The sequence below is a fragment of the Sander vitreus genome, chromosome 4, assembly GCF_031162955.1.
Source record: "Sander vitreus isolate 19-12246 chromosome 4, sanVit1, whole genome shotgun sequence".
Taxonomy (NCBI): domain Eukaryota; kingdom Metazoa; phylum Chordata; class Actinopteri; order Perciformes; family Percidae; genus Sander; species Sander vitreus.
This window is the reverse complement of record NC_135858.1, coordinates 19,186,026-19,474,383: the sequence shown is the minus strand read 5'-3', so window position 1 is coordinate 19,474,383 and position 288,358 is coordinate 19,186,026. Positions and strand designations below refer to the sequence as shown.

The 288,358-nt window shown below is 39.7% G+C and overlaps 15 protein-coding genes across 31 annotated transcripts in view; 10 read left to right on the top strand and 5 right to left on the bottom strand.

Moving 5' to 3' along the window:
* The window catches only part of kif5ab (kinesin family member 5A, b), a 62,360-nt gene extending 24,294 nt beyond the window's left edge, over positions 1-38,066 (top strand). The window contains 22 exon segments of the mRNA XM_078248892.1: positions 1,960-2,064; positions 2,932-3,080; positions 4,447-4,595; positions 8,807-9,015; positions 10,343-10,411; positions 11,649-11,855; positions 14,911-15,057; positions 17,237-17,425; positions 18,010-18,127; positions 19,527-19,591; positions 21,534-21,643; positions 22,785-22,886; positions 23,369-23,429; positions 23,543-23,614; positions 23,796-23,900; positions 26,518-26,734; positions 26,997-27,255; positions 27,736-27,800; positions 30,290-30,317; positions 30,891-30,951; positions 33,576-33,595; positions 33,597-38,066. Of these exon segments, the coding sequence (XP_078105018.1) occupies positions 1,960-2,064; positions 2,932-3,080; positions 4,447-4,595; positions 8,807-9,015; positions 10,343-10,411; positions 11,649-11,855; positions 14,911-15,057; positions 17,237-17,425; positions 18,010-18,127; positions 19,527-19,591; positions 21,534-21,643; positions 22,785-22,886; positions 23,369-23,429; positions 23,543-23,614; positions 23,796-23,900; positions 26,518-26,734; positions 26,997-27,255; positions 27,736-27,800; positions 30,290-30,317; positions 30,891-30,951; positions 33,576-33,595; positions 33,597-33,669 (2,580 nt within the window). The 3' untranslated portion in view covers positions 33,670-38,066.
* Positions 38,067-39,265: 1,199 nt separating this feature from the next.
* On the top strand, positions 39,266-52,828 carry soat2 (sterol O-acyltransferase 2). Its single transcript, XM_078248891.1, has 16 exons — positions 39,266-39,396; positions 40,950-41,089; positions 41,540-41,601; positions 42,041-42,156; positions 42,275-42,328; positions 42,829-42,936; positions 43,706-43,988; positions 45,567-45,642; positions 46,556-46,640; positions 47,079-47,124; positions 48,514-48,643; positions 49,465-49,562; positions 50,199-50,297; positions 50,532-50,667; positions 51,210-51,355; positions 52,737-52,828. Exons 2-16 carry the CDS (start codon positions 41,011-41,013, stop codon positions 52,791-52,793), a joined length of 1,575 nt encoding a protein of 524 aa, XP_078105017.1. The 5' UTR covers positions 39,266-39,396; positions 40,950-41,010; the 3' UTR covers positions 52,794-52,828.
* On the bottom strand, positions 51,613-69,278 carry igsf8 (immunoglobulin superfamily, member 8). Of its 4 annotated transcripts, XR_013501892.1 has the most exons (8): positions 68,802-69,276; positions 65,197-65,577; positions 63,046-63,507; positions 60,508-60,686; positions 59,638-59,890; positions 58,879-59,337; positions 58,316-58,497; positions 51,613-53,783 (listed from the first exon to the last, which is right to left on the bottom strand). XR_013501892.1 is itself a non-coding variant. In XM_078248890.1 (7 exons), the coding sequence occupies exons 1-7, from the start codon at positions 68,854-68,856 to the stop codon at positions 58,370-58,372; spliced, it is 1,872 nt and encodes a 623-aa protein (XP_078105016.1). In that variant the 5' UTR covers positions 68,857-69,278; the 3' UTR covers positions 55,796-58,369. The 4 variants fall into 4 exon arrangements, 3 of the variants coding, with proteins under 3 accessions (XP_078105016.1, XP_078105015.1, XP_078105014.1); XM_078248890.1 differs by lacking the exon at positions 51,613-53,783 and having other exon boundaries at positions 55,796-58,497; positions 63,046-63,462; positions 68,802-69,278; XM_078248889.1 differs by lacking the exon at positions 51,613-53,783 and having other exon boundaries at positions 55,796-58,497; positions 60,508-60,683; positions 68,802-69,277.
* Positions 69,279-93,026: 23,748 nt separating this feature from the next.
* sp7 (Sp7 transcription factor) lies at positions 93,027-96,001 on the top strand. Of its 2 annotated transcripts, none has more exons than XM_078248882.1 (2): positions 93,027-93,047; positions 94,655-96,001. In XM_078248882.1, exons 1-2 carry the CDS (start codon positions 93,027-93,029, stop codon positions 95,999-96,001), a joined length of 1,368 nt encoding a protein of 455 aa, XP_078105008.1. The 2 variants fall into 2 exon arrangements, with proteins under 2 accessions (XP_078105008.1, XP_078105007.1); XM_078248881.1 differs by having other exon boundaries at positions 93,027-93,062.
* Positions 96,002-104,130: 8,129 nt separating this feature from the next.
* Positions 104,131-114,438, top strand: tarbp2 (TAR (HIV) RNA binding protein 2). Of its 4 annotated transcripts, XM_078248884.1 has the most exons (8): positions 104,908-105,149; positions 106,092-106,406; positions 106,585-106,654; positions 106,796-106,913; positions 107,219-107,346; positions 110,667-110,862; positions 111,469-111,575; positions 112,497-112,578. In XM_078248884.1, the coding sequence occupies exons 1-7, from the start codon at positions 105,097-105,099 to the stop codon at positions 111,570-111,572; spliced, it is 984 nt and encodes a 327-aa protein (XP_078105010.1). In that variant the 5' UTR covers positions 104,908-105,096; the 3' UTR covers positions 111,573-111,575; positions 112,497-112,578. The 4 variants fall into 4 exon arrangements, with proteins under 4 accessions (XP_078105012.1, XP_078105010.1, XP_078105009.1 ...); XM_078248886.1 differs by lacking the exons at positions 104,908-105,149; positions 111,469-111,575 and adding an exon at positions 104,131-104,266 and having other exon boundaries at positions 112,497-114,438; XM_078248883.1 differs by lacking the exon at positions 111,469-111,575 and having other exon boundaries at positions 104,909-105,149; positions 112,497-114,438.
* A 403-nt stretch (positions 114,439-114,841) lies between these two features.
* Positions 114,842-127,665, bottom strand: tespa1 (thymocyte expressed, positive selection associated 1). 2 transcript variants are annotated; one of them, XM_078248879.1, is made up of 15 exons: positions 127,572-127,665; positions 125,776-125,850; positions 125,136-125,640; positions 123,620-123,905; positions 122,408-122,624; positions 122,117-122,159; positions 121,107-121,147; positions 120,449-120,502; positions 119,422-119,461; positions 118,948-118,995; positions 118,569-118,664; positions 117,972-118,180; positions 116,671-117,827; positions 115,704-115,812; positions 114,842-114,991 (listed from the first exon to the last, which is right to left on the bottom strand). In XM_078248879.1, the coding sequence occupies exons 5-15, from the start codon at positions 122,550-122,552 to the stop codon at positions 114,900-114,902; spliced, it is 2,034 nt and encodes a 677-aa protein (XP_078105005.1). In that variant the 5' UTR covers positions 122,553-122,624; positions 123,620-123,905; positions 125,136-125,640; positions 125,776-125,850; positions 127,572-127,665; the 3' UTR covers positions 114,842-114,899. The 2 variants fall into 2 exon arrangements, with proteins under 2 accessions (XP_078105005.1, XP_078105006.1); XM_078248880.1 differs by lacking the exons at positions 125,776-125,850; positions 127,572-127,665 and having other exon boundaries at positions 125,136-125,689.
* On the top strand, positions 126,827-135,233 carry sp1 (sp1 transcription factor). Of its 2 annotated transcripts, none has more exons than XM_078248877.1 (6): positions 126,827-126,934; positions 127,589-127,662; positions 128,647-130,045; positions 132,157-132,298; positions 132,465-132,655; positions 133,277-135,233. In XM_078248877.1, the coding sequence occupies exons 1-6, from the start codon at positions 126,928-126,930 to the stop codon at positions 133,579-133,581; spliced, it is 2,118 nt and encodes a 705-aa protein (XP_078105003.1). In that variant the 5' UTR covers positions 126,827-126,927; the 3' UTR covers positions 133,582-135,233. The 2 variants fall into 2 exon arrangements, with proteins under 2 accessions (XP_078105003.1, XP_078105004.1); XM_078248878.1 differs by lacking the exon at positions 126,827-126,934 and adding an exon at positions 126,967-127,075.
* A 95-nt stretch (positions 135,234-135,328) lies between these two features.
* Positions 135,329-139,444, bottom strand: LOC144516280 (cell division cycle-associated protein 7-like). Its single transcript, XM_078247488.1, has 9 exons — positions 139,393-139,444; positions 139,164-139,292; positions 138,343-138,711; positions 137,769-137,864; positions 137,363-137,518; positions 136,820-136,969; positions 136,376-136,525; positions 135,778-135,914; positions 135,329-135,462 (listed from the first exon to the last, which is right to left on the bottom strand). The coding sequence occupies exons 1-9, from the start codon at positions 139,393-139,395 to the stop codon at positions 135,414-135,416; spliced, it is 1,239 nt and encodes a 412-aa protein (XP_078103614.1). The 5' UTR covers positions 139,396-139,444; the 3' UTR covers positions 135,329-135,413.
* A 1,001-nt stretch (positions 139,445-140,445) lies between these two features.
* Positions 140,446-146,709, top strand: LOC144516279 (bone morphogenetic protein receptor type-2-like). The gene is given in 13 exon segments (XM_078247486.1): positions 140,446-140,482; positions 141,781-141,972; positions 142,172-142,236; positions 142,239-142,338; positions 142,686-142,793; positions 143,376-143,420; positions 143,513-143,613; positions 143,744-143,965; positions 144,190-144,304; positions 144,681-144,838; positions 145,657-145,813; positions 146,192-146,328; positions 146,459-146,709. Coding segments are annotated over 13 exon segments (1,554 nt in total). The 3' UTR covers positions 146,576-146,709.
* Positions 146,710-147,604: 895 nt separating this feature from the next.
* On the top strand, positions 147,605-150,285 carry prr13 (proline rich 13). 2 transcript variants are annotated; one of them, XM_078248874.1, is made up of 4 exons: positions 147,605-147,714; positions 148,588-148,641; positions 148,725-149,191; positions 149,360-150,025. In XM_078248874.1, the coding sequence occupies exons 2-4, from the start codon at positions 148,626-148,628 to the stop codon at positions 149,447-149,449; spliced, it is 573 nt and encodes a 190-aa protein (XP_078105000.1). In that variant the 5' UTR covers positions 147,605-147,714; positions 148,588-148,625; the 3' UTR covers positions 149,450-150,025. The 2 variants fall into 2 exon arrangements, with proteins under 2 accessions (XP_078105000.1, XP_078105001.1); XM_078248875.1 differs by having other exon boundaries at positions 147,607-147,714; positions 149,943-150,285.
* A 776-nt stretch (positions 150,286-151,061) lies between these two features.
* On the top strand, positions 151,062-166,879 carry LOC144517063 (poly(rC)-binding protein 2-like). 5 transcript variants are annotated; one of them, XM_078248870.1, is made up of 14 exons: positions 151,062-151,221; positions 152,055-152,090; positions 152,667-152,789; positions 156,549-156,572; positions 156,662-156,694; positions 156,853-156,969; positions 157,117-157,248; positions 157,423-157,551; positions 158,298-158,372; positions 159,229-159,270; positions 160,369-160,441; positions 162,305-162,357; positions 162,643-162,812; positions 165,594-166,879. In XM_078248870.1, the coding sequence occupies exons 2-14, from the start codon at positions 152,079-152,081 to the stop codon at positions 165,628-165,630; spliced, it is 1,020 nt and encodes a 339-aa protein (XP_078104996.1). In that variant the 5' UTR covers positions 151,062-151,221; positions 152,055-152,078; the 3' UTR covers positions 165,631-166,879. The 5 variants fall into 5 exon arrangements, with proteins under 5 accessions (XP_078104996.1, XP_078104995.1, XP_078104998.1 ...); XM_078248869.1 differs by having other exon boundaries at positions 160,342-160,441; XM_078248872.1 differs by lacking the exon at positions 152,055-152,090 and having other exon boundaries at positions 160,342-160,441.
* A 1,672-nt stretch (positions 166,880-168,551) lies between these two features.
* Positions 168,552-185,855, bottom strand: LOC144516278 (mitogen-activated protein kinase kinase kinase 12-like). The gene is made up of 13 exons (XM_078247485.1): positions 185,352-185,855; positions 181,690-181,873; positions 181,341-181,532; positions 180,319-180,477; positions 176,864-177,022; positions 176,541-176,649; positions 174,214-174,323; positions 173,907-174,023; positions 172,140-172,277; positions 170,939-171,650; positions 170,098-170,165; positions 169,385-169,685; positions 168,552-169,238 (listed from the first exon to the last, which is right to left on the bottom strand). Exons 1-13 carry the CDS (start codon positions 185,833-185,835, stop codon positions 169,152-169,154), a joined length of 2,820 nt encoding a protein of 939 aa, XP_078103611.1. The 5' UTR covers positions 185,836-185,855; the 3' UTR covers positions 168,552-169,151.
* Positions 185,856-200,017: 14,162 nt separating this feature from the next.
* Positions 200,018-225,765, top strand: myg1 (myg1 exonuclease). Of its 2 annotated transcripts, XM_078248868.1 has the most exons (8): positions 200,018-200,360; positions 201,879-201,991; positions 207,111-207,270; positions 210,862-211,011; positions 217,880-218,002; positions 219,154-219,335; positions 224,443-224,635; positions 225,271-225,765. In XM_078248868.1, exons 1-7 carry the CDS (start codon positions 200,079-200,081, stop codon positions 224,630-224,632), a joined length of 1,200 nt encoding a protein of 399 aa, XP_078104994.1. In that variant the 5' UTR covers positions 200,018-200,078; the 3' UTR covers positions 224,633-224,635; positions 225,271-225,765. The 2 variants fall into 2 exon arrangements, with proteins under 2 accessions (XP_078104994.1, XP_078104993.1); XM_078248867.1 differs by lacking the exon at positions 225,271-225,765 and having other exon boundaries at positions 224,443-224,949.
* A 4,678-nt stretch (positions 225,766-230,443) lies between these two features.
* LOC144517061 (leucine-rich repeat-containing protein 3-like) lies at positions 230,444-235,044 on the top strand. Its single transcript, XM_078248866.1, has one exon. It carries the CDS (start codon positions 230,474-230,476, stop codon positions 231,329-231,331), a length of 858 nt encoding a protein of 285 aa, XP_078104992.1. The 5' UTR covers positions 230,444-230,473; the 3' UTR covers positions 231,332-235,044.
* Positions 235,045-235,048: 4 nt separating this feature from the next.
* On the bottom strand, positions 235,049-283,629 carry col2a1b (collagen, type II, alpha 1b). 2 transcript variants are annotated; one of them, XM_078248864.1, is made up of 54 exons: positions 283,295-283,629; positions 279,679-279,888; positions 278,437-278,453; positions 277,889-277,921; positions 276,591-276,623; positions 276,277-276,330; positions 274,903-275,004; positions 274,026-274,103; positions 271,800-271,844; positions 270,398-270,451; positions 268,760-268,813; positions 267,249-267,302; positions 266,581-266,634; positions 266,435-266,488; positions 266,123-266,167; positions 265,949-266,002; positions 265,588-265,632; positions 265,367-265,420; positions 261,254-261,352; positions 260,913-260,957; positions 260,264-260,362; positions 259,998-260,051; positions 259,638-259,745; positions 259,181-259,234; positions 257,135-257,233; positions 255,660-255,713; positions 254,415-254,513; positions 254,012-254,065; positions 253,030-253,083; positions 252,555-252,608; positions 252,252-252,305; positions 251,730-251,774; positions 251,539-251,637; positions 249,567-249,674; positions 249,009-249,062; positions 248,769-248,822; positions 248,523-248,576; positions 248,195-248,248; positions 245,948-246,055; positions 245,470-245,523; positions 245,302-245,355; positions 244,567-244,728; positions 243,009-243,116; positions 239,929-240,036; positions 239,614-239,667; positions 239,082-239,189; positions 238,863-238,916; positions 238,531-238,638; positions 238,223-238,276; positions 237,976-238,083; positions 236,986-237,274; positions 236,547-236,734; positions 235,920-236,162; positions 235,049-235,667 (listed from the first exon to the last, which is right to left on the bottom strand). In XM_078248864.1, exons 1-54 carry the CDS (start codon positions 283,386-283,388, stop codon positions 235,521-235,523), a joined length of 4,476 nt encoding a protein of 1,491 aa, XP_078104990.1. In that variant the 5' UTR covers positions 283,389-283,629; the 3' UTR covers positions 235,049-235,520. The 2 variants fall into 2 exon arrangements, with proteins under 2 accessions (XP_078104990.1, XP_078104991.1); XM_078248865.1 differs by lacking the exon at positions 279,679-279,888 and having other exon boundaries at positions 283,295-283,626.
* Positions 283,630-288,358: the final 4,729 nt, after the last annotated feature.

Below are 288,358 nucleotides of genomic sequence, written 5' to 3'. Positions count from 1 at the left end.
ATTGATGCAAAATATAGAATAATGTGCGCTTAGAGTAGTAGATGGCCATACAGTCTGGATAGATGATGATGGCAGTGGTTTGTTGCTAATAAGTGCTGATGCTGCATCTGTAAGTTGTCTTGGTTATGCCTGGGGAACGAAGGAGGAAACAGTTCTGCTCCAACAACTTCTTATGCATGTTCTACAGAAGGCTTTGATAGGACAACTTGCTCTCCTCTATAATTAAGCGCCTCATTATCTCGCTGTAAATAATTGCATCCCATGACGATTATGAGACAATATGGTGTGACTTTCCTATTAAAGGATGTCTGGCATAAACCTTCTCAAACCTTCCTACAATGCATATATGTCTTATTTTACAGGTCTGTAATTCCCTTCCTTCCTTCTCTTTCCCAAAAAGAAATACGTAATTTTTGGTACTCATTATTTACTTGGTTGTGTTGAGTTTATATGAAATTTCACAAGGATTTTACTTCACCAGATATGTTGAATTATACAAATGTCACAGGTTTTATTTCACGTGATTGCTGCAGTAGTCATGCGGTATTGCCATGGCGTCAGTTAAGGGGGTGAAAGATTTTTTCAGCTCCAGTAGCTGTAAGCTTGCCTGTATACAAGTTTCACATTTCTGCATGCTAAACTGACTTGCTGTGCTCTGATTAAAAGACTCTCTTGGTTAAACTGGCAATTAATTATTACTGATCATTTGGAAGTCTAACAACTGAACACTGTCTGAATTTTCCCTACGATTAGTACCAAATTACATAGTTATGAATTTTCTTATAAATTTACAGTTACAGATCATTTGATTTGTAAGGAATTAAACAAAACTAAAGGTTAAAGTTACTACATGTAACTAATTAATGTTACTGAAACTTTGTAATTTGATCATAAATGACCTGTGACAGTTAACTGACCAACAGTTAAAAGAACACTATTTTTATATAGTTTTTATTCATGCCTTTGCCCGGGTCCGATTTTTCCCGCAAAGTCACAACATGATTTTCAGCAGAACGGTTCTACAGTAAGACATTCTGACGGGTCACAAATTTCTTTGTAACACCGGAAAAGCTTATGCAGCCAGGTAAAAGGTAGAGATGTTTTTAAATAGGCCTAATTGTATTCTGATTTCATTTTAGAAGTTATATGTTGTAGTTATGGCTGATAACAGAAAAAAAGGAAATTAAACGAAGAACAACTAAAAGCTAAGGAAAGACAGAAGACGGGCGAAACTCGAGTCAATCTCGGTCAGGCTTTTAACAGATGGAGAGAATTACAGGATTGTAAATGACTCAAAACCTACACCAAATTGGCCCTCAGGTATGTAATATGTAATATTATATATTTCATTCATAAAATAACTTTAAAATGCGCAATGTGGTTGTACAGCCTACAATAAATCATGCCCTTCTTCCGTTTCTATTCCTTTTAGTCCGTATTTGTGTTGGCCTAATATCTTCTTTCTCTTGTCCCCCTGTACTACCGTGTAAAGTGTCCTTGGGTTTCATGAAATACGCTATATTAATCTAAGTTATTATTACATTGGTTGCTACAACAAACTCTTAATGCTTTGGCTTGTGACACAGTGACAGTGATAACGATACTTGGTTTAGCTCATGATACATCCAGGCTAAGTTACCGTATGCAACACTTGAAATGCAACGATGCATCTGTAACGTATTCTCTTATTGTAAATGAATGATTTTCTGTCAGAGCAAAACATTCATTGTGACTATATGTCCTTCCGGTAACACTAACGCAGTAATACAGCACTGTAAAGAAAAGATCTATACGACAGCAGGTGTGGTAAAAACACTACCACTTTTGTCCAAAGCAGCCCCTAGAATCAACACAAACTGAAAGTTTAAGGAAAACAAACTCTGTTTCCCCACTGGCATGTTTATGCTGACAATGTACTTTAATAACTTATTCCTCAGTTATTGTGTGTATCTGTGTCAGGTCAGTAAGACAGGTGCAGAGGGATCAGTGCTGGATGAGGCCAAGAACATCAACAAGTCTTTGTCGGCCCTGGGGAACGTCATCTCAGCCTTGGCCGAGGGAACGGTACGGTGGAGAAATTCTCCACAGTCTTTCTTATTAATCAGGCTTCTAGAGTATTGTAGCTGCCTAAGCCTCGTCTTAATAATTGTTTGTTTTTTTAAATATACCTAATACTTTCTGCCAAAACAAAATTGAGTCTAGGCTGCAGCAAAGCATTAGTTGAGCATTTTCGGTTAGAACAACCTAAATGTCTTTAATGTCTTCAGCTAGTTTAGTATCAACAGTCAACTCAAAGCCAAATCACATAGTAAAATTAATCAGCCCTGTGTTCCTTTACCCCAACCCTACCTTTAAGGGGTTTTGCAGAATCCTCCCATATAGACATTCTTGTCATGCAGTTGGATTGGATGAAAGCTGCAGTGACATGTTAGCTAGATTTCTGTCCCCCTCTTCCATAATCCAACGCCTACAGCTGGTAACTTATTTCCGTATTTTACCAAACTCAACCAGCAAATCGACCCATGCATTCTGCCCACTCTATAGTCCTTCCAAGCTCCATCATTGTAATTAAAATATTCACCATCTCTTATTATATAACTTGGAAGTCTTAGGGAATGTAATGGAAAGTCTTCCAGATTGGAAATGCCTCACAAATCTTTCATTTATCTACCGGCATTGAGCAAGGACACAATCTTTTTGACGGTGCTCCAGAGGTGTGAAAGGTAATACTGTGAATGACGCAGCAGACGGAGAGAAACCTCTTCTTTCTTTGTTCTGTGCTAATGCTTACAGCACATCTTTTTTAGTTTTAAAGATGAAAGGCATGTGCATGGTGGTACAGCAATTCAGAATGCCCTCAACAGTCTTTTAGTCTTCTTTTATCTGTCTTTTTTTATGCCTTTCTTCCTTCCTCTCTTTATATCTTTGTAGAAATCTCACGTGCCATACCGTGACAGCAAAATGACTCGCATCTTACAGGACTCACTGGGCGGGAACTGTCGCACCACCATGTTCATCTGTTGCTCTCCCTCCAGCTACAATGATACAGAGACCAAATCCACTTTGATGTTTGGCCAACGGTAACATGCTTCCATGGGCTGCTGCACTGTGCACCTCTGTCTCGCTCAGCTGCAGCTGCAGCTGTTGGGATGTTTTTCTGCTGAAATGTGTTCAACTCAGATATGCTGTTCACATATTACTGCCTCAAACTTTGCTTTTGACGACCCGCACCCCGTTTTGGAGGCAGGGTTTGTTTGTAGTTTCCGATCGTGCTGGGATTGCTTAAACAGCTTTTTTTTTAATTTTAAGGGTAAGCTGCACTCAAAGAAGCAGAGATTTGGTTTGCTTTCTAGCTTTCCGTTCCTATTGCTTGAACTAAAGAAATTCACAGATAAAAAAAGATCCTGAACAAGTCTCCTTATGCATCTCAAGCCTTTTTCCTCTACCAATAAATTCCTTGAATAGTGACGGACACAAGATATTTGGTTGACATAAATAATGCATGACCAAGCTAAGGGAGTGACAAAATCCAAAAGAGATATTTGAATTTTACTGAACAGAAGATGTGGTCTCTTATCGCCATCTGTCAGCCAGAATAGCTGTTTAACACCATGATTAATGTCTTTCTTAAAATCAATATGCCATCAAAAATAATATGACATGATATTAAACAAATTTTTGTCACACTTTATTTGGATATTTCATTGTTATCAACATATCAAGGGAATATATTGTTTCAGAAAAAGAAAGGTTTGTGTGAAATGTGCAGGTCTATGGTCAGACTGTGAATTTGGGTACATAGTGCATAGATGCAAGGCATAAATTATCCAACAACTTTATTGTCACCTGATGTTTGATTCAGCATTTCACTACCCAAATAAAGTGTTTATTAATTGAGACATCTGGCTTATTGTCACCCTAATATCAGGGAATAAATGAATAACAACAGTGTTTTCTTACTGAAGTGTGAAATTAAGTGATAGCCACTGATGGGAAATGTACAGCCGTAGCTGAGTGCTGTGGCAGTATCATGAATGTTTCAACTCTGTGACGCCACTCATTTGCGTCACGATTGAGCAATAATTAATAGTCACATACAGTACTCTATCTTCTTATGAAATGTATGATTGCTATATTTAGTTGTGACTATGTTTTAAGAGGTCTGAAGGGTTTTTACATTTTGAATTCTTGCCTCCCTCTCTCTGCATGCACCATAAAACACAGTTGGCAGAAAGCCAATTTGCATACCAATTAATGAGATGCAATATATTTCCATTGAGCAGCCAGGGCTGAAATACCCATGATGACAGTTCTTCTGTTCTCTGCTGTTCTCTCACACTTTCTTTTTTCCCTCTTTTCCTCTCACCCTTCTACCCTCACGCTGTTTCATTCTCTTCTTTTCTTCTTCTGCTCTTTCTCTGTTTGTCCCTGCATCCCTTCAATTAGAGCCAAGACCATAAGAAATACTGTATCAGTGAACCTGGAGCTCACAGCAGAGCAGTGGAAGAAGAAGTACGAAAAGGAAAAAGAGAAGAACAGGTCATTGAAGGAGACTGTTCAAAGACTGGAGGCTGAGCTGAACTGCTGGAGGAATGGTACTACTCACACTGATATCACGCTGGCAGCTGACAAAAACATTGAATATCTAAGTCTTCTTCCAGGGAAGAACTGTGCAAATTGTTGCCCAGGCATATTGACATTATCAGTAATAAGAAGTTTATATTTTTAGCCACACCAGCTGGTTTGTCGGCCCACCACTTTGGTCCAGACTGAAATATCTCAACCACTATTAGCCATGACATTTTGTACATTCATGGTTCCCAGAGGATGAATCCTAATGACTTTGGTGATCCTCTGACTTTTCGTCTAGCACAACCTTCAGGTTGACATTTGAGGTTTTGAGTGAATTGGGTGAACATGCTAAACATTATACCAAGCAAGCATCAGCATGTTACCTTAACATGTTAGCAAAATGATGTTAGCTTTTAGCTCAAAGCACAGCTGGGCTTAAGTACAGCCTCACAGAGCTGCAAGTGTGGCTGTAGACTCTTAGTCTTGTTAAAGCTATAGTGGGTAGTTTCTGTCACCCCCATGAGGAATTCTAAGTAATGACAACAACACTGTTGGCGCATCCACATGACACAAGCCTTCAGTGATCATGCACCACCCCCACTTTTAATTTAAAAAAGCATGATGGACTTTTCAGAAGGGGTCATTATCTTGTAATTTTTATGTAATCTTCGTCTCCAAAGCTGAATGCTGCTGTTGTCTTTTCTCAGCAGTAAAATAAAATGCATCACTCTAGCTTCTGCACCTGAATGTCGCCAAACTACACCATTTTGTAACCATAGCAATACTGAGAAATACAGAGAGAGTTTTGTAGAGCTCATAGGCTTAATTAGCTTTGTAGCAACTCATTTGGCAATGGCTTTAATGTTACGGATGTTAGTTGCACACTGTAGCTTTAAATTACTGTAATAAATTATACAAAAAAAATGAAATTTCATCCCAGTTTTAAGAAAATGATTGTTAACCAGGACCCTATGTCATTGTCTTTAAATGTTTGGTGAAAAAGATCAGCTTCCTACTATATAGTAAAATATTAGAAATGTGGTATTTGCAGGTAAGAAGCACATTGTGCTGGAGAGAATAGAGCCTCTACATTGTCGCCTACTGTAGAAAATCTCTACAGTACATCTCCTTGTTCCATTCCCTTTTCATGCATGGAAGAGCACTTACTAACAGGAATGAAAATGTTACCAGCCTGCTAGCCTGCAGACATTATTTTTCAGTCCACGTAAGTGCAGATTTAACCTCATTTGATATCATCTGAATACATGCCAGTGGAGAAATGGGAGGAGAGCAGCCAAACAGACTAGCTGGACTTTGCCCAAAACACTTAAAAATCCCTTTTCTGGCTACTTCTATTGCATATTATTAAGACTTTTACACTTTGTATAATTGCATTCCCCTCTCATTGTGCTGAAGGCCCTCTATTAGCTTTATGTTTTATGAATCTTTATGTATTAGTATTCCCCTCTGCGACAAGGTCTAATCACTTCTGCAGAGCAGTCGTAACTTATGTCTGTCTTCTTCCATGTCAGCACACACAAACACACACCTGTGTCAGTGCACATGCAAAAACACAAGCACTAAAGCGCTAAACCCACACACTCTTCACTCTTAGTTACACACACACACGCACGCACGCACGCACGCACGCGCACACACACACTTCTAGGCATCCTCTTCTGCTGGGCTGTAGGTCAATTCAAATGTCAGCGCACTCAATTGTAGTGATCGGTTGGCATTCAAGCTGTGTAATGAATCCTGTCATCTGAATGGATCCCAATGTTTTTCTTAGAGATCCTTCCCTCTGTGCTTGACCTGAAATAAACACCTATCAGTGAAAATTATTCTTTTCACTGCTTCATCCCTCTCAATTTCTCTCCTTCACACACGCACACACGCACACACGCACACATGCACACACACACACACACACACACACACACACACACACACACACACACACACACACACACACACACACACACATCCCTCCACTCTCTTCCTGTGTTTCTTTCTCACAATTTAGTATTTTTAATTTACTAATGGATCATTTTGACAACATTGTTGCCCCCAACCTCCCCCCTTGTTGCACCCCATATTTTTGCCAACCTCAGGCCAGAAACTCTCTGAGATGAACGCTGTTGACCTCCAGCAGCAGTCTCATACCATAAATTCCACCCCATCTCCTCCCTCTACAGTCTAGAGCGGAGATCTGCTATTAGTCAATCATGTGTTTTCAGGATTATGTTGCATCGACTAATGGACTTTTGTTGACTGAGGGAGTTGGAGGGTTAGCTGAAAATTCACCAACATTCTGCTGAATAGTAAGAATATGCAGAACAGAAGAAATAGGGTTGGAAACGTGACAAAGTAAATCATTTGCATATAATTCAACCTTATTGAATAATTCGGTTTCAGGGTATCGGGAATGTCTTAAGTATATGGCTAGCGGCTCAATAGCTATCACAAATAAAAGAGGGGAGAGTGGGCAGCGTCTCGTACCCCGTTGGAGCTGAAAATAAGGAGAGTGAACATTGTTGGAGCAGATGGAGGCTGCAGGTGATGAGTACAGCATCTTCACCCACGACACAAATTCAGGTGAAAGGTGAAATCTTTGCATAGTGACAAAGAGGTATTTCCAGTCAACCTGGTCAAATGCTTTCTCAGCATTAAAAGAGACAATTATTTCTTAAACTTCTGGTGGAGAGGGTGTATAAATGATATTAAATAGCCAGTGCAGATTATGAAAAGAGTTACGGCCCTGAATAAAACCAGTTTGATCAGCTGAGAAAATTAATTGAAGGCAGGACTGTCTCCAGCTGAAGAGCAAGAGCCTTGGCTAGGATTTTGAAATCTACATTTAGAAGCGACATAGGTATGTAAGATTCACAGTGGGTTGGTTGGATCTTTATCTTCTTTGGCTAACAGGGACATGGTTTGGTTAGTGTTGTGGGAAGAGAGCCATGGTCAAAGGATTCAGTAAACATGGCTAGAAGTAGAGGTGATATTAATGTGGAAAACGTCTTAACAATTTCAACGGGAAATCCATAAGGACCTGGGGATTTCCCGCTCTGCATAGCTGTGATTGAGTTGGTCCCCAACTGATAGTTATTCTGTTAATGAAGGAGTCAATCAGCAATCAGTGAAGGAGGAGTAAAATGTAAAAAAAAAAAACAATCATAAATGTCTTTGTGGTTGGTTTAAATGCTTTCAGGGGAGGATTTAATTTGGTTTATCTGACATATCAGTGGGGAAGAGGTGGATTGTCAAGCTTGAGATGCTAAAAGCTTGCTAGCTTTCTCTCTATGTTCATAAAACTTCTGGCGAGTTTTCAGTAGCAATCATTCTTCCTTTAATGTCGATAGTAGATTGTTTTCAGTTTGAAAGCATAGCCTTTCCTTATACATATCGGGGTTAGTTGACAGAGCATACTGTTCACTGAGCCTAAGGATAGCCTGTGACAGCTCTTTGAGGTTAGATACCTCCTGTTTCTTGACGTTAGACAAGTAGGAGATAATCTGGCGTTGAATCGCTTCCCATAGGGTTGATCTAAAGGTTAGGCAGGTGTTTTTTATTAATTCAACTAGACAAGAAGACCTTATTAGTGAAAGTTGTCAGCTGGTTTATTGTCTTAACTATGGATTACTTTGACCTTGCCCTAAAGGGGCAAACCACTAAATTTCCCAATTGATCATTTTCTTTCCAGCTACATTATACCAGTCAAGTCAGAGCTGTGAATTACTGGAGTCACACAAAAAACAGTTAGCATAAGCCCTCTTGATGCTGCCTGAGGAAGAGCATTACAATTATAAGGCATTCAAATCCAAAATAGCTGTCAGTCCAAGTATTTTTCTTTGTTTTCCATGGCATTAAGTGCCTGCAGTTGTGAACAATTAGCATGCAGAATTTTCTCACTTTCTTGCATTCTGCAGTTCCACTACTTTTTCTTTGTGAACAACTGGAAGAGTCTGAGCCAAAGGCAGACACAAGACAACTGATATAAGGGTCTGGTATTTTCTACTGCTGTTGAGTCCGTAGAAAAGTAAGCTCATTTGTGGCACAGACATACAGTACCTTAAACCCGAGATTTAAATGTCTTCAGGAGTAAGGAAAGGAAAATATGCTAAAGATTAGCTCCCACACATTTTTTTTTGCATTAATCCATAGTAGAGGACTTGTCTGCGATAAGAGCACATTTACAAAAAAAATCCAATATTTTGTCTTACATCTTTAGGTGAGGATGTTGTTGCGTTAGAGCATCTGAGCCCAGGATCAGAGGACATCCCCCTGGGGCCTCCCGAATCTGACGAGCCACTTCTCGACATCTGCAGCCCCTGCAGTCCTTGTTCAGTTGCTTCCTCCATTGTGGTTCACATCTCTGAGGAGGAACGGCAGAAGTATGAGGAGGAGATCCGCAAGCTTTACAAACAGCTGGATGATAAGGTGTTGAATGAATGCCGCATCGGGACCATTTGTGTGCATGAATGTAGATCTGTGTACACACAATGAATTCGATTTTTGTAATGATATGCAGTATTCACACATTAACACAAAAGGCATATATTATTCATATGAATGAGTTCAGGATCCAACATAGTATTGACTAATGTAGCAACTCTTAGGAATAGATGTCATTGGGGAAATGGTAATGTTCTACATTGAGAGGCATTACAGCTTTAATTTATTTAACACATCATATGTGCTCATTGATGCTCTTCTCCACGTTGCTTTAGTGTGTAATCTTATTGCTTTTATTAATACCTATTCCATAAATATGCAGAACGAGTGGTGTGTCAATGCAGTGGCACAGTTTGTGTTTATGTTTTGTTTCCAGTAATATACAATACAAGACTTTTGACATTTTCACACATGCAGGAATATCCAGGTGTGTGTGCACATACAGTAGGGCAATCCATGGGGATGAATTCATAATATTTTTTTCTCTACTTATGTGGTACACTAACTGTAGACATGATGCAGGAAATTCTATTGCCGCATTTCCACTGCATGGTACGGCACTGCTCTACTCAACTCAACTTGCTGGCTCTTTTTTTGGTTTTTCATTAGCACAAGTTGTGGAAAGTAGCTGGTACTTTTTTGGTACCACTACAGTCGGGGTTCCAAACGAGCTGAGCCGATACTGGAAGGTGGAGTTACAACACTGCAGTTGACTGATTGTACAGAGAAACCCGTCACTAACATGACACAGGTCATCCTGCACAAACCTACCATTTTTAAATAGCCAAGCTACCGTCAATAGCAACCGCAATTTGTTTTTCACTCAAACCAAGATTTAAAAAAAATGACAACCCTGATAAAAGGATCCATTGAGTGCCTACACGAAGCGGGTACTATCTGCAGTGGAAAACAAAATAGAGAAAAGTATCTGGTACCATCAAAAGTTAGTCGAGTGGAGCTCAACCATGCAGTGGAAATGAGGCATATTATGTTACATGTTAAGTTTATACACAGGACATACTGTATATGCGACAAACACATGCAGTGTTTCTGGTTGAAGGTGGTTGAGTTTAACATTAAGAGAGCTTGCTTTTTCCACTATGGTATGCATGATCATACAACATTCAACATATGAGATATATATCTGTCATTTATACTGTTAAGTGCAAGCTCAAAACTTATAATTGTGGTTGGACATGGAACCCAAAGTACACAAGAATCCTGTGTACAAAGTATCTGTACTGTACCAGTGTGTGTAATACACAACATTAAATGCACTGTTTCTACTCCACATGTCTCTTTGCCACTGAAGGATGATGAGATAAACCACCAGAGCCAGATGGTGGAGAAACTGAAGGAGCAGATGCTCAACCAGGAGGAGGTAAAACACTTTAGTTTTACATCCTTTCATCAGTTTGCTTAAATGTGTAACGGTAGGCTGCATGTAGCAATCAATACCCCACTTTGAATAGAACTCAGCCGCGTGAGGTTTATTATTTCGCCCTTGAGATGGATGAGATTTTTTTTTTTCAGGTGCCAGAAAGCACATAAAGAACATAAAACATTATTGTTTAAGCGTAAGTGTACCTGCATGTTAACAGCAGTTTAGAATAGAATAGATTTCAGTGGCTGCTCAGACACAAATTATTGGCGGGAAGGGTCAATACAAAGATTGATGTGCAAGAAGGGAAAGTCCATTGTTGCCTATTTTTTTCAGCATGGCTAACATTGTAGCTGATAAGCAAACAAACAAATGTCCTTTATTGATCTGATGTGTGATTTAAAATGCTGTGGTTGAGCCACCTCCACCATTTTTGTGAATTTGGAGACCTTTTATGTAGTACAAAATTGTTAAAAACCTTTCCTCACACCAATCTACAGTTAACAGGTTTGACTGCCTGTAAATGCTACTATTGTAGGAAGAACAGCAATTAAAAGGCTCCATTAAAATGCAATTACAAACTATATTTACAGCATGTATTCATAACAGTGGCTAAACCAGTGGGCTAAACAGCCTTAACCAAGCATTTGGCATGTAGCGCACTGCAAAGTAAAAGACTCCACATTTGCAAAATTAGTTCATTCATGTCCCAAAATGGGCCTGCTGTGGGTTGAGCTGACACGATGGTAACCAGCCAACCTTAGCTTTGTGTACATTAACATTATTTTACATCCATTTGGCCAAACAGAAGCTGCATAATTTAGTGCAAACAAGCAGGCACCCTGGTTAGAGCAACATCTACATTTAATGACATCCATTCAGTAAAATGACCCACAGTGGGCTGCAGCAGTGCACATGCAAGCAAACACCATGCTGGCAAAATAATGAAAGTTCTTACAGCTTAAAGTGATATTCTAAGATAAATATTTAGTGTTTCATCTGTTAAATTGCATCATATTGTGTACCAGGGTTTATGCGCATGCTTATCTGTTATTACCAAGAGAACAAGATAAACACCACAATTATGTTTTAATAAAACCCCGCAACTCTGGATTGTGAATAATGAAGACACTGCTGTACACAATGCTCCTATAAAGTTACATTTCGCTGTTCCTTTTTTAAATCAAATATTTCTGTATTTACAGTTTATATTAAGTTAAATCTCTGTGTCCCTCAGCTTCTAGCATCATCCAGGGGTGACAGCGAGAAGGTGCAGTCAGAGCTCGGCAGGCTGCAGACAGAGAATGAATGTGCTAAAGCCGAGGTGAAGGAGGTCCTCCAGGCCCTGGAGGAGCTCGCTGTCAACTACGACCAGAAGAGCCTGGAGGTCGAGGACAAGAGCGTACAGAACAAGCTGCTAGCTGAAGAGCTTGCAAAAAAAATGGTGGGTTTTTGATTTCTGGATGCTCAGTTTCATGCAGTTATAGGTGAAAAAAACATTGCCGCTGAAAATGATCGAACAAGAAAAAGAGAAAGTATGATGAAGAGAAAAAGAAAAACGAGGCAGCGACAGAGAAGGATTAGGTGATAAAGGCATGGACATGTACATATAATAAGAAAGCACTTTTAGAAAAAAAGAGATAAATGGAGTATGAAATAATCTATCCATTTAAGTCCCTGTCTTTCAAGAATATGTAGAACTACTGGTTAAAATGCAATTAGAGAGTACAATTAGAGAGCAGTGTGAAAGGAAAGATAAGAGAGAATTCTGATAAATTGTGCAGCCAGCAGCCATGAACATATACATGTAAGAAGTATTAGAAGGGGGGTATTTTTTTATTTTATTAATCACTCCAGACATTAATGAACAACTTGACATAAGTCAACAACAAAAGTTATGAATTACTAATTTCCTGAGATGTGGCTGGTTGTTATGCACTATGACTACAAATAAACTATTAAAAACTGCAAAGTAATCTCATAAATTTACTTCAGACAACATTCAATGTTGACAAAGAATACATTGCAGTTAATTAAATCTGGCATAGTTTATCTGCAAAAACCTGTAAAATTTAATTATAAATGGTATTCTACTATTATTAAGACAATCCTTTCATTCACTGTGTATAGCACCAGACAGATATTCATATCGGCTTTAAGGCTTTGAAAAGTCTTAAAAATTGCATTTTCAATTAGTGGTCTGAAGATGTTTTATTTCTGAAGTAATGAGAACTTGAATGCCCTGAAAACTTTTTCCTATTACAGCTTCTTAGTATGAGTGTTGAAGTCCTACATGGACATTATATTTACCAAAGTTTGAACAGTTTTGGTTATTTCGCTTTAGAGATTTCTGTATTTTTTCCTGTGTGCTCTTCTTACTGGTTTGTGGGCGAGTTCTGTCTCATTTAAGAAAGTGTATTTTTTACTGTTAAACTTTTTTAAACTTTAATTGTTGCTTACTTAATTATGAATATTAAGTGTTATTGAGAAAAGCAGAGTTTTCGGGGGCTGTAAAATGTGGGATTAGTTCATCAGAGAAACACATTTTTGAAATAGTACAGCTCTACTTACAGTATGTTTTGATGAAGGTTTGTATGCGGCTGGATCTTTGTGCACAGAGACAACAGTAAAAGAAAGACCCTTGGAAGAGCTGGTCAGTCGTTAATTAAGTTATTGTGACTGGCTCAGTGGACAGAGTGGACCATTATTCACCTTCCTAAAACCTCTTCAATATTTCATGCACCGTTTTACAACCTGCCACGTTGTCCTCTCCTCCTTCGCTGTCTCTCTCAGAATCTGTCCAGAAATTGATGAAAGGAGCTGACAATGTAACTACTCACTGCACAGTTTAATCTGCTAAAGCCAGCTGGAACCTCTTTCTTTCCCCAGTCATTTCACTTAGTACGCCTTCTCTGTGGACGTTTCAGTCTGTTCTGTCCTGACCTCTCACCTGACACGACGTCCTCTCAGGGACTAACAGTCTGAGAAGATGTGAAACTGAATACAAAAAAACACAGACGTGATTTTAAAAAAAAGAAACCCATTATTCCAGCCTCTCAGGGCCTTTTCCAGCTCCATCCCCCCTGACTCTTTAGTTCTAATTCTCCACTTTCTGCATCCCAGCTGTTATGCTAATGTGCAGTGTTGCGGTTTTATTAAAATTGTCCATATCTACAGTAGAAACGGAACAGCATTGACCTAGAAAAATGGTCCAATGGAGTACATTCATCACTGTCTTCAGCCCACCGTCTCTTCTCAGCTGTCTTCTTCCGCAGGAGGCCATGCCATTGCTCCCTGTCACTGCCATTCATCTGCTCTTTTAAACACCGTCTTTAATCCATCCCTCCGTCCGTTTAAGCCCCTTTCTATCATTATGATTTACTCCAATCATCATTCAACAAACCATCTCTTCGATATGTCTTCGTAAGTCTTTCTTTAACTAACTAAGCATTTTTCATTGACCTCTCTTCTCCATTATTTTAATTAGGCCTACTGGTTAATTATTTACTGCTTTTTATGCTAAGTCAATGTTTTGACATGGGAAGTGACCTGGAAAATGATCACGGGTACTTGAAGTTAATGAAGGAAATGAAGATAGAGAGTTTGATAAAGGAGTAAATGTAAATGTTCCAGAAGGTTGTTAATGGTGCTTTCACTTGACTGGTGATCCATGGCGGCAATAACCTAAAATGTGCCATTAAAAAAGAGCATAAGTCTATTATTTCTGTGAAAAAATAGATGATCCCCCTAGAATAACACCTTCAATGTATTTAGCACCACCATTATGGAAACAAATGCCAGAAATGTTTTTTTTGGGGGTTTTTTTGGGGAAATGTGGGGGTTTAGGCAACTCGAGGAGGAGGAGTTTTACATTCTGCTATAATACAAACAAATTAAGTAGAAGGCTAAAAGGCAAAAATCCCCACTATTAAATAGAAAATTAAACGGATTTAGTATTTCTCCACCACGATTTGATCCTGTCACTGTGGAAAATCTATAGTAATTATAATTATATAAAAATGTTTGTTTTTTTACAATTTTTATTATGGCTAGTGAAGCTTGTCTTGAGGGAATGGGGTTGGGGGAATTTTAGCTCATGACTTAAAATCCTGGCTATGGCCCTGACCACCAACAACAACGGGCTTCTAACATTGTTTAGAAGCTGTCTGCTGTACAAAATGGAGAAGGATAAAGTAAGCTCCATCATTCACTCTCCCAGATCCTTTCATCCAACCCCAATGCCATCAGCCCCTATCTCAGTAGTTTATTGATTTGTAATTTAGCTGCCATTATGTTTTCGGTACTCGCATTTCTTGGATGAGAATGAAGTCAGGGGTTTAAGTGTGTCTCGTAGCTGTATGTGCTCGCAGGTTAAAGGTACCCCCCCCTCTCAATCTTCTCTTCTTTCAGTCATCTTTAGTCCCCCACTCCCCTATACTCCTCTCCTTTGTCATCTTCCCCTGTGTTCACTCTGTCGATTCCCTCCTCTCCTCCCACAGGCTCACCTCATGGGTTTAGAGGCGGAGCTGTCCCGTATCCAGGAAGTGAGCAGCCACCAAAGGAAACGCATCGCTGAGATTCTCAACGCCCTGATGAGGGACCTGAGTGAGTTCAGCACCATCGTTGGAAACAGGGACATCAAGCTGGTGAGTGGGACGCAGGCTTGGAGACATTGTATTCACTTCCCAGAGATGTTTAAACAGAAACAGATAGTGTCTCTGATAAATGATGAGACATTTAATAATAAGCACATGCAGTGACATTTTTGATATTTCTCAGTGTTTCAATGCGCCCGTCCCATTCTTGTGAATGTCATATTTTAGGACCCCCTGGAGGGATTTATTTTCATATTTGGCACCTACTTGCAGTGAAGGATGAACTGATTATATTTTGGTGGTTAAAAGTCGAAACTCAAGGTCTGTGACCTCATAAAATGCGTTTTTGGCCATGACTCAATAATTCCTACGCCAATTATGACTACATACAGTATATTATATCTGTATATGTCTGGACACACATAGATGTTATCTGCATCCTGACTAGTTGATTTTTTATTTTTATTTATTGTTTTATTTAGTAGTATTTAGTTTTATCAGAAACAAAGACAATTTCAAATTATGTAAAAAAAACAACCTTTTCATTTAATGTGTCCCACAACAGGGATTCCCAAAAGTGGTTACTTGTACCCCATAGGGTGGTTGGTCATCGTGGGTATACATAAAAAAACTAAACCACTGTTTTCCACATGTATAGAGCTCAACAGTGACCACCCACTTTTTTAACGGCTCTGGTTCCGGAAGTGTTTTTCCACATTCATTTCAACCAAGTTTCATTGAAAATTGCTTACATATAGAGTTTTAAGTCTGGAAACAAGCCAACCAGCTACGAGATGAATAGTGAGCATAACACATTTGATTCGCCGCAAAAAAACATTTAGAAAACGGCAAAAAAGGCAAAGGTACAAGACCGTGTACAGAAACTACCATAGACTTCAATGGTAGAAGCTCGCTCTAGCCGTTCGCGGTTTCGCGGGTACGGTAAGCGTTTCTATGGTAACAGCGAGTTGGACCAATCAGAGACGTTGCAGTTACGCTTAGGATTGTGGGTAGTGTAGTTTTTCTCCATAAGATCGCGGAATAAAACAATTTTTTCTTAAAACAAGGTTGATTTCATACAGACTTCTAGCTTCTACAGAAGCAGAACTTTCGTTTCACAACCACGTAGCTCAGAGTCAGTCTACCTCGGACAGTTTAGACATTATGGCTGATAATCTAAATCCTTTTGGAGAAAATCAATGGGCTATCCTAACTAATTCTGAAAATGACAACATATGGATATATGGATATAGACATGTAGCCTGTAAATATAGGAGAAAAAAAGCCAAGCAAAAACAGATAAGGATTTAAACACAGTGTACAGTGTGGAAGAAAAAGTTCTCTCAGGTCCAATTCAGTGGCTGGTTCAGATGAGTTTTATTCACTGCGCAGTGGAGAAAGATGCTCACAAGAGTCTGTCTGAGTAGATTTGCACAGACTCAATACTTTCTGCTTCAACTGATAAAAAGTGCTTTGATTAGTATAGGTGTGAGTTTCTGTTGGAGCCAACCTAGGCTCTAAACAAAAGGTCTCACTCACAGTGATCAAGCACTTTGTTTTAACACTAAACTAAAGCAAAGGCAGACATATTTAATTAAATCAGGAGACACTAAAAGTTGTTGATCAGGTAAAACAACAGGAAAGAGGATATCAGGATAAAATGAGACTAAAACTGTTAGGTAATTCATTTTCTTCTCCAACAGCAATGTCAAATATATACAGTATGCTTGTGTACATTTTGTGTCTGATTGTTCAAGAGCCTTAGTAAAGCGTTGTCACACATGCACTGAGTGAAATATTAAAACCCAAGACAGAGTGGAAAATTCAAAATGTCTTGTGCATACTTTTATACATTCTTCTCTCTAATACAACCTGACATGTCTATCATCTGTGGGAATTCATGAATGTTGATGAGCATGTGTTAGTGGCTGTGTGTGACCCAGCTGAAGGGCCACACATTATACAACATAGTCAGTATATGTATACCCTGAGGATAGGTACTCTAATAGGCAAATCCGCAGTTCATTTCAGAGCATCTGAGCACGGCATCTGCTAAATGATGCTTCTTACCTAATGGATGTGCCTACAAAATGGCAGAAAGAGTTTCTAAGTTGCCTCCCTCCCTCTTTAACTTCCCAGCTGTCTTTACATCTTCCCCACTCAATCTTTACCAAATTTCTCCACTACTCATTTAACAGACTCTCCTCCTCTCTACCTCATTTGTCTCCAGCCCATGGAGATCACCGGTGCGATCGAGGAGGAGTTCACAGTGGCCCGGCTCTACATCAGTAAGATAAAGTCAGAGGTGAAGTCGATGGTGAAGCGCTGCCGCCACTTGGAGAACCTTCAGATGGATTGTCACCGCAAGATGGAGGAAACGGGCAGAGAGCTGTCCTCATGTCACCTCCTAATTTCACAGGTGAGGGAACATCTGAAAACATCCTATGTCGGAAAAAAAGGTAGTACATCTGTCAATCCAGCAGGAACCTTTGGTGTTGATGTGGAAAAATTAGGACAATCTACACTGAAACCTCCCAGTGCAAAATTTGAATTATCACTACAAATGAGTGATTGACGTTTCAAGCGCACTCGTCTTCATCAAACTAATTAACATCACAAATACTAATGTGGGCCTTTGTTTGATATTAATTACTCTGATGAAGAGCAGTGTGCTCTAAATGTGACTCAACTGTTTGTGGCAACAACACATCAGAAGCTTTAATTGTGCTCTTTCAAACTAACTCTTTTCAAAGGATTGCATGTTTTGTATTTTTTGTGTTGTTGTGGTTGACTGAAGCCATCATGCTGTGAATTTTGCTATTGCTATTTAAATTAAATTCCGTAATGAATTTTGAAACATCATAAATATTCAATGTAGACCATATCCATTTCACAGTGAGTAAAAAATATGTTTTATCCCTGGTGTAGAGTGTTGTCTTGGGTCAAAGTCCTATGCTAATCAGTATACTTTCTGCATCTGAGACGCTGTGTTCTGACTTTCAGCACGAGGCAAAGATCCGCTCTCTGACAGACTACATGCATAATGTGGAGCTGAAGAGGAGGAAGCTGGAGGACAGCTATGACTCTCTGAGCGAGGAGCTGGCCAAACTCCAAGCTCAAGGTAGACTAATGTAATGTATCAATATAGTAAATTAAATCCACCATAATTGAAGTACAACAGTGGCTTCCTCAATGTAGTCACCCAGCCAACAAACAAGATGTACGTCTACACGCATTCTCGGCTTTACTTTAGCACAGCGGTGCTTTGAGCTAAATGCCAACGTAAGGATCAATATTGAATAAACACGGTCAGTGCAGCACATATAAAATGTACAGGTTCTGTATTTGTAATAAAAATGTCTTTGCTCCAGGCTCAGGTCTAAATTTTTTACCTACGTGATCGAAAAAACAAACCAGGAACAGTGAAAGTGTTTAACATGTATTCAGACTCTTAGGAAAGTAGGAACATATCAATGTGGTCAGACAAGCAAAACAACATATTTATGGTTGCTAAATCACACAAAATACAAAGCTCCAAGAGCAAATCCAACAAAATAGATCTATGCTCAATAAACCCAAACATACTGCAATAGAGAGGAAGGAAGTGATAAATGATGATCTGAGACTTTCTTACTCACTGCACAGTGAAGGACAATATGTAGATTGAGCTACATTGTAAATCTTAAGCTAAATTGCTGACTTTAGATGCCAAAGTCGAATATATGGTTAATGTTCTGACACAGCGAAACATAACCATGTCTGGACAAAGTAAAACATAAAAAAACAAGAAATGTTATATTGGCTTCAATTGAGAGTTTTAGTCTGTGTCAGAGGTCTTTTTGTCCTGTCAAGAATAAGAAAAACCAGGGTAAACACTGACCGGCAGCTTAGGCTCCCAAAGATATTTACAGCACCAGCACATATAGATTAATGGTACGTTTGAAATTTGTGCAAGGTCCATCTAACTGCAGAAACTCCCAGGACACAATTCTCAAGTCACTCTTCCTGAGGAGTTCCCACAGAACTGCATTAAATAACCGAAGGATTTTAGGGCAGGGAAATCAATTTTGGACTTACTTCACACTTGAGCCAAGCGGTCCCAGAGTCATTACAGAAGTAAATAAATACAAAGTGCTGCGGGTCGTGTTGATCGCACAGCCTGCTGCGAGGTAGAGAGCTCGATAATTTCATCATCAGACACCAGGAACAACAGTGAGTTAATAACAGATTAGATAAACCTGACATAAAAGCTGTCATTTTCAATAATAGATATTATTACACCTGAGGCATGATTTAGATCACACTGACCTCGCTGTCAACATGAAGCGATGGTACTACTGTGCTGTCAAAGTCAGGTCACTGTCACTTCTTTCATCTACATCATTGTCTTTCACTGCCTGCTTTTCTCTTCCACTTGTTGTTCTCTCTCTCTCTCTCTCTCTCTCTCTCTCTCTCTCTCTCTCTCTGTCTCTTTTGGTTTCTCTCACTGCCATTCTCTTAAATTTGTGTGTTTGTTTCAGAGAGCATGTCACAGGTGACCATCGGGGAGAATCTGTCGTCTGTCCAGGATTCCTGTTATATAAAGGTAACCATGACTACAGCGAGTTTCTCACACAGCCTTAGCACTCAGGTGTGCAGGTGTGTGTGAGTGAGTTTGTGTGTGTGTGTGTGTGTGTGTGTGTGTGTGTGTGTGTGTGTGTGTGTGTGTGTGTGTGTGTGTGTGTGTGTGTGTGTGTGTGTGTGTGTGTCTTGTGTGCATTCATGTGTCAGCAGCATACCGTGTCTGTGCTCGTACATCAGATCATGAGTCTGGTCATGAGGGCTGCAACTAACAGTTATTTACCATTATAGATGAATCTGTCAACTTGTTTTAAAAGATTGTTTGAGATTTTGGGAAATATGCTTATTTGCTTATTTTCCTGATGGTTAGATGAGAAGATCCATGCCACCCACACATCTGTATGATAAATATGAAGCTGGAGTCAGCAGCCAGTTAGCTTAGCTTAGCATAAAGACTGGAAACCGTTAGCCTGGTTCAATTCGAGGTAACAAAATTGTAACGTAAAATTAGCTGTTTAACAGAGAGGTTTATGTGCCTAACTGTTTATTGGACGGGACGCGTGACTTCCTGGAGTCTTGTTCGCTTGTTGCCTCGCAACTTTGTCCCAGCCAATTTGACATTTTAATCAAGCATGATATTAAGTGTTAATTAGTGAACTTAAGAGGTGCTGGTAGACATATTTTGTTACCTTTGGACAGAGCCATGCAGGCTAACACTTTCCCCCTGTTTCCAATGTTTATGCTAAGTATCAATTTTGTCATCTAACTTTTGGCAAGAAAGCAAATAAGTATATTTCCCATAATGTTGAACTATTCCTTTAATGTCAGAAAAATTGCAAAAGATATGCCCATCACAGTTTCCCAGAGCCTACTGCTAGATCTTGAAATACCTTATGTCAAGGCAACAGTTCAAAACCCAAAAATATTTCATTTACAGTGAAACAAAATAGAGAAAAGAAGCAAATCCTCACATTTGAGATGCTGAAAACAGTTTGGTATTTTTCATTGATAAATGAATACTGACAAATCGTTTTAGCACTAAAATGCCCGGTTTAACCTGTTTGGGGGCCCCAGGTCAAACATTTGCTATTGGGCCTCTGTTACCTCCAAGCTCCTGGTGCACACAGTGCACTAAAGCCAGCAGCTTTATTGTATTTTTCAAAGAAACACACCAGTATACTGGAATACTACCAGGCTTCTGGTTTTCTGTATGTCAGTTAGTTTGTAGTAACTTGATGAAACACAACTTTATTTAGGAAAATGTACCATGTGCACAATATAATCTGAAATAATAAAGGTGTTAGAACTATATTTTGATACACAACAAGGCCCCTTTTCAGAAAAGGGAGTGCAGGATCCAGTTCATGTTGTACTTGAACTGCAAATTCTGAATGTCTCCTCCTGAATTTTCCCCTCTGGGGATCAATAAAGGTAAGTCTCATCTTTATTCCCAAACAATATCAAAAAACAACATAAAAAACCTAAAAGCAAGCTTAGGCTTTTGAGGCCAGTGGAGGGCTGGGGCCCCGGGGCAGTTGCTCTCTTTGCCCAGCTGGTAATCCAGCCTGTAAGTAAACATGCAACACCTGTATGGTTGGCAGTATTTGTTTTTTTATTATCTGACCTGTGCTGTATTTGTGCACATGTTCATGAGGTTTGTTTCTGCATGTCAGTGTGTTTGACACATACCAGTTTCAATATCCTTGTCTACTTGTATACTCAGTAGCAGCGTATGACACAACCTGCTCTGCGTGTGTGTGTGTTTAATGCCCAGGTGGCCTTTTTATGTTCACTTGTGCACCGGTGTGTGTAATTCTATTCTCTCGTTATTTAATCATTTAGTTTTCCTTTTGTTTCCACCCCTTGGAACATGCTCTCTCTCTCTCTCTCTCTCTCTCTCTCTCTCTCTCTCTCTTATTATACTGTGTATGTATGTCTCTCACCCCCTCTTGTTGCCCATATCTCAGAGGGCTCTGGAGCAGCAGATGGAGTCACACCGTGAGTCGCACAGCAAACAGCTTGGCCGCCTGCGAGACGAGATGAATGAGAAGCAGAAGATCATCGATGACTTAACTGAGTCAGTGCTTATTTATAATTATTAACCTTCTCTGATATACTAAATCAGGCTTTCTAAATCAAGAGTCCACTTAGGACTTTAGAACTTAACTTAACTTGTACATGAGTAAAAGATATCAATCAATCAAGGACAGAAAAATGTCATGGAGAAGGCATATTTACTTCTGTCTTTGAGACTGGACTGTGCGGCACCATACAGTGCAGGTCGTACATGGTTCCAGAAGCAGGCAGCTTACTCTTTCAGCTGTCTGTGGTCTCAAATCTGAAATTCAATTCTATCCTCATAAGCAGTGTGGAAATGCTAAAATTGGGGATACATCGTCTCAGTAGTTGAATTCTCAAAAAAGTCTTAAGCCCCGATCTAGCTGCATAAGGGGCTGAATTCAATATGTGTGGGTGGCTGATATGTTGAGGAAACTGCAGCGTGGGAGGACTTTAGAGCCAAGTTGCTGCTGAACCCCACTGTACGGAGCTACTGGGCTTGTTTGGGCTCCTTGAAAACATGCCCTTTCAGGTTCCTCATTATGAAGACGTTCTGTACCAGACATGACCGTCTAGGAGCAGATTGCAGGGCAGACCCGCTTAAGGAACTAAAGTACATTTCCCAGCAGGCCTGAGCAGTGTCTGCTAACACCCAAGGAGCAGTTGTAGAGATTTTCTGAATGAAAACACATTTGGGGCCGCTCTGGTTGTCCTGCTGGCATGACGTGATTTGGATAAGCAGCTTGAAAATGGATTGATGGAGGGATGCCAGTGGGGTAGAACGCTAATAGGAGCAGTTTAGCCCTTCAGATCCTTGAAGCAGAGCAGGAAAAGTGAGTATATACAATAAATGTTCTTCCCAGATTTAATGATCAGAACAGGAGAACAAACCAAATGAAATGCCACTTTTGTTTTAAAAACAGGATATATCTGTACCTTAATGTAAGTTGGCAGTTTTTACCTGATGATGCACTTGACATTCACACATTCCAAATGTGATTTTGTGGAGCTGACCTATATTTCCAGATTGCATTCATTGTATTTCACCAACACGCTAAATTCTTAGACTTCCTTTAGGAGAGAGAAACAAGTTAAATTCTATTAAAACATTTTGAACCTATCCATTGAATCCCTGAGTGAGCCATTATTCACCTTTTCAGTTGTAACCAGAAGCAGCAGCTGGAGTTGGAGCAACTGCACTGTGACTTTGAACGTCTCAGGAGCCAAGAGCATCACAAGAGCCGGCAGCTGGAGGAACTGACGTGAGTCTCTGCTTTACTGTCCTGGCCAGCTTTCAAACACTTATATACACACCATATGGAGGCCCGGGGGCGAGCTGCCTCTTTTGATTCACGTCTTCCATTTCTCTCTGTCATTTCTCTTCCCTTTGTCTATTTGTTTTAGTCTCGCTCTGCAGCTCTTTCATCTTATTTACAGTATATGTCATACAGTTTGTGGCTAAAATTAACCCTTTTACTCTCTCTTTGCCTCTTTCTCTCTTTGTTTCTTTTTTTTTCTGTGTAACTCATTGCATCTCCATTATAGAGTTTTGCAATAAGGAAGCAGCTGGCTGCTAATAGGCCCTCTTTCTGCACTGACCTTAGCAGCGTATTGCATCAGATGGCAGATGGGAAACAGCCCACGTTGGGGCAGCGTTTGTTCTTTATTCATGAATTATTCTGTTAAGAACGTGGTACTCATTTGAGGTAAAAATCTGTATGACTATCTACCTGTCTATCTATAGATTTCTCCATGAGCGGCATGAACAGTCAAAGCGGGACCTCAAAGGGCTGGAGGAGACTGTTGTAAGTCATTATTTGCTGTCACGATTCACTTGGCTCCCTCAGAGGCTACTGATCCACTAAATACTCTCTAACTGCTTTAACTGCACTATTTCCCCTCTCCCTTCATACTGAAGGCTCGTGAGCTCTACACCCTGCACAACCTCCGCAAGCTTTTTGTTCAAGACCTCACATCTCGAGTTAGAAAGGTAAGCAAGATACAACTCACACAACTACACACAACACGCTTAACAATATTACACCTAACATCTTTATTTCCCCACATATAACCATGTATCTCTACCTAGACTGTATGCAAATTACAGTTTTGAAACTGTAGTATTTGCGATGACAGATACACTAAAAGATCTCCATTGTTTCTGTCAACAGAGTGCACAGATGGAGCCTGATGATAGTGGGGGATATATGACCCAGAAACAGAAGATTTCCTTTCTTGAAAACAACCTGGACCAGCTTACAAAAGTTCACAAACAGGTAACAATGAGCAGCAGATACAAAACTATAAATTATGGTAAAGGAGACAGAAAATAACTACCATTTCTTTAAAAATTAGGAATCATTTAGTTTCCCTTGGCCTGGAAGTCTGATTATCACTGTGCCGTGGCACAGCAAAACCTCTTAGCAGAAACCTCTTTGTTGGATAGAATATGTAAGGAGGACAAAAAGAGCGAGTCAAATTAAAATACAGAGCAGTGTGCACTGCTGTCATTGTTCTCCTATGGGCATAAGTAACGCTAGTATCATCAATCATCTTACTACTGCAACTTCACATGACAGTCTCCTTGAAAACAGAGCAGCAGGAGGTGTTAAACCATGCTGTCTTCAGGAAAAGGAAGGCACACAGTATAAAATAGTTACTCAGATTTGATTAACACATTCATTTCTAATGCAGGTGCATACAAATATGCTCAGCCTTTTGCTAGCTGATTTCGCAAAAACTTTCAAAAGCAACCTCATGCTCAAAATGATTAGCCAACACACACACCTTTCTTTTAATATTCCTAAATGGACTAAAGAAGTAGACTGAGTGTTGATGTGCTAAACGTTGTACTAAATGGCACATATACTCATGCAGGCAGATTGGTGAGAGCTGCACTGCAGCAGTGTCAGGCAGAAAACCAATCCTAAAGTGACTGCTGGGAAACTCCATCCCATCCACCACCTGCTGATACTGTGGGAATGGAAGATGAAAGTCATGGTCATAAATCAGCAAGCTCCCAGTGGAAAGTGATAAGACTCCCAAAGACAGACAGTGGACAGTGCACTGGGGCTATGTATGAGGTTCTCTGCCCTTGTACAGATTTAGTAATGTCTGCCTGTCTATCACACACCTCCTGTGAAAGTCCTGCCTCCTGCCTTTTGTTTTCTTTCTTTAAAATTACTCTCCACCAAACAATAAAACCTCAGGTGGGTCTATTGAATTCATGAATCCATGCCTGCTAAACCCTCAATATCTCTGCAGAATGGGGATTAGTTTGGATGATTACATAGCAGCAGATTATCTGTGTTTAACTACTGTTAACTCAAAGTAGCTAGCTGGCAGTTTGGTGCAAAGTGTGTTTACCGTATTTTTCAGGGTGAGCTAGCCTTCAATTTTGTGGTAGCTGTTAAGCATGTTTCCTCAACATAAAAGTCAGTATAGGCCGGTCAAACTGGACACTCCTCTGGTTGGATCCCTAATAATTCTTTACCAGTAGAAGTGGCTGAACAAATGAAATTAGAAAAAATCACTTTCTTACTCTTTGTCTTCTAAACAAACAAGAGTGAAACCTCATGCACAGGTTTTAAAATGGTACATAGCAATGTTAAAGGGACACAAGTTATATATATATATATATATATATATATATATATATATATATATATATATGTATATATATATATTAGGGCTATTTTATTAATCAAACGATTAAAATTTTTTAATCGCAATTAATCGCTGAATGTCTATAGTTAATCGCGATTAATCGCATATTTTATCACATGATTAAAATTCTATTATTTTTTAAGTACATATTAACAATTGAAAGCAGTTCTTACCAGTGTACCTTGATTGGGAATCAAATGAATGCAAAGAAAGTGACTTTATGAACTTGATTTTAAGATTTGTAATTATTTATTTACTGTAAACAAAAGAAAAATGTGTGAATCTGTCATTATTGCACAATTCCTCCAAGTCCCTAACTAAAAAACTAAAAATCCCCATCCTTACTAGAGTCAAATTAGTGTTTAGTAACTCCTAAATAATGTTGATTACTCACTGACGTCCAGTGATCACCGGTTAATGAGACAGCGTTTGCAGCACCTTGCAGCAGTTCCAGTGTGGCTGCTTTCTCCGTGTGGTATGTGTATGGTGAAACTACTGTCTATCCGTAGTACGTCTTTAAGACCGGAGTCCGCTACGATGCTGACAGGTCTGCAGTTAGTTGCCACCCATTTAGCCCGCTAGCGGGTAGCATCACGTTAACTGTAGGTGGTAGCTCAAGCTTGACGTGCTTCGGTGATATTTTAATTCGGCTTTACACAATGTGCATATGGCTTTCGACTTGTTTACGAGCCGTCTGGGAGTTTTGGAAAATAAAAAGCTCCATTCAGAGTTATTGCTGCTGTGTTTCTCCATCATGCCTGCAGCCTGCAGTAGGAGGATGCGTTAGGAGGAAGTGGCAGCTTGATGATAAGTAACGGTGCTGCAAAGGGTTAAAATAGTGGCCTGTTAGGCACGATGCAAAGCCGAGTGAAGTGTAAAATAAATTAATAAATGCTGGCATGCGATTAAAAATAATTAATCGCATCGCGTCGGCCCTTAATCGCATCGCGATTAACGCGTTAGCGCTGACAGCCCTAATATATATATATATATGTTATCCCTGACAGAAAAAAATAACTTTCTAGAGAAAACATTACCATCAATATTACTTCCTTTAAATATTGCATCTCATCAATATATTTTTTATTTAAGTCTTTAAGATGCTATATTCCATGGTCACTGACATGTACAGTCAATGCCTGGGCTTAGTGTGTGTGTGTGTGTGTGTGTGTGTGTGTGTGTGTGTGTGTGTGTGTGTGTGTGTGTGTGTGTGTGTGTGTGTGACAGTTGGTACGTGACAATGCAGATCTTCGCTGTGAGCTTCCAAAACTTGAGAAACGTCTTCGGTCTACAGCTGAGCGAGTTAAGGCGCTGGAGGGTGCGCTGAAGGAGGCGAAGGAAGGAGCCATGAAGGACCGCCACCGCTACCAGCAGGAGGTGGAGCGTATCAAAGATGTGATGAGGGCTCACAATCCCTTCCGCCGGCCCCATGCTGCACAGATAGGTAACACATGTGGCTGACTAACAATATGTGTTAGTAATGACAGTATTAAAGATTATAGAAAAATGCTACAATACTTGAATAGGTGTGATGTGGCTGGACTATTTTGCATGTAATAATTTATAAAATGAGATCTTCTGAGATAAATACAATTTATTAGAAAAGCAGTGTACTCCATTTTAAGACAGGGCAGTATAAATATGATGTTTTTGTCTTTTTAATGGATGAATAGATTAATCGATCAATTTTGTTTTATCCTTAACAGCCAAGCCTGTGCGTGCTGGCCACTACCCAGCATGCTCTCCCACAAATCCTTTCTTCATCCGAGGCTACAGTGATCACCCCATTGCCTTCTACAAAGCTGATTTCCACAACAGCAACAACCAACACGCTGCTGCTCCTGCTGCTCCTGCAACACCAGAGGGTGAGTCCAGGTTACCCGAGACCAACTCCAAACAGAACAGCCCCACCAAACACCTCGACTCCCAAAACAATGAATCGCACGACAACAACGCTCAGGACATGTGAGTAAATCCACAATCAATAACATAATGGATCACAAACTGCCAGTGTTTATGACACCGCATCTTTGTACATAATAGATTACTAAACTTAAGATCCACTTACTAGCTTTTTCAGGGAGCTTTCAACAGCAAAAACTACTTTTGCTAAGATCAACAATAAAAATTCATGCTTTTTTTTTAACAACAATTGTACAGCATCTATCAAATAATCTGTGCCCTGGCACTGCTTTTAAAAAGCTTAAACAGTCCAGCTTTCTACAGTGTAGTGTAGGTGTATGCGTAGAAAACACATTTAGTTGTAATCTGTTTTGACATTGTTTTATTATTTAGTGGCTGAGTGAGCACTTGGGTTATTTTTTTAATACCTTTTTTTTTAATTTATTTTTTTACTTAAAGACCATATCGATCTAGAGATCAAGATTTTGAAACACAAATCCCACAGGTGCATTTGCATAAACATCTCTTTCTCCTTGTTTGTAGCCTTCCAGCTGAACCACAGAGCCAAGGAGACAAGAACACTGCAGAGATGCTTGACTCAGAAAATGGTGAGCCCTGTTCAGATGACGCCTGTTAAGATAATTTGAAATATTACAATCAAGATCATAAATTAGATAAATTCCCTTGTTATTATGACCTCTTATTTTTTAGTGGTTGCCATTATACTATCATACCGGCTGTTATGTTTGAATGTTGTTTTATATAGTCTTACAGAATGGTGGCTGTAAAACAGGTTTACAGTGATTGCCCTGCTGCTTTAAAAGTCTTAACTGTTATTCAGAGCCATTGGTGAGTGTGGAGAAGGGTTTCATATAGGTCATCGGCTCTTTGATAAAACTTCTATAAATTTATGGAATAAAGCCTCATCTTAAAAATTCGCTAAGGAAATTCTCTTAGTTTATTACATGATACTACTGCTGCTACTTGAGGCTTTTCTGGACCTCCACGTTTGTGTGTCTGCTCTCATCAGCAGCAGACTCTGGAGGAGATAGATTAGGCTTGCAGTGTCATTACTCAGCCAGACAGATAGCCGGCCAGACAGGCTTAGTGCCCACCTCAGCCTCTGACCCAGTGATGACAGTTGTAGAGTTGTAGACTAACAACACCACACATCTTCGATTCTCCAGGAATATCAATAAAAGTCAGAAACTGGGTCACAAAGCCAGTATATCAATCTGTTGCGACAGTACCTGCCTTTTATTAAATAGCAGATATCAGTGATGTTTTCCAGCGAACCCCTTAAAAAATGTAATCATGCTGGCTTTAGTTTTTGCTTCCCATGATCCTGTTTCAAAGTGTTTTTAACGCTGCCAACAAGAACATACTGAGAAAAATACTGATATTTGTCTCTTTTTGGCACAAAAATACTCATTTAATACAAGCAGCTGTTCAGATGCTATGAGTCACTTCAAGACATTTGTAAAGTGCTAAGGATATTGTTAGTTTGAAACCTTTTTATTTATTTATTTATTTTTATTCAGTTTTATTTCATTTTCAATATTTTATTTAGTATTTTTCCCCAAAATGTACATATGGTACTTTTGGAATGAAGGTTTTTTATGCCCTGTAATGTATTCTGAAGTCAAACTCAAAGGTAAATTTACTTCTGATCCATTAATAGTCATTTTAACTCTGGGATATAATTCTACTCAGTGTCATGAATTTAAATAAGAGCTTATGGAAAAGTGTGAAATGCAAACCAAATATCTCTGCAAGGCCTGGACCCCGAATATCTTACTTTTTTATGTACTTTGAGCCTGTTGAGGTGTAGCCTTGACAGCTCCTGTAAGGGTAAGATTTTTGCCAAACCTTTTTTCTAAGAGATTAAACTGAGCAGCCTTATAGTCCAGTCAAGCATGAGGCTCCTTGATAATAGCCAATTTATCAAACTGAAGCACACAAATTAAGTAAACTTAACATTACATAAATGCACATAGACTTCCTAATATCTGGAGATTGAGAAACGGCTGAAACATCTTGATACATCTGGTCAATATGTTGTGCCACATAAAAAGCCAAGAAAATATTTTGTGAGATTAATCCCTGTCAGGGTGGTTCAGGGAAAGCAGAGACCTCCAAGGATTGTAGTTCGACAGTAGCTGCTAGGAGTAGGAGGACATTTGACATCGCACTTGTCATTAAAAAACCTGGAATATTCATGCAGATAATCCACAGAATGTAATGATCCAGGAACTATAAATTGAGCCATCATAAAGGTCCAGTTTTTGTTGTATGGCACTGTTGGTCGACCTGTGAGGACAGTTGTTATGGGCCTTGTGCTTTTATGCAACAATGTTTTTTGGGTGGGAGAGCTATTATAAGCTGTGCTGGTAGTATAATGACTGTCCTAATCAGAAACACAGAATTGGTTGTTTGTTAAAACAGTATAAAATGAATCATGTTTACATTTTTCTGACAAGCAAGCTCTGGCAGTCGTGCAAATAAAAACCTCTCTAAAATAACAACAGCATTGGTCATTTGTTCAAATGTGAAATTGCCTATGTTTAGTATCATAAATTCACTGAGAAAGCTCTTCAGACGGTGGTGGTGGATTTTTGGTTACAAAGGGTACAAAGACTCCAACAAACAGTCAACGTTGGTTTCTTGAAACCATCACCACCATCCTTTTCTAAACTTAAAAAAATGATTTTACTTGTACAAATGTAACCATATGTGAACAGTGATTGAATGGCCATGACCACCACCTGTCTCTCACCTTAACCACATACAGTAGTTTCAGTAGCTTGTAAAATGTGCTGCTGCTGTGTCTTCTCAGAGCTGAGTCACAAGATCAGTAAAATGCAGATCATGGGTCTTTTTTTAAATGACTCAGTCCTCATTCACAAATGCCTATTTAGGCATTTGTGAATGAGGACTTGATGATTGAGAACTAACACATTATGCAGCTGCTTGTTCCAAAGCTGTTTCAATTAAACCCAAATGTGTCTGTGACCCACTTCTTCTCTAATTTACACACCACCACAACCCTCTCACCGTGCACCTGCCTGCCTCCTTATGCACCTCTTTCTGTCCACAGGAAACACCGCAGATATCAATGACAACAGGTAATACTGCTGCACTCTCTTTGATCACTGCAAAACACCCGCTGCTATTGGTTGTCCTCTTACTGCAGGTTTCCATGTTGTCAATGTCAGGCAGAAACCTCTCAAATGTAACTTTTGTAGGATTTTGTAGTAATTGATTAACTTCAGGGTTCATTTTGGACCTTCTATGATGGGATAACAACAACTTGGCTTCAACTGAAGCTCCTGAAATATTTTAATAGGAGATAATCAGCTGTCTCAAAAATCTCAGAATTAATGGCAAAAGTAGAGCTAGAAGTAATTCAATTCAATTGCCACATTCACCTTGCATGCACCGACCCCCCCCCCTGGGTTTTAAGACCATTTAGTGTAACATCACTGATTTGCTTCCCTCACTGCTGTGTCTCTCTGCTCCATCGCTGCTCCCTTGTTGCTGTCACCGCTACTGCTGCTGCTGCTGCTGCTGCTGCTGCTGCGGTGGATGCTGCTGCTGCTGATGAATCTGGTGATGCGGCCACCTGGGATTCTGGTGTGCTGGATAGCATGTGTCTGAATGTGATTTCTGTGTCCAGAACTGACATCTGTGACAATCAGGACCCAACCAAACTCTACAGCCTGCAGCCGGAGGCCTCAGCCAGCTAATAGTCCTGAGCAGGTAAGAACACAGAAAAAGAGAGCAACTCCTCCATTTTGTGCTACAGATCACATTGAGCAGCTTTCCTCCATCAGTTTTAAGTTTTAATTGTTCTATTTGTACTAAACTTACATCCATAAATGACCAAATGTTGTGAAAACCTGAAAGCTTTTGAATAGTTGATGGACACTTCAGGGTCTAACTTGAATGACTCACACATACATCTACAGAGCGGCAAGGTCTTCAGCTTTTCATCTCTTTTTATCAGCAGTACATTAGAGATACTGCTGGATTAAGTTTAGGGTCACCACAGTTAAAGAGATACTAAACTTAGATAGAACTTTGGGTTGTTTGCTAACTAGCCATGATATATGCCCAACTAAAGGGGCAAACTGTTGCAAGTTAGTCAAACTGTAGCCCCAATAGAGCAGACACTTGTGCCTGCTTTTACCCAGTAGCAATTTTGAAGTCCATCACTTTACTTTTTGCAAAAGCTGCAAAACATTTTAGGCTCTATTGACCACATTTTATATATATCAAAAATGTAGCCATTTTTCTCCTGTTCTCCATCCACTCAAAATGCTCTGCCCTGACCATTGTTGTGGAGCAGCTATAATTCTCTCTCTATTCATTCCCATTGCTTTTTTAAAAAAAAAGTACATTTTATAGAGTTGTATAATATAGAAAACGGCTATGACCAACAAAGCTGGACACACCCAGTGTGAACATGGAACATTGGGAGTTCACATGCCTTTTCAGATCCAAGGCCTTTTGAAATATCATGTGCTGCAGGGTATCTAAAATGTTTGTGTTCCGAATGCAATACAAAGTTCTGAACCTAATTTAAGACTTTGCACCACAGAAACAGCTAGCACAACAACATCTGAATCAACAGTACAAATCAGTATTGTCTGATGGCTGTGAAACATGTAGTACTATCCTACTATCAGCCTTCTCATGGCTGCATGGAGACAGAGAGGACAAATCCTGGAGTGGTGTAAAATAGTACCTTTACTAATAATTATAAATAAGCAATTAATTGTACACAACAGAACTCACATTTTTACATGTTTGCAGAATTTGCTTTAGAAAAGTTCATTTATATGCTCAAAGTGTGATTTAGAGACCTGTTGCTAGCAATTGGAGTGACTAGAGAGAGAGACCAACCATATCTGCTCATAGGAGCAATTGATGACAACCTTTACCTTGAGTTGGACATATATCATGCTGTAATGCTAGCTAACTGATGGCTAGTTAACGAAACAACCCAAAGTTCTACCAAAGTTCAGTATCACTTTAACTGTTGTTAGAGACTACCGGTGACCCTGAACTTCATCCAGGGAAATCTCTGTCAATTGTACGGCTAATGAAAAGCGAAATGCACCGATGGAAAGCTGAAGACCTTGCCGTTCTATAGATGTGTGAGTCATACCAGCACAACAGCAAGGGGTTTAAGTTTTAACCTGAAGTGACCATGCTCCTTTTATTTGGTTTTGCATTATTCTCAAATTAACAAATCACAAAAGCTAGTTCATTAACTGCTTTACATGAAGACTCACAAATCCCACACATGATTGATTGCAAGTTGCAAATAATTTGTGAGTCCTACAGGGCTCCTGCATGCTACATATCTGAATGGGTCGCAAGTTTGACATTTGTTTTGATTATTTAAACATGTAAAAAAGAAATAATCATAATGTTTCAAGTTGCAGTTTGAATGTTGAAACGCCTGGGCATTAAATAAAACAGCCCTGCTGCTCATCCAACATTACCTGAATAAATGCAGATCTAAAGAGGATTCATGCATGGATTAATAGAGATGTTTTTTTTCTAATATAATGTATACTTTTATACAATAGATGTATTGGGTATGGAGCAGACCCTGTCTTATGAAACATCATTATGACTTTAGAGGTTATTGTGTCTTGGCTCTCAGGTGCTGTGCAGAAGTTTTTATTTGTGGGGCCTTCCACACTAAAAATACCTACACTCACTGAGCATCTGTCTTGGCACTCTTATTTATTTATTTTTTATAAATCCCAGCCGGTTAAAGATTATATAGTAATATATAATTATTTCTCTGGGAAAGACCCCATATGAGAAAGGGGAATTAAATCATAACCGACTCTGGGTTTTTACTTCATCCTACTACCTTTGCTGTCACAGGCTTTATTCGGTTACATTTTCATGCATGTATGTTCAAGTTAATAATATTCAACACCACATGTCACCGTTACATCAATAAATTAATTTGGAAATGTAAGACCTAATTTGCAGAACTGGTGCTGTAATTTAATTCAAACCCGTATAATTTTCTTCTTTAGGTAAAGCTAGTAATTTGTAAAGTGCTGACACTCTATAAAACACTCAACAGAAGTGCTATGTTATATGGTGCAAAGCAAGTTTTGCACAGAGCTGTCACATTTTACATCCTATAAAGTGTAAATATGGCCCTAGAGTGTTCCATGCCGCTTCCAAACACAGCTAGCTCTCAGTGAAGACACAAGAAATAAAATGATTCAAGACATGTTCCTTCTGGCAATGTTAGAATGACTTACTGGCGGCTGTCTTGCTCTCCCTGTTTCTCTCAAATTAATCTGACTGTTGCTCTTACTTTCTGTTTGTCTGTGTGTCTCTCTTTCCAGGCAGACGTTTTTTGAGGCATCCTCTGTAAATCTGCATGCAGCTGATCACTGTCCTCCCCGCCTCCCCTTCCTCTCTCACCCTCATCTGCTGTAAACAGACCTCTATCTCTCTCGTGTCCCCTTTCTTTTCCCTGCTTGCTCCTCTTCAATCCCTTCTCCTTCCTTTACAATAATGTGGGGTGTATGTGGGTATCAGTAAGATCCATAGCAAGCATCTCAAATGGCAGCTGACACCCATATTGCTGCACACACTCATGAGAACAAAGGGACCATAAATAGTAGATGGGAAAGAGAAGCTGCAGTACAGTAGGTAGCCACTAGGGTGTGCTGTTAGTTTCAGAGAGGGTATCACAGTGGACATAAAACCAGTACATTCAAGCTGAGGTTAGTCTTTATAATTATTACTATTATTAAACGTGTATGGATCTGAAAACTCCCAAGTTAAACTACATGAAAACAACATGAAAAAGGTGAAACTTGAGCTCACTTTATTAATTACACTTTTGACTGTGCATGATGATTTTTGATGTGGGTTTTCAGCTTTTCTTGGAAAATACATGAGGTGGAGGAAGAGGGAAAGAGGAGCATTACTATGAAATATTTCAGTCTAAAATTGCACTGTACGTCAATGTCAATGGGGAATTCAGTCTTTAAAATGAATTGTAAGGTTAAGGTTGGTATTATTCAATATTTTTGTTATTGTCAACAAATCTCATTAAAGACTAAAAGCTACAATGTGTTACTGTCTTAGTATTTTCCGTCTTGCCCAGCCTGCCTGTGGCTCTCAGTCTAAAGCCAATTGAAGACATAAACCCTAAAAAACAGGCCTTAAATACATTGTTTCATTTGTACTAAAAGGCTCAGTATTTTCCAAAAAACAACATAAGGCACTGTAGTTTTTAGCAAGCACTACTAAAACAGGAGTAAATAGTGTTGTTGGGGACTATTTTCAGTTGTAGAATAATACACATTTGGTGTTCTAGTAAGTTTTCACAGCAGCAGGAAAACTAAACTGCAGTGGCTATATTCATAGTAAGGAAGAGCCATGCCATCCAATGCAGCAGTGTGGTTCATTGATGTATTTTTTTGTAAACAACGGAGGCCGTTGGCACAGTGAAATAAGCTACTTTATATCAGGCTTTAGAGACCACTTTTGTTGTTGGTTTGTTTCTTTTAATGGAATTTGTTGACAATAAGAAACATATAGAATATCATATTCTATGTCTGGATTTTTGAACGATTGTCAGTAGTCATAGTAACAATATAGTCCATAATGTTTTATTACAACTACTGTTGCCATGTAGGTAGACCAGCACACACTGAACTAAAAATACACATACGCACACCTGCCACTGTTGAAACTTGGCCAAGCCTTAATTTAGACAATAGACATTTTCTCACATTTGACCTTTTTTACTCAAATTAAACAAAGGAAATTAAGTTTATATATACAGTACAGTCTTTAACTCCTAAATACTCTTCAAGACACAACAGTTTTGTATTTTGGTACCCTTGGAGGATATATTTCAGATACTTACATTCCATAATAAAAAGTATTTCTCTTGTTAGATTAAGAGAAATAGTCAACCAAATAACCCCTATATCCATATACAGTCTAGCAAGTTTTTAGATCACACTTTTCGTAAAGACATTTTCAATGTCGAAGCTTCAGATGGCTCTGATAGTGGCACTATCTCACCAAGCACACGTCCTCATTTAACACAATGGTTCTTCATTGTGCTAAATGAGGAAATTGGTTAGAACATTGTTTAAAACACTCAAATATTCAGAGTTTAACATCAGTCACCACAACATGTCTGGCTTTTGGTACACTGCACTGGTTTCTGAAAAGCAACTTTGTCTGACCCACAGTTTGCGTAAACAAACAAGGAATTTGACTCTGGTTAATCTTTGCTCTCAAAGTACAACACTCACTTAACATATAAAGAATAAAAACAGAAAGGACAGTAAGAAATATAAAAAATACTGTTAAGTGTACAGTATAACAATGCAATAGAATTTACAGTTTTACAATTTTAAGCTGTAAATTATCCCTACAAAAAACTGCCTGTCAGGGATCGTCTGTGAGATAGTCAGTCATTGCCATGTCATCCAAAAGCATGGCAGTGTTGAAAAAAAGAATTGTGTAGCAACTATTTTTATACTGCTAATGCTAATTAAAAGAAATATATATAATTTATAATTTGCTTTATTTTAAATGTTATGTATTTGCTATGTAATCTTAATTTACAGCAGTTGTTGAACGTGAAGCGTTTGCATTTGTTTTGATGTGTGCTTTGAATGTTTTGGATTTCAGTCCAACATTTTGTCATTGAAGGAAAATGTGTGCATGTGTGCAGCTGCCCTTCCAATATGAATTTGTTTAGGAGATGACTAAACCTACCATTCTTTCTGAACCACCTCAGTTAGAAACCAAAGCCCTGGTTATAGTGAGTCATTTATTGGCCAATGAGGTGTTTGACCTTTGACCCCAAGATTTATTACATATCCTGTGTTACTTGGGTGCAGTCTGAGTTATCTGAGCAGATAGGTTGATTGACTGTCAGCGCACACACTTACACACACACACACACACACACACACACACACACACACACACACACACACACACACACACACACACACACTGATTGCCATGCCTAGGGTTGCAAAATTCCAGGATTATTCAAAGTGGAAACTTTTCATGGGAATTACCTGGAATGTATGGTAAGTAACGGAAATAAAATGGAAATATTGGGGTTATCTGCTTAGGCTAAATTCATCATCTCATATGCAGATAGAAACTTTTTACTATATCATGAGCAGAAATAATCCGATGGGGAAAAGTACTTTGGCAAATGATCTGTACATGTGATGGAAAAGTGTGCTGCTGAATGCACTGCATGGTTACAATTTAGTTAAATGAGCATACAATACTTGTGAATACAAAATTGTGCACAAACTTCCAAAATCCCCAAGCTTAATTTCTAATGAAAATTTACTGAAAATGTTCCGACCCTGTGCAACCCTAGTCACAGCGCCCTTTAAACTCTCTCGGTGACCTCCTGATCAACCAGTCGGGATGAGAGAGTCAAGGGTACAGTAGACAGACTCTATATGCACGTGTGTGTGTGTGTGTGTGTGTGTGTGTGTGTGTGTGTGTGTGTGTTTATTTTGAGAGAACAGGGGCTGTTTCTTCTTAGCAGAGTATCTCACTCTGGCCCTTTAACATAGTATAAAAGTACTTTTATAATAAGAATCAAATATGATTTATATATAGACTTTCATAGTGCACACACCTGAAAGGGGGGAATAGCTCGCCACATTGTACTTTATACTGTATCTTTTTTAACAAAACTAGTATCTTTCTCAGTGGAAATGTATGAATTTGTTTGAACAATTGTTTCTGGATTCCAAAGCTACATTACTGTTCTTCAGTATTTTTAAAAACATACACATTGTTATTTTATAGCTACAGCTGTAATGGCTGTAAAGCCTAAAGTGTTGTTGCCTAGTGACACAAAATCCACACCATATTTATAATAATAAGTACTTTGTATTTAAATTATTTTTACAATATAATTCCCCAAACTAAATAGTCTTTGTTAATATATTATCATTTTAAAATAAATGATAACTAACAATGTAATTGTAGTATTGGCACTGTTGTCCAATTAAACATAAAGTTGTTTCCCCCTTATACTTTAACATCTTGTCTTCTTTCCCTGTACTTTCTTCCCCATATCTGTCCCTTAAAGTTACCCACTAAGTATTTTACTGATACCCTGTAAATACAAAATTATTACGTTACATAAATTGTGAGCTGTAATCTCAAGCGTTACAGACGGACCCTCACTTCTCATCATTTTAATGCTTATCAGAAATGCATGAAGCACTTTATCACGTTATTTTCTTTATGCTTTCTCTCTTTGTTCCTTATCACAAGACTTTACACTGAGTATCTTTGACTTTCTCCAAAGGGTAAAAAATGTCATTGAACTTGAGAACCCTTTCATTATCATTTAGCATAGAGTGTGTTTACTTACATATAGAAACCATGCTTTGAAATGCGAATGGCCTTTTTTTGTCAATTTGCTGTTAGTCAATCAAAACCACAAAGAAACAACTATTCCTCTGACATGCACTACAGTATGGTTGTATACTGAGCTGTGAATGTTTGGATGATTGAGTGTGGAACTTATTTTCAGTCTTATTGTTCTGTTTTGTCTGACAGTAATTGTAGCCAAATTGAAAATGTTCTGGCAAGGTAAATAATATGTGATACTGTAGCCTCAATATGTAGAAATATAACTATGACAAGAATGCTAGGGTGGTTTAAAAAAGAAAAAAACAGATGCAAAATGTCTGTGTTTGTTTGTACATGTGTGCGTTGGTTGGTTTGTTTATGGCGTGTGATTTAGTGCATGCAGTACTTTCTTCTGTAGCTGCTGAGAAACAGTAGTGACACTACTTTCAATAAAGATGATCCTGTGTACATATCATTATTAAACTGTCTTGTTATTACTCTGCAACTCTAATTGTGTGATATTTTTACCATTTCAGCACTTTAAAAAATACTTGCAGTACAGTAAAAAATACTGAAGTTACAATGTATTCAAGATAAATTAGAGAGTGTATGCTTGCTATAAATATAAAGACTTAAGATATTGGGTATTGCAGTTTCTTCTAATTTAATATGAAAATATCACCAACGTTGGGGAGGGTCCACCCCCCCTCCTACAGTCCCTTACCTCAGAAAAACACATCCAAATGGTATAGTATGTTGTCAATAAATCCAGATACAGGCTGTAAAAACATCTGTAACAGAGGGGTCAGTGTTATCTAGAAACTGTGAAAGAAAAACTAGACATGTATTTGCTTGAACTTGAAACTTGAAACAAACACTGTATTAACTGGGTGCCTGGGTAGCTCACCCAGGCACCCAGTTAATTACAGTTTTTGTGCAAATGACATAATATTAAGGTTGACATGATGATGATGTATTGTGAGTTTGAGCCCACTCTGTCACTAAACTGATCATTTCCATTCTTGTGTTTACATTTTGGACATCACAGGACACCATGTATCCAAATGTGTCAAACACTGTGTATTTGGCCACAGAGTTAATGACCTCTGCTATCACTCTGCTCACCTAGTTTTATTACGCATTACATAATGCATGACTACTCTTCCTGTATTTGTCGAAGTTGTAGCTTTATGAGGTACATATATGAGAAATAATGTTTCCACAAAGAGGAAAGTTAACAAATAGGTTTATTTCCACTGGAAGGTCATCTTTATAGATCCTCTCAGCACATGTTTTAAGACATACAGTATAGAAATACTCTGCTTTGATTAATGAGTTGTGTTAAACATTCTTATAATGACATATTCTCCTTCTCCCTTAAAAATCCAGCATCTGTGAATATCAAAAGATGTCTCATCTCGTATTTACTCGTGTTAAACTGTGCACAGAAGAACACAAAAATGAAATACATGCATGAATACGTTTTGCAATAACATCATCATCATCGTCATTTTCTGTGAATTGACGAGGCTTCAAGACAAACTCCACTGTTCTGCTGCATAACCTCATATGTCCAGTAGAGGAGGCGAAGGGGGGACCTGTCCTACCCAGGGCCAGGAGCCAAAAGGGCAAAGTGCAAAATAGCAGCCGAGGAAAGGAGAGGACACAGATTACAGGAACTGTGACACAGGCTTGCTTAAAAACAATCCAGCAGCTCTCTCTCAGCAGGTATCATCGATTGAAACAATGCCTCTCAGCCTGTGGACCTCTGACTGAGCCCGAGGCTGGAAGACTGTGAGTATAAGTCTGACACATGGATGTCTGCCTGACGTGTATCTGACATCTGTCACCTTTATCATTTTAATTCCACAGTTTCTTCTATCTACAATTTTGTACAAGTAAAGAAGTTATAGTTTAAAAAAATGACAAAAATATAGAATAGAGTGAACTTGATGACTGCTGAAATAGCTTAGTAGTTTAGTTTAGTAGTATGTTCTCTAAATGTAGACACTGCAAACAGAAAGCAAACGTTAGTTGACCTCAAGATGACTGATAATGTGCATCGACAGCATTTATTGTAATCATTCAGTTAATACTTCAATACAGCTGTGACATCTGATTAGCATAATATGAATAAATTGTCTTTTTTTTAATCTTACTGACTAAATGAATTTATTTCACTGTAGCTTTCATTTCTCTGGTAATCCATCTGAAATATTGATCTTTGAACGATACTAGTGCCCATTCAAAAAGGGCCTGTTAGAAACGGGTCGATTGCTTGGCCTCTGGTAGCACTGTTAGTGACTTTTAGCACCGTTAGCGTGGCTGTGACGACAGAAGTGAGAGCTGTGTGCAGACCATATTGGACAATCCTGACCCAGGCTCTGAATGTTGTATATACTGTAGCCCCTTCAATGGTAAAGTCTCTCATTATTGGTAAATGAGAGGAAAGTCAGGCTGCAAGTGGGCAAGACAAATAGGGGACAAGCCAGTAAGGCTGATTTCTTAAGCATTATCCCTCAACCTCAAAATGCATAATTATGTCATAAAGTCTGACCTTCTCAAAAACGTGTTCCTCTTCATCTCTTTCTCTTCCATCTCATCATCTTCAGTCAGATAATGTGTAATCTGTCTTTGAGCAAAGCTTTTCTGCTGTGTTGACATTTCTCCTGAGGAATGATCAAACAGCTTTGATTAGAAAATTAGATTACTCTGTGTCTTTTACCTCTCCGTCAGTCTTCTGTGTATCTTATCTATAGTGTGTGTAAACCTACACTGAGAATAGGTAGACCAGCTTTATCATGTGTTTACATTGTTTGCTTGAGTCAAAATGACTGGTGATAAGACTAATGGAAGAGCACTCTAGGTAACTACAGTTCCAAAACCCTGACCCACTACATGTTTCTACAGTCAGACCAATAGTTTGTGCACTTTTTCAGTTTGGGATTCACACGAGAAAGCTCATCTCGTCGGGAATAAGGCTCATCAGGAATATTGATGCTTTTTTGCATGAGGCAACCCGCCAGCAATGAGCCTGTGACCTCATTTAATCTCTCAATTTATAGTGGAAGATTCTCTTCTCGACATCGCCAAGCCTCAACAAAGGCACAGTAAATTACATAGGGTAAAAACCCTCCATGGGTTGAAAGTTTCAATCATGCTGCACCTCTGTCTTGTGATGTCATAGCTCTTTCGCAGCTGAAAACATGATCACTTATTGGGGTCTCTCTGTCTATAGAGGGCCATGAACCAGTGTGTTTTAGCTCTAAGTGATCCAGTATGGATTTATCCTCAGGGAAGCAAGATAATGTGTGTGAGAGACTAACATACAACTTTGATATGCACAGGATTGTCCACCTGAGTCTCAGTAGATTGTCCTAAGTGTTGTGGCGTGGTCTGGTAGTAAACATGACGACTGCGGAGCAACCTAATGGACTATGGCACCGAAACGTCAAGGCCCGTCAGTCAGATGAGACCTCCGGTCATGGTATGGTTAATAATATATTTATTTCCCCACCCATTTATGGAAAATGTTTTAATGTGTGATATTAAGTTGTATTGGGTTTTGCTGTGTTATAGTAAGTAATTGCATATTAAGTGGTCTTTTTTGCATAATTGTTTGAGTAATTGCTTGCAGACAAGCAAGATTTAAAGTTCAATATATACAGTAATTGTTTTTGATAGGTGGTAAGAAGAAAAACAAGAACATTTACTGTAGAATTCCACAGTAGTAGTAGCTGGACCGAGATGGAATAATATTTTTTTATCACTTTTCTGAAGTTGCTATAGGTAGGAATATTGCAGAAATATGTGCAGAGTGTAATGTGCAAGTTAACTCTTTTCTTCGTTTTGCACTGAATATAAATTCAGGTTCAATATGTTCATATATATTGTACTGGTTGACAATCATGTGCAGCGTATGTTCTTCTCTCTGCAGTTGGGGGTCATAGCAATGTACAAAATGAAGAAGATCTAAGACAGTGGCAGAAGCATGCACAGGTAACCCATAACTCCACTTCCACCCAGTATCTTAACTTGCCACAGTCACAATTATTTTTTTAAAAGATTTTTTTGGGGCATTTCAGCCTTTAATGGAAAGAACAGATAGATATGAAAGGGGAGAGAGAGGAGGATGAGATGCAGGAAATCATCTCAGGTCGGACTCAAACCCTGGACCTCCTGCGTCGATGTATACACGTGTGCCTACTCTACCAACTGAGCTAACCCGGATACGACAGACCCTCAATTATGCTGTCCCTCTTCTGTCTTACTTAGAGAAAATACAGAAGCTAAGGTTGTGCAGATTAAACAGGATGCAGCATGAAGAGATATTTCAAAATATGGGATGCAACTTGTACTGTACTTGGGGTAAACAAATAGAGTAGGCTTTAAGTTGAAAAAGCTAAAACTACATTTTCTCCTGTGTGTCCTCCTGTAGAAGGTGAAGGAGAAGATCTTGGAGCAGGTTCATGATCAGCTCAATGATTTACTTGACAAAGCTCTGACTGAGTCAGTCCAGCCTGTTACCCAAATACAGAAAAAAATGCCATCCAGGTAAGAAAAAGGAGGCGGCGGCAACTTTTACTAGCACACATATTATTCCTTATTGATCTGGGAGATATATTTATCTGCACTAAAATGTGTGTCCATTATTCCGTGTCGATTGTTTTAGATCTCAGAGAATGGATGGCGGCAAGGTGTTTATGGAAAGACCGTCTCTGCTGGAGTAAGTGTGAAAGACAAGTCGTCTCCAATATACCATGCCTAAAGATCAGTGCAGTATCTTTACTAAATCTTTTTTCCAAATACAATTTTTAAACACCGCTTGTATGTTCTGTATTTATTGTACTTCAAATTTCTCTTTTAAAATCACTAAACAACAGATTGTATATAAAGAACTACAAACAACCTCATATTTACAGTATATACCTTCCTGATGAGAGCAAGATAGCTGAACATGTTTGAGAAATGTAGATATATGCATGGTATGTTGGAGAGGAGTCATGCAACTTGCTAACAGACAATCTGAATCTACAACAGAGATCAATGGTTATGTGGTCTGCATACTGTATACACGACACAAATACAGATCATTCAGATATTCCAATGGGCATGTTTGTGTGTATTTTATATGAATAAACCTCTAACATGTATACGGCGTAAGAGATATTCACATGAATACCACATAGAGCTGTTTTAATGTTAAGTTATCCTCCTCTTCATCAGTGAGCTGTTTGAGATCAACCACATCAGGACCATCTACCACATGTTCATCGCAGTACTCCTCATCTTCTGTCTCAGCACACTGGCTGTCGACTACATCGACCAGGGCAGGTCAGTGTGACATGTGCAATTATATGTGTGTGTGTGTGTGTGTGTGTGTGTGTGTGTGTAGAGGTGTGTATGTTTACAACAATGACACCTCTCAAACTCTATGACCCTGAACTAAATCTAATAAAAACTCAATTACCCCAAAGCCTTTAAAAACTTCTTATCTTCCTTTTCTTCCTTATGGGGTCCCTCCATCCTTCTCTCCCTGCCTCTCTGCTCATCTGGCAGCAGAAAGATACAGTAGAGCAATCAATCCCTCTGAGTATTCCTGCTGTTGCTTTGGGCAGCTCAGTAATGATTTGGTTGGGTTGTGAGTTTAATTCATATTTTTCTCCAACGGGAAACTTGACATATTGCAAATTACTTGATACATCCACCCACAGTTAACTTTCATTTTAATACGGAGAACATTAATGGAATACAAAAATAATAATATACAAGTGGTCATGTTAAATTAGATAAACCCTTTGACATGCTGCAATGAGTGGGTATTTTAAATCTGTTATTCTTATCACCGGAGGGGTCTTTTCAGAGAAAGTAATGGGGAAAATATTTAAGGCGTTTAACTATGCCAGTCATGCTTTAATACAATTAAAATGGTTCAAAACTAAAAGAAACCAAAGGCGCTAATGGAGCACATCATGAATGTCCATAATTTCAACTTCATTTTATTCTGTTAATTTCTTTCTAATAAAACTAATTAATTATTAATAATTATATATAATAACCATTGCCTTCATGTAATGATTAGTATTTCTTTATGCAATCTCAGGTTGGTCTTGGAGTTCGACCTGTTGTTCTTTGCCTTTGGGAAGCTGTGGACGGTCACCTGTGCCTGGCTTGTGATGTTCGTCTACACCCTGCTCGTTCCCTACTTCACCCTGGTGTTTTGGGGATCTTTTTACCATAGCCTGCCCTCTAAATTGGGACTGTCTCTCGGCACGGGCCTGGTCCTGTCTGCAGTGCAGACCTGCGTACTGGGATTGTTCCCCATCTATGTGGCTGTGCACTACCAGCTGCCACCAGCCTCACGGTTCATTGTGATACTGGAGCAGGTGAGTAAATGCTGTCATTTATTGAGAACAGGGTGCAAATGTTTTGGAATGCCGCATGCCGCATAAAGTGAAAATACCATCCATGTTAGAGCCTTACTCATTCATCAGCATGCTGGTACATTCACATGGCATACTCCTCTCACAGCAACATATATTCAACGCACCCTTTTAATCACAACTGTGTACTTAAGCCATCAGTGCTCTGTTCACTCTGTCGCTTGATGCAGCCGTTACTTCTGTTCATACAGCATTGCAAAAACCCCACCTCCACCTGCTTCCTCCACCTGAAGCCTCTGAGTCTTAACTTCCCTCTAGGGGAAAGATACAGTGGTATCATATAGCGATGAGGTCAGAGCCTAGATATTGAATTGACCATTTCATATTTATAAAGTTAGATTTTGAGGAAAATTATGCTCTTTCAGGAAACTTTCAAAGAACTAATCCCCCTTTAACACATGATACAGTAATGGTACAGAATCAGAGATAGCTGTTAACACACGTGATGATTAGAGTTTAGTAAGACAGCAAAGCCAAGCTTAAATCACATAAGGAGGAGGTTTGGGTGTTAGATGACTAGAGCGAGCTGTGGCAGCAAGCAGAGTTGAGAAATCAACGGAGTAAAAGTGAGAACTGACAGATTGTAAAGGCCACCTATGACAATAAATATGAATGAAACAGCTGACACTGAACAGCTCTCCTGAGCAAATGTAGGTTGTTTAAAGGTTGTTGAGTTCCAATAGCGTCACATTTCGTTTAATTAATAACTCCTGCAGTATAATTAAAGTGTTTTACTGCTGCTCAGCATAAAAATCCAATAAGCTAAATATATTTAAAAAAAAGAAAACAACCTGTGCTTGGACTGTAGATTAAAATCATGGTCATTGGTAAATCTAAATTATAAATGCAGCCCTTAACTGCCATCAGCAAGAACATTGTGAGCTGGAAGGGCACCAAAAGAGAGTAGATCTCAGTGTAGCCAACATTGTAATACCTCCTCATCCTCTTTATCACACCGGCCCCGGTCTCCAAAAACCATCTTAGTAAAATGAGTTTAGCACCATTGGAGTGAATTAATCTCAGTGCTTAGATGCTTTTGGGAAACACAGTCCTGATCCCGGTCTGACTTGGTTCCACAAAGTCTATTTTTAATTCTGATGCTGTCCGTCTCATACATAAAGTGTATTTTATTGATTTTAGATGCGTAATTGAATGTGTTTCCTTTACTAAATTGCCCAGAAAGAGAACGTGGTTCTCTGCTGTATGCAGATTGATGATGCATCATGTCTGAACTGCAGTTTCTGGCAGGCTACAATTATAAACCAGTTCTCCAACTGTGTTTCTGTCATGATATACAGTTTTCCATTGTGGTACTTCCTCCCGATTTATTACAGAAGTAAGCTAAATAAGACATCATTGGGTCAATACATACAAACACAGAAACATGAGATTGAGGCCAAAAAGATGTAGGTTGTTCCCTTCAGACACCTCTCAATTCATGCAATAAATACAGACGTTGAAGCTGTTAGTATTGATACATTGCGTCTCACTTCACACAATAACTGTATCACTTTCCCCCAGATTCGATTCCTGATGAAGAGCTACTCCTTCATGAGAGAAACCGTTCCTGTTATTATGAAGTATACAGCAAAGGAAGGTACTGTGCTGTATTGTATTGATGTCAGGTGTATTTACTCCTCAGGCAGTATCATTACTCACAGTGACACTCCCAGACACCAGAGAAAAATGAGTAAAACAGACCTCAGCAGGTTACCACCATATGATTCATGCTGAAGTTAAAATAACAATGAATTAACCCATGCAATAAATAACCTCGAGAATGTGCAGCCTCTCGATATTCTATTGTAGAAGTGTGTTGTTGTGGGGAAAAATGTGTCTCTCCTTTGACTGTAAAACTTATAGTAATAAACGTGAATACCTTTCAGGAGAAAAAACTGTATAGTCCTGAATAATTCAGTTTTTATAGAAGTGTCCAATAATTTGAATGTGGTTTTGGAATGAATTGGATATTAGTTCATTGTTTTAAACACAGATTTACACAAGTTCTGTTAAGGTAACATTTTTACAAAACATTGTATAACTTTTTTTTAAAAACATTTTTAAATGTCATTAGTAAACAGTTGAAGCTTGACTGAAGTACCACTAATAACTCAGTGAAAGAGATTAGAGGCTTTACGGCACACACCTTCACATAATGGCTAAACGATTTTGTGACCCACTGTTTAATTTTAAAGGCAGCCATTTGTTAGAGGGTCCCTACATTACGGCACAGTTAAGCTTTAGTGTAACTGCTGTTAAAGGCAACTGTAAAACTAAAGCTTTTAAAGGCAATGATATTATGCTACATAATGAAACAAGAAAAATAAAATGAGAAGCTTATGTATGAACCACAGGCCATCAGTGAGCTATTTTTTACTGAACCCCTTTTTTTAAATCATTCAAGACAACTTGTGACTGCTATTAAGATATTTTACTGCCAACTTTTAGGACTCAAAACTGGACCCATCTACTTTGATGGTCTTACTCACTGAAATGTCTTTGCTTTTCAGGAGAAAGTCCCAGATTCCCAACATTATCCAGCTATTTGTACTTCCTCTTCTGTCCAACACTTATCTACAGGGAATCATACCCTCGGTAAGACCTTTGACCTGGATTACTTTTGCTTACCCTTCTTTATATTATTTTAATTAGTGATAATATTAATGTGAGTGCAACTGACATGTACCAGAGTGGATGTCCTATTAACTTTGTTCCACAAACCAACAAAAGGCTGGTAGCATTTTAGGCCTTTTTCAAGTAAGACATTTTGGCTTGCCGCAGAGAAAGACTAATAATGGCTGAATTCCTTTTAGCTGTTTCTGTTTCAGGATCTTGGTATTCTGCATGCTGGCTCACTATCACACTATTTTACAGTTTATGGGGACACTTGAATAGAACAGAGCCATTGTTAATGTTATGAGTAACACCTTTTCTTTTCCTGCTATGAAGTGGGCAATACTGAGTGGGCAATCACAGCTAATTTCACATCATATAACACACTGTAAGTAGTGACATCCTGTCTGTTTTTCACAGGAATACCCACATAAGATGGAAGTATGTTGGCATCACACTTGGCATGGTAAGATCGAGAGAGTTCATTTGCATTTTCACACTTCTTACCTATCATTCGGATTGAGTAAGAAAACGAAGCTCTATGTGGGGTTAATGACCTAGCTTTTAGAAAAGATCTGACCTAAGTTGTTCACAGCACTCATGTGATCACGTAAAGCAATCATAAACTAGGGCTGCACGATATTTTGTTTCATCGTCTACATCGCGATTTGCGCATGCGCGATAGTCACATCGCAGGACGTTGCGATGTTGACGCTACAACTTCTTTGCTGCTTGATAAAAAAGTAAATTTTCACCGTTCTCCTTTTCCATGATTGTTACCGGCCGACCCTTCCCCTTTAAGACAGGTGGTCATGTGACGTAACGTTAGTCCGACGGGGTGGGGGTGTTATGGGAAGTGAGGCTCTCCCGTGTGTAGAAAAGTACCGTAAGCGGCAGCAGCCGCTGACACAGTGATGCACATGCTTTTCCATGGGTAGTGAAGCTAGTAGTCAGTGTTTTATGTTCGCTGCAAAGACAAACTAAATCACGTAATCACGACATCTCCCGGCCATTTTTCACCGCAGAAAGCTGCTACTAGCCAGGTTAAAGCTAACATAGTTAGCCTAAAGAAATAAGGCGTCTGTCCCAACTAACGTTATGTTTCGGAGCTGCGACGCTGGAAACATAACACTAATCTACAACAGCAGTCTGTTTCTGATATAACGTAATTTACACTGATTTAAGTGCTCTTGGATATACAGTTTGTTGAAGACTCTGCATGCACAGCAAACCAACAATCATGATCAATTTTAATCAATTTATCAAACAACCAAAGCAGGCTCCGCTAGTCGACCACAACCTGACTTTTAGAGGAAGCAACATGCATTATTAATATCATTCACTTTAGCCTGGATTGAAATTATATGAATACAATAGTGTCATGTCAGTCAACCAGTGTATTTCTTCCTAATTTCCCTCTCCAAAATCACTTCAGAAGAGTAATCACAGCGCTTACTTGCTTTGGTTTTTGTAAAGCATTAAAGTTCAACAAAGACTGGTTCACATAAGAAAGTTTCCTTTTTCCTTTTTATTTTCTATGTAGATGCTCTCCCCTACAAAATCACCCCAAGTAGTTGAGAATTATTTTGTATTTCTAAATAGGGCTATTTATGTCCTCTTGTAAAAATGTGTCTTTTTTTCATATCGCAATATATATCGCAGGGGAAAAAAATATCGCAATGTAAGTTTTTTTCAATATCGTGCAGGCCTATCAAACTACAGGTGCTTAGTGCTGTAATAGCTTTAATCTCTGATATCTCAGATCACACCACTATCTCTGGTTTTCTAGTGCTGATTCTCAAGTTTGCTCCATATTTCATTTACTTTTCCTTCTACGGTAACGCTCAATTTGCAGATCTTAGGATGCCTGTTTTACGGCTACTTCATCCTGGTCCGTCTTTGTGTGCCCGTCTTCAGACCTGAGACCAACCAGCCTCTGAGTAAACGATCAATGGTTCTGGCAGTGTTCAACTCAATATTACCAGGTACTCTACTTTCTACTCTCTACCTACATGAAGCTTGTTCTGGAAGATTTTTGAGGCAATATTAGAAGGAAGTTGTGTGAAACAGACATAAACGTTAGATAGATAGATAGATAGATAGATTGATTGATCGATTGATCGCGTGGGAAATGTAAGCATCCAGTAGCTTATACAACACATAAACAAAACACAGATACACACAGGAATAAAGAATAGAAACATAACAATAAAAACACAGCCGTGAAGTTATAGTCTAGCCACCAAAACGACAACAGAGAGCTGTCACTATAATAGAGTATATGTACTAATAGAGGTAGTGCAACTGTAAGTTGATTAAAAAGTAATTAAAAAAGTAAAAACGCTGCAAGAATAATGATTACTATGGATAATATAAAATCTACATTGTAGATAAATATATGAACAAATACAAATGCAGAGTGTGCATACGGCTAACATAGCCAGTAACTTACAGTTCATCTTTATTTGTAACATCACTTCTACTTACAACCTCTATTATCTCTTATCAGCATGAGTCAGTGCTGGTTAATGTATTGCTTAATATGGAAACATGTCTCTAGTGTTTTGAAGTCAGTGATAAGATTAAAGATGCTATTATGTAATCAGATACAGGTATTAAAGTCTTGCATATTTATTACTCCCCTTAAGTGAATAGCTTTCTGAGTAGGTGCTGATATAAGAGCATCAGTTTCAAATTGCAGTTCTTATGAGAAAGCTGGGAGCAATGCCCAGAATAAGTGTTCCTCATAAAATGTCTCTCTGTCTCTCTCTCTCTCTCTCTCTCTCTCTCTGTCTGTCTGTCTCAGGTATAATGCTCCTTCTGTTGTGTTTCTTTGCCTTCCTGCACTGCTGGCTCAACCTCTTCGGAGAACTGCTGTGTTTTGCTGACAGAATGTTTTACAAGGTGTGTGGCATGGCTCATTTTGTGTGGCATCATCATGACTTACTTCTGTGACTTACTGCTTTGACTGATGACTGATGTGTTTTTGCAAGTCCGAAGTTGTGAACAAATTTAAACTGGCAGATTGATTTAATTTGGACAATAACAGTAAGGAGATGGCAGAGCTTTACTGATTGTAAGTTGGTATAAGAAGAAGTGTGGTACCTAAAACCTAAATGAAGTCAAAGTTAGACGTAGTCTTTTGAAGCTTTCATTTGCTGTATATTTATTTTTCTGTGATGATAATGTGGCCACACCATTTCCTTGAAATCTGCTCTAGGTGCCCTACTGTATCTTTATGATTATGTGCACCTGATACTACTTATCTGTTTAAAAGAGGTTGGAGTGTACTTTTTTACATTTGTGTTTTTCTGCATTACAAATGAATGAGATCTTCAAAAGACTCCCTCTAACTTTGAGTCCAAACTGTTTACCTCTAAAGTAGTTGGAAGCACTGTATGCTATCAGCACTACAAACTCTAAAAATCTAGTTGATGATGGCCATATTTAATTTAAGAAGATCATACAAGTTTGGCTCACACCAGTTTAACTTTATGAATTATTTAACAGCAGTCATCTCATTTTACTGTGATTTTCTAGGACTGGTGGAACTCGACATCTTTCGCCAACTATTACCGTACCTGGAATGTAGTGGTTCATGACTGGCTTTATTACTACGGATACAGAGACTTCCTCTGGGTGAGTAGAGTGCCATTACAGTAAACTATAATTACATACAATGAATAATATTAAACAAAACAAGTATGTAATGTCCCAGTGAATGACGTCTGTATTTCCAAAGTAGCATGTTACATGATAAAGTGCAGATAGTAGTTTAACTTGTCCTGTAATTCTAGTCATACAAATTCCCTACTAAACCAGCCTGACCTATGAACTCTGAGCCTCTCCCTGTTCTTCCTCTGATCCCTGCAGCTGTCAAATAGGAAATTCCGAACAGCTGCCATGCTCTCTGTGTTCATCGTCTCTGCTGTCGTCCATGAGTACGCCTTGGCCATTGGCTTCGGCTTCTTCTATCCCGTCATGTTCTGTCTCTTTGCTCTCTTTGGAGGTGAGGGTTGTACTCATTATTCAGGGAACAATCTTCACAATAATAAACACGCAAATGATTGGTATCAGGTGGTCTGACCTGGCTGCTGGAAAACATTTGACAACATTCATGCCTTTCAAATAAAGGAAGAGAAGGAGACAGAAAAAGAGAGAAACATATTGAATGTCAACCTCCTTGCCGTTGCTAAAATTAAAACACTGTCTCTGAATTCAATGGCTTGTTAAAAATATGTAAATTTCCCCTTCTACATTCTGGACTGTGCCTTCAAGCCTTCAAAGTTAAAATCAGTAATTATTCACTCCCAACACCCATTGAGTAGCTGTTTTCAGGGGACGACTGTCATTATATTTAGAGTACACTTGTGCATTGTGTCCTCTGAGTTGTCAATCTTACAAAATGTTGCATTTTTTCACTTACTGTTTGTCCCTGTCCTTACATGCAGCCTCACATCTACTTACTTACTATTTAACTACAGATTTATTCCATCATACACAAAAAAACAGTCATCAACAACAACATTCCCTCATGTCTTCCTCTCTTAGTGATGTTCAACTTTACCATGAACGACAAGCGACAGAGCCCTGTGTTTAACGTCATCATGTGGGCGTGTCTCTTCCTCGGTCAGGGCGTCCAGGTGTGTCTGTACTGCCAGGAGTGGTACGCCCAGATACATTGCCCTCGGACAGGGGTACGTACTCCACCTATGTGTACTGCTAGTACTGAGGAGGCCATGCTATGAACAGACTTATGCTTGTTTAACTAATTTCTTCACAGCTGGATGATGTTAATTCTACTCTTTCATATAGCTCTACTTTTTATGATATCAGACCTGCTTCTTCGTAGGCTTGCACATGTCCAGTGGGTCAATCAGTCAGGCCTTCAAAAAGCTCCACAAGACAGACATCACTCTATTTTATAGTGACACAAACATGCTTCAAAAACAAGCTTTCTCTCTCGCGTTTAATTAAACTTTTGGTTTTCTTGGCAACAGAAACAGTGATTTTTCTTAAAATGAAATCAATAAAACCTGACAGAAAGTACAATTTGTGACCCTTTTTTTTATCAGCAGAAGATATAAAAGCATATGTAACTAAACTTTGAGATTCCTCTGAGAGATTTATTATGGTGTTTGTAGGCTTGAACAACTATCCCACTGGACTCGGTTTAGACTCAGTGAGAAGCTGCATGATTGAAAAAGATCAAAAATAGACAGAGCTACAGATACATAAACAGATACATGTGACTGCATGTATGAGGATTTTAAAAGAAACAGCAGTTTATTTCTAGTGTGCTGCTGCTGTTCAATGACCTCATTAAACAGCACTTTGAACCGCAGTTTCTGAGGCACTTTAATGGAAAAAAAGGCCAGTGAGTGAATAGACTTGAAATACAAATAAATAGACTAAAAGACTAGAAAAAAAGAGAAATACTACCTAACAACATCACATGACTGGTGCTTGAGTACTTTGATGTTGGACATCATACAGACTCCAGCAACCAGATGAATCTGACCATAACTCCTTTCACTGTCTCATCATCCGGGTTTTGCCATCTGTTCTCATGTCCAGTCATTCATGAGCATATGTTACTACACAGACTATGTGCCTATATAGACACACATAAAGTGCATAAATTTGTTCTTAAAGAGACAAACACACCCAATTCACATACATAAGCCCTTGTACGTAAGCCACATGTTTTGAGTAAAGGCACGTTTGTAAAAAATCTGACATGTATTTTACCCTTAAAAAGCTGCCCTTTATTCCCAAAGCGTTTGATGAAGTCACAGATGTAAATGATTTGCCTGACAGATGGGCACAGATGTACTTAACATACTTATTCCACTATGAACTACCCGCTAAGGCATCCTCTAAAGCCAGTGGCGTCATTCACACACACATACAATGGCTTTACACAGATAACTGCAGTCTAAAAATAGAGGTGACATCCGGTAAATGAGATTATTAAGTGATGATAAATGGATGTTTATATCATACAGATGAAATGTATAAAAGGGTTACAGATAATGATACCATATTTAGACCAATTCTTCTACTCTATCTCAACAGAATAGCTTCTGGGAGTTGGTGACGCCTCGATCGTGGTCCTGCAGCTACCAGAGATGATGCTGTTTTTCTCCTGGGCTGGAGGGATAAATGATGAAGGATAGAGATCTGAAAACCATGATTGACTGAACACAGGAAAGAGCAAGGAACTTGAAAGACATGTAAATATATAAGGTTTTCTGTTTTTAGTGTGACAAGATTTTTGTCCTTACCTTTGTCTTTATGTTGTTATTTAGGTGTGATGTTATCCACAAATCTATCACCTCTGAATTATTCCTAGTTTTTCTTTGTACTGATAGTAGTAAACTGTTTAATAATTCAGGCTGTGTAAAACGTCCTTTAAAGATTATTGTAATAGGCTGATAGAATATTGTACTGTAAGCAAACTGTTGCACATTAATAAAATGTATTGACAGACAAAGTCTCTATGTGCAAAGTTTTGAGCAAATGTGTCCATTTTCTGTGAACGGATCAAACTAACAAGATTCAACATGTTAATTAGTGAGCTTAATAGGTTCTGGTAGGCAGACTCCTGACAGGCTAGCTGTTTCCCCGTTACCAGTCTTAATGCTAAGGTAGGCTACACACATCCCGGCTTCTGGGTGATGCACAACATAATCAATAGGGGGCGTACAGTATGTACTGTATATATTTTCCACGAGTTATATACTATTTTACTGAAGCCAATTCTTTGAAATATTACATGTATTTAAATGTTGTAATAATAAGCCCCCAGGAACTCATAACACTCTGTAAATAAAATGTAGAATTGCATTTTATAGAATTATTTAAAACAAAGTTGGTCATGGTTGTAGAAAACGTTTCACAGAAGACAGGTGAAATCAGTGACAACTTCGAACAAGCTTTGCCACAGTAAGGGCACGAGGCCTGCAGTGTGTGTTGCATGTTTAATCCTGCCTTGGCCCAGCGTTGGTTCAGCTGTCAGGGATTGGTTGGAAGGGAAGGTATGTTGGTACCAACCAACCATAGGCAGCGCAGCGTCTTATCAGTCTGCCACAAAGCCTCCGTTTGTCTGCCTGCCACGTCCCTCTAAAGTCATACAGGAAGAAGAGGATTAACATTGGTACAGTGTTTGCATTAGTGACGTAATGCTCTGTAAACTGATATACTGTAATACCAAGGCAGCTCAGAGAGGCACAGCAGGACAGATACAGCGTCAATAATAGAATTTCATATATTTGTGTTTCCATTTGGCATAGTTCATCAAATGTTATACTTGAAAATTAAATCACCTGTTTCTTGTATTTTTATTTTTTTCATTTTACATTTTGTTTGACATGCTTTTTATCTCCAGCTTTCTTTTAAAGTCTACATAAAAGGAGCTATCATGTTTTAAAAATTGAATTTCTCCATTGAGGTATTCATAAATGAAGTGCTTCTTTTTTTGATGGATGCAGTTGTCTTTGTTAACCATTATTGAGCCAACTTCTACATCTTCTCCAATTTGAAATGATATCTTTGCTGGATGAAAGCGAAATTTACATCACTTAATGCCCCCCTCATTAAAGCAGAATTTGGCCACTTTGGAGTATAGAGGAACAAGCTGAAAAGTCAACAATGACATAAATGACCATTTAAAGTTGTTTTAGCAAACAGTTGCTTTTTTACACACCCAGTAGACATGGAGCAACATTGTAATTCATTTGGAGTTTGGTTTCTGGCCATCTGACAATTATAAAGACTAAATGCTCCACTGTGTTAACTAGCTAGTGGCCAACTTTGTCTGTCTGCTGTTTGGTGCTGGGCAAGTAGCACACTGTGGTTTCTTTGCTGAAAACAGCTCCGCTGCGGCTAGAAACAAGGTTGATGAGAGCAGTGAGAGTAAACCAAAACAATGAGCTGAAATATGCTAAAACACTCTTAGAGCTGAAGGTAAACTGCAAAGTCTGGGGATAGTTATCTTTTGGTTTGTCAGCCTCTTCCAAACATAGTTCCTGGTAAATTACTGGAATAACCTTTCAGGCACCGGTAGTGATTTTCACAATTCCGCCTTGCACCTTTTCACACTTGCCATGGCAATGCCAGAATAGATAGGGGATAGGACAGCCAACAGTGCTTATCCCTGCAATGTTTCTGCTTGCAGCCACACCACAGCCATATCAGCATTGACCCTGGAATGTTACTAGGTCCTGAGGTGAAACATTGGTGGGACAGATTTCCCTGCATATCGATCCCTGCTCCCATTCACACATGAGGCCATGCAGGAAATGTCCCTGCACATTTCAGGGAAAGACTGCATGTGTTAAAAGGGGCAGAGTGAACCTTGTTACTTTATCCATTTGATCCATTGTCAATATTAAAATATTGATTATTGCAGCTTTAATTTAGCTTTGCAAATGGAACTGAATCATCCAGCAACAGATTCAAAAATGTCTGTATACTGATGGTAGACATATATTTTCATTTGTAAATTGATTCTGCAGCTGTGATGCACTTTAAATGACATGTTAATTGGTGAATTACACAATAAATGAATTAAATGAAGGCTGTCATATTAGATATTGAGCATGTAATGAAGCCAGTATAGATGCATCAAGATTATTGCTCAACCATCAGGCTTTCTCACTGTACTGTAAAAGCCTCCATGACTTTGGCTCTGTCTTGCAGTTTAAGTGTCTAGTGTTTTTGTTCCGGATGAGATCAGATTCTTTTTGTGCGTTATTTCTATCAGGAATTTCTCATCCCAGTAAGAGCCATGTACAATATATTTATTATGACCTGGACAATTGTTCTGCCTGTTAAACTGTCCATAACTGCATCACAAAGTGCTGAGAATCAACTTGAGCTGAAATACAAACCTCTGCTTGGCTGGTCCTAACTTGGAAACTGCAGCAACCACAAGATATGTTATGTTTTTTTCATACTATATAGATGGAAAATATGCTCAAATAGCACATGAACACTTCAGACAGACTGGATTATTTCCCTCCACACAGAATGTCCTGCAATACCTTAGCTGTCTCAAGATTCCAGGTACTCCGCTGAAAACAGACTTTTGTCTTTAACAGTAGAAAATAAATTAATAAATAAAACCAAAGTGACATTATTAATCCAGAGTGGTTTATTGGTTTATCAACTGGCAGGTTCGCCAAAGCACCATAAGAAACGATGAGCATTAGCCTGCCTCTTTATATTTTGATGGCAGCCAGATGCATTCAGGAACAGTGGTATTAAAGCATGAGTAAACAGTCCAAACAAAACAGAACACCTTCATGAAAGGGTTTAATATATCCTCAAACATAAGCACTACTTAGACAGCAGCTTTTACACTTTTCAACAGCTGGCTGTATTTTTCAGGAAACAGAAATTGATAAGAATCAAATGCAAGCCACACTTACTCAGTTACACACAGAGAGGGGGAAGGGCAGAGACTGCTGCCATAAACAGGGATTAGAGATGAACACGCAGATACCTACTTACTTTCATCTCAAATACCAGCCAGCCAGCACTGTGCTGCTGCTGTTGCTACTGCTGTACTGTGTGTGCACATGCATCTGTGTGCAAGTGTGTAATCATGTGGTTGGTGGGTATGTGGGGGAACAAATCAGCTTTGAGTAGTTGATCTGGAACAAAGTGGCTCAGGAAGTAATCAGAGTTGTGATTTTATTCCCTAATGTTCGTGAACAACATTTATAATCAGGGGTTTAGAGCGCACAGGTTAGGGAGGACAGACCGATTTAGAGGGACTATCAAATCGAAAACCCACCAGGACACAGAGACAGACAGTAAAGACAGACTGATACCGTATGTAAGTAAGTAAGTATAGCTCACTGGAATAATTTCATGAGAGAGCCAAAAGCTGGATACAACAAATGTTACTTTCTTTCTCCTTTCCACGAACATGTATCTAACTTTAAGTGATCACACAATGTGTGCATGCTCACATGCCTACACAAACTTTTTTTAAGTGTTACTTTGGACAGGAAAAGGAGGATGGATTTCACTCATCATAAGAGAGTAGACACAGTAAATCTGTCCAACAGATTTATGTTGGCTAGCAGCAGGGGCTATAGTCATAATAAGTCTTGGCTGCAGAAATATGTGGCTTGAACCACATGACTATGATAGTGAGACTTGACTAAACTATCAGGTCATATGTTCTGCTTAGGAGATTTTCACCTTGGGGACAAGTAACCTAAACAGTGTGAACAACAACAGTTTTTCTGTTACTTAGTGTAACAAACATGGGATTCTTTTTCACAGTACTGTTTTTCTGTCTCAGTCACAAGAGCAAAGAAACCATAAATCACGCAAAAGAGAAAAAAAAAAACACAAACGTATTCGCTCAAGTACAGCAAAGAAGTGACTTTTAAGCTGGAATAAAATCAAGTCAAAGAAGGATACCCAGGGGCTTTGGTCCCAGTTCCATTTGTGTCCAAGTGCTTCAAAAGAGCAGAACAGAATGCTGCAGAATGTTAAACATAGGTGCTTTGCCAAACACAGCATAGTCTTGCTCACATTAAGAAAAATAAAACAGCTAAACGCCATACAATATTTACATATTTTAGCTCAGTGCATAATGGATATCTCTTCCATTTCTCTTTGTCAAATCTAAAGTCCGTATAGAAATCTCACTTCAGCGTGAAGCGTCACAGGCGAGGAACGCATTAGAATTGGTACTCAATTGGTCTTGGCATCAGAAAGCCCCCAGCCAGCGGCTTCCTTATTAAGTAACAGACAGAGACTTTGTTTACATGCAGAGTGGTGGAAGGTCCCTGCTCATATTACATTTCTGGAGGCTGAACTGCTGCCATCAGCATTCATGTTACTGTCAGTTGCAGCTAGAGGCTTAACCATGCACAGACATTTAAACATGTACGTAATAAAAAAAAAAAAACATGCAGTTCGAGGGAAGGAACAACTGAAACAGTATTAACGATTTTTAAAACCACAGAATATTGTTTGTGTGAAAATAGAACCATTACTCTATGTACTGTAGGATGATCTGCATTATCAGCATCATACAAAACATCTGACAGGCTAAGAAACCATTTGGTACTTTTATACCGTAACAAACATACTACGACTTCTGAGGGGGCAGTTTGCTTTGCTTTTCTATAGAAACAATACTTTTATGGTATCAATGGGATTCCTCACATCTGAGAGACTCAAAACAAACCTGCAGTACCTTCTTTACTTTTGACCTTATCACAAAAATCTTGCGTATCTTGTGTATCTTTACCCTTTTCCATTTGAAACAAAATGACAGGCTGGGACAAAGGGATTGTTAAAAAGGTGGGTTAAGCTTTTACTGTTAAGGTGGAAACAGACCCAAAAATGTGTAAGTCTTTGCCCACTAAGGGTCATTGGATGGGAGATTCAAAATCTAGATTATTACGCCTACTGGTGTGTGATGCAGCATTCACTAACGTGTGTGTTTTCAGAGAAGGTTCAGATATAAAAATACGAGAGAATATAAAACAGAATCTTTTGGCATTGATTGTTAAACAGGTAGGTCAAAACACAGAAAATCAGCTAACAGGTTGACAGGTGATTTTTCACTTCATTTTAGTTGAGAAGTTATTTCTTTGCATTTTCATCCAATGTGTTCTGTGCATCACCTCTTTGTGCCTCTGCAGACATTCAGACTTCAGACAGATGGCGACAATGGACACCTATTTTGGTGTACGCTGCCTCGCCAGTCGCTTCATGAAGCAACAGGTTACTGTTGCAATGATGACGATGCCCACAAACAAGGCAGAGGAGACTCCAATAACCAAAGGGATAAGGAGGAGGTCAGCAGCTGGGAGAAGAAGAAATGAGAAAGAAAAAGGATGTAAACTGACATTTGTAAAAGAAAAATCCATAAATTTGAATTGTCTAATATAACCCACTTTCAGATAGGGAAATAAATGGGAAAAAGAAATATATGCAGTAGGCTACATTCAGTAGAAAAGTGTCATTTAGGAAAAAAACTCTCTGAATTGCTCCAGTGGAGGTGCTCAGCAGCCGACAGATCAGCCGTTAGTTGTACTGGGCAGCTTCCAGATGTGAATGTGTTTAACTGTGGGAGTGTGAAGGAGAGCCGTGCTCGGATAGTTCATAAAGTGGGTCTATTTTTAATCTGTTACATTTATCCACGATCATATGATCATTACAAAACACATCCTTGGGAGACTCTTACCTCTGGCATACAGGTACACAGTCACTGGATTTGACTCTGCGTTGGCCCCCGTGTCGTACCAGCGTCCATGCGGGTCCTGACCCCACGCCTGGGCATGACACGCATACATGCCCTGATCATCCATTGTTGCTGCGTGGACCCTCAGTCTGTAGCTGCCAGCTGACAGGCGGTCAACGCTAACCTCGCTACCGTTGGTGTAGATCTTTGCAACACCGTCGTACATGAGGCTGGCTACCAGCCTGGGGGTTTCCTCCGTAGGGGGGTCTGGGAGAGTAACATCAGATGCTGGGCTCTGTTCCTTCTTGATAACTCGTTCAGGGATTGGCCAACGCAGCCACTGCACCTGTGCCTGGGCGGGACCTGTGGTTGTCACGGTGGCGTTGCAGATTAGGGTGATGGTGCTGCCTCTTTTTAAAAGGGGGCCTCGAGGGAGCTGAGCCACAGCTGCAACTAGCACATCTGTAGAGGGAAGTGGTACATTCAAACATACATGATAAATATGAAGAGAATCAAACCACAGATTCCAATTTGGGCAGTCCACCTTGAGCACTGGAATACTACACTAACTTATTATTTATCCCTGACGTTCCGTTTTTGGTAAAAAACATTTTTTCAGAAAAAAACTGAAAGTTTTATGAATTTACTAGAATTTCTTGGACCAAACTATCACAGAAAATGTTATCAACAGTAGAGAGAAAAGGGGAATCACTGATATATGAAGCCTGTGTGTCCCACTGAGGACGTGAGTACACCTCTTACCTTTGCTCTTGAGGTTCACGGTGACTCCCTCAGACCTCTGGGTGAGTGTTGCAGGAGTATCGGGGCCAGGGTTTCCTCTTCCAGCGTAAACACTGACCACACACCGATACACCCCCGAGTCTAAGGGTTGGGCTGAGAACAGCTTCAGAGAGTACCTCCCCTTAGCCACTTTCTCCAGAGAGCCCCCGCTAGCTCGGCTGAGGTCATCCCCCCAGCTCACAACACCGTCTGGGCTCATCCGGGCCACCTCCACCTTAACGTAAAATACAGTGTGTCAGTATGTGTTGGATTGTGAATCGAAATGTGATTTATTTTAGGCAGTTTGCTAGAAACTGTGAATACTTTATTATTAAGTGTTGCCAGGATGATGACGTCGATCAAACGCCAACGTCATGAAAACCAAAATGTCAATTTTATGACTGCTACTGCTGTTTGAAAGCCAATTCTCAAGTATCATTTATCAGAACTTTGCCTCCAGCACATGAACACACCACACATTCAATTATTTGAAATCTATCTTTAATGCAACTATGACAGAGAATAAATTGGACTTAATGGTGACTGTGATGGATTACCCACCCACGTCTGCAAATCTTTTGCAAACTGATTTTCATACTGCACAGATTTTTTTAGTGCAGTATGAAAAGAGTGTAAGTAATACAATTAAGAAAGTTTTTAAACATAGGTATTACAAACATTCCCTCTTTCGCTGATATGTGCATTCACTTACATACTTGAAATATTAAGATAACCCTCAGTTATACTGTGCAGGTGCAAAACAAACACACCAACACCTCTACATGGTCCCACTATATACAATCACACACATTGAGCAATATAATATAAATAAGTCAGAATGAGACACAGTACCTCGACTCCCCCGGTCCCGGTTACATCGCTGCTTGCTGATCCCCTCTTCATCCACTGAACCAGCAGGCCCGAGTTTACTTCAGACGGCAGCCCCAACACCTCACAGGTCAGGATAAGAGGGGAACCAACCTGCAGGGTCTCCTCCCCTCTGGGTGAGGATGTTATACTCAGAGACTCTGCTGGTGAATTAAAGAGGTAACGGGAGACAGCTTAGTAAAAGTGAAAGTACAGAAAATCCTCTGTAATGGAGGGCCTCAAACAAGCACTTAGATTCTGACGGTAAATGTCTTCACAGGAAGAAGAAATATACAATGAGTATGATTTCTTTGGGAAAGCTAGAGTGGCCTCTGTAGTGCATTACATATGTATTGCTCAGATTAAAATGGATTACCACCTCAACCACAAAGCAAACATTAGAAATTGGTTATTACAGCATGTAACAAAATGGAACACAATAAAAAAAAAAACAATGATTAGGATAATTACATTTTCTGTACAGAGCCTACTGTATTAGATTTTCCAGATCAGTGACCCCCAAAAAGTGTTGTAAAATAAATCTGAGGGCTCTTATGATGCTTAAAAGGGATGGGAAAGCAGGAAAAAACACATTTGTTCTTCTCAAATTAATAGTCATATTTTTTTAGACTTTCCTCTAATCTTAATTTTTGTCATGCAAATTACTGCCTTAGGCCCCTAACTTCATGCCTCGTAAAATTGTTTAAATCACATGTTGGTTGAACTGACACACTATAGATAGAGTATATGCAATCAGTGATGAGCGGGCACAAGAAAATATTCCTAACCTAATGCACACTCACTTTTACAACATGAACAGGAATTCCCACTATGATTGTAATAATGTTATTATATTATAATTATCTTAAACTTGAAATGCAATTTTCTATTACTGCTCAATGAAAGATATACTTGCATATTAATGAAATTACTGTGTGGACATACAAATAAAGCATAACAGCTACTTTGTGTAATGAATTAAAGTAGTAGTAGTGTTTTGATATTAATAACCTGGTATAATTAGAAGATATAAACACTGGTCCATTGTGTGAGCGAAGTCACATTTAACACTTCTCTAGACACAGATCGATCTAGAATAATAGACACATTATTTATGGAAACAAAAGGAGACTCGTCAGACTATTGTATTAGTCAGACAACAGGGGCCAGAAAATACAGAACTAAATAGTGCTTGTCAGCGAGTGTCGGAAAAAAAACAATGCATACATTAATGACATTCAATGCTTCAACTTCTGCTTCAATTTTATTACTGAAGAGAAAACAATTGACCTAAATACATTTTAGTTCCAATACTTAGTACTAAGAAGTTGTTTGTACCTCATCAGCAACATAAAAAGAACAATTATTAAAAAAAAAAAGTGGTTACAATAATTCAATATTAAACTTACACACAGAATTTTCCTATGAGCAAACATGTAAAAAATATTTTAGGAAGCTGTTCTGATAGTAATGGACACAGCAGTCTGACAGAAACATAGTCATCCTCTTTGCGGGCTACAAGAAGCCAAAGTGGGAGGAAAGATTACTTAATCCTCCAGATCTACACAAGCTCTTTAGAATTTAAATTGAGCCAAGCGGCAGCCAGCTATCGACCGGTCAAATCCAGCTGGATAATCAGCAAGAGAGCTGAGCATCAAGCTTTTCAGTCAAGTGGTTTGACAGCAGACATCATGAACACAAAGTGAGTTGAATTTAGTTAGTTAGAATAGTTTTAGGTTCTCAAATGTGAGAATTTGCTGCTTTTCTTAGTCTTACATTATAGTAAATTGTATAGTACAACAAAACCAGATATTTGATAAAGTCACTTTGGGCTCTAAGTATTGTGATGGGCATCTTTCACTGTTTTATAGACAAAAATATGAATTGATTAATCAAGAAAATAGTCAGCAGATTAATCGATAATGAGAATAATCGTACTTGCAGCTCTAATAGTAAGATGTCCATCCATCCACCCAGCAAGGGAGGACAAACTCAGCCATTCAGGCAGCTAATCAGAAAGCACTTAATCAGCCAACAAACTAGGCAACAACTTGACTAGAGATGTGTATCCAGTTACGTGTTTAATCATCCCCCCCTACCTATCCAGTCAGTACACTGCTCTGTCAGCCATTCAATTGAACTGTAAGTAACACAAACATTCAGGGCTTTAGCCTGAAATCTGGAAAGAGTCCAATGTACTTAACAGGACTACAAGTCCAGGCCGACTGACGCCACATTGAGCAAGCATATAGAGTCTTGAACTGACAAGTACAAACCAAACTTCAGCTGTTTTGCTATTGTTGTCTCTGGTTTATTCTGTAACTGGAGCAACCAACTTTATGTGAGAACTTCTTTCCACAGTGTGCTGTAAGATTTGATTACTACCTTAATCATCCTTTAAATGTATGTTGTTTAAACAATGATCACTTGTTGCAGTATGACTATGGCATTTGTCACATGCTGTCATATAGTTTTGGCAAATGTTAATCTAAATAACTGGCACAGTTTCAAAGTCACACTAACCTAGTTGCTGAACGGTCAAGTTGCCAATATCCAGCGTCCTCTGTGCTATCTTCTGCCATGATCGATCAGGGTCCAGAATCCACTGCGAGGCCTCACAGAAATACGAGCCGGTGTCGTCCGGCTGCACCACTCTCATCTTCATCACGTACACATCCTGTCCAGCCTCCCCGTTCCTCTTCTCCAACGTGATCTCTCCATCATTGTACCGCTTCTTGTACAAATGTCCGGGGACGACCCCCAGCAGCTTGTCGATGGAGATAATCTCTCTAACGGTGCTGACCACCCCTCCTGCTCCACTTCCCAAACCCTCTCCATCACTACGCTTCCCAAACATGATGGACAGATGGGTGAGCTGCTCCGATTGGATGCCGGCTGAGCATGTCAGCGTTAATTCGGCCCCCTCTGGCACAGGCTGGCCTGCAAGTAAGCGGGAATAGCTAATCTGGAGTGTATCGGGGATCACTGCACGTGAACAAAGAGATAGAAACAGACAATTACATTACAACATGAGGCTACAGGAGCCAGATGGGAGGAAAAAATATGCCAAATTTAATTTCTATTGCCTGTATGCTGTTTAGACATTTCTATGTTTAGAACACAAAGGCAAATCATGAAATGGGTTGCTGAGAGTGACTGCAAGTCGTTTACCACCCTTAGATTTGGGCACTAGCTTTGCCAAAGAAAGGGGGATTTGCTGGCTATGATGATAACACACTTTAGCAGCAAAACCTATACCCAGCATCTTACAAAAATAAACTTAGTGGTACACAAAGAAGATAGAAACAGAGTTGGTAACCATGTGGAAAATTGTCAAAATATGTTGGATAGCGAGAGCAAATGGATCTTCGTAAAAAGAAAGAGTAACAGAAAGAAAAAATCCAGATGGCAAGTATAAATAACAGCTCAGACATTAGGAATGTCATTGTGCACCAAGTTAAACACACAATAATAATTAATAAATGTCATCCATCTGGCTCACATAGTGCAGAGTTGCTGATAACATCTTCTCATACGGTAACCCCCATGACAGAACTGGAATACAGTTTGCTGGTTTCCACTATACGTCACAGCTAAACTATGATGAGTTTGGGACTAGGTTTGGGAATCGTTTGAAAAAGTTGCAGTTGTAGTTGGTGATATAATACAAGGGTTTTGGTACCGATACCAAAACAATTATTTTCGAATACATTACTGTAATAATATTTACATGCTTTCTACAAAAAAAAATGAAGAAAAGAAACCAGTTTTATTGCATCTCTGTTTTCATATCTTTCTAAAGGTAATGGGACTGTTAATATTCTATCAATTCTACTTTAACATTCTCATCTCATCTGTATTATTGATCCCTGCTTATTTTCTTCATCCATTTTATGTCGGTGTTGTATGTTTGTGATAGGGTTGGGCGGTATCCAAATTTTGATACCGTCAAACCTCCTCTCTATTTTACCGCGGTATACGGTATTACCGTGACTAATTAAAAATTATGACGTAAGGCTCAGACGGCGTCACCAAACTGTTGGCTTGTGCACCGTTCAGAAACTGAATACCAAACACTAATACTGAAACAATAATAACATAACAACAACTTACAAAAAAACGACTTTCTCCCCCACACTGTCACGTGATGACAACCACACATAATTACATAAATTATATTTAATCCTTGTCTCCTATATAAGTGCATTGCATTTTTTTTTTAATGACGGTATTGAAACTGATACCGTTGCTATTTTTAAGACCCTGCGGTATACCATATTACCGCCCAACCCTAGTTTGTGACCTCTGTTATACGTTCTATGTACTGCTGCTGCTATCTTGGCTCTCCTAATTCTAATCCCAGAGAGGCCCCTCTTAGTGATATCTATTTATTTTATATTCAACAAATCCCATGAAAAGACTAAAACCAACAATGAATAGATTTTACTAACAATTATGATGTATCTTATTCCTGTGTGCCATAGAACTCCATCGTTCCACCCAAAACTATTCAATATATATTCCATTTCATTCAATTTTATTAATAGTGTCAAATTATAACAGAAGTTATCTCAGGACACTTTCTAGATAGTGTACGTCTATACCACATATCATTTACAGAAACCCAACAATTCCCCCAAGAGCAATTGCACTTATTACATATATCTCTCTTACCTTTGACAGGCACTGTTGCGCTGTAGTTTCCCTGGTAGGTGCTGTCTGTGCTGGGTGTGTAGCACTCGTACTTCCCCTGGTCTTCAGCCCGGAGCCTCTGGATCACTAGCCGGACTTTGTCCTCTGAGTCCCTCTCCACCCTCACCTCCCCACTCCTCACCCGGGCCTGGAAAGGGGCGTAAGGGAAGCCCTTGTCCCTGGTGGACACCACTCCAATCTGCTTCCCAGCAGCATCATCCCTGTACAGGAACCACTCAAAGTCCTGCGTACGTGGACCTTCGTACCCTGATACAGCGCAGGGCAGGGAGAGGGGGAACCCTGCGACGCGGTAGAGGGTCCCAGCAGGAACAAATACATCGCGACACACAGCGTACTGGAGCACTGTGAAAGAAAAATTGAGACAGAAAGAGTGTGAAAGATGGTGACGAACGAGCAGGAAAAATTGGAAACAATGTCAATTTCTGTGGGTCACAGTATCAACGTGCAGCATGTTTGGTACATAGGCTCACAGATCAATATCCTGAGCTGATGATCGGCTAACAGGGAATCAATACATTAAATAGCATAGGAGAAAAAACACTCAAGCTGGGGCTAGGAGGGGGCCAGCTTCCTCTGAATTCAATGACATTTTTTATAAATTAAATACAATCATCTTAGTGAGATTCCTGGCATAAACTATTGGCAATTTGGGTTAATTTAAAAGAAACAGTTCACTAACAAACAGAATGAAACTAGCTTGTTCTCTCACAGTGCTACATTGAGCTAGTTTCAGCTGAAACTGGTTGTATCTCACTCCAATACAGTAAAATAACATTCAAAAAGTGCTAATGCTGTGAATAACAATAATTATTTTTGTTATTGATTCAAATTCCAATTATATTTTCAAACAATTCATTAATCTGTCTATAAAATGGTCAGAAAATATTGATATGCTCATTTTAATATCCTGAAGTTTAATTTAGAGCAGCTGTGTGATTATACAGTATTTAGAAATGTTAAAATACACAAATGTAATTTTTCAGTGCTTAAAGCAGCAAAAACGGAAGGTCACTGAGTGCATTGTTTTAGAATGAGCTAAAGTTAATATCTCCAAACTGCAAATCACACTGAAACTGAGTGAAAATACTTCACTCAGGCCAAAAGGGGAAATTGAAATGTATTCTAGCTCCCCGTCACCTTACTGTTTAATAGAAACCTGATTACATGGGAGATTTTCAGCGTTCTGGTTATAAGTAAAAACAGTGTGAGTGCCTCAGGGGTTTCAAGCTTTCAGGTTCAAGCGTCATTGTATTTCACTGAGTCTCATTGTCTGGCAGCATACCTCACTTCCCCTGGAACTCCTCTGAAACAGCTATAGAGCTCTGCTATTGAAATACTGAAACCCTCTTTCAGACACAGGCACTGAAACTTCTCATGCCATTACTATTCTCTCATGATAAGGGTATGTACATAAAGTAATAATTTTTCTCTTTTAAAAGAAGGGAGCTGAGAAGAGTAATCTGAGATGTCATCAAGCATTGTTTTGTTGTTTCAGACTTGATTTCTTTATAGATTTGTATTATTATTTATTCATTTATTATTTAATACACACATTTCTGTTCATTTTAACCAACTGATAAAGAGGCCAAATGATAACTAAATGGATAAGATAAAGAAGAATTTAAGAGTAGCTCTACAACTAACTATGGAAGTTGTGTACATTAAAAACTAGGGATGCACCGGGCTTTTTCTCGACTCCGACGCCTTAACTCAGGGTATTAGCTGATACCAAGTAGCAGTGCTCTCTTTTCCCCAAAATTAAAAAGCAGAAACACTGATAAGGACATTAAAACAGAAACTGTATTTACTGTAGATTGGTCACATCAGAGGTGAGTATCAGAATTCCTATTAAAAACATGGTGTAAGATAATTAAATAAATTCAAAGCTAGAAAACCCAAATAGCTCACACAAGTTGAGATTGATATAATTGGATATTTATTGACATTTAGTTATTAAAGTGGACCGGCCAGCCAGAGGTCACATAACTGATCTCTTAAATAACTTGTTCCATATTGTGGGAAGAAACCATAAAAATGTATTAAATTTTTTTATTGCTGGTTGCCTACCAAGTGATTTAAATTTACAAGTGGTGCCAAAAGCTGAGAAATAAACTAATCATCTCAAAATGCAAATAAGAGGTAATTATCCCAATATAACAGCCAACAAACATACACCCACAAACTGCACAGAAGAAAGGATCAGCACCCAACTAACACACACCCTTTAACCCCTCACCTAAAGCTGATCCAACTACCTGAACAACTAGAAATACTAGATGGGTGCGTTTTGGCACTCCACGCCTGTCTGTGTGTCTGTGTGTGTGTGTGTGTGTGTGTGTGTGTGTGTGTGTGTGTCTGTCTGTCTGTCTGTCTGTCTGTGTGTGTGTGTGTCTGTGTGTGTGTGTGTGTGTGTGTGTGTGTAAGTCAGACAGACCTAAAAACAACTGGAGCTTTCTCACAGGCCGAGCTATGACCCGATGACAACACGCCCATAGATAATGACATGGGAGACTAGTGGGAGACTTAAGCGGATCAAGTCCTAATTAACATTGGGCTCAGACCGAGAGGGCTGGGAGACACCGCAGCTCATGACAATGCTCAATTCTGTCTTGAGTAGAAACTGTGCAACACGGAGGAGCCCCACTTTTCTTATTAAGAACCCAGATGCATGTTGGACCACAGGACTGATACAAGGAACCCTGTCTATTTGGCTATTAGATACGATTCATATAATTATTATTAATGTGAGCAGGGAGATAAAATTCAATCTTCATTCAATCTGACATGTTATGTATTGACTGTTTGGTCAAAAAATGAAGAAGATGTATCTAAAATGTGAGGTCATCTTTATCTATTTCTGTTTGGTATGGATGAGTGTCATATACTATAATAAAGTCTTATTTGTGTAGTGCAGCTGACCTTTTCAGCATCTTTGTCACTCTTTAATGTATACAACATTCAAAACTTTATTGCCATTTCAATCATAGCTGATAGGAATTTGCTTTTGGTGAAGTAACCTAAAACAAAACACACTAAGGAGATAAAACAAGTGATAAAAGCATAAAATGACACAATTCAAACTATAAAACTAGAGGCATTAAAAAGGGTAACAAAAAAAACATTGTGTAAATAGCATTATAGAGTCCTACTGATGTTATCACTTTTGCTTGGGACTTCCTGGATATTCCTGGACATTTTTATTGGCCCAAAACACCTGTTTCTCTATCACAACCAGCTCCACAGCCATCAAATATCCCGTAGTCCTCAGTGATTTTTGTTTGATAGTCAGTGGACTGTCCTGTCACTTTTCCATTTGGATTGTTATGCAATCAAATTGCAGACCACAGACATGCGATAACGTGTCCCATAGAAGCAGCTAGGTTTACATGCACAGAAAAAGGTCCAACTCATGAGAATAAATCTGCAAATAATATAATGAATAGTCGGATTGGTCGGTCGGAAGGAACAATCATGCAAATGCATCTCCATGTGACAGATGGAGATGCGGTTTTAGCCATTGTGTGCAGAGCAAACAGGTACAATACAGACTGCACGGCTGTACTCACCCCAATGTAGAAATACGAGTAATGCTGTTTTCATCGAAGCCATCATGGTCTTCATCTTCTCCCCCCACGATGTACAGATGGATTATTCGGAGATGCTCTCTCCGTGTTGCTCTGAGCGTTTATCGCCTATCATACTTCATCCCGCCGCGGAGACCAACTGTCTTCAAAAAACGGAACGACAGACATGATCGGATTATTTTGTGAAGGAAAATAAATGATAACGTGCAACAGTAGCAATACACCGATTACACAGAGAGGCGAGAGTTAGCGCCATCAGCTAACTGCAAGGCGGATGAATATCAGTAGGTGTAAACGAGCAACGCTGCAAATGTAAGTAGTAATCCCGGTTTGGTTTTAGATTATACCGCCTCGACAAGCATTCTGTCCAGCCCCAGCCATGGAGGGGTTCCAAAAAAAGGAGGAGCATGCATGCAAGAAAGGTCACATAGATCCATTAGGGCCCTGAGAGAAAGGCTAAACTGGTGCCATTGGTCAAGAAAGCGACGGTGACATTTTGAACCAATGATAATAGAGTGTTGTAAAGAGGTTGAAACAGTAACGTCAAAACGCGAGGGGGCGCACATGGTAAAAGTACAGAAGTTTGCAGAAAAGTCCTTTTTCTGCAGGAAAAGAGGCAACTGGACAAGTGAGTTTGGATCATCAGCTGGCACGCCTGGTGTTAATTAGCTGCTGTTTGGCGCCTCTACCTGCTCCTGATGGTGAAACGAAAACAGCTTAAAGCTGCTACAATGTCTCTGTCCTTTTCAGGTCTGGAAATATAATAAAAATGTAACCTTTTATTTCATTTTCATTTTTAAAAGGCATAATTGATGCCAAAACTGAAAATTATAATAGAGACTCTGTGGATAATAGAGTAGCTACTCCCAGGTGTATCCATTCCATAATGAAATTGAATGGGAAATTGAGTTTGCATTGTCATTTTCAAATTGGCAAACAGAACCTACCTAACAATGTATTTATTTATTTTTTAATTGCATGATTTTATCTTATTGCAAATAAAAACTAAAATGAGAATGGCAGTTCAAGAGATGCTCTGTCACTATACCCATCAAAACCAGTAGGCAGGATACAAATAACATTCATCTGGCTGAAGTCAAAGGAAATTATTCTACTGTCTGGATTGATAATCAATCCAAAATAAAGGCACAGTAGGTACAGTACAAAGCACAGGTGTCAAATAATAAAATGAATGATGACTGAATCCCATTTAGCTGCTTCAGTTTCAGGGTCCTGGTGTAGTGCATGGCTCGCTGTCCCACTGTCGGCTTACTGGGGCAATAGAACAAAGCCATTGTTAATGTTATTAGTAACACCTGCTTTTCTTTCTATAATAAGTAAAAATGTGTGCTGACAAAAAGACCTGTTGCTCACAGTTAGCTCTGTCCATGTGAATGTACAGATCTGTGTTATTTTTGTATTTGTGTGTATATGTATTTACACATTTCTTTGTGTGTTTGAAAGCTTGCTCATATTTGTGTGTGATGCATTTATCATGGACATGAAGAATTGCAGTTGGAGACTGTTTTATTCAACCACAAGATGGCGCCAACCAATTACCATACTGAGAGCTCAAATCATCTACATCAAGGACATATATAACATATGTTACTTCAAAATAATAAACATTAGAATATAAAAAAGACTTGCTTCAGATTTGCTGTCTGTCAGTGTTACCCTTAGAATGATAATATATGAAGATACTGATTGATAATGAAGACAACTTTTAGTGAAAGTATACTATATATTGGTATCCAACTATTTTTAGTTATTGGTTCCTAAACCCTGAATCATTCAAACAGTATGCGAGGTTTCTGCAACAACAATGTTCACGAGCTGACAGTGATGTAAAACAGCGATAAAACCCAACTAACATTTCTGTGGCCTGCAAAGGCAGCGCTGCTACATTCCCGCCTTCTCTTTCTCCTTTTTTTTTTTTGTTTCCACACTTGAAGTGGAGTCAGAAGAAATATTAAAGCTTATTAGAGTAGAAAATATGAGAAACATTACAGCTGAGTGGGGCAGGATATATGCTCCTATACGTGGTTATTATGAGTGTAATGTATGTTCATTGGTGGCTCAAGCCACTCAGATGCTGCTTACTCTAAAGAGGATTTATGCCATCAGAGCACACCTCATTAGTGGTACCAGTTGTCCTCCATACTGTCTAATTTCCTTTCCTCTCCTCCTCAATCCTCTCCTCACTTTAGGCTACATGGAAACCTGGATGACTTCACAGTGTGGCTCTGCAGCGGGAGAGGGGAAGTCATTAGGGTATTCTGGGTTAACAAGGCGGCAAGCAGGATATGCAGACTTCAGCAGGAGCCTACACCAGTACTGAGGGATGGCACTCGTGCAGAGTAAACTTCCTCCGTCTTATGGCCTCCAATATATCACATTTTTTTTAACAGAGTTGGACAATTAGAGCATGATGTAATCTGAGCCACTTCCAGGGAAATAAATCTCTCAAAGCTCTACTCTGTTTGTTGTACACATGTATGTGTATTATGTATGACAGGCAACTTAAAATCCCAAACTCTGCTGTTAAAGTAGTTTAATTCCAACATTAACTTCGTCTAATGCTTATCAAATGTTATTATATTAATATTAGTATACTATTATACCTCCAGTCAGAATGTAACTAAGTACATTTAAAGTACTATACTTTAGAAATGATTTAAGGTGTGTGTATATATATATATATATATATATATATATATATATATATATATATATATATATATACACTTTACTTGAGTATTTTCATTTTGCTACTTTAAACTTCTATTCCACCACATTTCTGAGTATTGTACTTGTACTTTTTACTCCACTACATTTATTTGACAGTTATAGTTACTAATTACTTTACAGATGGCAATTTTAAAAACCTACTATAAGCATATAAAATATGATGCATTGAAGCATTCATTGTTGAGTTTCTTTCTTTCTTTCTCTTTTACATTGTGGTATTACTACTTTTACTTAAAGCTACATTATTTGATTTTCTGGCCACTTGGGGGCAACAGCTCCAGCTGATACCACACTATCTGACATATTATCACCTTATAAAGATGTTATGGCAAACATTTTATCAAATAATTGCCTATTTACACATTCAGCAGACATAGTTGGAGATCTCTTTCTGGCCATCCGACAAATATAAGTCAAATATTCACCTTCTTTTTAGCTATGTTTTGGTTTCCACCAACTGCTGAGGGTCTCTAGCTTGCTGGTTGTTTGGCTACCTTCACCAGCTAGTCGCTAACTTTGTCTGTCTGTGAAGTTTGTCAGCTTTTTTTTTATTTTGCTGAACAGCTGCCTGCTGCTGCTGGAAATTAAGTTGATAAGAGCAGAGTTGGGGAACTGTGTCGGGTGGTTATTCTTTTTTGGTTCGTCTTTACAAGTGACACATTTCACATTAGATGTAGTCATTTGATCCATTGTTTAGAAAGACATCAATTAGTGAACGCTGTGATGCTGGAGCGCATTGGCGCCAAACCTTTGTGCAAAATGCTGTCTTATTGTTTATGGATTTAAAGCAACACCAAAGCACTTTTCCTCTTCGTTCCCCCTACAGGTTGGAAGCGGAATTGTCCATTACTGTAACCCTTATGTCTCATTCGAACTACAGATCTGCTACCCGATCTGGCAAACTTGCATAGTGCAGTTATAGCCAATTGAGGGCCGCAAAGTGAATGCAGAAGTGTCGTTCACCCTGTTACGAGTTGATGAAACACTGAAACAATTTTGGAAACATTATTTTAAGGTACAAAATAATCTCTGGTGTTGCTTTAACGCTGAAAACTGAGAGAATGGACATTTTCAAGCTGCACGGTAAACCAAATAAACGTATTGTTATTCTGCAACACAACATCATCTGACGATTCATGAACGCTACACAGCATGTTAACATTAGGCAGTGCGTCAGCCAGGTCACTCTGGGTTAAACCACCTCAGTAGCTAACAGTATCAGACTGAGCTCCTTTAACATTAGTTATCTAATCCAGTGAATTGAATCTATCTTCCATCATGATAAATGATCTGTATTACTTACTTCCAGTTTTCATACTGGTTCTTTTTCTCACCTTCTTCTTTGCGCACTTACTCCCACTCTGTCTCTTTTAAGGCCACTACAGACTAAACTGTGACCTCCTGGAGACTGTCTCTAATTACTTTGTGCAACAGTCAGGAAAACACCCCTCTCATCGAAGGGACCTCACCATGACTGTCAAGAAGATCCTGTCACTGTGTGTGGCATCGGTTCACATTGTACAGTAGGTACAGACATAGATTGGCACCTTAAGTTCATTCATCTTGCTCTGAAATTATTTTCATTGGCACAGACAGACACAGCTGCTGTCTCTTGGCGTCTCATGCCAGCCATGGTTTTTTAGTATGACTTGGTCTAAATGCTTCCTTGGTTTATTTCCCTCACATATAGACACAGTGCATACAATCCCATCCTGGTACCGACTATAGCTCATCCTTCCACAAGTCAAACACACGTGTTCTATATATGTGCTCCATTCCGTTCCATTCTCACGTTCCGTCTGCAGTTTTATCACCATGCTGTCTCAGTCTCACCGCTACAAGGGACACACACTCAGCCAGTGGGGGTGATGGAAGAACGACTACTAGACAAAACAAAGAGAATGAGCAGAGACACGTAGAGCTAATTTACTGCTGAAAGCATATTAATAACTTTCTCTCAGAGGGCCTTTGGTTTTGTAGGTTTCTTCTCTTTATTACAGAATGCAACAACAATGTTTAGCTAAGCATTTGACCGCATCGTTTGACTTTTTTTGGTCACTGTCTGGGATTGGAAATGTGTGAGGTTGATCAGTCAGTTTTTATTGGAAGAGAGCTCTTTTCTCTTTTTCAAATGTCTGTTAAAAAAGATGTTAAAAAAAGGAGTCAGAACACATTTAGAACATATACAGTATATAAGACTCCATGACAGTAAAACCAGATGTAATGTCATACCCTTATGAACTATGTTTTTTACAGTTTTATGTTCAGCTACATGCTGACATAACAGAAGAGATTCATTGTCCACAAATGTACAATTTCTTTGTACAAATCAGCTTAAGCCATTTACAGAGTAGAGTCTATTCATGGGAGTGAATTTTGTGGATGTTACAAAAAACCATATGCATGTTGCATGATCCCAATAAATAGTTTATTCTAAGGCATGTGTGTGTGTGTGTGTGTGTGTGTGTGTGTGTGTGTGTGTGTGTGTGTGTGTGTGTGTGTTGGCTTCTAGTAGCCATGTAGTATAAAATGTTAGAAGTGGTCTCCCATGGTGTAATTGGCATGGTCTGGAAGATAGTTTTAGCTTGCTGCCACGCCACAGACAGGCAGGCCAGCAGATAGACAAATAGAAAGTCTAATGGGCAATTTGCTGGACATGGAGAAAGACAAAAACACAGGGAGAGGAGAGGAGAGGAGAGGAGAGGGCATTAGGAGGCCAAGAGAGGAGAGGGAAGGTCTGCAAGGGGGGAATTGGAAACATATGCAGTGGTCTGACTGCTGGTCTTCCCCCCTCAGTCTCATCCAGACAACCACACACAACAAAGATGGGAGATGGGCCAGAAATGGTGTGAGCCTGAGTGCGAAGGTGATGATACATGGGCAGCATTTTAAAGCAGATTAGCAGTATTTTATGGAAGAAAGATGGCAACTAGCAAACGCTAAACAAATGCAGATGACAGAATGGACCAGTATTGCATGGAAGTATTAACTGGGGTTTTGCATTGTGTATTGTGTATATATTTTTTTCAAGTGTGGTATGTATGCATTGTTTAATGACAGAATAACACCAAACAAAATAAAATAACTATTGGAGGGGAAAATGGTTGCGCAAAAGTCTGTGCTTGTATATGCATCAACCCTGATAAATGTAGTAGCTACACATCTAAAAGTATCTGAAAAGTATTCTTTTAGACATCTATCACACATTTATACATGACATTGAATGCCATTGGATTCATCAGCTGTAACTAATTAATTTGGTGAGTTGGCCAAATTTACAAAATGAAGCCCTTGGCTGTTGTTTGTCAAATGTGCTCTGCATGCTGATGTTGGTCTGTTTCTTCTGCCAAAGATGGGTCCCTAAAGAAAGACTCACCAGACTAGACTGTGTGTCTTTGTTGTCCCAAAAAATTACCAACAGTGGTGAGTCAAAAGTTATTTCTCTCCAATAATAATAATTTAACTGCATCTATAAGCGTGAAAATGACACATCACATTTTGAATCAGTTAGATCACGACTCATCATTTCAGGCACACAGTGTTGGTAAACATGCCTAGGAAAGATATGATAGAAATTAGTTAAGTGGTAGTCAAATGTTACTGACAGGGATTGAAGTCACTCAGGTAAACCTTTTAACAATGCCATATCAATACTTTAGCTTATATAGCCCAACATTTAAATCTCTGAGATTTGGGACTGTGAAGTAGCTCATCTAGCTCAGTAGCTCAGCAATGATGTGTGAGAAGCGTTTTCTGTGAGACAATGCCTTGGTGGTATGCATGCCATTTGTTTCATAGACTTGGATGTGATACTAACTTCTAAAGAGCATCTGACTATTGTACATATGAAGCCTGACATATGTGCAGTGTTTATTCTAATAAAAGACGTTCTGCTGTTACAACCTGTTGCTAGTTTAGGTTGCAGCAGTAAATGTGGCCTATATTAATAATATGAAATCTGAAATCTTCACAAAAATGTCTGAATGAACTACATTTCTAGTAGTAATGTGTGATTCTATGTGAGGCTTTGTACATTGTTTGATTGCTACAATGTGGAGATATGAGCCTGTCTTTGTCTCCAAACATCTATAAAGTTTAGAATCTTTGTGTTTGTGAAATGTAAGATTTACAAAGAATTTAAATGATTGTAAAATTTTGGACACTTCACATTTGTATGTATTGTTATATTTCTAAGCAATCAGTTTTTAGTGTTGTTGCATAGTATGACCAGTTGTGGTAGCCCTTGCAATACTGGATGAATTATGTGTTAAAGTTGTGCATAACAATACACAAAATACACAAACAAGAGAACACGTTATTACTATTAATGAAAAGACAAGAATGTATAAGAACTTTACTGTACTGTTGACTTGTTCTATTCTCTCACAGTGATAATATCATGCAGCACAACCAGGTGTGGCTCATTAATTAAAAGGCTTGCTGAGCCTCAGCTATTGACTTACTGAAATATAATATTTGCACCCCCTGGAATTTATGGATGCTTCATCTCTTCATGTTTAAACTATTGTATCTCTTTTTTCACCACTAAAGCTTTTCTCACTTCTCCAGCAGTTATTTATAATAATATAATCAGTGTTGGGAAGGATACTTTCAAAACGTATTCCGTTACAGAGTACAGAATACATGCCCAAAAATGTAATTTGTAACGTATTCTGTTACGTTACTCAATCTGAGTAACGTATTCTGAATACTTGGATTACTTCCACATTGAATTGCATTTTATAAGTAGGAATGCGGCCATCACATACAGCTTACTAAACAGGCCTATTCTGGTGTGTTCTTCTGTTCCAACTGGCTGAATGTGTACCTAAACAAGCAGATAGATTTTTGTATTTGTAGTCCCGAACTGCATACTACAACAATCTAACCGCAGTCTAAGCTACCATGAGCTAATTTTAGCTAATGTTAGCTAACATGTCAAATGGGGCTAGTCTTTCAACAGCTCTGGGGCTAGTAAATCAGCATGTAGGAGAATGTAAAGTCGCACATCAATGGATTACATGACGATACTTCTCTGTTTCACAGGTTTATTCACTCTCGCAACTCCATGCATTTCCCAGAAGCCCCAATATGAAAACGAAAAAATTAGCTATTTGCGTGATCACTGATAGAGGTAAAGATGGACAGAGCCAGGGAAGGAATGCGTTTCTATCTTGGAAATTCAAACAGCATTTCACATTAAAGAAAGAGAAGGGAGAACGAAATATAACTGTGCACTGCAGTGCAATTTCTGCTTGCCAGCAAACAACTTCCTTTCAGCGTCCAAATTACTCCACCTCCAACCTGAAGAAGCATCTTAAAGTAAAGTAAAGTAAGTATTTTTAGCCAAGGGTAGACGTCTGCTATAGTTTTACTGGTCACCTTGCTATTTTATAGGTAATCCATTGATTTCAACAATGTAACTGTATTCTAAATACCAACTATTTAAATTGTAACTGTAACGGAATACAGTTACTCATAATTTGTATTCTGAATACGTAACGTCGGTACTCCCCAACACTGAATATAATAGTTAATCAGTTTGTACCATCTTTTCACTGCTTTCCTGTAAAGTTTAGTAAAGTTATTTTTGAATTTTAATGACCAAAAACCCAGTTGCCATCTGGAATAAAATCAAAAGTGGTTCCTTTGTACCACTGACTTACTACATTCATGTAAATTATTGTGGCATTTTTCTTGCTTCACTATGGAAAAAACAAAACCGAAGGCGGAAATTATGAATTATTCATGTATGCTTAAGCAAAATTATGCCAATGTGTGTTTACAAGGACGTGCACATAAATGTAGCAGTTTGCAAGTTGCCCACCTGTGTACAGCTTTCTGTTATGCGTGTGCACACTATATGTGCACTTGCACAAGTGTGCGGCTGAAGTGCGTGCAGTGATTAAAGTCAGGGTCCGCAGCGAGAGAGTGAAAGAGTGTATGTATCATCAGTGCGGTGATGGTGGTGGTGGTTAGAGGAGGAGGAGGAGGAGGAGGGGGTCGGACACAGAGAGACAGACGCCAGCCTTGGTTTGGAGCTGAGCCTGAGGAGGGACTGTGGCTGATGGAGCGAGGGACTGGGGAACGAGGGAGCGAGGGAGAAGAGGAAAGAAGGAGAAAATGTGGGGATTGAAATGCTGAAATATAGATGAATGATAGAGGAAGCTGAATTAGCAATGAATGAGCTTAAAGAGCGGAGAGACGCGGCTGCAAAGAAGAGAGATATGAGAATACTGAAGTGTGGAGCGGCTGGTGGGAGGAGGAAGGAGGGAGGAGAAAAAGGAAAAAGAGAAGGAAGGGGGGAGGTAATGTCATATGAGTTTGCCGCTGGAGGGATGCCGGGGCTGGGGGGGGGCTGTTGGGTTGAGGAAGAAGAGGAGGAGGAGGAAGGGGGAGAGGGGGCTCATTAACCAGTGCGAGATTGGAGCCTCAGTGGCTTGCTCGCATTCAACCACACTCAGCCTTTGATGAGGGCTGGATCCTCAAGCTCAATCAGTCCCACATGAGTCCAACTGAGAGGGAGAAAGACTGGGAGAGAGAGACAGAGGGGGTGGTAGGGATGGAGAGACTGAAGGAGGGATGGAAGACAGGAAGAATAAAGAGACAGGAAACGGTAGATGGTATAGAACAGGAGGAGCTGAGAGGGAGTGACAGCCCAGGGGGAGGAAAAGAGCAATAAAGGAAGCAAACGTCATGATATGGGCAAACGGGTGCTCACAAAGAGCCACAGAGAACTGGTTTTAGGTCCTTTTACTTTTGAAAAACAAACTACTGTCCAGAATGAAATTGTTTTATGATACAAAAATATTTTAGTGGATACATAAGTCATTCTGAGGGAGGATTCATAAAAAGAACACACAGAGGTTTGTGACTATGCATACATTTGTGTCAACATGTCTCTGTGTTGACACAGTGAATATAATGCAGTACAAGTTTAACTTTTTTATTTGATTGAATCTGTGTACAGAAAACGTCTCTTGGGTCGGGCCTCTGCATGTTTGTTCATGCATAACTGTGTAGCGTTTATGCATACCGTCTCATGCTGTGTTTAATGTCTGAGCGCGCGTGTGCGTGTGTGTGTGTGTGTATGTGTATGCACAAATATGTGTGTGTGAAAGGTCAGGACTTGAAAAAACACGATGGGCAAAACATTTTCACTGCACATATGTTTTCATTGTAGAAAAGAATACTGCAAATAAATAAAACACAAGCAAATTGAGAAACACATTTACAAATTTCACAACATGCTGTACACTGCATAATGAAAAATACAGTGAATAGGCCTACAGAAACGCTGCAGTCGTGCACAAAAACAGGACCAAAACGTTGATGAACACGGTAGTTATTAGTAAAAGGCTGATGCGAGGTGTATAGCCAATATCTCAACAAGTTCTGCAAATTAAAATACAAAATACGCAGTTTGTCCCTCTAGAAACAACACATAAAAGCGTTTTGTGACCTGAAGCCCCTATCATGAAGACAACATCATTTGTCTGTGCCATACGTCACAAGTCACTGTTGAGAAATGCATATTTTTTGAGAAATGCATCTTTTTTTAATGATGTGACACATTTTAGGCACCAAAATGACTTGGTTAGATTTAAGGAAGATCATGGTTTGGGTTAAAATAAGTACGGCTGGTTGGAAACAGGAAGTGAACAGCAGTCTCCCATGTGTGATGTTTTATTGACCCATGCATCCATCCATCCATCCCGAGCTCCTCTCTATGCTGACTTTGTCGCTCTATATTAACACCACCTTCATTCTTTGCTCCCATCATTATTACTATTGTGGCGTGGTAATCAGGGGTTAAATTGAGATTTGTTATGTGCGGGGGTCATGTTTGAATTATTAAGACAAAGAAAAATACATTGTTGAAGATGTACCAAGTTAAGCGTCCCCTGATGACATAGAAGAACGTAGGTCTATTAATGAATTAATTGAACCCCTGAAAAAGCTATAGTAAGTGGATCTTGAGTTGGGATTGTTATGTCAAACTTCTGTTGTTGTGTTAGTGTTTCTATATTTGCTTGTGTTTTCTGTATGTTATGTATGCCACTTATATGTTGTGAAATTTGTCAATGTCTTTCTCAAAATGGTGAAGATGTTTTCTTTAATTGCTTGCATGCATTCATTTAGCTCTCTTGGCTACCGTACATGTGGGTGTTTGTAGGCTACTGTACCTGATGTGTGTGCGTTTTAAAGAAGGAGAATGATAGTGTGAGTGTGTGTGTGTGTGTGTGTGTGTGTGTGTGTGTGTGTGGCTGATCGTGTGACTGGCATGTGGCATGGCGTCACTGCCGTGGATGAATGTGGCAACATTTAGTGGTTCTCCTGAAGCTCAGGTCTCTCTCTCTTTTCCTTTCTCCTTTGCTCTCTCAACACCACATCAGCACCAGAGGGCCACAGGATCATTACCCAATTACCTCCTGTCTCTACAAGAGGCAGGATTAAACTTACCGCCCCATCTGCCTCCTTCCATCTCCTTTCTTATATACAGAGTTCTGCAGTAACCAATTAATCGCAGCCGCCATGGGAGTCACAATTAGTAAGTGTTTAACTAAATCAAAACATGTCCCTCTCACTGATCCACTGTTAGTTAGCTGTGCTGCCAGTGTATGTAAACATTGACTTACTTAATGAAAGGGTATTAAACTGGCTGAATTATATTGTCTTGTTGAAGAAAACCTGTGCGACAATAAATCAACAAGGAACAAGCTCATCCCAAGTGATACAAAATGTGTTTCATGTCTTGCTTCTGTAACGGCAGAGAGGAGGGTAGCAGCAGATATGTACTTGCATCCCTGGTATAAAAGTAGATGATGTTATCTGGATGATAACCTAAAGGCTGGATGTAACTCTATATTCTCCAGTTGAATCCCCTCTACCACTTGGCAGACATATAGAACTGAGGTTACTTTATTGGTTTCCCTAAATGGTGCCAGTTTCCATTTTCATTTCCAAAAATTACAGTGGCGTAGCGCTCTGTTCATTCTGCGTGCATCCATGCTGTGTGTGTGTGTGTGTGTGTGTGTGTGTGTGTGTGTGTGTGTGTGTGTTAAAGAGAGAAATAAAGAGGGGGAGGGTAAAAAAGAAAAACAGAGATATAGGGAGCTGAGAGACACTCTGCCGTGCTGCATGTGTAAACGTATGCAGTAACTGTGATGACTGTGCTTTGTTCTGTTTATGTGTGTATAATGAGTCATCAGTGATTGGCCAAGTTGATGTGGTCAGCAATGGAGGCAGAGGGAACACTTTACAGTAAGTGCATCAATGGAAAAGAACCTCTCTGGGAGGGGGAGAGGAGGAGGGAGGGGGGCCGGGCAGGGCACAAGAGCACAGCATTCGTCCAATTGTAGGAGTAAATTACACAAAAATACACAAAACTCACCACAGTTGAGCACAAAAAGCCACCGTGACGGAGGAGCAGAAAAAGAGAATACTTTAGATTTGGATAAACACACGTGCAGGGGCTGCAGGAAAAGTAAACAAGGCAAAGACATTTTTGGCTGGGACGAATGCATCAGTGAAGACGGTATGATTCACAAGGTCACAGAATCTGACTGTGATCTGGTTTAGAGGAACGTGAAATTGCAGCTGACTATTCAAACATTAGCTCATTGTGTGATATATTTTAGCTTTAATCAAATGTCTTCAGGTTTCTCTTCCTCTCTCTCTCACACACACAGAGGCACACACACACACACACACACACACACACACTCTGCAAAGGGGCCAATCAGGGTGGATACACCACCCTACTGCTACACCCACTTTGACCCATTATTCAGCAGCTCTTCCCTGTAAATGTGATAATTATATGCTTGCCCATTCACAGAACAGCACAAATATACAAACCATGCTGCTTCTGTTTATTCTCCCTGTAATTCCTCTTTTATTTCCTCCAACACTTAGTTAATCCATTATAAACCAACATTGTTACACCATTAAGCTGTTTCCCATGTGCACTATTATATGGTGGCTTGTAAGCGGTAACATCTACTTTTTTCCAAAAGCAAAAGACAGAGAGAGTGAAGAATGTGAAGCTATTGGGAGATGTGAATTTTAAGAAAAATCGACTGAGTTGCAATTTGCATCTGGTCTTGCGTGCTAATCAATGTGTGTGTTCAAGTACGCAAATCACGCTTGTCTGAGTGTATAGGTGCATCCATGTGTCTCAATGTGTGTGTTTGTGCGTGTGTGTTTGTGCGTGTGTGCTGGCAGGCCAAAGCGCCATTGTGCAGCGGCGACCACAGGGCCTCCTTCTCCCCCAACCCGCCACAACAAAGAGCAATTAAACGCTGCTGCCTTGCCAGCTGAGGAGCCAACCACCAGCCACACTTCCACAAACAGGCAGATCTGTTTAAAACCAAAGGGGAGAAGCAATAAAAGCCAACCTACCGAGAGCAACCCCCTCCGATCCCCTTCCACTGATTCAAACCAGAAGGTGACTGGCTGGCTTCACCCTATCACTCACTATCACCGTTCAGGCAGCATTACCATCAGATGTGCAGTTTTACATGCAAAACTCAACCTGTGCAATGATGTATTACAAATGGTGCGAATCCACTGCACAGGCCATGGTATTAACAATCAACACGATCAGCAACTGAGCAACTTAGATAAGATGTGTTGAAACGTAATAAGACATGGCAAGGCTTCATTCAAAACTTCAGTTTTCTCTGTATTACAGGGCTTTAAGATGTAAAAAAAAAAAAAAAGCTCAGATGCACAGTGTTCTTAAGGGTTTGTTGCTGTATGTTTCTTTCAATGACAGGCTGCTCCTCTACCGGATGCGTACATGGAATTTCACTGTTTGTTTGACCTGCCAAAGATCCTTTTAAGGATTAAAGCCTTTTCTTCACCACATTAAAACAGTGGAAATGGTAGCACATAGCGTACCAGCTCGTTTAATTTTCTCATTTTTTGGCGTCAGTCTTTGCCAGGCACCTACTACTGACTGCACATAACTGTCTGGTTTTGTTTTTACTTCAAATGTTGCTTTGGTGTTACTAGTATTCAGACACTGTTGCTAAAAGCAGCAATACCACAGAGTAAAAATACAGTGTCAATAAAAAAGTGTTATATTATTATATATTGGATTATCATTACTGATGCACTCCTATATAAACAGGTTTCTTTTATGTTGGCAGTGTGTGAGCTAATTTATTTACTGTCAGGTAGTTTACCATGTAGCAATGCATCATATTTTATAAACAAATCAAAGGTTTTGTATTTAAAGTCTTAATCTTCAGAGTAACCGGTGATTATAGCTGTCAGACAAATGTAAAAACTGTAATATTTCCCTCTGAACTGTGGCAAGGCATAAAATGGAAATACTTAAGTAAAAGTAAAACCTCAAAATTAGTGTACAGTACATGAGTAAATGTAGGTTGCAATAAGAAAAAAAATTTTTTATAAAGTAACAAATAAATAAATAAATAAATAATAAAAACACACAAGACCTGGTTGTGTTTGTCAGGTTTTCAGTCATTCAGAAATACAACTTGATAGGCTACTTTGTTTTCTTTTCTTTGCAATGTTTTGATGTTGTCTTGTTTCTCTGTGACCCCAGCAGAGGGCAGGAGTGCAGGAACCTGCCATGAAGCAGCTGTGGAGCCTGTCCTGGCCCTGGCCTAGCCCAGCCCACCCTAGCCCGGCTCGGCCTGGGTTCAGCGTGGGCCGCATCGCGGTGTCTCTGGTCAGGCAGCCTGGAGCCCTTGGGCGCTGGCAAGGGGTGCGGGCGGCCGGGAGGGGCCCCCTCAAAAGCCATCTACGAGGGGCCACACCCACACGGCCATTACGGTGGAGGCTGTTCTGGGCTTCTCCCGAGGCCGCCCGACTGCCATTTTTAGAGCAGCAACAGAGTAGACCACATGCTGTGGCTTCAGGGGGGAAGGAAGATTTCTTCTTTATTTTCAGTCAAAGCGCCATGCGCTTTGGGAGAATTTGTACATTTGCACTCCAGTAGACTCAGTCAGGGTGGAGAAATTCTTCATCTCTTAGATTGAATTTCCCATATCGCTTCCTGATTAAACTTTTGTTCAGCAACAGGACACTTTGCATCCAAGAGAAGAAAACTTGCACAACCCGGTTCCTTTAATCTGTCTGTTTTCAGTTGTGTGGTTTGGTCTCCCAATAATGAAAGAATAGATGAACTGACAGTATTAAACTTAGTTCCAAGATCTTGTGAAATATGTGAAGTATGGTTGATTCAGTCCTGCAGTCAGTGTTTTCAGGAGAGTGTGTGGGTGAAGCGTTGGGTGGTCTAAAAGAGAGAAGACTTGAGCTTCCTCTTGCACACATATGGTGTGGCTTGGCCTTTTTGTTTTGATTTTAGGGTTTTAGGTTATAAGTAATAAAGTCCCTTAGGTACAGCCTGCTTATTTTACCTACCTATAATGTCATTCTATTTCTGTATTGTATGCCCTGCCCACTCCTCTCGCCGTTTCTATGAGTTCTTACAGCATTTTTCCACTCCAGCCTGCTGCACATTCAAACTATGGGCCTTTTGCATCTATCAAGCACCAGTTTAGACAGTTTTGAACCCTGCCTAAATTCACAACCCCTTAATTTCTAACCCTGTTTTGACCCCCCTCTCTGTTCTTGATCAGTCTCACCAGGAAGTCCCCACATCAGTCTCCTCTCCTGAAAAGGAAACACGAGTCAAGAACATTTCTGTTCCACACAATCACTCAATAGATGGGGACATCTGATACTCTTGGTCACTCGTCTAAGAACATAGTGTCGAACGCACTCTTTTGGCCCACTGAAGATATAATCCCTATCCTGCTGAGCAATATGTCTCTCATAAATAAACAGTTCTCCAGACCACATCATTATGGCACTAAGACATCAAATGTACAGCTTTGAACGATCCTCTGTTAGAAGTAAAGGAGATCGAGAGATGGAGGCTTTGTCTTGTGAGTGGCGGACCACAGAGCTAAAGTAGATCGCATCAGGGAGAACAAAAAACTTCATACAGACATAAACACTCACAGTTATAGTTGTGCTACAGACCCTTACAGATTCAATAAGTGATGCCTGTAAAAGAACAGGCAGTGGTGGAAGAAGTATTCCGATACTTTACCATACTTTAAGTAAAAGTACCAAATACAACAAACAACAACAAAACAATCTAAAAATACTCCATTACAAGTAAAAGTCCTGATTAATAATAGATGAATAAAAAACAAAGTTCTACTAGACAAATCTTTAGGCATTTTATGAGTTTTCTTAAATCTTAATTTTAGTGTGAATAAATAAAACCATCTGACGAGTTTAGAGGAGAAAGAACTGACATCTGAAATGTGACAATGGTCTCCAATGGTTATTCGCCAATATATAAAGAAGTATAAAGTGGCATAAAATGGAAATATTCAAGTGAAGTTCAAGTACCTGAGCAAATTAGTATAGATTATTGCTATATTTAAGTATTTAAGTTATATTACAGTTTTTATAGAGTGTCAGTCATAATTGCAGTAAATCATTAACTATTTCTACACAAAACTAAGAAAAAAGTTCATACCAGAGGGTTTTAAGATGTAAAGAAAAATCAATTGAAAACAACCTACAAAAGTGAAGAGGCTTTCCCAAATACAGAGTAAAATTCAGGTTATTTCAGTGAAAAAAGCACATCCAAGAGATGAGTTCATTAAATCAAGGAAGTTATACGGAAGTTATTTTCAGAGATGACTGCTGGTGGCACACACACGACACATGGAACAGATCACACAACGCATGGAGTCGGATTTGCCCGTACGAAATAAAGTAACCCAAAAAAGAAAACCTCAATTTACTCCCTTTAAAAAACCCTCCCCTCCTTTTGGCAAAGCTCCACCAAGGAGTAATGAGCTCCCACCCAAACCTCAGCACCAGCTGCTGTCAGGGTCTGGGGGAACTGACTAAATATGTATAAACCAGCGGGAGGAGAGGGGAAGGTGGTGGGCTACCCTGTGGTGTGCAGCTCAGTACCTTCTGACAGGACACTGTTCAAAGAAATCAATAAGAGCTAACGTGAAAAGCAGCTAATTGATCAGAAGGATCATAGCAAGGAAACAGGCTTAGGCTAACTGATAAGTCAGACGAAACATGTGGAAGCGTGCGAACACACATATACTGTATGTTAACATGGACTTTAAATCACCCAGTTATTTAAGTCAAGTTATTTCTGCCTCCCTGGATTCAACCACACATGGCTTAATCAACTAAAATGAGTATTTATGTGGTGATGTTTTCTTATGTGACTTGGTTTTCACATGCAGCCCACCATGCTGAATAATCTTTACCAGGGTTGTGATGATTTTTTTTTAAATCTTAACTGTTCTATTTGTTACAAACTTCATTTGATTTTTAACTTTTATAACACATTAAGAGAAAGTTGTTTTTAAATGTTTTTTGGGAAAATCCGAGGCAAGGCTCAAGTCAAGTGTTTTCTGACCTTGTCTGAAAGCCAATTCTTTATACTGGCTACACTTGTGGAAGGTGAAGACAAAAAGCCTGCCGCCATGGAGAGAGGAGAGGGGATGTAATCATACAAACGGAAAATACATTACACACATTTGGACAGTCTTTCCTCAAAGGGATTCATGGTGTTGCACTTATTTGTACACGCAAAAAGGGGCAGAAGTAGGTGTGCAAAGAATAAAAAAAACAGAGTTTGAGAGAGAAATGTATATCCTGTTGACTTTCGTACCTCTGCACACCCAGCCAAACGCTGCATGAAGTAGGCATGCTTGTTGAACTGCCAGTTTCGAAAAGTTACAAATATTCAGAAAGGTGTGGAAGGAGGGGGTTTTAGATATGTTTGATGATCTGACAAGCATTTCGTTTGAAGCTACTAAAACTAGTAATGGGAGGTTGGAGTGTTATGTTGCCTTGGTACCTGGGTCTGGACTGCTAAATGTATGCTGACCATGAAAATAACCATTTTCCTTGCAAAGCTGTGTTACAGTAATAATTACTTTTACATAACTGAGAGCAATAATGCACAGGCCGAATAAATACATATTTGTCTTTAAAGTCTCAAGACAAATCAAGTATTAAGGGAGTCAAGTCAAGTGTGAAATTGTCATGTATATGACTTAAGTCTGTGTTTGAGTATTATGTATACAGCTATGCCATTGACAACCAATGTCTTTTCCATCAAAGGAGCAAACCATACATCAACCATCAAATCAGTTTAAATGAAATCCTAGTATGGATAGTGTATCACATATAAAAATGCTTTTTCTAATATGCAGTATAGATATTAAGGACCAACCTCACAAACTGAATGTGTGTTGCTCCCAAGACAACCTGCAGTGTCCAGTGAAAAGCGTAGCACTCCTCAAAGTCCCTCTCATTTCACAAAGTATGTATAAAGAGATATTGAAAGACACTGTCATTGCGCCATCCTGAGCAATTGCATGCATGACGCCTGTTGGGGTCATTAGGTGGCCACAGGTCTCCTCGACAGACAGGGAGATTACAGGCCAGATGTCGGCTTGTATACAGCAAGAAGGCGGTGGACTGGGATTTGTTTGGGAGTAGATGGACTTCTGTGTTTCTAGAGCTGATACGTGCATGTAATACCCAGAACAGCAACATTTATGAATTCCAAAGTGGGATAATAACTCTGTCATTCTGCGAACAGCAAAATATTCTTCATAGAGGAGAACAATTAATGTCTCCCCCGTGCCATGTGGGATTATTTCTGACATGTGTGGTCACTGAGACATCACAGTGAGACGGGAATGAACTTTGCTGGGGTTAGGGATGTCAAACTGGAATGATCTTGCTCTTTAGAAAAAAAACATTAAAGTACTAAGCAGCAGGATTGCTACAAAAATTCTGAACCCTGTACATAGGCATTCTCTGTGGGGCCCTGCTCGCAATCACGACTATTCATTTTAGTATCTTTCTTGTGAGTTAATTTTAATTTACGAACGCGTGTTTGAGGACTTTAGGATGCACAAGTCTTCGACTTCTAAGTCCAGATTGCGTCTCAAGTAAAAAAAAATTATGTCAAGTCAACTCTGATGTCTGGTGACTGAATAGGTTCTGTCCACTGGTTGAAATGCAGCCTGTTGGTGGTTGAATACTTAAAACCACCAACATGCCTCAAAGCATGTTGTCGCTTTTCACGTCTGACTAAAAAAGGCATAAGAAACAAACACGTGATGCCATAATCAGCAGCATCAACAGCAGTGCAAATGAACACGATATTCACTGGTGCGTTGTATAACCCACCACCCTGTCTCTCTCGCTCTCTCTCTCTCGCCTAGTCTTTCTGTCTATACGTCCCCCTCTTTCTCTCTTCTCCCCCACTTCTCTCGCTCTCTCATTTTCCGTTGACAAGCTCTCTGAATCTTTGACCACACAGCCTGGAAAAATAGCACGGAGTCATGCTGCAAGGCAAGTCTATCCCTGACCCTGATTCCCTCTCACCACATTTCCATCAGCAGCGAAGTAAAACACATCTAATCATTTCAATTTTCCCCCTCCGTCGCAGTATTATTAACATTGTTAATTTTCTGAGGGTTGCAGCCCAGAGGGGAATGTCAAGGGAAATGCATTATGGCGAGATATTCCATTGATCCACCATTATACACACTTACTTGGTTGCTTTAATAGCCTAATGATACCAAGAGGCCAATCTAATACCAATGCAAAAAACAGAAGGCCATTCACCCCGAAAAGAAGAATGCATTTAAAACCAAGCATGTGATGTTGATGTATAGACAGCCTAACATCTAAGGAGTTCGACTGCTTTGTTTCAATATTGTTTGTACTGCTGCTGTGCTTTCGTGTTACCACCTAGACAAACTTATCTGGCAAACCTTTCACTATTATTTCAAGAAAGATGCCTGCTGGATGAACTTGCTGGTACTAAAGTGTACTAAACAAAGCTACTGAGATTACTGCATGCCAGAAGTGCTTCTAAGCAGACTATTGCAATTTCCTACTCAAGTTAGTACTCTGATATTTAACTTACTTTATGAAGAAAAAAAACAATAGAAGTCTTTACCAGCATATAGTTCTCTAAAATGACTGTCTACCTATATTTTGTAACAAACTTTACTGAGATAGTTATTGGAAATGAAGACACAGTGATTTCGAAATGTTAAGAGGAAAGAGTTCAGATTTGATTGTTTTAGTTTTAGGCAAACAGCCATGTCCTGTGCAATGAATGTAATTTCAACAGTTTTTAAGTACACTTCAGTAGACATACTCAAAAAGACCTAGTACACGCATACTTATTTACAGTAACAGTTAGGACTTGATATTGTTTAAAGTTTTCTGATACCATGCCTGCCAATGTAATATTTGAGTTTTGGTACCAGTACTAAAATCATACTTTTTTTAAAGACCCTAATTTGAAGATTATAAACTACTTAAATAGTTTAACAGAATACTTAAAACTTCTCAAATGCATCAGTGTTTAATGTTGTCTCAACACAAAGCAGCCGTACAAGAGTTTAATTTAATACAGTGTGTGTACAAATGATGGTTACATGAGCAATTGTCTGTTTAAAGAACAGCTAAACAAGACCAAGCACTCATCACCAGGGTTGGTAACAGACGGTTTTCAATACCAGGTTCTACAGATGCATTTTTTTCTGGTACAATAAGGTTCAGTACCCAGGCCTAAGAGTAGTGTATGTAAATAGACATCTGCCTTCGCGTGCTTCATCACCTGTCTTCTGATTCCCTTCCACACACACTTGAGCGTTAGGTACACAAGAACTTACGTTACTTAAACTCTCAACACCAAGGTTTTCTTTCCTGTGGTGACAACAGCAAAATGTGAATGTTAAGACAATGAGTAGACTATCTCCTCTGTAGGAAAACAAACTGTGAACTCACTGCCAACACTTCAATCAAACTTGTTACTGGGAGTGGTTTCATTTTCTATAGCGCTGAGTAAGAAGAAGAATCTCTGCCAGCGTGAAACGACAGAAGCTTTTGCACGGAAAAGTTGACCACTGGTGAACATAATGGAGACAGTCTATGTTGCGTCCTGCTTTTTACCAAAGTGAAACAATTTCTGAAAACAAAAAGGCTGAAAATTCTGCCAATGACAAAATGCACAAGAAGTTGATGACATGGCTTTAGAATACATTATAATTTATTTTCAAAAAAACAAAATAAAAAACAGCAATTAGCAAACTGTGTCTGTTCATGATGAATGTAAAAATTCCTGCCTGCACGCACAATAAGTTGTAAGTAATGAAATAAATTAAAGGTAATCATATAGTACACGCACTCCTACAGTATATGCCTGCATACAATTTTAGTAATCATGTACTTATTGTCTGAATATTTGCTTATTTGTATTACCAAGGTGAATAACGGTGTGTGCTCTTAAATCAAGCGGTGTCAGGTGTAGCCAAGGTTCAAACAGTCCCATATCAGAGGAAAGCGTGCTTGCACACTGACTGAAAAGAAGAGGCTTTTTCTGGTCATTGCAAGCATTGAAGCTTATTCAGAAGCTGAATACAACACGTTCAATGATATCTATTAAGACCGCTCACTAACTATCAAACCCACTGATCAACTCAAAAACAAAGTTCTGGTATTTCTAGTTACTTGAGCTCCCAACACAGAGACACAGTTCAGAGATCTGAGATGTATACCCAGAATCCTCTGAGGGCAACTGGCCACATGGTAAGAAAAAGGTGCAACATGCTTGCTTGAGTTATATGTATGTCATCAATTGCCTAGTTGGACCAAAATCAACTAAAGTATAGAAAATGACTTTGAAGTTGAAAAAAACATTATGATTTTTGTTAATTCAGCTATCACATGCCACTTGTTGCATCCCAACCGGCTGGGGCTAATGAGCTAACAACACTACAAAAACCTGGACCTACTAATACAACTGATAGCTGTCATATGGACAATAACTAACCATACGAAACATATAATCAGCCCTGGGGAACATAATCGTGCCCACCCAACGCCCCGAGGTTCATCAAGCCTGCAGTGCCTGTACCTACCCAAAAATCTAAACCACACAGAGCAGAAAATAGTAAATAGAGCAGAGAAAGCTTTTTGAAGAGGCTGTTAAGAGCTTAACGCATTCTCTAATTATAGATCTCACTTGCTCTCTTTTGAAGAGAACTGTAAATGGGAAAACGCCAAAGTTTTAGATTACTACAAGTCTTATAAAAATGAGGAAAAGCGGTGCATTGCGGACCACTTTTGCGGCAATATAGGAGCTTTATATCTCCCCTCTCATTTCACTTAAATGTAAAACATTTAAAGCATTAATGAACGCAAAGAAGAAAAGGAACACTTCACTTAAAGATGTACACCAGTAACACACCATGTGTCAAATGAGAGGGGAGGGAAATGCCGAAGAAAGTGTGAAAGGATTGCCACGTATCTGGATGGATAGACAGACAGACAGACAGACAGACAGACAGACAGACAGACAGACAGACAGACAGATAGACAGACAGACAGACATCTATCTATCTATAGATCAGTTTCCCTCATTTTGATATGAGGTTTATATGACAGCGAGCAAGCACAATCCTGTAGTGTGCAACAGTGTAATCTGCTGCATGTAGCAGCCTTTGTTCTTCTACTCTCACCCCTTCTGGAATAAGAAAATAAAGGGATGAAGGTCAGTTGGAGAGCAGACTGCCAAATATAGCCACTGTGTTCATGTGAGGGCCAGACTCTCCAGAACGACAAGCCCAGCTCTGACCATGCCCTGTAATTGAGGAGAAAATAAGGACAGAAATTATATGTTTATTTTCGACAACAATTTTAATCTTCTGTGCTCTCCTTCAGAAAACGAGACGCCCACAAAAAGGCGCTGAGAATCTGTCTCACCCGAGACTGAAAGTTGAGTTTTTGACTTTGTCAACCAATAAATGAAATTCTAAAATGCCATTTAAATAACAAACCTGACTTTTAAAATGTATCTTTAGTTTGTAAACATTAAAAAGTTTAAAAATAGAATATTAAATTAGATTACTTTAAACATATGAAATAAAAGAATATTTTTCTCACTAAATACAGATTTATTTATTTTTTTAGATACGTCTTTTTGAAATAATATTTTTCTGTCAGAAATTATGTTTTTTTTCCCTCCGTGTGATCAGTTTGACACCATAAAGTTGTTCTGAAAATGAATGCATTCAAGACTACATTTATATACTTGCTTGTTTATTGTATTGATATATGTAAATGTATGCAATAACAAAATGTGTCAGACATTAAAAAAAGACTTTGGTGGGTTTGTGTAATTATTTTGTAGTTTAAAAAATAAAAGATAAATAATTCTCTGAAATTTGATAAAGCTAAAGGTGTATAATGAATCAGTATGAAGTTATGATTCTTAATTTTAAAATGTTTTACATTTAGATTAACAAGTAAAAATACCACTGCTATTAGCTTACAGGTTTGGGGATAAAATATGATAAGTCACCAAAATAACACCATTAGCCTTACATATTTTCCTCTTAAATATTTGCAACCAGACTCGATATTCAATTATGACAGATAGTTATCAGGACGATTCTGAAATTAAAAAAAGACCTTCTATTTTTTTACATTTTCAAAGTTTCCTCTATCATTGTTTGCTCTTTTCATTAAACGTCTTGAGGAAACAATTCTTGCGGGTCCCCCCCCCTCGGGAATTCGCTGTTTGAATTCATTTTATTTGATGTGATAATCTGTTCTTTATTTTATTTAATGACATGATCCTTTCCCGCTTCGCTTGTCTCTGTAGTTCAGTCTCTTTAACCATCACAGTTAATTTCTAAAAAGGCAGTTAACTGCATTTAAGAATATTGGAAACAGAAAGAGGGCTGAAACCAGAATAATAAAATCTCGGATGGAAACCACAGACTCGGTCAGCTTAATTTTTGTTCTTCTATATGTGGCGTAGGCCGAGGCTACATGTTCTTTTGTTATTCTTCCTCTCTCAGGAGGACACCGCGAGAGAGCTTTAGTGGGGTTTTCGCTTCTTATTTACAGTGCTCCTATAGTAATGTTTCTAACAGCATGAATACAATTTACAACATGTCTAAATCTGTTATCCGGAAAGATAATTCTCCGTGAGAGATCATGTTAAACTGTAGTCTTTGCCCTCAGACTCCACTGGACTAATCCCAGTGGAAAAAAGAATGCCAGTGAAACTAAAATAATGTCCACATGGTGATTGATGAGTAACCCATTCATGCATTTATCTTGAAAAAATGATTCGACACTCTCCGTTTGGGGAGATGGGATGTCCTCTTTCTATCCACCAATCTCCGTCCAGCTTCCTCCATCTCTCGGTTTTTATTGCCTCTTAGCGAGTCTTCAAAGAGCCCATAGCCTGTAATTAGGGGGCGGGCTCCCCGTGCCTCAAAACACTTCCCCGCGGGAGTGCCCAACTTCTTCCAAACTGTCCCGGGACTCTGAGCTGCGCTTCTCCCGCTCCCCTCAGCTTCCTTAGGATTTTGTTTCTCAGGGATGGCCGCATCTATTCTGGAGGTAGGGAATGTAATTGTAAGTAGAGTTTTCTTCTTCTTTTTCTTGAGTACAAACTCAAACTTGAATGCTGTTGTAATTCCAGCTAGAATGTATATTAAAGTCATGTAGTTGTAAGTTGAAATAAGGACATCTACAGCAGTTTGGTTTGAAGGTATAGGCTATTTGAAGTCTGAAGAATAATATATGACTGAATATAAATCTGTGACATAGCGGGATAATGAAAATCATAATGTGCATTAATGAAGAAATATCTGACTGGTCTTACTGGTGGTGAGTTAAAGCAATTTAAAGGGGCGCTGCTGACTGAGTTTGACTCAGCACTGAACAACTTTACAACTCACATTTTAACCTCTGTTCATCTTTGCATTAGCCTAGGATTTACATTTCCTCCAGGCATAAGGAATTAACCCAATATCCAAGAGCAAATGGAAAAGTATAAAGATACTTAAAGAACAAGTTATCTAACAAGGCCACGAGAAGCTGTACAGCTGTAGGGGATGGAGCAAAAAATAAAGAGCACAGCAGGGACTGTAGGAGCTGTTAAAGTCTGCGATGAAACATAATTTACCTGAAAACTGGGCTGACCCCGGGGCTGGTTGGAAGAGAAGGAGATAACCACTAATCACCTCTGAATGGAGAGGTCCTGGTCCATGTCTTAAAGATATGATATTCTATTGACAGCCATTCAAAGTTATAGGCTAGGATTAAAAAGAGATGTAGTGCGCCTGGAAGGAACATTTATTTATTCCCCATAGGAGTCTCACAATAGTCTTATATTGCTACAACAGCAGGTAACTATCTATTTGAAGTACAATAACAACAGTAAACTCACCGTTACATATTGAAGAAACACGGTAAAGTTATATAGAAATATATAGGAATACAAACAGTGGTTTTTCATTAGTTATATCCTTTCCTTGTCTACAGTCTGATATGTTGTGCAATGGTGTTTAGTTACCTGCCACATGGAAAAGGAAATACTAGAAAATAAAATATTTTGTATGTAAGTGAAATTCCTTTGGCAGTCAAACGATTCTGAATAAAACTTCACAAATTGACAATCAACATGATGACAAACAGACACGATGGCACATAAAAATCTATACGAAAATTAAACAGAACAATAGTGAGACCATTGCACCATTAGCTTGTCTAAATCTTCAATTCCACAGTGACCACTAGAGGGAAAAAAAAACATGTTTGACAAGATATCTGTGTCCGCTATAATTGAGACACAGTTACAGTTAGCACATATACATGATACATGATCACACAATGTTTGTTCATGTATGTTGGAGACCGTGAAGGCAAGTGGAAAAAGTTTAAAGCAAACATGAATGCAGAATTAAGAATAGCTTGTAAAAATTGTTAAAATGAGTAAGGGAATACCTTCTTTGCTGAGAGAGCAGAACCTACACAAGCATAAACATTCACTGTTTGAAATTGCCCTGACCACTTTGAAAACGGAGAGAGCAGGAAAAACCAGCGGTGGCAGTCTGACATAAGTTTTTTATTAGAGTTGACACTGACAGAAGCAGCAGCAGCAGCAAGCAGCCATTTCCTGCAGACAGACAGTCTCATTTTCTCCCTTGTCTCCTCATTCCCAGGAAGATGCACGCTATGGCTCCAGTCCTCTGGCTATGTTAACTGCTACCTGTAACAAGTTTGGCAGCACAAGCCCCATCAGGGATTCGGCTACACCCGGTAAGATCAGCAGCGCTACTCCAGTCAAGAAGCCTTACATCATGACCTCTGACCTTCAGACAGCAAAGAACGGGCGGACCGCAGACGGCAGTGGCCTGGCGGACTCCTACACTGGCTCCTTCACCACAGCTGGAGGAGGAGGAGGTGGCGGGCTGCTTACCCCCACTGGAAGCCCCCCTCCTTCAGCCGGAGGCTACACTACAGAATATAACCCCTTCTCCCACTCCTTCCAAACCTCCATCTCCCAGGACCCGTCTCTTTTAGTGTCCAAGGCCCACGCCACGGCCGACTGCCTCACCAGTGTCTATACCTCGCTGGATATGACACACCCCTATGGCTCCTGGTATAAAGCTGGTATCCACCCTGGCATTACTGCTGCTCCAGCTAATGCCACGTCCTCCTGGTGGGATGTCCACCCCAACTCCAACTGGCTGTCATCAACTCAGCCCCAGGCGGACGGAGGTCTCCAAGCTTCCCTGCAGCCTGTGGCACCCCAGGCCTCTCTAAGCCCACAGCTGCCCAGTTACAGCACCGACTTTACACCACTCAACCCAGCTCCTTACCCTTCTGTGGGACTGGGCTCCTCCTCACACCTTCTCCAGCCCTCTCAGCACATGCTGCCCCAGGACATGTACAAGCCCAAGCCTGTGCAAAGTGCAGGGCTGATTGAGAGTCCCATGGGCCTAAAGCCTGCTAGGGGATCAGGAGGCTACGGAGGGGGGGCACCCACCAGGTCCTCATGTGACTGCCCCAACTGCCAGGAGCTGGAGAGGCTGGGGGCCTCGGCTGCATCCCTGAGGAAGAAGCCGGTCCACAGCTGCCACATCCCAGGCTGTGGGAAAGTCTATGGCAAGGCCTCCCACCTCAAAGCCCACCTGCGCTGGCACACTGGCGAGAGGCCCTTTGTTTGCAACTGGCTGTTCTGCGGGAAGCGTTTCACCCGCTCAGACGAACTGGAGAGGCACGTGCGCACCCACACGCGGGAGAAGAAGTTCACCTGTCTACTGTGCAACAAGCGCTTCACGCGCAGCGACCACCTCTCCAAGCACCAGAAGACCCATGCGGATTCTGCAATACAGGGCAAAGCTGTAGCTGTGGAGGGAGAGACAGATCCACGGAGTGAGGAGACCACAGAGCTCAACACCAGCGCTGTACCCACCAATCCTGTCGCTGACCAAATCACCAACGGAGAAGAGAAGACTGGCACACCTAATGGAGTTGAGAACACCAGTGGACTGTTGGAGATCTGACTTCATTAAGTCCTCTATCCAGTACTATGTGAGACATGGTGGGTGTTTTATGGTGGAACAATTCACCTTTTACATTAAAAAGACCTTTTACATTGTTTCCAGACATGCAAAGGATATCAGACCACGTTTAAAAAGACTTGTAATGATAAATGACTGAGCATGTTGCAGGTAGTAATCACTTCATTTTGTCTGGACCACACACACACACAAATATGAGCAAGCTGCAAACATACACCAACGCACAAATGTATGCAGGCAGACACAAATACACACATAAATATGAGAAACCAAGCCATGATGTACATGGAAACAAATAAAACACACGTACGTGCACATACAAAAGCACAGAAATAACTATGTGCAAATGTGCAAGAATATAATGCATACATACATGCACACACAGACAGACAGACAGAGACACACACACACACACACACACACACACACACACACACACGTAAGTACAAGTAAACACACTCATGCACACATTTTCTGCCTTTCAAATGAGACAAACCACTGGGGAAATTTAATCTGCAAAAGCAGAAGGAAAAGAGCTCTGAAGCCGCAAAAGGAAAGTAGTTTTAGAAGGAGACTTATGGTTAGGATGATGGAGTTGATGGAGCATTGCATGTCTAGAGAAAAATCTGATTCACAGCTGTACTTTGATACTTATTCATTATTCTTAAAACAATCAATGGACAGTCTTACTTACTGCTTCTTGTTGCCAAAGATATTTTGGAGTAAAATGTTGTGCATTTCATTTTTGTTTGCATCTTACTATGTCTAATTTAATTTCATATTTACATAAATAATCTAATTTATGTCTTAAATTATACACATGGAAGATTATCTTGCACCCTGCAGGAAATATAATGCCTGAATTAATGCGAGATGGTTGAAGCTGGCCAAAAAGAAAATAAAATGCATTAAAGACTTTTTTTTTTCCTTATTTATTAGTTATAACGTGGAGTTTGAGGCTGTGTTTTTAAAGATTTATTTATAGATCTTGATGTTAGATGTGCGTGTAAACTATTTCTATATAATCTCTCAATTGTGAAATCTTCCACACCTAGCAAAGTAATGATTAATAAGGGTTCATCCTTGTTTGTACATACTATATATTTACAACAATATATAGATATTGTTAGGTGTGTTATTTTTCTACTTTTTTTGTATTTTCTATATTTTGTGTAACTTTCCACGATGAAAAAGACCTCTACGTTGCATCAGTATAAAGAAACATAAACATAAGAGCTTAATTTGTTATTCATAATTTTGATCATCGTAGAATTGAATTACCACTGTTTGCTGACTTGTGAAATGAGTGTATAAGATATTGTAAATAGTGATCAAGCATTAAACCTCGTAAAGGTGAACATTGTAAAAGTTGTGGTGTGGAATCATGACAATTTTGGTGCTTTCAAAAGTAAAGAAATTTCAAATGCATCTTCTCCGCTGGTGTTATTCCAACCCAGTCTCACGGCAGTTCATGAAATGTTCACGTAATTTAATCTACTGATTCGTGTACACGGACACGTTTATCTTGTTTGTTTTTTTCGTGATGGTCAGCATGTTTTTTTAAACTAATGTATTTCAATGGGAAGCATCTTTCGTGATCACAGCATGATTCTTTCTGCCAGTCAGGCTGCAGCAGAGAAGCTGTATACAGCTTTGCTATTGTTGGTATTTTTAGCCCAATAAACGCTGTTTTAATCAACATTTATTCACGAGATCTTATCATTGTTTATATGTATTTCTTTTAATGTTATTATTTCAGTCTTATTACCACTGAAGCTGGATTGCTTTGTTGTTTATTGATATTTAAAAAAAAAAAACGCTATAACGCTACATCTATCAGCATTTATTTAGATGTTATCATTTCTTTATTTTAATAATATTATTTCGGTCTTATTACCGGTGAAATATTACAGTATGCTGTAAGACAGAACACTACGATATGATCCAAGCGGGGCGCATGCAAAGCCCATATCCCACAATGCAATGCGGGCATTCATATCAGAGAATCGGAAGGCGATCAGCGGGTCTTTAACGCCAGTATCGCTTCAATGTACATATTTAATCAGTGGTTTTGTCACCAGCAACAACACGTTGCTCAGTTTTGTTCCAGTTAGTTATGCACCGTAATAACGTTTGAAAAAAATCAGCGGAATACTCTGGAAGTTCTGTGTTCTGCATAAAACATCTTGAGAAAGGTGTTTTACGCAGAAAATTAAAAGCAGTCGCTCCTTGAGCATGAAGCTCCCTCCTCCACACCTCATCCCCTCCTCTCCTCACTCACTGTCATTCTTTTCATATCTTACTATATTTCCACCTCACCATGGCCAACCAAATACTTTCATTATCTTTTGCAGCACAAACAAAGCCGTCCACTGAAGTGAAGTCTTAACTCCACACAATGACCCCCTTTCAGACAGCCACTGTAGTTACACTCAAGACAATTACTCCACTCTCCAGCTTGAGAGGGGTAATTACTGAGAGCGATGCTCCAGCAAAGTCAGGACAGAGGAGAAGAGGGGATTAGGACAGAGGAGCTGTGGTTGTATTGTTTATTGAGGGAGGCGGTCAAACAAAGGACCCCAATTACAGCAGGATGCAGGACGAAAGACGTGATGTGGAGATAAGAATGCAGAGGAGAAGCTGAGCTGACCATCAAGTATATTTAGGTTTGTCAAAAATCTCCAATTTGAGACCGTGCTGCCACTGTAGATGACATTAAAGTTGAAAAGTTAAAGTGGAACTTTGTGGGTCTTTCTGTCCAGTCAGGTCATTCAGGTTATATTGCAGACTAATACAAATACTTGAGGTGGGTGGGCTGCCCACTTTGCAGTAAAAGAGCGATAGCATCAGGAAAAACTAAATGAAGCAGATGTGTTGTGTACTATTATAGTGCCAGACAAAGAATTATTCAAAGAGTGAATCTTTATAATATATTATTAACCAAAGTGGTTAACAGGTGATGGTTAAAATAGCATGTAAAACAATTTCAGAAATATGTATTAAATATCTATTTTTTTTTTTAAATATAAAAGTGAAGAGTTTCGTCACAGTTATGAAGATTTGTACAGCTGGAACCCCCCTGAAGCTACTGACTCTCCTGTTGTAACATTTACACTTCCCAGGCTGCATGGTTCCAATTTAGGGCTTCTAATGAGCTGTAGTTGAGGTCAATTTATATAAAACGTCCCGGGGCCGACTCTGTCATCAGAGACCGACATGTTTATGGTGGTCTGAAGTGGGCGCGTGGTCGAGTCCACAACATAAAAGGCAAAAGGGGGGGAATAGGGTATGGGTAGGGTGTGTCAGGCCAGCGAGTGAGGGTGGGGGGGTTAAGAAGACGGTCAGTGGCTTTAAAAACCTCTGCTGCTACTGGTATTTTCTGCCTTTTTAAAATACACTCCCTCAGCAATGGTGGTGGCATACTCTAGCCTTAACTTTATTTTTACTTCTTTTATTTAGAAAGCCAGGAAACATTAAGTGTTGCTTCAAATAAGGTCATAAAAAGAAAAACATACATGCAGTCAGTGACACATAGGGTCAAAAGAAGAAGCTGGACAATATGTTCCATATGGTTTGCCCACTCGTGCCCCTGTACTCCATTTACAGAAACAAATCACTGCAATACACGGACTTGTTGGACTAAAAAGGTTGTTCCAGACACACCAGTTAAAGCCATCACACAGCCCATTTCCGACCTAACTAACATGAAGGAGCAATTTTAAAACATTTACTAAAGCAATGTTTAGTTTAGCCATAAGACTTGATGAGTTACATAAACTTAATGAATTACTCCAGGGACTTTCTGTGATTCCAGCTGTTCCAAATGAGAGAAAAACTCATCATGATGTGTTTAAGAAAATGCTAATGAATCTCCATTTCCTGTTATTATCTGGTCCTAACTGAATAGTCAAGTAAAACAATGGGATTGTGCTCTGACATGGCCACAGGCACGGGGAGTGTAGGGCTCGGGGGAGGCAGGACAAAAGCACAGGTGTTTGCAGGTGTGACTGGGTCTCTGTGGCAGAGCGGGGAGGGAGAAAGGGAAAAGAATGTCAGCACGCCCAGAGGCTCAGCAGTCAGGCCATAAGTAAAAACAAGATAAGGCTTTTTTTGTTAAGGGGAAAGGTCAACTGACCTGAATGAACCATAACATGACCTGAAGTGAAGGAGAGGTCAGGCTAAAAACGGGTGGAAGAAGAAAACACAACAGATAAGAGGTAAAGAAGGTAAAAAGGTCAGGCTATCATACAGATGTACTTTGTCTACTTTGCATATCACTTTTAGCCATCATTTACATTAAAGAAACCAGAATCAGAAAAGGGTGTATTGCCAAGTAAGGAATTTGCCTTGGTGGGCTAACAGCAACCATGTTACAGAAAAGTACAATAGATGTGCCTCAATGATTAAATGCTTTTCTTCTTGTATGCAGTAAACTCTGTATGAGTTTGAGTCCAGCTGATGCAACAATCTTGTATCTTTCAGCACTGCTTCCTATCTCTCCTCGCCGAGTCATTATTACACTGGTGATGGAGGTTAGACCACCCTCTCACTTTTGACAAAACAAACAGCAGTCTGTGTGGCTTGCATCATCAAACTTGGAGTGCTTTTCATTTTTCCAACTCTAATCATACAATGTCACAGCCCTTTCTAGCCCAGAACTACCTTTAAAGTTTAAAAGGAGTCCTCCCTCACTGCCCGATGCTCCAAATGCGGCACTAAATGAGGCCATTTTGTTTATAGGAACTGTGGGAGGGTTGTGGGTGACTCTGTGCCCCTTTAAAAAGATAATATGCTTCCCATTTAATGGCCTCCGGATGACAAATTGCTTCCAGGGGAAAATTAAGTTAAGAAAATTGCATGTGTGACACGAAAAGACATATCCACTCTACTTAAGATGTTTAACATCCATAATTCAATTATACGCAGCAGTAGGTGCAGTGATCACAAGTATTTCTCATCATACATTAATATCATAGTAGTAATTGTGACAAAATTATTATTTTTTTCAGATTTAAGGTACTTTAAGGATATCTATGGTGAGAGCACATGCAGTAAAACTGGTATGGTTCACTTAATTTTGACCACAATGAAAGTTTTTTTTTTCATTGACAAGAGGAATAGCCCTATATCTCTTGGTTGTAAAAACACTTGATGGCCAATTATAACCTAATGCCCTTACAAATATCTATAGCACCCATAAACTGTTCTTTCCTTTTGAAAATGCTTACTATCTTGATGGTATGATGGTATTCTGAGTGATATACAGCCCAAACCATTCTTGTTTGCTTTTTTCAAGCCACTAAATACTTCTTTGGAACATTTTAAGTGAAGGAATTTAAGAGAGACAGTGCAGAAAAGGAGTGGTAGATTTGCAAAAACACAAAACGCTCAGGTGAAAAGGTAGAGAAAAGACAATCAGATAGACCGGTGGCCAAACAGCTAATTAATCTGGATTTGGACCAACTGAAGAAGGATACTAAAGAAGGAAAAAGAGTCAGGGAGGAAGGAGGGTGGAGAGAGGAGAGAGGAGAGACAGACAGACAGACAGACAGACAGACAGACAGAGAGAGAGAGAGAGAGAGAGAGAGAGAGAGAGAGAGTCAAAATGCAGAAAGAGAACTGAGTGATTTGGGTTGGAAGCAGGAGCAGGGAGCCAGGGTTGGCAGGGTTTTGGTGGAGGAGTGTGGTGGTTCAGAAGTCCTCCAGCGCGAGGCGCCAGTGTGTCCGGCGGGGGCCCTGACCATGAGCTGCCTCACCCCCCCAGAGCCATGGCCACAAACCCCCTCTCCCCCTTCACCACCAGCACCGCTACCCATCCAACCCAAAACCCACTGGCAGTCAGCGCTTCACTGAAGCTGCTGCTGCATGTTTATTTAATATTCTGAAGAAATTGAAATATCTTTGCGGGTTAACATACATACATACACAATTACATATCACTCACCCTCACACACACACACACACACACACACACACACACACAACACACGCATACGTTCACACACATTCCCACCACATATATATATGTATATATATATATATATATATATATATATATATATTTATATTTATATAAATAAAGTAGAGTAATAACGTTCTCTTGATCTGTGGCCAAGAATAGAGTTAGAGAAAATCTTTTTCAAATGGTGTTTTCAGAAGCGTAGAGGGAGGAGCGTGAATGCCTGACACTGCATGTTGCCTGAGCAGGCGGCATGTCTCAGACTGACTCCCACAGAGGAGAGAGAGCATTAGCAAAGTGTTTGACAAACAAGAAATAGTTCACATGTGACAGGAACACTAACTGTGAAAAGTAAATAAGGCCAGACATTTAAATGTTGGCTCCATCATACATGGATGGTGTTAATTCCATTTATAAAAAAAAAAATTAAAAAAAAAATTAAAAAAAAAAAGCATTTCACATGCTAAGCAATTTAGCAACCCTGAGTGTGTTGTCTGTGAATGGGAACATACATGTATGAGGTGTTAGTGGAGTGCTAAATGAATGAATGTGCATGCCAGTCTTTTTCTGTGTGCGTGTAATCACGCATGGGTGCACACACATCCATAATGAGGTTCTGATCATTGCAAAGCAATTCCTTCAGACAGAAATCCTTTAAACAGCCTCGGTTTTTGGGCTTCATGCTATCCCCCTTCTGTCTCCTCTCTCCTCAACAGCCACCAACCACTGCTGCTGCCAAAAATAACACAGGAGCGCCACTCGAACCCGCGCCTCACCACGGCACAGCTTGGCCACAAGAGAGGGATCAAAACACACACAAAAAAGGAAACACATCATATTGTGGAAGGAGGGAAAAAGAGCATTCGTACAGCTCCATGCTTGAAGATATCTACGGATGATTTTGGCAAGCATGGGAACCACACATACTACTTCACCATGCCAAGACAGGGAAAAGGAAAGTGTTTTTGTGGATGTGTGTGTCAATGTGTGCATACATTTTGGATGTACTCTATCTGCTAAGACGGTATTCATTTCTGATCTCATTCAGTCAGTTATTCAACCACAAGTTCAATAAAAACACTTACGTTATCACAATAAATTTGGACTTTTAACTGACAAATGAAGGCCCAGGGAACAGGCAAATTAACGCTGAAATTATGAAAAATGAGTAAGAGGGGTATACGCTGGTCACAGATAAATCATGGTGTTTTGATTGTAGGTTTGGGAGTTCAAACGGGAGACAACTTTACTCATCGTCATGGCCAGTTCACTTTGTGTTGCACTTGGCAAAATATGCTTATCCACACTTACACACGGATGCCAGTGAATGAAGCCATCAGAATCTAAGATACACTTCAATGGTGGCCAGCAGGGGTTTACGAGCAAACCATCATGGGATTAATTGTCGAGGCACAGAAATAAAGGAAGTGATGGAAAGGTGGAAAATGTACTGACATATTTTATGGAAGTGCTGCTATATCGGTTGGCCAGAAGGTTCTAAACTTGTGGGTCCAAAGGATTTTAAGGGTCTGCACAACTCCTCTGGGTATTTACCAAAGCAAAGGGATCCAAACTAAGCAAAGAAACTCCTCCAAGATTAGAGTTGACTTTTTTTCATAAAATATTACTCAAACTGATCGATTATCATAATAGTTTGCGATTATTTTGATAGTTGACAACTGATCGATTAATCTTTGCAGCTCTACCCTCCACACATTTTTTTTTTGCACTTTTGATTGCCTGATTTTATTTAATTTTTTTTAATAATCTTGATTTTGTTTCCCATGTAAAACCCCATGTACTTTTCTTTTGAAAGGTGCTGTATACATTGAGTTTGTTGTTATTATAGAGATGATTATATTTTCCCGGTTGTTTTTTTTTTTTTTTTAGCTTTAGGACGGTCAGTCTACCAAACTAGTGACATTTCCTGTGTTTCCGTGTTGGTCCATAGTGGAGAAGACAGGTGACAGGCAACCTAAGGCCCCAAGGTGCTAGCTAACAAAGCACCGACCGAGAGGCTTGTCAGATCAAGACTGTATGGCTGCAGCCTGTCAGATGGGCAGATCAGTGACTGACTGTCGCCCTCTTCTGGTTCCTTTTGGTCAAAACAATTATTGCACTGAGAGCCAAAATGCAAAGCTGTCGAGCCAAACAAATGCTCTGTCATTGCGGTAGTTAAGAGTACCGTCCAGTCCAGCTACATACGCAGAAAACATTTAGAAATGATAGGATAATGAGTTCCTCACACGCACAACAAAACGAGGCAGAAACAACTAACGTTTACTCAGGTACAGTTGGTACTGGCACTTACTTGACAACTTCCATTTTCTGGTACTTTTTCATCCAATGCAGTTTTCTTGACAGCTGCAGTTTGAAGATTTCAGCTAGCTTGGGGGCTAACTAGCTGCAAAAAATAACGTTACACTCATAAATTACGTTTGTTTTGTTTTAAACTCAGCAGTTCCTGCACTGACGTTAATATCAAACTGTGAAGGGTTATCATTTACCAACATACGTTTTCTTTTGGTACTGTCTTACGTTAGCTACGTTAATACGTTCATATAGCTACTGTAAAAATATATATATATATATATATATATATATATATATATATATATATATTATAGCTTTAACGTTAGCTACTTTAGTTATGCACAATTTTAAATGGGCGACTTCTACTTTACTTGTGATGGATTTTTTTTTCCACCACTGCAAACTAAATTCTCCAGTCTGTTTAGTGTAAGTGACCATTCACCTGTTTCTGTTGTGATGAAACCGATATGTGTATCTTTGTATCCTAGCTTCGCACACTTTCCATTTAAAACTCGCTACTACATGCGAGCAAAAACGGTGTTTTCCGGTGTTGAAAACGAACTAGCTCAAAAGCGTCCACTGACCAATGAGAATTCGAGTTTCGCGGGACTCCGAAATACGTCATATCTGTGCTCCAACAGGACCCCGCTGCATTCTGTTGGAGCGGAGGGGTCTTCGTCTGCTCTTAACATAACGTTGCCTCAGCATCTGTCTGGAAAAATATCGTCTAATGAATGCAAGTGTCTGTTTTGGTGGGGGGATTAACCATCCGATAGCGATCGGCTCTGTCTGCGTGAAATAGGGAATGAACGACGAGACAGCATCGGACAGCTGGAAGAGAAACTCCGGGTGCTCCAGGTGTGACGCTGCACAGTAGCTAAACTAGCATAGCATCGTGGCTAGCAGCAGTGGCTATTTTATTAATAGATTTTCGAAGTGCCTGCTACAACAAAGCTACTGGTTTTACTTCTGGCTAACACACCGACATTTCATTAATATAAACTTTACTCCGCTAGCTTCAAAATAAGGTGCATGTGTGATAAAGAGATCTTGTTGCCAACCTGAGTATACTTTCATTGATTTAACTTTTTATAAAGACATGCATGACCCATGACAAAGCAGAGAAGTGCTTGTTATTAAGCCTACCCTTATTGTTAAAGTAATAGAAACTCATGTCTACAATACAATTCAAAAGCACCACAAATTACAGCCTTCAAAATGACCATATAGTTGAATCAACACCTGACAAAAACTGAACGGAACATTATAACCCCCATGAAGATAGTATTTATTACATAACTGTTGTATTACACTGCGTGACATTCAGCTACAGTAGCTGCACATACTTGTACCATTGCGTCCTCTTGCAGTGCATTTTAAGGTGTTAACATGGCAAGTTTTTCCATGTTTTCCTTTATACTTAAGCTTTTTGCTTAAATTAAATAATCATGCTTGCAAAGTTATAAGTACGACCTCATCTCAAATTAGTCCTCATATGTAGACATGCTGATGTTTTTGATTTCATTTGCTTGCTGCTGGGATTTCTGTTGCCACAATATAAAGGAGGTGAATGGAATTTTAGTTTATGGTTACTTCCACAGTGAGTTTTCTAGATTTGAGTAAGCTGTATGGTGTTTCTGGATAGACTGCACCGTTAATGCATTTTGAAAATGAATTGTTGTTTCTGAATTAAACAATCATGCTATAAAATGTTTTTCTGAGAGCTATTATTGACACAGTTTTCTAAAGTCAATCAACAGTTGCTCAACAGTCCTCATGCTGGGTCCTTCTTTTATTTAGTATTGAGCAAATGCTGGCTGTGAATCCCGGAAAGACGCCCATCAGTCTGCTGCAGGAGTATGGAACGCGGATAGGCAAGACCCCAGTGTATGACCTGCTGAAGGCCGAGGGACAGGCCCACCAGCCCAACTTCACATTCCGCGTCTCCGTCGGAGAGATCAGCTGCACCGGCCAAGGGCCCAGCAAGAAGGCAGCCAAGCACAAAGCAGCCGAGGCTGCTCTGAAGATGCTCAAGGGAGGTCTTGTAGGTCCCGCCGGTGTTGGTGCAGGAGTAGACGGGTTTATTGGGGTTGATGTGTCTACTGATGGCGACAGGTCAGTTTCTTATTTAGTTTTTTCATTTCTTTACACTTTCTCTAAAGTTAAAATGATACATAGACAGCCACGCTGGGAAAACAAGATTTGTGGTAACATCTCTGTACTCTCTGTACATTTAAGCATTGAACAAGTTTGAGATAGAGGTCTGTGTGGTTTCCTCTCATTTTCTGCACAGCTCCCAGTCAGAAATGAAGACCTCAGGCAGTTCTCAGCAGTCTGAATGTAACCCCGTAGGAGCTCTGCAGGTGAATATACAAAAATAACGCCTGTAGTTTAAGTTATTTTTGCTGTTTGACTGACTTTCCAGTTTTGTGTTATGAACATTTGATTACTTCATAGTTGCATGCCTTTTTGTTTTTGTACTCGTCTGGGATCATCTCTGCCAGGAATTGGTGGTGCAGAAAGGATGGCGTTTGCCAGAGTACACAGTCACCCAGGAGTCTGGTCCAGCACACCGCAAGGAATTCACCATGACCTGCAGAGTCGAGAGATTTGTGGAAATCGGTAAAATGCACATTGTTACATTCTTGGTGATTGTTCTGTGTGGTTTTGTCTGTTTTGTTTTGACCACAACACAAATCACAAGAACATTGACCGGTCTCTGGCACAGCTAAAAGTTGCCTCTAATAAATGGAAATCTTAACAGGAAGGCATAGATAAGGCTAGCTAAATTAGAGCAGATATCAAGTAAACTCTTCGGTTGCTTATGCTTATCAAAGTCTTACTGAATGAACATCGGTAAGTCAGTCTCATCATCAATCAGTGGTCAAGACTTGTGCCACATTACTCTATCACTTGTTTATCTCCAGGAAGTGGAACCTCCAAGAAGCTAGCCAAGAGAAATGCAGCAGCTAAGATGTTATCGCGTATACACGACGTCCCAGTCGACCTGAGGACCAGCAACGAGGCTGACGTGGAAGAAGACACATTCAACATGGTGAGAAACACACGGAAATGACCTTTCTCTGTGCACCAGTTGACAAAAATCCTGCATGTTAAATTATTTGGCACCTTACAGGAAAGGATGGACAACACTCCATATTATGCAAATATTGTATTTGCATTACATAGTGCTTAATAATGTCTGCCATTTCCAGTTGTTTGTCCTTCGGATGTTATGCAGAATACTATAAGTCATAAGTCACCCCATCACCCATGCAGATGATACTGTTTATTACAGGGGTTTTTTCGATTGCTAAACGACAGTGGTCACAACTGAAGCCACATGTGCAAAACTCTAACTACAGTCTGCATTACCAACAGTCAGCTGAGCTAAACAGTTCACATCAGCTGCAAAAGTCATTCCAAGTAACACAACTCTACCACACGTCTCAAAACAGGCTCAGTGCAGCCAAACACTTTGAACAATCTTCATCGAGACAACACACACTGTCACTCAGAACACACTGAGAGTAAAAACAGTAGCATCAAACATCAGTGCACAAATTAGAAACTTTACATCTTCACAGTTTCAATCATTTGAGTGACTTCACACTAATCAATATTTTCTTTATAAGAGAGTGAAATTCTTTCACATGAATTTTTTTAATTTTTTTATAACATACCAGTTTTGAAGGTCTTCAATATATAGATTTTATTTTGTCTGTATTCATTTACATAATAACTAGAACAAATGTTACAAACTAAAGGTTAATCCTGCCTCTCTCCAGCAGTAGGCCACATGTTTTCATCAACACATTGGATGTCCTTTCTTGCCATGCACCTGGATCATCTCTAAATACAAATTACAAATGGTGTTTTCAGTCTTTCCAATTCAATTCAATTCAAACTACTTTATTTATCCCAAAAGGGCAATTCCATTCCCAGCAGTCTTCAGACCCCAAGAACAACAACATGTACACATAAATGCATATACAACAGACAGCAGATTGTCAGAAACAAAATACAAGGGACGGGCAGCGAGTGTACACATCCCTGTTTGAGGCGAGAAATGACAGATACATGTTTTCATTGCTTCCACCTCCATTACTTTCTGAAAAACAGTAAGTGTGCAGTTTTACTATAGTAAAGGTAGTGTTTTCTTCTTTTCTTTTCTTTTTATAGCTGTGTAAGTAACCTCAGACATCTTATCTGGACATATTGGTATCTTTGCTCTTTTACCTGTTCACTGTTTCTCTCGAACGGTACAGTGAATAACTGCTTCATTCTTATTTGGTGTTTATTTACAATAAAGGCTTTCTGAACTTTCCCTATATATATATATATATATACACACAGTATATACAGTCAGGTCCATAAATATTGGGACATTGACACAATTATAATCTTTTTGGCTCTATACACCACCACAATGGAGTTGAAATGAAACGAACAAGATGTGCTTTAACTGCAGACTTTCAGCTTTAATTTGAGGGTATTTACATCCAAATCAGGTGAACGGTGTAGGAATTACAACAGTTTGTATATGTGCCTCCCACTTTTAAGGGACCAAAAGTAATGGGACAATTGGCTGCTCAGCTGTTCCATGGCCAGGTGTGTGTTATTCCCTCATTATCCCATTTACAAGGAGCAGATAAAAGGTCCAGAGTTCATTTCAAGTGTGCTATTTGCATTTGGAATCTGTTGCTGTCAACTCTCAATATGAGATCCAAAGAGCTGTCACTATCAGTGAAGCAAGCCATCATTAGGCTGAAAAATCTAAACAAACCCATCAGAGAGATAGCAAAAAACATTAGGTGTGGCCAAATCAACTGTTCTGTCTATTCTTAAAAAGAAAGAACGCACCGGTGAGCTCAGCAACACCAAAAGACCCGGAAGACCACGGAAAAACAACTGTGGTGGATGACCGAAGAATACTTTCCCTGGTGAAGAAAAACACCCTTCACAACAGTTGGCCAGATCAAGAACACTCTCCAGGAGGTAGGTGTATGTGTGTCAAAGTCAACAATCAAGAGAAGACTTCACCAGAGTGAATACAGAGGGTTTACTACAAGATGTAAACCATTGGTGAGCCCTCAAAAACAGGAAGGCCAGATTAGAGTTTGCCAAACAACATCTAAAAAAAGCCTTCACATTTCTGGAACAACATCCTATGGACAGATGAGACAAAGATCAACTTGTACTAGAGTGATGGGAAGAGAAGAGTATGGAGAAGGAAAGGAACTGCTCATGATCCAAAGCATACCACCTCATCAGTGAAGTATGGTGGTGGTAGTGTCATGGCGTGGGCATGTATGGCTGCCAATGGAACTGGTTCTCTTGTATTTATTGATGATGTGACTGCTGACAAAAGCAGCAAGATGAATTCTGAAGTGTTTCAGGCAATATTATCTGCTCATATTCAGCCAAATGCTTCAGAACTCATTGGACGGCGCTTCACAGTGCAGATGGACAATGACCCGAAGCATACTGCGAAAGCAACCAAAGAGTTTTTTAAGGGAAAGAAGTGGAATGTTATGCAATGGCCAAGTCAATCACCTGACCTGAATCCGATTGAGCATGCATTTCACTTGCTGAAGACAAAACTGAAGGGAAAATGCCCCAAGAATAAGCAGGAACTGAAGACAGTTGCAGTACAGGCCTGGCAGAGCATCACCAGGGATGAAACCCAGCGTCTGGTGATGTCTATGCTCCAGACTTCAGGCTGTAATTGATTGCAAAGGATTTGCAACCAAGTATTAAAAAGTGAAAGTTTGATTTATGATTGTTAATCTGTCCCATTACTTTTGGTCCCTTAAAAAGTGGGAGGCACATATACAAACTGTTGTAATTCCTACACCGTTCACCTGATTTGGATGTAAATACCCTCAAATTAAAGCTGAAAGTCTGCAGTTAAAGCACATATTGTTCGTTTCATTTCAACTCCATTGTGGTGGTGTATAGAGCCAAAAAGATTAGAATTGTGTCAATGTCCCAATATTTATGGACCTGACTGTATAAGACACCTGCTTAGGCTTTCAGCTGAAATTGCAATCAGCAGTGTTTGAAATGCACCAGGCTGAAATCCATTCTGTTTTGAATGTGTGGTTAACAGTTTTGACAGCAGTGTGTTAGCATTAGAACAAAGTGCTGTAAATTCAGTGTTTTGCAGGTTGTTGTTAAAGCCATGGGATAAGTGTATAGACTTTTGAAAACTGTGTTCAAGCAGTAAAAAACGAACTTGAGTTTGGTCCACATGAACTACTGCTGTGCAGACTGTAGTTAGAGGTTTGCACATGTGGCTCCAGTTGTGCCCACTGTTTAGCCATCAACAAAAAACTGTAACTGCTATGAACTTCACCTCCACTGCACACACAGCACATGGGGAGCAGAGCTGAAACAGGCAAAAGTAAAGGCTTCAGCTGCACGTGGGACTCTCTGCGTAACTCTGCTGGAGAGAAGATCCTCCAGCTCCGCAGCCACCCTCTGGGCATGCCCACTGGCTCCAACTTCTGCTCTTTGCTCAGTGACCTATCTGTGGAGCAGCGCTTTGACGTCAGTTACCTGGATCTAGGTAAGTTCACAAACAGTAGCTGTAGAAGAAATTACAATTACATTCCCTTGTGCCGAGCACCACATTGGGACTACAGTGGAGGCTTAAGAGGAGTTTAACACTGAAAGGTTAAAAATGAAATGTGGAGTCTATGGACATCACCGGCTATGTGTATACATGCATAAATAGCTGCATTGTAGCTAGGCGCATGTAAATATAATTAATTAGTTGAGCTTACACTGAAACACAAAACAAAATAAATGGCATGCTGTGTGATAACTCTTAGTGTCATCAGATATAGAGGATGTAGTCCGATGGCGAACCATCCTATCTGTGGACAGAATTTCACAGATGGACCAGAATACTAAAAGAACAGATTTGATTTGTCTAGATTTGTTTAGATTTATTGGGATCTCCATTAGCTGGGGCCATAGCCACGTGGAGATAAGAACATGACAGAACACGATATCAATCAATGATGGTCAGTGATGGAAGATGAACACACCTGTCTTCATGTAATTTGTCCAATGAACATAGATACATTCTAATTTTATTAAATAGTAATATCAAACATTTAGTTGTATTAAAACCTGTTATGGGTAACTGTCATTATTTTATCTTCTGCAGAGAAATGTTCAAACATTAAAACAATAAGGCCGGCTACACCCTGGCTGCGTGGCGTGAGCGTGTCAGCTGCGTGGCGTCCGTTTCTATTTCGGCTCCCATGTTAACAGGTTAGAGCTTACACACTGCCTGCGTGACATGCACGTCTCGAAAACGCATGCATGCTAGAAATAGGACCGACGCCTATTTTTCACGCGACACGCAAGCGCGTTGGAAGCGTTTCCATTCAAAATATTGTCATTTTGACACAAATACATTTAATACATGACATTTTGATGTTTGAAAGTCTCTAGGTTTTGACATAAATGCAGATATAAATGTAATTTAAAAAAAAGAAGAAAATAATTATTGATTTTCAAATATTGCACCTGCCAATACAGAACGAAATATTCCGCAGCCTATTTTGCCGTCAATCCTGCCGACGTTGTCTTTGCTGTAATCAAATCAGTATATATTTATGTTTAACATGAAGTCTACTACTGCTTGAGTGCATTTTATCAATGGGAGACATGACGTGTACAGACAAGGCTAGCAGCAGCAGCAGCAGCAGCGCCGCGTCAGACACATTTCTGGTGTGCAAAGACATAGAAAACGCCACGCAACAGAAACGCCACGCTCCAACCACGCAGCCAGTGTGTAGCTGGCCTAAGACCTTAACTGAATGTATGGCTGGTATCTGGGATACGTTATGCATATACATGTAGTCACTGACACATTTATTGTAAGTGAAAGTATGAAAAAGGGTCAAAACTGTCAAATCACCAATCAGTTTTATAATGGAAATAATATCTGTCAGTTAAATGCCACTAAAATACACCGTAGTGCTCTTTTCAGGCTAACTGAGGTGGAATGTGAGACACATAATCTACATCGAGAATGGTGTCTTAACTTCCAGAGACACTTCCAAAGCAGCAATGATGGCGGAATTATCTGTTTCATAGTCAAACTCTTGCTATATTCTGCTGTTGAAGCAAACAAAACAAAATCAGCGTTAAAAAGAGACGTAACATTCTTGTTCTTTCTTGTTTCAGAGGAGCGCAGTCTGAGCGGCCTGTGCCAATGTCTAGTGGAACTGTCCACACAGCCAATCACAGTGTGCCATGGCTTTGCTCCAAGCATAGATGCCGCTCGAGCCAATGCAGCCCACAATGCACTGCAGTACCTCAAAATCATGGCTGGAGGAAAGTGATATCATCTTCCTTCTCACAGACTGGAACCCGCAGCCACACAATGCCGGGATAAATTTCCTCTTTGGATAACAAAGGCACTTTTGTGATGATTTCAAATAACGTGAATTACCTCAAATGTGGAAATAGAGACCTTTTCTGTCCCCAAAATAACCCCCGGATTGTCGTATGGATTTCTTATTGTTGCCAATGAAGTTTAGTTGCCTAAAAACTCATTTCCTCTTCTGCTTGACATTTTGTATATTTGTCATAAATGATTTAAAAATGTATTTTCAGTTTGCGTTTGCTTGGCATTAATACGCAGCACTGTATTTCCCTAAAAAATAGTTTTAAAAGTCTATCTGATTTCATAAATGGTGCTTTTGCAGTTAGTTCCCAAATAACTACAGACAAATTCTGATGCAAAAAAATGTGCAAACGAAGGGTTTGTAGAAATTGGGCCAAGGAATCGCTAATTACTGGTGCTTCGTTTAATCCCCGATCATTGATGGATGGACGAAAGAACAGAATTCCACCCATGTGCCGAAACATGGAGAGAAAAGGACTCTGCTGAAAAGATATCAGAAGATAATTATTTTAAAGACTGCCCTGTTTTCAGATGAGCAAAATGCAGCTTTTGTTGTTTATAAAATGTGAACCTTAAAAACTCAAACTGTTTGTCTCTGTGATGTTAATGTTGGTCCTTAAATATTTGTTTAACATTATGAACTCAAATAGGGTTCAAGAAATGGAAATTAAACCTTTCTAATCATGTTACTCTTTGGCGTTCACAAAGTAGAAATGGTGAGAAGGATCTGTAGACTCACATGACTGAAAATGATGAATTGTCCTTGTAATGTGTGCAATTTTGCACCTTTTTATAGACTTTGTTGCTTGAGTTTGGCTTATGTTGATCGCTTTCATAGCAGCAACAGAAATAGTACTCATTGTGTGTTTCGATTGTGAGGATAATTAAAAAATACTCTACATTACAATTACATTTAAAATTGGTCCAATTTACTCCTGAATGTGCCAACAACATTGTAAAGCATGTTATCACAGCTTTACAATCTGACATTTTTTTCTAAGACTTCTTTTAGCACACGTTTTGCATGAGGAGTGAATCTGTTTCAGTGTAAGACGGATGAGTTAACGGTTAGAGGGAAGGAGGAAGAAAAAAACCATTGTGAGTCTCTGATAAAGCATTGTTCTCGTTACTTTTCACTTTCAATATCCTAGACCAAACAAACCTATTATTTGGAGTTTCAATGTTTTTGTGCTCATTATAACAAATACGGTTTCATTTATAATTTAAACCCCTGTGATTTTTTTTCTGTCAATGTGACTTTGATTCCTGTCATGATATTTGAAAATTGATGATGGTGATTTTCCAGATTATTTTCTCCAAGCACTTGCTGTGTCTTGGTGTAAGGATTCATTACCATCCCCCTTGATATACTGCCTTGCACTCAGCTGGAACAAGTATTGAAAAGAGTGAACGGTCTTTTGCAGAATGCAGGCTTACCATGTTTCTGTACATCTCCTCCCACTGGTGTGTTTGATGTTAACCTCATTCTCTGAAAAGGCAGATCTGCATCTTGTTTTTATGATAATTCAAATAAGTAACTTGGGCCGTTTTTTAAGTGAGTTTTAGTTGCTGAAACCCTTGACAACTATGCTGACGTTTGAGTTAGACTTCTTTGTTGTGGTAGTAGAAAAGGTTGCCCAGTTTTAGAGAAACAATGAACTACAATGTGAGCTCCATGTGAAATTGACTTTGTTTCCAATAAAACATTTTTGTACATTTTACTGCCAACTGTTGTAATAACTTGAACATTCTCCAATAACCATTTAACATGGTCCACGCAGTATTCCATCAAGACCTTTGTACGGGAACAGTTTTACCGTATGATTACTTCTTCTCAAAATTCTGTATTCAGTATGAACACTGGGGCGAAATGTAATGCTTTGCAAGTGCAAGTGCAACTCTTATTGAGAACAAAAAGCTTCTCCAGTCTCTGAAAGTTTCACGAGACCAACTCTGTTTAAGATTTACACTGTACCCATCAGACAACAGCACACAGTAACAACAGTACTCTGGCCTGTTCAGCGAGGACTATTGTTTACATTTAGATATTTTGGGCCGGTTTGACTGTAGGCCCTTTTCTTGGAAACTCAAATCTTCAGTGTGGCGAAAAAGTCCACAGGTGAAAAAAAAAAAAAACACTACTTTATTAACACTTTTTACATGGAGTTCTGGTTTTTCTGTCATCTGCTATGTGTGTTGGATGAGGGGCTGACTTCTTCGTCCGCGTAGCCGCTGCTGTCTGACTGCATGCTGTCGCCCCGGACCACCTCACCTACATAAAGACACAAACAGTCAGGCAACGACCTCATGCACTGTATACCACTGCATAAATGCAGATGCTGTCTGACCTGAATAGACACACAAAGCTACATGCTGTATGTTCCTACTGACAAATACACATGCACAATTATACACACATGCTCACACATAACATCCTATTCTACACATATTTGTCTCAACTATTCAGTTCATGTAATGTCTAATTTCATTACGAGACCTACAGTGAGCCCAAAGTAAAACATTTAAAATTCATTCATTTAGCAATAAGGTTTAGGTCTGACGCGCGCGCGCACACACACACACAGACACACACACAAATTGGTTTGTACATTTCTACAAACATCAAACGTGTAAACTGTAACAGCGTTGACTGAGAACACCCTTTTCTTAACACATGAAGAAACACAAGAACCGTTTGAACTGTGCCGATTTAGTTGTGAATGGGGTCAGCAACTGCCAGTCATCATTGTTTATGTTGTCCTTGTTTTAAAACCAGAGTCAAAGTCCTTGTATGTGTACACATACTTGGCCAATAAAGCTGATTCTGATTCTGATCAGTGTATTAGAAACAGCTGTTTTGAAATTATGACAGGCCATGTTCCTATAAATTAAAGTCAAAGTCTACCAAAGCATCAGTTGTAACGACTGTAGCCATGACCTGTGTTCATATAAAAATCAATCACACAAACAACGTATAAATATACCTTTGCATTGATGTTTGTTGGACAACAGAGAGGTTGTTGTTGCTGTTGTTCTAGTAGTTTCTGAAAAATCCGAAAATTCTCCAAAATCTTCCTCTCCTGCACTATGCACCTATAGAGACAACAGGTATGAAGTATATATTATAAGCTTGTGGTACGATACTTAAACCCATTTACTGATAGAATATCAGTGATTATATAGTAATATCACTTGTTCAGTTTTCAGTTCTAATCTTCAATCTATCTAATCAATAGCATGCTGTCGTTCATATTGCATGTTTTTGCAAGCATGCTATTCCTGCACGATGGATGAATCCATGAAAATCATTCTGAGAGTGGAAGGTTTTGCATAAAAAACAGGCAGCTTTTGAATCTTACTTAAAAACGTATCAAGAAGAAGGAAGAAACTGTGAAAGAAAAATGTGGGGGTTTATTTAAATGTTGTGGAGCAATAACAGGCACTGTGGTGTGAGCGCTTTGCTGCTGTTGACACAACACGAGGCAGTTCATTTACTTGACCATTACCCATAACACCACACCAAAGAGCCATGTATGATGAGCCAGAACCTAACAGCATCCACTGAGGAAAGAGCCTATTTTGCTAGAATAACTAGGATAATAGTTTAAACTGGACAATATTAATATGAAATGTCCTGGTTTTTAGCGTATTCTTTCATCATGTTAGTTTCCTAAACTTTCAGAGTAAGTAAGTTCGTAATTAGTATCATGATGATCATTTAACCTGGATTGATGAGTATTTACATCAATTGCCATGTTGAGTCAACCAGAAAATGTTTGTCCTATTTTTTGCAAAAATCAATCTAATCATTGCTTGATTAATGATTTCCAAATGGCGCTACAGATGTAACATACTACATATACCTCAACTAGAGAAATGTTGTAACTTTTCTTTTATAATATTACATTTTTTACCTGTAAAAGAACAAAAATACTATTGTAACTACCGTACCTCCTCCAGCTCAAAGGAGTTAACCTGTTGCAGGTTATTGGAGTCGTGGCCCAGGCCCTGATGTGTCTGTGGTTTCAGGTACCGGCTTTCCCCCTCGTTAAGTGACTCCTCACATGTCTGGACAGGTGTGACAGTAGAAGTATGACCAGAATCTGGTGTGTTTGAGGAACAGGAAGAGACGTCGTCCCCCTCCCAGCCAGTCACAGTGATGCAGCAATTGGTGTAGCTTGCAGTGGGGGCTGGGACCGGAAGTGATCTGGCTGCATCCAGCTGTCTGGCATCTGGCTCAGGGAAAGCTTTTTGTATATGTGATCCAGGACATGATTTATCTATGCGTTCTGTCTCAGAGGAGACAGGAGGTAAAGTGTTTGTTTTTGGACAAAGTGTGCGTTGACAACAGAAAGCTACCTGGTGTACACTTTCGACTATCTGCGGGCAGATTAGATCGTGTGTAACCTTGGCAACTGGTTTCAGATCAGCAGTCCTTGTCTCGCTTTGAGTTGAACATGAGTCCAGCTGATGTGTTTCTATCACAGTTTCTCCTGATAACGATGACGCTAGAGTTGTTCTTACACTGCGAGTCCTGGTGTCGAGGTGGTCTGGTTTGACACAGTTTTCATCGGCATCAACATTATCGGTTTGTTTGCTGCCCTGCATCTCCCTATTACAGATCTTATTTCCATTTTGAAGAATGTCTGTGTCCACCACAGTCTGCTGTGTTTGCTCCTCTTTTCCACTGTCACAGGATTTATCACCATCCATGACCAGCCCAACATCCACAGCTGGATTCCTGTTATAACATTCCCCCAAATCCAGTTTCTTGGTCGCCCCAGTCTTGACTGTTTCCAGGACTATATCCACAACATCAGGGAGGCTGGAACTTTTCATGGGTGAGGGCTGCGGAGAGGTGGAGTCTGACCCGCGAGGAGAGCCTGTGTACAGACACATCTTGGAGACGGTGTCCTTCAGCCTCTCCACCGGAGAGCGTGGCTCGCTGCGGACAGGGCTCCTGAAGCGTTCGATCCTCTCCACGGGAGACGAGGAGAAGGTAAACTCTGGTGTGGCCAGTTTCTGTACAGGAGTGCGGGACACGTGAGAGTAGAGGGAGTAGAAAGCGTTGGCCATTGCTGTGAGCACTTGCACTTGTCTGAAACGACCTGTGGGAAGAATGAAATGCAATTTAAAACCAGAAACCTAATGTATAATGGATCTCATTTGCTACATCCCAGATTTATTTCACCTTATCACACATCAAACAGTATCATACAATTCACGTGACAAAGATGACTCCGTAGTCTTACTAGCAAGAGAGAGGCTGGGGTCTTCCTCTCGTATCCGCCGTAGCTGTGAGTCCAGGAAGAGGCGGAAATTGATGCCCTGAGACATGGAGGGGAAGGTGAAGAAGCGAGAAGGGATGCGGACAGTGACCTGCGGCTCATCGCAGCCGAAACCCAACTCGTACAGCGTCTCCTCCGGATCCTCCGAACACAACTGCAGGACCTCCGATATACTAGTGTGGATTTGAGAAAAAATGAAAGATGAAGTTCATTTCATGTTAAAAAGGTTTTTGTGAACCCCTTTGAGACAAATTTGGGATTTCGGATTTTATAGATACAATTCAAGCATGTGTAATGCTTATTAAGAGAGTTACAAGGTGCTTTACAAAATAATAAAACATGGGACCAATAAATACAAATGAAAACAATAAAGATGAAATACTATCAGAGAATAAATATATAAATATATATTAATCGGGTATAAACAGGCCAGAAAAGGATAAATGTGAAGGAGGAAAACCGATTTGGAAACGTGCAACTTGTCAAGAATGTCGTTCAAGAGCAAAACGCCCGTTGTCAGTCGAGAGAATAATGAACATTGTAATAGTGTTGAAGCCTCACCTTGATGAGGAGGAGAGGCAGGAAGAGGAGAGGCAGCTGGAGGCCATGCTCTGGCCCAAGTTCAGTGATGGCAGACATAGTTTCTGACGAGGGGTACTGTGGACAAGACAAGATACAACGCATTAAGAAACATACAATAATCTAAAGTATTAATCAAAGTAACAACGCAAAACCTATAGTTACACTTCAGAATGTAAACAAAGACTTGTCAGCAGAGAAGCAAATACAAAGCCTCACTTGGTTTTTGATTTGCATTTCCAAAAGTAAAAAAATAAAGCTTTTCTTCTATAGAAAGATTCCTATGAACAATTATTTGTAATACTTTTTGGATCTGTTCTGATTTGTTCATCTTGGGCTAAGGAAGAAGTCGTCCACTGACCTGGTGAGTCTGCTGGGACCTTGTTGGGATATGGGATGGTGTACGAGGCTTCATGGTCATCACAGAGTGAGGAAAAGAAGAAAAAAAGCAACAGTCCATTCTTTTAAGTTTCTTTAGTGTTGATTTAGTGAATTCAGAAAGTCACGTGTCTTCAAAAAGTCTTTCAAAACTAAAAAAGTGTCCATATAACAGACCATACTTTAGTTATAAATGAGTGCTACAGTATCTCATTTACACCTCTGAATCATTTCAATAAAAACAGTTAAAGATGCATTTTGGACCGAAAGTGTATCATAGGCCTGTAAATCAGTGACAGTGTTCTAGTGCAGAAAATAGGAAATTGAGTTAAAAATACAGTTTACATTTACATTTAAGTAACATGGATTCATATTAATTAATATTCACTAATTCAATTGCACGACATTCCTCGTTTCTTGTTGTTTCATTGTTACTGCAACTACAGTTGCTACTCACCCAGCTTCAGATGTAATCTCTCCACCATTTAAACAAGAAGCTGAAACAAAAAAGAAAGCATTTCAGAATGAAAGAGGGATATGTTAAAATGCATCTGAATGTGGGTTCCACAGTTTATTTGCAGTTTTAGGTGAGTTGCCCAACAGTTAATTTAGATTAACGCAGCACACAACTCATGATCACTTTGTGCCTAATCATGCTGACAGAAGCTGTCATACAGCTGCAGAAGTAATGAAAAATACGTAGCAGGATGTCACTAAAAGATAAATATATATGTATGTCATGTTAAGTACATAAGGTGTCATCCAACCATTATCTGTAACCGCTTATCCTTGACAGGGTGGCGGGGGGGCAGAAGTCTATCCCAGCTGTCATTGGGCGAGAGGCAAGGTATACCAATCAATCACACAGAGACAACCAATCACCATTCACACCTACGGGCAATTTAGAGTCACCAATTAAACTGCATGTCTTTGGATTGTGGGAGGATTCCGCAGAACCTGGAGAAAACCCACACTGACACAGGGAGAGAACATGCCACACAGAAGGGAACCAAGCCGACCAGTAGGTTTGAACCCAGATCGCTCTTGCCATACGTTGACATCCACATATGGTGTCATGTTACGGATATTTGTTTTGTACCACAAGACATATGTTAAACGTAAGGCACCAAGCAACGAAACTAAAGGGATTATGCAATTCTTTACCCTGCTGTTACGCCGAAAGATATTAGTACTATATAATACTATTATATATAATACTATATAATATATATAATACTACTTAAATTGTGACATTATTTGATGTTTTGAGGGCATGGCAGACATACAGTAATACAGTGTAACACTGGACATTTCTCTGACTTATTACAAATGGGTCAGTCTCTGAGTGTGCGTATTCTTCACCACTATTACAAACAGAACAAAGGTAAAGAATAAAAAAAAAAAAATCCTGACTTGTTACTTTTCTTGTTTTTTCTTTCTGTGTGTGTGTGTGTGTGTGTGTGTGTGTGTGTGTGTGTACTTACCATCGGCACCAAGACTTAGCTCATCGTCAAAGTTTCTGGATTTCAGCACAGACTCTGAAGAAAAGACACACAGTCAATGCTTTAAGTAATTTCACATGAAGTGGCACATATCTTAATTTTCTAAAATTAACAACAAAAGAACGGACAAAATCCGGTTTTGAAATATTGCTTGTATGTGTGTTACTGGTGGTATATTTACCCTACTACTTTACTTAAGTATAGCTTTTAGGTACTTATATTTCAATTTCATGCTACTTTATACTTCTACTCATGTGCAATTCAGAGGAAATATTGTTTTTATTATATTCTTTATACTCCACTATAGTTACATGACAGCTTCATTTATCAAATTTATTCATATTATCAAATATATATTATTATCATCAAAGTGTACTTAAAGTATCAACAGTAAAATAGCTATAATTCAGAATGTGAGTGTTATACTATTATACATTATATTATTGGACTTTTGTAGCACTTTACTGTTGTAGCTGGTCAGGGTGGATCTAATTTAATGACATCATATACTGTTGAGTAGTTTACTTATAACAGTGTGGTGATTTGCATTTACCACATGCAACAGTAAACATGTTAGATGCATCACAGGTTTGGTAAATGGTACATTGTTATTTATGACTTTGTTTCAGTTCGTACTCACCAAAACTCAGCTGGCCAGTCTTCTCTGAGCACGCCTCCGACCTGCAAGATATATTCCAATATTTAGTGCATAAATACACACACACACACACATATGCAGTGTCCTTTGCATGCTTCTTCTCTCAAATAAGTGATAGCGTTTGCATAGATAGCCTCATCTGGAGATAGCAGCCTAGCTACAGAGCACGCTCTCAACAGGCTGCTGATGTTTGTCAACTTCCTCTTATAGAAATGTTCACATGCTGAGCAGCATTAGTGTCAACACCTCCAAACCGATCTGGACATTTTCATGTTGAGTTCTCAGAATACATGAACCATCACGCCACTCCTTTTACTGTATTCTTCAGTCTTAGGAGCCATTTAGATGCACGCTGTGTGTAGTACATCACTGACTACCAGCTTCCTTCTCAGTAACTGAAATAAGAGACATGAGATGTCTGTGTGTGCTGAACTTCTTCCTCCAATCAGTTTCATAACAGGAAGAAGGAACTGTTATTTTCTTCTATATAATAACCTTACTCTAAACCACAGGGACATTTTGAAAAAGTCAAAGGGCTTAAGTTGTGTGCTATCTTGGTGAAACAGCCTTGAAACTGGAGGACTTGTTGAAATGTTTGCATTTATATCCTGACAGTAATTGCTTTTTTATTTATCATAGTCAACATTGCTGTGAAATGTTGTCAGCATCATGTCATGGCCTACAAAGACATCTGATGTGTCATTCAACATTTGCAGATCTCAATTCAGAGCACTCTAACATTATGGTTTAAAAGAACAAAAATAAGCTTGTTTTTTTCCAAATGAAACTGTAAAAATACCTCATCTAAGGCTAAGTCGAAAACAATACTGTGGCTAACCTCACCACGCCGTCTTCCTGGAACACCTGACTTCAGAGAGTTTCCACTTTCTACTTGACTGTTTGTTAAACCAGTTTCCAACGACTAAAACCTTGTCCTTCAGAGCCTGAGCTAAAAAAAAAAAAAGAGAGAGTAGTAAAGCGAGCTGACTCACCCACATCCCAGGAGCCAGTTCTCAATCTTTCCTGTGAAGCATCCTGTGGAAATCACACATGTACACAATTAGCTTTATGAGTAATTCTCATTAAATTAACAACTCTTCACTCCATTTCACAGGTTTTTTTTTAACAAACATGCATACTTACTATATATATATATATATATATATATATATATATATATATATTTGTAATGACAGAAATTACAGTGACACTACTTGATCATGGGTATCCTCAAGCCCAATTCATCTGTAAACTGTAGCTGTAGATACTGAGTTTGGACTCACCGTCAGAAAAGACATCATCATCGGCTATAGAGGCAGAGGGGAGGTTGCATGGTGGTCCCTCAGGGTCCAGCTCCCCCAGAGTGGGCCACTGTCGGCTGCTGTTGATCCAGGCTCGCCGCCTCACTGTGGACGACGGGCTCTCCATCGCCTCAGTTCACATCAACGACTGTATGAATGAAGGTGTACATGCAGCCCGGGGAACATGGTGGGGTCGAAGCTACAGGCCATAAGGACAGGACAATATATTTTCCATGTCTTTTTTATTTTTTTATTTTAAAGCAGGTGAAGGTGAAAACTGTGAAAGTATTAAAGCACTCAACCCAAAGAGAAATACACACATCCACATCAGAAACGGTGGCTTTAAACGAGCCGTCAGAACTTCTGTACGGTTGTGATGTCACAACTACACTATATATATATATATATATATATATATATGTATATATATATATATATATATATATATATGGGTAAGTGCCAGCTACACTGTAAACATTATCAAGGTGATTCTACTTAAAAATGTAAGTTCAATTGCTGCCTTAAAAATGTGAGTAAACCCGACGTTAAGAATAGTGTTGTTTCAACTCATAAAGTTAAGCTATAGAATATGTTTAATTAATGATCATTTATTGAACTTGATACTGTGAGTTAAAACAACCATCTATTTTACATTGTAGCGCCATTACTGTCATTCCCCGGCTGCAATGACGGTGCAGAGACTCCGAGAGAGCAGATGGGACTCGGCTGAGACTGAAAACATTTTTTACTGAAGTCCATGATATTCACTTCTTTGTGCCAGTATTCTTTATCAGGAAAGTTGAATGTATTATGCTTCCTCATAAAATGTAGGCTATTATATGGCATATTAGACAGATGGAACCATCCAAATTCGTTTAAATTCGAACTTGCAAAAGTTTTAATATATGTGAATTAATGCTTGTAAAAGTCCTAATTGCATATCCATTTGTAAAGAGCCCAACCACCCATCTGGTTAGTTTAGGAAAATACAATTTTGATGAATAGAAAGCGTGTCATGTATGTCTTTATAAAGGATTGTTATAAAGAATATATTAGAATAGGCTACACCTTTTTTCACCTAAAAGAAGATTTTATTTGCAGGTTGTGTTTTAGCTGTATGGGAAAAAAAAGAAGCAAAATAGCTAAATTAAAGCAAAAGAGCGAACAAAGTTGAGAGAAGAAAAGCAGCTTTACCTTCAGTGGCGCTCTTTCTCTCGTTTCCTGTTGTCGGAGTGCTGAGATATCTAACTGATCTGCAATCGTTTGCAAACTCTCAAACTGCGTGCAGCCTGCCTTCGATGGTTACTTTACGATGACGAGATTATGGTGATTTCTTCTGCTTCATGTCAGTTTGCCTGCGTGTGTGGTTGAATTTGCGCGGATTATTGCAGGGGATGGAGTTTTGGCAGACTGTAGGAAGTGACTTTGCATCTCATCTGAGATACAACAGTTTCAACGTGGGACGCATCTGTGACACATCCTGCAGAAACAAAAGCAGACTGACTCCGAATAGCTTTTTGGAAATGTCAGAGGTAACGGTTGACTATAGAGAAGTGATAATTGCCAAGATAGGCGAATATTACCAATAGGCTATATAGCAACTCCAACATGACACAAATACGTTTGTTGTTTTGTACAATTATGAATTTATAGTCCATTTAAGACATATTCTCAACAGCTTTTTAATTTGATGGTGGCCAGTGTGAAACCCCTCATATCATCAGATCATGAATGGCTGCAGCTTCTTGGTGATTTCACACTAATTAACATTAACAGGAACATTTCGGCACCATTTAAATCACACAAAAAAACTAATTGCTTAATTAAGGATTAAATAATAATTTACCAGCCCAATGGCTTAGGCTATAGATCGATAAGCTATATACAAACGACTGCCAGGTTGTGGCTGATGTTTGTTCTCCTTCACCATCACATCCACTAATGGCCACATCTGGACCACAATATTCAACAATGTATTAGCAACTGCACTTTTGGATACTGCAAGATCCCTTTTCTAAATGCCACTGATGGCTTGTTAGAAAGTGAGAAACCCTTTATCCTCTTTAAGCCTTGTGATTTATTAACATTCATAACTGCCTATGGATGGTTTATTACCTTTTATTCAACGTCTATATCAATGAGAGCTTTGCATGTTTAATTTGTTGATATGTGTTTGACACATAGGCCTACAGTCCATTGTATTGGCTTTCTTTGTTTTCTCTTGCCTCTGAAGGAAAGAAAGAGGTATCAACGTTTCTTATGTAACAGAAGCCATTTGGAATTTTTAATGAAAACTATTATGCAAATAGAAACACTTTTTATTTTTATTTAATAGAGATAACACAAGAATGGTAGACTACCCACTTGCCCAAGGAATTGAAGAAACGTAAAGGAACTATACAATGGTAAGAAGTAGCCTAACTAAACCACCTCAGTACAATTTTGCTACTTTATTTGATTTATTCCTATTATATGCTAATTTATACTACTAGCCTATATATTATAATCACTAGCTAATATCATTAGAATTTTTGGTTACTCTTTATTTTGCAGGGGATAGGGTTTTAGACATGTTACATCACAAAGTAAGAAAAGCACGGGTGTAAATTATAGAATGAATATGGCTGAATTCCATTTAGCTGCTTCCGTTTCAGGGTCATGGTATGAGCATGCTGGCTTACTGTCACACTGTCATTACTGGGATACTTACACTGTACAACAGAGCCAACAAGGGAGTTTGTGTGGATGGTGCGCTGGCAGCCAGATCCGGATTGGGTCCGTGTTTGTGTGGAACGGGGTTGAACAATTGGCAAATGTATCAATTGTACAGTAACTTCAGAGTGTTTGACTAAGTTCAGACAGATGAGTGGGCGCAGGATTGGCCTGAAGATGGACTCCACCCTCTGTCCTGTTTACATGGGTACATGTGCTGCTTCACTGACAGCCCCCTTGCACATCCCAATAATAAAAGCCCTCCCACAAGCGAGCCAATTTTCTCCTCCCAGCGCGGTTACAGCCAGTGTTTGAGTGTGATGGGGTCTCTTCTCCTCCACCCTGACGGACTCCTCCCGCCTCCTTGCTGTTTCCCAGCCCACAGGACGCCACCAGGGAGTGGCCAGTGGCCACGGAGGCAATACTTAAATACCCAGTCCGCCTGCCTTCCTCCTTCCCCACCTCCGTGTGCAAAGCAAGATATGAGCCATAGCATCCTTAAACTGTTGAATGATAAAACAATATCACAGAAGGAGTAAGGGGAAATGTCAATATTAACGTGAACATATTTACTCACGGCGACATTTAAGCGGAAAACAGATAATTCAACGTCAATCATACTCAGGGGTACAACCTACCATGCTTGGTCCCGCCCAATTATCCGCCTTTGGGCCAATTACATTGGCTAGTTGTTTCTCGTTGACAAAAACGACCTATTCCATTGGAGGAAAGCAAATCCTTATCAAATAGCTCCCACAGGGGTGCGCTTGTTTTATCCATTGCAACAGTGCGATAGTACAGTAATTTCAAACACAACATCCCGTCTTTTTAAAGATTATTTTTGGGTTTTTATGGCCTATAAACGTCCAGTCTTTTCATATTATAACTACATGGAAAAAAGTTAAGATTTGGGCATGTGGTTGGCTTCTAAGCAGTTTTTGTAACGCGTTAATAGCTCATTAGCTACCGAAGAAATGTCTAAAGTAATCATTAGTAACGTTACAACAACTTAAGTTGAATGGTGGTAGGGACCTTTCTTAATGTGATTCTAATTAAAAGCTTGGTGAAATAATTAGGCAACTTAACGTTTTGGGTTCGATAACGTTAGCTACTGTCCATTGCTCCAACTTAATCCGTGCTAAATGAAGTGCTAAATCAAAGCCAAATAACTAAGTGCAAGGTAACGTAATGATAAACTCGATGAGGATGGTAAGATGTGGTTGAAAGTAAGTGAGCCTTATTATTTTGTCAAACAATAACATGTTTGCAATGACCTGTCTGAGATAATGCTCTCAGAATCAGGAAACTCTTTTAAATCACTTCTTAAAACCCATTTTTACAGTAAATTATTTAGTTTTCATGTGATGTCATCTCTTTTTTTTTTATTGCTCTTCTATTTATGTACTTTATTTTACTTGTTTCTTTTATTTTTATTTTATTTTTTACTATGTTCTTTTGTCTTCTTAAATAACAACATGTTTTTATTGTTTAGCTCTCTGTTGTTATATTGACCTTTGGATATTCTGCTTTTGCCTTGCCTTGTCTGTCAAAGCACTTTGTAAACTCTATTTTTAAAGGTGCTATGTAAATAAAATAATAATAATTATTATTATAGTGTAAAAGCTATTTGCTTGTCAATGTTCGTGCTCGTAGGCTACTACCTTCGCGGGTCCATAAATCGAACGCACTCGTCTTTCTCCTTCATAGGGGGAGCCCGTCAAGTTTGTGTGAAGTTGCGAAAAGTTGTCAACCCGAAAAAAGAGCAGAGAAACTCCTCCCGTCTTCAAATTATGAGCAGTAAGTGAACTTTTTCTCACAGGCATGCTGTGTACGAAGCATTACGTTAACAGTTCTATGTATAGCTATGTAAAGTATATGTTTTAAATGTATTCACAGTATGAAGTTGTATTGTTTTCTAGCGTCTCAATCAGTTTAAAAGTGAGTAACGTTAGTTAACTGCTGATTGTCGCCAACATTTAGCCAACCAAGGAAAGCTAGCGACCTGTGTAACGTTAACGTAACTTCTGTTCTTAATTGGCACTACATACTTACACAATAAATGAACTTGATCAAATACACGTGCACTAGAAGTTACATTTAGTAACGTTAGTGCAGTTGAAACTACGTCGGTCTGTGTAGCTACCACTTAGCTAGTAGTTTTTTTTTTCTTCCTGAGCATTAACGTTACTTGTTGTGGTGAGTTCATGTTAGCTTAGCTAATGGGCTAGCTGGCCCTTTGGAGCACTTGTGGCATGGATTTCCTTGCATTTCTTCTCGGAATTGCTTCACGTTAGACGGTTCCTAAAGTTTAGTTCTGTTTGTGAGGTCGACCATGCGTGTCCTTTGTGTTCTCTCCCCATTGTTGAATGCAGTGTTAACTCAGTTTGATGGTCTGCAGTTTTAAATGTAGCAAATTTATCAGAAGTGATCTTACAAACTCGTCTTCCGCAGATCAGCAGCAGGGTGAAATGGCCGCTGTGGAGAGCGGCGGAGGCTACAGTCAAAAGCGAAACACAAATTCACAAGTAAGTTAACCGGACTTTAGCTTTTTGCCAAATCAGATGATTGTCATCACAAAAAAAAAAAAAAAAACATTAACTATACTCCCCCGCGCATGTCCACTGATCCTGCTATTTATTTCCTATTAGTTCGTTTATTTATGTTATTCATGTCTGTCGGGGCTTGTACAGGTTGTTGATTTTCTCTCCAGAGCACATGTCATTGGGGTGGGGAATGGGCAGGTAAATTTCGCCCACACGGGGTGTTCCCATCAAACGCCGGCACTTCATGTGCATTTCGCTCGGCCCATTTGGCTGGCCCTGAAGGGGGTGGCTAGAGCAGTGTGTCAGTTTATAGGGCAAAATAATGTGTGGGAGGGAGATGGGTGGGTTTGGGGGGAGGGGAAGCCGAGCCCGCCGCTGCTCTGGAAAAAATGCGGTCCCTCCCATAATCTCCCACCGTGCTTCCCCTCGGACTGCTACAGTCCCCACTCTCTGTGAAGGGCTGGAAAGAGACTAGCATGACAAAACAATAGGTTAAATGTTATGAATGGCATTTACAAAGCCAGTCACATCATTTTTTTTTTTCACATTAATTGGAACTCAATTCTTTAAGTCAACATTTTTTCATTTCTTTTTATTTTAAAACATCCTTTTTGCCTTTTTAAGTTCAGGCCATCCTACTTGTGATGTTAATGTTTCAAATAATGCGATTATCTTGCTTTATTTATTTTAATTTTTTTTTTTATCTGCTGATTTATTGTGAAGCACCTTTTTAAGGTTGCTTATGGAAATGCACTAAAAATGATTGTTGGCATAACTGTATTGGTATAATTATTTCCTTTTTAGTATATCATTTTGAACTGCGTCGGTAGATTTGATGAGCGGACATTTTGACAGCCATTTATATTTGTAGTCGGCTGCAGCATTAACATGTAGATGTTAGATAGTAAAATGTATTTTTACTATATACATTTCTTCTCCTTTTCCTCTCATCTATTCCCTTTCCAGGACTCGCAGCAGCCATCTCCTCTTGCCTTGTTGGCAGCCACTTGCAGTCGAATTGACACCCCAGGAGAGAATGATTCCCCTGCAGACCAGCAACAACAAAACCAGCAGCAACAGCTGGACCTAAACCAGGGTGTTTTCACCTCCAGTGCCAACGGCTGGCAGGTTATCCCACTGAGCATTCAATCAACCTCAGGCACTAACACCATCACCACCGACTCTTCAGGGGTGATGATGACAGTAGGAGACATAGGCAAGAGCAGACAGGTGCTGTCACCATCAGCAGCTGTGGTGAGCACTCAGGGACAGCAGCAGCAGCAACAGCAATACGTAGTCGCTCAGGCTCCATCCATGCAGGGTCAGCAGATGCTCACCACCATATCGGGTATGATGCCCAACATTCAGTACCAGGTTATTCCCCAGTTTCAGACAGTAGATGGCCAGACACTGCAGTTGGCACATGCTCATCAGGATTCTGGGGTACCTACTGCTGGACCAGGCCAGCAGTTTCAGATAGTGTCATCTTCTAATGGCCAGCAGATCATAGCTGCAACCAACAGAGCTGGTGCAGCAGGAAACATCATAACGATGCCCAGTCTCCTTCAGGGAGCCATCCCCATACAAAATATAAGCTTAGGCAATGGCATGTTACAAAACCAGCACCAGTTCCTGGCAAATATGCCTGTGTCGCTAAATGGAAACATCACTCTTTTGCCCGTTAGCACTGGAACAAGCGGAGGGGGAGATGCAAATGGTGGAGGGGATACAGGGGGAAACCAACTTGTACAGCAACATCCAGTGTCCAGCGGGGCAGGTTACATGACAAGCGCGTCCGCTGTCGCCACACAGACCACTTCTTACGGAATGACCCAAACGCGTAACAGCAATGGAGTGGCGACGGGGTCATTCCAGCAGAACACTGCATCTTCTCTAGGTGTCCCAATACAGCCAGACAACCGAGACGGGCAGCAGCAGCCACAGCAGATCCTTATCCAGCCTCAGCAGGTTATCCAAGGTGGAACCCCCCTCCAGACCATCCAGGCTGGGGGTCAGGTATTTGCAACTCCGACACTCAGCCAGGAAGGGCTTCAAAATCTTCAAATTATGCCAAACACAGGCCCCATCCTCCTGCGCACTGTAGGCCCCAATGGCCAGGTGAGCTGGCAGACCATTCAGATCCAGAGTCCGACAGGACCACAGATCACGCTGGCCCCAATGCAGTCCCTCCCCCAACTTGGCCAGGCTCAGGGTGCTGCTGCAGCTGGAGGAGTGTCTGTTAACACAGTGCAGATCCCAGGCATCCAGACCATAAATCTTAACACACTCGGAGGAGGCTCCGGGCTGCAGATGCACCAGCTGCACCAGCTGCAGACTGTTCCCATCACCATCGCTAGCACAGCTGGTAAGTCGGTAGCCTGTTTTCCAGGAATCATTGATGTTCAGTATAAAAAAAAAAAATACATTGTGCGACGAAGGACTTTATTTGTACTAAACTATGCAATCCTGATGCAGGACTGTATCCATATTTCAAAATTGAATTGGTTAATGTGTTATTTGACTTTTCCGTTTGTAGTCACTACTTTTCAGACATCTTCACATTCATTTTTGCTGCAATCAAAATAACAGAGGCTGAAATGAACCTTTTTGATTGTGTTTAGCTTGAGTTAGTTTAGGCAAGACAAACAACCAACAACTCTTACAGGACACAGTAATTGTTCAGAGGTATACTAACTGGCAGTTGGTTTGAGTAAATATGTTAAGTAGTCTAGAAAATTAGGTTCCCTTCCTGTATTGAGGTTTCTTCCTTCCCCCCCCCCCCAAAAGACTGAAATGCAAAGTATCGTGTGTGTGTGTGTATTTTACCTCTTTTGCTCTCTGTGTGTGAAGTGCACTATACTGGTTTAACCAGTTCAGCGTGTTTCCCTAAGCTCTTTACTGCACCAGATGAGATTGTGTTCTTGAAGGGAAAAAGAAAAAGTCTCCTCAGACTATGGTCACATTATAGTACTGTTGTTGTAGGTTGGCCACAACTTCTGTGTCTAGTAGGGGTGTAACTTGACCCCTCCCATCTTATAGCAACCGTTATCATGTCTAAACCCTTCTTTAGTTCTGTTATTAGCCCCTCACATATAGGTCTATGCTAGTCTACATTTGTGATGTTTGTGGGGAATTGTCTCTTTTTAGTGCATGTAATTTGCGTTGTGTAATGTCATTTGTTTTCGTGTGCTTCCCATCAGCTACGTATGCAGCAGGCTTTGTTTAGACTCTAGCAGTCCTGAACGGTGGCTTTTACTACACATCAGTGTCTGTGCATTACAAACGCTTACTTTAGTCTTGTAGTTAAAGCCTGGAGGGCTCAGGCTATCTGGCATTAAAATGTTTATTCTCCAGTTACTTAGTCATATTCTAAATATACATACAAATTACGTCTCACTTGTACTTGCACTGCTAGACAAACTTTTCGGAACACCTTGGATTTAGTATCGTTTGATTGTTAAAGGTTCTGTCTCAACATTCAGAACATTAATATAGTAGTTCAAACTATTTGCTATGTAAAGATATGGTGGAGTAATGGCGTCCTGAGCAGAGAATGAAGTCATGCTCCCTTGTTTGTTGTAATCCAAGCTTCTCTGTTCTTTGTTTTGCTGGCCTGTTCGGCCCTGCTGCACGTTCGTGCATGTAAGTGCCTTGTGCGTCGGTATCAAACGCAGAGGGCCATGGAAAAAAAAAAATTTGTATTTGACAAGTTGGGGAACCGTCTGAGAGCTGTGTGTAGGCAATCCCAAACCACTTTCTTTTTCGAGTGATGTTGAATAACTTTTGTTGTAAATGCCCTTAAATAACGAAATATCCCAAAGTAACAGTGGAAATTACTTGCAGTAGATCTTATTAGATGTAAATAGGTTACTCTTTCTGTGCCTTTAGAAGATGGATACCCGACCCGAGCCCGACGGGACCCGACGGGCCGGGCCCGGACAGATATTTAGAAATGATGTTCGGGTCGGGCTCAGTCACATCAGCGCGATAAGGCACTGAACATTTTAAATTTAAAACCGCTTATTATGTAGGTACTGTGCGCCTGTGTTAACATGCGCTTGTTGCCCCGTGTGCGCTGATGCGCTCATCTGTTGACATTTCTGAATGCCTTCCTACAGTTGCTTAATAAAAGCGGGCTTTCCACACAAACAAACGTACATGTGTCATTAGCATGAGGGGAAAAAAATGAGATTTTAACTGCGGCCCGATCCGCACTCTAGTGTGCCTGCTTTCTTGAAGCAATTATTAATGGACCCTGTAGTGTTTGACATTTAAGGTGCTTAAATGTTAACAAGCTGTAATCTCTTTGAGGAATGAGATGGATTTTTTTTCATTGCAGAAAAACTTGATATATCAATGAAATATTTGGAGTATGTTCTGAACTTGATTAATGAAATGTGTCTTAACATAAGATCTCAAACCACTGTTTCACACTATTATCATTTCACACAAGTATTTTCTATACCATGACTGCAGGAGAACAGGCGCTACAGACAGGCGGAGAAAGTTTGGATGATAGCACAGCTATGGATGATGAGGACATAAGCCCACAACCTCAAGGCCGACGAAACCGCAGGGAAGCCTGTACCTGCCCCTTCTGCAAGGATGGCGAAGGACGGTATGTCATTGAACCACTTTTTTTTTTTTAGGTACACCTGTACAGTCTACTGCTGTCAAGTCGACTGTATGTTTTAGCATAGTTAGTGATGTTTTGAATTTCAGCTGATTGTATGTACCCTCTGAATTTAGTTGACATTTGTAACCCTCTAACTCTGATCAAACAGTGACCCAACTAAAAAGAAGCAGCACATTTGCCACATCTCGGGGTGTGGGAAGATCTACGGCAAGACATCCCACCTGAGGGCCCATCTGCGTTGGCACACAGGAGAGCGACCCTTCGTCTGCGGCTGGTCTTTCTGTGGCAAACGATTCACCCGTTCAGATGAGCTTCAGCGCCATAAGAGGACGCACACAGGTGAGGATTTAGTTTGATTTATTTGGCATTGTGAGAAGGGCATCAAATCTCACTCAACTGCAAAACGTCAAAGATGACAGTAAGACCAAAGACGTGCTTTTTAATATATATAAATGTAAAAATGGTAAAAGATAAGCCTGTGTGCATAAGTCAACATCTGTTTTTTTTTTTTGTTTTTTTGGCAACATAGCTTTCCAGGGAATCCATTTTTTGCAGCAGGATTAAATAATCACATAAAATTGGCAGCTATTTTGGTATTTGATTTGTTTAGGTTATATATTTGATGCTTTTCTTTTTGTCTTAAATCATATTAAAAGTAAATATTTGGGCTTCAGAAAATGTTCTGATATTTTATGGGCCAGATTTATCAAGATAATTGACAGATTAATTGATAATGAAAAAAATCGTTAGTTGCTGCTTAAGGATTATCCCCTTGCTTCTTCCGTACCCTTCATATCTTGGATGTTTTTACTTCCCGAAATAAAAAAATAAATGTATTCTACACTGCAGTACATTGCATTAATTAACGGACACTTTCAACTGCATAGCCAACAGTCTGTTGTAGTCAGGTAATACCAGCTGCTGCTATTGTTATATTATTTGTATTTCTCCTTTTTTAAGGTGAAAAAAGGTTTATTTGTCCAGAGTGTCCCAAGCGCTTCATGCGCAGCGATCATCTCTCCAAGCACATCAAAACCCACTTAAACAAGAAAGCCGTCGCCACCAGCAGCAGCGCCACAGTCTCAACGGACGCTGCTTCCCCTACAGCAGGAACAAAAATCGGCACAGGAGCGGTGTCTGCCAGTGACCAGCACACCATCGTCACCATGGAAACCTTGTCTGCAGAGAGCATAGCTCGATTAGCTAGCAGCGGGATCAACATGATGCAGGTGGACCTTCACCAAATTAATGGCAACAGCTACTAAGGGAGGGCTGTGGTGGATGTTGCATTTGGACATTTGGGGTTGAAGGGCATGTCTGACCGCAGACACGGAACCTCTCAAAGGCTTCAGACAGGAGAGGCGGTCACACATGCAACACAACAGACACCATTGAATTTGAGAACTGAGGCAGGGAAATGGATCTCCATCTTGTATTTAGATACCTGTGGCATTTTAATGTCAGTTGGATGAAAATGTTAGACTTGTGAAATCATCATGAAATCTTATTTCCCCTGAAATGGAAATGGCACTACACTAACATTTGTCCCACGCGAAGACTCAAAATCGTACTTGATAGTGGGATTGCAATATCAAACACTGACTGGCACTCTTGATGTTTAATTGGTAGCTAGTAATATCCTCTCTAAAAGCTTGTTTTAGTAAAGAGATGACACTACTAACTCAGACTCTCACCCTTGTTTCCAACACTGAGCTTTGATACTTGTTCCTCTTCCCCTCAGGTGTTTCTGCCCTCTCAGACTGGGCTGCTGGATCAGGCTTGCCTCTCAGGATAACTGGCCCATAATGCTGTATTCACCCCTAAAACTGAAATTATAACAATCTTGAGCAGCAAACATTTTGAATTGGTTGCGGTTTTGGGAGAACGGGACGTGTTCACAAACTTTCAATCCCAGTATGAGGGATAATATATGAAAGCGTTTTAGGGTGAGCCATTTAGAGGGCGGCTGGTATACACCAGGTCACGACCAGGTCAGAGAGCACTAATCGGTGAGAATGTAGGTGTGTCGGGGGCACTGAAATCCTGAGAACTCTTTAATCTCTTATGTAGGTACACACATTCAAGCCATCATGCTTTTGATATGTTTATCATAGCAAAATGTGTATATATATATATATATTTGGTAATGTAAAGGCTACATACATTCTTAGCTTAGGCAGGATCATTTTACATGATTGCAAGAAATTGCCTTTCAGTTGTATGAACCTCTTATGCTCAATCAATCTTAATCTTATATTACTTTTATTTTTTATATATATATATATATAAATAAATAAATTTAAGAGCCTTTCTGTCATAGAATAATTTATTCTATACAGTTCAGATCTTCCCAGTACTTTTTGTCCCGGTGGTATCGTTTGTTTTTTTCAGTGGAAAACTGTTTCATTTTTAGTCATATCTGGTCAGAGTGAAGTATTTTGTAATAATGTCCAGACAGCATAAATATGTACGTTCAAAACCAAAGGTTCATACTCTTTATAAGCGAAACTAGGAAAGCTTTCTTTGGTCCATGACCTAATAATTGTTACTCTTGTAATGCATATGTTAAAGTTCTAACTGGAAAAGATCCAGCTTGAGGCAAGCACCGGACACACATCCCTTTTGTTGTCCAAATAAGTTGCATAATGTATTAAGGGTCAACGGTTTTTCCGAAAAGATGCTTCTCACCATTGTTGAATATTTTCTTTGCTTTAGGATTCTGCTTTATTTGAGACAGATAATTAACTTGTATTATGTCAGAACATGTATGTTTAAAAGCTCTCCTTTGAAACTCTATAGATTAAGTTCATCGGACAACAAGTGCTCTTATTTCTTTTGCCCCGTTTTAAATAAGGGATTTTATATTGTGTGTTTAACTACTGCAAATGCCAACAGCTGGATTAAAATTATGAATACACTACGGTGTCTTTTTTTCTTTGCAAAACTTGTCTCAATCTAACAATCAGCTGATCAAAAAAAAAAAATCTTTATTCATTTCAAATCACAGGTTGTGTATGTTGTACTAGGATTAAAAACCGACTCAAAACTTGAATAGGGATACATTTAACAGTTTGAACAATTGCTCCACCTAGTGTTATCACGTCTCTACGTCGTCGTCGTCCTCACTCTTCAGTTTGTTACGGAGGCTGTAAGGAGATAAGTAAAAACATTGTAGATGTTTTGTCAGTTCCAACACTTACTGCTATTCATTAAGGTGGATTTGCAGGATCAAAACTAGGTTTGTGATTATCATGGCCAACTCCTGGACTGAATGATGGGTTGCCCTACTTTCTGCAAGAACCCACCCTGGGCCACTTTGTTGGACCCAGAGGGGTTCCATTGTAAATCTACACATGGGTATTATCCATTGTAAAGGGATTGGGTAAATATGTTGCTGCTAGTAGTCGGCAATTTAAGAACACCCAAATCTATCAGTTTAAACCTTGGTGTAGTGTCCCCACCTGCTGAGGTAGGAGTGGACGTCAGAGAAGCCGTGGTACTGAGCCAGGGGGAACAGGATGCCGGTCGGGCAGCGTCCCTCACGCTGGCGGCAGAAGCTGCAGTTGCAAATGCCACGACAGGGAGGGCACTTCCACTCCTGAGGAGATAACCAAATGTTGAAACACTAAAATTACTTAAATCAGAGAAAGACACAAGCAAAACAATTTGTAAAAAACAAACATTTAACTTTTCAGTACAAGTGCTACCACTTTGAGATGTATGCCTGCAGGGTTGTTTACCTAAGGTGCAAATGATGAACAGTGCAGAGAGACAAAGCCTGTGTACAACCATCTTTAGCAAAGTAGTCAAACTTAAGTTATTATCCACTTTGTCTTGCCACTTAATGAAAAGTTGAGATTCAAGAGTTCAGAGTCATGTCAATGTGAAAGGTACTGATAACCATTTTTAAACAGCATATGTATCAAACCCTGCCCTTTTTGCTGAGTTTAGTAATCCTGTACTACACTGCAGTACTGTACTAAAGCAATGTGTGCAAAATTAATCTTTTGTGCAGCGACACGGGTGTAGAGCGTGTGTTGGTGTGTCTGGCAGTCTGACCGGATCAAGCAGCGCCTTCTTGACATCCTCTCCATATCTGTTCCTCAGACACGGCCCACAGAACTGACCCTGAATCCCACGACAGTCCTCACTGCGGCAGCACGTCTTAGTGTCAGTCGTTTTCTGACGGCACTGATGACATGTGGAGCCCTGAAAAGACGCAAAAAAACCTCAACAAGAGATGGTGGACAGGTACACTGACATTTTTATTACATTACGGTACATTTCAGTAATAGAGAGATTGCCACCTGGTAGTGACCTGATGGCTTCATCAGTTTTCCCTCAAATATCAGGACTCTGAACCAAAGCTGCCACAGTGATTTTGTTACTGGTCTCTGATTGAGCTACAAACTAACCTTGATATCAAATCTTTCAATATATTGTATCATCCCCATATATCTCGCTGAAAAAAAAAAAAAAAGAATTAGGTAGAGTCCAACTCACTGTGACGCTGTTGTAGACCTTATCAGTCATGTTCTCTGCAACCAGCTGAATCTCGTCCTCTGTGATGTCCTCCACAGGACGGATACAATGAGGTTTACAATGATTAGGCCGTGGAGCTCCACGGCGCTGTGGGGCACGGCTACGGCGTACCTGGAAAACAAAGGCGACGGTACTGATTCATTTAGCTTGAGGTTTTACGCAGATATTGAAAAGATACTGATTAAGTTAGCTAAACACAGACATGAACAAAGACGAATACATGGTAACCTCGAGCCATTATAAAGTACACATTACAACAGAAAATGGATGAGAAAAATAAAAAGGTTACAACACACTGATACAAATATAAAGCTCAGATTTTTACCATCATTACTCATCCCAATCAGTTTTTGTAAATGCTTGTATAACTGTTGCTCAGGGACGACACAACAGCCACACAGTGGTTTCACGCAACACACAATCTTACATGCTATACAGTGCTATGAAAAATACTTTTACTCAAAAAACATTTTCAACTGGTCCTTGATAAATGACAGGGCGGACCTCCAGCAGCTCATCCTCCAAGCTGAGCTCCAGTTCTTCCTCCTTAGGGGCTGAAGGATCCTCACCTCCCCCCCCCATAGAGCGGGTCCGTCTGCGGGACGCCCGCTCTGGGTTCTTCCTGGACTGTCCTCCAGCTGCACCAGAGCGTGGTGGGCGCTGCCGGCAATATTAGATAAAAATCACCTCAGTACATACAAGTCTATTTACAAATGCTGTTATTCAGAGCTCTACTGAATTCTGAAGATAAAGAATAAGAGGGTGTCCACTGTGTTAGCGAATAATATGTTGTTTCCCCCTTTTTTTACTCTAGAATCTTAAGCAAAATATGGGGGGTGTCAACACTTCAATTCACCATCCCTCAAAAATGTAGTTTTGTTGGAGATTTTTTTAATTATCTTCTACTCACAGAACTTCTCTCTTTAGTCTTCTGTTTGTCTGCTTGTTTTTTCAGAATCCCGGCACCTCCAGGCATCTTCTGCAGGTCTGCCATCAGCTGAGCCAACTGTTAGAAAACGGAGGATAAAAAGACATTGCAAATGACAAACATCTCAAGTCAGTCTAGCAGGGCAAATCTTTCAACACTTGAAACTCCGTGATGGGAGTGCCATTTTGTAAATGAATGATGTCATTCAAGAGCCGGACCTGATTGGTCCTGGTTAGTCAACCAAACTATTTAAGGCTATGGTTGAGGTGAATGTGTGAATTTACCTGATGGTCTGAGACCGAAACGTCGTATGTTTCTAAATAAATTATTGCTTGCGTAATGGTCAGTGTGCGGGACTCTTCTCTAAACACTTGAAACTAAAAGTATGTTTTGGGGTACCATGCAATGAATATACAGTAAGTGTTCTTTTATGTTGGGAACCCTGGGTAGTCTTAGGCTTTATTTGGGAACCACAGCTTTAAATACACTGTTGTATTGTCAGTCTTCAAATAGTATACTATAATTTTGTATATGGTTCTCTGTGTTTCTGGTTTACCATTGCTTTGTTGGCCTTGATGTTCTGTTCTCTCTTGGCCAGGAAAGACTTGGATACATCTTCTGCTGAATCAGATCCACGCTCTTTAGAAGGAGACAGCCGAGCCACCGCTATCTCTTCATCTTCAAATTTAACATGTTTTTTCTTCTTAGCCTGACTGGTCTTTCCTGCCCACTTCACCTCTCTCTTTTTTATCATCTTTTCTTCCTCCTCTGCCTCTTCCTCATCATCAGTGGACTGCTGAGTAGAGGGAGCGGAGCGGAGAGCCACCCTCAGCCTGAAGTTTTTGGCACCAAAAGATGGTTTAGACGTGGCTTTCTGCTTGTGAGGGGAAAGGTCAGGCTGGGCTTCATCTTGAAAATTTGAATTCTGATGTAAATAAATAGAGAGGATTTCTCATTTGACTTGTGAGCCATCTCATATCTTACACCTTTATGGTAAAATTTAAAATCTTTTTATCCAAACCTAAAAAAAAAAATAAAAAAAAGCATACCTAGATAGCATGGTGACATTGATTCAATGTTGAAATTCCATCAGAATTTTGGTTGAGGTTGAATATTCAATACTAAAGGGGACATTGATTCAATGTAGAGTCACTGTTGGTCTGCTGTCAGCTGCATTTAATTATGACAAATCCCTTCAGGGTAACGTTACTATTCGTAACGTAGCTAGCTACTATTCGTACTATTTGACAGCATGTGTCATAAAACAACCCAACTAAGTGCCTTTTCCAAATGTAGGTTATGTAGGTTAATGTTTACCTTTCCAATGTGATGCTGGATCTGGCAATATGGAGGCTTAATTTAAACCAAAGGACTTACCTTATCGCAGGCGTCGCTGATTTCACTGTCAGAAAAGCCGTAAAATGTTCGCTCATTTTCAGAGTCGTCCGCAAAAACATCGGCCAACACAAGCTTTTTTGTGATGGCGTTAATTCCTAAAACCCCTGCCTGAAGAGAGACAATAATAACAAACTTAGATTTGAAATATGAAAAAGTACAAAATAGTGTGTATTAAGCCTGATGATGAAGTAATATTAGGTTACTTAACCATTATATTCTTGATGACCTGGGGAGCTAACTTCTGAAGTTTAGCTAGGCTCGCCCGCGCGCAGGTAACTGTCCAATTAATGTGATTGAAAATGAGATGTGCCTGTTTTGTACCTCAGGGCTGCCCGAATGCACACAGCCTCGGAACATGCCGCTTATAAACTCCACCCTCAAGAGGTGAACTGAATACCAAAACATGCAGACTTTAATATACAGTCTTCAAGACACAATAATAATGCCACATGCTCACAATGAAAATGCTAAAATGCTGATGTTTAGCATACAATGTTTACCACGTTCACCGTCTTAGTTCAGCATGTTAGCATACTAACAAAACACAAAGTAGCTCAATGTTTCCCGGAAATTATCATTTAGTAAGTTAAAGCAGGATTTAATATGTATTCCAAGACATAGCGGCAGAAATTCAGAAGAAAAAGTAGGCGTTTTCAGCAATGAAAAGCAAAATTTATAGTTTCTACATAATTTTCCTACAGAATGATTCAGGTCTCCAAGTTGCACAAGGCTCATGGGAATGCCATTATGCAGGCATTTGATCATAAACCAAAGTATTTATACATATTAAAATCTTGACCTAGGTTTGACAAAGTATGGGAATTTCTGACTTGCTATCTCACAATTTTGATTTAAAAAGTAATCATTTTGATTGAAATAGTCATGACTTTTATTTAGTATCTAATCATTTTGATTTAGTAAGTTGTAATTATGGCATAGAATGTCATAATTATGACTTAGCCTACTATAAGTATTGTTATTGTTTTTCTAATATTAAGGGTTTCTGTTTATTTCCCTTTTATAATTGGGCTACCATATATCTTTTAATAATAAAATGAGGTCATATTCCATAACATTGAGAGATGATAATGTTGATAAATGTCCTGTATTCCCACAGCCCATTGTATGGCAGGCACACAGCATATGTTGTACATGCAGGTGTGACAGTGGGAGTATAACTGGGAAACGTGGGAAACTCCTCACATTCCCAGGACTGATAAATACTCACTCCCTGCTTGGCCGGGCCTTGCTCAGAGCGACCATGATTCTGCAACAGTGGTGGCTGATTTTGGCTGTGGGTGAGTAAACTTGCTATCCAAAAAACTCTCCCTCTTTTGAAACTCTTAAGATGCAGGTGTATGTGTTTCTTTTTTTGTTTTGGGTTGTTTTCTGTGTTTTTTTGATTGATTTTTGACTTATGATTTGCAGTTTGATAGCTCAGTAATTAGTTGCTGAAGCAGTAGAATTGTACCTGCTGTAACTCCTAACCTTAATAATAAAATCCTCACCTTATTAAACTCTATTAGATGATGACAATTTTGGATTTAAGAAATTAAATATTAGTAAATCCAAATATAAATACAAATGAAATATGCATTTTTTTAGTAACTTCCTCTATTCAATATAGTGCCAACCCACTGACTGTACAAACCAGATTTTAGTCATGCAGGGAAATTGTAATTGTAAATATGTCGCCTGAGTATACCTCCTTTACTGAGTCTTGTTTTTGCCTAAAATTAATGCTGCATATGTCAATAAATGCATGACCCTAAATGATTAAGAGAAAAGACAGATGTTAATGCGCATGTGCCCTGTAACTACAGTGCTGATAAAATGGTAAAATTATTTTTGAAGAATCTCAGGAAGTGTAACAGTATATTATGTGCAGTGGTGTTGCAAGGAATATTTATGGAATCAAATAAGGGTCATCTATATTTGAGCTTGTAAAAAAGTTTTGTAGCTGTAGAATTATTGTGGCTCTGGGTGCCCGGATAGCTCAGTTGGTAGAGCGGGCACCCATATATAGAGGTTTACTCCTCAATGCAGGGGGCCCAGGCTCGACTCTGACCCGCAGCCCTTTGCTGCATGTCATTCCCCCCTCTCTCTCCCCTTTTCATTTCTTCAGCTTTCCTGTCAATAAAGGCCTAAAAATATATATATTTTTTTTATTGTATTATTGTGGCTCCTCATAAGATGCACATTTGGGCATCTTCTAGTCTTGACTTTCTGACATACAAATTACACAGAAACAATTACTATATATATGCAACTAAAGTTGATTGTCTGTGTATATAGATAAATGTAATGATATTCTGACGAAGAAATACTCTTCTCACAATAGAACCATCACCAAAGACTTAATGATGAAGCTGTGGCTTATAGTAAAATATTTACAGTACTATTTGTATACAATATTGTTAGCCAAATGACAAACCGTGAGTGCAACAGTAAACAATACAATTAAGATTCTTAGTTTAGCATTATATAGTAAGAGTGACCATGAAGCCCAGAACACAATTCCTACTGTTGATAACACAGAGAAAAAGGTCATTTTTGACCATTTAAAGCAGCTGTTTGTCTTTCTTCCTCCTCCCAGAATGCAGCTTTATATGCATCTCCGGCCAGTCTTTTCCTCAGAATAGACTGTGTGCATTCCAAGTGACTCCCCGGTCCAATAGATTCGCAACGGCTGGCAATGTGAGTGGATCAGTGCAGCTCTGTGAGAACACCACATGCTGCGTGGGTTATTATCTGGTCATCAATGGCCAGCCAAAGGTTGACGTTCTTGGTAAGAAACCGTAGTAAAAGTCAAGATATGTGGACGCACCAAATGCATGCTCTTGGGGGAACTGTTGGGTTTAATTGCTTTAATGTATATTGTGTAATATGTAATACATATAGGTGAATCTGCAGGCTTTGTATGGTTCTCATGTTGGTTTGTTGTTTTTTAATGTGTATCTATTGTGTTACTGATTTTTCTGTTGCAGCTTGTGATATTGTTGAAAAGTCTTGCCCAGATGCAACCTGCAAGGCACAAAAACGCTTCAACGGTTGCACCAAATGAAGTGTGTGTGCAACACAGACCTCTGCAATAGCAACATCACTTGGACCCCAGAGTCGGCAGAGCCTCCAACCACCTACTCTTATTTTCTTGGTATGATAATGATAAGATTGTACCTAATCATTGAACATCACTTGCAACCAAGACAGTGATACAATAATATCCTGACATTGTACCAGAGTGACGTATTTTTCTTTTCTTCACAGAAAATGTTATCATATTTTTATACACCCCATCTCCTCTAGTTAAACCATCCTCTACCCCCTTTTAAAGTTGAAAATTGACACTTGGAGGATTACTAAGCCTTTCTTCAGATAATATCATATGTTTGCTGTTTAAAAAAAAAAAAAAGCTAAATTCACAAGTAATAACTTGATTGACTCAAAAGGTTTTCATCATTCACAGACAACATTAACGGACACTTTTTGTTTTCTTCTTAGATAAATTCATGAAAGCTGCTGCAATAATTCTAACTGGAACTTTGCTAGTCCTGTGCTTCCTGCTGCTGATTGTTGCATCCAAATGGAGAAGCCAATTTAAAAAGAAAAGTAAGATCGTTTTTGTAAGAACATCAAGATATAAATTAAAAAAAATTGACTCTCTATTTTAGTGGACAACAATGGGAATTATATTGAATGTCACTGTCCTGATTGGAGTATACATTGTTGTAGCGGTATGTCTCAACACCTGTTCTTTTCACAGTGATCAATGACACGATTGTTGTTGCTAATAATGTGTTACAGTAGCAGAAAGTGGACGTTAAACTATAAATCGAATGCCTTTACAGTGAGTTAACTGTTGGTTTTTGCAGTTGTTGAGTAAGCGCACAAAGACAAGAGGAGTTTATTGTCTTGACCCCTCAGTAAACACATTTGTTCCTGGAAATAGAGTTCTCATGATGTCCTTGTTTGACCTTGTAACTGTTGCATTCTCTCTGCTAGACTGACCTTGGTGTTTATCTCTGCTATAACACTCCCTTTTACCTCTGCCCTGTGTTACTCTTCAGTCAGCTTTCTATGGCTATTCAGTCAGGCTAGTTTAAAATAAAAAGTGACTTTATTGTCAGATTAATGTGTACACATACAAGGATTTTTTTTTTACTTTTTGTTGCTCTCAATGTACATACGCAGAATCAGCCATACGGCTAAAAACGAGGACAATAAAGCTGAACAAAGGTAAACATAAATATTTGGCTACTATAAACATTTGTTTACTTTGTTTGTGAGTGTGTGTTAATTACAAGACCGCTCTACTTTCATTATTTTAGAGAAGCCACCCTTTCTTGATGATTACAGTGTCTCACGACTGTGTTCCTGCCAAACAACAAAAACCTCTGAGATCGACGTCGCTAACATTGAACTACAGCAGGCAAGCCCAGCTATCACATGGATTTATACTGTATGCTCAGCAGTGTGCAACATATTGATAAATCATCCAGTTAGGTGAAATATCTTACCATGTACTGTTATTTAACCTGGATGTTCATATCTTTGTTCAGATTGTAGGCAATGGGCATTTTGCAAATGTCTGGCAGGGGAAATACCAGAGATCCACGGTGGCCGTGAAAGTTTTCCCTGCAGGCTGGAAAACTAAATTTACTGCAGAGAAGGAGGTCTATGAGCTACCACTGATGAAGCATGCTGGAATTGTCCACTACCTGGGCACTGGGAGGAAACCGGATGGAGGAAGTTGGCTCATTGTCCTGCAATTTGCTGAATGTGTGAGTGGCAACCAATTGTTTAAATTTCAAAATGAATTGTGCATTTTCCCATTTTCTGGGAATTCAATTTAGGATGTTAGGTTGCTGGTTTCAGTGAAAAAGCTCTGAAAACTGAAACTGTACCCTACCAGCACTGTACACATGAAGCCTATGTGGCCAAACGCTTTAAATTCTTTAATGTTCACGTTCTTGGATATAATTAACTGGTGTCCTTTTGATTTCAGGGTTCTCTCCACTCCTATCTGTGTAAACACACCGCCAACTGGAAGTCGTCACTGAAATTGTGCCGGACTTTATCAAAGGGACTTTCCTATCTCCACTCTGACCTTCACAGACATGGTATTGGCGAGAATATTACTGTGTGTGTGCATGTGCGTGCATGTCTATGCTGTAGCCTACCAATGTAGAAAGCATGACTGTACCATCACGTGGTTATTTTTTGATTTGATTGAATTATTATTTGCTAACAGAATTGTATACATTAAAAGGGAGTATTGTTCCAGATTATTTCTGATTTTCAGGCTTCACAGTTAAAAGAGATCACTCACGAGGTTTGAACTATTGTGGTTCAGTGTGTCAGTCACGTGTAGTGGCTGCACCTCTTGCCAGCCATGGGGAGGCTGATACTGTATGCTTAACGAATGAAGTATGAGTATTTGTTTGAGCCAAACAAGTCCAGATCTTCATATTACTACACGTGTGTCTTTTCTTGCAGGCTTGCATAAACCACCTGTGGCCCACAGAGACTTCAGCAGCTCCAACGTGCTCGTGAGAGCAGATGGGACCTGTGTCCTGTGTGATTTTGGATGCTCAACCATCTTGCGTTCTTGTTCAGGACATCGTCGCTGGCAGAGCCACACAACAAACATGGAGGTGAGACCCAGGTGGAGCCATCACTTATTATTGTTAATTCACGGTACATTGCACACGGTCATTAAAAAGCAAATTCATCATCTTCTTGAATGAATGAAAACATGCAGAGGGACAACATCTAATACACGGTGTTACATGTGCCTCTGCTGTGTGCATCCTGTTTTTTCTCTCTCTCTCTCTCTCTGTCCCTCGTTCCATCTTCCTCCTTCTGCCTGTTGCACACCTGAGTGTAATCAGTGCTCAGGTAGAGTGGGGATGTGATAAGAAGGCAGAGAGTGCAGGGAAAGGGTGCACATGGAGAGCACACACACAGTAGCACACTTCAAGGAAACGCCTCACAATTGTGAAACTTGTGAGGAGTTTTCTTTCCTCACTTTTTCTCCTCAAGCAGTTTTTCCCCCCCCCATCCTCAATGCACGTTTAGGTGCTCTAGTTTTGTTATTTAAGTTTATTGTGTTAGTTTGGGCTGGAGGCTACCAATAGTTCAGTTATTTGACTCTTCGTTCGTTTTAGGATTAGTTGATCCTTTTTAGGTAGTTAAGGGGGAGGCGCGGGAGGTTGCGTGGTTAGTCCAGCGTCTTCCCATCTTTTGTTCTTTTTGGCCGGGATCTCCAATCCCTTTTTGTTTCTCCTTGGTTGTTACTTTTGGGAATATTTTTTAATAAATTAATGAAGCTTGTGGGTTAATTGTTAACTTTGTGTCTGGCATCCTTCTTATATGTTGCATCCTCCAAACCCCTTTGAGCATTGGCTTGGCTTCTTTAAATGGAGGCCCTAACACATGGAAACAACCAATTCACATAACTATTCATCTGCAGGGTCACGCTCAGTTGGGCACACTGCGCTACATGTCCCCGGAGATCCTGGAAGGCCATGTAAACCTGCGCAACAGCTGGTGTCTCATGCAGGGGGACATATATGCGCTGGGACTGCTGCTGTGGGAGATCTGGATGCGCTGCTCTGATTTATTTGAAGGTAACCTTCCTTGATCAGATAATCAAGAGATGGGTGTTCAATTCTCTCTCCACCCTTAAAATTGCTACAGCAATCCACAGAAACTCTGCACTTCACTTAGATTCAGCCATTCTGAGTTTTGTTCTCACTTTACTTTTGAAAAAGACAATTGGGATGGATTTTTCAGTTGAATAAAGCCACACATCTTAATAATTAATCAAAACTTATAGATGTCCCATCAATCAATACTGTCAGATTTTCACACTTTCTGCTTTTACTTTACTATGAGGTTGATCTGTGGAATCAGCTGTATCTCGGTGCACTGCTTTGATATACTTTACCTGTTATGTCATGTTACTAAATGGATGTTAAAAACCATGCAAATGTCTCCATCTGCAGGCGGTATTGCTCCACAGCATCTTTTGCCTTATGAATCTGAACTGGGAGCCAATGTAACACTGGAGAGCGTCGTCCAGCACGTGGTTCACATGGACGAGAGACCCTCCATACCTAAACACTGGGAAACGCTATCACAGGTATTCTTACACAGGTGCTTCTCACTTGAACATAGTTTTGGTTAGGTAGAAATGAAGATGCATGTACTGGATAGCTCATGAAAATGTTTGATAGTGAAATAAGTTTTGACAACATTTTCCCTACTTGCAGGGATCTGTGCTGCAGGAGCTCCTGACGGATTGTTGGGACTGTGACCCGGATGCTCGACTGACTGCTCAGTGTGTAGCGGACAGATTAGTCTCTCTTGAGTCTTGTTGCACTCCATGACTTTCTTTTTTTTTCTTTTTTTACTCTTTCGGTTGAGTTGTAATATACATATCAAGCATTTGCTCTGTTCTTTGTGTCATTACTGTTTAGCTTTTCAGTATATTTTCATCAGTTTGAAATGAATAGGCAGCCTCTTGTTGAAGTATGACTTCTTCTTATTGCTGGTCATACTTGATGTTTATGTTGATCTGCTGGTCATACTTAAATCAATCAATTTTATTTGTCACTGGAAATCACACGAGGTACAATTCCAGTGAAATATTATCCCATCAGCTCCTTCAACTTGTGCATTATTCATTATAAGGCAAAATGTGGCCGTACTTGTATGTAGGGGGAAGGCAGGATAGTCATGTATTCTAATGTTCTGCTGATTATGCTCGTTTGTTGATGCAGTGCGGCTGAGTCTGTTACTGTTATTTAATGTGTCCTTTATGTTGCACTCTAAATACTGCAAAAAGTATTCTTATCCAGCTACATTATATACAAATAAAAAGCCTTTGCATAATGGGAATTTTTTTTGTGAAAACCTTTTATTTCTTCACTCTCAGCAATAGGTTAGTTTGATTGTATTGTTTGACTAATTTTATAATGATTATACATGTAAAACAAAAACAAAAAATGTGTGTGTGTATATGTATGTGTGTAGCCTAATTACTTTAAAGTAATGACAAACCAATGCAAGTTTGTTTAGGTGAGCCACAACAAGAGTTATTTTGGCCAATACCTTTTGTTGTTTTTGTTAGAATAGGATGTATTAAAGCCCTGTGCTGTTTACATAGCCTAACTGTTGATCCATGATTAAATGGATTTGTGCGATTATATGAGGTATGACTCACTTATTTCAAGGTGTGTGTGTGTCCCCGCCCCTACTGGGGTGCTCCCTTTTAAATATCACTTACAATGGATGGTTGGGAGGAAACATCAATTCCATTATTATTTTTGTACCAAAGAAACGCCTAGATCAACTCTTCATCCAAAGCTTGCTGGACTTTTGCCATTACGTAAGTAAAGTGCGTAGCCTTTAACAACGGGCGTGGCTTCCCGGGGCATTTATTTTTTTTTTGCTGAAGTTGAATGCGGAAGACATACAGGGAGCCCAGAATTGCTGACAAACACTGTGTCTGAAGTACGTTTCTAAGGTAAGCCTATGACATCCACAAAACGATTATAAGTGGCATTTATGGAACGAAGCAACCGGAAACTACAACAACCAGATAGGCCTAATTGTGACATATTGTTTGGAATTTCTGTCGTATCATACCTGTAATGTGGAGTCAGTGTTCCGAAATTAATGGTCTTATTGAGGCATTTATGTCAAACACGTCATGCCCTGTGATAGGTTAATTTATGTAGCCTAATTTGAAAATGACTTGTTAGCAGGAGGTGTAGTTTGTTATTCAAGTACTTTGTTAGTAGTTGTAATAAAGTTTTAAAAGTAAGCTCAACTTCGGTGAAGGCAATTAAAGTTCATTGCATGTCCGTTGTATTAGGCTGCATTTGTTTTACGTGGCTACCAATTTACAGCAAATTTCAAACTAATAAAATTAGTTTTAATGGCAGAATATTAATCAACAAAAACTGATAATTGATAAGTTAGATTCTCAAGGTTCTCAAATTTGAGCATAATGCTTTTTACATTGTATATGATTGTAAGTTGAATATGTTGTTGGACAAAACCAGAAATGAGTTGTAACATGGTGGTTGGAAATGTTTACATAGCATAGCAGATATAACATGTACGCTATAACAACCAGATACAAATGATATCTACAGAACTGCATTGTTTGGAAAGATAATGTGTGGTGACTTGTTTGATTTGGATTGAATCAACACCCACATACTAAATTAGATGATAAGATACAATGTAGTTACACTCATAATGATAGTTGCTTTTTACATGTAATGTCATTTTACTTATATAATAAGATACAATGTAGTTACATGTGTAACAATAGTAGCTTTTGACATGTAATTCAGTTTTTTATTTTACCACTTTCTCATTCTTTCCTCAGGATTTTGCGTGAGACCTGAAGTGTTTGACAATATAACAATGTGGCCAAATCAAGGTGGGATATCACACTGTATGTATTTTAGGCCTCTTAGTAATATAGGTGTTCTGAAGAATAATGTGTGTTTTTATGTATATTAGGTCCTCATCCGCCAGTGGGCCCACCAAACCCTGCCTACCCTCCTGCCTACAGCCCTGAATATCCTGTTGCACCTCCATCAGGACTCTTCCCCCAACCTCCACAGCCAACATACCCAGCTGGGCAATACCCAGCTGGGCAATATCCAGCTGGGCAATATCCAGCTGGGCAATACCCAGCTGGCATGAACCCAGCCATGGTACCAAATGCACCTCCAGGGGCAATGCCTTATACAGCTCCAGGGCCACATGGTTATCCTATGGTTCCAGGTGGATATCCAGTAGTCCCTCCTGCAGACCATAAAGGCCATAAAGGCCATAAAGGCCATAAAGGTCATCATCATGGAGACTTTAATCCCATGGCTGGAGCATGTGCCGGAGGAATGGCTGGAATTGGAATGGGGGTGGGCGGACACAAAGCCAAGAAAATGAAGAAGAAGAAAGCACATAAGGGGCACAAACACGGCAAGGTGAGATTAGGTTTAAAGGTACACCACATAAGAGTTGTTTATGGCTCTTCCTGTATGTGAAGTATGAATGCCAACGCTAGATAAAAAGATGAAACTTTAACCTGCCTACGCCCCTCAACCCTTCAACTTCGCTCAATGGTGTTTTTTGCCCCCAACTGCTCCTTCCAGGCAGCGCTGCGACCGCTGCCTTCAAGGCACCTAACCATAACCATAACCAGTGCCTGGAAGGCGCCGTTGGGGGCAAAAAACACCGATTAAACTTCAACTTCATGTCAGTCAGTGCTGCACACACACACACAATGTAAAAGCAATGATGACTCAACTAGTGCAAAGTGCAGCACATCTGAAGAGACACAATACTGTTGGTAATCAACATGGTTGACTTTCTTATCATTAAGTTTGATTTATATTGCAGTTACTAGATTGAACTATGAAACATGATGATGGCTTGTATGAGCATAGACAAAAAACTTGATTATAAATACTACTTTGGAATAGAAAGTTATTTGTTCTTCACACCATTTGTGGTAAATATAGTGCTGCAACTACATTTTTAATTTTTTTTATATTTATTAATCTGAGGAATACTTTGAATATTCAGTTAATCATTTGGTTTATAAGATGTTAAAAGATAGTGGAAATTCTAGTGCCCATTTCAGGTTCCTGCGGCCCAAGATGACATCATCAACATGCTTCTTTCTTGATGTTGCATTTGTAAAATGCAGCTTATTTTTTCTCTTTTCCTCCACAGTCCTCCAGCAGCAGCAGCAGCAGCAGCAGCGACGAAGAGTGAGGCCACCACTTCAAGACAAGGCTTTTAAAGAAAAGTCGCTTTACAAAAGGGCAACCTGACTATTAACAAACCATAAACACACTAAAGTTATACTTATCACTTTTAACAGGGTGTAAAACTTAAAAATGCAGAGGTTTATCATGGACTATTTAAACTAGATAAGCATGCATACGCTGTTGCTGTAAACATTTCCACAGCATTTGGCTGTAATTGCATTCCATCAAGTCTTTTGGGTTTGTGGTGTTTATGTCAAATGTTCCATGGTGACAGTTTATGTACAACAGTAAAAATGCACTACAAATACACTGTTGTACAAAAAAATAATTTGAAGAGGGACTGCAGCAATGATTTTTTTTTTTTAGAAAATCTAAACTTCTGATTGTAAACATGCTAAATTTATCTAAAGACAATATGTATATTTTGTTGTTTTCTTAGGAAGTTTAACCTAGAGGTGAAGAATGATACAGATATTGAGTGACTTTATTTTATTTTCTAATGTTATGTTCACTCGTTCACTACTACACATGACTGCAGAAATCGTTATTCTGCATTGCTTTGTATCTGCACTAATTGTGATGATATGTAAAGGGTTTTAATTGACCTCCTCAATAAATAGATTTAAATGAAAAGTCTAAGATGCGTGGCCGTGCTTGTGTCGTCCCCAAAATGGTAAATAATTGAAGTTATAAACTGAGTTGCAATACACTTTACGCCCACCAGTGTCCCTATAAATAAGTATTTTAATGAAGTTTGTAAATATGAGCATATTAGAAACATTGGTAAAGCATACACCTGTTTGAAAATGTATGTTTAAATACATGTACACTTATCAGTTATTTTCAACAACAGACACTTACTGTTTTACTTACGTTTTAAACCAATGCAACAATGTTTATATTGTGCGCAATAACTTATTTTTTAATTATATCCCTTAATTTAACTGCCATATTATAGCATAATGTACAAATGTGCTACCATAACTTTTTATTTTATTATACGTGATTTTGAGGTGCCGTTGGGTCAGGATGGGGGGTTTGGGTTGGGTGAAAGGGGAAAGTTCAGGGGTTATAATTGTGTTGTCTTTGTGTAAAGGAGTGGAGCTCGATCTCACATCACTCTTCCCTCTTCCCCGAGTCCTTTCTAAACTCTCCCCCGGGTTTCTACCCTCCCGAACCTCTCCCCTTCTACCCTTACAACCCCAACCCTCCCCCCAGGCAGGTACCAGCACACGAATCAGGTGAGTTTAATTCTGATGTTTGGTTTTATTATATTTGTTGTTATAATCAGAAATAGCGGAAAGAAATCGCGCCCAGCCAGCAGCTAGCGGCTGCTTGAACCAGCATGCTAACAGGCCGCATGATGATGAGCACGCAGTCTCCGTACAGAATGATTCGGCTAGCTTAGCTAGCTAGCCACGGAGAAGTTTGATTTTAATGTTTTTTAAAAACCCGCTGTCTGCTGTTTAGCGCCTGTAAAAAAAGCACATAACTACCATGCCACGAATGCTGTCGATATTTTGTCAGCCATTAATAAATTTGACTAATTAAGCCAGCTAGCTAACTAGCTAGCTAGCTTTGCTAAGTAACACACGCATGCTCCATTCATTTTCCCAGCACGGTGAGCAACCAACATGCTAAATGGCTAACCGACGTACAAAAAGCGTTAATAGTAATGGACTTACTTTTAACTGAGCAACACACGCGAAGTATGCATTTAAATGTCTGCTTTTCATACTACCAAGTATGTGAATGTATTTTACGAAATATATTAAACTGTAGGGGAGTAATGATCAGCACATTTGTTGACAAACTTGAATCACATAACGTTACAAGCCATATATTAGCATGGAGATGGGTTCCATGCTAATGTACTTGTTTGAAATCAGATAACTTAGGTCGAGCAGTATTCAGATGTTTAAAAATAAATGCACCAAACTAACAGCGTGTAGTTGGCACAGTGAAAGTGAGTCCTAAGCTATTTCCTATTATTCATCGTAGTACGCATCAGTTTTCATAAATCTTAACGTTAGCATGAGCTGTGACACAGATTTATCATATTCTCTTTGAATAGGTTCATTAAGAAGACATTTGTCTAATGGAAAACCAGGTATAATCATCATATATTTGCAAATTTGTCGTTCAGTTTTACACATTTAGCCAAAGTTTGTTAATGTTACAATGTCTAGTGTGATATAACTGGATGTTTTAATTTGACACAATTTATAAGGTAATTGCTTAGCGAACTGTGTAAATGGGCCTTTAAATACTTTGTGTAATGCTGACATTTAAAATCTGTGGCCACGTATAGTAACGTAATACCTGATGCTGAGAACAGACCTTTCTCTAGTGATAGCCTATTCTTTTACGAAATATAACGTTAATCAATAAGTCAGAAATTGTATGTTGGCCCTGCTACGATGTAATTAACGTTACCACTAAGAGCACTAGCTATATGCTATAGAGAGAGATTTCGTATTTACCACTTCGTTGACCACATGCAAGTTAGTGTTTACAGGCCACTTTTATATAAGCTTTATATATGGCACACCATGTATTACTTTTGTTTTCCCGCTTCCATGTTATGTTTTTTTTTTCTTTACTGAGTTGCAATTCAGGCTTTTCATATAATCATCCTTGGTTTATAGTTTTTTTTTTTTTTTTTTTGTCTGCTATGTCCCTTTAGATCCATTTCGGTGACCAAATACCCCAGTTCTGTACGGACGCCCAGGTTGCAGTTATGGACTCCGGTGTGATTGAAGGAGGGCTCAATGTCACCCTTACCATTAGGTTGCTAATGCATGGCAAGGTGAGGTCCCCCATCAGCTGCTAGTGGCACTCAATAGTCAGTGACATTACATTTATGGAAATGAAGTTTTCCAGGGATGTATAAAGGGCAGGGGCTTTGATGTGAATAGTAAGGGCATGTTCAGACCAACGAAAACAATCCTGCGATTCGCTACAGGGTAGTGCAGCGGTGAGAGTGTCACTCAAAGCTATAGTGCATAGTTTCTGTCACCCCCATGAGGAGTTCTAAGTAATGACAACATCACTGTCGGCGGATTCACATGACGCAAGCCTTCAGTAATCACGCATCACCCCCACCCCTCCTCCACGCAGATGCTTTTAAAGTATTGTTTATTCAGTCAAATCAAGGAGAACACAGAAGATCAACTCATTTGGCAATGGCTTGAATGTAATGTACGTTCATTAACATAAAATAGCGGCGCACTATAGCCTTAAATAGCCTATTTGTGATGTCCTGTTGTGTTATTTAACCCCCAATGTAGCACAAGTAGACATTGTATTTCACAATTATTGTTTTCCGTCAGATCGTTTTATAGATCTCAACATTTCCGACTTGAAGCGGTTTCATTTCACAGAGAAGGAGGGACTGTGCTTTGTTGTTAAAGGAAACATTCAGCTGTTACACAAACTCCTGGGAAGTTAGTGCTTGTGTTTCGTTTTTTACCCTCAGTGTTTTAAAACTTTCTTGTGGCAGCAACAGGAATGTTAACTGTACGGGACTCTCACACAGCCTCATGATGGACTGCCAAGTCTGTTCACCGGCTACATGACTAATGGCACTGACACACCGACCCGATAATCGGCCGTCGGACAGTCTGGCGAGGTCGGTGACTCAAGTCTGTTCGGTGTGTTCCGTGCCGTCGTCCGTCGGAGGAGCCGTTGGCCTTCATTTTGGCCGGCCCGACATGCTCAGTCGGAGACAGGGCAGTCGGGACTCACCCGGAAATGGCGAGCGGATGAGCCTCTCAAAATCTGACAAATCTTTTAAACTGACCTTTGTTGATCTGAAATGAAGACAAATTCAGCAACTGCATGGCCTATTTCTCGCTTAAAATGTTTTCAGAAACACATTTCGGTGAACTATTTTAGTACAATATGAGATCGTATTCTGAACAAGCCGCCATGACAGTCTGGCTGTGAATTTCTGGAGAAAAAAGACCCACGTGACGCGTTCGTCCTATCAGCTGCCGGTTTTCATTTTCTGGGAAACGATACAGAGAAGCGCCGCCTGCTGCTATGGAGACGTATTGCGTTTCGCGCACACGCAGAGAGCAAGCTCAAGTCGGCGTCACCTCAGTGTGTTTTGAGGCATTTTTTTTGGACCTCGGTGACCCGACTGATCAGTCCGACTGCCTTTTCTGCCGACGGTCGGCCGTCTGGTTGGTGTGTAACACCTATTAAATGTAGCCTAACCCGTATTTTCCACCGGGCGCGTCTGCACTGCGTTCAGTAGGGGCCTTATGTCTAAATGTGTTATTTTCCAAGTTGGACTCATGTTGCTTAATTATTAATGTTCCTCTTAGCCACTATTTAGTTATTTCAGAAATAAAGGCCTAATTTACTGAAAAACAAAAACTGCTTGTGGTAGAGAGCTGGGAATTCATGATGGATCAGGATGTTTTAGTGTTTACAATGCTGACAGTTACACCTGTTTTTCTTGTTGTAGTGTTGGAAAGCCAAATGGCCTCTTGTATTTATGTTTTTCATTGCCTGATAAACTAGGCAAGCCATAGCTAAAGAGGTTAGACTGGTCCAACTCTTACTTACTGGTAGTAAACACTAACCACATTTACATGCACATAATATTCAGGTTTTTGCCCTTATTCCGAAGAAGACAATATTCAGACTAAGCTGATTACATGGCGTATGAAAGGGAATATTCCACTTATATTCCCGTTTACATGCAGCCGTGCAAAAATAGGATTTTTTTTTTAAACGTTTGCCGCCAGTGGCTGACTTGTTCGAACACAGCGTCCCTCTTTCATTCCTTCAACTACCTTCTTGAAAAAGTTGGTGTTGCAGTGTTTGTGCAAATTGAAAAACCTGTTGATATCCAAATCTTTTATAATGTTTAAGTGTAGGTGTGTTTCTCCTTCCGACTTTTCTTATGGGCATGCATCTCTACCGCAGCTTTGCATAATGTTTTTCCTGGGGGGGAATGGCACACAGAAGTCACGGTTCGGTTCATACCTTGGTTCAGACATCACGGTGCGGTACAATGAAGGGAAAAGCAAAACAAAAATGCAGAAGGCATATTGTACCACCAAGTGTCATACAGTCTCTCCCCTGAGCTAGCTGCAACAGCCTGACGTGTGTAAAGTAAGATGTAAATGATAAGTACCCACGTCATCTCCAGACTCCATCTGTAACTTGTAAACAAAATAAGACAATCAGCTATAAAACTGAAAATAAAGTCTTATTTATGAAAGTGCAAATTATATAGAATAATAACTCTGACACGACCTCCTGTAGCTTCTCAGCTAGGTGAGTGCTTGTGTGCTGCTCATACAGGGGCCGTGTCTGTAGAACTGACGCTTTCATTTCCCACTCAGTCAATAAAATGAGCAGTCACCGTGAGATAGCTTTCCGTAGCACGAGAAGTCCAACCATCAGTCGTTAGTAAAACGGAGGGTGCAGCTGACAGCTCGTGCTCCATCAACATCCGTGTTTGGTTGTATATGGAAGGGACTACAGTTTGCCTCATATGTGGACGGGATGGCATGTTGTAATGAGGTTCGAGTACATACAGCAAATACTTGAAGCCAGGTTCCTCTACGAGTGAATACGGGCGCATTGAAGATGACATGTAAATTCCGATTGCTTGCGAGGACCACAATGGAAATAAGTCCTGGTCTTTATTGTGTTTTTATCCTCGATTGTATTTGATGTCTTTTTTTCATGTGTAAGGCATTCTTGATACAATGAAATAAATCAAATCAAAATGCTTCAGTGATTTTTCTTTTTTTATTTATTTATTTTTGGGCCCTATTTGTATGTGTATCTAAAGGCTGGTTAAGCACTGTAGGGAGGAGTTTTTTTGTTGTCTCGTTCCGGTGATTGGCACATCTGGTTGATGGCGTCGGATATGCTTTAGCATGTTAGATGTATTTCCACTCACATACCCAACAACTGCTGAACAACGCCGACACACAGTCCTCGTCTTATCCACCACTCTCTCGCCTGTACTACTGTAACTGACTGGGAAACTGAAGTTTTCCCAAACTTGCGATCTTAAAAGAGGCCGGCGGGTCCGCTAACTCTTGTAGGTCGCCACCACTCCCCATACTCGTCCTTAGTGCTGCTATCTCTGACTCACTGGACCGTCGACCTGAAAACTTAAAACTGCATACATAGGCAGAGCTCGGCTACATAGGTGCCAATCAGAGCTTCAGAGCTAAGGCCGTCTAACAGTAGTGCTGCATTACATTAATTAATTTGCACGGAAGTTTTATTTATTTTTATACCGCGTATTCTCCATGTAAATTCATGCACCGAACCGTGACGCCCGTACTGTTTCGGTTCAATATGAATACATGTACCGTTCCACCCCTACTGTTTACTAGTTGGTTTGTGTACAACAACCATAGCAACGCACAGAGTTGGCCGTAAACTGCTGCAAACAAACTATGTTTACATGACCCATATCTAATTCAGAATATTGTATAACAGTGGAATATTTAGTGTGCCTGTAAACATATTGAATGACGGGTATAAAAAGATTTATCGGTCTAATGAAACGTTGTCTTTCTTCCTATTTTAGGAAGTTGGAAGTATTATTGGAAAGGTAAGCTGCTGTTTAATATAACAGACATTTTGATTATTTGAAAATCTGTGTTTTTAAGTGATAATGAGTGACTGATTCTCTGCTAATAGAAAGGTGAATCTGTGAAGAAGATGAGAGAAGAGGTGAGTTTTTTTTTTAAATTTATTTCTTATATACTTTTTTATATACAGACTATAATGTTGTAATTACTAAGAGCCCACAGCTGGCAGATTAATTTGTTTTTACTATGGGAACTCTTCCAAATTTCCTTTTAAATTCCTTGCTTTTCCCTTGTCTGTAGAGCGGGGCTCGCATCAACATCTCTGAGGGCAATTGTCCTGAGAGGATCATTACTTTGGCAGGTCCAACCACCGCCATCTTTAAAGCATTCTCCATGATCATTGAAAAGCTGGAAGAGGTAGGGCACAATTTATGCTGACTAATGGATTCACCGGTCAGCAGCAACCAGCCCAAACACAAACTAGATTAACCTTCCTCTTCATATTATTATTATTATTATTATTATTATTATTATTATTATTATTTTTTTATTTTTTTTTTACAGGACATAAGCAGCTCAATGACAAACAGTACAGCTACCAGCAAGCCCCCAGTGACCTTACGCATTGTGGTGCCTGCCAGCCAGTGTGGCTCCCTCATCGGGAAAGGTGGCTGCAAGATCAAGGAAATTCGAGAGGTATGTATCGAGGACAGCACGTAATCCCAAACCTATGAAACAAAACCATACAAGCCCCAATCCCTCAGCATTAGCTGACTGTCAACTTTCTACCTGTGGAATAAAGTAAATCAAACACTGATACACAGCAGGTCTTGAATTGTCATCTTATTTCACTCCCTTTGTGTGTTCCAGTCAACTGGTGCTCAGGTACAAGTGGCAGGAGACATGCTCCCCAACTCCACAGAGCGAGCCATCACCATCGCTGGTACTCCCCAGTCGATAATTGAGTGTGTGAAGCAGATCTGTGTGGTCATGCTTGAGGTAAGTGGAAAAGCTATGAAGCAAATTAAGTGGCATCTGTTAACCTGTAAATAAATGATGTAAAACAGTGTGATCTCTGGGTTTTTGGCTGCGGTGTTCTGGATTTAGACCAGGGGTAGATGCACAGACTGCGGGTACGTCCCAGGTTGTTAAATTGCGAAGTAAAATGACCCGGAAGTAGTTAAGTGGCAGCCATGATAAGAGCTGTTCGAATTGTCTAAGTGATAAGAAAAGGGGCTTTAATGCCTCATTTGTTATCTCCTTTAACATAGGACACACTGGATCATCCTTTACAATGCTGTCCCACAAGTCCTTGCAGCAACATAATTTAAAGTGACTCATCACCATTTGGCCATTCATAATCAGAGGTCATTAAGGTGTGCTGTAGTGCTGGCCCAAATCCTGTACCGTTTTATTTACTGTGAGACATTACAATAATATTAATAATAATGTACTTTATGGTACTGTTTTGAGGTGGTTAATAAATCGGGTAATGCAAGAACTTAACTCTCGTCTCGGACTCGTGTGAATATGCGATATTTAACAATGTTATCGCATATTTTCCTCATTGTGCAGCCCTACTTTCATGTTGATATACTTGTAGGTACAGTATTGTGGGTACAAACAGTGGTGTACTACATTTGTAATTTTAAAAACTTAATTCTTACACTATTTTTAGATTTTGCGATAATTCTCTAATAACACGGTTAGTAATTACACATCCACCTTCTTTGTCTCCTCTACAGTCTCCCCCTAAGGGGGTCACTATCCCCTACCGACCCAAGCCTTCAGGATCCCCCGTTATCTTTGCAGGTGGACAGGTACATACGACACAGGATGACACCTTTTACAATCATGAATTTTTATTTTATTTTATTTTTTTGGTGGGGTGGAGGCGGGGGGGGGTTTATTGCTTCACTTGTGTCATTTTGGCTTATGTGTGGGATGCATACTGTATTTGTGAAGAATATTGTATGAGTTTGAAAATCTTGATGTGTGATGAAAGGCTCAGAATATACTCGACTTAAAGTAAAAAAATGACTTGAATGTAATTCCAGTTTTGATCTTCGTATATGATTGGGCAAGACCAACATAGTTAAAAGGAGCTGTGGAGTGTATTTAAGTTTAGAAAACTGTTGCAACCTGAGCTGCTTATACTAATTGTTTTGAGAGTATCAACCGCTTTAGTTATCCGATGACCATAAAACATTTTCTCTGGAGGCAGTTTGTTATAGGGCCTTCTCTCTGTATGTTTCCCCCAATTTGTTTGTTTTATTCTTTTGAGCATTAGGTTTCTTCTGCATTAGGCCAATTTCCCACTGTTGGTCTGAACCAAAAGGCTTTCTGCTGCTTGTTGGCCTAACATTACAAGGTCTTTAATCTGACTAAATACCTTTTTTCATTTTTTTTTTTCCCATCTTTTTTTTAATACTTTTGAAAAGAAGAAAATCTCTCCGTTTTTTTTCTTAATTCCACTGTAATGTCTCTAAAGATTTCTCTTTTCCCAGAAATGTGGAGACTTTGGACAAGACGTGTTGATTTTCTTAAATGATAATAGTTTTTACGTCTTTACGGGAGATTTATATATTGGAGCGATAAGAGAGAGAGAGCTGGAAGGGGTAATGTGACCAAAATCAGATGTGAGGCCTGTGAAAGCTTTGTTTTTATTTGTTTCAGGCGTATGCCGTACAAGGACAGCACGCGATTCCACAGCCAGATGTAAGTGCAGTAGACATCGTTATGACCGCCCACTACTCCTACCTATAATTACATCTGTCATGTAGCTAAACATGCCCTTAATTTTATTTTTGATTTACTATTATCAGATTGTGTAACCATTTAGAGAGTGGCACTGCTAGTACTTCTGTTTGTATAGTTACTCAGTTGACTGGCAGTCAGTTGTTAAACTGACATTTGTTGTTTGTGTTTGTCCAGACTCTCCACTATTCCATGAATAATATCTGTTCCTGCTGCTCAATCTTTTCTGTTTTTTTTGTTTCGTTTTTTTTCTTCCCTTTTTGTCTTGTTTTACGTGTGTCATTCATTAGTTTGTCCCAGATAAATGTTATTTTATTCCCCCTCTTCATTAACCATTCAACCTTCATTATTACTCTTGGCTCTCAACTAAATTAATCTTTCCCTCTTTTTTTATGTTTTTAATGAGCTTTAAATGTTCCATCAGGAGCATTGGATGTGATAGACTGTATAGTATTAGTCTTACTTGCCACTAAATATTGGCAACAGAGTAAAGCCGTACTAGTCAGATATAATGTAAAACATGGTAACATTTATATAGTTTAGTGGGATTATGTTTATGTAATTAGTGTACCACTGCTTATGGCAGTTTTTGTTTATTAAAACTAGAATCTGTTAAGACTGACACAGAAACCTTAAGTCGTCCCTTCCAGCATTGTAGTGATAACTGGTAAAGTGTGATGCTAAGTTGATATTGTCTCAGTTCACGTTTGGGTCTTGTATTGGTGATAATTAGGAAAACACCTGCATAATGAGAGCTCCCTCCTTTGTGTATTGTGACCTTTTCCTGACCCTGAAGACTGTGAGAAAGCATTACCAAGAGATGCAGCCTGCACTTTGGAGGAATACTTATGGGGTACCCCACATAGACAAGCCATAAAACACAATGATTTTTCAGACACCTGAGTAGAGTTTTGTGAAAGGATGAGAGGTTCTTTGTGTAGCTGTCTGTACTGACTGTGATTTGTTTCGTTCTGTTTTTCCTTCTTTCTGTGTTTTCCATTTCTCTCCCTGCCTTCTCTCTCACTCTCACAGTCTTCCTCTGCTGCTATCTCTCCACAGCTCACCAAGCTTCACCAGCTGGCTATGCAGCAGAGCCCCTTCCCCATCGCACCAAGCAACCAGGGATTCACTGGTATGCAGCACAAGGCCTATAGATTTTCATACAATATGTTTTCAACTTGCCAGCCCCAAAAGTCAGAATTTGTTGGACACGAGCACCAAATCATATAAGATGTTTCGGTCCTTTCGGTATTTGAAGAAAACTCAGATTTGACTCAAAAAACAACGTAATAATGATTTATGCATAATTTGTAAGGCACCCTGATTGCCTAGAGAAATAACAACCCACTGTACACTGGAAAGCATTTCAATTCAAAAATATTTTTTTATATCATCTCGGAGGCATTCAGCTGTGTGTGTAAAGCTGTATTTTGTAGTGTTGTATTAGACTGCGTTGTGTAGGTGTTCCTTATATTTTGTCCACCTCCTTGACATGTAATGCATTATAATATAATCCAGTACAAACACAAACTACACACCAGATGTGAGGATAAGGAGGACATATATTAAGCTTTGATAAAGTTGGAATTGATAAATATGGTATCAGTGCTGCGTTATTATGGAACTAGGGCTGCAGCTATCAATTATTTTAGTAATTGAGTATTCTACTGATTTATTCCATCGAGTAATCGGATAAGAATTACTTTTGTTTTATTGAAGAACAATAATATACAATAGTTTGGTTTAATTTCCGGAAAGGGCAACATTTTTATTGCCTACATTGCTTACAATATAATCTCTCAAAAAACTAAACATTAAGTGCCATATTACATTGTTTTTAAAGAAAACATTTTGTGATGCAATAACAACCTCAAACTAAGGCACACATTAAACATCCAATAATACATAAACATTACCTTAAGTTTCAACCTGAGACTGATCTTTATATAGGCATCTACATATAGGCCTATATGTAAATATTGTACTCAACCTATTTTCATTTATATATTTGATTACAGTGTCACACAGCTCTGTTACACTTATGCTAGTAGATCGTTGATCAGCTGTTTTCTCCGTGAAGAGAGAGAGTGAGAGAAAATGGTGCGCAACAATCAGCTGTATTTCCGACGGGATAGTCAACAAGTGGGCTCTTTAGATCAAATTGTGGTCACTGCTACGTATTTTCTTGTCTTTGTTTTTGGTAGTTGGTGTGTCTGGTGTAGTTTCATCGTCCATACGACTCTGTGATTTACTTTTGTCAGGTCCGCTTCGTGGAATGGATGATTAAGTTAATCTCTGTTTTCTGTTGAGATGCTGTAGCATTGCTGTCGTGCTATTATTGTGGTAAGCTAGTTCGGTTTTTCAGTAGACACACTGTACAGAGTTTTCGTTTTAATTACGTTTGAACTGATTCCAAACTTTGGACACTTTCTGTCGTTTTCTGTCGTCTCTTCTCTTAGCCCCTCACTATTTACGCTCTCTCTTCATTTTTGTAATCTGCGCCGTCAGTCTTCATGGCATGTGTCGCTAGCAGCTTCAGCCCAGTGTGCGACCGTAATAAGCAGCTGTGCGGAAACACTGAGCGATACGTTGGTAACATTGATTAAACAAAGCATTGCGGCAAATCATTTTGCATCGAGGATTTTTTGTAATCAAATTATTCGAGTTAGTCGAGGAATCGTTTCAGCCCTATATGGAACCCACGCAACTTCTAGGCAAGACCCACCCTTCAATAGCATTCACACACTACTATTGGCCAGGCATCCATGCTTACGCAAGGTAACATAACCGATTTGTTCAGGTCCTATCCCCTGACCAATCTGCTATCCTAACCTTAACCACTCGAGGTCAATGCCTAACCCCAACCAATCGAGCTGCTTGTAGGGCGGGACTTGCCTAGAAGTTACGTGGGATCCATAATAACGCATCAGTGCTTCTGAATTAGTTTTAATGTTCTGTCATCCAAGTTCTACACACTTTTCCACACATTTTCTAGGGATAGATGCCTCTGCTCAAACCAGTTCCCATGAGATGACCATTCCAAATGATGTAAGTGCTTCAAAAAGTCAATTTTTATGCCTCAACTTAACATTTAAAGTTGAGGCATGTTTTCTCATCTACAATACTGTTGTATCCATGTTAACCATGCTGAATGTTTGACTGGGATTAAATCCACAAAAAAGAAAAAATGGTGCTTGACCACCTTTTTGTGTATAAAAAGCTGTATTCAAGCTGGTTAACTCCACGTTGCTACCTTTACCAGAGGCATGTGTTCATTGTGTTATTCAGGGTCTAATTATTCCCACTTAACTTTCATCCTCTACAACACTACAGCTTATTGGGTGCATCATCGGCCGCCAGGGAGCCAAGATCAATGAGATCAGGCAAATGTCGGGCGCCCAGATCAAGATTGCGAATCCAGTGGATGGATCGACTGACCGCCAGGTCACCATCACAGGCTCACCCGCCAGCATCAGTCTGGCAGAGTACCTCATCAACGCCAGGTAAGATAATCATTTTTACAGTATACTATGTTAGCTACCAACAGGTGATTCATTCAGTCACAGGCCTTTAAAAACCAACAACATTGCATTAGCTGGGTTACATTTAGTTTCACTAAAAGGCAAATTATTTCCCTGCGTCAGTTCAGGTTGTTTAAATTGTAGTCTATAATTGTTTAAGGAAACCTACTAGAGGGGCTGTTTTTTTGGCAGTTTGCAGATTATCTGCATCGGCATTTTATTATAACCGATAAAGTTAATAAATTAAAAAGTGTGCTACTTTGGATCCACTGCAGCTCTGTCTGTCCCTCTGCTTCAGTTTCACTCACCACTGAGTCTGACTTAATGTCCCGTCCTATCTGACTATCTTTTACTGTGTATAATGTTAAAGTTTCTAATTTACTAAATAATTGCTTAAGCCATTTAAACAAAGTTTTTTTGTTGGAGTTTGTAGCATTCCAAAATCTTATTTTTGACTTAAAGATTAAAAGTTGCTGTATCGTTTAAACAAAAAATGTATTTTGGATTTGTGTTCAAATGATTCGCTTAATGGTATTCTCTAGCTACTGCTGATCATACTTTGTTGTTGCTAGCTCTCTGTCAGTCTACACTTGTGCTTTCCCCTTATTTTACCCTTCACTTGGCTCCACCTCACACCATCAGACTAGAGATGTGATTTTTTTTTAATTTTTTTAATTTTTTATTTTTTTTAATTGGATTGACACATTCATTTCTAATGAAGCTTTTTGTTTTGTGTTTTTGATCACATCCCTGAGTGGTCTGCTCCCCCCCACCTGAGTGGTCTGCTCCCCCCCCACCCTACTGCTACCGCTACCCCCCCACCCATTGCTCACAGCCTGCCCTGTGACCCATCCCGACTGTGTTGTCCCTCTCTCCTTGTCTCTCTTTCTACAGTGTAGAGTCCTCTAAACCTCCTCCCTCCTCCTCCTTGAACCCTGAACTGACCAGCCTGTGCCCTCCCTCCACCTCTACTACTACTACTACCACTACTACTACTACTACCACCACCTCCTCTGCTGTTATCTCTTCCTCCTCCTCCTCTTCCTCCTGTGTGGTGCCCCCCTCAGCCTCCATTCCTCTGTCCTTGTTGGCTCCAGGGCCGCCTCCTCCCTCCTCTTCCTCCTCCTCTTCCTCCTCCACTGATTCCCTGCTCCCCAGCTCTCCTGCCTGTGTTTCAAGTCTCCTCAGTCTCAAGCCCCTCCCTCTCCTGGCCCTCCATGTTGTCAGTGGGCCCAGTAACCCCACACACCCAATACCCACTGAGCCCAAAATCGCCCCAGAGCTGAGCTCCAAGTCTAAAAGGCGAAGGCTTTCCCCTTACTAACAAAGGAAACATAAGTCATCTACTACTAAAGTACTGACAATGCTCTGTTGTCTGTTCCTGCATTTGCTTTTATATCTGGCTGTGCCACGCTTACCACAGAAAACAAATGCACACAAACAAGTGTTAAACAGCCAGACAGATGGTTTCTGCCATATTTATAAAATAGATATATGTAGCTTGATTTGGCCTGTGTCTTAAAGAATGACATGTCAAGTGTATTATATTTTTAAATGACGTTGAGCTTAGCATGGACAGTGCATTATTTCACTGATTTTACTAAAGCATTTCTCTCTTTGTGTAATCTCTGCTCAGGTAGCGGCTCTCTTTAAGATGTCACATTGTATTAATGGGAATGGTTTTCTTGTAGTGCATTTTAAGTGACAATTGTTGGCTGTTATAATGGAGAGTACATTTATCATGATTTTATTTTTGCTTATCTAAGAAGAAATTGTAATTTCTATTCCAAGTAAATCTGCCCTCAGGTATCCAAAGCATCAAACCACCTTTTCATTTAGATAATTTTGTCAATGTGAAAACCATCTTAATTTTAAAGGAATAGTTCAACACTTTGGGAAATGCTAATTTGCTTTCTTGTTGCAAGAAAGATGAGAATATGAATACCAAGTGTGAAAACAACACACTGTGGTATTAAAGGGGTTTTTAAGAGGGTTATGGGGGTGGCAGACTATATTTTTTTTGCCTGGCAACCTCTCAGTGACGACAAGACTTCAGGAAGTCAAGGGCTAAGGGAGCTGTTAGCCTGATGCTAAGAACGCATTCACACTGGAACAATCCTAGCACATTCCAAGTGGGCTAAACCCGACTTTAGCCTGGGGCTTGCTGGCCCTTAACACTTAATCCATGGCTAGTATAAGTGCAGTGTGAGTCGTATAGCCCTGGGCTTAGGTTAACCCTGGGTTAACAATGTGTGTGTGAAAAGGGGCTAAATTAGCCCAGGGTCAACTCTTAAGGATAGCTGCAGTGTGAAAATCCCTTTACTGAATGTGTTAGTTTGTGAGCTGTGCTGGTAGTCAGATTTTGTTATCTTTGGACAGAATAAGGCTAGCTGTTTCCACCTGTTTCCATTTCTTTATGCTAAGCTGAGCTAATCGGCTGCTATCGATCTGTATTCTCTGCAAGAATGCGAAAAAGCATGTTTCTCAAGATGTCACAGCTCCATTAGTCCACAACACCTTAAGTATCAGTTTGAGATCTGTCTAGACTAGTAATCATTGATAAGAGGAGCAGCCAAACTGAACTTAGCTTTTTTTATATATATCAAGAGCATTCATTTTTTTAAATAAATGTAAAAATATATCTCCTTATCTAGCATTGTATTCTAATAATGTAATATACAGTAAATTACATTTGTCTGTCTGATTGCATGCCTTATTCTCTCTCCCTCCCTGGTTTCCGGGTGTCTCTGTCTGTCTCTCCAGGCTTTCCTCTGAGGCCACAGGACTGGCAGCCAACTGATAAGACACTGCATCTGCACTAAATCACACTTTTATATCATTGGTCACCATAAAGCAGTCAATGCAACTATCCAACTTAAGAGTTTATATATTATGCTGCCTCTTCCTCATTTGAAATCATGTCAACCGCCACTGATTTGATCCTCTGAGTTCTTTATTTATTTCATTTTTTGGTTTTAGTCAAAAGAAGCAAACCATTAGGTTTTTAATTCCCTTTTTTGAGTCCAGTTGGATGTTTTAATGATTTATTAGACTTTTATTTTTAAATGGATCCCTTAGCTCTCTTCCCTTTTTTCTTTCTTTGCCATCACAGAGGATTAGAGTTGGAAAACTCTGAATAGGCATATAGATTTAGTTGTGTACAGTCAGTTTTTTCTTTAAAAAGGAAAAGACAAAAAAGGAAAAATAAAAAAAGTATCAAAAAATAAGAATAGAGTGACTGTTTTATTCTGTGTTTATATATATATATATACACGCTCCCTCCCCCCTTTTTTACCCATTTCCACAAAGTACGTCTGTCTATTTTATGTCCATACTCACTCACTTGGTTTAAATATACTCAGCATTCTCCCCCTTTGTCACCTTCTCAATTTGAAGTGCATGTAACATGGATTACACTCGTCTCACTGAGAATACAGTACGTAGCTGTACAATGCACTGTCACTGATGATATTTGGTTACGAAGACAACTGTTTTGACGATTGAATTTATCTAGATAATTGAATGTGTATTACTACACATCACTTTTCGTATCCCCTACATGTCATTCCTGTTTTTCCCCTTTCCTAGTCCTCATATCATAGATCATATGTTGATATTTTGCTGGGATGGGAGGTTTTTGGGGGATTTGGACTTGGCTCTAGGGATCGGAAGCAGAGGGTTGTCCTCGCTTTTTTTTGTAAAGACTGATATATACTAAAAAAAAAAAAAAATGTTGGAATATTTGTTTTAAATGGAGGAAATATTTTTTTTTAAACTACCAAAGGGGTATTAACTCCTGGACACCTACTGACCTGTCTATTAGATGTGATGAGGCTGAAATCATTGAAGCTCTGGAACTAGACCAAGAAAGGGTTGTGAGTTAACACTAGTTTCCTGCTCTTTGCTTTGCTCAAGTCAGAAAATTTATTTTATTTTTTATTTGCAGGAAAGAAAAACTTTTGTGCACGTTTTTTGAGACTGTAGACCTGGGTGCCACGACATTGTTTAAAAAAATGCAGAAATAAAGATGTGAAATGCTCAAACCACAACTTGTCTTGGGAATTTTGTCACTGGCTGAAATATAGTAAACACACAAGTTGAGATTTTACAGGTTTGATTTTATTTTAAATTGTTTCTTAAATATATTTATTGTACAGTTACAATAATATAAAAAGCAAACGTTTCGGTTCATACAGGGTTGTTTCAATCGGCATCATGGGAAACACAAGAACCTCCACAATTGAGACACTAGAGGGCAGTAGTTTTGCTTTTTGGCAACATTTTATCCTGCAGAAGGATTTCTAGCTTTAATTATTGGGGGCACAATCTGTTTAAAATGCTCTACAAATCGAAAGTTTAAAAGGTAACACCAGATAAAAAAACAAGCTGCCATTTCTAGCTTATTGAGTGGGACCTGATCAGTCATACGTTAATGGAACAGGATGCAATGTGCTGTTGTACAGTCAGATTGAACCACATGCATGTAAGAAGGCTTGTCAAGGGACACAAGTACATCAAAACCAGAGTTTTATGTATCATGATGCCTGTTATGAAGGAACATTTGCACATCTGTGAAAAAAGTACTGTTGGCCAAAATTTCAACTGTTGAGGACAATGGCAGAGTGACCTTTCCGTACACTGATGAACCATATTATGAGCTTGTGAAGCGTCTCTCTCAATTAATATGCTGTGGTAAGAGGCAGTAAGTAAAAATGGCCAAATTATGAGCACTAATTCCTATGTGCACACTGATTTTATGAGTGGACAAAAACAAGCTGAATTGGGGTCCACGCATTATTGAGTAAGCTAAAGGTTATTTCTGTCATCTGCCACAGGTAAGCCTGTGCTTGCTTTGTGATTTACTTACTAAAACAATAATATAATCAAAAGGATCTTTGACTAAATGAGCCACATTGCTAAGTTTACTAAACAATTCGAATCATCTCTCTTGTGTGCTGGTACACTGCAAACACTGTGGCCACAAGTATTTCCATAATTATTCTGAGATCTATTTTGGTGTTTGTGTCCCTGTCATCCATATGCCTTCAGTTATTAAATGTGCAGTCTTTCTTTTGTTGCATTTTTTTCTGTATGGATGTTTCTAATATTTCATTTTGACCAGAATCACAAACCGTGACCAATAGGCTATCCATACTTTATCACAAGCATGCTTTTATGATTCTATATACACCCCAAGATGTTCAGAAGGGGGTTTTCAAACTGGTATTGCGTATTAATACAGTAAACACTGCAATACTATTAATAAAAAGCCCATCTGCCCTGAATGAACTCAGCTGTGGTTCTTTTGACCTGTGACATGACAGGACATACTGTACCAGAGCAGACATATTGCTTTTTCTTTGTTCTCTTGTCCCTCTTTTATCTGTGTTTTGATGCTTAGACATTAACAGCAGCTACAATACATTCTACTACCATAAGCCTTTTGAGGTTCAAATAGAGTAGTGCCACCTAATTAGAAACATCAGCACCTTTAAATTATACAGTCTCACATTTTAAAAATTTGTCCATTTTACATCATCACATATTTACATAAGATATTAAACACAGGAGTAGAAAATGGAAACAAAATCCATGACACAAATATAAATAAAATATGTAAACAACAAATGAAAAATGTAAACATTGTTTTTTTTAAACTGTAAAATAGCAATAAATTAGTCAGTGCATAACGTTTTGAGAGTAAATGCAATATAACCTGATGATCGTGAGGAAATCAGAACATTTCATAAATTAAGTGCAAGTAGCAACATCAGTGGCTGCCCCATTGATGTTGACAATAGAAACATTAAAATATAATTGCGCCCTGATAGGATCTTATGATCATGTTCTCATATGACATGATGTGAAATAACATGACACATTTTTTTGACGGAGATAAAAATACAAATCGACATGGAAGATGAAAAGAGACATTAATAGACAGTTGTGTGGATGGCTTCTTTGACTGAGGCCTCTGTTGTTGAGGTGTTTTTGCAAAGCTGATCTTGGGCCAGTTGCTTTGGTGGCTGATGCTCTGTCAGCTCAGCTGTGCCCCAATTCAGTCTCACATCACTGTGAGGCATTTTATCTCGAATGAAATGGGATTTTCTGTTTTTTTTCCCCCCCAGGATATCAGGTTTTTGAGAACAATCACTAAGGGTTTGTTTTGTGTTCCTGCTTGTGATGATGAAGATGCGCCTTCATTTCCTGCCTTTGCAATGTCCCTGCTCATAACTCTGTGTATTCAAAGGTCTGTTAGAGTTAAAGAGGCATTCACAGACCAGATCTGCAGGAGTTTGAGTGGGTTGATGTGTCAGATTTTCACCAGTTGGCTGGAGGTTGGCTGGGTTCCGCAATGCCTGAATGGTCCAGCTCTGCACTGTCACAGTCCGAGTCATCATACAGGCCCTGCTGTGAAGGAAAAACATAAAAAAATCGGAGTTAGAGCAGCAACAGACCCTTTGATGTTGACTACAAATGACCTATTGTCTGCCTCTAAACTGTTGATCAATCTATTTCATGCATTCTCCCTTCATTCACTCTCTGCAGCCTACCTCATAATTGTGATCATTACTAGCAAGCTGTGTCTTGACTTGGCGAAGAATAGCTTCCTTCTCAGACAGCCCGTCAGAGCCCAGCTGGGTTGGCTCGGACGGGTCAGCGGGAATCTCAGAGCCCTGAGACAGCAGATCGTCGCTCTTGTCGTCCAGACGCTCATCAGTGTTGGTGCTGACCACGTCCGGTGTGCCGCTGTGGGAGTGGTCGGTAGTGTTTCCCTCCTCGCCGTCCGAGACCGACAAGTTTTCTGAGCTGAAGGTGGACAGGGACTGGCACTTGCTCATGCTAACGGGACGCCTGAGTGGGAATACAATAAGAAAGAATACATATACAGGAAGTAATTAACAGCAGAGCGAAATGGTAGGTGAAAAAAACGTGTTGAGCGATAACACAGACCTACAGGCATATTCAAACCCAAAATGTTAAAAATGTAAAGCTAATGCCCAAGTTTGTGTCTCTTCTGCCACATTTGGCATTTCATTGTGAATATAAGGATTAAACCTAATTGTTTATTACTAATATTCACATTCTATGTGTTAAAGGCCCTGCAAACCCACACAGATGTTGTCATGTTTTCTGGCTTTCAAATGTAATTTTGGATTTGTGTTAGAAAGGTGAACATGTAAACTGTTTTGCATGAATGCACAGATGGAATCATGGATATGGTAGGTCTTCAATAATTATATTTAATGTGTTTAGCAACTCTTACCGTCTCCTTGGCAACTCTACTTCACTGTCCACTTCTCCTTCTTCTTCCTCTGACGACACTCCACGTCTCTGCAGAGAAAATCAACAGTATGTGTGAAACCCCAGCGTTTCCATGTTTCAATGCACACCAACTTCACTCATGTGCCATCAGGGTGGCCCCCCGGGTACAAACTGTACATGGTGTCACTTTCGGAAAACCAAAGTGAGTTTGTTTTTGGAAACCTGAATCTTTAATGTCTTTTGCTACTTATACATATTCATATCTAACTTGTGAAACATACAAATACCCTCAGCTAACACATATTAAACAGGAAGTTGAAGTTGCAACTACCACTACTGACAAATGCACAGATGGAAGTAATTACTTAAATGTTGTCTTTCCACCGCACTCTGTTTTTTTTTGTGTGTTTTCTTTGTGTGTGTTATCCTTATTTGTAGCATGGCATCTATGAAAAAAGAGGATTGTACCTAATGGAGTGATGGTGATTATATTAGATAGATTAGAGACCAACATGTTTTGCCTATCTAAACATTATCAGTGTCAATTATGACAGCAAATCAATTCAATCTCAATATCAAATTTTGTCATGTTTGACACCTCTATAGATGCTGATTTGTACCTGTGCTTCGGTTTGAGTCAAGACAGAGACAGTAATAAAGGAAGGAAAATGTTTTGCTTAACTGGCAACAAATTAAATCAAAATGGTTACATTTCCCCTTCTCACTGCTATTTAATCTTTGCTCCCTTCTAAGGCGGAAGTCAAAATAACTTAGTGAAACTTGGCCATGATTAGACAATGTATGTCTGACTGCCTTCTTAGACAATGCTGTTAAAGTCTCACCTGACTGCGTGTAACTGCTGCCCTGTAGAGCAGTGCTGCAGGAGTGAGACGCTGACTTCTAGGTGAACGTGTGATCACCGTCCCGTCTTCCTTCTCTTCACCCTCGTGGGAAACACGGGGGTTCCCGTGTACAGACACCCTCCCTGCAGCTGCTCCCCTGCCGCACGGTGAGTCGGGGCTACTGGAGAACGGGATAGAAGCTGCATCCTCACTGGGCGTGTCGCTGCGTGGAGGTGTTTCTACCAGGTCATCAGTCCCTAAACCCACATCCGGCCCCTCCTCAGGCCCTCCAGTCCTTCTGCTTTCCCCCAGGCCGGCTGAGGCGCTCTGGCTGCCCGCTCTGTCCAGCCCCGGCCTGACCTGCCCCTTCCTCCGGCCTTCAGCCTCCAAGGTGGTTGAAATGAGATCTGGACTTGAGGAGTACATCTTCTTGAGCAGCAGATCGTGCTGCAGGCCCCTGAGGGCTGCACTGGGGTCCATATGCTGCTTGCTGCTGGGCACAGATGAGGTGGCGTTGACCATGGCTAATGAAGAGGAGAGAGTGGCTTTCAACTGAGCCAAGTCCCCACTGCTACCTTTACCAGCCTTCCTGTAGCGGGGTTTTCCTCGCCGTGAGCGGCCAGGGGAGGTAGAGCCCTTGTTGGGGATTGTGACCTGGGTCATGGAAGAGTCCAGTTTTGGGAGGATGACCTCTGACTTTAGTAAGTCTGGCCTGGAAAGGGCCGGGACAGAATAAACGTTTAAATGCATTAATTGCTAGATAGATTCTAGTTTATCTTGTGCATTTTTCAATACGCCTGGTGATAGCTTATTTTTTTGTTATTGTCAACAAATTACCTAACTTAATACTTTCCAACTCCTCTACCCTGCATTCAGCACCAATCCCATTAGTTCCTACTGAAGATGTAAGTCTTTAAAAAAGGGTCATAAATATATAAATTCAGTTAAAAAAAAGAAAATACTTAAAATTGGGCAGTGTATTGTTTTTTTTTATAGCAAATATTACTCAAAGTGGAGTAAATAGTGTTATTTGTCATTTTAAGATGCAGATTTGGTGCACATGGGATTTGTTGACAATAACAAAATATCACCAGACTTATCCTTTAACATAACTTTGGCATTCACATAATATTGAACAGCAACTTGATCAAACCATCACGTATAAATGCTGCTGATTTAAAATAACTCCTGGCTGTCTCACCTCTTGCTGTGTGAAGGCAGCTTCTGAGGTACGTTGCGTTTCTTCATGAGTTTCTCCATCGAGTTGGAGGAGGCCGACTGTCTGGAGCTTTGGTGCTTGAAGCAGCCCGGGTACTTTTTGTCCAGTGAATGCTCCCTCCTGAAGTTTTAAACACAAAGCCAATACTCGTTTAATGGATGTCAACGGATACTTAGCATGGCATAAGAGAGCACTTTGCTACATGCAAAGGCCCTGTGTGACTGGATGTAATGGCCCTTCACTTCACATTACGGATGACCTTTTCCATGCTCTTTCATTACAAAAACATTGCTTAATCAATGTTGATGGATAAAGTTCTTAGTACAAAATATTTGAATAATTACAACCCTAGTTTTCCTATTGTTACAGTGCAATACATTTAGAAAATGACTACAGTATACAGCCCTAGGTCTACTTTAACCATTACTTTGGCTTTTCACAATCCCAACCTGACAGAACTCTGGACAGAAAATGTCCAGATGTGCAAAGCTGATGGAGACCTATCCACACAGTCTCAAGGCTGTTATTGCTGCCAAAAGGGCATCTACTAAACATTGACTTATACAAACAAGTACTTTGTATTTTGTTTTTAATTAATTTAGAGCACTTTGTAGATACATGTATTTAATTTGACATTAAAGGGTCGTTTTCCTAATCAGCACCAAAAGCCACATTACTTTTAGGCCATCGGCAGCCAAAAAGCAAAAACAGCTGAAGCAGAGGTTAATGGATGGATCTTCCTTTCTGAGCATGAGGTCAGGAGGGCTTTAAAGCATGTAAACACCAAAAAAGCACCTGACGGTATCAATCGGCAGGTCCTCAAACTGTGTGCTGACCAATTAGCACCGGTATTCACAATGATATTCAAACTATCACTGCCTCAGTCTGTCACACTATTTTGCTCCTCACTACCCAGCAGTAGACCCTTTACAGATTGCCTACTGTCCAAAATTATCAATGGAAAATGCCATAGCACACATCCTCCACACCACCCTATCTCACCTTGAAAAGTTTGCTGACCACACAGCTGTAGTGTGCCTGATCACAGATATCAATAAAAAGGCCTACCTGAAAGAACTAGAGGACCTGACCCGCTGATATCAGGACAACAACCTACTCATGAATGTCAGTAAGATTAAAGAGATTATAGGGGACTTTGCGAAGAAGCAGGGAAGGAACTACACCCCTCTTAATATCAACGGATCCTTGGTGGAGAGGTTGGACAACTTCAAGTAGCTTGGTGTCCACATCACCGAGGGTCTGACCTGGGCGCTGCATACTGACTCAGTGGTGAGTAAGGCAGAGACAAAAGAATTTCTACTCCTGCATCACCGAGAGCATCCTGACAAGGAACATCACTTCCTGGAGCCGGAACAGCACCGAACAGGACCGCAAGGCCCTGCTGAAAGTGGATTGTTTCGGCTGAACATACAATAGGCGGTGCCCTACCCTGCCTAAGGGATATTTACGTCAGGTGCTGCAAAACAAAGGCTAAGAGAATCAATAAAGATCCAAACCACCCGGGTAAGCCTTAATTTTCTCACTGTTGAGGTCGAGAAGAAGGTCCCGGACACACCAGGCTAGCACTAAGAGGCACAGGAATCTACCCTCAGGCCAATAGGATCCTAAACGAGGACACTGCCTATTGTATTTTTATATGATTTCACATGACAAATAAATAAATAAATTGATTAATTTTAAATAATTTTTCTTTGATTCAATGTTGTACAACAATAAAACATGTCATACTTGTGAAGCTCTTTCTCTTTGATCTCCAGCTGCAGCATGATGGCGTTAAGCTCCATGTAGAGATTGTTGGCTCTCTCCAGTTTCCTCTCGTAGTGCTCCCGGATGTCCAGCGCATGTCTGTGTGTAGAGGAAAATGGGGAGAACGTAATTACATAATAATTACATTACAATACATTTATGTACTACTAACATAATTGCATTGGTGTCTTAATATTTAGCTTATATATATATATATCCACATTTTATATCTCCACGTCTGTATTTGTAGACGTTCTTTGTGTGCACATGTTACAATGTCTTTGCTAACCTGAGCTCTTCTCTGCGTCGTTTGATCAGCTCCTCATCCAGCCTGTGAAGACATGTCCCCTCAGACTTGATCTTTTCAAAGTGGTGCCTCACCTCGTCCCTCCACTCCGCCTGGTGAAACACATAAAACACATTCATCAGAGCAGGTATTAATGACTTACAGTAACTGAGTATTTCATCATTTTACATGCACAAGCAGTAGGCAATTTGAGGGGGATGCCATCCCCCTTGTTAGCAAAATGACCAAAATGCATGCCCCTTGTTAACCTGAAATCCCCCCTCTCCATCCCCTAGTAGCAGAGAGAGTGCAGGGGCAGAGGGGTTGTTTAGTGGAATATGTTAGTATTGTCTGCCTGGCTCATTGATGCTTTATCTGACTGTAGTTTGTGCAAGTTAGAATCTGTTGACCAGACCATGGCTCTGATATATCAGTTGCCTGTGTATTGATAAACCCATGGCACTGTTCATGGTGCTGAAGTAGCAGATGGATTTGTAATTGGAGAGTTATTAAAAAATGTTCCTGTTAAAAATTAACAAATTGCTTACTTGGTACAAATATAAGAAATGTCTCTATGCTGACATCCAAAAGTGTATCTGTGGTTATGAGGGTTCAGATAATTTGAAATGTTGGTCTTCTCCATGTTTTAATATTACTACGATCACCACTAATATAATCAATGTTTCTACTCCCAATACTGTAATTACTCCCTCTTTAGCTGCCTATGGAGATACAGCAGTAGACCAATACTTTCCATCTTATCACCCATTTTGTGTTTTATTATTATGATTTGTACACTTGGAAAATGCAGTCATTCCTGTGTTTTCCATTGGGATAATAAAGTATGACTCGACTTCATTTGACTATGAATATTAACAACTGATATCAACATTGAGAATAAACTTCATTGCACCATGATCTTGTAAAAAAGCTCTTAATTTGCAGAGTGACTTAGGGTTCATGTGTATCACTGAAACAAAACCCATTAAGCTGTCAGATGATAATCAATACACAGGGAGCGAAACTGAACATGAACTGACATGACATGAGAAAAAAAAAGATGCAGCGTGGGCATTTTTTGTACATAGTGGAGCGTGACAGCTGTTATCTGATACCTGTCATATCAAAAGACAAAGGAAGTCTGATACATGAGTGTGTGCACGTACATGCATGTGTGTGTGTGTGTGTGTGTGTGTGTGTGTGTGTGTGTGTGTGTGTATTTCTGTCTGTGCATGAGTGATGCTCTTCTTATTAAGCTAATGGACTCTTGTGCATACTCTTCTATGTCTCCAGTCCCCTCTTTCTCCTCTCTCCTTGCTCTCTACGCCCAACCATTAAAGCAATCAATACACTCCAGCAGCAAATACTTCTTTCTAACGTCACAAGAAAAATCCATTATGGGGCAGAGTGGAGAGAAGCTGGGGAGGGTTGCAGCAGGGGGGAAGGGGAACAGGAAGATATAAAGGATCAAGGATAAGTGGAGAGAGTGCAAGAGGTTTGTATTTTTTGCATCATGAGATATCAAAGAAGGAGGAGGCAGTGGGTTGCTGCGAAGAGAAAATTAAATCTTGTTCATTTTGTGTGTTTGTGTGTACAAGTGTGTCTAACGATTATACATGCTTGAGTTATAAATGGATCTGTGGTTCTGCATGGCTGAGTAAAGACATAGCTTCCACACAATTATACTTTCCTCCTGTCCTTCATCTGTTTTGATTTTCAGTGGTCTAACATATTTGTCATTGCCCCCCCATCCATCATCCGTCACAGACACACCCTCCTTCTCCATCACACAGACATTCAATATCATATAATGGGAGGTTGAGAAAGGTCTCTCTCATGTGACAAGGAACAAAGACCAAGAAACCAACAATAATATGTTGTGATTGAAAGGACAGTTATTATTAGTGGGCTCCCGAGGGGCCTGGGCCCCCAGTGCAGCTGCCCTGCTTGTAGTTACTGCAGCAGACTGGAAACAAATGGCAGTGGGTTGACAACAAAAGGACTTTTAGAGATAGTGGCTGCTGTTGACAGGAGGTCTTCTATTAAGAGACATACAGAGCTCATGTGTACCTCGTCCGATGTCTATTTATTTATATTTATTTGACAAGGGAGACTGTGACTTGGGAAATTATGATTCTTAATTCTATTTTATACATATAATTATACATACAGTGTCTAAACAAGACTTAACTTGATTCTACTTTGTCTACTTTTTCTGTAATGATAAAAAATGTTTTTTTAAATGTCATTAAATTAAATTGTACTCATGTTTGGATATCAAAATAGCTTCTGAGTTTTGAGTTCTGTTGGCAGAGATAAAGGAAGTTTACCTGAGACTGGAAGTACGTTTCTTGTGCAGTCGACAGGATATCTGCTGAGGCGATGTCCAGATGCAGGAGAATCTGTCGGAAGGAAGGCCTGTTTCTTGGCTTGCAGTTCCTTTGGACAATTTAAACAAATGTTTTGTCAGAAAAGAAAAAGAAAAATGACCTTTCCCATCTTATTGTAAGTTATGTTGTTTTTATGTCTCAGCTTTCTTAAAGCTTCTAACTTCATTATATTCTCTTAGTGCTGATGCCTCAACTTTCTTTTTCCCTATCATTCTTTTTCCCTCCATCTCTCTCTCTGACTCCTCCCGCTCCTAACCACTCACCAGCATTGCCTCAGGAGCAGTTTGAAGCTGTCTGGGCAGCTATCAGGTACAGGCAGATGTAGACTGTTGTTGCCCACTCCCCAGATGATGGCGGAGGAGTCCACGTCCTTATAGGGCACCTCTCCTGTCAGCATCTCCCACAGCACGACACCGAATGACCTGCAGAGAGATGTGGAATATTTACTTTCAGACACATTGATAAAGATGTGAAGTGAACTGATAAAAGGAAGCGTGACTGAAATGTCACACTTTTAATTTTGCGGAAATAAATCTTGAGATTTAAAGGTCCAATATGTAATATATTTACTGTAATAAATCCAAAAATGACCCCAATGCGTAATCAGATATTAAGGAAACATGCTAAGTTGAAATAGCCTACTCTTTTCTGACAACAATGCAAATGCCAGTATTTTCTCCTTTTGAAATTTCCGTTCTGTGACGGAATTTCTGTTTGTGTTTTGCCCAGTTTGACAGCCAGGCCGGGTTGCCAGATATACCTGTAAAAACATAAACCCAGCAGCAAACAAACGAACAGGATCACCAGAGATAGATTCTACCCAACCTAAAAAAAAAGGCATGTTTCTAACATTTGCGTGACCAGAGACGTAACAAACCCTGGGTAAATATTGGCGATGTATTTGAAAGATGGAGACAGCTTAGAGCCCAAAAGGACGCAGAGTTGGCTAATTTCCTCCTGAATAGGTGAGCATTAGCTTCAGGCTAATTTATCACAGCTAGAAGGGACGGCATTTTATGTCATTTCAACATTCGTGTACTCACATTGAATTAGCTGGAGTACCCGAGTTGATAACTCGCAAAAACAATTGAGACACAGCCAGTAAAGTGATTCCGACTGGTCCTGGCTAATGCCGCCATGCTAACCCTGCTAACTGCTAAAGTTACCGGAGGACCAGGCAAGCACGCCACGGCTGTTTACAACGTGGAGCCTGTTCAGCGGCCGTAGCCGACAATGGTGAGTTATTTTAAGCCAAGAGAGGGGGGCTGTTAATTGGGAGGGCCGTGAGTTTGCAGTGTGTTTAGCAATTGTTGCCGTAATTCTAAGCTAATAAAGTGTGTTGAGTCAGGTGGAGAGAACAGCAAGGTAGTGTTACTTTTAGCGGTTCCTATCATAATTCTAAGCCGGAAAAGTGTATCTGTCAGTTGGGTACAGAGCTCCGCGTGAGCACAGGCTTTTATGACTGTCAATATAGCCAGCATCTAACGTTAGTTACTCTGCTGTGCTGTGAAGTAATGTCTGGCTATGTGACACAAGCGTCTAGCAACATTGAACTTCGAGTCTGGGGAGGAGGGGGTGGGGGAGATGACTCTCTCCAGTATTTTGAATTTGTACTGCAGTAACTATTTTAAACACTAGCTGTCAGTATTACATATTGCACCTTTAAAGTACAACTGTGACATCTGATGGATACTTCATCACTGTAAAAAAGCCATTGATGCTAATGCCTTGTGGGCAGTCTCTGGTAGCCTATTATCAATGTTTAATCAGTTTTTTTATGATGAAACGCTTTGTCACTGTTAAACTTTTTTCAATCATTGGAATCATATCAATGGTACACTGGTAATAACCATAATAGTGTTCAGTATATTGCTAATTCCCAGAAATTGCTTCTTTGTACATATAAATGTGTTTTAGTAATAATCATGGTGTCAGGTCCATTTATAAATACATCTAAGCTCCAAAAAGAATACAGTAATTGTTGACAAATCTGATTTCCCATCTTTTGCCAAAAACAAGACGATTTCACTACTAGTGTTTCATTGATGAGCTCCATCTCTGCCTCTGTTTGGTGGGGGAGCATGAAAGCAGACCCATGGGGAATGTAACTAAGGAAAGTCTGTTGTTGGTGACTCTCGGTGTTGCCATGGTGATCATTTACAGTATCCAAGGTGCCAATAGCATCACACGCAGGAGGTGTGTAAAATTGTGTTTACATGTATATTTTTAGAGTCTCTCCATCTCTCTATGATTTGTTATATAAATGCATAAGAAGAGATACTTCATTTCAAGGCAATGCATGTATTTTTCTTTACCACCAGGTTAAATATTAGCTGTTAATGAGATGATGGATTACAACTACGTTATTGATTTGTTTTTATACAGGGTAATATAATGCAATAATATAATTAATTGCTCATCTGTCAATTCAGTGTCTCAGAGTAGCAACACAAAAATGTAGAAATATGCCGTTACAGATAAAAGTAATGCAGTGCACTGTAAATCAAGCTGCACTCTGCACTCCACTTCTGTAACGATTTTCATTTGAAGATAAAGGAATGAAAAGCCCCACGTTTGTTGTTGTTGTTTTTAACCAAATTCCACTCTTGCCATGAAATTCATTTTCTTTAATACTTTTATCCACAGACCCAGTAGCTACATAACCAAGGGAAACAAATTATTGCTGTGTTACAATTATTCTACATAATACAATGAAGCATTATACTGAAGCCAGTCAATATATAATTCCATTTTGTCGGCCTATGTCCCAGTCGAACAGTAATTTTTATAGATATCTATATTTATTAATTACCAGTTCCACATTTTAGCTTATAGCCTTTTGGCTTAGTGATTAACAGTATTTTTTCTTTCTTCTTCTATTTATTGTGTTTATTTGTCAACATGGGTAGCGAGCTGCTGCATACAATTGTCCTTACAGGAATATATATGGTTGGATTGACTTGAATTGAGTAAAAGTTAAAAAGGTTATATTGTCTTTAGTTAATTTATTCCTCTTTAAAATATTATTATGTTAAATATGACCTGTGGCTATCTTAGTATAGTCCTTATATAAAGATCAGACAGGAACATGAGTTGTACCAGCTGCCAAAGTATGTCAGCACAAAACAAAATCAAACATAATACTTCACCACATCCTTCTCTGACTCACTCTTTTCATGGTATGGACTACTCCATAATTTACATAAATTTAAACAAAACTGTACAGTATACACCCATGCTTCGCTTTCTTTTTTCACATGAAAAGCTTTTTAATCCTATTTTCACTTCTCTTCTAATGCACTGCTGGCTCTGGGCCAAACCATCCGCAGGCTTGGAAGGTTATTCCAGCCTCTCCTGAGCACTGCAGCATCTGGCAAATCAATTATTAAATTAGCCAGTGCTCCTTTCAGGATGGAGAGGAAGAGTGATGAAGGGATGTAGGATGGAAGAGAGAGGGGGAGAATGTATTGGGGGAGATCAGGGCTTAACATAGGGCAACCCATCAGATATGGCCGAGGCCCTATAGAATTTCATGTAATGAGATATTGTACATAATATTCAATAGATTTTCTGGAAATAGGATCCTGCGCTCTATACTGTAGTAGGCTGTGACTGATGAGATTTTATGTTGATTCAATGACAGATAAGACAATCATAAGGGAAAATTGCAAAGGTTCACCAGTGCAAAAGGACAGTGTAAAAGGGTTATGACACCTACCAAATATCCACTTTCTCTGAGACGGGTTCGTTGCGTATAACCTCAGGAGCCATCCAGGCCACCGTACCGGCAAAGGACATCTTGGTGCTCTTCTCACTGAGCTCCTTGGACGTGCCAAAATCAGAAATCTTCACTGCATCATCGTAAGTGATCAGCATGCTGGAATGAAACATGGACGGCAAGTTTATTTGAATTCATCTGTTTACAAATATTAAACTATAATAACTGCCACGTGGTTAAGACTCCACCAACCAGTCAAGTTGCATTACATTCATGTCTGTCCAGACTGATATAATATATGTAATGAAGACTGTGAAGGAATTTAATAAAAGATATTAAGTGTATTTATTGGGGAAACATGGATACTTCACACACATTAAACCCAGCAGCACAGAACATCTATTCAATCACCACAGTTTTAAAGATTAGTATCACCAATTCAGTGTCCGACCAAATGTCTCCCCTTCTGTTTCTGCAGAACATTATGATGTCACAGTAAAATTGACCTTTCGAGTATAAAATGTCATCACTTCATCATTGTATCCTATTAGACAATCATGTGAAATTTTGTCACAATTAGCGTATGGATTCTTATGTTATGGCCAAAAATGTGTTATGTGACGTCACAGTGACCTTGGCCTACCAAATTTGAATCATTTCATTCTTGAGTCCAAGTGGACGTTTGGGCCCAATTTGACAAAAATCCTCAAGGCGTTCCTGAGATATTGCATTCACAAGAACAGGACAAACAATCAAAATGTTTACTAAATACTAATTTAAACCAATCACTGCTACACAGAATTATGTGTTTTTCTGATAATCTTTGCTTTTTCCTGTAAATTACTGGATAATTGAACCTCTTCCGGCCTCTAAAAAGTATTCAAATGAACTGTGCCATCCAAATTGGACCTACATTTTAAATGTGTCTATTTAGTGACTTGTTTGCACTAACATTATCATTTACATTAGAATTACAGAGCTGTAACCACACAATTCATTTTCACCAGGTCTACAAAACTCACTTTGGTGACTTGAGGTCTCTGTGGATGATCTTGTGGAGGTGAAGATAGTTCATTCCACCAGCAATGCCCATGGCCCAGTCCATGAGCAGGGATGGATGGATCTTCCTGCCTGCCCTCAGCACCTCGTACAGCTGTCCCTGGGCACAGTACTCCATAATGATGCAGTAACATGGAGCCTGGGTACAAATACCTCTGAGAGTGTAGAGAAGTATGTTAAGACAGACCATATTAGAGTTGTTACAATGTCAGTTATGAATGGAAAACATTTCCATTCATTGAAAACATTTTTTTGTGTGAAATGCTCGGCACATCTTGTTTTATAATAAGCCAACTGATCATTCCTACTAACTTGAAAGTGATGATGTTGGGGTGTTTGAGCTTGCGCAGGTGCTTGATGTCTGTCTCTTTGATGTTTCGCACTTTTTTTACAGCCACTTCCTGTCCGTACAGTTTGCCCAGAAAGACGGCACCCTGGGCTCCACTGCCCACCCACTGCAGGTCAGATATCTCCTCGAATGGGATCTCCCACGCCTCTGAGATTGGGGAAAGAGATGGTGGCAAAGTAGTTGGTGAGTTTATCTGTGTAGTTACAGGTGAATTATGAAATACTGTAGAGCAGAGTGATGATTGTCATATAATCTGTACTGATTACAGGTGATGTTCACCTGGAAACTCATAGTCTTACAGCTGATATTTCATAGCATAACTAAACACCAGACACCTTTGATAAGTAATAGAAATATCCTTTATGTTGTGTATTTTATGTTGTGATAATTCATTGCATAATTCATATTGTCATATCACCCCTGGTTTGGTTACATGATTGACTTATTTTGAAGTTAGTTCCCTTAGACATGAGTATGCAGTGCCGTTTGTAAAGTGGCTCACGCTGAAAATAACAGCAACATTTTGTCACATTTAGCTTCAAACAATGCTTAAAAAACTGGTATGAATTTTTGAGGGTCACTTTTTTGCACATTTAAAACAATATTTGTCAACTTAGAGATATTTTAAATAGTTAAATCCAAATATTAAATGTTACACCTAAATGTTAAATGTTAAATCTAAATGCTAAATCTAAATCTAAATGTTACATTTAAATCTAAATGTTAAATCTAAATATTAAATCTAAATCTAAATCTAAATGTTGAATCTAAATGTTAAATGTTAAATCTAAATGTTTCGGGTGAAACTAAATATTTAACTAATATGCACATTCAAAATGCATCTCAAAACATTTAGATTTAACATTTAACATTTAGATTCAACATTTAGATTTAGATTTAACATTTAGATTTAGATTTAACATTTAGATTTAGATATAACATTTAGATTTAGATATAACATTTAGATTTAGATTTAACATTTAGATTTAGATTTAGATTTAATATTTAGATTTAACATTTAGATTTAAATTTAACATTTAGATTTAGATTTAGATTTAAATTTAACATTTAGGTGTAACATTTAATATTTGGATTTAACTATTTAAAATATCTCTAAGTTGACAAATATTGTTGTAAATGTGCAAAAAAGTGACCCTCAAAAATTCATACCAGTTTTTTCAACATTGTTTGAAGCTAAATTGCACGAATGAACAGACAGACATGAGTATGCAGTGCCGTGCACTGCATACTCATGTCTGTTCAATTCTATATGAAGTTACAGCTAGCAGCTGGTTCTTAGCTTAGCATATAGACTGTAAACAGCAGGAAACAGCCAGTCTGGCTCTGTGTAACAGATCTGCCCACCCAGCACTTTTAAAGCTAATTCAATAACATTATATGTTCATGGTTTAATCCGTACAAAAGTGTTACAATTACACATTGTGGTTTTATGGGTGCAGTAACCAAATTCTGCACTGGTTGCCTGGCAACTTCAAGAAATAGACAAGCACATAACCCCTTAAACCATAAGGTTTAATTTTTACATGTTGGTTTTTGTATGAATAAAACAAACCAGAAATATTGGCTCACTAGTGCGCTTTAGAGATGTTGGTATGCGATTTTGTTACCACCAGGCTAGCTGTTTCCCCCTGTTGCCAGTCTTTATACTAAACTAAGCTAAAACTAAACTAATAATTACCGTACAAACATGAGAGTGATATCAATCTTCTCATTTAACTCTGACAAGAAAGCGACAAAGATTATTTCTGAAAATGTCAAACTATTCCTTTAACATGACAATATGGTTAAATGTTATGCAAATGAAATAAAAACAAAACATGTTTTCATGTTTGGTTGTTGCATACATTAAAAACCTGTATCAAAAGCTAAAACTATTAAATCAAGACAAACACTTCCTGTCAAAATGCCTGTATGTAAAACTAAAGCTAGTAGCAGGGAGCATACAGCACAGAAGAATAGGTTAGACCTGTCACAGTAAAACCTGTTGTAAGCCCTGGCTCTTACAGTCAACGCAGAGCTCAAGTTGATATATTTTTCGGTTGTTGAACCTCATCTTAACCTCAGACTCAGGGTGTGCAGGCAGACAGGGAGCTCTAATCTCCTGTGGGTTAATTCTTCCTCAGCCTCCTAAATCCTGCTTAGTGCCATTGTGTGGCTGATGTGGAGCAGGGGTCCGACGCTCAGAAAGGGGGTGGGGGTGTATGGTGAATAGGGAGGTGGAGGGGTAGTGACGGTAGTGGTGGCTGTGGTAGTTGTGTAAAGAGAAAAGAAGGGAGGGGGATTCCCCATGGGTCAGAAGGGGTCCATGTGGCCGAAGACAGACTGTTAATATAGAGAAAATATACAGCCTGCTTTACTGCTGTTCCTGACTCGCAGAAAGACGATTTAGACACGTTTATCATATTAATAAGGATGATATAAATGATTCATGCTCTGTGGTGATAGGTTGAAGACTCAGTCTCTAATGAGTTCCTTAAATGTCCCACAGTAAAGACATAAGGCCACATCTGAGCCACCAGAATATTGTCAGGTCTGCTTTGTTTGATCTGAAAAAATGAGGAAATTTCCAAGCACCACACAGTCCTTCTCAATCTTAAATAAAGGACAGACGATTTTCCTGCTTTCTATTGTGCTACATTGTGTCTTCCAATCAAAGCTTAAGAATAGAGCATTGTGATATGGTAGGCAGGCATTCAGTTGCAGTACCCCTATTTATGTCACTTTCATATTATCTGTTTTGCTCTCATCAGTGTGTGTGTGACTCCCTGTGATAATGCACGAAGGAGGGGAGCAGCGAGGTGCAGATGGGCTGGGAGTGATAACAGCACAGGGTGAAAAGGAGAGGAAAGGAGACAATGATAGATGAAAGGAGGAGGGGAGCGGAGGGGAGATGTGGAAGTCAAACGTGTGATAAAATATCAGAAGGCAATGCTGTATTTATTCTATCAAGTTTGTTTATGGCATCTTTATGTACTTTATGTGTTCGTGGCAGTGCTCGATGTTAGATGTTTTTATTTGTGGATGTGTTTATGTGTGCGTGCAGTCATCCTTGGGCTCACATATGTGTGTGTCAGGTTTGCGTTAATAGAGATGAGAGGTGCAGGGTCAGAGAGTGGCCATGCATAATTCATGGAGCAGATTTGGCAGAGGAGTCCCGGGGGAGCTCTGCGCTATTGTAGTGGCTGCAGACATAAACAACACAGCGTCACAGGGAGCTAGTTTCATTATGGGGTGGTAGTGGGGAGAGGTGGGGTGGTAGTGGGGAGAGGTGGGGTGGGCACAAGCAAGCGAAGGGATGGGGGAAAATATCAGGGGAAAATAAGCCATTTGCAGCTTTGATAGAGTCTCTCTGGCTGCAGCTCTTTCACGTCAACGAAAGTGTTTGTTTACAACATGGCCTTTGTGGGAGTCATTTTTCTACCAACTGTTTAATGTAATTAAACAGGGAGATACAATCATGTAATTAGCATATCAAAGCTTTACACTGGAATTAAGTGGGAGCTGATGCTTGCTTTTATTGGAAAACTATTAGCAACCATTAATGCCAGTGTGTGTAGATGTATGTGTGTGCTTCCAGTGATATGGATTTAAATGCTAGACTTACCATCGAGGCCGTGTTTGTGCTCTGTGGAGTAAGCCTTGCCAATCATAGTCCAGACAGGCCGCAGACACCCAAACAACCCCTCCAAAAACCCTCCGGTAGACTGGCACTGTAGCCTGGCGTCATCCACCTGGCTCCTGACTGCACTGCTCTCCATCTCCTGCCCCTCTCCCTCTGTCCTTCCTGGACTCCTATCATGCTCGTGGAGCTTCAGGATACTGTTGGCAAAATGCTCCTGTTGTTCCTCGCCTGGTGTCTGGTTGTGCCCAGCAGTCTGCTCTTCTCCTCCTCCACCCCCGGGCTCGACAGCACCTCCGGTGTCTATGGAGAGGACGTTGCGAAGGACACACTGGGTCGGGGTAAGGTCCATTTCTGGGGTGCAGGGTGTTTCGTCATCGAGGCGGCGAAAGGATGGAGGATCAGAGAGGGGTGAGTTGAAGCCGGAGAGAGAAGGAGAGGGGACACGAGGTTCATGAATAAGCGCCATGAGGGCCTCTGGTCATCAGAACAAGTAGAGAACTGGGAGCATGGACAAGACCAAGCATAGTGAGAGAGAAAGAGAGAAAAAGAAGAGGAAAATTGTTATGAATCAAATCCAAGTTAACATCAGTTTGTTATTTGTAAAATGAAATATAGCCTAGGTGAAGATAAGAGTGGTTGTCACTGCATGTGCATAGTGGTCAGAGCAATGACATTAACTTATGAGTCATGATGTCGGCTATCTGAAGATATGAAATCAAAAGGCTACTAGAATGTAAAACATGATTCAGGACATGTGGATAGAGGACAAAAGAGCAGCCAGTCTGGACCATAAATCAGAGAAAGCCTCAGTTCAGCACTACCTTTGATGAGATGTACAGCAAATATTCAGACCCCCTCTCTAAGGCTAACTTGGCAACCTTATATAGGTGCTAAAGCATCGCAGTACATCAATTAAGTAATTTCCTTACATCTTACGGAATATTACATACAATATTACTTTTGGCTTAGTATGTGACAAACCAAATGCTTTATAGACAATGGTGCCACAGCTGGAGCAACATCACTGGTGTATTAAAATGGATGAGATCAAATGATGGCTGTATAATAACGAGAACTCTGCAAGCCTCTTCAAAGCTTGTCATTTCTCCAAGGACAGCAGCATATACACGCTCAGCAGAGAATGAAAATGCATTATTTCTTGTCAGGGCCTTTTTAAGTGATCCACTCCTCCTATATCCATGACAAGCATTGCTATAAGAGGTGACAGGTTTTACCTTCTTTGTAAAATAATGATACAAATCGAAACCCTTCACAGTAGCCTATACCTGCATCGTTGTGTTGTTGTAGCTACAACATATAAGACAAAACAAACGTGTTTTCTTTACAAAAAAAATCTCAAACATGGAGCTGGATCAGTTTCCAAGTTATCATCTAGTCATTGTGAAGAGTAGCTTTCATTTGCTATTCATATCCTGTCAGTTCGAATGTCAATTTGAGTCAAATTACTAAGCCTAAATGTATTAACATTCTATTAAGACTATTATATCGACCACCCTACTGTGACAATTAGTCTCACAAAAAGTAATGTGCCTGGCATCTGATGTATGAGCCATCAGCCGTGATACAGTATAGCTGTATGTAATAAAACCCATCTATAATTCATAAAATAGGAGGAGAGAAATCATAGTCCAAAACAAGACAGACACAGCCTGGAGGACGCATCAACCAAACCACAACCATCATTATAATTTTCTGCAAACAACTGAGACACATCTGGTGTCTGAAATCTGGAATAATCATTCACATCCGACTGAACCTGCCTGCTAATAGTCCTCCTCCGGCTCTCACTTGATTTATTTCGAGGTATCAGCTGCGGGAGCAGGCTACGGTCCGTCACAGCCTAGTGCATTGTGGATGTGTCGGAGGGGTTTCTTGCGCGCATCATCGCTTCTCCTCGCGCCTCCTGCTGCGGTTAAGATCCCGGTTTCATCACTGAACTTTCAGTCAAAAACACTACTGCAGTTTACATATTTCAACAATAAAGGACGGGATGCGTTATTTAGGAATGAAATCAGCTACAGACGCTCTGCCTTCTTCTTGTAGCCTATACCTTCTTATCACGCCGACTGAATGTCAAACCAACGTTTCCTACCTCAGTGCTGACAGCTGACGTCCATCGCTGGTGACTGCAAAAGCTTATTCCACTTTATAGTTTATGATTGATTCTAATAACAACCATCTAATAATTCTTCCTTTACGGGTTTGTCGGTATAGTCAGCATCCACGCTCACTCCTCCTCCTCCTCTCGGATGTTTCTCAGCGTGCGCTTATCCCAGTGAGCAGTAGACACAGCTACGCTCCCTTGGTTCGCTTGTTTTTCCTGCTCCTACACCTCCTCCCTCCTCCTTTTCCATTCTCTGAGGATGCGATCTGCGCACACTCAGGGATTTATACGGCCTATCTCACAAATAGTAAACACGACTGTGGAGGAGAGGAGGGTGGGAGGGATGCAGTGTCGGTGTCCTATCAGAGGAGAAATGTGGCGTGACGAACTCAGTCCGGTGAGACACGGGACAACCGCAGGTAAACGGCTTTATGAGCGAGTGAGGCTACTCTAGATGCAGGGAGGTAGGGGGTCAGTCGGTGTGTGAGGTGATCAAAATGATGTCATCCCCAAAGCATGCAGCATTTGACTGGACAGCGCAATGTAAATCCCTTCAAACCCTATTAACGCCGTCTGTATCAAGTGTAATTGGTGCATAATCTGTGAGCACTACCCCGTCTGCCACAGTGGGGACATGAAGGAAGGACGGCAGATCGTGTTTTTTTTAGTAGCCTACCCTTCCTCACCAATCTCTACTGACCCATTTCTCTGAGCTAGTGAGAGTGGCACAGCACAGGACCTAAATGGGACTTTCCCCAAGCGTGATTTGTTTCCCTTAGCGACTTTAATTAACCTGAATGAAATAAAATATTACACTCATTTAAACAACTGTCATCTTTCATCACAAATTAATTTTGTGTTCGAAAATACCACAAGGATCTCATTTTCAAGGGATCCTGATTCAATTATTATACAGGTTGTTGTTTCCAAGGTCTGGTATTCCTGCCATCATACATGAATGAATGAGGTTTTTATTATTGTGTCATGCATAAAACTATGCATACACATGCACACCACAAAGTCATATAAACGAGATTCAGAATGCTGCGTATATATTTTTAAACAAAACTCGCCTACCTAAAGTCCTCAAATAAAGAAATCACAATCACATTTTTTGACATTAATGTCTACAATCAAATTCATAAATCAATGACAAAAGCTATTAGTGTGTAATACTAGAGCTATCAGAATAAATACTAATTAAACATTTTTTGCCTTCTTTTTCCAGCTTTTAAGACACAATGTGTGCATTTAAACACATCAAAACTGAACAACCATTCAAATTTTTGAATATTACAGGGTTTTGTTGAGCCATTTCACAGCAAATGGAAATTAAATCATCATAGTGAGCTTTAAGTATGTAGGCTACAATACAAAAGAAAATGGGACTCACTCACTTTTCCCAAATCACACAGCTCTCACAATAAGTCAGAGAAGTCCTGTGGATGCCAGTGTAACTCTACAGGCCAACTGGGAGATCATGATGAAATCAGTGTAAGACATCGGAGAATCTTCCAAGAGTCAAACTATTTGGCTGACACAGAGGAAGATGTGAGTTTGTGGAACAGCTGGGGATCCCATGTCTGAGCTGTGTATTTACTGTGACAGTCTAGATGGTTGTAGCTACATGACCCTTTTTGAGAGCTAAATCCAAATCCAGCCCTTATCTCCCAGATTAAGTTCGTGTTGGGCTTAAACCCTAACGATGACCTCATCGCGCTGCAGCGGGGGAAAACCCTAACTAGTGCACACAGACCAACCATGTGAGACTGACAAACCTGCACAATACACAAGTATTCAAAACCTCCCCCTTTTCTTCTTCTCTCTGCTTAGCTTTATGAGATCATGATGAAAAAAATATAATTGCACTGGCTGAGTTTGACATCTCTACTGAAAATAGTTAGAAAAATAGACTCTTTTCATTTTTTTCATCTTTTGAGTCACTCTACCTTCTGCCTACACATGAAGACTTGCCAAAGCAAAATAAGATTGTCTGAGTTCTTTGTATCATGTTTCTCTCTGTGGTGGAGCGATACAGAAGCCCCAAAACAAGAGGTTTATTATAACTCTACAATTTCATAGTCAACAAGGGGAAACAGAGAGCAACAGCAAAGTAATAATGGGCCTGTTTTATGAAAGTAATTAAATGTTTAACTACCTTTTCTTTTTTTCTTTTTAACAGCATTCTCTAACAACCATCTCAGTAGACACTGTCGGAGAATTATTGCATTACTAAAATAATGTTTGACAGAGGACCTGATGCTTGTATTTTAATTTCACAATCTAATAGAACATCCTCTTCAAATTTCCAAATGAATATTCAAGGAACTCCTGCCAAAAATGTGGTTTATGAATGTTTAACGTTGGTTTTAATATCACATGAAATAGAAATAGTGGGCAAAAAAATCAGCGGCTTTAATCATTCTTGCTATTTTATGCCATCCATATCTAGAATTCTGTCTTAAGGCGGTCTGAATGGAGAAGCACATCCTCTGTTCTATTTCTATCTTTTTCTTAAAACTTTCTTCATGATGTATTTATTGGTGCTTGTAGTTGCAGGATAGCTCCTCGTCAGGGATGTTCAGTCCTCTGAGGGTCCGTGCAGCTGCCTCTGATGTCCACCAACACAGCTTCTGCTTCTGTTGTGGTTACTCCAGCAGAAACAAGCACAGAATGAATGCTACAGGGGTATCATTCCTTATCAAATAAAAACCTCAAATCTACAAAATGTGACAGCTTTTAAAAAATATATATTCAGTGGGACTCCCGTTGATTTCAAAGATTGCACAGTGGATTCAGAAGGAGCTACGTGCGTTCTCCTGTAACGTTACATAACCGCTGCATACATGCAAAGACCATCTTGTAATTTAAGAGAAAATGTGAACAATTAGAACTGCAAAGCTTCAATCGGACTACTGAAGGAATGACTGTACAACACTTGATGGTATCCAACCAAATGGCTGATGTAAAATGCTGCATTGTTTGGCAACATGCCTCATAATCTGTGGGAGGGAATTAACAGAAGCCAGCAGTGAAGGATGTCAAGAGGAATGCCATGTGTGTGCATGTGTGTACACATGCCTTTGACTGTGAGTGTACGGTATGTTGTGAAAGGCCCGGTGCCAAATGGTCACAGATTGTCCCCGTCCGGTTAAGGGGGAAGGTAGAGGTGTGTGTATGTGTGTGTGATTTGTTGGGTGCAGGGAATGAGGGGGATGGCAGCTTCTGGCTCTTTGGAGAGCCTATTTATGGATCCTCATCGACAGTCCCTTGTGTTACTCATTGTCACTTTGACTCACACACTGCTCAATAGGTGGCCAATCATCAAATCCACTCAACTCTGTTCCTAAAGAAAACATGAACAAAAGAAGCAAAGATAATTAACACTCTGCTCCAACATCCTATTGACTGGAAAACAACAGCAGAATACCAGCGAAAGTCTGTTGTGTCAGTGTGAATATACACAATTGAGTGATCCCTATCTGTGAATCGGGGGAATCTGATATTGGACGGTGTTGTCATCAATCAGGTTGCCTCTACTTTGCGTTTCGCCCACTGATGGGATTCATTAAGATTGGCGCCAACCAGTATTGTTGGGTGGGTAAAGGGGGTTGGTGGGTGGGGGATTCTTCATTTCAACAAGATGATCTCACCTCCTGTCTGCAGCTCAGGAAGAAGAGTTTTCATTCATAAAGTTCATTCATTCACACACACGGGCGTGTTCAGGCGCGTGCACACACATATACAACCAACATATCTCCCAACAGGATGCTGAGGAAACAGTTGAGCCAATGAGGTAACGATCAGGTGAGATCACTGTCGGACGCCAAGGTCCCTCTTTCCGTTTAAAAACTCTATAAAGGATGTTTGACGCCTTTCATCCTTTAACCTTGCCTGCATTACAGCACCACATACTCAGGATCGGAAAGAAGACGTCATGATAGAAAACTGACCAAAAACATGTTGGATAAAACAAATGTGTGCATCTTTAGTCATATACTGTTTGTGCACATTTACAATATCTCAAAATATGTGAAAACAAGCTATGAAAACAACATTGAAATATTATTAGCTTTTAAGTTGAAAAGAACATCAGCATCCAAATCCAGTAAGCATGGAACAATATTAGCATTTAAAGGAGTGGTAATTCTGGCCACCTGATTCATCTAAGTCAAATATTCACTATCATTTCAGCACAGGTTTTGGTTTCAACCAACTGGTGAGGAAATATCTGGCTCTTTGGGCTGCTCTACTAGGTTCACCAGCGAGTCGCTAACTGTGTCCGTCTGCGGTTTGATGCAGAGCAGGTAGAGTACAGTGGGGGGCAAATTCAGAAAAGGATTGCACTGCTTTTGCGGCTGCTAAACCTGCACAAATAAGACAAAAATAAACCGTGTAATTTTCAAAGCACCTGCAAAGGGTGAAATTCACCCCTACCTGTGCTGCCAAGCAAATAGCGCCTCGGTGCTTCTGTGCCATGTGCAGGTATTTAAATTAGGTAATATGCATACAATTGGCTGCTTTCTGCAAATCGTTGCAAATTGCCTCGTTGCAAAAACAAGTGCACAATTCACAAAGATCAGTGCTAATAGCCACACTCAGTTACAGGGAAATTATTAGCGTCTCAGAGAATTGGTGGTAATGAGTGTCCGAGCCGCTTCAAATCATGCCATCTTCTTTCAGAAGGTGTGCAACTGAAAACACCAATAGCACTGACAGACTGGGATATTAAATCTGTCACGTTTAAAATAGCTTGAATCATACCCGTGATATAGGCTTACACAGTGTGCAAATCAAAAGAAACAATTTCTAACTCACTTATCAAAAATTGCAAAAACAATACGATGAGTTCAATAACGTTAACTTTTACAATACTCAATGTGTTGAAGGGCAGATATAGAAACACAGCCAACTTAAAAAAAAACTGAAAGTCGATATAAAACTCCGTAGAGCTGAGGGAAACTTCAGAGTTGTGGATTTATCACAACGAACCCTTTCACATACAAGTAGTTAGTATGAACTAGGGGTGTCACGATACCAAAAATTCAGTAGTCGCTGCCAATACCAGTAAAATAACACGATTCTCGATGCCAATTTCGATACCACGGTAAAAAAAGGATTTTCTAAGATTCCATGTACTTGAACTTGAAACATTAACTTCTTTATTAAAATATTTGAAAAATATCAAAATGTCATAACAACACATACAAAACATGTGCAACAAAACAAAACAGTGTTTCTAACAGTTGCGTGACCAGAGACGTTACAAACCCTGGGTAAATATTGGAGATGTATTTGAAAGATGGAGACAGCTTAGAGCCCAAAAGGACGCAGAGTTGGCTAATTTCCTCCTGAACAAGTAGATAAGCATTAGCTTCAGGCTAATTTATCACGGCTACAAGGGACGGGCATGTTATGTCATTTCAACATTCGTGTACTCACAATGAAGTTGGTTACTCGCAAAAACAATTGAGACACAGCCAGTAAAGTGATCGCGACTGGTCCTGGCTAACGCTGCCATGCTAACCCTGCTAACTGCTAGCCAGAGGACCAGGCAAGCGGCCACGGCTGTTTACAACGTGTAGCCTGTTCAGCAGCCGTAGCCGACAACAGTGAGTTATTGGAAGCCAAGAGAGGGGGGCTGTAAATCGGAAAGAGAGCACCGTGAGTTTACAGTGAACATGCCATTTTTTAGGTCGGGTAGAATCTATCTCCAGTGACTCTCATATTTTTTCGAAAGATATGTCCCATAGTGTTGACGAACTGACCGAAGAGCCGGTTAATTAACCTGACTCGTGTCACTGAACCAGGAGAGTCGAGTGCCATACGTCAATGAACCGACTTACTCCTGTTCTCTTAATACATCCATGTATTCGTGCCGTTGTGTGTAGCTGGTATTCTTCTGCTAGACTGCTACTGTGTGTGTAGTAATCTAGCTCATTAGCGCCTCCACTGGAGTGGTGGTAGAATCAATCAGGAAATGGCCTAGACCACGCACCAGGCTACTGAACGAGACCGAATGCAACCGTGCAACCGGCCGTGATGTAAACAAGCGGTGTCTTGGTTCTCGGCAAGTTTAAGTTATTAACCAAGCTTTGTTTCTGGTGCATCTTAGATGATTGTGTTCATGGCAATTCACACATTATCGATGGGGAAGTAGGCTTCATCACATACAAATACACGTCATGTTATCTTGGTAGTTATGTTAAGTTAAATGTTTGTTACATGGTAGGTAGGCTGTCACCAGGAGACCACGCACCAGGCTACCGAATGTAACCGTGGCCAGTGCGTGAGTCTAGTGTCGGTCAGTATGAGTGTGTAAATAGCATGTCGAGACCGAATGCAACCGCAACCGTACAGTATATAAGAATGGACCAACAGATCCCGTTGCTCTGGACGGAGACCAGTGAAGTATATTAGAAGCACTTTTCCGGTGAGCGCTGAGCGTTACTGCGCAGCCTCCAACTGAGAGAGACGACGTAAATGTGACGTGAGCAACATGTCTGAAAGTTGTACGTCTTCTGGTAGCTGTCAACGTGACGTCAAAATGAATGGCAGTGAATGGAATGCTAACGTCAGGGGACTGTTTTGTAGCATCAAAATGGCGCCATAGGAGGTCCGAGCTCTGAAGCGAAGCTTACCCTCTTGGCGTGACTTCAGCTTGTTCGTGACCTCCTACTTCTGAATGTATCGACTGGAACACTCTGAAACGTATACTGCCCCCATCAGTTCCAGAAGAGGCGCAGCACCGATGCTGCTAACACTGGCATCGGTGCTCATGGTGCTTAAAAAAAATGGTTTGGGGTTTTGTCATTTTAGAACCGAAAGGTATTGCAAGTATCGGTTCTCGTGACATCCCTAGTATGAACCATTGTTAATATGAAAATATTGATTATTGCTGCTTTTTACTCTCTCGTTGAAAGTTACAAGATGTGTCCCAGACAACTGAAGAACCATATTGACGCATTCTGGGTACTCTAAAATATGCAAATCCAACATTTAGATCAAGCACTGCTTTGATCTTCCAGGGAGATTAGCGATGCGTCTGATTTCCCTTTGAAACCTCCGAGAGGCGAGCAGCCAGCCAGGCAGCCTGCTGTGGAGAGCCTCTGGCAGCGGTCCGGTCAGGAGAGGGTTAATAACAATAAAGGGGAGGTTGGAGAAACCTTCCTGAAAGTCACGTGGTTTTGTGCCGGGAAGCGGGGGGTGGAGGAACGAAGGGAGGGGGGGCTGGGGACGAGCCGAAGGAGGAGTCTGGAGCGTGTTGCCGTAGAAACAGAATCCTCAGTTGGCCGGTGTGAAGTCAGAGGCATAATATTAGGAGGTGACTGCAGTTAGATGCTGCTGGTGGTTGAGGTGGGTGGGTGGGTGGGGAGGAGGAAAGGGAGGGGAGTTTGTGAGGGAGTGACTCACACTGGAGGACGCACTCTGCATTCTAATGGATGGACCCACATGTGGACGCACTCACACACACTAACACACACCTTCATTGGCAACATCACCTACTGTCCCTACTTTATGTTAGAGCTTCCATTTCTCACTGATATATATATATATATGTACAGCATGGCTCAGCATTATCCTGCACAATTCTACTTCAAAACATATAATTAATTCATTATGTCATTGAAAGATCAATTAGTGTACGTCTTGATGGTTTCACTTGCTGCATTGATAAAGGGCATCTATTAGAGGGAACCAAAGGCATAGACAGGCTAGTAAACTACAGCCATGTAATTGGTGACGGCCTAATTGTACAGCACACGTAGCAATTAAAGTGATAAAATGTGTAAACCATGCTCAAAATTATCATTGGATTAACTACACTTCCCAAATGCCCTTGAGTGTAGAGGATCACCAGCTGTTACAGGGGAAGTGTTAATAATTATGCGGACCATTTTTTAGGTTGTTGTTTTGAGGGTCTTTTCTTTTGGCTGCAGGGAGATCAGTTTGTATCTCATTAGATCTGTTGTGGGGAAGTAGTCCATGTTAATGAACTTTTTCTCTCAGGGTGCGGGACAAGAAAGCAGATGCACTTAACAGATATTTTCTAAAACGCACAAATGTGAAACCTAACAATAAAAAAATGTGTGACGCCTCAGGGTTGACAAAGGAGATTAATTACAACAGCTAGCGCACTTGGTGGTGAGGATGAGACGACCAAACTGTGTAAAATCAAGAATTACATTTATGGATTCTCTCAATTCATGTGATGCATTCATCTAATTATGTGATATACCATGTAGAAGAATTGAAAGTAAATCTTATGTGATAAAGTAATCAGAAGCTGGAATCATTTTGTTCATTATATGGTCATAATGTTACCGTATTTGAAAGCATATCAATTTCCATAATCCTGTCTATAAATGTTTGTACTTTAGTGTTATATCAACTGATTGAACTTTTATAATAATAAAGAGATACAATTTCTCTAATTTGTGTAATCATTAAAGGGACAGTTTACCCCAAAATACATATTTATAATACATATTTTTCCTCTTACATGTAGTGCTATTTATCAATCGAGTTTGTTTTGGTGTGAGTTGCCCAGTGTTGGAGATATCGGTCGTAGAGATGTCTGCCTTCTCTCCAATATAATGATACTAGATAATCCACAGACCCGGTTGTGAGCAGTTTTGTGTAGGAACTATTTTATTTTTATTGAACTTTTGTTCCATTATATTGGAGAGAAGGCAGACCTCTCCACGGACGATATCTCCAACACTGGGCAAATCACACCAAAACAATCTAGATGGATGAATAGCACTATAAGAAAAAGGAAAAATGTTTTTTTTTTTTCATTTTGCGGTGAACTGTCCCTTTAATCAATATCCAGTGATGAAAAATGAATGCACTGCAAGTAATGGGCAGCTTTGAACTTTATTTCAATATACAGTATATCATTTGCTTTTTTATATTGTGTATGTTTCCTCACAAAACCATAATTGTCATATTATTGTTTTTCAGTTTACTATTTCGCATCCACAACCAAGACAACATACCTTCTGCAGCCACTGCAGTGTTATAACTCAGGGGAATGTGACATATACTTGCCCTATAGCAAATAATTGACTTTTTGATTGAAGGCTGCTTTGCTCTTCCTTTTAAGGAAAGCCAGGGCGAGTTCATTTACCATCATCGGTGTGTGTAAAACTGGAAGCAGCAGGGAAAATCACAGGAGTGACAATTTCTCGGTCATCACCCACAACAGCATCTCATGGTATGGGGCGAGCCAATGGGGGGCAAGCTGGCCGTCTGATGCAGTGCAGGCTGGTCAGCGATGAAGGAGACTGGCTGATTATCTTCAGGCTTGTTTATTTCAGTTTGCCTGTGACCATGACTCATTCAATTTTTGGGAAAAGGAGCAGCTAGAGTACCCACAAAGCAAATCCAAAAGAAACCGGATATCTCTTGATTCTTAACAGCAGGTCAACTAAAACATGATTTTCCCCTCTCTGATTATTTCATATTGAAGGAATTCTACACGCCTGAAGACATAACAGAGATAACTATTTCACAAGAAAACAAAAATAGTCCATCTATGTTTAACCTAATTTGTTATAACAGTCAGATACATTTTAAGTTATTTGTAAATTAGGTACCTTCTTGAAGAAGGTTCCCATTTGTTTAAAGGTCCCATGGCATGGAAATTTCACTTTACAAGGTTTTTTAACATTAATATGAGTTCCCCCAGCCTGCCTGTGGTCCCCCAGGGGCTAGAAATAGCGATAGATGTAAACCGAGCCCTGGGTATCCTGCTCTGCCTTTGAGAAAATGAAAGCTCAGATGGGCCGATCTGGAATCTCCTCCTTATGAGGTCATAAGGAGCAAGGTTACTTCCCCATTCTCTGCTTTGCCCGCCCAGAGAATTTGGCCCACCCATGAGAAAGAGAGAGACATCATGGCTTGAAAACAAGCGAAGCATGGCAGTTGGTCAAGGCCACCCCCCCACACCCCCTCCTCCAGCTTGCCCCCCCCCCCACTCTCTCCTCCTCAATAGCATTTAAAGCTACAGACACAGAAATGGCACATCCTAAGTAAAGCTCATTGTTGGACTGGCTCTAGTGGCTGTAATTCTGCACCAATTTTGGGAAAGAGACTTCAGATACAGTATTAGGGGACCACTAAGGCCTATATAAAAGCATCCAAAAAGCAGCATGTCATAGGACCTTTAAGTTATTTATGTTGTGCTTCATCCCTGATGGCTGCCATTGTTCGGTCGTGATTCTATTGTACTCAATACTATGTAATCATGGTCGTGAGTCAATGTTTTTCCTTTTGTGTCCCCTCACATTTATCTTTTCTTGACCTTGACTTGTAAGTCTGTCGCCAACTTTTTTTCTTCTGTCTCTGCACGTGTATGTTCTATTTGGCAGCTGTTTAGGTCCAGTAATGTTCTGTCAACACGCATCACTTGTTAAAGATGATCTTTTCCTAATTTACGTAATATATTCAGAATAATAAGAGGCAGTGGCATTGTTTCCTAAATTTGTATTCTGGAGGAATACCAGTCACCAATTACACAGAGTTATGCTAATTACCCACTTGACTGGATCACATATTACCAGTATTAGGAGTCATTAATTCAGCTATAGTAAAGAGGCAAATTATCATTTGTTACAAAGCTGTGATGGAAGTGATGGCACATTTAGAATACGATATACATGACAAGTGAAAAAGACTATTGTTGCCTTAAAAACAAGTAGCCAACATAAAAAACATCCAATGTGCAACATCACCAGGAAAGTTACGCCTGTTGTTTCTGTGTGCGCTGTCCATGGTGCTGATCAGGGCTATGAGGCCCTAATGACAAATGCCAAAAAATAAATAAATACCTGATGTATTTACTCATGTAGCCTGGGATTATAAATAGGATAAATGAGAAGTTAAAAATGGTGGAAATTGGAATAAATTAATTAACTTAAGTTTTTAATCTTACAATCTAATTATTCGTAAACAAAAATGCTGACCAACATTGATTCTATAAACGTTTTGTTTTTTCAGCATGTCAAACTCTAACAACTTTTCTATCTTTTGGCAACATCTTAACTTTTAACCCGAAAGGCGATATAAAAATGCAGTCCATGTCGGGATATTACAAGAAGTAGATGGGCCGTCTTTTTCAAGAGAAACCCTACACCCTCACACTTAAAGGGAAATGGAAGCCCCCTTAAAATCAATGTGTATCGATTTAATTAAGCTGAAATAAAGAGTTAACGTGCTTGGTGAGCTGGTGATATGCGACCAAGCCGAACAGATCAGCAGAATGACTGACCTACAGAGCCACCTGGCGGTTGTACATTTGACTTACATCGCACCAAATGTTCTACGACTACATTTGCTGATTCAAATCGTGTGGCCTTGAAAGACTCCCCATTGTGCCGAAAGACAAAAATTGCATCTCTAAAACTCATAGTATCTACTTGTGCGTTATTGCTGGTGCAGTGTATGCACACAATATCAGACTGGTGCATTCGCACTGAACAGGATTCCCAGCATCGCAGGGATGAATCGTGCCATGCAGGAAACAGATTCTGCAATAATTACTGTAATAGGAAAACCTACCTTTAGCAGGCTCGGTGTTGTTGAACGCAACGACTTATTGTTTACACTGGTCGCTCCGTAGGTTCACACGAGAAAAGACTGAAAGCCGTGGTGCCTCTCTTCTGCCTGACTACTACAGGGGTCCCATCTGGCTAATTACCTTGTCAATAAACCTTGAAGGTAATACCGCGAGAACGAGAGTTGGGGTGACAGCTGAGTCTGACCCTCCATTGATGAATGATCCCAACAATGGTTGTATTATATTAACCCAATTCCAACGTTGCAGCTCTATATTTACATTATTTGCATATTTAGCCTACATGACCTGCCTATAGCCCTTTAATCACAGTTTATATTCTGCTTTAGCAGTGCATATTATTAAATAAATGTGCAGTTAAGGACATTAAAACAAACACATTGCCACAGTGAACCTGGAGCCTTTGGGACCCTTGAGGGTCTGGGGCCCCGAGCAGTTGCCCAATTTACCCGGTTACTAATGCAGATCATTTTATTATTCTTTCCCCCCCTGTTTTTTTATGATATGTAACTCTGAAAATCATATCAGTAGGCTACTTAATTGAGGTTTTTGTTAGGCTATTAATTCCTTACTCAATGTGTTCATAGTTTTACACTGTAGAAAGATTAAAATACTGCACACTACTGCATACATGATTAAAAGATATATTAAAACAACTCTCCATGTGAGGGTTTGAGAGGTTATTTTACCTGCCTTTAGCGCCCTCTGCTGTCAGCCTACAGATGCATTCTATTAAACGAGTGAATTATTGCACTTTGCAATAAAATCTTTCATAGATAACATTTCGGGCTTCAGCTCAATTTAAGTATGCAATTATTATCACAGGTACTTATTCAAAATGGAATGTAAAAACAAAAAAACAAACAAACAAGAGTTTCTCTAGGGAGTTTCTCATTGACATATATATAAGGAGTTTCTCTGGTTCAAAAAACAGGCGCACCATATCCGGTCCGGCTGCGAAATCTGTCCGTCACCAGCGCCTCTCGTGTAAAAGCGTGTTTGAATGTGGCGTGTACGCATAGCACTTAACGCTAATTTAACAAAAATCACGTCTCAAATAAACTTAGGCAAACCTACAAGTGCTTTACGATTGTTAAATTCCGGAGCGTACTGCCGTTGTATACTCTCTGTGGACGTTACTCGCATAGCACCACGATACATGTCAAGTCAACCGAAGAGACTCTGCACTGAAAACATGAGCAAAACGATCGGAACCCACAACGGCACCTTTCACTGTGACGAAGTTCTCGCCTGTTTCTTCCTCCGTCAGCTACCTGAGTACAAGGTAGGTTTAGTATGCTGCGATAGTGGATTATAGAGAGATGATGGGAGCCAGATGGGTGCCTGAATTGTTCCTTTAACTGCTGCTGTTGAAGTACAGTCTGTGTAGATACTACTTCAGCCATGTTGATGAAACCCATTTCTTTACTCAACATTGGCGTATTTTTGGAGAACTTTATCTTTTATGTTTCTGTCCCACAGCCCATGTAATTTTATAACACTCCAAATGGGGGTGCTGCTGTACAGATAGATGGAGCTCCCAGGAAGATATAGACCTAATAATTCTAGTATAATCATACATTTTACAATTTAGTAGATAATGCAATTAGCAAAAACACCTTAGTGTACAACCACTATAAACGCGTTCTTACATACGCCTACCACTTTAGGGGTATAACGTTTGTGACTGTTTAAAGTGAATTATTTTCTGAATATGCCTTAACCTAAATACAAATTACAACAGAAGTTAAGAAATTACCCCTTTATCATGAATTGGATTTACCCTGTATTTAACTATGGCACAAACCCTTTCCTAAATGTAAACAAAGTTGCAGAGTCGGACCCACCACCAAACTTACACACCACAATAAAGAGGGCTGTTAAAACCCTCTGTCACATGATATATAATTTCATATAATGATATTGATATTTATGTTGATACAGTAAACGTTCTGGACAATGAATTGATAAAGTGTAGGCTAATCTAATCTAGCAAATGAAATACTCAACAAATCAAGGTACTTCATTACGTTGGTGTAAAAATGTAATATTGTCATAAAGCAGTATGGTTCACTGATTTGCAACGCAGCCCACATAGACCCAGCTATATTGAAGGGATAGCAACCACACTATAAACAGTGTAGCACAATCTCTGACTATTGACTTGATGCCATGTCACAATATATCATCTTTTTTCCCAACCCTACACCAAAACTTGTTATAGGCTGCGTTGTGCACTTGACACTGAAACAGGAACCTGTTCCTATTTCACATATTTTAATGGTAAGCTTCTAGCCCTTTTACCAATGACTGCTGATTTCTTCTATTCTTATTCAGCTGTTGCTCAGAGGTATCTTTGTCTCTTTCTTCCATGGACAAAACATTACTTTTTATACAAAATAACATATTTATAAAGAGGACTTTCTACAACCTTAGCATGAAGACCATTCATAAATATAGAGTAGTCTTCTCAGACATCTGACTGAAATTAAGCTTTTGCAGCAGGAGATTCCAAACTTCTGAGCGGTAGTGTATGTAGGCAAAAATGATAGATTGTACCCGTTAGAGCTCAAAACCTGCTACAGGCCTGCTTCCAGTCAGTCCAATTGGGGTCACACTCTTGTTATAATTAACAGTCTTGGTAGAATTCATTTAAATTCATTTGGCTCTTAGATTCATAAGGTTTATTAATTGGACCTGTACATACAATCCAGATGTAATTTCTTTCCCGAAAATCAGATGAAATCAGATGTTTGATGATAGATGATTGCAGATCTAAAAAAACATTCTATTCTTTGCACAGGATGCCAAAATCATTCGGACCAGGGATCCGGCACAGCTGGCAGTGTGTGACATCGTTGTAGACGTGGGAGGAGAGTTTGACCCAAAGAAGCATCGCTATGACCACCATCAGAGGTACAAGCTGCTGTAATGAGATTAAGTTTATTACGTTTTTTGATTATAGTTGACTGGACTAAATGAACCAAGACTGGGGAATATATGAATTTGTATTCATGGGAATCACATTGTGGGTTTATTTCAATATGGTGAATCATAATACAGGGCTGGGTATCGTTCAAAAATATTCTATACCGCTACTGATACCAATACCGTGACTTCGATACCGGTTCCTAAACAATACTTTTTTCGATACCAATTTTATAAAACAAAAATAAATTACAACATTACAGCACAAATATTGTTATTTATTTTTCCAGCTCCTACTATGCCAGCCCTGGCTCTGTGCGTAACGTAGAGTTTTTTTCCCGCCTGCGTCTACGACGTGTAACGTTAGACAACCAATCACAAACATTATTAGATTTTGGTAGAAGCATGCTGCATACTTATTGTCTCACTGACGCTTATGAGATCTACTCCTTAGGTTTAGTGACATGTTTCAATTCCTGCTGAAAGTAACAGCTCAAGTTTGATATTTAAATTGCCATGTAGTCCAATTTGGGGGCCTTCAGCCAAAGAACTTGATCTTATATTCTTTACATTAACAGCTATTTCTCTCAAATCACTCAACATTTACGTTTTTTATTAAAGATATTATTGGCCAATATTAGCTCAGGTATGTCTGCATCAACTGGAGGTGAAACAGTTAGGCGTCTAATCGGTTAGAGGATCAATAGAAAATTAAGTGGCAACTATTGTTTTGTTTTTTTAAAGATTATTTTCTGGGGCTTTTCCCTTTTTATTTAATAGTGACAGTGGATAGACAGGAAAGGTGGGAAAGAGATGGGGGACGACACGCTGCAAAGGGCCGCAGGTCGGATTCGAAACAGGGCCGCTGCAAAGGACTCAGCCTACGTGGGGCGCACACTCTTACTGGTAGAGATCGCCGCAAGCGGCAACTATTTTAATTATTTAATTCATTGATTATTTTTATCGAGTATATTTTCAAGCAAAAATTCCAAATCGTCATTTGCAAATGTGAGGATTTGCTGCTTTTCTCTGTTTTATATCATTAAACTGAATATCTTTGGCTTTTGGACTGTTATTCAGACCAAAAAAGACCGGCATTAATTGATAATCTGATTAATCAAGAAAATAAAAATCGTCAAAATCTATTATGTTGTGAATGTTGTGAGGCCTATGTTCAAGAAGTTTTGATACCCACATTAGCCTTTATAGACCTGGCTTTAAGTTCTAATCGCCCCCGTCATGGCTTCCTGAACTGTAGACCGGGAAATTAAACTGGATTTCAGACCTGTTGCTCATTCTTTGTTATCCAGAAAACAAAGTGTAGAGAATCATATCCTCTTTAGCTGGGGTCCAGGAGCAGAGAGTATTAAATATACTGTGGCTTTTGTTCTGACATCCTTAAAGTACCCTAATTGCATGAATCATGAAGGAGCACGCTCTATGTTCTCTGCTAAGTTTCCTGCTAAAGTTCCTTCCGAATGATTGCATTCACTCAAAGTCTCATCACGTTGAGTAATCAGCCTATTCCAGATGTCTTGTCAGCTTAATGTCCTGATGATAATCAGAGATGGCTTTTATGACCACGGTGATAAAGATATGCCAGGGCTCTCTTCCTAGTGGGTGGTTAGTGATAATTAGCGCTCCTTCAATTGAACGCCCCCCTGCTGTTGATTCACGAGGCTCAGAAGCTGCCACGACACCATCAGGGGCCGCAGGAAAATGTGGCTGTCACTCACATGCATGGATTTGGGCAAGATGGTTTTGATGGGAGAGATGGATGTAAGTGGGCTCGGGTGCTGGAGGAAATTAGAGAGGGAGATGACGAGAACAATCAGAGTCCTCATTTAAAAAAAACAGTGACACTGCACAGATGAAGTTGACAGCAATATCAATACAACACAGTAAGAATTTAAGAGCCTGAAATGAAACATGATTTTTTTTTTATATGATTCAGTAGCTTCCCAGTAGTGTTCCTTTTTAATTCAAATCCGAACATTCACATTTTAGTCAAAGTATGTTTTTAAAATGCTGTTTTCCCAAGTCTTTCTAAATCTGATGTGACCTGACTTAGGATTCTGTATGACGATGCTTTAGTGCACTACAGTGACTTGGATGTGGGTCGTTTCGGCCCAATGATTGGAGAGGCTGACAGGAAGCTAAGCAATGTACTGCTGTGGACTCTGTTAGGTCGGATCGAAAAGTCGCACAATAACACAAACTTTGGTTCACCATAGTTTGTGTTATTGTGTGACTTTGGTTCTAACTAATTGATTGAGGCAGCGGTAGCAGCTCCTGTGTTCTGCAAGGTAAAATTACAGGTTTTGTCAAAGGAGTCTGGTGGCTTTGAATAGAGCGATATGTCCTGCTGTGGATAGGGGTACCATAAAATGTATTTTAGCCACCTAAAAAACGGAACACCTAAAAAAGGGATATATTTACTATATCCACTATATTTAGAATATTTTCAGCGCTTTATCTTGCCATCAGACAGCCCCACCAGACTCCATTGACAAAACAATGATTTCACCTCGCTGAACATGGAAGTTGCTGGTTTACCATTACAAATCTTACTAAAATCATTGTCTCAGAAAGGAAGGGGTTAAACCAGCAATGGGCCAGATACCATTACAGTTTCTGAAGCGCTCCTATAAAGCGATTTAGTATACAGTACTGAAGGTCACAGTGAGATCTAAATGAATTAAAAAGAAACATTACCCGACATCTGCCTTTCAAAGGCGGACCAAATGATAACATTTTTAGCAGTGTTATTGATTGATTGATTGATTGATTGATTGATTGATTAGATTAACTGAAAAAACCTGTGTGGGTGTTTAGGGCCTCTAAGTGGAATTGAGTCAGTAATTAGCAGGATACAGTAAGGTGTCAAGAAAACCCCAGTAGTCAGAGAAGCATAGACACTGGCTAAAATGTTCTCACTGAATGAATTAAATACCAACCAATGTCATTATGACAGGAGCAAAGCAAAAAGTTGAAAAGCTGACATTATTTAGAAAACTCCTCTTTTTAAAGCCCACACTGCAGGCCAAATTTCCTGGCCTCAGAATGATGGATTTTATTTTTATAAAGTGCTTGAGTTTCTCAAGTCATTGAGTGTCTTGTGATGCTTTGACTATGGGATAGATTCATGAAGCATCATTTTGTGCATAGTAAATAGTATGCAAAAAAGCCATTCTGTCTAATGATATAGTGATTTGTATAAGGAAGTGGTGCAGTATGGGAAACACACTACAATATAAGTATGTTCAACCAATGCTTAGTAATACTTAATTCTTCTCAAATATTTCCAACTCTTGTTTTTTGTATTCTACTTTGCTCACTCACCTTAGTTTAGTTATTTATGGTAAACGCTATGTTTACCATCTTTGACTTCACACCAGCTGTTTGATTAAAGGTGCTCTAAGAGATGCTGGGTGACGTTACTTCTTGTTGACGTATTGACGTTGAAGTATTTCCAAACAAAACGAAGACTAGCTCGCTCCTCCCTCCTCCTCATCCCGTCCCCTCCCTTCTGTGCTTCAGCGCACTAACACCCCCCCCCCCCCCAAAATGTCCGTTATTGGCTGAACACTGGAACAAGGTCTGTGTATGTTTGCAAGGGACCGGCAGCTCGCGGATAGTGAGGAGATGTTTGCTGTATGTGACAAAACATGTTGTAGCCTAAAAAACGCGTGACATCGCTTAGAGTACCTTTTTTAACTGGGAATCTTTTTCAGCCATTTTTCCATTTTTCTCTGTCATTTCCTCTCACTTATTCACTCCCATCTCCTGATAATCAGCATAGAAATGCCTCAGCCTGGCCTTGGCCAATTAGTCCTTTAATTGCAATGATTACCCCCTGCTTCGCTAGCACGTCACTCATTCATTTGATGGGCTGTTTTCCGCTGTACCACAGCCCAAGCATCCTAATTAAGCCTGAATTAAATGACCAGCAGTGGCTGGGTGCTGGAGCCCACCCATCTAAGCACATGGCTGAGGAGAGACCTCCGGTGGCTTCTATTCATATGTGTTCATGCTTACTAACACGCCAGAGCATGCTTTCTCTTTCTCCGGTCAATGCAAACTCGCTCTCTGAAGCTGAGGAGAATATTTATAGATGCCAGTGTCTTTAATCGATATCTGATATACATCCCATAATGTACATTGTGCGTTGTTATTGGAAACAAATGTGAATAGTCTGTTTATGAGTGGAACACTGCTTAATCTCCCAAGACTTGAATATCATCTGCCTTTACAGTTTTAGCACTAATATTGTAAGCTGTTTTATGCTGTCTTACATTTGTGTACGTTGCGTTTGTCAACATGTGCTACGACACATGTCGACAAACAAGTTGATTACTTCAGCTCATAATTTGATGTAATTAGATTTCACATAGATGTAGATAGATGTACTGTTCCACTTGGATATAAATCACTTATGTAATAACCAATTACATACAGTATAGGCTGTTTCATAACATTGTACATACTAAGGTTGACAAAAGTATCAATTTTTTTTTTTCTGATACCACTTGTTTAATACAATATGATCTCCGTTAATTATACATTCAATAGTATCGAAAGTACAGAAACTATAAAAAAAACAGATCTCCCATCAGATTTTCAATCAAACAATCTCTACACATCATTATAAACGTGTTGATACATGTTCAGTGACTTTTTCTGTACCAACACTGTGTGCAGATTGTTAACTTAATCTGTTGTTAATCTTTTCTTTAATAGAACATTTTGCACAGAACATAGAGAAAGGAAAAAGAGACTGTGTGTGTGTCCATGTCCTTGAGAACTGTAACTCATATAACTTATGTTGTCAGTTAATTGTAACATTGACCAGCATGATATCGGCATATGTCAGACTGACCTGCCAGTCGTCGGTCATGGCCGAGCACGTGAAAACCGGCCAATTCCGGTCACCGGCCGGTCTATCGGTGCATCTCTAGTATTGTGACATTAGTACATACTGTACAAGCTATAGACAGTTTTTATATAATGACTTTTTTCACCCACTTGAATAGAACATTATCCTGCGTTTAAAGGCCATCTCTATTTATGTTGGTGTCAGCTAACCGACTGTCTTCCCTGTCTTCAGGACCTTTGCAGAAAGCTTCCACAGCCTGTGTCCAGAAAAGCCATGGGTGACCAAGCTCAGCTCAGCAGGCCTGGTCTACGTACACTTTGGTCATCAGCTGCTGGCTCAGCTGACGCAGCTTAAGGAGGGCGACAGGGAGCTGGAGGTGCTCTATGACAAGGTGAGAGGAAGAAGATGACGGATTTATAGCAGGCAGTGGATTAGCAACCATTGTGTTTATTCACAGCACAAACACCTCATTGTTTTCTCTGGCCTCACTTGTATCAAAAACATTGCCTCGGCTTATGAATTGAACCTAAACACTGTCAAAGAGGAAAGCTAGTTCGTCAGTTACTTTGGTAAAATGAATTACAATGGAAGGACACTCATCTTTGTGCATTTTGTCCATGTTGGTGGTTTTAAAAACAGAAACCATGCAGTCACTGTGTGTAGAACATGCAGAATATTTATTGTTCAAGTTTAGTTTATGACATTTTGCCTCCATCCGACAGTTATCAGTAGATGGTGATTGATTATAAATAAAAAGACATAGATGGGGATGTGGCAATGTTCATCTGCCAGATTCAAACCGTGGACACTGCAGTTATATTTAATGCATTCTAGAGAGCTGGGCCAGCAGGAGGCCTCAACACACAGAACATTTTGATTGCCAGGCACATTAAGCCAGCCAAATCGTAGGTCAACCGGAAGTATTAGCAATATTAACTCATATTAGCAATGGCCTTTTGACGTGTCAGTTTGGTTTTAAGCCCCAAATAATCCTTCAGCAGGGGTTGTAGCCGATTCCGTGGTCTGTCCCGGGACCATGGTCTCTGGCAGCGACCAGTGGTTACTGCCACTAGGGGGCGCTAGAGACACTGGTCACGACCAGCTCATCAGTGGTCGCGACCAGTTGCTCTGTGGCATGGACTAGTGGTCTCTGGCACAGACCAGTGATCACAACCACTAGGGGCGCTAAAGACACTGGTCGCGACCAGCTCCTCAGTGGTCTGCCCTGTGGTCCCTGTGGTCTGTGAAGCCGCTTTAGTATTTTCTCCCCTTTCCTGTCGTTTTGGCAGCACTGTTAGCTGGATAAATGTCAGAGATCATAATCTTTTGTCTATAAAATACACTATATCAGATATATTATGATTATTATTGATTATGAAGATCCGTGTGGTCAGGACCAGCTGGTCTCTGGCACGGACCAGTGGTCACAACCACTAGGGGCGCTAAATACACTGGTCGCGACCAGTGGCACAGCGGTCATGACCAGCTTCTTACTGGCACAAATAGTCAAGGCAAAGTAGCGTTTTATGACAGACTAATTGTAAAAGATTTTTTTGCAGCTTAGATCATTTCTATGAGGTGTCCAGAACAACATACTAAAAGTCCTAAATCCTAGTTGAGGAAATATGTTAAATTCTCATCAATCCGAGATGGGTGCCAATAAGGCCAGGCAACAATACACCCCAATGGGGCTATTTTTTTCCTTTACTCCTATCAAAATGAAACTTTACACAATGAAAGTACACATGAAAAGTAAAAATGTTTGTATTACAAGTTTCTTTGAAAATGAATTTTAATATGCAAATGAGCTATACACTAATCGAATATGCCCAAAAGACACCCAAATACGCTTATTTTTTTCCTTTACTCCTACCACAATAAAACTTTACATAGTAAAAGTATACATGAAAAGTAACTTTTTTTTTGTTTTTAGTTTCTTTTGAAATTAATTTGAATATGCACATATAACCCCCGCCGGTATAGTCTTCAGGGTCACAGAGGCACACAAGCCTCCCCACCACAACAAGGTAGCAAAATGTAATCTCACCACGTTAATAATGACTAAGATGGCTATTCTGACTTTCTTCTGATGTTATATGTGGGGGAATGTCATTAGTTAAGGGTTGTTCACAAATAAAAAAAAAAAATGAGCAAACTGGAGGCAATTCTTAATGTCAGTATAAAGATTTTTCCAAGAAACTTGTAAAACAAAAATGTTACTTTTCATTGTAAGTTTTATTTTGATAGGAGTAAAGGGAAAAAATAGCCCCATTGGGGAGTATTGTTGCCTGACCTTACTGGCACACATCTTGCATTGATGAGAATTAAACCTATTTCCTCAACTAGGATTTCTTAGGACTTTTAGTATGTTGTTCTGGATACCTTTTATAGAAATGATCTATGCTGAAAAAAACTATTTTACAATTAGTTCTATTTTTGGCTCCAAAATGAGTTACTTTGCCTGGACTAAAAGGGCACTAAAATGACTGGTCCTGACCACCTCCTCTGTGATCTGTTCTGTTGTTTGGACCAGTTAAGTGATCTGTGGTGTGTTTGTATTTATTTTTAATACAACTTTAAAACACTTTAAAATGCAACACAACCAATGTGTTGCATTTTAAAAGAACAATCATCGATTGATCAGGTGCTGGATCAATCAAGATGATTCGACTGTTACTTTTGTTACTGTACGGTAGGCTACTTAAGTTGAATTTTTAATTAAACTTTTACATTTTTGTATTTCATTTGATGTTGCTTTGTCACTCAACTCTACATTTTTTCCTCCACTACATTTATTTGTTTAGATCTAGTTTAGTTTCTAGATCAAGATTTGATACAAAGGGTAATGTGACAAGCTTTTAAAATGCAACACATTGGTAAAGTTTAAACCAGTCGGGAAGACATGGAGCTGCATAGTCGATAGTACTACTCATACAACTACGACTAATAATAATAATTTAATCATTGTTATTATGATTTCTATTAATAGGAATGATCAATAATATTTGACAGACAAAAGATAATGATTTTTATTTGTTAATTTTTACATTTATTCAGCACAGTGTTGCCAACACAATGAGAAAGGGGAGAAGGTGTATTAAATGTACAATAACTACTCCAAAGACCACTCAGTAACTGGTCAAGACAACAGGCAGATGACAAGGACCACAAGACAGACCAGTGGTAGTGACCACTGGTCCGTGCCAGGTAGGAGCTGGTCGCGAGGAGCTGGTCAGGACTGTGAGGCAGGTCACAAACACACTGACCTGCATAATCGATAGTACTACTCATACAACTACGACTAATAGTAATAATTTAATCATTGTTATTATGATTTCTATTAATAATAGTGATAAATAACATTGGATAGACAAACGATTATGGCTTCTCACATTAGGCGATTCTGCTAACACAGTGAGAAACGTGAAAGGTTATATTAAAAATAAATACAAACAAACACACCACAGATCACTCAACTGGTCCAAACAACAGAACAGATCACAGAGGAGGTGGTCAGGACCAGTAATTTTAGTGCCCTTTGTGCCAGTAAGAAGCTGGTCATGACCGCTGTGCCACTGGTCGCGACCAGTGTCTTTAGCGCCCCTAGTGGTTGTGACCACTGGTCCGTGCCAGAGACCAGCTGGTCCTGACCACACGGATCTTCATAATCAATAATAATAACAATAATAATCATAATATATCTGATATAGTGTATTTTATAGACAAAAGATTATGATCTCTGAAATTTATCCAGCTAACAGTGCTGCCAAAACGACAGGAAAGGGGAGACAATACTAAAGCCGCTTCACAGACCACAGGGCAGACCACTGAGGAGCTGGCGCGACCAAGTAAAAAAAAAAAAAAAGGGATTTACTGCCAGTTCTTCCTTTTCATGATTGGCATAAACATAAAACATCCGATTCCCCATGTCATTACAGGTTACTAACCTCTCATGTCACCGGTCTCTTCCAATTCCTTGCAGCTGTATGAGAACTTTGTGGAGGAAGTGGATGCTGTAGACAACGGCATTTCACAATGTGACGGGGAGGCCCGCTACTCCATCTCCACCATGCTGAGCGCACGTGTCGGCCACCTGAACCCACGCTGGAACAGCAAGAGTCAGGATACTGAGGTAAGAGATTGCATGACTCTGAATGTATACTTGCACTTATCACACTTGGCACTTTAATTATATATGTTTTAAACTAAAGGTCACAGATCTCTAAGGGAGAAGTCAGCCACCCTCCTGAGAAAACCCATTTCAGCCCCTTGTACCCGCAATCTAGTTCTTTCGGTCATGACCCAGCCTTCAGGACCATAGGTGACAGTAGGAAGGAAAATTGGCTAGTAGATCTAGAGCTTTGCCTTCCTGCTCAGTTCTCTCTCTCATCACAACGGTGCGGTAAAGCGAAAGCAATACTGCCCACGCTGCTCCGATTCTCCGGCCAATCTCCCGCTCCATTGTGTCCCCACTCGCAAACAAGACCCCAAGGTACTTGAACTCCTTCCCTTGGGTTAGGGACTCAATCCCCACTCTGTTGTTTTCCTGCTGAGAACCATGGCATCCGATAAGATAAGAGTCTTTGTGTCTCGGTGTTTTAATTTAAACACCAAAAGACTTCACAAGGGATGAATCATTAGGAAAAAATTTAGTGGAGACGGTTAATAATTGTGCCCAATGAATGTCTTCACTTACACAAAATAGAAATGGTAATGTCAAATTTTATAACAAGGTGTAACTAATACATTTCATCAGAACGAGGGGTGAGATCATGTGAGAACAGTGCCAATGACTCGAGTGCACTCTGGGTATTACAACAGAGGTGTGACTTTTCTGTCTCTCATTAGTGCAGGAGGAGGGTGCCTGCAGGGAAACAGCACCTGCCTTTCTGCATGACGGTACTTGCAGCCTGGCTTTGCATATATGTTGACCAATATTTTTTTTTTTTCCATCGTTGGGGCGGTCTGAGTGGAGTAGCTGGCCTATTTGTTATTTTCACATTTCAGTTCACATGATTATGATTCTTGTCCTGGCACTTCTTCCAATCCGCCACTAACTCACACAGTGAGGCAAGACAGCTCTGAGGGATCAGGAAAAAGTGAGAAATATTTGTTTTGAAAAATGTTTGGCGGACGACTTGATAGTATGGAGTCAGATCAGTCTTATGTTAATGAATGCACACAGAATAATCCACAAATGTATTTCTATCTATCCACATAAATATTTTTCAATGCACACAAAAATAGTTAGTTAGTTAGTTGGGTCTGGGCAAGCTTCATTCGCTGTCCATTTCCAAAGGGGCGTCGCCAACGGACGCCGCTCAAATGCCTCTGGGCGCAATTGGATAGTCCTTCATCCAATCAGACCAATGATCCGGGTAAACGTAGCAGCTACAGCGGCATCAATGGGTTGCTGAGCTTCGGTGGCCGTCATGTTGAATGTAAACAAAAAGCTGCTTGCCGTCGCTGCGCTATCGTCATCGTGTAAAGCCCGCCTCAATGTTTGTGATTGGTGCCTCGATTTAGAAAAATTGGAAATGGGCTTGAATGGGCTCTTGGCCAGACTGACTTGCAGAGCAAATCTCAAATTTGCCGGAAGTTCGTCAGGGTTTTTCAAATTTGCAATTTTCATCAAAAACATATTTGGATGTTGTTACATGTGTATATACAAATTGTTGAACCTGCATTTACAAACTGCTTGTCGGGAACTTGCATTTTTTGTGTTTTTTTGAGACCCCTACCATGGCTCGATTTAAAAAATGCATTTTTTCCTCAACATGAATTATCTGATTTCAATCTGATGGCTCCTTCCATTTCAGCCAATCATGTAAGAGTAGATTGAGGGTATCGTTCAATGTGATCATGTAGCGATTTATTTTATATTTAGGTTTGTTTTAATTTATATACAAGATAACTATTTTTGTGTGCATTGAAGTTTATAAATGTGGAGAGAGTCATTACAATCCCGAAATACATATGTGAATCCTTCTCTGTCTGTGTGCATTCAACAGTGGCTGTTGCTGATAATTGAAGAACCTAATGGATTTTTTATCTTCTCCATCCACGACTGTTAAAATTCAATTCACTGCAGCCTCCACAATCCGGTGCATGCGGATTAGACTTCTGCCTGACAAACCGTGTGTGCATGTTTGTGACAGCATGTATTTGTGCCTCTCTTTCTTTGTCATGCTCTCGAGTGTCTGCTCACGAGACTATGAGAGTGAGCTTAGACTGGTGTTTGTGCAGCACATGATGGGAAGCTGATGAAGCAGGACTGCAAGGATTACTGCAAAATGGTTGGTTTATCTGGCACACTGTCTCACTTGTATTTGACATCAAACTGTGTTGGAATTCAGAGTGGGCTTGCCGCGGTAGTCGGTGCTACCTGGTGTTACATGGTGTTTAGGCATACACCAATTACATTTCTTGACCATTGTCGTTTTGCTTTTTTTTAATAGAAATAAAACCCATTTAGTTCATGTTTGCATATCTGCACCCACATGAAAGTGTCTGCTCCGCTCCATGCAGCAGCAGCACCACCACAGAGTAGCAGAAGTCACATTTCACTCATAACGCGATGAAACCGACAAGACGATGGTGGAGGATTCGGTGTCAAAGTGAAAAGCAGAAGTGCAGAATCCAATCAGTTATATCATATATAATATATTTATATTGTTTATAGTAGGTCATCAGTGTTTTCTTGCCAGATTCACTTGCAGCTTGTGAAGAAAATAGACCAGAAACTAGATCGTGAGCCAACCGTAAAGCTCCGCACAGCTTTGTTGCCGCGGCGCTTTGCGGCGCTTCCGCCTCCTGTCTCAACCCGGCAGCTGACAAAATGGGCCACGTGGCAAAAGCTTGACTGGAAAGCCGGAGTGGAGGTGTAATAACACCGTTGTTACAAGTTCAATAACCGGTGAGAAAAAATTTCACTGTGGCATCCCTAATTCAGAGGTGGCGTAGTCTTGCATTGCAAGACCTATCTCTACAGCGCTGTGTCAGCGCTGCAATATGGGCTGGCAGATCAGTCTTATGTTAATGAATGCACACAGAATAATCCACAAATGTATTTCTATCTATCCACATAAATATTTTTCAATGCACACAAAAATAGTTAGTTAGTTAGTTGGGTCTGGGCAAGCTTCATTCGCTGTCCATTTCCAAAGGGGCGTCGCCAACGGACGCCGCTCAAATGCCTCTGGGCGCATTGGATAGTCCCTTCATCCAATCAGACCAATGATCCGAGTAAACGTAGCAGCTACAGCGGCATCAATGGGTTGCTGAGCTCGTGGCCGCCATGTTGAATGTAAACAAAAAGCTGCTTGCCGTCGCTGCGCTATCGTCATCGTGTAAAGCCCGCCTCAATGTTTGTGATTGGTGCCTCGATTTAGAAAAATTGGAAATGGGCTTGAATGGGCTCTTGGCCAGACTGACTTGCAGAGCAAATCTCAAATTTGCCGGAAGTTCGTCAGGGTTTTTCAAATTTGCAATTTTCATCAAAAACATATTTGGATGTTGTTACATGTGTATATACAAATTGTTGAACCTGCATTTACAAACTGCTTGTCGGGAACTTGCATTTTTTGTGTTTTTTTGAGACCCCTACCATGGCTCGATTTAAAAAATGCATTTTTTCCTCAACATGAATTATCTGATTTCAATCTGATGGCTCCTTCCATTTCAGCCAATCATGTAAGAGTAGATTGAGGGTATCGTTCAATGTGATCATGTAGCGATTTATTTTATATTTAGGTTTGTTTTTAATTTATATACAAGATAACTATTTTTGTGTGCATTGAAGTTTATAAATGTGGAGAGAGTCATTACAATCCCGAAATACATATGTGAATCCTTCTCTGTCTGTGTGCATTCAACAGTGGCTGTTGCTGATAATTGAAGAACCTAATGGATTTTTTATCTTCTCCATCCACGACTGTTAAAATTCAATTCACTGCAGCCTCCACAATCCGGTGCATGCGGATTAGACTTCTGCCTGACAAACCGTGTGTGCATGTTTGCGACAGCATGTATTTGTGCTCTCTTTCTTTGTCATGCTCTCGAGTGTCTGCTCACGAGACTATGAGAGAGTGAGCTTAGACTGGTGTTTGTGCAGCACATGATAGGGAAGCTGATGAAGCAGGACTGCAAGGATTACTGCAAAATGGTTGGTTTATCTGGCACACTGTCTCACTTGTATTTGACATCAAACTGTGTTGGAATTCAGAGTGGGCTTGCCGCGGTAGTCGGTGCTACCTGGTGTTACATGGTGTTTAGGCATACACCAATTACATTTCTTGACCATTGTCGTTTTGCTTTTTTTTAATAGAAATAAAACCCATTTAGTTCATGTTTGCATATCTGCACCCACATGAAAGTGTCTGCTCCGCTCCATGCAGCAGCAGCAGCACCACCACAGAGTAGCAGAAGTCACATTTCACTCATAACGCGATGAAACCGACAAGACGATGGTGGAGGATTCGGTGTCAAAGTGAAAAGCAGAAGTGCAGAATCCAATCAGTTATATCATATATAATATATTTATATTGTTTATAGTAGGTCATCAGTGTTTTCTTGCCAGATTCACTTGCAGCTTGTGAAGAAAATAGACCAGAAACTAGATCGTGAGCCAACCGTAAAGCTCCGCACAGCTTTGTTGCCGCGGCGCTTTGCGGCGCTTCCGCCTCCTGTCTCAACCAAGGGGGTAAGCTTCTCCTCACAACGCGTACCTCCTATGACGCCATTTTGATGCTAACAAGCACTCTCCCCGTTAGCATCCCATTGACTGCCATTCATTTTGACGTCACTTTGACAGCAAATAACTTTACATCTGAAGCATTTAAAGACTTTATTTGTCCATTGTTTATTTCTAAAGAAACACGACAATGTATAAAAGGCTCCATTACCTTGTATCTCACGTTATGCTACGTAGCAGACGTTTTTGTAAAAATAGGCTAACGATTGTGTCATAACTACGGGACTTACTGTCGCATAGTAGAGGAATTACCGTATAGTACAGGAGAAGCTTGCAGGCATTTTCGACTTACATTAGCTGTTTAAGTTTAATTACTAATGTTAACTAGCGTTTTAGTTAGCAATAATTAGCCTGTGCCTATGTTATCTCCTTACATATACCTACGCTCTCCGTCTCTGCAAGATTCGGAATGATTGAGATTTCTCTTGGCACAGCTACCAGAAGACTTACAACTTTCAGACAGGTTGCTCACGTCACATTTACGTCATCTCTCTCAGTTGGAGGCTGCGCAGTAACGCTCAGCGCTCACCGGAAAAGTGCTTCTAATATCCTTCACTGGTCTCCGTCCAGAGCAACAGGATCTGTTCCAGGGGTCCATTCTTATATACTGTCTATATTCTCAACCCGGCAGCTGACAAAATGGGCCACGTGGCAAAAGCTTGACTGGAAAGCCGGAGTGGAGGTGTAATAACACCGTTGTTACAAGTTCAATAACCGGTGAGAAAAAATTTCACTGTGGCATCCCTAATTCAGAGGTGGCGTAGTCTTGCATTGCAAGACCTATCTCTACAGCGCTGTGTCAGCGCTGCAATATGGGCTGGCTACACCACCTGTCTATTCTGGGATAGGGGAAAAAAAACCCTCTGGCTTGTTTGTATTTCTTTAAACCAATGACGTATAAAGTTTATTCAGTTGTCAAAAAACTTTATTTCTGCCTCATGATAGGGCTGCACAATTAATCAAATTTTAATCACGATCACGGTTTTGGCTTCCCACAATCAAATTCATGTGATCGAGTGATATTTAAAATGCTTCATTCCGTTCATAGAACGCTCTTTTTTTTTTCCAATGCTCCGTAAACCACTCTCTGATCACGTGCCTCCATGAGCCAATCGGAGTTGTTCCCTGCACCGCGCAGCTTAGTTTAGATGTAGTTCTCTTAATACATCCATGATGTAGACAGTCACAGAGGACAGAGTAACTTGAGGAAAATTCCACAACAGATAGCAGTTTACCAGTAAATGCAACATTTTGTCCCGTCTGTGTTGTTTTTCAGACAACTGCAGTGACCAGTGCTAGTTTGAGTCTGTTAGCTCATAGCTTTAGCTGCAGACTGTTGTACGTCCCGCTGTTGGAATCCTCTACAGTGAAATACAGTAGGCTAACGTTAGCTGCTGTGTAAAGTGTTATTAGTGTTTACTAGCTAATGGTAGGCTAACGTTAGCTGCTGTGTAACGTGTTATTATGCCGCGTTCTATTTACCTCGCAACTCTGTTTTAACGAGGTCAAAGTCGTAAACGCGCCCCCTGACCTCGGATTTATGAGCTCGGAACTCGTACAACCTCGCAGTAGCCCGAGTTCAAAATCCAACATGGCTGCCCCCTGTATCAACAATTGTGAAAAGCTGCAGTAACATAAAGTTATAAGCACTTCTGTCTTATTTGTGTTACTAAATCAGTCGTTAACACAGGCATGTTCAACTTCTATCTGTGCACGCTGTTTGCATGCACAAAAAACGGCGTAATGCGTTGTTATCAACTGGTATTGGTAACAATAGCTAACCGGGCTAGAGCTAATGAGAACAATGAAAATCCGAATTAACTAGCGTGCGCATCAGAGCGCAATGCAGACATTTAAGTGGCACCGTAATCCACGTTGCTATTTCGTCCGGTAGATACCGGGCACCGCTGCCATATTGGCACCGGATTTTAACATGCACCATTAACATGAACAAAAAATTGCATGTTTGGAAAGCGGTCGCACAACAGCTGAAATGGCATACTCCTTCATAGTATCCTTCAACAAAGGAGGAATGTAGCACAATATGGATGTGGAAGCAGTTATGATTAGCCTATGTGACAATAAAATTCGTTTTGGTTAAAATCAACAAATCGTGGTAATCGTGATCAATATGTTGATCAAAATAATCGTGATTATCATTTTGGCCACAATCGTGCAGCCCTACTTCATGATATGATATTACTCTCACATTCTTACATTGTATTTATTGCATTTATGTTTTTACCAGGAGGGTTTCAGAAAGGCTCTGAAGATGGTTGGGGAGGAGTTCCTGGGTCGTCTGGAGTACTACCAGTCCTCCTGGTTGCCGGCTCGTGCGGTGGTGGAGGAAGCCGTTAAGGGAAGGCATCAGGTACAAGACTGTCCAATCTGATGTGTGCATTTTTGATTTTATTTGTTTGTCCTTTTGTGAAAATTGTAAATTGGCACTTGGATCCTGAAAAAGACAGTTCTGAATCCATCAAGATTGATTTTCCATCCGACTCGTCACCTTATTTTATTAAAGAAATACCGCAAGAAAATAAAACATTTAATAGTGCATCATATATGCATCAGCATCGATGGGTTTCTCCCCGTTCTCATGTTTGTTCCTTGTATGTGCATTTGTTAAATGGTATAGATGAAATGATTTTAATTTGATTGTGCATTGCAATGTACATTATTAATGTATTGGTAATACAGCCAATAATACTAAACATATTGATCATCAAATAATTGTTGATCCATCATTAATAATAGATGGGAGATCCCTATAAACCCCAGTCTCGCATTGCCAGACCTTCCTCCTCAGCGCTGCGGAGGAGGGTCTCCCTCCTTCATTTTACAGTGCCGGTGGCTAGAACAGCTCTGGGTCAAACGTCAATATGGAATGGAGTAATCAGCGTTATTTTTTTTTTGTTAACGCGTTATATTTTTTCTCAGATTAATTAATCGAAATGAACGTGTTATTTTGACAGCCCTACATAAAACACATTGACAGTTCAAGTTTTCATTTAAATGGCAAATTGTGTTTTCGGTGCTTAAAACTTAAGACTCGGTTCTGGCTCCATTTTATTTTAGTTAGATCATATATTATACTATTATGTATTGTATATTATGTATAATAGGCGTGCACGAATCAGAAAATGTCACGATTTGATATCGATTTTCAGGCTCAAGATTCAATTCAAAATCAATTTACGATTTCAAAAATGATTCTCGATTGAAAAATAAGGATTCACAGTATGTAAATGTAGTTACTTTTCCCATGTGATTGCAGTAGACATACAATTTAAAAAAAATAAATAAAAAAAATTTAAAATATGAATCAATTTTTGGAATTCTATGAATCGATTTTTAATGGGTAGAGCTTGAACCGCGATACGAATGTGAATAGATTTTGCACACCCCTAATATATAAGCTGTAAGGATCAGGCGATAGTATTTTCTTTCTCTTTGTTCTAAATGACACTGAAAGCTGCTGCTGCCTCTCTACTGTACCATCTTGTATTTTCTGGTTTCCAGGTAGATCCCAGTGGGGAGGTGGTGATGTTCTCCCAGGGAGGGTGTCCCTGGAAGGAACATCTGTTTGCCCTGGAGAAGGAGCTCAAGGTGGAGGCGCCCATCAAGTTTGTCCTTTACCCCGACCAGAATGGACAGTGGAGGGTCCAGTGTGTCCCCGCTGGGCTCAACACCTTCCAGAACAGGTCATTTTATAATTCTAAAAGCATAAACTACAAATGCTTTTAAATAAATGTTTGCCATTACTTTTATCATAATTTTGGGCTATTTATTAAACTGCAATACTTTTATTCTCTTGTCTACCACTCTTGTGTATTTACCTTTCTTTCATTATATGCTAATTTCTTTTTTCCTTCTAATGGTCTTACTCTTTTTATATAATGTAAATCACTAAAATTGTTTTAGCTATACTTATAAATATTTTGCCTTTCCTTGCCTTGTGCACCAGTCCCTGCTGCTGTTGTTTTGTCATCTTTTAGCAATAATGAAGTCCCTCAAACTCTCAAGCCCGACACTTAAGCGAAATAGACCTCATCCATGCTCATTAAATCCTATTAGTATTCTTGCCTTGCCGCTCTGTACATAATAACAGCGATGACAAGACAAAGGCCCTCTGTTTGAATTTGTCAGATGGTTCTACCTCTGACGTCTGTGTTTATTACCTCTGGAGGGGCACTGTTCACTGTTTACCTGAAGAGCTTCTCGCACTCCGACACCCAACGCTGCTTTAAGAACGCCATCAGCATCCCCACAGGAGTTGTGTAGTTGGTGTGTTCTTTAACTGCATCCCAGCATACAGCACACATTATGAATATATGGCCAAGAAAACGCGTGTGTGTGTGTGTATGTATGTGTGTGTATATATGCTGTCAATCGATTAAAAAATGTAATCTAATTAATTACATACTCTGTGATTAATCGAAATTAATCGCATACATAATTAACGGTGCCTGAACAGTACTTTTTAAGAAAGGGAAGAAAAAAGGGTACTAAACAGTTGGCGGCATTAAAGAACGGCTTGTTTATTGCTAAGATCATATGGTCAAAATTAAATGATTTAATAATAATGAATAACAATAACTTATTTCACTAGTAAATTGCTGTTGAACGACAAAAACAACAACCAGATAGGAAAAGGACATTTACAATAACTTCAAATGCACCACGAGGCTGTAGTTTACCAGTTTCATTGAACGCACCGGCTGTGTTGTTTCTCCGACAGCAGCTGCAGATTGTTACATACCGGTGTTGAATCCTCTACAGTAAAACACAGTTAAACTTTACACCGTTTAGCGTTAGCTGTCAGCATTTTAACCGTGTTTAATCCAGCTACTAGCTAGCGGTAGGCTAACGTTAGCTGCTGTTGAGTATTGTGTTAACTAGCGTCACATGCAGCGGGGTTTGTGTTTCCTGTAACGTCTGTTTCAGAGCAGCAGAGAGAAGCGCAGACATATCAGTGGCACCAGATTTTCGTCTGTATGCAAACGTCAACATGGAATGGATTAATCTGCGTTAATTTTTTTAACGGGTTATTTTTTCTCACATTAATTAATCGAAATTAACGCGTTATTTTGACAGCCCTAATATATAGAATGCTTCATTTAACATTTGGTGCAGAAAATCCCTCCAGCAGCCGTGTTGCTTCCTTGATGTTTTTTAATGCTGGATTTTGTTCTTGTGCTCAGAGGTTTGATGACTTGTGCTGTTTGATATCGATCCCTGCTTTTCAAAGTGGGAGCAGTGAGTTTTCACCACGTGTACATAAGCACCATTGACTGCGGTGAAAGAATATTGGCAGTGAGTAGAGATGAACAGTATTGCCAAGAGAGGGGTTCTGATAGCTAGTTTCATCTCAAATCCGCTTTCACGTTCGGCAAAATACCCAGATTTGTTATTTATTTATTTATTATGTATTACCAAAGAGCAGTGTGAAACCTATAGGCAGGCTTCTCAGTTTTATCCACTGGTTAAAACAGCAGACATCACCAGCGACACATTAGTTCAGCTGTAGCTAATTAACATTAATTCAGTAAGGGCTCAAATGAAAAGCTTCGATGTTCTCTGGTTAATGTGCTCTGTGCAGCTGATGTCTTTATTCAGCCAAAGATTGTGTGAAAATACACATCACACTGTTTGACTGTCACACCTTCCAACCCTCCCGCTGCCGATTCTCATCAGGCGGCAGCTTTTTCAACTAAAAAGATAGGCACGTGTTCATGGTGGCGGAGCACTTCAAAGATTTTATTTAATGCAAACGTGGCGGTTGGTGTGGAGCTACATGAGAACAATGGCTTGTGCGATGGATAAAACAACATACTGTAGCTCCAGATGGCTCTTTCTCTGGGTGGCCTGCTTCCTCCCAGTGGGCATGTGCCGACTATGCGAAAGTAGTGTTGTTATCACCTGTGTCCCTGCTAGTGCACCTGGGGGGGAAAAGGTCTATTTTTATCAGCGTCACATTGCTAAGGAAATGTTAGCCAGGGGAAGGAAGAGAACAGTGGAAGCAGTCCTTACCCTGAGATGTACTGTATAGAATGATACTGTAGGTTGACAACAATATGAGCTGAACCAGACCATTTATTTTATTATATACATTATAATATTCAGATTATTTGTTTATTTTATTATTTTTTTTGTTCGATGAATTGTTTGGCCAACAAAAGGTCAGAAAATAGTGAAAAATGCCAACACTATTACCGAGAGTCCCTAGGTGACAACTTTAATGTCCGACAAACGTGAAAGATTGAATGAGAGTGAAAGAGAGAAAATGGTTGCAGATTCATTTTGTTGTCAATCCACCTATTTAATTAAATGTCTCTAAAATGAGTGACACCATAAATTAAAGGTGAATGAAAAGCCATCATGTTTCTGTCTTGAAGAAGTGGAACAATGAAACTTGTAGTGAGGAAGTGATAAAATTGAAATAACTTCCTTTTTAAAATGAGCAAAATGATGCATGTTTACCCCCCCTATTTGGCCCTGTAGTGATACCAGTTGGCTAAATCACAGGTAAGGCCCGTGTTTAAAGCTACATTGTGTAAGAATTTCTCCTGTCTAGCGGTGAAATTGTATATAACAACCAACTGAAAATTGCTTTCTAGCCCTTCCCATTCCGATCACGTTTTAACTGCTACAGTGGCCGAACCCGAAATTAGCTCTTAGTATCTTCATCGTTTATACGCAGCTGTTCTAGCCACTGCAATATTAACTTTGGTCTTGTTGCTTTGCCTGTCGCGTCATCGTTTTTAATTCTCTTTTTCGCTTCCCTGGCGAGTAATCTCCCCCTGGCATTCGTCACGGTGTGGGGTGCCACTGAGTGTAGAAGGGCGAAAGCCGGAGGTATGTCCCTCTTTGGTTAATGATAAGATGGAGGCGCAACAAGGCTGCTGTCATTCGAGCGAGTGGCTCGTATGTATTCTGAATGTCAGATTCTACACTTACGAGAATACTTTGATTAGTTGGTGGAAGTAATTACACATGAATGAGCACATATTTGTGAAAGAACAAAGGGTTTTTGCTAAGAATCAACTAAAAAAATTACACAATGTAGGTTTAAAGGAAAGAAATATGGGAAGTGTGTCCATTAATTATGAGCCAGCAAGCTGCAGAGGGATTCAAGTGTCTCTTGTTGTCTAGGAGAGGAAGTCTAAACAGAAGGTTCAAGTTCTGTAAAACCACTGAACATATGAAGATAATATTTTATGTTTTAATGACCTGTTATCTCCAGTATGCCCAATCTTGAGTAATCTTTTTTTTCTTCTTCTATTGAAGCACAAAGTCCCAATATCTGTCTTGTTATGGTACAGTAAAGGTCTTGGGAAGGTCTTGAAAAGTGAATTTAATTGTCTTATTTTTAGACTGGTCATCTTGAGAGTCAGAGCTTCCTGGCCTGTCATAGTAACAAGTCACCCCCCTCCTACTCCCTCTCTCATTACAAGCCCTGTTGACCTTTCCTATTGAGCTCATTTTCCACCCTAACTGTGGAGGTATCGATTGGCTGTTTCATTTTACAGGGATTAGTGGTTTTCCATGCTTTTCTCCCCAGGTTCTCCTATACTGGTCTTTATAGGCTTACGATTGTGTAGACTTGAGATAATGGCATGGGCAGTAGACTTGCAGTTTCAGTGCACATGCACATGTTCACTTGTGAAGATCCTTGCTCTCTGACAATTACAATTGTAGAGGATGTTTACAGGATGGCAATAAATATTCAAAGGGAAGCAGAATGTCTGGGAAATAAACCCCTCAAAAACAAGAGAAAACACTTTTCAAAATACAGCCACATGTGACAGAGAGGAAGAGGGGCCTGAGGTTGGCATAACTTTAAAAAAATTTAAATAAAAAAATTAAACATCAAATATGATTCCTTTGCTGCCAGTCAAAGCCAGTTTTGTAAGGCTTTTAAAAGTCTAGTTTCAGAAGCAGTGGCGAGAAGTGAGCGAGGAAATGATATATCAATATTTTGAGGACAGGGGTCTAAGGTAGTGGAGATAATAACCCCATCAAGGCAGAATGACACACATGCACACATACAAAAGCGAGCTGGTAATGTGTTTTAAATGACATGCCAGGCAGTTGATGGAGATGCCCCACGCAGTGGGTGGTAAATGAGCTGCTCTACATTTTTATGAATTTTCAGCCTCCGTGCGTTACACCCAGAGACACTTATTCGAGGTCAGCTTGTGAACCCTTGCAGAACCAATCGGTTGTATGATTGCCTGTTTACTATCGCCATCCCGACTATGGTGCCGATCTGTGATTTTCCAAATTACTGGAGAAGAATCAAGCCGAGTCTATTTGCTGGGGCTGATTGTAGGGGTGCTACGTGTGTCAGGGTCACTGCAGGTTTACCTTTTGATAGCAGGTCATTTGATAGTCAGGTCATAAGATCGGAATCCAGAGTAATCCATGTCTGAAATGAATGAATCAAAATCATATTTCATTCATTGCAGTTTACTTTCCCAAGTAATTGATTAAATGATAAAATGCAAATCTTCACATTTGAGAAGCAGCAAAGGTTTGTTTGCTTGAAAAGTGACCAATTGGCTGAAGTCAATTGTCTAATTGTTGCAGTTTTATTTAGTTTTATTCTGTTCTTTTATTGATATTTCATTGACATAATTTATAACCAGAATTCAAGACCAGAATTGTGGTTTTGTAATTGTAGTTTTGCTGGTTGTGCAGACATTGTACAGCACAGTGTGTTTTGCCAAAGTGTCAACAGGAAGTGAGCAATGGACCACAGAGTGTCCATCTGTAAACCAACTTGCCCTTCTGTCTTCCTTGTCCCAGGCTGTCCCTGCTAGAAGAGTGGCGTGGCGTTCGCGATGAAGCACTGTCGGAGCTCAGTGGGATTAAGAACTGCATCTTCGTCCACGCTGGAGGCTTTATTGGCGGGAACAAGAACCAGGAAGGAGCCCTGGAGATGGCCCGGAGGACCCTGCAGGCCGCTGCCCAGTCCCCTGCAAACGGAAGCAGCTGAAGGGTCAGTGAGGATAGCCAACAGCACATTTTGTCCTCGGGGTCAGTCTTTAGAGAGGATAGCAAGGATTCAGATGTTAGTTCACTGTCTTGCAGCTTGTTTGTCCCAGTCAGGGCTAATGTTGTTTTATTCAGCCTTGCCAGGACGGGCATGGTATGGAAATGGCAGCCACATTACCTTGGACCCGTTCCCTAAATACCTATATTCCAACACAGGCCGACTCTGAAATGGTCATGTTTCATTATTATTCTTCTCTCTGTTTGTATACACGTGGATCTGTTTTGTTGTTTATTTGCAATAAAAGACTATTTGGATTACATTCTGGTCTTTTGTAAACATGTCAGTATTAGTTTAAATCCAGCACTAAAGCGATTGTTTTTCCAACTCTGCTCACATCGCTCTTCTTTTACCGTCAAGGAAATATGATGCAGACTGTCTGGCCCACCAACTTCACCATCTTCAAAAGCCTGTGAATGCCACGGCTTTACCTTTCATGGGTCGATTTATATGGGCACAGTGGTTCACTCTTTCATTTCCAGCATGCTGACATTAACTGTAGCACTACAAAGATACAGAGGCTACAAGATCAAAGCATTAATAATGAGGCCTGATTAATTCAAAATTCTTTTTTTCGCCAGACGCCACAAAGAGGTGCTTCTTACGGCAGCCGGTGTCGTGACAAGGTTACCGGCAGTGGGACGAGCCGTGCAGTAATAAAGTCAGGGGATGTGCCTTGAATTTTCTCATTAAACAATACAACAATTTTCTTCGCCCCTTATCTCTACCTGTTACTCATCCCTTATTGCGTTCTCCACAACGCTGCCCTTCTGCTGCTCTTGCCTTACACAACATATTGCTCGATAATTTCATTGCTGTGCATTTTATTTCCATCAGTGCCAGTGTCACTGTGCAAAGGCCACAGCAGTTTGTCATTTGTTGTGTTTAGTGTTCAGTGCGGACAGTTCTTTCTTCAGTGACGAGAGACCCTTTTACCCTCTTTTGCTTTCTTTGTTGCTCTCTTAATTGAAGAGAAGCTTTTCATGCTCTGGGTAGATCCTGCTCAGAAATAACATTTGAAATGTACACAGATGATACATGGTCATAACAATAAAGCTCTTAGTGTGTCATCTATATTTAATCTCAAGTTTCAACTGCTGAGTTATTGTTTCCCTTTTAGCTGAGAGTGCATTGACTATTTTTTATCAGCTTCGCTTTTGTATATTATTTTACACTACCTTTGACACACACACACACACACACACACACACACACACACACACACACACACTGCTCTCTGTTGTGCTGGACCTGAGCCAAGGTCTCAATCCAATCTATACACATTTGTGACAACCTTTTACATTCACATGGTTCGTATTGTAATCTCTGTTTCGGGGGAGACAGAAGATTACCCTTTCTCCCAGCTTACACCTCACAAAGATCGTAACGATGTATTCACTACAGCGATATAATTGCAGACACTTTGAAAGAAACATGAAATAGAATGGAGGCCAAAAACTGACTTGCATCCTAATATGTATTGATTTGAGTTTCCAGCCACCCTTGCATGCACATTTTCAGGCTTATTCATGACCAAGTGCACTTGCCTGATTGCCGTTCACAGGAAATCACAAGATACTCTGACTGACAAAAGACTTTCCTGCATTTTTGTTAATGTTTTGTTAGTTTTCACCTGAGCTGAACAGAACTGAATAAACTTGCCAGCACTAAGTTCTTTCCTGTCACCCAAATTACCTACAAAGCAAACATTTTTAATACTTTGTTTTGTCAGCAGGGATTATTTTCCGTCTGCGTTGTGGTTTCTAACGCCACAGCAACAGAGCAAAACCTTTGTGTTGGTCCTCGGTCGTAAGCAGTTTTAGACGACTTCAGCCCTGGCAAGTCCCAGTTGGCCATGCTGTGGAAAAATGGCTACTGAGAGCCTCAGCAGAACACCTGCCCTCAGCCTGACCTGTTGTTAGTGGATTCAATCCAAAGAGAATGACAGGCTAGTTACAAGAAATGCTCCACTGCTTTTTTATCTCACTCTCACACTCCATCAGGCGTAGTGCAGCCAGGACATGTTTTCAGTGGTTTATGTCCTTTCTTTTCACATCACATAATAGACAAAATCATAACCATGCCTGCGATCTGTCGCTTGGAGGAGTCCATTTCTGCCACTGGCTGTCAGATCTTTTCCACTGCCTCGATCTGTTTACAAATTTGTTTAAGGTTCATTCAGTTTTCCCCTTGGAGGACTACAGCCAAACAGATGATGCCAAACTGCTTCACTTCACTGAAGTCAGGTTTTCCAGTAGAGTTCACATTGTCAACATTGTCATCAACAAACTACTCCTAGGCATGTACATCTTTTAGAACTGCTTCCTCTGAGAACATCCCAAATAGACACCGTATAACCAACTGCCTCAACTCATTTCTTCCCAGTTTCTATTTTTCTTGCTGTACATTGAACTTCTTAACCGTCACCATGCCATTCACTCACAGCTTAGGGGCCTGATAACAGGCAATGTGTAATACTGTATTTTGTGGGAGGAATTTTTCTCTGTCATCATGTGCTTTCTTACTACACACCCCTCTGTCCCTTTGTATAAAAACCCCCACAAAACTCAGCTGTCAGTAGCCCTGTTTCTGGCAACCAGGAAGACCATAACCAGTCAAGGGCAAAACATTCACAAAAATTAATCTGTAAATGAAACTTGCAGCATTCTGTATTCAATGTTTTTTATTTATTTTTGAGCAGGTTTGATAGGAGCAGGACATGTTGGGGAAGCAGAGGAGGGATACCAGGTGCCATCATGGCTGTCCGAACCGTCCTTTCCCCCTGAGGGCTTTTATATATCTTATTTCTTCCTGCTTATGGTAGAAAAGAGATCATAATATGTTTCCATATACAATATGTGTACTTTGTGTCACTGTTTGTTTGTGTGTAGGCTCTTGCTATTTGTATGGACATTTGTAAGTGTGTGTGGGTCTGAAGTTTGCCATATATGTCCAACCTCCTCTGTTTCTATATACAAGACGTAATAGGCTACATGTTCAAATCAATCTTTTTTTAACGTGATATTTAGTGCATCACTCCAGTTTGAAGTCTTTGCACATTGATAGACAAAGTCTCTTTCTATGTGTGACCCCAAATACTAAGCCTGGAAAATAAGAGTTAGCAACTGAAGAAGGAGCATCTTCCCTTTGTTGTTGTTGTTTTCTTTCAGCTTAGCTGGTCCTGTTGGTCTTACTGTGAGGCTGAACATGGGAAATTCAATTTTCCTAAACAGTCTGACACCTATTGCAGCTTATATATATATATATATATATATATATATATATATATATATATATATATTTATATAAATCTGTGGTTATATACTGTGCAAATGTCTGTTTCTTTTTACCTACCCATCTGGGATTCAATCAAATTTTGCAGGAAGAGATGATTGTAAGAATCTAATTATACCTATAGATAATTAAGTTAATATCTCACATGAAGGTATAACCAGTCTTCTCAGAAATCCGAGAGACTGATGCCAGTTATAGTGAGGACAACAGCTTGTGATGACACTTTTCACACGTATGTCTTTGTCGCAAAGAGAGAGAGAGAGAGAGAGAGAGAGAGAGAGAGAGAGAGACATCTTTGTTGCTATAACTACCCTCTGTTACTATAGGCTGAAGCCGTCTGCAGGCGACAAAACACGGATCCACTACAGATGCTCTTCACATAGTTTTTTTTCCTTCCAAACATTTAGCTACACTAAAGGAGAAGATGATGTCCAGTGTGCCGTCGGGAGAAATCCGAAGAAAAACTGCAAACGGAGTCTAAAGAAACACCCCATCCTTATCCGTTTTCTGGATCTCAAACTTCACAAAGAAACTATTTTACAGGTACGTTTTTAATACCTATATGTCCTTATATATATATATCTACGTTATTATAGGCTTTTCTTATTATAATGTGTGGAACAATAGTGATATTGTTGCTGCAGTAGTCGTGGATTTCATCAACTTCTTAATAGCAACCTAACTAGAACTCTTTCTTTAAACTCGCTACGAACTTAATTTTTATGATTCAAAAATTGCAAAAACGATGGAGGTTTGTTTGCTTGCATGACGCTCAAAAGCTGTTATCTGGGTTTCATTACCTGCCAACAGTCCATGCAGTTGACCTGTTTCCCCCAGGTTAATGTAATAAAGTCTAAACGAAATTTCCTCGAAAATGATATGATTTCAAGTAATTCTTATAAAATCAAGGTATGATACTAGAGATGAAAAGCAGTGATTTTCTGTGTTATTTTTTAATTTAAATGATGCCCTTTACTCTAACAAATGAGGGATTTTAAAATAATTGGAAACTGCAATCATGAGCTGTAACCACAGTGCCATCTTTCAACCTTTCTCATTCCAATTCATAATTATGCAGCAGATGATTATTTTTAATTGGGGATTTGCATGCATCTGCATTCAGAACGTTAATAACAGAACGGTTAATAAGTGGTGAACTAAATCCTCACCTCTGCAGACACACTGGGCCAGATGATGGACATCACAGGGCTGTCAGTCAGTCAGTCAATCAGTCATTTAGGTTATATCAACCGAATCTAGGCCACTGTTAGTATATGCTGTCTGTGCAGGAGAATATAGCGACACACAACGGTTTTGATAGGCTATACTATTATAAAGACAGGGAGAAAGCAGAACGTGCTTGACATAAGAGGTCTTTAAATCAAATTCAAGGAGTGTATTGTTCAGTGTGTCTGTCTTGGAACAGGAACAATCACAAGGCTGTAGCCTACTTGTCTTAACAAAACAAAAATAAATGTTCTAAAAACACCTGATTGTCTGGACAAGCTTAAATGACCCCATTTACAGACAGGCAAATGAGCCTGAGTGGCTCTAGAAATAGCTTAACACACATAACATATGTAATGTATTCTCCAGTGGTTTTACCCACGGGATGCAAATTCTAGCCAGATTGCTTTTTAGAAACTTTTGCCTCCTCACTATTGGACCACTGAGCATATGCTAAAACCCAGACCACTGCTGTCTCATCCCCCCCCCCAGCTCTGTCACTTATTGACACTGTGGGACACAGGCAGGATTGATGTTCTTGCTGCTAATAGTGTAGCAGGCAATACTTGGGCTATCGATCCCACCCACTTTCTATCCTTCATCCCTGCAGTGCACTCTATCTCCACCCATGGAATATGATTAAGGGGCAATGGCATTACGGGAAACTAAATAGAGGGATGGAAGATATGAACATGTATTGATGAGTGTAATGTGATGCTTTTCTTCTGGTTATGAATTGGAGACACACAAAAGGCAGCAAGGAGAGAGGCCGTCAGAGAATCATGATTTATGTCCTTTTAATGCAGAAATACAAAAGTATTTTCAACCGTATTTGATGACTTAAACTGTTATCACTGCTATGAGTAACAAGGGATAGTTTTCTTGCACAGACATTGTTGTCCTCTTACATTTTGGTACTTTTGTATGATAGTGTCTCTCCATGCAGAAGTGTATTTTTCAGTTAAACCAGCTTAAGCTTAATTCATTTACCTACTGACCTTTTTTCCTCCTCCTCCTCCTCCTCCTTATCCTACTCAACATCATAATCTCCCTGTCAGTGTTCATTCTGATTGCATGTATTTGGAGAGAGAGAGAGAGAGAGAGAGAGAGAGAGAGAGAGAGAGAGAGAGTGTGTCATCTTTTCCACACTGACCCTTTTGGCTCTCAATCTGTCAGATCCTCCTGGTGCGACCGTGTGTGTGTGTGTGTGTGTGTGTGTGTGAGATTGGGACCTGGTGTGTGTCAGGAGGCTATGGTGAGGCGATGTGCACCGGCTGGTGTGAGGAGAGATGTACCAGCGTCAGTGGAAAACAACGGAGAGGTAAAGGAGTGGATCTTCATTCATGGCTGCGCGTCTCACTGTTGTTCTCGGCTCTGTGGGGCCAAGTGTTCCCCCAGTGCCCAGACAGCTGCCACTGCGCCTGGGACACGGCCACGGTGCTGTGCTCAGACGCGGGGCTGCGGGAGATCCCGGAAGGGATCCCACCAGAAACTGCCTCCCTCCACCTGGAACGCAACTACATCCGGAACATCCCCGAGACTGCCTTCAGCAATCTGGTCCACCTGCGGGACCTTTACCTGTCCCACAACCGCATCGACTCGCTCGCCTCGGGGGCCCTGCGGCATCTGGGCCCCGAGCTCCGCCTGCTGGACCTCTCACACAACCAGTTGAGGCAGGCCAGCAGAGAGGAGTTTGGCTCCACTCGTGCAAAGACGCGCCTCTACCACAACCCCTGGCACTGTGACTGCGCCCTTCAGGAGCTGATGGAGACTCTGAACCTAGAGCCCGAGACGGTGAATGGGATTGTGTGTGAGAGCTCTGTGAGGGTGGTGGGTGAGGGAAGCAGGTGGGAGGACCCAGGGTCCCAGGGTGAGCACGCCGGCCAACCGCTGGTCAAACTGTTGGATTCTGGGGTGAATTTCTGCAGCCTGCAGAGGAAAACCACTGATGTAGCCATGCTGGTGACAATGTTTGTATGGTTCTTCATGGTCATTGTGTATGTAGTGTACTATGTGAGGCAGAACCAAGCAGAGACCCGCAGGCATTTGGAGTACCTGAAGAGTTTGCCCAGCCCACGCAAGACCCCTACAGAGACAGATACTCTGAGCACTGGTTTCTGAACCCCTGCTCGGCTGTAATTTAAATGGAATAATACTCAAATGGAATTTTTATGGACTGATAAACTGATAAATGCTGTGTGGAGTTACTGAAAGATGCTGATCCAGTGGATATGAACTTTTTACAGCTGTGTTTTGTGATTGTAACATGTCTTTATATGTGAGCATCCCCACCTTGTTTTTCTCATTTTTCTCAATTTAATAGAAGATATTTATGAAGTAATTCTACCATGTGCACTGGGAGAAAAGAGTGAGACAAAGAAAGGCAATTCTTTGAACTTTATAACCTTCTATCTCCCTCTGTAGGCTACTCCATTTTTCCTTCTCTTTTCTTCTCTAACAAAGCCCAATACTATTGTCTTTTATCTTTCATTAAGTTTTAATTAGGAGTCTTTGACCAACTGACCCTTAATGAACACTTAAAAGCCACTAATCAGCTGGAGTGTGTGTACTGTATCAGGTCGAAAAGGAGAGTGTGCAAACTCAAATGTGTGTCCTTATCTAATTGCCTGTTTCATTTGTGTGTGTGTGTCTGTGCATATGTGGAGTTTTTGTGCATTGTTATGGGCCATTTATTTATAAACAGATGCTATTTAAGCCTTTCCCAATACACTGTCACAAAGCCAGTGGTTTCTATGCCAGTGGAGAACTGCTGATCTAAATTTACTCTCAGGAAGCAATTAGAGCTGGAGGTGAACTGTTTTGTCTCCAAGCTGCAGCAATCAGCTCTTAAATATCTGAACAGCTTAGTGTACAGACAGCTTGTCACTGATTGGTACAACACAATTTCAGTCAGATTTAGAAATTGTTGGCATAAATTAGATTAATGTAGCCTGTTATCTTGAGAGAAGCTGTTAGTTTAGCTTTAATTAATCTCAAGTCCTGCTTATCAGTCCTCTCTGCACTGATTGGTGTATAGAAATAGTTCTGTCTCCCATTTTCCACATAGGCTTTTGTCATAATTGATTTTTAAGCCACTGTTAAAATAAGCAAAAACACTGATAATAAATGGAATCCTTTCCTCAGTACATTAAATGCCTTCTATTTTAAGATTAATGCCATTCCTGACTTATATACTGTACGTGCACTGAATATGGGACCACACCTGTCTGGATTAACAGCCACCTGTTTTTAATTTCATATTAACTTTGGCAATATTGGAGCATTATTCTCTGAGGGGAAGGTTCATTGTGGTTAATGTATGAGTATTTGTCATTCTTCACTGTTACATTTGGAAACTAAAAGGCCTCTCTCAAAATTAATGACATTCCCATCAGACTCAACTGTACTTTGTGTTTAGTGTTAATTGGCAAATGCTAGCATGCTAACACACTAAACTAAGATGGTCTTAGTAAACATTGTTCCTGCTAAACATAAGAATGTTAGCATTGTCATTGTGAGCATGTTAGCATGCTAATGTTAGCATTTAGCTCAAAGCACCACTGTGCCTAAGTACAGCCTCCCAGAGCCACTAGCATGACTGTAGACTGTTATTTATGTGTCTTTAATCTGTGACAGATCAAAGTGTACAGTTACAACCTTCTACGTGTTCATAGATTGCTGTGCAGTGCTGTGCCCCATGTTATCGCTTCTGGGCTGAGGCGAAACCTAGAATAAGACAACTTTATGTGTGCTGTAACTTACTAAATGTGTGCTTTTTAATTTTCAGAGAAAGACTGGTTGAAGTTTGTGTAAATACAGTATAAATACTGTGTATTAGAGCTAGAATCAGTTAAAACTTTCATACAAAAATGTTGATATTGTTATTATAACTGGTCCCTAAAACCTGGTCTCAGGTGGTAGACCACAGGCCAAAAGATTGGAATAAGAATTTGATATTTGTTCTGTTAATGGATCAACTTGTGAAGCACTGTGTAGATTTACATAATCTGAATATTTCCTGAATGTTACCTGTCTGTCACAAATCATACATCTAATGTTGATGTATCAAAGTTAAATTTCCCTAAATGAATATCTAACCATTAATACTATATATCTAACCCACTTTGGCTCATAACAAGGTACAGTGATCCTGTGATAACCCGAAACTCAAGAACCAACCATGCCCTCTGTGTGTAGTTTTATTCTGTAGGTATTGTCTTTTATTGGTGATGTATTTCTGTCCCAGTGCTTTGTTTTAGCTTCTGTTTTTTTGTATGCCAATAATTATTCAAACAAGGATAAAGTCATAGATCGGAAACCATTACATTAAATAATATGTGATCAATCGAAAAGTTCTTTTAGGAAAAACCAACAACAAATATATAAAAAATAAAACAAACGTTGCTCTACTTTGTTCATAGAAATGCTTCTATCTTTTATTGCTACTGTAGGTTGAAAAAAAGGCAAGAAGATGAAGAGAAGTAGTAGAAGTACAGGAAACTATCAATTCACAGAATGAGCTGATCATGGTTGGCAGTGTTCCTATTTCTACTCTACCATGCTTTAAACAAAAGGAAATGATTGAAAAACTATTTTACATATATAAAAGTACATGATATGAACTTTCACCACCTCCACCTTTAACTTTTCCTTTGATTTTCACAAATCACCATCAACAAAATCAAAATGCCCCCTCCACTGCCCTTTCTTGAAATCTGAGGTGTTTCTCCCCCTTGGAAATATATCTGGATATCATCACAAAAACACAGTGGCAGCAGGGAACAGTGACATGCTTTTTTTCTTCCTTGCGGAAGAGTCAAAACCACTGGCCCAAATATTTCAACACGGGGGAGAACAAAACAGGATATAAATAAAAAGCAACTTCAGCCTGTTACTTGGTTTTGTCTTTTATTTCCAATTTACATTAATTAAAACGTAACAAAAACAAGTCATGACCATAATAATAATATAATAATGCTATTATTATTAATAATAATACTATTATTAATAATAAAAAATATACACAACCTCACACAAATGAGCCCTCTGCGCTGGCTGTAGAACTGGAGCAACAAAGTCAAACACACCCTGAATCTCTTCAACTGTGTGTGTATGTGTGTGAGAGAGAGTGTGTACACCGGGGCAGAGGGCACACCCTGTATGAGGGGTCTGATGGTGGGAAGTAGAGAGGGGTGGGGGTCAAAGGTCACAGCAAATGGGGGGGGGGGGCAGCAGACTGGGCTTTCATGACCAAGCTTCTATTGGTCATATTAATATTAAAATACAGGGTTTGTAGAAAAAGCTTTAGGGGGAGAAGGCCTCAGTTTGATTTGTTGAGTTTTTTTAGTGTGAGGTAGCTTTAAAATATCAAAACTAAACTAAAAAGAAAATTAAATCCAAATTGGACGTGCCATGATTGGAAAAAGTCATCATGGGCACGGTTGATAACACACGGGGGTTGAAGCAGGAGGGTGGGGCGAGGCAAGGACATTCATCACCCTGAAATCCAAAATCTCAGGTTGAAATGCTCTCTCTGAGAAACTGTATATATATGTATACACACAGATACATATATATACATATATACAAGTCACTACATATGAGTATCTGGTTGTTAAAAAATACAGACTGTTTTACAACAATAGCACCATTGACTTTTATTATAATACACAGTAGGTTTTTGATACACTCTGTGGTGGTAGAAATAGGAACACCTGCACTTTCTATGTAGCTAGATTTTTGGTTTCAAAGAGATATGTATGCTTTAGTTGATATGGCAAAAGAGTGATGGGCTGATTAGAAAAGAGGAGGAAGTAGGAGAGGAAGTTGGTGGATATGTTATATGTGTAAGTGGGCTTTTTATTACTTAGCAACAAACTCAGTCCTACCACACATGGGACCCAAACCTAAACAATAAATAAATAACACCAACACATTTTCTTTCTCTAGTTCCCTGGTATCTTCCTGTACTCTCCTCATACTTCCTCCTTCTTGTTCAAGGGAAGGGGCGGTGGTGTGGGGTGGGGGTTGCTGTTTACCCAGGGTAGTGGGGAGATTTTGGGTAGTGCTGGGTATCCATTGGGGGGGGGGCAAGGTGACAATGCTGGATGAATCACAGATGACAGTTGCTGGTGCCATTCAGTGCAGATATCCTACGGAGTTCGACTTGGAAAAAGCACTTTTTACTTAGAAAAAAAGTCCCATTTAAAAAAAGTGTCTTGATTTTACTTTTTCTGAAGTGTGCTCCTCTTTCATTTAATTTCTTTCAAATTTCCACTTCTTCTTTCTCTTCTTTTCGTTCCCTCGTTCTTTACAAGAAGCAGACTGCCCCGACTTCGACTCCAAACTCCTGGTCTGTTCCTCCAATATCCATGGGGGCAATGTCTACAATGGGCAGACGAGAGGTCTTCTGCGATCTGTATTCGATCACTGTCTTGCCCCACTGTCCCGTGTGTTTCTGTGCAGAGGGAAAAATCACAACAGCTGTTAATGACCTATGACTTACTACAACATTGCAGAGAATGGAATTGGCTTGGTGAGTTGAGTGAACACCAGAGTGTAAGAGAGACAGTGGTTAATGTCTGTCATGAAGAGAAAGTGAATCGTGTACCAATTTAAGAATCCTTATGTTCCGATTAAGTACATGCATGTATATTTACACAAAATATCGTGTGTAGTGTACATGCGTCTTGAATCTGTCCACTCTTACCGTGCAGCCGTCCTCCATAACGCTGTAAGTGAAGCGGCTGTTGCCCTCGGCTCTGATCTCCACGTCGTTGGAACCCTGCAGCAGCACAGCCTTCTTCAGGTTGCCCGTTGAGGCGTCCATGTAGGCCACGCTGTTCTTACAGTGGTAGGTGAGGTTTTGAGAAGCCTCGGTGGACAGCAGTCTCAGGAAAGTCATCTGAATGGCAGCCGTGTTGGGTGCCAGGCTGTCATCACCATAGCTGAACTGCATTGGGTCGCAGGTAAGGAAGAGGAAGTGAGAATATATCTCAGTTACTATGGCTGTTGCATGCTTTTTTTGAATATTTGAACTGTTCCTCATGACGAGTAAGGATTATTGTTTTTTTATTTCTTTTTTTAGAGAAACTGTTATCTATGTACACCCACTATCTATACCCCCTTATAATGTGCAGGGTCACGAGGGCTAGAGCTGATCCCTAACACACATTGGGCGAGAGGCCGATAATCAAAATGAACACTTTAAAGATTCCCTGATTTCTTTGTATGAAAAAGACTTTCCAATAAAATGCGCGCTGTGATTACATTACATTACTAATAGTAGAGGAGGGTATGTTTCATCTCAACTGATGAAAAACATGGTGCCACTTACGTGGAAACCTCCATTCATTGTCTCTCCGAACCAGACATGTTTGCGGTCCTTGCTCTTGCTGGACCACCAGTTCTTGCGAGGGATACTGGCAGGCTTTGGTCTGACGCAGGACTCTCCTGTCTCCATGTTGCAGAAGACCTTGATTGCATCGACGGTGCAGCCCTGGTTGGGATCAATCCAGTACTCTCCTACAGAGAAAAAAAACAAAAACACAATCAGCTTCATATTATACCCTCTCTTTGGCTGCATAAAAAACCTGATAATCATTGAAATGTTATGTTACGGAATATTGTGTAAATGGGATATCTCAAAAAAAGGCTCTGAATCAGCCAGATTCAAACACTAAACCTTGACTTCACCAAACTTGAGCTGCCAACCATTCTTCTACCTACTTCATCATCTTGCCCCAATTTGACCAATTCCTCTGGGTGTCACTCACCGCTCTTCCAGTCAGGATGGCAGAGCTTCAGGTCTCTGCAGGTGCGAGCCGGGTTTTTCTTGGATCCCTCGGGGCTGCGGATGTTCTCAATCTGGTTGTTGAGAGATTTGAGCGTGGCGTCGACCTCAGCATCATGCTGACGGAGGTTTCCGGAAGCCTGGTCGGCCCTCATGTACCTGAGAGGATCAGGGGACTTTTCAGTTTGACCCAGACCAGCGAAGGCGGACATGTCGATGCCAGGGCCAGGGGGACCAGGAGGACCAGGGGGTCCGGTGTTTCCGGGAGGACCCTGAGAGGAAAAGAAGAAAGATGGAAGGATTATAACTGGAGTCCTTGCCATATCTTATTCAGTTGTTTTAGACCCCTTTTTAATTTGACCTTTAATGTGTTTTACTCCTTCCCTCCTGTTTGTATGTGTTCATTTATATATCACTTAATTAATTCCTGTATTTGCTTTATAATTTGATCTTTTTAAAAAGATGACTTAGTGATGTATATTAGCAGGTCACATTATATGGGATGTATACTGTATGAGCTGGGGAATAGCACCGTGTTCAAGTCATACCCAGCAACATGACAGCATGACTTAGACTCATGATGATACTATTTGGTGGGATTTTTGCAGTCAGACTGTTTCACAGTCACTCAACATGAATATTTTACAATGCTGAGGGTTTTGAATTCCTGAATACATAATTGGTTACATGCATGTAACATATGTGTATTTTTCTATTTTGTTCTTATTTTCTATTTTACTATTTAAATGGTCTATTTTGTCATATTGAGAGCTCCTAAACTATGTTTTGTTGTTGAAAACAATGACAATAAAGATATATTCTATGTGTAAGATATTGTGCACAATGTAGGGTTGTAACTAACAGTAACATAAAAAAACATTATTATAGTCACATTTTCTGTCTAAAAGGTATTTTTAGCCAGTTTTTTTCAGAAGAAGATACTGTATATGTAACAGTTGTTGTGGGTACTCACAGAGGGACCGGTCTCTCCACTGCGACCACGAGGTCCAGGGGGTCCAATGGGTCCTGGCAGACCATTTCCACCATCCTTTCCAGCAGGGCCAACAGGTCCAGGTGGTCCCTACACATATGGAGACGTTGATGTTAAGGACTAAAGACTGCATGTTAAGAAACATATTTCATTAGTCTTTGAATTCAAAGTGATAGTCCAAAGTTTTCTTTTTATAACAATCAAGTATGTCGGCAGCATTAGCACTCACTCTTTGTCCAGAAGGTCCAGCAGGTCCAGTAGCACCCTGGTCTCCAGCTTGACCCTAAACAGATAATGATTACATTCATACATCAGGGTTTCTGCAGCATTCACCAAGTTAAATGTAAGACTTTTTTAAGACCTTTCTTAATACCAGTCTTAAAAAAAGTTAAAAAAAAAACTTACTTCCAAGCCCTATATAACAATCATTCTAATGATATAATTAATGAAATGAATGCAACCTGAATCTGGATAAGTGTCATGAAATGCAGATATCCTGAACACAAAGACAGATTCACATTTAGTCGGAATGCTTACCGGAGGTCCGGGCAGGCCCTGCAGACCAGTGAAGCCTCTGTGTCCCTTCTGTCCTCGCTCACCGGACTCTCCAACCTCACCCTTGTCACCGCGGGGTCCTTGGGGTCCCTGAGAACAAGTGGACAACAATCATTAGGAAAAAATTTTTGGTTTTCTATTGCTTTAGAAGCCATAGTGTGTTCACTGAACAATATCTTCTTAGAAAAGACAGACTGATCTTTGAGGCTTGATTTCAGTTTTACATGGATACACTAATTCTGCTTTTTACTTTTGTTGGAACTCAAAACTGTGCATGCAGGTGTGTGTGTGTTCATGTTTAGAAAGAAACATACAGGCATTCCTCTGGCTCCAGCAGGCCCTGAAGGTCCAGAAGGTCCTTGTGCACCCTGTGGAAAAACAAAAACAAAAGCAGGCGGTGATGTTACAGCTTCACTTTTTATAAATGATGCTCTTTACTTAACAGAGATAAACAACCTTCTCCCTAGGAAAGACACAACATCACTGTTTTTTTTTTTAAAGACAATGTTACTCATGTTGGAGTTAGTACTCACAGACTCTCCTCGGTCTCCCTGTTTGCCGGTGGGGCCAACTGGGCCGGCAGCACCAGGCGCGCCCGGAGCTCCAGGAGCACCAACAGGACCAGTGTTACCACGATCACCCTGCAGCACATCAGCACAAAGGTCAGTCATGTCAGAAAAGATACGCACGTACTGCTGTCTACCTTTAGTCTGCGCTGTATTGAGATCATTATAATGTTGTAAATGTTAACTTCCTTTGTGTACAGACTTACTGTGTACAAACTCAGATGTATAATGACCATGAAACTAAGATTCTGATTGGGTATTTGAATAAAAAAGACAGTTTCAGATGAACTCTAGCAAATGCATCAGTGTGGGAATCAGGGTATAGTACGATAAATGCATTCCTGTCACTAATGCAATTCAAATGTCAAAGGATTATAGCATTATCCCTGTCCCGAGTAATAGCATCTTTATAAACTGACTGTTAAGAAACCTTAACCTTAACAGAAAACAGAGGTTTCGACTCAGCGTATCTTATGTAGCGTGATTGTGTTTTTCTCACCTTGATTCCAGTAGCACCATCTCTACCAGGAGGTCCATCAGATCCAGGATTGCCCTGTCAGATGACAATATTAAATGTTAATAGCTTCCACCTCCACCAAGCCAGGTGTCCTATTGAATACTGATCCGCTGCATAATGAGCCCTGCTCTGACACAACACATTGATTATTCGGTGTAAATACAATGCGATCGAATACGTGATGCAAATAGCAACGAAATTCTGCCATTTCAGTCACAGGATGTGAAGAGACTAAATACAATGTGGCAGATGTGAATCCAAAAACACACACATGCTGTGTGTTGCCCACTCTCTGACCTCTCTGCCAGGCTCTCCTGCAGGTCCAGTGAGTCCAGGTGGTCCAACAGGTCCAGGGGGTCCGCGGTCTCCGCTGCCACCAGGAGCTCCCTGCTTTCCGGGCTCACCCTGAGAAAAGAGAGGAGAGAAGGACTCAGTACTGCACTTAAACTTAATTAGTTAAATTATAAGACATCACGTATTACCCAGAAATACATCTCATCATGTAACTCATACACTGGTACGTTCACTCACACTTCTGTAACTATATATTCAGGATAACATCCCAGTGAATCTCTGTTTTTGGAAACACCACAATAAACAGCTGAGGTTAGATATCACCAGGACTCCGATATTTTGAGTTCTCAGATGGAGATGAGGACATGCTTTTTACATTTGATGAATTCTGTAAAATCAGGAGTGAGTCCTGCCGTGAAGACCTGCTAAACTTAACATAACTATAGTCGAACAGGACAGCTTGAAAATCTCATGGTGTTAATCCATTTCGCAGGTTTTTCCCACAATGACAACAATGACATTTACTCAATGTTTATTTTTGCACATCCAGTCTACATCTTAAAAGCTCAGCTTTTGCTGCACAATTAAAGTCTGAAAACAACCACTCGGATATTGAGTTAGACCAGAAACCAAACCTGGTTGTGTTATACAGTATATAAAAGCAGCATGTTTTTGCAACTGCTTGGATGATTAATTTCTTCATATTTATTTGGAAAGGCTGCACACTGACTCCAAACCACAAATTTATTGAAAAGGACAACATCTCTATCCCAATCAGATGTTCATCGGGTGAAATAAAAATAAAAACTGACACCACACCATTATATACTAATAGGCTGCTCTATCATTTTTATCAAATGCATATAATACTGTATAAAATACAGCATGATTGTGCAACTGCTTGGCCTATTAATCTCCTCATCTTCTCCTTTACTTAAAAAACAGCTTTTAGTCAAATTGGAAGCAAAGACCAATCACAACTCTGGCAATGGTGTGTTTCGTCCAGTCAGGTATTGTAAAGGTCTTAATGAAGGAGGAAATCATCAATTATCTAATACACAGCCAATTTGAAATGTATCCATGACCAGGCCAGATGACAGCTGATTACATTATCCTCACACTTTCTGAAAACTGAATTTATGTGTTTGAATAAAAATCATCAAATTTAAGTATAAAGAATAGGGCACAAAATATTGCCTCAATCCAGAACTACTGGCATTAGCACAAGCTCAAACTACAGAACGTCTGTAGAATGTATCCGCAGTTCAAACTTCCCTTCTGCTATTTAAAGCATATTCTCTGCTTGAATCATTCCTGGTGAGTTTTGCCGGCCCCGCTTCTTTCTGGGCATCCCTTGCATGCGTATTGATGAATAATTAATAGAAAAGGCATGCCCACTGAGATGCTGTAAGTCGGGGACATGGTTCATGTCACACATAGAATAGTGTGAGATGTGAGCAGGGGAGCCTTCCTGTTACATGTCATACTGTACATCAAATGGACTCAGTTCACAGGGAGAAACATCCTGGCTGTTCTCATGTGATGTGACTGTGATCTAATTAGGCCACAGTAGACTGATAGTCCAGAGCCTGTCTGTGTCTTCTTTCTCTAATACTGAGTGACAAAACATTAGGCATTGTGCTCCTAGTGCTGACTCATGAATATGTATTTAGTTGACAGCCTCTTTTGTTATTTAGGGTCAGCAGTTGACAGGACGTCACTCAATAAAGGCAGTAAAAGACTGACATTAGAGGAAGAGTCATAGTACTTAGCTGTAGCGCTAAAACACTTAGTTGATTGACAGACACATAATTGACAATTCTGATCATCAATTAATCTTTCATGAAGCACAAAAGTCACATATTTGTGAGTTCCAGTATCTCAACTGTGAGGACTGACTTCCTTTCTCCATTTTTACTATATTATATTACAATTTTGTGTTGGGCTGCAACAACAAAACACTTATTTTAAGTATCAATTAATCTGCCAATTAAAAGACAAGCAAATAGACTTTTTTTCATTTCTTCAGTTGCAGAATTTCGAGTTACAGTCACATAATACAAAGCAGAAAATACACACAAATAAGTACGTAGCTGCAACTTGGGTATGACTTAAGTGATAAATTATCAAAATAATTGCTATAATATTCTGTCTATCAGTTGGATGCTTGGGTCAATATTTAATTGATTAATCCACTAATTGTTTCAGCTCTATTATTGTGAATTGAATTTATTATATATATTTATTTAAAGATGCCACCTTGGGCTCTGGGAAAGGTTTACGGCCATTTCTCACTATTTTCTGACATCTAAATAAATAGACTAAATAAGTAATCAAAGAAGATCTGGAAAAATCAAGATCTGGAACTGATATATTAGGAGTTTTTATTTTAACATTTAGAGTGGACCTGTGTCTCAGAACTATTTCTAAACTATACAAGGGTCTTCAAGAGTGGGGGTGAACAAAATCCTACATAAAAGAAAAGTTGGAAAGCAAGGGAAACTATTTATTATCATATCATATAATAAAGGAGTGGGAAAACTTAAATAACAGGCAATGGAAATCAACCAACTCAGTGTCATGGAGAAAGTTTAATTGGGAATGCTCTGCAATTTCTCAGAGATAGCATGGAACAAATTCTAAATAATAACGACTGACTTTGGTTTTCAGGTGTTGTACCTGGGTAGGATGTCACAACAGCTTCTTGGCTTTTCTAAAGTGTACACGTTTAGAATAATGCTGGTCGCCAGTAAAAAAAAAAAACATTACGAAAAAAGTTAAGTTAAAGACCACCCACATTAGCAAACTGGTTTAATGTGATGCATGACATTTTTGTAATGGAAAAAATTAAGACAGACAGACATATTTGATAAATGCTAGAAAGGATGGATTGAGTTTATCAACCCATATAACCCCCTGGTTCTCTGCGACACACAGACTCTCTTCCCTTTTCTGTTTGCCTGTTTGTTTGATTTGGATTGTTTGTTTTGTTCATCAGTTAATCATCAATAGTTAAAATAACTGCAAATTTCAGCTTGAATTTGTACATTAAATAATCTGATAAAATAAACTGTGTTACTTACAGAAGGTCCGGGCAGACCGGGGAAACCTCTCTCACCACGCTGTCCTGGCAGACCCACGATACCGCGCTGACCAGCCAAACCCTGAGGACCTGAAGGACCGAGGGGACCCTGAGAGGTAGAAAAGAGAATGAATTGTTAAAGTAAAAGTTGGTAAGTATTGTAAATGTATCAACAGCCAAATCAAAAATCACACAACCATAATTATACAATTAATTATGGTTGTGTGATTTTTTAAGCCAATTAGCCAATAGTACACTGTATGTGTAAACTGCATCTTAAAGAAATAGTTTAACATATTTGGCAATGCGCTTATTCAATGTGCAAAGCACTCTCATGTCTGTACATTAAGATGAACCTGCAGTCAGCTGCCGGTTAGCTTAGCTTAGCACAAAGGCTGAAAACGGGGGAAAAGCTAGCCTGGCTCTGTTGGACATAACAAAAATAGCTACCAGCACCTCTATACGTTATCTTATCTTAAGGCTCAGTGATAAACACGTTATATCCTGCTTATCCATATAAAAGCTGAAGAGTAAAAACATAATGCACAGTTATGTGCCAGACTATTTCTTGAACGAGAGCAGCAGTGACTTCCTGGAGTTTTGTCATCACACTGACAGTTGCCAGGTAACCAGCAGAAGCTCCTTGAAGTCACCAAGTATTATCGTTGACATACAATGCTTATTACAAAAGACTGCAAAGCTAGTCAACTTTATGATTGTGTTTTAGTAAGTTTTCTGTTCTTTCCCTAATTCTGTTAATACATTCGGATTCTTTACTTGATTTATATCATCCGCTCCACCTGAGATTTTACTACTTCCAATTGCAGCAGCAGATCTCCATCACCTCTCTGGTCTACCTCATCCACACCACCACAGTCCACTCTGCCACATGTCCTGCACGGCAACAGGGAAAGCTCCCTGAACCCATTTTCACAATAAACACCTGATCCTTTAACTGACAAAGACTTTGATGTGTTGATTCAAGTGGTACAAGATTTCATAAGTACTGTATAGTTGAGAAGACTATCAATACAGCAGCTATCTTCATTTTTAGTATGCAATCATCTGTGATATGTGTCATTATCTTGACAGGACTGGTCATGCGTTATGACGGGTGTGTGTATGTGTGTGTGTAGCACTGAGTGTATGCGATGTAAAAGTCTGGGGTCCTGTCATTAGTCTGTCACTGGGCTTGTGCTGCCCTGGGCTGTCATATTATGTATTGGTCTTCTATTACATTCAGTGATGGACACTGACAGCTCTGTGTATTAATGGAGAGTGTGCTCGGCTGCTGTCCAAAAAACTGGTTATTTGGGCTGACAGAGCTACGTACAAGTTGACAGAAATGTAGAAAACAAACAAACAATTTTCTTCTGTCTATAATGCACACCTGTGTTCACCTTGAGGGTGTTCAAGGAGATGTGTAGAGACTCGCTAAATATGTGGGTGCTGGAGAGATTGGAGTCGTATTTTAAGCATCACAAGGCAATTAAGTCACAAATTATGTAAAAGTATCTAGTGTTTTACAGAGGAATATGATTAAAATATGACAGACTTACAGGGGGACCATCCTCTCCAGCATCTCCCTTCTCTCCAGGAGCCCCAGCAGCACCACGAAGCCCAGCGTCACCCTGTCTGCCTGGGGGTCCACCATCTCCCCTCACACCCTTGGGTCCATCTTTACCGGAAGGCCCGGCAGGACCAGCAGGTCCAGGATTACCCTAGAACATGTGAGGAGGATGACTTAACATACACAAAATGAAATTACATGCATGAAATAACATTACATTGTCATACCCGTCAATTCTATACATGCACACATTATGTTTACAGAGCCGGCAGGATTGTTGAAACACAGATGTTAGGTTTCTGTTATTTTAATGAGCCCCTTGGCATCTGTGCACCTTCAAATTACTTTTAAAAACACATGTCTCTTTTAGCAAGCTTACAGGATAACACCTCCTTTTAGCAAGCCTGTAAAAATATTCTGATCAAACTACAACAACTCCCACTGTGTCAGACATATGGCTTTGGTGGTGCGAAGCTGCTAAAAACTGCAAGAACAAATGCTTCACGGGTGCAAATTAAAAAGGCTTCTTAGGTGACAATATGTCACATGGCATTTTGAAAATATTCCTGTATCTGTTCTGCTGTACCTTGTATGTAACAGTCAAACAATCAGTGAAAAAAAGAAAATATGTATTAATATCAGCATGCCATATATATTAATATATTGTATGTAGTATGGACCCAGCCAAGTGGGTGAAGGTGGTTGGGTGTAGTGGTAAACTTACATTGGGACCAGGGGGTCCAACTCGGCCGGCAGCTCCAGGGAAACCAGTCGCACCCTGAAAGAGGAAGCTTATGTCAGACAAAGCCAGAAATAATCTTAGAAAACGTGCTACTGTTAGACTAAAGTAAAACACTGCTAAAGATAAAGATCATTTAAAAAGGTCACTTACAGGAGGTCCCTGAGCACCACGAGCACCTTTAGGTCCAAAAACACCAGTAGGACCCTGGAACAGAAAACATACTGCACATTACTGTCTGATTTACTTTATTTTTAATAAATAACTCATCTAAAACACTTTCAGTTGCTTTGAAATGTTGTTTGAATCGGTGTGGTTCAGTGGGGGCTTTGTCTGCCTCAGCTACTCTTATTCTGCCTGTGGTGTGGCAGAATCAGTGATGAAGACGGCTTTGATTCTGACTTGTTGAAAAAAAAGAGCAATTTGTATGCCAATTTGAGCATAGATGACATTTTTCTCTTCTCATAAAAGAGACAGATACAAAAAAGACACACACAAAAAAATCTGTGTCTGCCTTGCTGTGTAAAATGGTTTTGATTGTTAAAAATAAAACTTCACTAAGCTGCAAACATCTATGGTTTTGGTATAACCCCTCATTTTTTAGGGCTTAGGCAAAGTCCAAAACACCCACTGCAGGTCCAGGGGCACCAGAGGGTCCTTGGGGTCCAGGGGCACCAGCGTCACCCTTCTGTCCAGATTCTCCCTGCTCTCCCTTGATTCCTGGTTGACCATCAGAACCCTGAAATAAAAAGACAGAAACAGTTTAATGAATGAAATATGCCAGCCATTAACACAACAAATGTTTATATTTGTTTAAAATTTAGGGTGATGCTTCTTGATTCCCTAAAATAAATTTGGTTAAAGGGCCACTCCACTGATTTAACACATAAAGGTCAGTTTACTAGTCATGGTTAGTACTAGTCAGCCTGTCAAAACAATTATATAATGTCTTCTGTGGGTCTGGAAAGATGCAGTTGCATTATGGGATATGTACAGTTGCAGTAGGAGCCAGTGTTTTTAAAGCTTGACCTAAACTAAGAACTAAAAGTCAGGATATCTTATCTTTTTTTTTAAATTGTTCAAATGTGCCTCTTTCATGCCTCCCAACGTTGTGGAAGTGCCATAGTAAGTGACTAGAGTAGCCCTTTAAGACGGAGAATGCATATAAAAATGTCTGCTTTGAATCCCAATCGAATCAGTACCAATAAGAAGCCAAGACAAATTACAACACTTAACTTTACTCTACACTTAAGATTTGAACTATAATATGGATTTAAAGTAAGACTATGTAACTTTTTAAAGAAGAAATAACATTATTTTTCTTATAAATAAAAGTTGAATTCATGAGCAATAAAACACACTCATGCTTAATTTATTACTCAGGGTTTTGCTGATAAGGTGATAGCTGATAACTTGGTCTGGTGTGACCAGTAGCTTATAGTGGCTAATGTTAGCAAACTTTAAACAGATAAAGTTACATAACTGCAACTACTGAGTCACTTAACTGATGTTATGACTCTTCTTTACTAGTGCTACTGTTGCGCTACATTTTAGCATTTACTATTATTGTGTAATTGTCACTTGTGGCCACAGTGGCTGGTGTTCAACAAAGGTTACATAGACTTTTTTTTAAAGTAGTAGCTATTTACTGTAGAGGAAATATATTTATAAACTGCATAAGATGAGTTTTCTTTAATTTTTCTTCTTTTTGTCATGATTTCTCTTTCACACAACATGTGATTGCAAATTCTTCAAAAGCAATTAAAGTCTAGAAGTGTGTCAAAATATTTGAGGCTGATGTTACATGCAGCACCCATGGCTGTTTTTAGTCTAGTTTTTATTTATTCGTTTGTGGCGATGAGCTGGGATGTTACAGTCTGTGAGCTGTGAACCATAAAGGATTTAGACACCTTGTAGTGGAATTCATCCTGACAAAAAAATCAACAATTAATCATAGCGTAACCTAGAGAAAAGAAAAAGTATGACAAAGTGTGTTGTCACAAAAGTACTGATGAAAATTCATTTGGAAGGATGTGGCCTATTAAAAGCATGTATTTGATTTCTGCCTGGAGTCTTTCAGAGGAACTAAATGGATGAGTGATACAAAGATGTCACGGCAGACTGTCTACACACTAATATCTCTCCAAAGAATAATACACTGAGGCCTAAAAGGGAAAGACAATTCGATATCCAAATTTGTCCAGATAATACTAATAGGCAGGAGGTTTGAAAAAAGAAAAGCTGTGATTGAGGTTGATGCCTGTCATCCCTCAGCTTATGACTCTTTTGATGAAAGAAAACAATCACTTAAAGCTGCAGTCTCATTTTCCCGGTAACAAAACACGAGGGGAGCTTTTGTATCCGTTTTTTAAAATCTAGAGAGTAAAAGAACCACATTACAACTTTATTTGATTATTATCAAGGAGTTGAGGTTATCTGTTAATAATGCCTGCTTTGTGTTACTAGTTTTTAAAGTGCGCACCCCTTTGTATTTTTAGGTTTAATTTATGTAAATGTCTTTTGGATTCTAACTGGATTTACACTACATCCACTACGTGTTATGTAGCCATATTTAAAAAGCCAAGCTGTTGGTTTGATGCTATTTCTTATTTTTTGTCCTTTACATAACATAAACTAAAAGGCCACAAAAAGGTGAGAGAGTTGACAATTTATGCTTTGTAAATTTACCTTAACTCAGAATTATTATAAGCATGTGTGACTGGATAGAAAATCTACAAAGACAACTACAGTATGCCTTTCAAAAAAAAATATTATCCTTGCTTGCATGTCCAGACTAAGAACAAGACTACAAGACCCTGGAGTCATGCTCTTCAGACCTCTGCAGAGCTAAGTGCTGGTCAGTGTTCTTGTTACTTACAGGGGGTCCAGCAAATCCAGCAGGCCCAGGAGGTCCAGTCTCACCCCTGTCACCCTGAAAGAGGAAGGAAGAAAGGCAATAAACACTCAGAGGTTAGTTCAAGCTGCAATGCTGACAGAATGTGAGAGAAATGGGTGACCTGTTAAAAACTTATACATAGACAACTACTATTTCATACTTGTCATCTTTATCCTTACAGAACCATTGGCTATTCAATACGGTTTGATTATTGTAAATCTCAGAAAAAATCCTCCTTCAAGCTTCATTTACGGAGACAGTGGCATCATGTTTTAGGAATGAATTGATACTGGTTAAAGGTGTCACTTACAGGAGCACCACGGGTACCAGGAGCACCAGAAGGACCGGCAGGACCAGATTCACCCTGAAAGAGAACACATCACACATCAGCAACACATTCAGATAGATGTGCTGTCAAACACAGTTGGATATGCAACAATAATTTAAAACCAAGACATTTAACTCAACACCATGTTTAATAAAAAACACTATAAGAAAGTATTATAGTACTAACTTGCCAATAACTATGTAATAATAAAAATGATATAACACTTACCTTCTCGCCGTTGGGACCACCAGGACCAGGGGGACCAATGGGACCAGTGAGACCCTGCGACAGCAAACAGCAAAAGGGTGTAAAGACTTGCTTGAACGTTTGGCACATTTAGTTTTGAAATCGGCCCTCAAAACAATTAATACACTGAGATTTAAAGGAATGAACATTTATGATGCAATACATGAGTGTAGCTACTGCCGCACTGACAAATGATGGTTGATCACAATGACAGTCACTTACTCTACCGCCGTCTTTGCCTGGAGCACCTTCAGGTCCTTTCTCTCCAAGGTCACCCTATGGGAATATAAATACAAGTCAGTCACCTGACAGGGGTATAGGCCAACAACTTAGAATCAAGTAGAGAAAATGTTATATATTAAATGTAGGGCTGGGCAATATATCAATAGTATATCCATATTGATATATGAGGCTAGATATCATCTTAAACTTTGGATATCGTAATATCGTGATATGATACAAGCGTTGTTTTCTGGTTTTAAAGGCTGCATTACAGTGACTTGATGTCATTTTCTGAATTTACCAGACTGTTCTAGCTGTTCTATTATTTGCCTTTACGCACTTAGTCATTATGTCCACATTACTGAGGATTATTTATCAAAAATCTTAATGTGTTAATATTTTGTGAAAGCACCAATAGTCAACCCTACGATATCGCCGCAATTTTAATATTGAGGTATTTGGTCAAGAATATCAGGATATTTGATTTTCTCCATATCACCCAGCCCTAATTAAATGTATAAATATAGTCATTAACAATTTGATCCCATCATGACTTACTCTGTCTCCTTTGGGTCCAGGAATGCCAGAAGCTCCTCTCTCTCCGGGCATACCCTGCAGGCCGGGGGGTCCCTGAGCTCCACCAGTACCAGCAGGTCCAATGGCTCCCTATTATGGAGCAGAAATAAATGAAGAGGATGTAATGCAAAGACAGCAGACAGAAAAGGTGCTTCGGAATAACTGTGTGTAAGCACCTGCTACGGATGTCTGAGGGTGTCATACTGTTAAATATATATATGAGTGAAAAACATAAAAAATAATGCTGTCACAGAGTGAGAAGGCTTCTATTTATTCAACAGAAGAGACACATGGCCATCTTTGTTTAGGCATGCTCTGTTTATGATTACCAGAGGATTTAAAGAATAAAACAGCTCCATTGAATATTATTAACCTGACACAGGTTGTTCAGTTGCTGGATTAAAATAAACTTTTACCAATTTTGCTGACCAAATCTTATTAATTAAAATATAGAAAAAACAATCAACTAATTAATCGAACAATGTTCAGATCTGAAATCACACGTTGCCTTGTTTTAAGTAGAGATGTGAGGTTATCATAACAAAATCTCTATTCCACATATTAAAGGAAAAAAAAGGAGGGAAATGCAGGCTTTGATTTTTTTTTAAGTGGCTCCAGGTCCTTAGTCCAGGCTCACACATCCTCCATGTTGGCTGTGAATACATTGCAACAAATCGTACTGCATCTTTCTCAGAGTCGAGCTTCACAAACTGTCTGCTCGTCCCTCCTCCATCGCCATCCCCAACACGTCAGCTCTATAATCCTCTCTATCCGCTCCTGTCTGACCTCAAGGGAAGAAACCCTATGAACTGGGATTAAAATCTGACCAGATAACAAACCAAAAGTGAGAACTGTGAGCTCTGCCCAGAGTGCAGTTGTGTCGATTTACTGCAGTGATTGGAATTTGTTGATGGCTGCTAAGCAAGTGACTGTCTTGCTTGATTGGAAATATGCTGAGCTACCAATTGTTTAACAATGTAGAAAAGATCTTATTTCTCTTTAAAATAATCGTGTTTTATGGATTCACTAAATTTAGTATTTTAAGGCAGAGTTTTTAATCGTGCAGATTCTTATTACAGTAATAATGCAGTCTTCTTTATAACGGAGGTGAGCCACCTCGCCTGAAATAAATAATATAATGACAGGTTTATATGTGTTTATATGTGACTAGGTATATGCTGTATATAGGTATATACAGTATATACTAGGTGTATACTCTATGTTCACATGTATGCTTAATATTTGTCCTTATTAAAAAAATTACTGCATTTGTATGCCTTTATTGTGGATTTGAACAGTAGAGAGATGACAGGAAATAAGGGGCGAGAGATGTGGAGTGACATGCTGCGAAGGTCCCCAACCAGAATCGAACCAGGGGACGTTTAAATTCATGGTCGCTCTAAAAGAAAGCCACAAATTTTATAATATCCACTGGTTGTGAGCAGTTCAACATAAGAGTGATTCTTGCTTTATTTGAATAACTACTTGAGTCCTGAAAACAAAAAAATAGAGGCTAGTCTGAAAGAATAAGCAAAACTTTGTGTAGCAGAAAGATCTTTTTCCGCTTTCCACTCCTGTTAATCATCTTCAGCCTCAGACACCCCAAAATGAATGCACTTTTCTAAAACATGACGTTTACCTTTAGGAAAACTGAGCAGAGGTGCTATTTCATACAGCAAACACCATATAGACAATATAGTCATCTACTTACTAAAAATCATCATCATTTTTGGGGGAAAACACTGAATGTAGCTCAACTCATCTCAGTAAACACCTGAGGCTATTATTATTTAATCACATGCTCACATTGTGTTGCTGCTGCAGCTGCATGTGAAAAGAATGAATCAGAAAACTGGTGGTAGTAGAATATTTGCCAGTGGTGTGAGTGCACCTTAGGCAGTAACGTTTCATAATTTCCGTCTTTTCCTGGTTTAAGACCAAATGCTGGACTCACCTTGGGTCCGTCAGTTCCAGGAGTTCCAGGCAGACCTCGGGGTCCCTGCAGACCCTGAGGGCCGGCAGCTCCTCTCTCTCCGGGGAAACCACGCTCTCCCTGAACGGCAACACAGCGACAATCAGCGGCATGCCTGATAATCAGTCAGTCAAACAAACAGTAGCAACGTTAAATACAGACTGACAACTTACTCTGGGTCCAGTAGCACCAGCAGCTCCACCCTCTCCAGGAACACCCTTAAAGGAGGAAAAGATATGCACGATCAGTCATCTTTGTTTGAAAAGAGGAAATACTACTACTAGTAATACTACTACTGATAGATTTAGCTATAGTGTAAATTGGGTTACAGCAGTGCTAACTCTAAATGATAAGTGAGAGCTAGATATTTACAGAATGTATTAAGTTTAAAAACATATATTGAAGAGAACATGGACCTGCTTATAACATCTCAATGCTACACTTTTCCATTAACAGTGATGCAGAAATTATCTTCAGATGATTGTGGAAATAATAAACCTGCTCTTTTACAGCAATGCCCTGTTAACAGTTTAGTAGAAAGATATTAACACTGTCAGGGATGCAAGTGAAGGAGCTTGGATAACAGCATCCACCAAAATGACATTTAGAATATCTTCTCTTCAAGCCTATGACCCAACAATGCTGGTATTACCACTGAGTTTATGAGCTATATTTTACCAGTAGAGGGTACTGACCTGGTCTCCAGGCTTGCCTCCCTCACCAGGGGGGCCGGGAGGTCCAGGCAGACCCTGAGCATAGGAGAGAACGAAACAGATGTAAGCAAAAACAAACACTAATTCAGAAATAAACAAAAATCGTAACAAATTCATGTACAGCAATAAATCAGCACATGTCGGTTAACAGAATATTGAATATATTGAATATAGAATATTGATGTAGCGAGAAAATGTTGATTTTAGTACACTTACAGCCATAATTAGAGAAACAGCTGCATATACTTTTAAATTTCAGGTAAAGGTTTAAGCAGATAGACTTACCTGGAAACCTGAGGGACCAGGCTGTCCTTGCTCTCCTCTCTCTCCAGCAGAGCCCTGAACAGATTATTCATAATCCATAATCACGAACAATTTCTATCATAAACTACATTAGACTTTGATGTTGATGATGGTGGGAGCATTTTGCTAAATTTGCCATTTATGTATCTCTAATATCAGTACACAACACCAGAATAATTTAGGGATTTCTTTTACAAATGATGATAAACAAGCTTTCATTTGTTTAGCGGAATGAAAGACAAACTAAACGAGCTGAAAGCATTTGATTCAGTGATTTTTTACAATGTCCAGACATTTGTGTCAAGGACTTTTCTTTTTCCCCAGACAGAGCTATCGAGGAGGCAGTCTGGGAAATTGAGATACAGAAGATTCTAAGTGCAGACTGAGTAAAGGGAGGAAAGATAATATCAGCGTTGAAGCCATATGGAGTGGGAGGGGGGGAGAAAGAGATACATACGGCGGGGCCGGGGGGTCCAGCAGCACCAGTTTCTCCATCTTTTCCAGGCAGACCCTGAGGAGTGGAAGGAAGAGAGGGAGGAAGGGAAGGAGGGAGGGAGGAAGGGGGGAGATGCAGGAAGGGGGCAAACAAATAGATTTTAACAGTTAGGGCAAAGGTGATGTTATTAAGTAGGTAGACCTCTGATAGATATAACTGAGCTTTTCAACATGCTTCTCATGTGGAAGCTGAACTGCAGAAATAGTAGCCAGAGAATACAAAACAACCTACTTCAAAAAGGTTACATCCATTTACGTCCATTACGTCCATTTAATCTATGGATTAACATTATAATAATTATGAACATTAGGGGTGTTCAAATGAATCATTGCATTGATGCATCGCGATGCAGACCTGGGCGATTCTGCATCGATTCAGTGACAGACCATAATCTATCATTGCCTACTGATGTTACTTGTTGATTTTCCGCTCACTGCTTTTTTGTTTCTGCCTTTTGTCGGTTGTCTGCTGTGTTCGGACTCCGCTACATTCAGGAAGTGTCTTTTTTAAGAGCAATAAAAAGGGGAGTTCATATAAATCTGACTGCTTGAATTTGTTGATAAAAACCATGTGTAGCAATATATAATAATATTAAGGAAGTGATGCATCGTGATATCGAATTGATTCAAATTGTTGACGGGACAATCATAATCCTATTGAATCATGAGACCAGTGAAGATTCACACCCCTAATGAACATTCACAGTCTGAAAACTAGTCTTAAACTAGAGTCTATGCTATTACTTCAATTTCTCTAGTTTTTAAATAGTGTTTTCTTACTATTGTGTATTCCAAAACAGAAATGTTTTATGTTATCTACCTGATTTGATTCATGATTTATATGAGTATGTATCAACTGTCAATAAGATCTTCAGTTATATCAGCTGAATGTTTTTTTTTTGTATTTTGAAACGACAGTACATCAGAAAAGGTGAATGACTTACTCTCAGACCAGGAGCTCCACCCAGTCCTTTCTCTCCCGACTTGCCAGGCTCACCCTAATCACAACAGAAACAAAATGCGGCGGTTAGTCACAGAGCCACTGCTGATTTTCTTGGTCCTGTATCTATTTTGAGAGGAGAGAGGGTGAAGGTGATGGTGCACATCAAATGGCATCAATTTGTTCAGCAGTACTCCAGGTGTTGTTGAACGTGTGGAGTTTCTATTCTTGATTCAGGGACTTTTTTTTTTTTTTTTTTTAAATAGGACAAATAAAACACAACAAAAGGTATATTGGCCCAAAATATATTATGTTGAAACAGGTGGGCATCTGTTACTCTATAGATAACACCTTTATATTGGTTACGCATTCACAATTTATAGTTTTTATGTACATTAATTACTCACAGTTGCTCCCTTGGGTCCGGGAAATCCCATGACACCAGGCTGTCCACGGGCTCCCTGTGGGCCGGGGGGGCCTGGGCGACCGTCCTCACCAGAAGCTCCCTGGTCAAGTAAAGTCATGTTAATTTATTTAAAGAGCACATTTACTACAAATAATGGCCTACATGCTTTACAGAGAACAGTTAAACAATATAAGAAGTATACAGTATAAGCAATCAAGTGGCCATGACAACATCTGTGAAAAGTAAAAAGCTGTATAAAGATGAGTCTGATAATAAGCGGTAAGGGCCAGACATGGAAATGCAAAATCACACATGGATTTATATTGGGGAAGTGGAATGGAAAGGAGGAATTGGGTGTAGAGGTTTGGAGTTGGAGAACTGTCCAGCATGCAACATTTACTGAATTTGTAATAAATAAATAAATAAATAAATATATAAATAAATACATAAATATTTAAACAAACCACACGGGTAAACTAGGAAAGCCAGGAAACAAAGAAATAACTGATGAAATTATCCCTTAGTCATAATCAATCTGATCATAGTCAGACAGTCAACTGCTTAATATGTCAGTAAACCACAATGTTTTAAATAAAGCCAAGACAGAAACATTAAAACATGAACAAATTCAGCACTACTTTTCATATCAAAGTGTTTAAAGTTTACCAAAAACGGGGGGTGATGCAACAGATTCTTACACACATTACGAGTTGGCCTCCCCACGCCCAACCTCTTAAACCTCAACAGCAAAGCTATTACACACAGAGCACACGCCATAGCACATGACCCCAGGTACCCCCTCAACCCATTCTTCACCCTGCTTCCATCTGGTCATAGATACAGATCCCTGGCCAGAAAACGGACATGCTATGGCAGGATTTTTGTCCCCTCTGCCATAGCATCACTCAACAAAACTCACTGTTAACTGTCATGTGTGTAGGTGGTCTGTGTACAGGTCTGTGTGTATAATGTATCTGATGTCTTTGATGTTGTCATGTTGTGGTGTGTAATGTTTTCATGTACCATATTTATGTGAGGCTCTGTACAGACTAGTCACTCTAAAAAAACAAGACAGTTGAGCTTTTTTGAAACATAAATGGGGATAGGGTACGAGTCCGGTGGATAATGGGTAGATAAATCTCCTGCAATTAAATTTGATGAAGCCACTTATACACGCTGTGTGATTCTTTTTTATTGATTTACAAAGACACAACAACAGCATTACAAAACAAAAAAGTGCACTTACAGAAGGTCCAACTTTGCCTTGAGGACCAGCATCACCAGGGCGTCCAGTCAGGCCCTGTCAGGGACGGAGAATAGAAACGCAGACACATCCACATGAGTCATCAGACACCTCTAGGCAGGGACATGCTAAAGAAAGGTGGGAACATATGGTGGGAAACTAAATGTACACCTCTGATTGGCCCGGTGTGCAACAAGCAACAGTTTAACGCCTACTGATAGAAATGTAGAGCATAAAGGAGAGCATGTTTGAGGTTCCTGATGTTAATGGACTCGGTTCACAACAGGTGCAAACTTCCTCTGCAATGATTGAACACAAATATTATCAACCACTTGTGTTGCTGTAGGGGAATTAAATCACTCCTGGAAGAAGCACAAATGCTGTCCAGTTGAAACCATTCATGACTGTTTTCTTAGGCTTATCTCAGCTTTGGTTTAGAGATTTTAAATTGTTAAAGGGGAACGCCACTCAACTCTTGGGGAGTTCTACTGAATATATGAAAACAGTTGCATAAAGCCTTTTGTGGCTCCAGACGGAGCTGGCCACAGTCTGATAAATGACTCATATACCACTTGAATCAGTATCGGTTAGGTCTGAAAACTACAAATTATTATATGAGATGAGAGAAGTGTGGAGTTCGAAAGAAGTGAGTTTATCAGACCTCTGTGGCCTGCTCCTCACCTCTGCTGGAGGTTAGCAACTTGAGGCTACATTAGCCACTACTAACATAACACACCTGAATCTTCGACCGAGTTGTCGTGGTCGGGTTGCATTGTGCGTAATGTAGGCGCCCAGTTTGACAAGGAAGAAAAATGTGTTGGATAAAAAAAGACAATATCTCTGGTTCATCACTTTTTATCCTTTTTTTTTTTTAAACTGTCCATCGTGAATCCAACAATGTTATGGTGCAATGCTAAATGAGTGGAGTCCTCTTTTAACAGAGAGCCAGTGCTGCAAACTGGAACTTGAAAGATGAGAATGTATATCAGGCAGGTAGAATTTAATGTAAAAATACAGTCAGTTGCATTGTCGCAAATGTAGGGTTCAACCAGAGTTTTTTTGAACATGGGACTAAAACTCCAGATATCTTGGCCTCTGCTGATTCAATTCTGACTCTTTCTCTGGTTGTACAGGACAGCAATGGTATGGTCAGCTGAGAGTTAAAATACAGTTAGGATTGGCCCAGATCTTCAGCTAGATAATACTTATTACTAGTATTAATCATACTTGTCAAATATTACCACAGAATGGATGACACCTGACGTTGTATGTAGCCTATTGTATTGACACTGACCCTGACACTGTATAATAACCACAAAACCAACAAAGCCACAATATGTATTTAAAATGCAAAGATACATTGGAATCCATCTAAAATTCGTTTATTATTTCCGTATTTTTTAAATTTATTTTAAAGCACATTTCTGCAGCTCATCAACATCTAGATATGTGGTACTAAAAGTAAGGGAGGTGCTTACTCTGGCTCCGGGCAGACCAGACTCTCCAGGACGGCCAGGGTCACCATTGGCACCCTTGGGACCACTGGCACCAGCAGGTCCACGCTCACCAGGGGCTCCCTGTGTTAGGAGAGAGAGAGAGAGAGAGAGAGAGAGAGAGAGAGAGAGAGAGAGAGAATAAGAGAATAAAACAGGTTGGTCACTCAGTCAGTCACAAAGGAGGCGACTCTTTCAATTCTGAAACCCCAGAGGAAATAAGTTTTCCTTTTAACAGTGCGAAGGAGTTTCATTGACCTGCTGGAAATGAGAAGATTAAAGTCAGACAGATTAATTTGGGTAGAAATGAAATTGTGTGGGGAAGATAATGTTAAATGAATTGCTGGCTTTGGGGATATGGGACATATAGGTCACTAGTGCATGATGGGGTTCTGAGCTATGCTGCCATCTTGTGGCCACGTGGTGGAGTTACAGTACAAGTGTCACTGCTGCCTGTACGTGATTTTCAGATGCATTAATGAAGAAACAGGGGTGCTGATGAATTTTATTCTTTGCTCTCCACTGAAAATATGATGTATTATGCACTTCATTAACTAAGGTTTGTTAGTAAGGGGGGTTCGTAAGGGTGCTGATCTGAGTTTAGCGTGAACCTTGAAGAGGCACTCCAATTATTACGTGACTCATCGACACATAATATCAAAACTTTGTGCAGTTTTGTTTGATTTAAGATTTATTATGAGTTAATGTGGTGGAAAATTATCTTTTGGAGATCATCGGGGTCAACAGAGACAATAAAAATGCTCAGTGAAATCTTCTGCCAAAATCATGTTAAGTGCATCTTTGTTTGCCTTTATCAGAGTGCGGTCAGATACGACTAATGACTCTTGCTTTTTAACTCAGTTTTATGCCTTTAAATGCTAAATATCTATGTAAATAGATCAATTAAATTTGCAGCTATAAATCCATTGTTCTATTTCTTTAAGTGAATATGACTCTGAAAGCCTTTTTTTCTTAACCTCTTGGGGGAATTTATATATGCTGTATATACTTATAGCTTTAACTTGCATAAATCACAATTGCTATATTTCTAGGTCTTTGAGAAATTCTTGTATGAATTTGAAAAATGTCTTTTTAAATATTTTCTGCACACTATTTCGCAATGTTTTGTCAACTTGTTGTCTCACCAGGTATTTCATCAATATATTTATACATGTATAGTCCTAACATATACTAAATTGTTTTGGTCTTTTAACAACTAATACCAGATATTTGATAAAATAATATGATCTTATATAGTTTAAATTGTATTGTCACTACTGATTGTTTTTAAAGGTGCCTTAAGGTGGAAATATTCAGTTTTGGGGACATTTTGCCCAGCTTGTGTTAAATTGGTGGGTTTGTCACGTACACAGGAGAATCTGCAACTGACAAAAGAAAAGTCCCGCCCTATTCGGCAGAGGCTCACCACCCACAGAGCCTTAAAATTGTGTGAAAGTGGATTAATTTTTTGGCAAGAAGAAGAACTACAGTAATGTATACAGGCCAGTTTGAAGCCCAAAGAGTGCTGACTCCTTGCTCTCTCTAAGACGGATTTGTAAGTTGTGATGACACTACAGTCCACTACAGTAATAGAATAGTGAGAGCCTTATCTTTTCCATGGCTGGATTTAAAGTGTACTGAGTGAAATTGAATTACAGTTTATGGTGATGTGATTTTTAAGTAGTATGAGTCTGACAGTATGTGACAATTTTGTTATTTAGGTGATTGAGAAATGTTATTTTGTAACTGCAACAGTCAAAAGCAAATAGAAAACCAATAAGAATATAGGACAAAGTCATTGTCAACAGCAATTTCCAAATGCAATATGCAGGAGATGGAATATGTTAATTTTCAGTTTCACAGATTTACACCCGTGACTATTGCTGCATCAGCTGCATAAATGTCCTTATCTCTTCCTTCCTCTGCCAGGTCTGTTTCCTCTAAATGCAACCATGTGTATTTTCTCTTTCAGAGCAGATGATCTGTTTCAATAGAAATAATAAAGAGATCTCTCCAGAAACTGATACTCACCTTGGGACCAGCCAGACCGTCTTGACCAGGGAAACCACGGTTACCGGGGGCTCCCTACACAGAACACACAAAACCAGAGTCAGGGTTATAATTATAACAACAAAATCTAAGTCAATTAAACTCACTGTGGTTCTTAAACAGGTTCCCAGGTGGTGACCAACAATATTTCATCTCATTAAAATTGGATTGAAATGATCATTAAACAGTTTCCCTCTCACCAATATTATCTCCAAATGTGCAATATGCACACCCTTGCAATTAACACTGATTCAACAGTGACAAAAAAAGCCATTATGTGTGTATATTAAGAAATCTATGACATGGAAATATCTGACAACCTTTGATCTACAAATCTACACAGGAGGACACCATTTATTCTATTATTCACTGAGTGTTGCCAAGCAGCATATATTTACTTAAGCTATAAAATGTTTTCAATCAGATAGATGGTACTCACTCTCTCTCCAGGAGGTCCAAGTGGTCCAGCAGCACCAGCCTCACCCCTGGGTCCTCTCTTGCCTTCTTCTCCTTGTGGGCCATGAGCTCCCTGAACACCAGGCGGTCCCTGGATAACACAACCACAACAGACCATGTTATCACAGGAAGACAGAAAGACTGAATGTTGGGTCCGTTCAGATCATTTCATTTGAAGCATTTATAATCTGCTAATTTCAAATGTACTTGATTTTAGAAGTTTGTTACCCACACTTATTATTTGGCTAGATACTGTGTCTACAATAGATTTCAATGTTTAGATGCCATTGACTAAGTGAACAATCAGGGAATACAGGGACAAGTAAAACAAAACAAAACTCACAATTTCTCCTTTGGGTCCAGCCTCTCCTTTGAACCCTGGGATACCTGGGTCTCCCTAAACAATAGCGGATAGACAGAGAGAGAGAGAGAGAGAGAGAGAGAGAGAGAGAGAGAGAGAGAGAGAGAGAGAGAGAAGGTTGGTCATTTTTTCTGTGCCATGTTATTATTTGGAATATACTGTATATTGAGCAAATATAAATTGCAAACCCGGAATAACACACAACTCCAATGAATCTCTGGTTAGTGAATGATTCACTGAGTACATACAGATGTTCCTTTGGGCCCGAGAGGTCCAGTTGCTCCTTGAGGCCCGGGAGGCCCACGAGGTCCAGGGAAACCAGGAGCACCAGCGATACCAGGAGCACCCTACAGAGGAAGAGACATGACGTCAGTCAACTGATTGAACACTCAACCACCATAAATCACCACTGATTTTACTGTGAGCATAATAACATGTCAGTGTAACATTCATAGTGAATTCTCCTTTGCTTGGTGTAAATAAGAAGACACTGTCCCATTGTTAGTGAATTGGTAGAAATTCTGCACTATAAAAGCATCAGTGACAACTGTCAAGCTGACTGACTTGTGCAGTAACGACGAGTCTCATCTCACGTTTTCAAGATACGACAGAAAGCTCAAAGTGAGTTTGTGTTGTTTATGGAACAAATATAATTAGAACGCTTCTGATTTTGGCTGTGCGCTGATGATGTGCCGAACCAGTTGTAAGTCTGTGGAGTCTGTAGTTTGGTGATCTGAAACGTACTGCATTTTCATTTACAATGCAATATTACTTGCCTTCTGTCTTGTAAAAGCAAATGTATCAGACATGCAACTTATGCATACTAGATCAGTTCTGAAAATACACAGTAAGTGGTTGTCAGTTTGAAATACAGATAAATAAGAGTTTTAAACTTACAGCTGATCCTTTGGCTCCAGGGATACCATCAGTACCAGGGTTTCCCTGTAGAGAAAAAGACACAAAGCAAGTCAAAACACTGCAATAATCATAACTGGCCCTGATTCAGTTACTATTCTGGGAGAGATTGGTCTAATCTCCAATGTTAGAATATGTTGTCATTTAAATTAGCTCTCTCGGTGGATTAAAAAGTATCTATCACCTGGGAAAAAAGAAAATATTTGAGTTGCACTGCCTTAAAATACTGTGTATCATAAATTTTTTTTCCTGTTAAACAATGCTTTGCTATAGTAAATACACTATGTTTTTCCTTTGAAATAGGTGTTTATAGCATCACTTACAGAAGCGCCAGAAGGTCCGGGTGATCCAGGAGTGCCAGACTCTCCACGGGGTCCTTGAGCACCCTCAGGTCCACGAGCACCAGTGGGACCAGCTTCCCCCTGGTTAGCAAAAGAGAAGAAAGAAGAGATGACATTAAATATATATGTAATATGCAAAAACAAATATGTAAGTAAAGACCTTGGGACAGGATTGATCATTTTAAAATCAGAAAGTATGAAAGAGGGTACTTAACATATGTGTAACATTAGCTGCAATGGTGCAGAGTCAGAAGAGTGTAAATAGCATAAAATAGGAAAAAAGTTCCTAAGATCTAGGATCTACCTTATAACGGGACAAGACATAAATGACACAGATAATCTGAACAGACAGATGTGAATATTACAGTATTGGTATAAATCCAAAGACACCCCCATATTGTAAATATGTAAAGAGCAAAGAGCAGCCCAAGAATAACAATCTTGAACTGATAAATAAATGGAGTTTAATACTAAACCAGGAAGTGAGATATAAATTTTGCTAGGCAACAAATGAAACAGAAAGATGACAGATGATTGAAACACACAATCTACTGTGGAGAGTAACTAAGTAATTACTCAAGTACTGCACCTTAATACAATTCTGAGGTAATTGTACTTGAGTATTTAAATTGTTTTCTACATTACACTGATACTACACTAAGTTACATTTATCTGAGAGATGCAGTTACTTTGCAGATAAATATTTCCACATAAATACAAGGCATTGTTATACAGTAAATTAAGCCTATGGAAAGTATATAAATTGAGTAAAATTAGCTGTACTGCAGTTGACTAATGTTACAATATTAAAATGGTGCTTCCATGTTAATGCATCAATAATTCAATATTAAATAAACATGTAGAGCCCACTTTGGCTGTAACGTTATAGTAAGTAGGCTATGATTTTGCTTATAATACATACTTTTACTAGCCTGGGAATCCAGACCCAAATCCAAAAGATTAAGGGTCTTGCAATGAGTAATGAAAATGGTCCAACTCGAGGGGCGGCACCAAGCATGCATTTGAAAATCTCACTGCACGCCTTTGGATAACACTACGACCAATCACAACAATACACGGGGTGACGTATCCAGAGCCCCATACGCTTAGCTACCAGCGGAGCTAACTGGTAGATTAAACTGTCGTAATCTGTTTAGCTCACCTCTGGCCAGCCTATATCAGATACACCAATGTGACTGGTGCAGCTCGGCTACAAGGGCATAGCAATGAGCATCATTACTGAATCCCAGAGTGACTCGCTGAGCAAATTCAAATTGTGCTCTCGTGAGAACTCTGGATTTCCAGGGTATACTTTTACCTAAGTAAGGTTTAAACGCTGGACGTTACTTAACATAATATTTTATAACGTTACTGAGATATTTCTACTTTTCTGTACTCTACTTCCACTACTGATACTGTAGGCTAACGTTACACACCATGGATGTAACGTTACAGTATTAAGAGGTATCGTTAACGTTACACACATGTCAATGTCCACTGTTTTGCTACTTCCGTATTGTTTTTGTTTTTTTTAGCTAACGTTAGCTTAACCCTGATAAACATGTCTGCTAACTTACAACTACACCTGTGCATATAGCATTTTACTAGCAAGTTATACCCGTCCATCATAACGGTTTAATGTTAGCTAAATTGATGGGAACCAATCATCTTTCCTGCTGAGACCACTACGGGTTAACTTAATTTAAGGTGACACACCATAGATGTATTAAGAGTGACACACACATTGTCGACAAGGTAACGTCGTAGACGTCGACACTGGTGTTATCTGAAACTGAGTTTTCCTGCCTGTGTTGACAGTTTGGGGACGCTGCAACTTTTACCTCAGATGACTTGCTTTCCATAGAGATTCTACTAACATGTTACAGTAAGTCATGAGTGGATGTCTGTTGGCTCTATTTTTGCCAGAGTTTAGTGTTTCTGGCTGCAGATTATTGCTCTACTTCGGTGTGTTATCTTCTGCTGCTGGCTTCAAATTCCTGATCTTATGTGGCTGTTATCTATCTGCTGCTACCTGTGAAGTGCTATTTGGTATTAATAGTGAATTTATTCTTGGTGGTTGCTGAGCTCATTTTTCTTTTGCTTGCTTTTGTGGAGGCTGAATTGGTTTTGTGGCAAATTATGTTTCTTGTTGTGGACTTCACATCATCGTTGTCTTGCACAGAGTCCATTTATTCACATAGACTTACTCACTATATTATTATTTCAGTTTAACAGTGGCTTGACAGGAAACTTACATTACTTTTGCCACACAAACATATTCCTTACACACTTCATTCAGTCTACAATGGAGGCATATTTTTTCCAACTCTGATGTTAAGTGTTTTATGTGACATCTTGCTTTATTATTTGTCTTACACTGATTACATCTAAATTGTGCTGTTCTATTTATGCTGCTGCTGCATTCTAAGTTTATGCAATTTTATGCATTTTTATAATAAGAGACAACCTGCTACTTGAAGTGTAAGTGAATAAGTATCACCTTCTTGCCTTCTGATGAGTTTAGGTCCATCTATTCACTAAGTATTTAACTGATGATGTCAGAGCATAGACACCAAATATCAACTCTGTACCATACACTATTCACATAATAAATATGTGAGTTGGCTTACTAATAAATTGCACATTATCTGGCTTTGAGGAAAACCGGAAATTAAATTTATTATGAAATAGTAGCATATAAACTATTAATATAGTCTTTTCAATGCTGTTAAAAGTGTGCTATCCAAAGGTGCATCATGTTTTGCAGACCTTTTGGTTCTGTATAAAAATAAGTTTATAAGTTTTTTCAGCATGTTGATAAATGGATTTCCTTTGCTTTTGCTGCAGCTTTGTAGACTTTGCAGACTCAGTAGTATGACATAATAGAGTGTTTACAAAAATGGTGATGTAGTGTATTGATTTTTTCTTTTCCCAAAGCCAATATTTTACTGGCTCTGAAACTAAGGTGAAAAGTGAGACAAAAGGAGGATCATCTGCCAGTTTTATGGAAAGTTATGGAAATAATTCTTAGCATTTTAGAGGTGATAGCTTGGCCCTTATAAATAATACAATGCCGAAAATCAACTGAAGCTGGGTAAACGCTGTCTTGGTTAGATCTTTTCAGTTCAGGAGCACGGTTTATTAAGTTGAGGTTCAGATACAGTAAGTGTGTTGTTTTGTCTAGCTAGCTTTTTATTGTGTTAGTCTTGTGTCCCTTTTAACTGCAAATCCTAGCTCATAATGCTCGGAGAGGAAAAGACTCTCAGGATCCTGAAGGTACAGCACCATAACGTAAGATTAGAACATTCCTCACCATGGGACACTTCCTCGAGTCACACAAAGACACACATTCACACACCGTCTCACAGACTTCCCTGCAGACAAACGTAACGTGTTTATGGATGTAAGTTGATACGATACATAAACACAGACATAGACAGACATTTTTACATCTTCTGCCTAGCTTGCCTTGATTACTTCAAGGGAAACTTCTCTTTTGTAAAGAGATACTCCATTTGTAATTCCTAAAAGAACCTCCAAACTATCAAGGGGCTGGAAGAAAGCAAACCAGCAGCACTGGGCCCTGGAGCACACAGCTGAGACTGTCTGCCATGCAGAAGGAATAAATCAGATGCAAAGCAAAGAGGGAAAAGAAGAAAAATACAGTAAGAGGGAGTGAGAGAGGGAGAATAACACTTTGTAAAACCCCCTCCTCCCTAATTTTCCACACAGATGGAGGCCTCAAGCACTCAATGCAGAGGAGCCTTCTCCGATTTCACTTGAGCATTTCAACTTGCCCCCACAAAATCCTCTCTGAGCCGTACGCCTCTATTTTCTGAGATGTTCACTTTTTTGATATGATTCAAGGAAGACTTATTCTAATGACACAGAATTCACCAAGCCCACATTTTTTTGCACCTGCTATACTCACAACTTTGTTTTTGTAGTGAAAAAGTCCAAAGTAAATTAAATGATGCTGGTTAGTTTTAGAAAGGAAGGGACAGACACAGTTACTTACTCTTATTCACAGGATAAACTTAACAAAGGTGAGATGAAGAGGCAATAGGGCTATTATTTAGGTAACTTGTGACTTACCTTTGAACCAGGAGAGCCAGGGAAGCCTGGAGCTCCAGAGGTACCGACAGGGCCCTACAGAGAGGGAAAGACTGTTAGCTCAGCTATTTATAAGTGACACATCCAGCTAGAGACTGCTATCATACTGCATAGGGGGTTGTGTGTGAAGAAGTGGGGATTAATTTTATTTGCAGTATTTTTTTTTACTAAATCTCAAACCAAAGGGTGAAAATGATACTTACTGGGGGACCAGCAGGACCGGGCAAGCCATCATTTCCACGTGCGCCCTGAAATAAACAATTATAAGCACATGGCATCAAAACCTTTGGTCCTAAGTGTTTAATAATTACTTTTACACAAACTAGTACAGGGGAGTAAAATATTATGCCTGGCACATTGAACTTAACTCCTCTTTACTTTTTAGAATTACAGTGCAAATATTAGCAAGTATCAATTAATAAGTAAAAGGACACATTTGAATTAGAGTATACTCTAAGACTATGCTGCCTAACTCTGTAGTATACACTAAAAAAGCAAAGTAAAGCATATAATCCATCTGTTGTGAATCAGATTATAAGTTTTTGTTAAAAAGACAAAACTCACAGCAACTCCACTGGGTCCAGGACGTCCTCTCTCACCAGGCAAACCACGAGGTCCCTGTGTAGATGAGGGAAAGGAGAAAATAACCTTTAAAATCAGTTCACCATTATAACTGAGACTGGATTTGTACATCTTTTTTTTTCTTCACATGTTGTTGTCATGTCCAGAATTACACACCATAGGTCCAGGAGCGCCATTCTCTCCGGGAGCACCAGACTCACCCTAAAGAGAGGAAGACATATCTGGCTGTTAGTATGGCAAGGCAACCTTAAATAAAGACAGTCTACTGGTCATCTTGGCAACAACTACTCTTCCTGGAATCTTCCTGGAATCAATGAAAAAGAATCTCATACCAACTGTCACAAACGTTGTATTTTGCTATGCTGTATCCTTTATACTCTGTTCATCACCATCAACACACAGAGACATACAAAAACAGACCTTAATTAACTGGAAAACAGTGCTTACACGCATAGAACAAAACCCTACCTTAGACCCAACAGCTCCAGTCTCTCCCTTTGCACCATCAAGACCTGGATAACCCTGAAATAAAGAGCAAAGAGACACAGTTAGAAAAATAATAAACAACCACCTAATTTTCCTGGAAATCATTATTAGACAACCAACACACTCACTCTGTGTCCCTTGATGCCAGGCAGGCCAGGAGTTCCTGGGAATCCACGAGCTCCCTATGATACAAGAGGAGAGATGATGCAGCAGATTAATATTCAGTAGAGGGAAAGAAAATGTAGCTTAAACAAATAAAATAGTGTTGCTATCAAGATTCCCTCCACTGGGAGAGAGCCAGTGGGACAAATTACATCAGGTTAGGTTCCCCCCCCCCCCACGCATTAAACAAGTTTTAAAGCAGTTATTATATTAGGTTAGTCCAGTTTTAGCTCCAACTAATATATATGCCACATGGGATATTCAGACAAAAAAAATAAAATGCTTTGATTCTTGGCTTGAGATTATAAATGACTCTGTAACTCATAACTTGTAATTTACAGATATGATCCATCATTACTGTCAGTTATGGTGAGAGCTGCTTTATTGTTTAATACATGTAAAGTAAAAGTGCACCGGCAATTTGAGTTGATTATGTTATTCTGAGATGTCAGCATTACTATAAGTGTATGTGAAGTCCATTAGAGTATAAAAGTTCAGATAAATCAGTCCCGTAATAGGCTGGTTGTGGCCACCAGAGAGACAAACACAACTGAAACCTAACAGTATATCATCTGAGACTTCTCTTTAGCAAAATGCTCAGTAGTTTAAAAACAGACAGCCTGTGAAATCTCACCTGAGGTCCAGCAGGTCCACGGTCACCTGGTTTGCCAGATTTGCCAGCCTCACCCTAAAACAAAAACATAGGGGAAATATTACATGAAACTTGTATTAAAACTTTGAGAAATACACTGGACCTGCCAAATATCTATATTGGGAGACATAGTAACAATGAGAATACATACATTTTATTAATAATGACAGCAGCCAAAGAAAGTGTATTATTTAACTGGAAATCCAAGCACCTACCTTCATATTGCAACCCAGAAAATATTATGTACAATGTTAAAGAGCAAACAATGAAATTTGGCAGTATACGGGGCAACATTATTTTATCTCTATAAAAATAATTATTATATAAATAATTATTTATATATAATAATTATTATTAAATATATATTTTTTGTATGTGAACTGAAGCTATGATGGAATGTTGTTATTAATGACAAGTTTAGAGGATGATCAATATGTATGTGTTGTTGTGAAGGGATGTGGCAATGGAAGAATTAAATGTTTTAATGATGAATGTATTGGCACTTATACATATATATATATATATATATATATATATATATATATATAAATAAAAAAAAACTCAATTTAAATATTTGTAAAAAAAAAAAATACATTTATTCCCGAAATTTAATTTAGCTGCTCCTTTTTAAAATGTAAAATACGGTACTATAGTTGATGTGATAGTGAGAATGAGCACTCCTAGTGGACACATTGTGACATGTCATGTCTGCTGCCATCATGTGGCTAAAAGTAGAAATTACATTTCCCTGTGTCAGGTAAATTATCAATTAATATGACAGTTTGTTGTAGCAGTTCAGGTATAGCATACTGCTGTCTGACCCCGTCTTAGATTAAAAAGCTCCAATAAAAGATGTTAAAGATCCATCCATTGTTTCTATGTCTCACTGATACAGTCTGGTAAGCAATATATAAATCAAGGAATATGGTAAAGGCCTAAATGTGTGGTATTAATGGCATACATGTTATGTCTCATATTACTGTCTAGTTGCTATGTTAGTTTAACAAAAGCAAAGTCCATGGGCTGTTCATTTTTTATTGAAACAGCATAGATCGTGCAATGTAAAATACATTTGCACATTGTTTTTAATCATATGGTAATATGGATGACGGATACAGTAAGTGTCAGTTGCTTTAAAATACAGTATTAGTGCAACATTTTTAAAGTGTTGTTGTAGAATTGGGGAGCCATATTATGTAAATGTGTCAAAAGGCCAGGCATGGGAAATTAATACTCAGCATAATTCACCTACAGTCTGATAATCATGACAGTAAAACAGTATTTCTGAAGGTGGAGTCATAAGTGAAAATAAACACAATCATTTATTTCTCTTTCTGGTGATTTTAGATTAAATTTAGAGGACATTCAGCAGAGATGTTGATATTTTACAGAGATATGAGGACAGTAACCTTCACTATGTATCAGCCTTGTCAGAGTTGCTGCTTGTAGGTAATATATTAACAGTTGTATGAAGTTGTGACAGACACACTTACATCATCTCCAGGTTTTCCAGAAGGTCCAGGGGGGCCACGGGGACCCATTGGGCCCTATTTGTAAAGAGAAAACAAGCAAAGGTGAGACACAAGTTTTCATTCATAACCAACAGAGGGCAACATCGCATAATTTAGACCCATAATATCTTAGCATGTGGTGATAACTTCTGCTCTCTTTCACTTTCCAACCAGCCCTGTGTTACACTCGCTGACATAAGCTTTGATTAATGTGTTTACTACTATTAATCAAAAACTGTGATGGCAGTTATGGCTCACATTAATCAAAATAGAGTCTTTCTGATCTGACATTCATTGAATATTGCTTTCTCATCAATGTGAGCCTCTATTTGTATAAAATTAATTACATCCCTAAACAATAATGACAAATCTTAATTACAGTATTTTTAATTGAGTAGAGATCAGAATCAGCATGATTTATAAGCAAGATTAGGCCACGAAGATGGAAGAAATACTTCAATATCCTTATCCAAAATCTTTAGTATGAAGTTTAGATGTTTCAATCTTTCTCTCTTTCTGTCTGCCGGTTTCTTTCAATGCTTTCTCACTTAACATACAGTGTGTTTATATGTCTGTTGGTTCTGTCACTATTTTTCCATCTAAATAACTGTTCTCTCTTTTTCCTCTGTGTTAGTCTGTCTTTAGTTAAGCAGGTATACCTGGCGACAAAACAACTTTATAGTGCTAATGTTGAATAAAACACTGACCTGCAACAGTATAAGGAATACTGCTATATTGGGAATAACAATACATTCTCCTTATCTGATTTAGCTAATTAAAGGCATCTTGTTGGTCATTTTCTGCTCTTGTGATTTCAAAGGCTAAAATGATCTCTGGCCTTCACAAACACTTTTGTGACCCGTCTACAACTGTCAAGTTATTTTCTGGAAGGGAGCTTGATTTTAATCACACATAATGATGTACTGGAACGCTTTTAAAAGAGAAGGCAACTTAGAGGCTGCATATCGGAACTCCACAGGAGCAGATTAACGCAGCAGTGGGGAGACCCGACATTGTCTACCTGCTGAGGGAACGGGAAGGACAGGGAAGGGTGGGTCTGATTTCTGGAAGCTTAGTGAGGGGTGAGTAAGAGTAGAGAGAGGGGGTAGACCTGGGGCAATCGACGAAAAGTAAGAAGAATAGAAAATGAAAACTAAAGAAAATGTGTTTGGTCTTCTGTCTAAGAGGAGTTATTGGGAGGGGGGTGGGGTATTATCAGGGAAGGTACAACAAACACTGGAGAAGATGAATAAAGAAAGACAAATAAAACCATGCGAAAACTGCTAATCTGCTCCATACAAAGAAGAGAGTACAACAGCAGAAGGCCAGTTAAGGCTTCACACAGATTTGGGTTTGAGCATTGTGAACATTGACTGAAGAGGTCTGTAAATGTTATAATTAAAGGAGCTGGCTGGTAGAGATGGATGTAGAAGTTATCGGTGAGCAATGAAAGGTTCGAAAGTGTTACAGTAGGAGACTTTACGGAAATGCAGTTTATAGCTACAGTAAGGTAGCAGTGACTGAAGTTTCCACATGAAGAAGAAAAGAGGAAGATAAAAAGGGACAGGAGGTTTATAAGCTGTAGAGCAAGTATTTATAATAAACCAGTAGGATACTTACAGCCTGTCCGGGCTCTCCAGCCTCTCCTGGGTTGCCTTGGAAACCTTGTGGGCCCTGGGATGTAGAAAGAAGAGAGAGACTGTTTGATCAGAGAGAAACCTTTTTATATGCAGTGCCTAAAACAATGGCTAAATAAATAAAAAATACTCTGAATGTACTAGAGTTGAAACAATTTGTATATTTATTAATTACTTAACTATTTTGAAAATTACCATTTAAATAATTTAAGCAAAAAGACCAAAGAATTCACTGGTTCCAGCTTCTCAAATGAGATTCCTTTGCTTGTTTCTTCATCTTCTACGATAGTAAACTGAATATATTTGGGTTTTGTACTGTTGGTTGGACAAAACAAGCAATTTGAATATGTCAACTTGCGCTTTATCAACCCATTTTATAGAGTAAACAATTAATTAATAATCCATTAATCAAAGAAAGAAATCTGTCAGAACAACTGAAAGTGAAAATAAATCAGTCGTGGCTATACATCTTACTTGTAATGACAACTGTTATTGTGTATACAGTTATATAAAGGCTACACAGATTGGTTATGTAGTAAATATGTTTAATTTGTACCTATTTAATTGCATAGCTTAATTTACATTTTAAAATGAAAGGTTAGTTGAATTGCAATAAAGAGTACAAATACACCTGCTGCATTATTGAGTCAAACTAAATCAACAATTATTTCAAAAAAGTACTTCTTTATAGTACTGTACACTGTACTGTCTGTCTGTGGCTGTTTGTCTACATTATCATACTGCACTACTTCCTTACAAATGTCATGTCATCTCCTTTGAGAAAGTCTACCCTGTTCGAATCCTTTCTAAAAGCAGTCAAAGGTGTCCAAGGAGAAAATCTGTCTCTTCAAATGTGGGCTCAGGGTGATTAAACCATCAAGTTGAGGCATGTCAGCTGGCATTGGCTCCGACATAATAGCTTTACTCAGGAGGCTGGGAGGACTCAAAGTGCTTCAGGTAGATCTTGGTTGCGGGCAAGAGCAGTGTGTAAGCCCAGTAGACTCCATGAAAGGTAAATTGTTAGGTGTTCTACTACAGTATGCATGGGTTGTGGCAAAGGAAAAAGCCCTGCAGCCTGCAGCTGTGAGACTAAAGTATTCTCTATGTGCCACCTTCCTCTGGAAGAAACAGCAGATCCTCGCAGTTCAAACAGGACTGTGTGTAAACATTTATCTCTGACAGCCTTGTTGGAGTTTGCAAAGTCACTGGCCATTTTGGGGTCATCATTGTTATTAAACACACTCAGGTGAGGTAGACAATGTGTACACGCATCAAGCACATTACTATTATGAGATTTAGCCTAGCCTGTCTGTGGCTGAACACAGGATTTCCTCTACAGATGCACCTGGCTTGTGTGTTGTCTGAGGCGTACAGGAGGTACTTACAGGTGATCCGGTGGGGCCAGGTGGTCCTCTGGGACCCATAGGGCCCTGAGGGGGAGACAAGAGACAAGAGACACAACATCAGGCTAATGGCATATAATCACATCCTTCACAAATACACACTGTTTAAACTACACAAACACATAAAACACTAGTGCACAATTATTCTTTTACATTCATACATATGATTCTAAGATTGTTGAGGGGAAAGGACTACTTTTTCACTCCTTGAATTCTGTCAGAAGCTAAAAACACATAATCACCTGCTTTGCCCTGAAGCTACACAAAACTCTACTTGTCAAATCCATAAATCTTTGAAATTCCTTAGCTGCATTTAGAGTTTCTCTTGCTATATCTCTCACTTTTTTTTACTGTCACCTTCTTCTCCCAGCTCTGTGTTTCTACAGTTCAAAAGTCACCAGTTGTAGTGCTGTACTCTTAGGAGGAGTGTTTGAACTCTACATGACTTCTTACACTTTGACATGGAATGAAAAACAACATAAAACTGAACTGTTTCAGTAATACTTCATCCCTAAATGTTAGATTGTAGCCATCAAGACAGTAGGTGAGATCTCTTCAACTAACTTCTGACTAAACCTTAATCTGCTTCTGGCTGGAGTCCCATGCCAAAGTAATTTCTATTTGAACTTCATGCATCACTGCTCAACAAGAGAAAATCACATTCTGTGGAGGTGGTGAGCCAAATCCCTATTGCCTTTTCTCACTGTCTGCCTTCCTATCTCACACACACACACACACACACACACACACACACACACACACACACACACACACACACACACACACACACACACACACACACACACACACACTTAACGTGCTTTACAAGGAACGGCAGGACTGTAAGCGTCTGTGGCAATAAAGCTTCAGTATTGATTCATATTACTTGTGCCAGCTTTTCCCCACATTTTAAAACCCACATTTTAGCATTATGGTTAAAAAAAATGGATGGCAGCCAAAAAAAACGTCACAGCGCTGCACAGCGATCCTCAGAAAGGAATGAAAGTCACCTTTCAGTGGTTGTAGGAAGCCTTTAACCACAGCGGGTAGAAATGTATCAATGGGGGTCTATATCTTCAGGACTTTTGAATGTGTATTTGAGAGACATGCAAGCTTATACAGTATGTGTGTGCATACATTTCAGTATGGACATTGTTTGAGTGTTTGGCATGTAGGTATACGGATAGGATATATAAGGAGCTTGATTTGTGATATAACATCAGCCAATTTAATTCCTTCACTGCTCTCATCCCCAAGAAGACTGGCAAACGCCAAAGTAAACGTGGGCCGGCTTCAAAAGGACCCAGTATTGTGGTGAGCACTCAGACAGATGTGGAAGGACAGTAAGTCAGAGTGAAGCCACATAGACTGCTGCTAGCTGTGGGGATCTGATCGCCCCCCACCCCACCTGGCTTCTCAGGCCTCTGCTGGGCTGAGACTCTGCCAAGTTTCTCTGCGGCTCTCTTAAACCAAAATAGTTCCCACTGTGCTCCTCTCTCCATCCCGGGCAAGCTGCCATTCCAGCTACCCAACAGCAGATGCGTTTCTTATGGGCTTGAAATGTAATGATGATCAATGGCTGTTTCCTCAATTTTTAAAATTCCCCCTCTGTACTCCAAGTGAGGTGTTTATTTTCCATCAGGACACAGGACCGTGTAGTTTCTTGTCTCCAACAGTGGGGGTCTGACTTTTTATCTCTTAATTTCCTTCATAAACAAAAGGAGGGGGGGGAGGGGGGGCATAGGTGATGATACAAATCGATGGAAGTTAGTCTTGAAACGGTTGTTTTCCTTGTTTCCTCCCATCATTGATGATTTCAAATCCTAGATGAGTATTTTCTCTCCTGGTGAAGAATGATGATGATGATGATGATGATGATGATGATGATGATGATGATGATGATGTATCCATCTCATAGTTTATATTTGATAACCATCTGATGCTTCTCTGGTTCATGTAAAAAAGTTGTTTGTGCCCTTCCAGAAAGGTAAAAGTGCAGGGTCAGCCACAAAACATCACACCCCCAGAACTGGTGGGGAAGTGGTTGGAGTTTTGTTCAAAGGGCAGATGCGTGTCAGCACAGATCTTTAACCCGAGTCCTCAGGTGTCTAATCATTTCTCCTTGCTCCTAACCCTTGTCAAGACTGTAACATCCAGGCAGATACATTTGCACCCAGCTGTAAAAAGGTCTCATCATCGCTCGCTCACCATTGGTCCTTGCATCACACCCATCTGTGCGCCTCCAGCCTTCTCGTCAAATCCACCAGCCATCTGAGCAGCAAAGTTCTGGAAAAAGCAGAAATAATAGATCGTTACGATTTTCATCAAGATATACAAAGGATGTTTAGATGCCTTTTTTATATACATTTAAGACAACTCTGTGAAATTAAAAACGTTTAAGGTCATGATGTCAGAATAACTGCAGGGTAAAGCATCTGGTTGGAAGATATGAAAGGCCAACAAAAAAAGAATAAGAAGAACTACTTTAGCTTGGACCAACTTTACAGGTTTGGTTTCAGTGTCTATGATGCACAATTAATGTATTTATTTTGGAAGCCAAATGTCATTTATCTGTAGAGTCTGGAGTATGATGTGTCCTTTTGGAGAGGAGAGAGGATCCGCTTTTAATAGATTATGAGCAGCAGAGCTTATTATGTGAATCCTGATGCAGACAGAGGAGAGACAGGGGGCATGTGAACAGTTTTCATCTCTCTTTCCTTCACAAAGAGTCTCCTTGTTTCCCCCAAAAAAGCTCCTTCCCCTCCCCAAGTCTATCATACTACCTCCTGCCCTTCCACCTCCCCTTCCCTCCCCTCAATCCACCTCCTCCCTCCTTTTCTCCTACAAAGAATGAGAGGCATTCGATCTATTCTCCCTCTCCGCACCTACTCGCCGTTGTCTTTCTGCCTCCTCCCAATGCCAGCAATTTCCCACATCTTTTGTGCTCTTGGATTCTTTCCTTGCTCCATTTTCCCATTCTCTCTGCTTATTCTACCCATTCTTTGCCTTGCATCAGTGTTCAACCTGTCAGCTCCTATGTCTGCAGTGAATGCTAACCCACCCCTACTTGTCATGGGATACTTACTCCACCAAGGCCAGGGGGTCCATTAGGTCCTGGAGGTCCAGGGGGGCCGGGGTTTCCGGGGGTGCCGGGCTCACCATCTCTGCCGCGGGGACCAGGGCTTCCCTGAAATTGATAGATAATATTCAAATAAATAAAATCTATTAAAAGGACAAAAATCCAAAGTTGCTGACCCAACTTAGGTCATAGTGAGTACTCATACCAAATGATCACTCAGATTCTTATATACACTGAAATGACCAAGTGATGCAAACTCTTAAGTAAAACTCAAATCTGAGCATTTGATCCATAAATGTGAGAAAATAGTATCAAACAACAGCCTTTTAATAACACCAATTTTATCTAAAACGCAAATGCAAGTTTTATCATTGTGTAAAAATCATCCAGTTTTGTTGTGATCTTATTGTTATATTAACTTTAAACACATCAAGTCAAATACCACTGACTTTAATATACAGTATCAGTACAGCAAAGTGTTAAATAAAAATCATCACCATTGTTCATGCAATTGTGCCAATATTTAAACTGAGTAGTACTTTGGATAAATCATTACACAGTTGCTGGCAGGTGACACACCACCAGAGTACATTAGTCAGAAACCGTTGACAGCAGCAATGCTCTGTTGAATCTTCTCAACACACAAGTAAACTCCACACAAGTAAACTCCACTACACCAGAGACCCAACAGGACTTAAGTTTGTCTTTGAACTGAACCAAACCGGGTATTTAAAGAACACCCTGGAAAATGAGCTTTAATACTTGATACAGAGGTTGTAGAGCATGCTGATGATTCATCAGACCAAATCAGATTACCTGGCATACCTCTGTGCATGTTGTGACAAATTACCCTGCAAGGGAATCCTGAGCAAAGAATGTGTTGAACACCTAAAATACTGCTCAACCTCTGATAGCCAAAACTCAACCAGCTTTTGTGCTTAAATCTGCATAAACAAGATAACTACAAGACATAAATTCCTCGCCTGCAGCCATGATCACAGCCAAGTGTTGTTACATTAATGCAATGATCAAAGCCGTGCGAGTGTGGCGACGTTGATTTCCCACACTGACGGACTTGAGGCCTCAGAGAGAAGCACAGGTTTACATTATGAGTCTCCGACAGTCCCACATTAAACAACCCAGACCACACAGCTTCATGGAAACGACCCATGACTAGTTAGACTGAGCTGCTCAATGAAAGGCTACCATTCTGCAAACCTGCAAGCTATAGCAGATACCTCATCCACCCACCTAAAGACCTAAATATATCAGATACAATAGGATATACTGTAGTTCTTAAAGGAGCAGACTGTGGGTCTAGTTTTTGGTGTGAAAATAACAAGAAGGGGGAGTGAATTATTTTTTCTTTTTCAAACTGACCTTCTCTCCCTTATCTCCTCTTGCTCCGCGGAGTCCTTGCTCTCCTGGTGGGCCCTGGTGAACGGGAGACAGTGAAGTAGTCAGTAACTTCAGGTGTTATCTCATGTACATGTGAGCTGCAGAAACAGCTATGAACTCTGCTACTGTTATGTCAGATCAGATTTCATTTCATGTCACTGCAACTGGCAATTACCAGTCATACCAGTATGGTTACTGTAAATGTAGTATCTTTATATCTTGAATTCACTAATACATAACACAAATTGTAAACGTTTTAAAAGGAAAGCTTTATGAATGCAGAAATGGGTGCATACCATTGGGCCACTTGGTCCTCTTGGTCCTACAACCTGGTCAAGCAAAGGAAAGACATTGAGAAAAGATACAATGTTAGAAAATGTCTTAAATAATCTTTGAGGTCATGTAAGTGCACAAACTATATACTCTTTAAATTTAGGCCCCCTTTTAAAGCTTACATTTAGCAGATGTATTTGCGCATATGAGGTTTAGATCTCTTTGCACACGAAGGTGGAAACATTATCTTTCTCTATCAGAGCAGGCTTGTCAATTGCTAATCTCTTCGGGCAAAGCATTATAAGAAACATACAATAAACAATGCCTTCTTATTTCCTGCCATGAACTTGTATTCCCTCAGAGGGGTAAATCATTTCCAGGTGCAGCGCTGCAGCAGCAGCAGCAGCAGCAGGGAGTTTACTCTCTTTCTTCACTGGCCTATGGGGATCTTTATAAAGGATTGTATGGAGGCCTTATTGTGCTTGGCTGTCTTCCTGACGAGTGGGCTAACAGACCTGCCTCCTCTCTCTCTGACTCAACCTTCTTTCGTTCTTAGACTGGTGGTATTGAAGCTTTGAATTCTTCATTTATCTCATAATAGTAAGATTATACTTATATAATCTATAAACTATACTTAGATACATCCACAGCCAGAGATAATATGCAACCAACATTGGTGAAATGTAATTAACTACATTTACTCAAGTACTGTAATTGTAGTGCAAATCTAAAGTAATTGTACTTAGTTTAAGTATTTCTATTTCATGCTACATGATACTTATGCTCAACTACATTTCAGAGGGAAATAATGTACTTTCAACTCCAGTACATTTATTTGACAGCTTTTGTTACTCGCTACTTTGTAGATTCAGATTTTACACACAGAACAACAAGAGTTTTTAAAATACTTTAAATGAACTGTTACAATTGTACTTAGACACTTACATTAATGAATAAGTAATAATCTACTAGTACAACATCTAATACAATAACATTCACGGGTCATTTTACCAAAATAGTACTTTTACTTTTGATATTTTAAGTAGATTTTGCTAATAATTACATAAGTGAATTAAGTGACATGTATTAATGCAGGACTTTTACTTGTATTGGTGTATTTTGAAATTGCTACTTTTTACTTAAGTAAAGGATCTGTATACTTCCTCCAGCACTGGCTACTAATATGGGGTTGTAAGTGTTTTATGTGAGCATAAAAGAGTTCTCTACCTCAGATATGAAACTCCAAAACAATTTACAAATGAAAATTTTCAAATGTAAAATATGGAGAGTTGTATTTTTGTGCTGCGTGGTGTCAACTTACATCGGTAATGTCTCCGGGTTCACCTTTCTGACCCTGACGTTGAAAAGATAAAGCATCAAAACAGCAATTAGGATAAGAACTACAAAGAGATTTTCAAACATTTTCTCAGTTATCTGTCTTTTTTAACACGTTTGTTACACTGCTTCTAAGAGACCATTTGCAAAGCACATCTGAAATTGGGAGGAAACTGGTCACCAGCAAAATGTTGAAAATAAGAATCCCCTACAGTATCATTAGGCACAAAAATATGGCAGACAGTGTCGAGGAGGAAATAACTATTATCCATCTGGCAAAGCTCTTTCACATCAGAGTCTCGTCTAAATCCATAAACTACACTCCTGCAGCACTGATATGAGTCTGGGATAGATACAGATTTAATTGCAGGTGCTGCAGCTTCATTTGACACACGCAGCATCATGATCACACACAGACACACACACACAAACACACACACACACACACACACACACACACACACACACACACACACACACACACACACACACACACACAAACACAGAGCATCTTAATATCCTACAGGGTCTCACCTTAGCTCCAGGTGCTCCTGTTATGTGGTCAAGCAGGTTAGAGAGGAAAAACAGATCACAGTTATTACATAGAACCCTGAAGGTTACACAGTATTTCCCTGATATCCAGAAAATCTATACATGCTGATAGCCAATTGTACTTTCCTTAATTAAACTCTAATGACCACCACCAAATCATATTTGTAGCACCCAAAGAGCCCATCAGGATTGAAAAAGTGTTGGTTAAATCACCATCTTAAGAGCTTAAAGCAAAAGCAAAGCAGCTGCAGGTAAAAAGGAATGGTAGGAAGCAAAAGATTTAGAATAGCCAATTTCAGAACATTGAATCTGATGTAGGCCATTGCTGGATTTTGTTTTTCATATTTCAAAGCATTCTAAGTAGTAGTTGTTAAGTAGCAATATTGATCAATTATGAGTTTGCATATTTTTTGTTTACAAAATCAGTAAACAATATTATGAATTATGAAACTTGACAGTGTTTTATAGTTGGACACATTTCGGTCAGTAAAAAAAGTACTGAGGTTCGATAGCCAGCCTTATTTTCAGGTGGTTGATAACTTAAAATGATGCTGTTACATACTTCTTACTGAGCACTTAATTTTGCCTTTAATGGAAGATAAGTATTTTATAAAGCATTTTAATCCACAAGCATGCATTGCAAACAGTGACACTTCTGATTTTACGTATGCTCCTCAACTGAATGTGTTTTTATTTCCAAAGCTGACCCTGTTTCTCAGGAGAAAAAGGCTTTGAATGTGGTGAATAACTCCTTCACAGAGTTTCAGTAGAGTGTCACAGTTTTTCTTGCCATCAGAGCTGCAGAAATCCTCAGAGAGGATATAGAGTAGAAATGTGAGGCTGTGTCTGCTTGACTGAGGTATTTCCTTAATGACTCCCACATGTTTTCATGATACTCAGGGAAGGAGAGAGTATTCAAACAAGATGGGGCCAAGGTGAGCCAGCTATGGAAAAATTACGTTGAGGTAGCATTTCGCTGAAATCTGGTCAGATGTGTCACAGTTGTAATTTATTCCTTATCATTTGTTTGCTTTGGGGACAGAAAACTGTATTCAAATCAAAGGTTGACATATAGTGTAGGCCTGCTTTAGCACATTAAAGAGTTTTATAGTTAATGGCCAACCTTTGATGAATACAAAATCCGTCATTTTCCCCCCAGAATAAACAATATGATTTTGTAAAGTAATTTATTTATGAAGAGGTGCGAGATAAATAAATTACGACCAATGGGTGGAGACTGGTCAGCTGCGCAGACGGGGCAACACTCTCCGAATGGGATTTCAGGTTTGGGGCAGTCTTTTAGCTCCTCGCAGACAATTTCATCACACAGGACGGTTCCAGTGTCACACACACAGATGCGACAAGGCTCTGGTTTCCATATGTCCTTGTCACTATAGCGCTGTCCATCTTGTGTACAGCTAAAAACATCCTCCTCTGTGTGTGAGGTCATAGAAAGGGTCACACAGAGGCCCGGGCAGGTGGATGGTAGGAGGAAAAAGGAGATTATGCATCAATGTGTTACTCATAAACAACAACTATTGTATTTACTGTAAGTCATTCAATGTCTTTAAGCTATAAAGCAAAGTAAATAATATTTTGGTGGTAAACACATATGCAGTGCATCAACAGGATCTCTAAAGTGTTAAACATGTTGGAAAGCTTAAACGAAATTAAAACAATAACCCCAAAATTTTAGCTAGTTAGGATGGGAGATGGCAAAACTTCTTATCAACAGAATTTCTACAAATAAAAAATCTTCTGGGGTGTCACAATGGCCTAGGGGCTAAGGAGCGTCTACGTAGGATTTCAACTAACTATTAATTTCATTAGCGATTATTCTGCCAATTATTTCCCTGATTAATAGATTAATCATTTCAAAGTGAAAAATGCCTGTAACCCAAAGATCTTCATTTTACTATTATATATGACAAAGAAAAGCATCAAATTGACACACATGAGAGGTTAGAACCAACAAATATTTGCTGTTTTTTGATTCAAAAATGACTAAAACAAATAATCATCATTATCAAAATAGTTGCAGGTTATTGTTTTGTTGATTGACTAATCAATTAATCACAATCACATCATTGCAGCTCTAGTCTACGTAAACCACAACTTTCTCGGTTTAAATCCAGCTGTTGCACCTCTGTTGCATGTCACCCCCTCTCTTCCCTACACATTTTCTGTCTTCCTCTCAACTACACACTATCAAATAAAGGCTAAAATGCCCAAAAAAATCATCAACAAATCTTGTGCTATCATTCCATTTATCAATAACCAATACTGAAACCAGTTATTGAATTAATATACACAAGCATGCAACCTCTCAAAAAGCCTCTGGGTGGCAGTGTAACATCACAGAATCAGCGCTGAGTAGGCCTAAGACCTGCAGGAAACCTCCAATAACTTCACAGGAGCTGCAGACTATGTGCCTAAATTCCTCCACAAGTTAAAAATAGGGCTAGTTTACATTGCGGGAGACACCCTAAACAAACTTAGCATTCAGTAGCCTAAATGAAAAATGTTTGGATTTTTTTTTTTTTTTTCAGACCACAACTTGGCAAAGAGAGCATAGCTGAACGTGATGGAGGTGGGGCATGTTTCAATACAGGTACTGTACTTGCTCTAAATGACACCACTCAAGAACATTTAACAATGAACTCAGTAATTAGCCATATTCCTGTCAATTTTCCAGTCTGACAGTTTCCATAAAAGTCAACAGAAGGTTGCTGAAAGAAATGCTCTGATTGCAGCCACTGAACCTGCACAAGGGGTGAAAGTGGTCGTCCCACCAAAAGAAAAGCCTCGGGGTTCAGGCTGCCGAGAGTGTGAGAGGGGAAGGAGCAAGTACAGTAGCTATATTTACCGTTGAGCACTGCTTAAGTCTAGGTAACCTTGCGGACCTCAGCAGCAATGAATGAGGTCTTTCTGGAAAGGGACAGAGTGGGCAATTCACAAACTACTGCCTTGTATAAACATGGGGCACATTTTAAACCCCATCTGGAAGTCATAGCTGTGTCAGATGCCAATTCAAATGCCAGAGAGAAGAAAAAAAGGTCCGCTTTTATGCACATATCTTGCAGGTTTGACATTTAGTTTTACAGACCTGGATGCACTGTCAAAAGACTGCACCTGTCTTTTCATTGGCTCAAATATGAAAGATTCTCCTGATATTCTGGGACAAGGGCTCCTCAGTTTACTGCAGAGTTGATAGAAAGCTAGCTTTTCGTCACTGAGGATAATTTGTAAGTCTCCTCTCCCATGTGTTGGAAGCCATACTGTTTTCCAGCGGAGTAAAATTAACAATGAAAATTGTAAAGTGAACCCAGGTGTACTTTGAGGACAGTAGAGTCAACTCTGTTTTCATTGTATTTAGTAACTTTTAGGCCCTTCTACCCTCATCTAATTAGCTTTATGGCCTCCTCATCTACATGGACGCTCAGTCAGTGGCCACAAATATCAGAGTTAAAAAACTGTCCCCTGTCCCCTTTGAGTGACTTGGGGCCATTGAGCCTGCTGTGCTAAGGTCACAGTCAGACCTCTTTACCACTTTAGCGTCTCCCAGATACATTTCTGCCTCTTGTTAACACTGAGCAAAAGAAGGGCATTATATCCAAGGGACTATATATCTGAAAAGGTAACCTGAGACTTGCAGTTGCTTTGGGAATTTTCCCCCTTTTTTCTCTTTCTTCTTGGAAAATACACCTTTTCTTTGCTTGACTTTGTGTATTGTGAGAACAAAGTCGCTTATATTTTTCCAATCACCTATCCCTGGCACCTTGGCTCTGTCTCTCTCTCTCTCTCTCTCTCTCTCTCTCTCTCTCTCTCTCTGGGCTGACTGTCACAGCTTATGGGTAATCTTTTACACAGAAGGAAATCCTGAAATCATATGGAACATTATTTCTGGCTCCAATCTGCGGGCTTTACTCTCAAAACTCTCTTGTGGATACTAAAATCAATAATGATGATGAATAATCCCACTCCACTTTTATAAAAAACAAAACAAAAAAACACTGCAGAGACAGTAGAAAGACTGCAGGAAATATGAGGGATATTAATGGAGAGAATATTAAAATAATCACATCAAAAAACTTTTTTAGTTTTTAGTCCACCTTTCCGCTCCAACAAGCCAAGATTCGCCTGGATGCCCTCTGACAGCAATGGAATGTGAACATTTTCACCAAAGGCCCCTGAGCCTGACCACCTTTCACTTTTTGCCCATCCCCTCCTCCTCTCCCCCTCGATATTACGTGAATCTGCAGCTAAAATGAGAGTCTGTCAAATGCCTCTAAAGCACCCACAGGTGTCTGGCAGCTTAACCTAAGAAAGAAGAAAGAGGTAGGGGAAGGCATTGGATTCCCCTGTAGGAGATCATAATCGGAATATTTATTAACAAGAATGAATAAATACTGCAACAACAAATTAACTTCAATCAAAAATAACTCCACAGAAGCAAGAAAACAAACTTTGCGCGTTATTTTGTAAACTCTCTCCATCCATTGCATCACTTTTACGCACGTCCATAACTCTGATATAGTGAGTTTTATCACACCTTTCAGGTACAGTAAGATCAGCACTCCTGATAAATATAAGGTCCACAGCTATCACCAACAAGAAAACTGTTCATGCAACAGAGTATCCAAATAACCATGGACTTTCTGTGCGTAAAAGGTACGAGGGAATAACCAAATGACTCCAAGCACCAAGGCAAGAACTAAACTATTCAAAGATCAGGTGCTTAAAGATAAACCTGTTGCAGAATAACTATCTATATGCACCTTATGATAACTTAAGCTTTTCTTCATTACAGCTCTTTGACAAAAATAAAACGGTCACTTACGGTCGTCCTCGTCTTGACATCTTACAACAGTTAATAGACAGACTTGGGTTGCTACAAGTAGCAGTACAGTCCTGGAATCCATAAAGCTGAACATGTCTAAATATTAGACATGCAGGGCCCGCGAGGGAGAAAGAAAGGTGCGAAGATATCGGAGGCTTCTCTCAGTATTTAGTGTGTGTGTCCCCAGTTACAAAAGCCAAACCATTCGACAGTCACAGTTCCCAAAAACCAATGGGGGAATCCAGCGGCAGGACCCGGACCTGCAGCAGAAAATCAGCACCGACCGCTTCGGGTCAGACGCTGTAGTTTTATGTCCCCGTTGCCTTCAATGAATCGTATATTCCCAAATATCAGTCCGGCCCCTTACCCCCTGTTAGGCTGAAATCTGAGCCCCAATTCCCTCCCATTCTGTCTCCGAGGTTCCATTATCCCAGTCCCAGACCACTCCTTTCTCCACGTGCTGCAACTAAACCCCCCAAAAACTCTGCCCCCTCTAACTTGGGTGCCATCCCCCTTTCTCCCCCGCCTTGTTCATCGAAAGCCTAGCGATGTCAGAATCACTTCGTCACGCTAATTGAAGGTGCTCCTTCATTTTTGCCATATAAGTCTGTGACCTGTACAATAAATAGATTAGTGCAAAGGCTAACAAGTGCTGTGGGCAGGCCAAAAAAAATACGGGACGCTGTCATACTTTACAAGGGTACTTCAAGGTAGTGGTTGAATACATCAGACAGCGTGTGAAAATGACAGAGTACAACAGAGACACATCAAGTCACTTTTAGGATAAGCCATTCAATTTCACAGACACAAACAGTCCCTATAATTACAACATGTTATGTAGGGGAGATTCAAACGGCAAGAAAAGAGAGATGAGATTATGCTATAAGACTTTATGTTAAGGGTATACAAGTAATGTTTAAATACTGTAATGCACAAATAACGCATGGTTTGCTGCATGACCATGCAAAATGTGTTTTGAAGCCCCACAATCAAATATCAATACATGTTGAGGCCATCAGTTGATATGGTTAAGACACACTTAATGGTCCAATGAGTTATGAAAGTTAACTTACAACTGTAATAACTTATACATATTAACACGTGATCATGCATTGCAGGTCAAGCTGTAAAACAGCCTCCTACACCTGTGATCAGCCTCTCAATAATGAGCCATGAGCCACAAGAGTTTAACACATCCTGCATGATGGAGTTTGGAGTTTGGAGCTGCAGTGATCAGTTGTTTAATCAATCGAAAAAAAAAATAATAATTGTTAAGCAATGAATGTTTTATGATGATGTCATTTTTCAAAAACTGCCAAAAATGTGCTGGTTCCAACTTCTCAAATGTGAGAATTTGCTGCTTTATTTGGTCATGTATAATAGTCATTTAAATATGTTTTGGTTTTGGGTTGTTGATTGGACAACACAAGTAAACCCAAGTAACTTTGGGCTCTGGAAAGTTGGAATTATTTCACTGCTTTTTGATGTTTCGAGAAAATAATCAGCAGATATATCAATAAGGAAAATAACCATTAGCTGCAGCCCTAATGGGAACGTAAATGCATTAAATGAGCACGATTTGTGTTCCTAGCTTATAAACGATTGTTTTTTACACCTGTTAGCTGCATAACACCTGTATCATTCAAGATTAGAGCCAAAAGTGAGTTATTTACTAAAACAGATCATTGCCCTTTTTTCATTGGCTTTAAAACTGAAGAGGCACAGGTGGGGCCAGGTTCTCACCTGGATTGGCCACTTGGCTGTTGGATGTAATAAGCTGCATTGACTTATTATACTTACGTATAAAGCTCAGAGACATTTGATCTAATGTAGTAGAGTTCTATAGCGCTGACCAGATTATCAAATTTTCTGACCAGATTATCATATTTTCCTAACATGGTGAGATGGAAAGCTGAAGTAATGTTTAGGGGACAGGTGAATTGTCATATCCTCAGTCAGGACTGTCATCCACTACGTGGAAGAGCTGTTCTGTGTAAGCTTCTAAGACTGTCTACGCACTGAATGAGACAGTCTCAAACAAGACTAGAATTGTCAGTTTTTTCTCAGTATCATCTTGGTTTCAGGAAAGAACTACTTTGAAGAGACGCTGCCTGTTTGTCTTATTGTCTTTATTTCACCCCTGTGCAAAATTAGAGGCAGGGATTTAAGGACTTTATTTTGTTAAATTGTCAGTTTCACAACACTACTGTGTGCATTCTAAGGGACTGAAGCTGTATACCAGCAGGATACAGTGCATAACTGCAAAAAATAATTTTTAAACTTTAGTTGTAATTGGTGTGTACATTGGCCTATCGCATAATAGGTCAGCTTTAGAGTGGGTTTGCATGCTCACACAGAACATGATGTGCTCAGAGAGTGATAGTCTAAAGAACGAGTTTATGAGGACATCAATACACTGAAACTGTTTGCATCAAATAAAATTCCCATGCAGCGTTGACCATAGTTTATGTTATAACTAGGATTGTAATTATAGATACTTTATAGACTGTGCGATAGTCAGACCATAATCACGGCAGTGCTATCCCTAACCCTAACACAACTTGTCAAGCATTTTTGCAGGTTTGAGTAGTACTTGAGTAAATGCACTTTGTAACTTTGCACCACAGATCATTATTCTCTTTGTAAAATGAACACTTCCTCTAAATTTAAGATGCAGCAGGAACACCCTTTTCTATATTTGCTTTAATATGATAATCTCCAGGACCAATCCTGTTCACAGAGGGAACACAAGGCAAAACCAAATCAGACCTCTGGACTGAGCCCATAGTTTGTGCAGAAGTGACTTTCTTGTCCCAGCTCTAACCCCGTCACATGTTGCTGAGGATATAAATTACAGTGACTAACTGAGTGCTCATGGAGATGCCATGGCGAGCCACTTGTACTCTGCAGCTACAACTTTAGCTATATATAAATGGCAAGGGACCGTTTGGTTGCATCATTGATGCAGGGTCCTCACCTCTCAGCAGGTTGTGAACTGTGGGCTTTGACCTCTGACCCCCCCACACACTTTATTGGAAACGGGAGCAGCTGGTGCATTCTGAGTGTGCAGCATTAGTGCTATTCTCTACCACTTGGCCGTCTAAGGAGAACTGCTGTTGTCTGATAATCGTACTGCATGTTAGTTTGTATGTGAGGGTCATTTATTGACTCCAGGTTCAAGTGGAGTAACTACTGATCACTGATCAGCGGAATAACCTGTTGCAAACACCTGCTTATCACTGGAACTTGCAGGTAGACAGCTGAAAGTTTCAACATAGAATAACAAGTGGTGGAATAGAACAACAGTGTGACTTAATTCCACCACTAGTTCAAATATATGGATCAAATGTCGTCAACAGTGAGGTTGAGTCATATTTAATTTTGGTCTTTCACTTTTCATTCACTTATAAATGCAAATGTGTTTGTTTTACATAATTGTCCATGAGCTCAAACCCAAAGTTTTGTTTTTCATGTTAACCATACTCTGCAATCTTACATGAACATGTGCAACTTCTAATTTTTTTTTATAGTTTCAGACATTTTCTGCACAAATTGTGTATGTCTGACTAGGCACGTCCAGGCACATCCAGCAGGGAGGAGGCCCCGGGGAAGACCCAGGACTAGGTGGAGGGATTATAGCTCCAACCTGGCCTGGGAACGCCTCGGGATCCCCCAGTCGGAGCTGGTTAATGTGGCTCGGGAAAGGGAAGTTTGGTGTCCCCTGCTGGAGCTGCTGCCCCCGCAACCCAACCCTGGATAAGCGGATGAAGATGGATGGAGGGATGACTATGTATAGTAAAGCTCCAAACAAATTATAATTGTTTTCCTTGTGTGATCTTGTGGCATGCCCATAAACCCTGCACAACCCAGGGATCAAAGACTTTGGATCAGTTAACTACCACTTATCTATTCATAGGCTGGAGACCTAAAGTCCGCTGTAATTTCTTATTTTCGTATTGCTGGTAGTAACTGGCAGTGTGGCTACATCAGCCAGTGTGTTGTGGACTGAAAATGTGTCAACAGTTGTGAAACAAATGAAACAGTGTTGCTTGACATATGCTGTTTTATGGTCTCAGTGCATGGATTTGTGAGATATTGTGAGGTGCTGTGCTGTATGTGTGTACAATATGATCTCTGTCAGTAAGCAGCCCACAAATTTCTTTGAAGACAACCCTTTGAAGACCCTTGGAAATGACACCCTGTGTCTATGAGATGTTTTGAGACTTTGTGCTTCTCATTTCAATGTCTGTGAGAATGCACACATGGTTTAAGTATTAAGGATCCCTGTCAATGAGTTAAGACAATACTTTGCTTTGTTTCTGACTTGCAAACCTCAATGATGTCTGAAAAAGAGATGGGCTGCAGCATCCTGTGGCTGGATTTTTATTACTTCTTCAAAGCTTCTCTGTGCTGAATTGAAAGACGTGTCCCCCTCCAACAGGGTGAGGGGTTAACAGGGGTAACAGAGTCCCCAAAGCTCCAGAAAAGATGAGAAAATAAACACTGAGGTATCAAATGTATGCCATGCAAGCACCAGAGCCCCAGAGATTAGGAATTATTTCTACCAACATTAAGGACAGGAAAAATCATTGTTAATCTCTTTCCAAATGTGTTTTAACATTTAGGATGTTTAGCAAGGACACATTGCATATATGTAGGAAGTTTTCTTTTAATAAACATTGATCATCTTCCAATAGTTTGCCATTGCTAGTCAGTGAACTATTTTGTCTGTGAATTTATGACGTGGTGAAAAATTACAGCTGCAGGAAGTTCAGTCTGCTGTGCCTCTTACAATTCACACCCAAGACCTGTGCTTTAAAGAGGCAGAAAAATATGGGAAGAGTCTGTGAATATAGGTCTGAAGTTTGTTTAGGAATGAAGTCTGTCTGGAAAGATCATCAGTAAGTATGGGGGGGGGGAAAGAGAGAGAGAGAGAGAGACAGAGAGAAAGAAAGAAAGAGAGAGAGGGGGAGCAGACAGAGAAGTGAGACACAGATGAGGGAGAGAGTGAGAGGTCCTGTAAGGTGGATGGGAAAGATGGAACGCAGGAGTGAGGGAGGGGAC

Coding starts and splice junctions, on each gene's coding strand:
- soat2 (XM_078248891.1), top strand. CDS start 41,011: ATGACGACTGCGGAGCAACCTAATGGACTATGGCACCGAAACGTCAAG. Junction 45,643..46,555: donor GAAGTATACAGCAAAGGAAG/GTACTGTGCTGT, acceptor TTTGCTTTTCAG/GAGAAAGTCCCAGATTCCCA. Junction 50,668..51,209: donor TCTCTTTGCTCTCTTTGGAG/GTGAGGGTTGTA, acceptor TTCCTCTCTTAG/TGATGTTCAACTTTACCATG.
- igsf8 (XM_078248888.1), bottom strand. CDS start 68,856: ATGAAGACCATGATGGCTTCGATGAAAACAGCATTACTCGTATTTCTA. Junction 65,578..68,801: donor ACTCGTATTTCTACATTGGG/GTGAGTACAGCC, acceptor TTTCTTTCACAG/TGCTCCAGTACGCTGTGTGT. Junction 60,687..63,045: donor CTTGACCGTTCAGCAACTAG/GTTAGTGTGACT, acceptor TTAATTCACCAG/CAGAGTCTCTGAGTATAACA.
- sp7 (XM_078248881.1), top strand. CDS start 93,027: ATGGCCGCATCTATTCTGGAGGTAGGGAATGTAATT. Junction 93,063..94,654: donor TGGAGGTAGGGAATGTAATT/GTAAGTAGAGTT, acceptor CCTCATTCCCAG/GAAGATGCACGCTATGGCTC.
- tarbp2 (XM_078248883.1), top strand. CDS start 105,097: ATGAACGACGAGACAGCATCGGACAGCTGGAAGAGAAACTCCGGGTGC. Junction 106,407..106,584: donor GTGTCTACTGATGGCGACAG/GTCAGTTTCTTA, acceptor TTTTCTGCACAG/CTCCCAGTCAGAAATGAAGA. Junction 106,914..107,218: donor CGAGAGATTTGTGGAAATCG/GTAAAATGCACA, acceptor GTTTATCTCCAG/GAAGTGGAACCTCCAAGAAG.
- tespa1 (XM_078248879.1), bottom strand. CDS start 122,552: ATGGAGAGCCCGTCGTCCACAGTGAGGCGGCGAGCCTGGATCAACAGC. Junction 121,148..122,116: donor AACTGGCTCCTGGGATGTGG/GTGAGTCAGCTC, acceptor TATATCTTGCAG/GTCGGAGGCGTGCTCAGAGA. Junction 120,503..121,106: donor GACTGGCCAGCTGAGTTTTG/GTGAGTACGAAC, acceptor TCTTTTCTTCAG/AGTCTGTGCTGAAATCCAGA.
- sp1 (XM_078248877.1), top strand. Junction 127,663..128,646: donor AGCGAAACACAAATTCACAA/GTAAGTTAACCG, acceptor TTCCCTTTCCAG/GACTCGCAGCAGCCATCTCC. Junction 130,046..132,156: donor CACCATCGCTAGCACAGCTG/GTAAGTCGGTAG, acceptor CCATGACTGCAG/GAGAACAGGCGCTACAGACA.
- LOC144516280 (XM_078247488.1), bottom strand. Junction 138,712..139,163: donor TCAGCGACGCCTGCGATAAG/GTAAGTCCTTTG, acceptor TATTTACATCAG/AATTCAAATTTTCAAGATGA. Junction 137,865..138,342: donor TCAAGGCCAACAAAGCAATG/GTAAACCAGAAA, acceptor GTTTTCTAACAG/TTGGCTCAGCTGATGGCAGA.
- prr13 (XM_078248874.1), top strand. Junction 149,192..149,359: donor AGGGGCACAAACACGGCAAG/GTGAGATTAGGT, acceptor TGCTCCTTCCAG/GCAGCGCTGCGACCGCTGCC.
- LOC144517063 (XM_078248869.1), top strand. Junction 156,695..156,852: donor TGAAGAAGATGAGAGAAGAG/GTGAGTTTTTTT, acceptor CCTTGTCTGTAG/AGCGGGGCTCGCATCAACAT. Junction 162,358..162,642: donor AGATGACCATTCCAAATGAT/GTAAGTGCTTCA, acceptor ACAACACTACAG/CTTATTGGGTGCATCATCGG.
- LOC144516278 (XM_078247485.1), bottom strand. CDS start 185,835: ATGGCGCTTATTCATGAACCTCGTGTCCCCTCTCCTTCTCTCTCCGGC. Junction 180,478..181,340: donor AGAGACCTCAAGTCACCAAA/GTGAGTTTTGTA, acceptor GTTTCATTCCAG/CATGCTGATCACTTACGATG. Junction 177,023..180,318: donor TCAGAGAAAGTGGATATTTG/GTAGGTGTCATA, acceptor ATCTCTCTGCAG/GTCATTCGGTGTCGTGCTGT.
- myg1 (XM_078248868.1), top strand. CDS start 200,079: ATGTGGCGTGTACGCATAGCACTTAACGCTAATTTAACAAAAATCACG. Junction 207,271..210,861: donor TGGAGGTGCTCTATGACAAG/GTGAGAGGAAGA, acceptor AATTCCTTGCAG/CTGTATGAGAACTTTGTGGA. Junction 211,012..217,879: donor GCAAGAGTCAGGATACTGAG/GTAAGAGATTGC, acceptor TGTTTTTACCAG/GAGGGTTTCAGAAAGGCTCT.
- LOC144517061 (XM_078248866.1), top strand. CDS start 230,474: ATGTGCACCGGCTGGTGTGAGGAGAGATGTACCAGCGTCAGTGGAAAA.
- col2a1b (XM_078248864.1), bottom strand. CDS start 283,388: ATGTTCAGCTTTATGGATTCCAGGACTGTACTGCTACTTGTAGCAACC. Junction 266,489..266,580: donor CTGGCATCAAGGGACACAGA/GTGAGTGTGTTG, acceptor TCTTTATTTCAG/GGTTATCCAGGTCTTGATGG. Junction 261,353..265,366: donor CTGGCTCTCCTGGTTCAAAG/GTAAGTCACAAG, acceptor TTTGCTAACCAG/GGGGAAGCTGGTCCCACTGG.